Genomic DNA, 233998 nt, shown 5'->3' with positions numbered 1-233998 from the left:
TGGTGAGGCCCAGAGCCCAGCAGTGGGGGGCCAGCTTGGGGGAGCATGGTGGCAGTGGCAGGGTCCTGAGGCCTCACTGCCGGGGGCTGCTCCCAGCAAAGGCAGAGTGCATACAGGATGCTGGGACAAACAGGACTCTGTCATGCGCTCAGGGATGCTCCAATGGCCTTGCTGAAACTTCCTCGTGCACAGGCGGGCCAGGCCACGGCCACCAACCGTCCTTCCCACCCCTGCAGGCAGGGGCAGGCTTGTGCTGAGGTCTGGCCACTGTCCCCCTGCTGCCAGCTGGCTGTTTGCTCTTACTCGGGGGAGTTCCAGGTCTCGGTGTTTGCCTCTCTAGGCCCCTCCTCAACCCCACGCCTAAGGCTGCAGGATCCCTGAGCTGCCGTGCACGCTGGGCGGCCTGTGCTCTGCAGGGGGAGGGAAGGAAAGGGCTCTTCGGGGAGGGACAGCTCTGTGTGGAGCGGCCCTTCCGACAACTGAACTGTGAAGGTGTCCTCGCCTTCCTACCTGGAAGAAACCATTTAACGTGGAAGACATGAGTGCTGTTGGGGTGCCGAGGTTAAGGATCCCTCCTACCCGGGGCAGGAGGCCATGGAGATGGAGCCAGAGTTTGGGGATGTGGCCCAAGCCAAGGGGCGCTTGGAGCCCGCAGGTGGTGGAAGCGGCAGGGAAGGACCCTTCCTTCGCTAGAGACTTCGGGGGCGGGGGGAGAGGCCCTGCTCGTACCTCCCGGCCCCCGCAACTGCGAGAGAGTACAGTTCTGCGGGTTTAAGCACCCCAGTGTGTGGTGATTCGTTCCTCTAGGAAACCAACACACTCTCCAACGGAACTGCGGTGAGAACAGGCGATTCTGGGCTCAGAGAGGAGCATACGCTCGACATCTCACTGTCTCGGTGTCATGAAACCAGCCCCGCTGCTTGCCCACCAGTCTGGCTGTCATCAAACCACGGCAGCCAGCGTGGGGAGGGTGAGCAGAGATCCCACAGCACAGCCTCCTCAGCAGGTCGCTCGCGGGGCCGGCACCCGACGCGAGTGCCACTGCCTGGAACATACCCGCAGAACTGCAAGGGCCGTGTTCCGAGACACCCCGGTCTCGGGGAACCCAGACACACGCCGTGAGGTGAGCGGACCCGAAAGACAGTCCGCAAAGTGAGAGAAGCGGGAGAAAGAACAAGTACTGCGTGCTCCTGCCTCCGCCAGGCTCCCGGAGACAGGACGCAGGGTCGAGGTCGCCGGGGCCGGCAGGGGTGGGGCCTTAGTGCTCCACGGGGACAGGGCTTCTGTTTGGGAAGATGAGAAAGTTCTGGAGACAGATGGTGGTGGTGCTTGCCCAACAGTGTGACTCTCCTTAATGCTGCTGGGCAGTGCCCTGAAAAAGGCTTTAAGTGGTCAGTTTTATGTTACGTCGGTTTTACCACGCGCACCAAGCTGCTGCTCTGTTAACCACGTTCTGTCCTCCTCGCTGGGCAAACGCGCTTTTGTCATGGTCGGAAGGCCGGGTCGGAGTCGAGAACTCTTGGACTCCTTGGGGTTCCGTGCCGGGACATGGTGGCGGGTGTGAGCTGGCCCCTGGCCTTCGCCCAGCCCTCTTCCCTGCCTGAGCCTGGCCTGTCCCTCACCAGGAGAGGCCTCGCTGTCGCAGGCGTGGGTCCCCCTGGCAGTACACTCACTGCACGCAGCCCAGTTTGGGGTCCTTCCTGGCAGTGTCGTTCACCCTCGGGAGGGTGGACCCAGGGTTAAGGTCTGGTAGCCGGCCGAGTGCCGTCTGGCTGTTGATAACGGAGCATGACCTCCGGAGGAGGACTCAGGCCAGGCACACAGGTTGGTGGCCATGGACTATGGTGCATGGGACATGCTGGAAGAGAGCCACAAGGGGCCTTTAAAGCGTGGGGCTCAGGGCCAGGGTCCCACTGACCCAGGCCGAAGGCTGTGCTGGGTGATTTGGAACACCTGCTACCTGGGGTGAGGATTGCCGGAGGCCCGGAGATGCTTCTGGAAGTCGACGTGGGTCTTCACGCCTCCTCTGGCCGCCCAGAAGCCGGGCTGCTTCCCACACCGGGAATACTCCACCCTGTGAGGTCTCACTCTCCTGGCCCACCTTTCTCGGGGCTGTGGGCATCTCCCCTTGGGGCAGCCAGCCAGCAGGGTCCGGTCCTGACTGCGCCACAGCTGCTGGTGACAAGAGGGGGCAGGGACACTGCAGATACTCTCTCTGGTGGGGTTGGGTGGTGGCCAGGGAGACCCCGAGCCCAGGGCAGCAGGACCTCGCTCTGGTGCCAGGCTCCATGCTGGTGAAGGAGCCGCTGAATCATCCGAGGCTTGGCCGAGCAGCCACGTCCTGATGGGGCTGAAGCTGCTGCACGATTTTAGCAGTCATGCAGTTGTTTTTGGCATCCTAACTGAGCCCGGATTTTTCTGTCCTGGAGATTCTGTGAGCTAGCTAATATCCTTTTAATAACTCCCCTTTCTACTCAGATTAGCTGGAGTCTGTTTCTGTCGCTCGCAGTTCAGAACCCTGATACAGGTCCCTGGGCACACGCGCGGATTAGGGCCAGCAGGGCCTGCAAAGCGCCTTCTAGGTGTCCCAACTGTTGCTGCCGAGAGGGGCCCTAAAAACTAGATGGAAAGAAGGGTATTTAGGCATGTCCCCCAATGCAACTCTTACAAAGGACGTCCTCCAACAACCTGAGTTCATCGACAGATAAGTGGACCGGGAAAATGTGTTCTGAACACATTCTGCTCCATACGATGGAATCTTACGGAGCCATAAAAAGGAAGACAAATCTGACACACGCGACAGTGTGGCCAGACCTTGGAGATCATGCTACGTGAAATAAGCCAGCCCCAGAGGGACAGACACTGCACGCCCCTGCTTACGGGGACACTTCGGGTGGACCGACTCAGAGACAGAAGACGAGAGCTTGCCAGGGGCCGACGGGAGAGAGGGATGGGGCGCTCCTGATAATGGGGACAGAGCTGCAGTGTGGGAAGATGAAAAACGTCCTGGAGACGGAGGCCAGTGTGGTTGCACAGCACTGTGAATGGACTTAATGCACTGAATCGTGCACTTACAATGGTTAACATGTCAAATTTTATGATAGGTACATTTTAATGTGAAAAAATGCACATAGAATAAGAGGTTTTGTGTCCGTCTGTCTGATAGTGAGACTTCAACCTGCATCTAATTACATTTCCCAGTCCTCCACGGGGTCTTTACAGGCAGGTCTCGGGGGTAGGAGTATGGAGTCATCTTTGCAGTGAGGGGTGACAGTGGTCCCCTCACATCACCGCTCACCAGGACTGAAACAGCAGCTGGTGGCCGGGGGGCGCAGGTTTCTTTGCCAGCTGTCGCGTCAGGATTCCTCACCGAGGGTGCGGATGCTCATTCCTGCAGGGGCCACGAGTCCAGGACGCCAGGGAAAGTGCGAGAAAACTCGAGGCCCAAAGAGGTTAGCAGAGGTCTGCTGTGGGGAGAAGGCTTCCAGAAGCGGCAGCCAGAGCGCTTGCCGGAGAGGGGCAGGGCCACGAGCCCTTTGCCCCAGGGGTGGACATGCGCGCGCGCGTGCGTGTGTGTGTGTGAGATGGCGCAAGGGGACATATCTTGCTGGAGAAACAGACTGGGGACACAGTCCCAGCTCCTCTCTTGAGGAGGGAAACCAGGCATAGGACACCAAGATGTTCTAATATTTCCAATATTCTGTCTCCTCCCCATTGTACCTTGAAGGCTCCTCCCCAGGCCCCGGCTGCTTTGCTCGGTCATGGGAGGCAGTTACAGGGAGAAAAAAAGGCTGCAATTTGCCAAAATGGAAAGAATCAGGCACGTCCTTGCAGAGCAATTTTTCCACTGACCGTGACTGGGTTTGTGATAAGGGGCTGGGAAGAAGGAGGAGAAGAGCTACGTGGACTGGCGAGGGGCAGGGCGGGGGGCGTGTGCTGGTGTGGGGGCCACCCCTTCTCGCTGTCGAGGGCTCGAGGTCGGTGTTGTCCGCAGCACAGCGCGGCTCTTGTCCACCTGGGCAGGACTCTCTAGAATGCCACCCCCTTGTTGAGGGGATGGCCCCCTGCTCCACAGTCCTCCAGAGCCGAGCGGGAGACGTGGACATGCTCAGACTGTTTAAGGGCATGGCCTGATCCTTGCTTGAGGGAGGACGACATAGAGCCTCTCTGTAAGTGTTCAATTTACACATCGGCAGCCTGTGTGCTGCAAAGCCGGCCGCTTCAATGCCCAGTGCGTGATACGGTTCTGCCTGAGTTTTCTGTCCTCACTCTTTCTTGTTTCAGGACATTTGGATTTTGTGTTAGTTAAAAAAAAATTTTTTTATGGATATATAGTTTACATACAAAAAATACCACATTTTCAGTACACAGCTTGACGACTATTAACGAAAGGCGTAACCCTGCATAACCGCCACCCTGTTCCAGATGCAGCAGCAAACGTGTCTCCTTTGTTCTCTCTCTTTGTATACTAATTTTTTTCTTTTTAGTTCCTTCATGTGAGTTCCTTGAACACATTTTGCAACTACGTTTTATTTTATGTGCAGTGTTTTTATATAGCTGTTTTAGTAGTTGCTTAGATTCATATTATATATACATAAATCCAAGGCTACTCACGTCATCTTTTTTAAATTCAAGTATAATTCACATGAAGTGTTATACTGGTTTCAAGTGTTGAATATGATGATTCAACAGTTCTATACATTCTTCAGGGCTCATCGCAATAAGTGTCCTCTTAATCCCCCTCACCTATTTCACCCATCCCCCACCCACCTCCCCTCTGGCAACCATCAGACACTTGTGTGAGTGTGTGTGTGTGTGTTTAAAGATTTTATTTATTTATTTGACAGAGAGACAGCCAGTGAGAGAGGGAACACAAGCAGGGGGAGTGGGAGAGGGAGAAGCAGGCTCCCAGCAGAAGAGCCTGATGTGGGGCTCAATCCCAGGACCCTGGGATCACGCCCTGAGCTGAAGGCAGACACTTAACAACTGAGCCCCCCAGGCGCCCCCATCAGACACTTTTCTACTGAGATAATTGACATATAACACTGTGTTAGTGTCGTGTTGTTGTTTTTCAAAGTAGGGTGCACACTGGTGGAGCCCAATGTGGGGCTTGAACTCATGAGCCTGAGATCAAGACCTGAGCCGAGATCAAGAGTCGGACTCTTACGTGACTGAGCCACCTGGGGGCCCCGTGGCATTGCATCTGTTAGTTTTAGGGGTACAATGTAAGATTCGATATATGTCTATACTGCAAAATGATCACCACCATAGGGCTGGTTAACATCACACCACACGTAGTGACAATTTCTTTTCTTGTGGTGAGAACTTCTGAGATCTGTTCTCTTAGCCACTTTCAAACGTACGCCGCAGTATTGTTAACAGAGTCACCTTGCGGTGCCTTACGTCCCCGGGATCTAATTATCTCAGACCTGGCAGTTTATACCTTTGACCTCCTTCCCCCATTTTGTCCACCCTTCACCCCCAGCCCCTGGCAACCACCAATTCTCTGTTTCTGTGAGTTTGGCTTTTTTCCCCACACAGAAGTGAGATCATATAGTATTTGTTTTTCTCTGTCTGACTTATTTCACTCGGCATAATGCCCTCAAGGTCCATCCACGTGGCTGCAGATGGCAAGATTTCCTTCTTTTTTATGGGTGAGTAATATTCCACTGTATATATGTATGTGTGTGTACATATGTAAATATCAATGTGACATGTGTGTAAATGTGGTATATATATCTATACCCGTATCTGTATCACATTTTCTTTATCCATTCATCCATCAATGAACATTTCGGTTATTTCCATAGAAACAGTTTAAACGTATGGCAGCAAAGGGGGACTGCTCTCTTTCCTCGCAAATCCCTTTTCTTCCTGGCCAGCAGCCCTCGACATGCACATGAGAGTTTTTGACAATATTAAAATGGTTTTGTTTTCCCTGAGCGCACCCCAGCGGAGGGCTGGGTTGGGCTCCAGAGCGTCCCCGTGTCAAGGATGGCTGCTCATAGCACACAGGACACCCTATACCCCCAAACAGAGGTGTTGGGGGCCCAGAGTTACCTAAGCAGTGGCCGAAGGACACTTTCCTGTATCATCCTGGAATGTGGCAGAGCAGTAAAATTCAGCTACGTATAGCAGTTGTTTCGGGCTGAGTTGTGTGTCCCCAAAATATATGTTGAAGTGCTAATGTCGCAGTACCTCAGAACGTGACCTGATTTGGAAATAGGGTCAAGGTAGACATAATTAGTTAAGATTATGGAATCCAATAGGACTGGTGTCTTCATAAGAAGACAGCCACGTGAGGACGTGTGACGATGGAGACAGAGATTGGAACGAGGCAGCTATAAGCCATGGACAGTCACAGATTGCCACGGATCAGTATGGATTGCCACAGATTGCCAGGGATCACCAGAAGGCTGGAGGAGGTAGGGAAGGATTCTATCTCCAGCGATTCAGGGCATGGTCCTTTTGACACCTTGACCTTGACTTCCAGCTCCAGAACTGTGAGCGAATCCATTTCTGTGGCTTGAAGCCCCCCAGTTTGTGGCACTTTGTTACAGTGGCCCCAGGGACCCCAAACCACGCCACCTACCATGCTTTCCCATTCTGTTTTCGCTGCATCCCATCAGTTAAAAAGACTTTGCTAAGCCCTAGTTTTTATAGTTTGTATTAGAAACAATGAACTGACTTACTGAAAATCTAGGTCGAATTTTAAATGACACATTCTCTGAGCCACACTATACACCCCACTATAGCCACAGAAGCAACAAGAATGAAACAGCTAAGACTTATGAACGAACACTTGCAGGAGGCTTCCCGCATCTCCCGGTTTACTGCCCGCACAGCCTGATGAAGGGAGTATGACATTGTCCCCATTTTGCAGGTGAAGAAGCTGAGGCTTTGGGAAGTTAAGAAACTTGGCTGAGGACTCCAGAGGTGAAGTGGATTGGAACCCTGGACAGTGTGAACACAAAGCCTGTGGTATTACACAGGCCTGCTTGTCCCCACTGCTCCTTCCCTTTCCCCTGCTCTGTGCACGTGTTTACCCAGCCCCTACCTTACCTGCAGGAACTCCCGTGTTAAGATCTGGTTGGAGGTGGTTATGGGAAACAAGGCTTCCCTGTATGTGTAACCGGATAGTTTCTCAACGTAGCTTGGGTACAAACAGCATAAGTAAGCCAGCTTCCGGAGCGCAGCACTTTAAGGGCCACCTTCAGGTAATGGCGGGCAGTGAGGTGTCACCTGCTCTGAGGCTTCCTGACGTGCGAAAGGAGAAAACAGCTCAAATTTCCTCTCTAGCAAGGCAGATCCCTGGGAGGGCCCATCGTCCCTGGGGAAGCAACGTGTCATATAGTGTGGCATCTTGTCGAGACTATGCACCCAGTCTCCCAGGTGCAGGGAGAACACAGTATCGGAGGATCTGTGTCTGTGGAGTTGGTCAGGAAAGACTTCTGATCCTAGCACTCTCCTGTTCTAGAACTTTCTAGAACTTTCACTGCAGGTTATTCCTTTTGCAGTTCCAGGGTATCAGCCCTATTTAAGGGATTTAAAGGTAACACAGATTAGTGACGACATTAACCTAGGTTGGGGTGATCTTGACCTCTATCAATAGGTCTCAGGCGCCTGGGTGGCTCAGTTGGTTAAGTGTCTGCCTTTGGCTCAGGTCATAATCCCAGAGTCCTAGGATCGAGTCCCGCATTGGGCTCCTTGCTCATCGAGGTGTCTGCTTCTCCCTCTGACCCTCTCCCCTTTCGTGTTCTCTCTCTCACTCTCTCTCAAATAAATAAATAAAATCTTTAAAAAACCAGGTCTTTGCCCAGTGCCCCGACCTCTCCCTGTGGGCTCCAGGGAGTCCCTGAGTGATAGAGTTGCCCTTCTCAGGGGTCACTCATTTTTGCCTTGTGTTTGGAGGCCTTCTGTTTCCTTCATCATCCATACCTTTCCTCTCAGCACTCAGGAATCCCCTTCTGTACCACTCCCTTCACCCCTGCATCTTCTGACTCAAGGATAGTGACCCACTGACAGGTCCTTGTCACCAGAACACAGGGAGAGGAGAGAAGTTCAATGGAACATATTGAAAATCCCTCAGTCTCATTTTGGCCAATAGTCCAACCTCCCTCTCCAGCGCATTCTCCTATGAGTATGGCGGGCTTGCCCTTCCCTTGTTTCTTTGGCTCACCTTTGTGTGGTGATGGGTCTGCAGGACGAGGACAGAAAGGCTGGAAGAGCAGACCAAGCACTTGGAGAGCCACCTACCAGTGGTCAAGTCTGAACCACTGGAATTGACTGTACTTTCCTCTTTCCCCTGAGCAATGATTAAAGTTGGGCCAAAATTAAGAAGGTTGATTTTATTTATTTTGTCTCTTTAAACTGTCATAGGCTGGACATTTTCGTTTTTTCTGATACGGTTTTTATAAGTAAACATAGGGTAGCTGGGTAACTCTAAAGGGGCTACAGCTGCCAGAAATATCCAACTATTATTATCTTGGCTGCAGATGCTGCACGTCCCTCTTTAGGGCAATGAGTGGACGTTGAATTGTTGATAATGAGCCCCGTAGATGGCATGGAATTTGGGTGTTGTTCAGATTGTTTTCAGACAACTGAGGCAAGGCTAGGTTTTCGCCTCTGTAATCTGCCACCAGAACTGTCTGGTAAGTGCGTATTAGGCCATGACTAGACACTCTGGTTTTACAAAAGAGAGCTAGCGAGTCCTCGCCCTCTATGATCTGACACGTAGTAATGACCTACACCACGCGTGCCCCAAACACATGCAAGTCGTCAGTATGGTATCGTGGTTTACTCAGGCGAAGGGTTTGCTAGGTGCTATGATGATCAACCGAGACGGACTGTTTCAGTAAAACATCAACCTGGCCCCCCAGCAGTAGCTGGAGCCCAGTACCTGTCCAACCATCCGGCAGCACTCACCTCGGGTGTTTCAGCCCCATACGAGTCACAGAGGGAAGCAGAGAGGTGGTTCCTTCCCCAGCGACTCACAGTCTGTTGGGAAAATTAGATGAGCACTCAAGAAATTCTAAAACAATTTTATAACCATTATAAAACAATCATAAAACAAGCAATAATTGAGATTGGGGTAGCAATTCTGAACACAGCTGGTTTATTTAATTTGTTCTTTTGCTCAGCTAATACTAAATGAGTAAGGCATCGCCTCGCCTCAAGGAGCTCAGTTTTGTGGGGAGAAGGGACACGTAAACAAGTCACTCTAAAAATGTCATTTCATAGGTGCGACCACAGTATTTAGAGAACGCTTCTCTGCCTGGGTCCCATCACTGGCATGTAAGCTAGCTACTTGTGGTGGTCCCAATACCTAAGTTACTATCAGTTGGAAGTGACTGACTTGTTTCCGTCTCCTTCAGGACGTTGTAGGTAAAAAAAAAACAAAAAACAAAAAACTGTCCAAATCCACAGTCAGGAGCAGAAAAGGGATAATGAACACAGGTTTAATGGTACCCAGATGGACCTCTGACTCAATCCGCGATTTCAAACATTTTTTTCTCTCAAGTAGACCTGTGGTCCATTTGCAAAAGCAGGACAGATATGTGTCTTCAGGCTTTCCAGCAGGGAAAGAAAAAAAACCCAATTACACACTTGATGGTCTTCTATTGACATAAACAAATTGGTTGCTTGCTTAGGAGAAGCTCAGCCACTTCCGAAGCCGAAATCTCCAGGACGAGACTCTGTAGTCTGGTGGGAAGGCTGCTAGCCAGATCCTACGTGAACACGGTTTCGATCTTTTTATGTCTCTCTCTCTCTTTCTTTATCTCTCTCTTTTTTTTTATAGAGCCTCTAAATGCTAGCTGATGAGTATCTCCAAAGGATAATTTAGAAATTAGAGTTTTATGAAGGGCCAAGACAATGCTGGCCAAGTATGCAGGGCTGAACCCAGGGTAATATTTAGAACATCTAGAGGAGTGGATAGGCTCCATGTCCCAAGGCAATGCTCCAAAAATATTCTTTCTCACAACTGGATTTTTTCATGATGTTTGGATAAGGGAGAGCACATGATTATAATCTAGGTAAGGAATCTAGAGGGCAAAGTGTCTGTGTAGCTGATTAGGTGCTGATTTGGAGGACAAGGAGAAATTCCATTTGTTCAAATTAGGGAACTTGCCCGAGACGTGTGTCTTTGTGGAGGAGCGCCCCACAGCAGTGTCCCCATGTCCCCACACAGCCGCATTTCACGTCCTCATCACTCTGCAAAGGTGCTGGTGCTGCGGGGGCAACAGTCTCCTTTCTGGCAGATTCCAAATCCGGTGGGAGGTCTGGGAAGACTCAAGGCTGGAGACCTCGCCTCCCACAGCTGGGTCTAATCCCCCCAGGGTTCATCCAGGAAGGCGACCTCTGTGACTTTCTCGTGGGTTTGCTTCCCCCTCTTGTCATACCTGCTGTGGTCTCTGCCCCACCACGTGGGTCGGTCTCCTTGCAGGAAAAGAAATGACGTGGGGGAGAAATATGCCATTTTTCTTTAAGATTTGATGTTTTAGAAATGTGTACTGAAAGTAAAGATCATTATTTGGGAGAGACCCAACCAATCCCAGACAGGGCAGAAGCCTGGAGAAGATTCCCTGAGGCTGATGGGATTCAGATCAGCCTGGGAGAGTTCTGTTCTCAGGGTTTTATCTTGGATTTTTATCTGGCCAGTGAGATCTGAAGTCTCCTTTGCAGGACTGGAGGGCACAGAGCGGGGCCAGCCCTGCTCTAAGACCCTATCAATCAAACAGAGGGGGTAAAGAATCACACTCATCACCCTGGTCAAGGTTGTGAGTCCAAATTTCCAGCAAACCTGAAGTTGCTCTGCTCCCAAGTGCTGAACCAAGACAATTTGTACAGAATGAATTGTCTGCCGCTCTGAGATCTGTTTTTTCCAACCCAGACTCCGAGGTCTGTCATCTTCCTATGAAAATGAGCCCTCCCACCTGCCCCAGCCCCAGCTATTCTCTCTCAGCATAGTGACCCTCCCTCTTGCTGTTCTGCCTCTTGCATCCTTCTAACTCCAAGGGGAGTGCCGGGCTCTGGGGAAGCCCTCGATGGCTATCTCCCCATCATCCTGAGTTCAACATCCAGGGTAAAGCAGACTTCCTTCCAGAGGAGAAATGCATTCTAGGATGTGAGTGGAATTCCCTGGGCATCCCTGGGTTGAGCGCCGAGCAAGAGCTCCATGGCATTGAGAGGGTTTAGAATTTGAGTGAGTTCCACTTATGGGTCTACTTATGGCTCTACCACTTCTAGGTCTGCTCTCTGGCGGACTTTCCTTGTTCCTGTAATGACCTTCCTGAGGCCCCCTCCACCACGTTTCCCTGTTGTTTGTTGGGAGAAAGAGGGATGGTGTTTCTCTAGGGAACTTTGGAAGGTGGGGCTTGCCTCATGGAGGTGAAAGCCAGAGCTTCCTTCCACGCTGGACACCCAGGACCACAGACTTCACTTCCCCAGGCTTGCCAGCTCTGTTACCCGTTTTCTCTACACCTCCCTCCCCCAAACTTTCCCTACCTCTCGAGAGGAGGATGATTACTCACAAAGACAAGCCTGGCACAGAAATAGCCAACCTATTTGTGGCTTAAATGCGAGCAGTTTTATTTTTACAGAGAGTTGCTGTATTTTCTCTAAGTAGAAATCATTATCTACCACAAATGAAACCCCAGCTCCATCTGCAGTCGTCCCTGCTCTTGTCAGGGTGCCAATTAGTCACAAAACAATTGGGGCCTCCTACTGCCCACTCAGTCTGGGGGAGAGAGCGCCCTCTCTTCCAGGCTCCCACCAGCCCCTGCCCCTCTCTGCCCTCCGCCCTCTGCCCTCACCTGGGCACCACCTGGCCTCTCCACCGTCCCGGTGACCTGGTCCTCGTTCACCTTGTGACTGTCACCAATTTACAAATTGGGCAACTCGTTCTCTGCCAGCATGGACAGACTTCTCTGTTCTGTTGGGAGCTGGAAAAAGCCAACTGGTGAGGCCCTGTGTTCTGTTGACTTAAATAATGACGTTGGAGTCTTCCTTCTAGTTGGTCACTCTGCTCAGGGTTGCACAGCCCCCGTAGGGACAGGGCAAAACGTTCATAAAATCTGGGCAGTCCCTGAGCTTCTGAGAAGTAGCAAACGTGGAGCAGAGGAGCAGAGTGGATCCTTCTGCCCATCCCCGTTCTCCTTCACTCCTCTTTTCCTTCGGGGCCTCTCTTCCTCCCCAACCGTGACTTTGCACCCTTCTCAGCAGCCCGGGACTTCTCTCCGAACTACCTTTGCTTGCGCCTGTCTGACCCCCTTCCCACCGAGTGTTCCTTCTTTTCTGCTTCGTGGTTGCTTTAGACGGTCCCAGGTCTCCTTCCAGTTTCTGATGATCCTCCGGGAGACGTAAAGTCCTTCAGGAGGCTGCCCCTCTCCTCCCTTGGAACGTCAAATCCAGGTAACGCGAGTGCACTTGGACCCCCTGGGGTGGAGCCGCTCAGCACCTCCTCACCCGTGGATGCCCCGAACCTCACTTTGTGTGGCCCGTGGCTTGGAGGTCCTGGGGGAAGGCTCCTGCTCTCCCTCTTCTTCTTCTCCCCCCCGGGAGGATGGAGCCCCCGGCCGGGCTTCCCACAGGAGCCGCAGGGCTCACTCCAGTCCTGCTGCTTATGGAAACAGTCAGAGGGAAGCGTCATATATGGGCTCCCGAGTCTGCTTTCCCACAGAATCTGAAATCGCCTTCTCGCCGTTTTGATCTAATTGGTCCCCCGGGTCCGTCACTACTTTGACACAGTAACCATGAAGGGATGCTTTTGACAAGGAAGAAATACGGCCACGAATGGAGGGTGGGTCTTCATGGCAGGGCTGGCGAGTCAAACCATCCAGAGCTTTCCAGCTTGGCCTTTAGGCCTTTACACTGGGGCTGTTGGAGAGGGGACAGGGGTTGGAGGGTGGGGTGGGGCAGGGTAATGTAACTGCAGGGGTGAAAATGCATGTCACAGGAACAGCTGCTGGAGGGGTCAGTCTCCGACCCGGGCGGAGAAGAAGTCTGGGCGCTGGTGTCCCTGCAGCCCTGACACCCAGCTCCTGGGCACTGCATTGTGCTCGCGCACCAGCCCGGGCTGTGGCTCTGAACGTGGGCGTTAGGGAGGGAATGGGGACTTAATGACCGAACAGCGTGTCCCTCGCTGTGCAGGTCGACACCTACATCTCATTGCAACTTTGGGTGGTAAGAGGATTGGCCCCATTTTACAGGCGAGAAAACAGTCTCAAAGAGCTTTGCAGAGACCAGTCGGCTAGTTCCAGACTGTCAGGGATGGAAGTGGTTCTGTCTTTCTGCTACTCAGGTGGTTTTTGCCCTTCCATAGAACATTTCTCTGGGTCACCTTTCTCCTGAGCCCCGGCTGGCCCTGACAGTCCCCGGGGGTCAACCACCCCACACTCTCACCAGCTCGTTCCCACTCTGGATCAGCGTGAAGATTTTCACTTGAGTGTTTCACTGAATGATGCCATTTGAAGCACGGCTTCTGCTGATAAGCGTGGGACCATCTGCTTGGCACAACTCAAATATTTTCAGCAGTGGGAGAGCAGCTCTGATTTCCTCAGAGAAGGAGGCTGCCGCCGTCCTCGGAGATGTGGGGACCGGAGACCCTGCAGGCTGGCGGGACATCGGGGCCCCAGGATGCGAAGGGGCACCGTCCCTGCTGCCACCTCTGACCCTCCCTGGGCAGACGGAGCTAGTGAGTCTGCACCCCAGGTTTTAATTGTTCAACTGCCCTTGGCAACCAGAGTAAGATTTTCCCTCTTCAGAAACCTATTGCCCGGGCAGCTCTTTCTGTGCTGGCTGTTTCTACGGTGTGTTAGATATTCGGTGTGTGTTGGCCAAAACCTCTGTATCTTCCTTCCTGCCTTTGTTTTGGAAAATTTGCTTCTTTGCCGGGTGAACTGTCCTCAGACGCTGTTTTTCAACTTTGGGGTTGAAACTTCCGTGTTCGTTTTTCTCTTTGACTCGTGATAGGGGCAAGAAACTGAGATCGATTCATGAGTCTGATGTGGACGTGGGGGTGTTCGGGGCTGTTCCATGTGTTGTTACGAATGATAAAAGAGTTGGGGTCTGAAAGGGTTGTTACTATATTTGATTCCTCTGGGGAAATCACTGGACTAGAAACGTTGGGCATGGCCAGAGGCAAGCTGGGTTGATTTCTTTCTTTCTTTTCTCTCTTTCTTTCTTCTTTCTTTTCTTTTCTTTTCCTTTCCTTTCTTTTCTTTTCTTTCCTTTCCTTTCCTTTCCTTTCCTTTCCTTTCCTTTCCTTTCCTTTCCTTTTCTTTTCTTTTCTTTTCCTTTCTTTCGCCTTTCCTTAGTGGGCACCACAATTATTCCTGGCTTCCGTTGCTTATCAACTCGGACGTGCAGCCCATGGGTGGCAAGGCTCCACTGAAAGAAATCTCCTGCTCCATCTTCTCTTTGATGTCTCTTGGCAGTTACTTCCAGGGCAGGGGTGGGAAACATTGGGGGAAGCAATGTATAGGATGCTGTTCATGGCTTTGTTAGCAGCAACGAGAAGGTGGTAACAAGCCTCCCTCTAGAGCAAGGTTTCCAACCTGGCACTGTGACATTCGGGCCACATCATTCTTTGTTGTGGGGAGCTGCTCTGTGCGGGGTGGGGTGCTCAGCAGCCTTCCTGGCCTAAACCCCTAGATGCTGAGAGACCCTCCTCTCAGTTCTAACAGCCCAAATCTCCAGGCACGCCGATGTCCGCTAGGGGACAGGATCAGCCCCTTGCTTCCCCCTGCCCTGAGACTGGTGTTGTAAGTTGATCCTGCTGTACACTTGGAAAGTGAGCAGAAAGTTTTGGCTTCTCTGTGCAGATGGCTCAACTGGTAGGAAGCTGGAAATGGGGCGTTTAATACCAGGACAGATGTCCTTGCCCTGCACATTGCCATCAGATCCCTTCCCTGTCATGGAAATTCCATCTCACAAACAGGTTTCTGTTTGTCTAGCTTACTGCACACACACGGAAGGGGGAATTTGCCCTTTCCTCTGGAGCTGCGCACCTGCGGAGGTCCGGCCGAGGGTCAGGCCTCTCTGTTTGGTTGCGGAGGAACAAAAAAAGGTTTCAGATGACCCACCATGGAGCCCTAGTTTTGTTGGTTTTTCTCTTTCCTTTCCCTTCCTTTCTTCCTTCCTTCCTCCCTCCCTCCCTCCTTCCTTTTCTTTCTTTCTTTCTTTCTTTCTTTCTTTCCTTCCTCCCTCCCTCCCTCCCTCCTTTCTTTCTTTCTTTTTCTTTCTTTCTTTCCTCCCTCCCTCCCTCCCTCCTTTCTTTCTTTCTTTCTTTCTTTCTTTCTTTCCTCCCTCCCTCCCTCCCTCCCTCCCTCCTTTCTTTCTTTCTTTCTTTCTTTCTTTCTTTCTTTCTTTCTTTCTTTCTTTCTTTCTTTCTTTCTCTTTCTTCCTTCCTTCCTTCCTTCCTTCCTTCCTTCCTTCCTTCCCTCCTTCCCTCCTTCCCTCCTTCCTCCCTTCCTCTAAGAGTGATGTGGCAGGCTGGGAATCCAGGACCATGGGAGGACATGAATAGGAATATGGAAGAGCATGTTTGCTTCTTAGATCTCTAGAGAAAACTTCAGCAAGCAAAGTGTACAGCATTTAAAACTCTCTGTCTTATGCCCTGGTAGAGCTGAAGAAACCCCACAACTCTCGCCTCCTTTGGTGCTCCTTGCTTGTCTGTCAGCTCCACTGTCCATCTGTTCCTCTCCCTTTCATGGAGAGGGAAATGGAGGTAGCAATTTCAAGACCTGCCAGGACACGGGCTCTGCAAAGCCCACATCCTTTAATGTCTATAGAAGCCACCATGCTGGTTTTCCCTCTTGCTGATTCATTATCTCCATTTGGCATTTCCATGAGACTCATATTAGCAAAGTGCTTTTCAATACCTAGGTTTCCTTATACCCCAATCTTCCAGAAATACATTAAAATGCCAATTATGTGAAGCAACTGAGGGTCGGGGGCCAAACCGCTTTGCTTAGGACTCACACCTAGCGGTCACTTGGCAAATGTGGCTTTGAGGCAAAGCAGGCTTGGGCAGAGGCAGAATAGACGGTCACCTCTGCAGTGTGATTTGAACAGTGTCAAATCTCTCTTCTCAAACCGCTCTTTCGCATTCAGATGCCAAATTGCCTGTAATTCTTTTGATTTTTGCGAGAGGGAGGTGGGTGCTAAGTCTACCCCCCACCACCATCAGCCTGGCTCGCCGTGGCGTGTGCGAGGTGTTGGGACCTGAGTAGGTGAGCTGCGGGCACGGGGGGGGGGGGGGTGGCAGCCCAGCCAGGGTGAGGGCATCTGCACGGAGGCTGGAGGGCGCCTGGCCCCAGGGTCAGAGCTGCTGCTGGTGAGGAGCGGGTCCCAGGGCAGAGACCAGTGGTGGTGGTGGCCTGACAGCGGCGCGGGGTGGGGGTGGGGGGAGCATCGGTGCAGGGGTGGGGGATGGGCAGTGGCAGCCGTAGGAGGTGATTTACCGACCGGTGGATGGATCAAGTAAGTAAATATGTGGAGGACAATGGGGGCCAAGTTTCTCACCATTTAAAAATATAGAGAGAAAGAAACAAAACTGAACTCAGTGGTGTTGGATTGAAATCAGAGATGCTGGCGGGAATCCACTGCGCGCGCGCGCACACACACACACACACACACACACACACACACACACAGTTGACCCTTGAACAACATGGCTTTGAACTGTGTGGGTTCACTTACATGCAGGGGTTTTTGGATAAATACAGTACAGTACTGTAAATGTGTTTTCCCTTCCCTATGATTTTCTTAATAACGTTTTCTTTTCTGCAGCTTACTTCATTGTATGACTACAGCATACAAGGGGCGCCTGGGGGGCCGAGTCAGCTGAGTGCCTGACTCTTGATTTCGGCTCAGCTCACGATCTCAGGGTCATGAGATGGAGCCCTGCGTTGGGCTCTGTGCTCAGTGGGGAATCTGCCTGAGATTCTCTCTCTCCCTCTGACCCTTGCCCTGCTCTCTCTCTCTTTCTCTCTCTCTCTCAAATGGATAAATAAACTTAGATAAAATACAGCATGCAATACATATAACACACAAAAGGACCATGGGAGGACCATGCAGGGAACATAGAAGAGGAGTAACACCTGAACATATCTAGTTTTTTGGCTTAGAAGGCTAGGGACACAAAAGCAAGCATGGAACAGCCGGGAAGGTCTGACTTCTGTTTTGGGTCGGCTAGGGCTGGTGTGCCTGTGTGAGCGGCCCAGCTGGAGACATCCAGGACTAGGGCTTAGAAGGTCTGGTATCCTGGGGAGCTGTCGAGTTAGAGCTAGAGACTTTGGTGTCACCAGAGTGCGGTGATATTGAATGAGGGGGTCGGACAAGGCCACGCAGGGAAAGTCTGTAGAGTATGAAGGGAAGAGGGTCAGCCAGGGGCCCAGCAGCCCAAGAGCTGTGTAGGAAGAGATCCGGGAGAGGTGACAGAGAAGAAGCTGCAGGCAGCCAGGAGGAGAGCCAGAGGGAAGAAAGCGTGTCTAGGCAATGGCGTCATCATGAGCCGCTGCAGAGGCGCGCAGTAAGAGTGCGTAACCCTCTGTGCGTGCGCTGGGGGGCAGGGTGAGGGTGAAATCTCCTCCCTTTCGGAGGACCCATCTGAAAGCACAATGCTGACGAGCGGATGCAGCGCGTTCTTATTATTTGTCCTTACGAAAGGACGTAACCCGAATGTGCCCTTCTGACTTCCATTATCAGAAGTATGGTGCCCTTCATCCATAGAAGAGTTGTTGATGGTGGTGATGACTCTGGGTCATTGCACTTCACAAAAGAAACAGGGATCAGAAGAAACTGAGAGCAACTCATTCCTGTTTCGTTGTTGTTATGAGTTTGGCATTGGGTAGAAGGCACCTTAATAAATAAAAATCCATCCTCTAATAAATAATATTCATCTTTTACTAAACAGTTATTATCCTTCAACGACAATACATAATCCATCCTTTTATTAAATAACCTTTAATAAAAATCCATCCTTTGAGGCTTTTAATAAAGGCCATGTGTGACAATCAAGCTGGCGGTGGCAATGGTTTCTGGTGACAGTAAGGCCATTATTAAATGTCCTCAAGTTTTACTGATGGCGTTATGGGTAGTGAGCTTCCCACGTCCATGCCCTGTTGACAAAGCACTGGCATGGGGAGTCGAACCAGCGCCCACATGGGCCCGGGCAGTGTAGGCTCCGGGTCTGGCCTTGCTGCTAACTGAAGACGTGACCCTGGGCTGCTGGTGGCTGAGCTTCTCAGCTTTGTGAGACCCGAGTCCTCCGAGCTCCCAACGTCCGTGGCCAACACGGCTCAGGCAGACCGGCAGCGGGAAGGAGGTGGGGTGAAGAAGAAAAACAATTCCTCAGAGAAGAAAGACAAGTGAACGTTAACCATGAAAGAACATCCAAACTCATTAGCAATCAAATAAATGCAAAGTAAAACGAGGAACCTTTTATCACTTACCAAATTTGCAAATTAAAAAAAAAATGGAGATGTTGTCTGGGGGGAAGAAAGGATACGTGTATATACGCTGGGGGGAAAAAAGCATGGCTATGCTGTAGACGGCGGTATCATCGCTCCAGGTGCTTTTTTGGAAGACAAGTTGTTAATATGCTTTCAAATCTTCAAAAATATTTATACCCTTTCATCCAGCAATTCCACTTTTAGAAATATGTCCTAGGGAAATAATTAAAGATGTGCACACAATTTGCATCCAAGGAAGTTCATTAGAGACCTTTGTTTTTAGGCATAAATGAAAAATAAGAAGTAACTGGTATGTCCAGGGTTAGAGCGTTATTAAAACTAAATTGGGTTCATCTCCATAGTGACCGGCAAAGTCAGGGCTTCAGAGAGCACGCTGACGGAGAAAATGTTTACGTTATGGTATTGAGTATGAGTAGGGAAAAAAGCAGGATACCAAAACAGATTTAAAAAGCAGTTTCAATTTTAAACAAGGAGCGTGTGTGAGGCATAGGAACAAGACTAAAAGAAAATATCCCCAAACGTGAAAGCAGATTAATTTTGATTAGTGGTTTTACTTATGATTTTTTTCCCCACTAAATGTTCCAAATCTTCTTCAAAGAACACATACTGCTTTATAATTAGAGAAAAAGGCAATAACGTTTTGAAAATACCCCCATTTCGTGCTCTGATGAGCCATTATAAACTGAGTGTGTGGGGGTGCGCGTCTCTTGGTGGCTGAGCCCCGTCTCCCGCCGGGCAGTTCACCCCGCCCCACGGCTAATTCACTGCTGTGGGATTTGAATGCAGAGAGCACACAGCCCCTGGCCCTACCCCGGCAAACTCACAGTTAGAAAGTCCTCAAGTCTTTGGGGGAAAAAATCCCCTATAACATTGGGGAATCTGTTGCCTTCAATTCCTTGAGTGGGAAGACTGGAGGCAGACTAGAATAGGCTATAAAAGGTAAAGTCTTAAAAATAGGATCCGGCCCCAGGGCAGAGTGGGAGGCGTTCAGGAGTCAGCCTCGGGAGCTCCCAGCCACAGGGCTCCCTCCACCTGCTTGTGAGATGGGCTCTCACAATGTCTCCACTGTGGGCTTCCATGTACGGGTCTGTAAAAAGAGGGCGTTTGGCCAGACGGGGGATTTCGGACTTCTTTTTTAAGTGGGAGACCAGGTCGGCTCAGCTAGGATGCGGACCTGGGCTCCTGCCTTGGCTGGCTCCCGGAGCAGGATCCCCGGGAGCTTTCAGCCCCAGTGCCCTGCAGGGTCCCGGGAGCACCCTGTGGTGGGGCCCTGGGGAGGAGTGTAACACAGCGGCTCTGAACTTGGCCTGCTTACTAATCCTTCCTTTCCCCCCATCAAAAAGGGGCAGTAACGCCTTCCTTATCCTTTCTGGAGCTGATCGAAGGGTCCAAAGTTAACTTGAAGGGAAGGTGCCTCGGACTGTAATGTCTGCCCCAGCTGCATTCTCCTGTCTGATGTATCACTTTTTCCATCGGGGCTTTTCTGGGAGAAGGAAGGGAGGGTAGGAAGGTGCTTCTGTGACGCCGGCAGAAGTTCATACCAATACCGGCACCATCTGCCTCTAACTCGCCGTCTGTTCTGACCCAGAACTTAGGCGGTGTTGGGTCATTGACCACATCAGGGCACAGAGGGCTGCAGGGAAGAGCTCGCCGTCCTCCCCGGACTGTTCCCACCAGGTAACAGGCATCACGGCAAATATGATGTCTCTCTAAAAACGAGCTGTATAAAAAAAGAAATGATTTGCATATCTGGCCAGAGCGCATAGCACTAGACCTGCGCTGACGTGGAGACCAGTGACCGTCAGTGCTAATCTTGCAGCGCGATCGCTTCCCCTCGTGCTCACGGCCTTCTGAGAACTCAGCTGGGTGCTATTCTGAGCCAAGTGGTTCTGCCGACCAGCAGCAGCTACCCTTAAACCCTCCTCCTCCTGCCCAGTCTCCCGTGTCCTAGCCACCCACCGACAAGGGGGACTAACGCACAGGATGACCAAGGAGACCCGAGGAAGGGGGCGGGCAGTGAGGGTGTCGGACCAGCTGCGTCCAAGGCGCTTCTTGCCACCTGCTCTTTCCCTGGAGGGGCTGAAATTCAGTTTGGTCTGGTAAGACCGGGAATGTGGTTTTTAGCAATGTGTCATTTAAATAAAACCCCGCTCTAAGGAAACAATGTGGAGAGTTATCATTGTTTTTTTTTTTTTTTTAAGATTTTATTTATTTATTTGAGAGAGAAAGAGAGAGCACAGGAGGGGGGAGAGGCAGAGGGAGAGGGAGAAGCAGGCTCCCCGCTGAGCCGGCTGCCCAGCGGGGCTCAATCTCAGGACCCCGGGATCATGACCTGAGCGGAAATGAGACACTTAACTTGACTGTGCCACCCAGACGCCCTGAGTTATCATTAAGTTTTTAATAAGAATTAGTTTTTATGGGATTTTTATTTGCTTTCCAATCACATCGATCAAAACCTGCCTTGGGGTTTTTGCACTAGAACTCTCTAGAGCTCTCTATTCACTGGCATGTCCTGGGCTGGAGCTGGTGGTTTTCTCTCTTGGACCAACATGATGGGCTTTATTTCTTGGAATAATTCAGTAAGTACTCGTTGGATGCCTACTGTGTGTCACGTGCTAGAGATTCAGACATGAATAAGATAAAGCCCCGTTTTCCACGAGTTTGCAAGTTAGTGGGGGAGATACAATTTTAACTCTGCTGCAAGGAGGAATGTCATGGCCCTGGAGGCAGTCAGTGGACAGAGAACACCAGAGTGGGTGAAGGGAGCGTTGGATGGTTGCTGCAGGGAACAAGCAGACCAGGAGGCGAGGAGACACCTCCCGAGAGCCAGGTCAGAGTCATGGGAACTGAAGAGGGCATGCTTTTGGCTGCTCCTGCATTTGAAATTCACAATCCGGCAAAGGCAGAGTGATAAACAATGTTCTAAAGATCTCACATGTCTGTCAGTTACCTTTTGTGTAATGAAGTTCTGCCTACTGAAGAACACAGGCCCTGGGGAGCAGGCCCGCACGGTCGCGCACATCCGGATCCTGCCCCATGTGCTCTTCCCACGCTTCTTGTGCACCTGGTGCACGCCAAACCAAGCTCTCTGTTCCCCGGCTGTCCGAGCTGCTACCCTCCCGGGCCGCTCTCAGCCTCCCTCAGTTCACTGATGCAGCCCCATCAGGTGGAACACTGGGTCCACTGACCCTCCTCTCTCCTGTACACTCACAGTCACGGAGGCCTGACTGCCCTTTCCAAACTGGAATCCATTCCCTCCTTTGGCCGTTATGCTAGTGATGATTTCTCAGCAGGACTTCTCACCAGCCCCTGATGGCTTCTTTGCTCCATCCATCATCTCCCTCCATCCAGCCTGTAGACTAGGACCAGGGTAGCCTTCCTAAAACACAGCTCAGGTCATATCCCAGCCCTGCGCTGAAACCTTTCATGGCTCCCTGGTGCAAATGGCAGAGCTTTTTAAACCACAGCCCCGGCCCACCTGCATCAGAATCCCCTGGACTGTGAAATTAGAGACTCCAGACCCCCATCCCCAGGCTCTCTGAAACAATGGGGTCTTGGAATTTGCATTTTTCATAAGCAATCCCAGGTAATTTTTAAGTACCAGGCTGGATAAGCACCGTCTGTAGAAGAAAGCCTAATGTCAGCAAAGCGTCATAACCGGGCCGTCATGCTTCAGCCCCGCCGTCCGCCCAGGCTCCACCAGCCTTCTCGAGCCCCACCCCCAACATCTTGTGCCCTCCTGCCTCCATGCGTCAGTCCATCTGTTCCTTTTTCTTAAAACGCCTTTCTTCCCTCCCTCAGCTAACAAACTCCTACTGACCCTTCAAGGCCCAGCCCTGCAGAGCCTTCCTTGAAGGCCTGAGACTTTGCCTCCTGCTGCGTGCTTGCCTGGCATGAGGTCCAGGTCCCCTTCCTTCCATTTCCTGTATTGAATTAGGTTTAGTTCTGTCTCCCCTACAAAACTGTGCAGAGGACGGTGTCTTGTTTATTTCTTCATCCTTAACACTTTGGACAGTGACTGACATCTAAATGTTTGTTGAGAAATGGACAGAGGGTGATCTCTCTCCAGAAAGTGAATTTGGTTACTTTGGTTTGACTTTAGAAGAAAAATGCAGTTTGATTTCATGTGTTGAAACACCTTTCCTAACGGGCTTTTTTTTTTTTTTTTACTTTTTCTTTTTTTTTTTTTTTTTAAGATTTTATTTATTTATTTGACAGAGATAGAGCTAGCTAGCGAGAGAGGGAACACAAGCAGGGGAAGTGGGAGAGGAAGAAGCAGGCTCATAGCAGAGGAGCCTGATGTGGGGCTTGATCCCATAACGCTGGGATCACGCCCTGAGCCGAAGGCAGACGTTTAACCGCTGTGCCACCCAGGCGCCCCTCCTAATGGGCTTTTATGAGGAGTACACGACCGCTCTCTTGCACAACGAGTAGCAGAAAGCCGAACGATGCTATGGTCTGTGAGACGTTCAAGAAGGTGAGCCTGAGTCAGAAAAATGTTCTTGCCAGTTTTCTTAAACATTCTGATTAGAATTCAATTAAAAATTAGGAAAGTTCTGATTTGACATATCTAGTCTTTGATTTAGGTGTGTGATGAAAAGAGAAAAAAACATTTGACTTCCTTGTATAAGGTATTTTGGTTTTGTGATGGTTCTTGACCTGGGCTGTCCAATATGGTAGCCACCGGCCACATGGGGCTATTGAGCCTGTGAAATGTGGCTCGTTATGAAGGGAGATGTGCCATAAACGCATGGGGGTTTAAAGACGCACTGTGAGAAAAAGAACGTAAAATACTCATTAGTATTTTTTATATTGATTACATGTTGAACTAATATTTTGAACACATTGGGTTAGATAAAATAGTTAATAAATTCATTTCACCTGTTTCTTTTTTGTTTTTTGTATGTGGCTACCAGAAAAATTTTAATTAGACATGTGGCTTGTGTTATCTTTCTACTGGCTAGAGCCAATCTAGATCCTTCTTACCCTCTACATCTTTGTACGCCAGACTATTTTGCTTCCTCTCTTCTGCCTCTAAACCCCACCCCCAACAACAGAGTACCCAGCTCTGAAGCACCTACCATCCAACTGTGTTACCCATGACCCTCCTCACTGTGATTATCTACACACCCCTGGGGTGTGTCCCCCAGTTCCTGGAGGATTTTAGCACCTGGTTCACAGTCTTTTTTTTTTTTTTTCTAACCATATTCCACTATTCCCCAGTCATTTCAATGTTCATGTGGATAAGTCTTCCAAAGCCTGGCTTCAGGTCCTGATCTCACCTCAGAATGACCTTGTCCTCTATTCTCCCTCAGCCATTTTCTCCTGTGGTCGTGCTCTGCCCTTGTCAACAGCCATAACCTCAAGTCGGCACTGCCACAATCTCAGTTGCAAGCATCCCTTTCTCCAGCCCCACGACCTATTTTCCGGTTCCCTACCTTTAGTACTTGGACCACTGTCCTCTGATAGCACTGGGATCTTTCAGATGGCTCCTGTGCCCTGTTCACTGTCATCTCTCTCACGACCTCACCTTTCTCCTAACCCTGTTGAATTCTGTAGTCCATCATTGTACTCATTGCCTTCCATGTGGTCTGATCCCATTGGCGCCCCTCCTTCACCATTGCCCCAGCCTGGAGATAACCCCACCCCTGACTAAATCCAGTCCCCGTCCTTCACCGTGCTCACACCTGGACGGCTGAACTGTAGCTGGAGAAAAGCACATGTCATGCTGAATTTTGAAATTCATGCAGGTTTAAAGACCCACTGGTGGGCTCTAAGGTTTGCCTGAAATCTGGCTCTTTGTGTATCTCCCCGGTCCTTCCCCTTGTTCACTTGGTTATTTCACACATGCTGCCACATGAGGAGAGCCCTCCGCCTCTCCTCGCTTAGCGGATGATCTGGCTTCTTACTTTGCTGAAAAAAGAGATGCTGGGCATTCAGAAGAGAACTTCTTCCAACTTCTAACACTCCTGCCGTCAGCCTACCTGTCTAACTGCAGTTTTAACCACACGCTCTGCCTTCCCTTCTGCTCTGATGAATACGTTATGCTACCAGCAAAAGCCAGCAACTCCACCAAGCTCTAGACCCCTAAGTCATGAATCATCACTTGTTTCTTCTCTCCTGGAAAATTCTTATTAGTTTATCAACTCTCCCCAAACCCCTGCAGCCCTCTCCAGTTACTGCTCCATTTCTGCTTGAATTTACATAAAATTTCCTCAAGAGGCTTGTCTATACTCACTGTCTCTACTTACTCTCCTCCCACCTTCCCCGGAATCCATGTTGGTTAATCAGACTTTCATTTTCTCCACTCTGCCTAAACGGCTCTCGTCAAGGTCAACAATGATTCTACTCTAATGGTCCATTTCCAATTCTCATCTAATTTGAACTTGGAGCAGAAGTTAGCACAGTTGATCATACCTTTGTGAAACACCTTTGCTTCTGGGATATCACTCTCCCTTAGTTGTCTCTTTGCCAGATCCTTCTTAGTTTCTTTTGCTTCTTTCTCTTCATCTCCCCAAACTGTAAACTTTGAAATGCCCCAAGGATCAGTCTTTGTACCTCTTCTCCTTTATGATTACCTATATTTCATAGATAATTTCCTTTAGCGTCATGATTTTAAACCCACCTGTGTACGATATCTGCGTTTACATGCCCAGCCTACACCTGTCTCCCCAGCTCCTGACACTATGAGACACCCCCATTTGCGTAGGCTTTCCTTTTCTTTTTTTAAGATTTATTTATTTATTATTTGACAGAGAGAGAGAGGCAGGGAGGGGCACAGGGAGAGGGAGAGAGAGAATCTCCTGCTGAGAGCGCAGCCTGACGCAGGACTCGATCCCACGTCCCCGAGACCATGACCTGAGCCAAAATCAAGAGTCAGACGCCCAGGCGCCCCATGCATAGGCTTTGCAAACTTAATATACCTCTCCTAACCCACTCCAGCTGCACCCTGTCCATTTGGCAAATGGCTGAAAACTCACTCTCTCTCTACAATAACATATCTCACCCATCAACAAACCAAACTGCTCCCAGAACCCAACCACGTCTTGCTGCCTCCACAACCACATTCTGGTTTGTGCACGATCCGGGCTTTTTCTGTGTAGCCCTTACTAGGACTTGACATCTTTTTATTTGTGGGTGCAGTTTGGTTATTGACTGCCTTCCCACTGGAATAGAGACTCCAAGCGGTTGGTGCTTGGTTGATTTCCTTCACTGCCGTGTCCCAACACCTAGAATAGTGCCCGGCAGGAAGTTGGCTTTGAATAAATATTTGATGGGTGAATGTGGGGAACATGACAATCTTACCTACAAACTTCTAACAAAGGCTGGCCTCTACAGCAGATCTTCGGTCAGCCATGCCATGGTGTTCTGAATTCTGGTCCTAGTGTCAGGCTCCCGAGGGTATTGGGGTCTATTTCTTCTGTTTAATTATGAAATGGAAGGAGAACTTGCCCCAGTGAAAAGAATTTCCAGGAGCTCATCAGAGAGGCTGAGGGAAGTGTTAGGAGCTGGGGGATCAGGACAGGCGAGGCAGAGGCCCCCTGGGCTCCAGGATCACACCACTGGGGAGGTAACTATCCTTTGCAGCAGGCTGCCTGCAAGTCTGGGTATCAGGCACAGCTGTACTGAGCCCCAAATGCAGAGCTGTGCCAATGCTGGGCTTCTGCTGACTCAATCCTGAAAACATCTAATATCATCGAGACGAGCAAACTTCATCAAATATGGCATCTCTGCACTGTTGTGCTTCAGGGAAGCTTCTGAGGAAAAGGCAGATATCTGCTAATCTAAAATGTTGGTTTGATCAACTTCCTAAAGGTTAATTATTTTGCACATGGAAGGACCCTGGTCTACGAGGTCAAAATTCAAAAAGCATAGAACAGTATTTTACCACCACCTTCAAAATGACAGCAACAACGACTTGACAAAGTCAAGGACAAGTTAAAGTTGGCACCAGGGGGAGGATCTCTGCCGCTGCCTGCCTTGTCCTTTCTCCAGTGGGGGAAGTGGCATCTGTGTGTTTGTTACATAACAGGAAGGGGGGGAACTGTGCATATATTTATTTTGCAATTCATAGACATGTGATAGAAAGTTTCTGAGACTCTTTGCTCTGCAGTCTCAAATATTTAGCGTTTCTATTGGTTTCCAGTTAGTGCTTTGTTGAATGTCTGTCAATAGCGTTTTCCTGCGCGGTCTGGCCTGTGCTTTGTGGAGGTGTGACCACGCCTCGTTAAGGCTCACCATCTGTCACTCAGAGCGTTGGTTTGCCTGGCACACCTAGTCTGGGGAGCTGCCCAGTTTTGTCACAGATATCGAGACCACATAAGATAAATGCCTTCTAATTGTTCACACTTGCAAAACTATTGGTACGTGATTGAACATAATTTTGCTAGCTGTCCCCTTTCATTTATCCATCACTTACGGCATTGACGCATTAAAGAATGACAACAACAACACTGACCAAACATATATTTTGTCTTTGCACCCGAATGCAATTAATCTGGTTCCTCAGAACAGGGCACAGAGGTGCCGAAGATGAATGATTTTCAAGACGCCGTTCTGAAAGCTTGGGCCAGGCCAGACGCGGACGCCAGGGACTCTGACCCCTCCCGCTTTGCTGGATCCCTTTGGGCACTGAGCCACAAGCAAATACTCGTGCAGAATTAAGAGCTATCGGAGGACCCCAAAATCATGAAATCGGTTTTCTTTTCTGGTGAAATGTCTAATTTTATCATTGTCAGAAAGATAATTGTAAAGTCAGTTAAACCTATTTGTTAATAACATGAAGTTTACGATCCATTGCTGAAATTTTCCCTTCTCCCCCAGTGCATCAATTTTCATGGTGTCTTTTTTGTTTTGGTTTTATTTATTTATAGAAAATCACCCGAACAGCCCCTGCCTGAGGCCTCCTCATGGATGAGTCGAACGTGACGTCATTCGCTGAGGAGACGTCCACGAACGCCTCCACCGCCAGGAATACCTCGGCCGGGGCCCTGCGTCGGGAAATCCCGGTGGTGCACTGGGTAATTATGAGCATCTCCCCTCTGGGCTTCGTGGAAAATGGAGTCCTCCTCTGGTTCCTCTGCTTCCGGATGAGGAGAAACCCTTTCACGGTGTACATCGCCCACCTGTCTATTGCAGACATCTCGCTGCTCTTCTGTATTTTCATTCTGTCTGTGGACTACGCTTTAGATTATGAGCTCTCTTCCGGCTATTACTACACGATTGTCACACTGTCAGTGACGTTTCTGTTCGGCTACAACACGGGCCTCTACCTGCTGACGGCCATTAGTGTGGAGAGGTGCCTGTCTGTCCTGTACCCCATCTGGTACCGATGTCATCGCCCCAAGCACCAGTCGGCATTTGTCTGTGCCCTCCTGTGGGCGCTGTCGTGCCTGGTGACCACCATGGAGTACGTCATGTGCATTGACAGCGAGGGGCAGAGTCACTCTCGAAGTGACTGCAGGGCGGTGATCACCTTCATTGCCGTTCTGAGCTTCCTGGTCTTCACCCCCCTCATGGTGGCGTCCAGCACCATCCTGGTGATTAAGATCCGGAAGAACGCGTGGACGGCCCATTCCTCGAAGCTGTACGTGGTCATCACGGTCACCATCATCGTCTTCCTCATTTTCGCCATGCCCATGAGGCTGCTGTACTTGCTCTACTACGAGTACTGGTCAGCCTTCGGGAACTTGCACCACATTTCTCTTCTCTTCTCCACAATCAACAGCAGCGCCAACCCGTTTATTTACTTCTTCGTGGGCAGCAGCAGGAAGAAGCGGTTCAAGGAGTCCTTAAAAGTGGTTCTGACCAGGGCTTTCAAAGATGAAATGCAGCCCAGGCGCCAGGAGGACAATGGCAACGCCACCACAATTGAGACCGTGGTCTGAGGATGGTGGCGGGAGACGGTGGACACAGACGGTGGGGCACAGATAATCTGCACTCTGTGCTTGGAAGGCCACTTCGGGAGGTCCCAAATACGGCACAAGGACACCACGTCCCAGGTGCATGAGATACTCGTTAGTGATAAGACCGTATCCTTGTACCGTATCTTCTGAAAAAGCCTAAGAATGTGTTGGACCTCTATCATTTCTGTACCTATAAACAACTTCGGTTCCTCCTCAACCCTTCGGCAGCATTTCCCATGCACTGTAGAAGTTACTCGAGCAGGAAGGTGGACAGACGAGTACTGGAAAAGGTAACAAAAGCATCTGTTGGAACTTGAGAGGGCGGAGCCACGTAGCGGGAAGACCGCGGGCTTTGGAGTCAGCTCGACTCCGTCATTTGCAGCTGTGGGACCTCAGGCAAGTGGTCTGACCTCTCAGAGCCTCTTGTCCTCACTTATGAAATATTTAATAGTGCTAGTCCGTCCCTCCCAGGCTTGTGGTGAGGACGCAACGGGGAGATACAGTATGCTGAGCACTTGGCACATTGTCAACGTCAACAGACGTTAGTCTTTCCTCCTCGAAGTGCAAGAAGAGAGACATACTTCTGTCCTGTAACTCGCGCACGCACGCACATGCACACGGCTCGATCGTGTGCAAGTATTGTTACGGGTTTTCCAATGCTGGATGTACATTTATGAAGGCCTTTCTGCTCGAAGCATGAAAGCTTCTCACGGCACGACTCCTCTGCCGGAAACATCTGCAGATGTTACCACATCCAAGCAGCCATGCGTTGGAGCATTATTTCAGGTTGTGAAGAAAAACATTTGGCCACCGCTAGAGGAGCTTCTCATGGCTCTTCCTTCCCTCTGTGGGAATGCGTGATGTCATGAAAGTCTGTTCAGAAATCCTTGGCTTGACATAAGTTTTCATGAATGGGACTTAATGCACGAGATTGTGAGGGTGATTGTGTTTTTGGAGCCCCCCCTCCCATCCCCATGAAGTGATGGGTTATTTATGGCCACAGAGTTCTCACCTGCAGCCGGACGCAGGTTTCTGCGCCTTGAACCCCTTCTCCTCCTGAGCACTTCTTTGTGGTAGTCCTGGGAGGAGGCCCTGCAGCAGGGGCCAATGAGAGTTTTGGCACATCTCAGAGGGGACCCAGGCATTTTCCCCAAGAAAATCTGTTCAGGCCTTGGTCAATATCTTAGTGCTCTGCTGCTTGCCTGCCATGACTTATGTCTGAGTCTTCAGACAGCATGTCCTGGGTCTCCCCTAGGAGACCCATTGTGGCCCATAGACCATAATACTATGTTTCATTTCCTTCTGCCCCTTCTAGGAGCCCCACGAAAATGGCAGTGCTTCGTGTGGTCCTAGGGGAGTAAAATGTTTGCGTCTATAAATGAGCCCATTAGGATTTATCTTAATTGTTCGTCCCCAAGGGGTCAGAGAAGCTGGGATGAAAGGATTCTGTTGCTGTCCATTTCTTCTCCATCCTCTGACTTTTGAAAGGAATGATCACCTGTGATCTGATCATGGTGGGGGAAGCTTCGTTGGGGGAGATGCCTAAGTCTCTCCCACCCAGCCGAGTTTGGAGGCAGGCGGCTCTTCAGTGGGTGATGACATCTGATTCAGAAACCAGGCAGCTTGCTTTCAGGAGCCCAGATGGGTGTGGAGTGCTGACATTTAGAATGATCTTGTTTTTGATGGAAAACAGAGTATCTTTCCTGGGAAAGAACAGAATATGGAGGTCAGAGTGGCCCTCCATTTGCCACCATCCCCCTGGTGCTGTGCTGGCCTCTGGGGTAGGAAAAAGGGATCGGACTCATCTCATCTCAAAGGGATTTTTGGTCTCAAAGAGGAACCTAAGGATCCATGGGAAACAAGGACTTTTCACCCATGGAAAATACGGTGAACTCATGAGAAGCCTCCATTGATTACCTTCCTGCAGATAAAGTGGGGAAATTGAATGTGATCTTAAATATAAAAATTCTTCTGACCTTTTAAAGAGCAATGCCTTGCAAAGAGGTAAGATTCAGAGTTTAGCAGTGTTGCAAGGACAAACTCCTCTCTCTTACTTAAACCCATTCCCCAAAGTGAACTATAAGGTTAAAACTAAAACAGGAAGAGTTAAGTAAATACACACATAGGAGGGAAGTAGACTAGATAATTTGTACCCCTTGTGCATGTAGACACTTTGCCTGAATCGTCATAGGCTGGGGGAGGGCGGGTGCCGTTTCTGCGACTTCCCTGGGCCTGGGGAGAAGATTGTTCAGATCAGATATAACGATTGTCCTTGATGAAGGGAGCAGATATTCACGGAAGATCTCTGCCAGACTCCATGATGTGAACAAGGCCAAGATGAGCAAGTGGAAACACCCCATGGTCTAGAATAGGAGTGTAAGACACACACATGTGTCTACAGCCCCAAGCTGCACATGTATCAACCCTAGGGGAGCGTTCTTTTTTTTTTTTTTTTTAAGATTTTACTTATTTATTTGACAGAGAGAGACAGCCAGCGAGAGAGGGAACACAAGCAGGGGGAGTGGGAGAGGAAGAAGCAGGCTCCCAGCGGAGGAGCCTGATGTGGGGCTCGATCCCAGAACGCCGGGATCACGCCCTGAGCCAAAGGCAGACGCTTAACGCCTGCGCCCCCAGGCACCCCCTAGGGGAGCGTTACGGGCAAGAGGAAGAGGAAATCCCATCTTTCGTAGTTAAAAACGGACCGTGTCATGGAGGTGCCCTTTAGTTGCTTGAGGGCAGGTAGGATTTCAGAGGAGCGAGGAGGAAGGGGAGCTGGCAGAGGGCGGCCCCAGCAAAGGCACACACACCGCCACCAAGGAGAAGCAGGGCCCGTCGCTGTCTCTGCCGCGGGCGGGCTGGAGAAGCTCACCACCGGCTCGTCTCTCTTGGATGCTCTGCCTTGGTCTTCTGGCCTCAGAATCCTCAAGATTCTTGGAATAGAGCCCCCAGGCCTTCTCTCCACATCCTTTCTCACTGACATCCAGCTTTGCCATGGGTGGTGGCCAAGTCTGGTATCTCCGCAAGTCATCCACTGGCCTCCCCGAGGTGACCAGGTGACCAGGTGAGCTCAGTTCCTCTCCCTTCTGGATGACTCTCGGAGCCTTACGGCAACTCACACCAATCCACTTCTGAAAACGAAAATCGCCCAGGTCTGCCTTCTCATGCGCTCCCGTCCTTCACATCATTCACTTCCTGACCCCCACTGCCCTGGACTTCTACACGCTGAGACCTCGGGTCTCTGACCTCTGTGTCCTCTGCGTCTACGTGTCCCCTCTGTGTCATCTCTGTCTCTGTGCAGTCAGACCTCTGGAGTCCCCGGTCCCTCCCTCTCCCTGTGCCCCTTGATTCTCTTGCCCCCTTGCTCTCCCATCTGCCCTTTGCCTGAGCGCCTCCCCACCCCGGCCCAACCAGGCTGCTGAACAGCACAGCGAGCCCCGGCCGCTGCCAGCGAAGGGCTCCTGCGGGGTCGAGGCGCTAACACCTCCGTCCCTCTTCACGAATCATGCCCTGGGCAACTCTTCCAAACCCTCTCCCGCCTCATCTCTCTATCTGACGCCTTTCCTCTCACTGACTCTTTCCTCACCACCTCATGGATCGCTGAAAAACAAATCCAGGCCATCAGGCAACAACTCTCCATGCTCCCTACCATTCAGGGTGACCTCATCGACACTGTCCCTTCTTTTTCTCTTGCCTGAAGATTTCTCTCCCCTCCCACATTTTCCTGTCCACTGGCACCTCAGCAGGGAGGCTCCAGCTGCCACCCCACACACAACCACCAGCCTCTCAGCTTCTGCCTCCCCACGTGGCTCAGTTTCTCCTCAGAGCTCATCACATCGTCACGTTGCACGTCCATTTGCAGCCTTATTCATTCTGGAAGATAAGCTGCTGGGACTTCCTCTTGCTCTCAGCTGTGGCCCCAGCCCTGGAGGAGCGGGTGCTCCTTACTTGCTGTGGTGGTGAGATCACTGCCCCCTCACAGGCTCATGTCACTCCTATCTTAACACAAACCATCAAAAAACAAGAGCCAATCCATACAGTCCCATTCAACATCTATCTCCTCTCCCTTGCTTCACAGAGAACTTTCTGGAAAGGCTCCTCCCCACTTTCTCCATTATGGTTCACCCCTCCACACCAGCCAGCTGACTTGCAACCTTACTGCCACACTGAAACGGGCCCAGCTTGGAATACAACATTGCCACATCTGATGGGCTCTTTTCTGCCTATTCCTTTTGTGGCACTGGACACGCTGACCATACTCTTCTAGAAAATATCTTTTTTCTTGAGTTCTGGTTGGCCACTTTCCCTCTAGCTTTCAGTTTTAATCCTAGTCTACCGATTTGGAGGGTTACTACCTCTTCCCTCAGCCTTCCCTGCTCCTGCCTTAAATGGCCGTGTCTTCCATGATTCAGTGGCTGGACCTCTGCTCTTTGTTCAACATACTCTCTGTTGGTGTCCTGATCCGTGGTCACTTACATATCTATGACCCTCACATCGCACTGAATGACCAGACTCTGCTGGTTTCCAGTTCTGTGTATCCAACCACCCAAAGGACATTTGAACTTGATTCCTTGCAAACACCTCGAGTGCAACCTGTCCGGTTCCCCACCATTCCTCCTATATTCCTTTCTAGTGAATGACACCACTAGTCACCCTGTCACCCCAGCAACACTATTCCCTTCGCATAGATTGCTCTTCCCTCTTTTTAATCCAACCAACTCCAGTTATCCATCTCCATCCAGCTTATGTATCAGCCACTCAGGAGTGCCTTCCTAGGACCTGAGTTCCTGGATGATCATTTCACAGTTTGCTTTCTTTTTCACAAGAATAGAAGCAACTAGAAGAAATCTTCCACATCTTACCAGCATCATATCTATGGATCTAGCTGCATCTCTGTGCACATAGGTTTCTCCCTTTTTATTCTGAGGCAACTCACTGTGCCCTTGGCTAAGGTGAGCCCTCATACCTGGGCTAGGTACAATTTTGGTAGATGCAGTTTTGAAAAATTATTGAAAAATTATTCTGAAAATTATTAACCTTTTTCTGTGCCTAAAAACAAGATATTGTCACTTCTCAAGGTTCTGTGGGTTGACCGAGCTCAGCTGGGTGCTTCCCATTTGGGGTCTCTTGTCGCTGCAGTCAGATGTTGGCTGAGGCAGCAGGGGTCTGAAGGCTGGACTGGGCGGGGCATCCAAGATGGCACACTCACGGTGTTGATAGTTGGCTGTGGGCTCAGCTGAAGAGGTTGTCCAGAGTTCTTACACTTGGCCTCTTGATGTGGCTAGAGTTTTTTTTTACAACATGGCAACTGTGTCCTGAGAGGAACTTTCCTAAGAATGAACTTTTCCAAGAGGCCAAAAATCAACAGTTGATTTTTCACTTATTTGAATGAATTAGCATGTGGTTGAAATTACAAGTTTTTCGCTCTTGTTTCATTCACATATAATTGACATATACCATTGTATTCATTTTAGGTGTACAACACTACAACACTACAATACGTTTTGATAAAGCTACAATGAAAAACTTTCTCATAATTCTAATTTCACTTTTCAAGATAATGTATTTCCCCCCAGGATTTACTATGAAATCTTGGCCCTCATTTTAGTAAGATTCCCTTTTAACAAACTTTTACGAAAACTAGTCATCCTTGGATATGGAAATCTTCCTGTGCTAATTATTGTTTTTAAATGTGTACATATGAGTGTTAACACGGAAGGTTGAGTTGTCAAAGCAGACTCAATGTGAATTACAGATCTTACCCAATGGCAAGGTAATGATTCAAGTGTCACGGGCAAGTACAGGCACACATGAAACGCTCTTTCCTGGAGGAGCCCCAGACTGAGATGCGGCTCCCAAAACATCCCCTTCTCCACCTGAGAATGTAGTTTAGCTTTAGGCGGATGAGTTTTGAGCAATGTAGGTAAACACATCGTTTTCAAAGGAAGGCATTGAGGTTTGGGGTGTGTCCATTTTGCAGTTCTGTTTATCACACAGAAAATGTGTATGTCACTATTCCTTCTTCTCCAGTCTTCTGTATCCTGTAAATCTATAAATTCCAAATTTATTTACAAAAACCAATCCTGACAGATCAACTCTGTCCTGCTGAAAATAGGACTAGTTTCCCAAGTCTAACACTTTTATAAAGCAGTCTGAATGAGACTAGTGTCTTTGCAAGGAGCCCTGGTTGAGGATTTGGTGCAAGTAATTTATTTAGGAGGTCACCCTAAGCAGTGATCTATTCCCCAAGGCACTCCCTGTGGGGAAGGAGCAAGTTACACCTGCTGCTAACACTTCCTTACTAAGGCCTCAGCCAGCAACAGGACTGTGAATGCCTGAGGCAGAGACTGCTCTTACTGCAAGGCAGGCAGAGAGGAGGACCCTGCCCTTGCAATGAGAAGACTAGGACTTAAAGCCTGACTCACTCATCAGCTGTGTGAGAGTCAGCAAGTTTCCCCACAAAGCAGATCCTGAGGCAAGGATTTGGTGCAAGTAATTTATTTAGGAGGTCACCTGAAGCAGCAACGGAGGGATTGAGACAGGAAATTCAGACAGGAAAGAGAGGAAGCCAGTAGAGAGTGAGTTGGTGAGTACAGGGGTCCAGGACAGTGGACACTCCTGAGAGACACATGTAACCCACTCAGAACTGCCCTTCCGGAGGGGTGAAGATGACACTGAGCCACCACCTCCTGCGTCTTGTATGCAGGGGTCGCTCTTAGAGTGACAACTCCCAGCTCCTCTGGGCATGCCCTGTGCCCAGGCAGAGCACAGCCTGTGGTGCCAACACCATGAGGCAGAGGCTCAGAGAGCCATGGGCAGGTGCAGGGTCGGCCTGCAGGTGACGTCAGATTGGTTTCAGGGCTAACCACCAGCATTTGCTCTCATGGGATAAAAATAACCCACCTCACAAAGTAGTTGTGCCAAATACAAGTGAGATAATGTGTGTGAAACTCTGCATAAACTGGGAAACATCAATCAAAAGGTAGTTATTCCTTGGGGCACCTGGCTGGCTCAGTCAGTAGAGCATGTAACACTTGATCTCAGGGTTGGGGGCTCGAGCCCCACCTGGGGTGTAGAGATCACTTAAAAATTAAAAAAAAAAATCTTAAAAAAAAAAGGTAGTCCTTGAGGACATCGTGCTTAGTGAAATAAGCCAGGCACAAAAGGACACGAGATGCCAGAGCAAATTCATAAAGACAGAATGGAGAAGGGTGGCGGCCGGGGGCTGGCGGAGGGGCATGGGGAATTAGTGTTGAGTGCCGACAGAGTTTCAGCTGGGGGAGATGAGAAAGCTCTGGAGATGGATGGTGATGATGGGTGCACAGAATTGTAAACGCCCTTAATGCTACTGCAATGGACACTTAGGAATGGTTAAAATGGTACCTTGTGTGTCCTGTATATTTTGCCACGATAAAAACAATGAGTTCTTATACTTTCCAGGCACCGGGTGTGCTTCTCAGTATGCTTGAGAGTCTGGCTCACTGATGGGCCCCAAGCCAATAGTGTCGATGACAAGGAATGAAAACAAACTCGTCGCTCCGGGGGGTGTAGCACCGGCACCATCTCCTGTGCGAGCGCAGACGTGGGGCTAATTAGACAATACCTCTCACAATCTGTAGTTTCAAATGCGTGCAGTCTCCCCTCGGCAGCCCCGTACGATCTCGCGCAGCCATTGCAGAGGGCCAGAGGGCGGCCATTTTGGGCTTTGTGGGCCTAGAGTTTGTGTTGCAATGACTCAACCCTGTCCCTTTCTGTGTGAAAGCCGCCGCAGACGATACGTCAACGAGTGAGCATGGCTATGTTCCAATAAAACTTTATTTACAGAAACTGAAAATTGAATCTCATGTAATTTTCACGTGCCACAAAAATGTATTTTTTCTTCGACCATTTGAAGATGTAAACAACTACTCCTAGTTTGTATAAAACGAGAGGCAGCTGGCTTTGCTGGCCGCGGTGCTCTGCCGCCCCTGACCCAGAGTATTTCGGGATTCCCTCCCCTGGAATTGCTTCTAACGTGGCCAGAGCACATCCATCTACCATCCTGACCTCAGTGGTGGCAAAGCTTCATTGTCCCCCGAGGCTCTGACTTTGCAAAAGGACCAGCAGACACCTTGACTCAAACCTGATGGATGAAACTGGCATAAATCTGAGAAACTCCAATTTTAGTGAAACATAAGGTGATACTAGAAAACGAGGGAAAGAGTTCCGGTGGTAGCTAACTTGGTATAAATATAATTCCTTTTCTATACTCGGACCGTTTTACTCAGTTATACTAAACTAGAGGCTCTGCACTCAGAGGGAAGTATTGGAGATTTTCAGAGACGAGGAATGAAATGTTCATGTGTAAGAATTCATGTGAAGTTTTTAGAAAGATAAAGATCTCACATATGGCTTTTGGGTACAGCATGAATAAACTCTAATTGCTGACAAATTTGAAAGCCAGAACATTCCCAATACCGGGTTGATTAGCACTTGCAAGCTTTGTTCCATCACCATCTTAAACAAGGAACATAAGCCTGTCTAGAGATGTGGGATAAATACTTCAGGATGTTATTAATGCAAAGGTCATTATCACACTGATATATTGATGTATGCTAATCAAAGTGTACCCTTAAAATGATTTGCTCTTGGACAAATGTAGAAAGAGAAAAAGATTCCTTAAAACACAATAACAGCACAATGAAACACCACTAAAATCCTTCAGCCTCATGAGCCCTGGGTGAGTGTAGCTGAGTGTTTATGGGAAATCCAAGTGAGTCCTGAGGGCTTCTTACCTTTCTTCTTCCAGGGAGAGGAGATAGATGAGGTCCGAGGGGCAGAGCGACCCTTCCCCTTTCTGCATGACTGAGCCAGGGACTCACTAGCACAGCGCGTGTGTCACAGTATTGATTGTGTTTCAGGAGAGCTCAGCCCCTAAAATCTTGCCTTTTATTTCTGCAGACCAAGAACAAGGGTTATTTCCCAGGTGAATGTCAGGATCGAAGGGCCTGCTGTCAGACACGTGAACTAGGGACATCAGTGTTAGTCTGACAAGGGTAGAGCTGGTCCATTGGCCGGCTCAGTCCTGCATGTGTGGCCGTTTTCTCCGGGCCTGTCCTTGGGGAAGGGGAGGACGGTGTGCAGCACGCTCTCCACAATGACACTCTGAGTGTTAGCATTCGTGGATGGTTCCTGCCGGCTTTGACTTTTCCCTACAGACCTCATTCCCAGCTTCCAATCATTCTGCTTCTTCATCCTAAAGTGGGGTGCGCCGAGGTGGGAGAAGAGCGTGCTGGGGAGGGCAAGGCATCCTGGAGGGCCACAGGCAGACCAGAGTCGTAGCTCCCCGCCCACTCCCACGCAGGCCATAGCACTGCGGACTGCGGAATGAAGGCGACTGCTAGGGAAGGGGCCTGGGACACCTGAGGAACCTGTGCCCTGTCTCCTGGGTGACAAGAGATGACCCGAGTGACTGGAGGTGCTCATCAAAGCTCACTGGAGTTCAGTAAGGGACTGTCGGGGAAGACAAGGCAGGACGTCTACGTCCTAGTTGCTCAGCGGTATCTGTTGCATGAGTGAGACCTCGACAGGGTAAGGTCTCTCCGAAGGGTCCCAGAGAGGCCCAGAGCCCGCCTCCATTCACAGCCCAGACAAGGACTGATGTTGACTCAGAGAACGTTCCCCACTCCTTGCTGGGAGGCTTCCTGACAGCGTCCTGCCCCAGGGAGACCAGACTGAGAGGAAGCATTGAGCAAATCGTATGGTACTTCGACAGAATAATTTCCATGCCTGTTAAATGTAGTAATTAAAATATTGGATTCGTGTTTTATATGATTTTGTTTTTCATTTCATTTGTCACATCATTTTAATGATATTTTGAAAAGAAAAAAAAAAGCCTGCAATGGATTGGAAATAAAAGCAGAGGGAAACGTCCCCTGCCACGCATCATTAGGAAGCCCAGCGGGAGGCCTGTGACTTAGATTCTTCTTTTCCTTTCTCTTTCCGGGGACTTGTGCTTAGCTGTAGAGTCATGCTGTTGTGTTGTGTTGTGTTGTGTTGTGTTGTGTTGTGTTGTGTGAAGCTAGGTCTAAAGAAGAGCAGTCGTCAATGACGGAAAGAATGGAAAGTTCTGGGGTTTTTATGGAGGAGGCTGGGTTAGCACATCAGGAAGAGTTTGGCCAGGTTGCTGCTATTGACCCCTCCCTACCCCCATCACCTGCCCCCCCCCCCCCCCCGCCCCGAGCTGAGCTGCGGGCACCTGCGGCCTCCGCACGCCACTCCCGTGACAGGCTAGTCACAGATTTGTCTGTGCAAAGTCTAAGGCAACAGCACGGCTAGAAACACCATTTACATCCTCACGTCCTGCCCCCTTCCCTTCCCTTGTGGCACCCGAGTCTCTACATTCCACAAATGTTACACATAATGGGACACTCGAGAATGACAAGTGCCTGCTATGTCCCATGCCCTTGGCTGCCCAACATTCCACACATCCTTTCCCCATTTGTACGCGCCCCCCCCCCCCGCCCTCCACACATGTCCTGCCTCCTCCCCAGCTCAGAGCATTTCCACATCCAGCTCCGAGTCCAGGATGTCCGGGTGGCACCCTTTCTTCTCCCTTTCTCCTGCCCTGGGATCCTTCCTCTGGGTTTAGAGAGAAGCAACGAAATAGAAAACCCTGAAAAGAAGAAAATCACAGGGTAGCAAATATTCATCATCGGGTAATTAGCCTTAAAAAACTGTGTAGTTTTCGTTCCATTCACACTGTTGAACATCGCTCTGCACACACCGGAGATGGTGAGCTCTATGGTACAGTGTTTCACGTGACCTGCCTGGACACCAGTTGGTAATAAATAATTATGTAACGACAGGCTGTCTGAATTCTTTTCAACTCCATGATTTTTCACAAGAAGCTAAGGCAACAAATTTATTTTTTTTTAAGATTTTTATTTATTTATTTGACAGAGACAGCCAGCGAGAGAGGGAATACAAGCAGGAGGAGTGGGAGAGGAAGAAGCAGGCTCCCAGCAGAGGAGCCTGATGTGGGGCTCGATCCCAGAACGCTGGGATCACGCCCTGAGCGTGAAGGCAGATGCTTAACGACTGTGCCACCCAGGCGCCCCAAAGGCAGCAAATTTCTGTATTGCTTCTAGAACCTTGAGCAACTTTATGTTTGGGTATGTGCGGGACTCCTTGTGTTTTAAACAGAAAGGGGAGAGTTGATTTTGTGCAGGGAATTTTCCCCACCTCTTCCAGCAATATTGTTTTCTGGAATGCACGTGAATTCAGAAGTAAGACCAACTGGCCAGAGTTGTGAGACTTTATTTGCATCAACAATAATACCTATTTCATGAGAAGTAGAGAGTAGTACTGCTAACTCGAATAGCTATTTGCCAGATGCTTTTCTTAGGGCTCCACGTGCATATCTCGTGTAATACTCACAACCTCATCATCACATACTCTTCTTACGTCTATTTTACGGACCAATCTCCTAAAACTAGTGAATCATAGAACCAGAACTCAAACTCTGACAGTCTGACCCCAGAGCCTCTACCCTTCATGTTACTTAAACTTTCGACTCTTTCTCATATTGGCCGAAGAGCTGCTTTCACGGTTCACCCTGAAGATGGAGTTGAGAGATGTATGTGTCGTGAGGATGACCTGAGGAACCACTGGGGAAGGATGAAGTGCTCCTTCAAGGTAAGTGTCTTTCACAGAGATAAGTCGTGCAGAGTTTAGCATTAAGAAAACAAAACCTTGGTGTTCTGGCTCCTTCATCATCCCTGTCCTCCTCCTCCAGCCCAGCTGCTCTAGCTGGTAGTTACCGTTGAACTCCATGGAGGAAACGGAGTCGGGGCCGTGCCAACGTTCCCATCTCAGGGTTCAAAGGAAGGGTCTGCGTGAAGCTGAGCTGACCCTGCCTACAAACAAGACGAGAAGATCCCAGGTAGTGGAGAACTTAGCACTGGGGCCTGGATCCTGCGTCTGGGGAGCCCTTGGAAATTCCTGCTTGGGGGTCATTTTCACCTGGTGGTCGTTCCTCCTAAAAGTGAGTCCTGTGGTCCTGTCCCTTGAAGGAAGCAAATGACATAAATGTTTCAGAGCAGAACCTGGCAAGTTGGAGGGTACAGCATGAAAACACATGACAGATGGGCTTGGAAACATGAAGGGCAGTTCTAAAGCATCTTGAGAGTAGGGGAGAAATTAGACCATAAAACATAAGGCTAAAGGACGTGACAAAATACACGAGCAATGAAGAATGACATTGGTTTGAGAAAGATAAGAATCAACAGTGCACAAAGTTATGAAAAAAATGAAGTCTGTAATAATTAGCAGGAATCTACATCTTCTTTCATCAAAAAGCTTAAATGATTTGAAATAAAATTTAAAAAATGTGTGGACCCCATCCCTCTTCCCTGTTTTTGGAGCGCCTTCCTTTTCCAGAATGATCCAGACCAGACCAGGCCCATCCACTGTTTTATCTTCAAGTCTTGAGAAGCCTCACCTTCAACAGCTTTTGTCTCCCAAGAACTGTTGAATGAATGAACAAAGAAAGCTTTCATATAAAAAACTAATAACCTCTTTACCTGCTGTGTGCCACGCTCAGATTCTCTGCTTTTGAGAATTCCTTCGGGGCAACCATGACACTCACCTTTAATCCACGGACATGGGCACCAGCCACTAGCATACATTTTCACTTTACCACACCCTTGCAATTAATATTTTGTCACCCGTGCTACATAATGTGTGGATATTATATCATATATAGTTTATTTGGTGTGTATTTGTACAAAAATGATATCCTATTCTATGTGGTTTCCTGCAAATTTTTCCCCGCAGGATTATGTTGAGGGCATTCATCTACCCTGTAGTGTGTCGCGAAGTGCATTTACTGTGACTGCTGACATAGAGTCCGCTGGGCAAATAGACCACATTTTATTCTCTTTTCAATGGACTGTTTCCAGCTTGTTAGCTTTTTTAAACTGAAAGCATTGCTGTTTAGAAGCTTTTCTATACATGTCTCCTGGTACGCTTGTGCAAGAATTTCCCTTGGGCGTGTACCTAGAAGTAGGATCGCTGGGTCAGATTTACAAAACAATGGCACAGTGTTTTCTGATGCGGGGCGGGTCAGGTGGAGTGAGCCCATTCACACTCCCCCAAAATACCTGGATGCAGCTGACCCCCTCTACGCTTCTCCGTGTTCGCCAGCCTGGACCACACATTGCTGTAGACCCGATTCACACTTGCCAGGTCGCTGGAGAGGACACGCATCTTGTTATGACCCTCAGCCCTTCATGCTGCCGCCCTCCTCTCCCCAAATTCATGTCCACTCAGAACTTCAGAATTTGACCGTTCTTGAAAACGAGGTCTTTGTACATGCAATTAAGTTATGATGAGGTCATCGTGGTTTAGGATAAATCCTGAATCCAATGACGTGTCCTTGTAAGAGGGCCAGGCAAAAACAGACACGTATGGGGGGGGAGGTGGCCGTGTGAAGGCAGCAGCAGAAATTGGAGATATGTCTACAAGTAAAGGGATGCCAGAGATTGCCAGCAAGACCCAGAGGCTAGGAAGAGACAAGGAAGAATTCTTCTCAGGAGCTTTCAGAGGAGCACGGTGCTACCGGCACCTTGAATATTTTTCGTGGGTCAAATTTTTAAAGATCTCTCTGGCAAGTCTCAATTTGCCTTGATTACTTAAATGTCTTTAATTACTATAGCCTTATGTGAGTCTTGATATCTAATAGGAAAATTCCCTTGCCCTATTCATTCTTTCTGGGCACGATACAGAGCAAATGATACCAGCGTGCTGCCCATACCCCTTCAGATTGCTTTACGTTCTCCAGTTCCCTACCAGTGTTTTCTGGGAACACCTCCTAATAAATCACTTTTACCTGCGTCCCTGTGTATCCCTGTCTCAGAGTCTTCTGGGGAACTATTTCAACACTTTGATATTCCACAGACATTTTAGAATATCTTTTCAGGTTACATGAAAATCCTGCTGAGATTTTGTTTGGAATTGTATAGGATATATAGATAAGTTTGGGGGAGAACTATACCCTTGTGATATTATATTTTTTACATATGAATATGAAATATATTCCCACTTATAGGTCTTCTTTAATAACTTGCAACAAAGGTCTTATTATTTCCTGAGTAATGATTTTAAACATGTTTAATCAGCTTTATTTCTAGGTACTCTATACTTTTCATTGCTGTCATAAATGGTGGGTTTTTTGCTTTGTTTTGTTTTAATTTTGCTTCCTAACTATTGCTAGTGTATAAAAATGCAATAGATTTTTACTCTTGGTCTTACTTTTTTTTGTATGCCTGGTAATTTTTGGCTGAGTTCTGGACATGGTACGTGAGAAATGTGCGTCAGGACCCCTTTCAGTCCAGTGAAGCCTATGGACTCCTTCTTAGAAGAATATTTTTAAATGCAGAAAATAACATGCATGGAATTACAAAGAAATCAATTAGATTTAATTGCAACCCAAAGGATCTGGGGGTCCATGGACTCCGGGTTAACAACAGTATAGAAGTTCTGGATAATGTTATTTTCCTCTAGAGAGGGTTCACTGCAAACTTTGGTGAGGCAGATAGAGTTAAGTCTGATGGCCTTTATCCAACCATGACTTGAGCTGATTTGAGACAAAACTGCAGCTTTGGAAGGCTTCATCTATCTCTGGTTTGCTCTCCCCTGCCAGAGTGTACCCCTCCAGGAGTCCCAATATCAGAACTTATTTTAGTGTCACTTCCAATGAAGAGAAAATCCCAACCACCAGTGTTTTAGGGAATAATATATTTGGCAGAAGCAAATACATTTCTGCAGATAATAACCTCAGACAGATTGTAGATATCAAGACATTTCATCACAGGGTTCTGACATTTAAAAACTCAGGAGTTTGGAGTTTTGTTGGCTTTCAGAGATAGGCTGGGCTTAATAAGCCAAATAAATTATTCTTTAGTTTTCTGCTGAAAATGCTGTAAATAGAATTTTACAAGTTCCGTCTGTCCTCTTTTTCTGAGGAATACTAACTCTTCCTCTAGCATAATATTTTTCTGAAGGAAAGAGCATTTCTAAATATATTTGTTAATTACCAAATAACAAGACAAATGAAAGATTAGAGATCAGTTGCCTTCTGTCCTTTCACTGATCCAAAAATTGTTTCAGATATTTTAAAGGTACAATTCTGACCTGTTAGTTAATTTACATTGGGTTTTGGCAACAGAAAGGGTTATGTAATAGCGCAGCCTCCTTTTACCAAATAGAGATCTGAGCTTTTTAAAAAGACTCACCATTTAAATTTAGAAATATTGAATGTTTGGTTAAGAAGGAATTTTTTTTAGCACTTTATTTTGTTAGAGTAGTTTAGGTTCACAACAGAATTGAGGAGAAGGTACAGAGATTTTCTATATGTCCCCTGCCTCACACATGCACAGGCTTCCCCATTACCAACATCCCCTACCACAGGGTACATCGATCAGCACTCGTGAACCTAGATTGACACATACTATTGGTCAGGTCCACAGCTTACATCACAGTTCAGTTTGGTGTTGTGCATTCTATGGGTTTAGGCAAATATATAATGACATGTACCCATCGTTATAGAATCATACAGAGTATTTTCACTGTCCTAAAAATCCTCTGTGTGTTGCCTATTCCTGCCTCCCCCAAACCCCAGAGAGCCACTGTTTTTTTTTTTGTTGTTGTTTTTTTACGGTCTCTAAAGTTTTGCCTTTTCCAGAATGTAGTGTTGTTGAAATCACACTGTCTATAGCCTACTTAGATTGGATTCTTTCACTTAGTAATTTGTATTTAAGGTGACCTATGTGTTTCCATGGCTTGACAGTTCATTTCTCTTTAGTACTAAATTATATTCTATTGTCTGGAAGTACCACTATGTATTCATCCATTCACCTACCAAAGGACATCTTGGTTGCTTCCAAGATTTGGAAATTATGAGTAAAGTTACATCCATGTGCAGATTTTTGTGGGGACATACGTTTTTAATTCCTTTGGGTAAATACCACGGTGCGCAGCTGCGGGATTATATGGCAAGAGCATGTCTAGTAGAACTTCCAGATTGCCTTCCAAAGTGTCTGCCCTGTTTTGCATGCCCACCAGCGATCCGTGAGAGCTCCTGGGGCCGCACGGCCTGCCAGCATTTGGTGTTGTCAGTGCCCTGGATTTGGGCCGTGCTGCTGGCTGTGGCATCCCGTCGGTGGTCTAGTTTGCATTTCCCTGGTGACAGATGCACAGTATCTTTTCATACACTTGTTTGCCACCTGCAGATCTTCCTTAGTGACGTGTCTGTTCAGGTGTTTGGCCCATTTTTAAGTCACGTTGTCTGTTTTCTTATTGTTGAGTTTTAAGAGTTCTTTTTATACTTCGGATAATAGTCCTTCACCAGATGTGTCTCCTGCAAATACTTTCTTTACAACTCTGTGGCTCATCTTCTCATTTTCATGACATTGCCTTTCACAAAGCAGTTTTAAATTTTGATGAAATCCAGTGTACCAAATATTTCTTTCATAGATTATGCAAGAAGAATTTTTCCCTTCTGATACTTTTTATGATTTTTTTCTTGCTAAAAAAGATACAACACCCAGCCATTGTAATACTGGGTATTTACCCCAAAGATACAGATGTAGTGAAGAGAAGGGCCATATGCACCCCAACGTTCATAGCAGCATTGTCCACAATAGCTAAATCGTGGAAGGAACCGAGATGCCCTTCAACGGATGACTGGATTAAGAAGCTGTGGTCCATATATACAATGGAATATTACTCAGCTATCAAAAAGAATGATTTCTCAACATTTGCTGCAACATGGACGGCACTGGAGGAGATAATGCTAAGTGAAATAAGTCAAGCAGAGAAAGACAATTATCATATGATTTCTCTCATCTATGGGACATAAGAACTAGGAAGATCGGTAGCAGAAGAAAGGGATAAAGAAAGGGGGGTAATCAGAAGGGGGAATGAAGCATGGGAGACTATGGACTCTGAGAAACAAACTGAGGGCTTCAGAGGGAGGGGGGTGGGGGAATGGGATAGACTGGTGATGGGTAGTAAGGAGGGCACGTATTGCATGGTGCACTGGGTGTTATACGCAACTAATGAATCATCGAACCTTGCATCAGAAACCAGGGATGTACTGTATGGTGACTAACATAATGTAATAAAAAAAATTAAAAAAAAGACACAACAATCAATATAGTACAATAGTCTTCCTGTTATATCATTTCAATTTCTTGAGGTCAGCTGGAAGAAAAATACAGTCCTCTGTAGTATGTGGCTTCAAAATGGTCAGTATAATTCCCCACGTTATCTAATCAAATCAATTCAAACATTTACTGAGCACCTTCTACATACCAAGCACCATGGTAAGCATAACTAATAGGGTCTGGCCTCGGAGAGGCTATAATTTGTACCATGCTTAGTGTAAGCAGTCCAGGATTTCTCCATAGGCTAAGTGTATCAATAGGTCAGGAATCAAAAACAAGGCAAAACAAAACAAAACAAACCAATATATATATGTATTTTTAAAGTAGGCCCCAAGGGGCGCCTGGATGGTGTAGTCGGTTAAGCTCCTGACTCTTGGTTTTGGTGGTTTTAGTTCAGGTCATGATCTCAGGGTGGTGAGATCGAGCCCTGCTTTGGGCTCTGCGCTCAGTGCAGAGTCTGCTTGAGACTCTCTCTCCCTCTCCTTCTTCCGCTTCCCACTGTGCTCTCTCTCTCTCTAAAATAAAATAAATAAATCTTAAAAAAAAAAGTAGTTTCCATACCTAACATGGGGCTTGAACTCACAATCTTGAGATCAAGAGCTGCGTGCTCTACAGGCTGTGGTGGCCAGGCACCCCAACGAAACGTTTTTTGAGTAAAACATTTATTTTCCATAAAATTATTTAGCATTTTGCAAAAAATTCAGAAAAATGTAGAAATTATTTTCAACTTCAGCACACATAGACGTTTTGAGTTTTATGGGTTAGTGTTGTTCTCGCTCACGGGCGCATAAAGGGCAGGCGGTGGGCACGTTAACCTTCTCGGTGCTGGGGACCACTAAAGGTCTTAGCACTTAGTTTGAGTTTAAGCTTTGACTTTATGAATTTGATTGAGAGAAGCTAAGAAGATGGAGACAGAATACTTCATTCACCCTGCTTGCTTCTCCCCAACACAGCCTTCAGAATTCCTTGGGCTAGGAATAAGAAATTCAAGGAACGTAGTGACAGATTTGATGCAGAAAGCATGGTGATTTCAAAGTGATCACTCTCTTCCCAAGAGTTTGGACAGGGGCAGGAAGGGTCCTACAAAAGTTCTTCCACGATACAACGATTATTGTGGTCTGTTTGAGGGATTCTAGGCTGATCAAGGAAGAGACAGAACCGTAGGGTGGCGGTGTTGCACAACTGGCTTTACTGGGTAGCCCTTGGTCAGGTGGCTTGCAGGGAGGTCCCTCTGGGCAGGAGAACCTCCAGGGACAGCAGACCCTGGGTCACCACCCAGAAAGGAAGAGGGCATGGGAACTCCCAGGGCAGATGGGAATCGGAGAGGGGACTTACGTGTCCTGGTGATATCACTCAGCAGCAGGGGTGGGGGAGAGTCTGGGTGGGAGAGCTTCCAAGGGCAATAGCATTTTGGTGTCTTGATGATTAATTGTATATCTCAACTTAACTGGATCACAAGATGTTCAGATTTTTGGCTAAACATGGTTCTGTGTGTTTCTTTGAGGATGTTTCTGGATGCGATGAACATTTGAATCGATAGACTGAGTGAAGCAGATTGCCCTCCCTGATGTGGGTGGGCCTTAGTCAATCTGTTGGAGGAGAATTTGCTCTCTGCCTGTCTTCAACTTGGGACATTGTCTTCTCCAGCCTTTGGACTTGCACTTGACCTGGAAGTTACACCACTGGCTGACCCGGGTTTCCAGCTTCCCAACAGCAGGTCCGGGACTTCTCAGCCTCCATAACTGCATGCGCCTAATTCCTTTAAATAAATAAATTAAAATTAAATCTTTTATTATTTCTGTTTCTCTGGAGAACCTTGACCGATACAGGTTCTTCTGCAGCTGTAGGGTTTTCTTACGTGTGGCTAGTGGATGCCGGTGCAGTTTCAAAGAGTCTATCACGTGGGTAGTTCCTGAATGGTGAAAAATAATGTTTATTGGGACTGTATGTAAAGCGATTGAGTGTAAGAATTTTAGTTTGGGCTTTGAGCTAACAGTCCTGGCTTCTGTGAAGAAGAAAGGAAAATGGGGACCATTTTAGGCCCATTAGATGACAATTGCAGAGAGAAAAGAGTAGGGTCCCTAATGAGTAAACATCTCAATAGCTATCGATGCTTTTCCTAATTCTGGAGTCTTCTTTGTTAAGGATGGCGATGAGCCGGGGTCTTCATGAGAACTCGCCTCGCCTTGCCTGTCCACACCACACCGGCCCAGAGAGCGAACCAAGGGCTCCGGTAACCATGGCAACAGTAACAAAAATAGTTGCATCTTCTCAGCCACTGTCTATGTCCTTGCTTTTCCCTGGCCAAGTCCCCGGCGGTTCCACGTGCTCCCCGTGGCTGGCAGCCACTTCAGTGCATCTACTGCAGCCCCTGGTGTGTTTGCTTAAGAATGTTTTTTTCTAATTAAAAGATATTAAATGCTTATTATAGAGGAGCTGAGAAGTAGAAAAATACAAAGAATTAAAAGTGACCCATCCCAGAAATAACTATAAACATTTTTATGTACTTCCTCTTAGTCTCTTTCAAGGCACATTTATAAATATTTAACATCATTATTGTTTTGTATTCACCTTCTTGCACCTTCCATTAAATCATACGATTTTCCTGTGTTATTAAATATGTCTTAGAAGCATAATTTTTAATGGCAGCATAAAATTATATTCTGTGGTTGTAGCATAACTTGTCTGATTTTTAGACATTCCGGTTGGTTCCTGATTGGCCCGTTGACAAGGTTCAATCGCTACAGGGCCCTGGCTGCCCTACTGGTGCTGCTCCAAATGAGGCTGGGAAGGGATCTCTCGCCTGTCAGCATTCATATTTGCAGACATCGAAGAAGATAGAAAGTTCTTTCTTCGTGTTTTTCTTCATCTGTCATCTCACAACATTCATCCTACTTAGAAGGTACAAACCCTCTTCTGAGAAATGTTGACGCCCCCAAAGCCAATAAACGACACTGGTTGGGAAAGGAGAGAAGAGCTGGGACAACCGGAAGTTTGTGGGGGTGACAACTGAGGCACCATCTTGATAAGAACAGCATGAAGATGTGATTTCACATTGAACTCACACCAAAATCCACGATGGGTCACTCCACACTCATGAAGACGGCTGTTGTCAAAAACACGGAAACACCTGGTGTTGGCAGGGATGTGAAGCTGGAACTGGAATGAGTCAAGCAAGAGTGTCTGCCCGATGCACGGCCAGCCAGCAAAGGGCTGACACTGAGCTTGGCAGTGAGGAAAGGCTATTCATTGGTGTGGTGCCGCCCAGGAGAACGGGAGCTAGTGTTCAAGGTCTTGAGCTCTCTGATGGCTTACAAGGGAGGGTTTTTATGGGCAATGTTTGGGGAAGAGTCTCTGGAGAAGGTGGATGCCATTGGCTGGAGGCTCATGAAGTCATGTTGACAGAGGTTACTTATGGTGCCACTTTGTCTAGTCCCATGGAGGTCTGTTCTATGTCAGGACACTTGGAATATGAAAAGTATCTTTATTTCTTATGGTAGAGATTTCATTAGGTACACCTGGTAATTATATGGTTAGGGTAGCACTTATCAGCTGCTCGTATGCACCGAAACTAACCACTTGTATGTGCATGAGCTAGTGGGGTTGTGTTCAGTCATGTTCCTTTGAACAATTCGCAAGCATTCCTATCTCCTAGGCCTGGGTCTACAAGTTCCCTGCCCGGTCCGGCCGTGCCTGGGACGATATGGCCACTAGTGTTCGTTCTTTCATCTGAACTGACGAGATGCATGCCGGCTTCAGGTCCCCGCTGCACTGGTGGGGGGAATGGAAAATGGTCCAGCAACTCTGGAAAACAGCATGGTGGTTCCTCAAAAAGTTAGCTTAGAGCTAGCATAGGCTCCCACAACTCCATCCTAGGCATCTACCCAGTTGGATTTGAGTATGAAAGCAAGCAGGGACTCGAACAGGTAGTTATCTGTACACTCAGCTCATAACAACATTCTTCACAAGAGCCAAAAAGTAGAAACAACCCAAATGTCCATCAAGAGATGAATGAATAAACAAATGTGGTACGTCCATACAATGGAATTTCAGTCAGCTTTAAAAAGAAATGAAATTCTTTTTTTAAAATTTCAAAAAGATTTTATTTCTTTATTTGAGAGAGAGAACAAGTGGATGGAGGGGCAGAGGGAGAGGGAGAAGCAGACTCCTCGCTGAGCAGGGAGCTCGATCCCAGGACCCAGGATCACAACCTGAGCTGAAGGCAGACACTTCACTGACTGAGCCACCCAGGCGCCCCAGAAATGAAATTCTGACACCTGCTAAAATCTGGATGAACTGTGAAACATTTTGCTAAATGAAGTAAGCCAGACACAAAAGGACAAATACTATATGATTCCACTTATATGAGGTCCCTAGAATAGTCAAATCCATACAGGCTGGAAGTAGAATGGGGGTTGTCAGGGGCCGGGGCCGGGGGTAGGGGGAGACGGGGAATCGTTGTGTAGTGGACACAATTTCAGTTCGAGAAGATGAAGACGTTCTGGGGATGGATGGTGGTGATGGTCATACAACACTGTGAACGTCCTTAATGCCGCTGAACCGCACACTTAAAAATGGTTCAAACAGTAAATTTTGTGTTATGTATAACCCACCACAACACACACACTCACACACACTGAATACATAGCTGCAGGGGTGGAGCCCGAGGCAGGAATCTGGTAGGAGAGTGAAAAGCACAGGCTCACCCCGAGGTGCCCCAGGGTGGGAGCTGTGTCTGCCTCGTTCATGTTCCCTCCCTCGCGTGTGGAACAGTCTGGCATCTAGGAGGTGTTCAGGGTGTGTCCAGTGAATGGGTACGTTTGACAGGGTGAGCCCCAGCACAGGGGTCCCAGGGAGCCCTCGGGGCCCATCGCTAAGTTGTTGTCTGTCAACAACCCCCTCCTACCCTCAGCTGCGTGATGCTGGGGCTCTGCAAACATGTGATGCTTTGCTGGGAGCTCCCTCTGAGGTTCTGCTAGCTGGGGGGGGGGGCGGGGAGCGGCTCTAGAGGGAAGCTGGGGACAGTATGACCCTTCGCCTTAGTGTAACCCATCGCCCTTCCCCGCTTTGGTTTCTCCATGTCACCATGGATGCGCACATCTGTTTTGTCTGTCCCCACCTCCCCCCTCGTGTGGACTCCACGAGGACGGGGATCAGCGTGTCTGCTTTGCTGCCTGCCGTGCCACTGGTGCGCACGTCAGGTTGGCTCAGAGCTCCTGGAGCATCTGCTCGGAAGCCCTGGGCTTCCGCAGAGCACAGGTTGAAAAACCACCAGATTTGAGCACCTTCTGTGGTCTATGTCTACACGACATGGTCACATCAAGTTATGAACACGAATCCTTAGCTCAAACAACTCAGGTGAAAATAAGTCACCATGCTATGTAGTGTGAGAATACTCACCCCAAAGTTCTACACACATCAGCAGGAAACGCGGGGCTCCCAGTCCGTCAGAGGTGTCTACATCTTTCTACACCAACGTGGGAACTTGACATCTACTTAGAAAAAAAAAGTTTTCTTATGGGAAATTTCAAATATAGACAAACATTGAGGAAGTAGTATCGTGGATTCCCACGACATCAGCACTCAGCTGCAACGGTTGCCGGCGTTCCCCGCAGCTTGTCTTCCTTTACCCTGGTCCGTTTCAGTGCTGTCATTTGTACTTATTGCTGCTGAAATATACTGAAGCAAATCCCCATACTGGGTCCCCATCAACACTTCACTATGTGTCTCTGAAGTTTATTCTTGATCCAAGAAGGGATCGTCTCTGTCTGAGAAGGTCATGCCCTTCAGTCAAGTAAATATCTTTGCAGGCGAGCACATGGACATGGAGCAGAAAGGGACACCGCTGCGCTGGCCATACTGGAAGCCAGCTGGTGACTCGGCCGTGCAGGGGTGGCTTCTCCAGCCAGATTGTCCAGGCAGCTAAGTCTGGGGTTCAAGGACCCCATCATTTGGCCAGGGATGAGTAGCTGCTTTACTTCTAACGTACATCATACACAGCTCTCGCTGCTTCTGGTCCCACCTCACCCGATATAACCGAACTTAACAGCACGCACAGCATCTCAGTGGCTAACTGGTCAGGAATGAGGAGAGGCTATGTGGCCAGGCCATGAGGACACGTCCCGACCAACGTCTCCAGGCCGGACAGCCCTGGAAGCTACTGCTCCTGGAATATCAGATGTGGTTTTCCAAGCATTGCTACAAGGACTAGAGATCTCCCCTTGTAAAACGTATTGAACAGCAACAGGAAATGCACCAAACCTCTGAGGCTGAAAACTGGAAAAACAGAGGTCATCATGAACTCCAAACACTGTTTTGACAAAAGGAAACATACGTCCCTCTCAGTGACTTGGAGGCAGAGCAGAGCGGTTCTACCGCGCAGTCCGCAGCTCGACCTGATGCCGAAGGCCCTGCTTTCACAGATGCTGGAAGGACGTGCTCCGTTCCTCAGCTCCTTCTCCCCCCACGGGCTGGTCAGAGCATTGCACAGAATCTGTGTTGCAGCTCACCAGACCCCTAGTGCGATCTCCTTTCTGGCCTGGTGTCTCTTTTTCCTCCCGGGGCTCACCTGCAAGGCCACTCACCACCAGGGCTGCAGATAAGGGTTGCAGGTAAGTTCCACGCAGTGATTGGCCAGCATCATGCTGACATTGGCGTGGTCAGGTGTTTATGTCTGATCATGCTGTATTGGCTGCACTGGGCCACCAAGAAACCTTCTCTGACAAATAAGCAACAATTGCCATCTTCCTACCTCCCCATCTAGACAGGCTCTGGGCCAGGTGGAGCACCTGCCGGCTGCCGGGTGGGGCTGGGGCCGACTGAGCGAAGGCAACAGGTGCTCAGTGGCCGCCAAGAAGGCAGGTGACCTCACAGAGGTGGTGATGGAAGGGCCTCGGGAAAGGTTAGAACCTGGGAATCTGGGAGTAAGACAGAGGAGTCCCAGAACTGAAGAGGGTTAGAGGACTAGTAGTGGAGAACGGGAGGAAGGAGGAGTGGGAGGATGGGTCCCTAGGCTGTTTGGTCCCTTCCTTTGGGGACTCTTCAATGATCTGTGAGAACGTGCCCATGAGACGTGTGCACCCCAGACCTTTGGCCTGAGTCTGTGTTCTGGCTTTCCTAGCACAGCAGCTAGTTACTGCTAAGTGCCTCACCCTCCGTGACTCCGTGTCCTTACCTGCACAGCAGGGATGGTTATAACCGTGCTCAGCCCACATGCGGTTCTGAGGATTATGGGCGACTCTATGGACAGGACTTGGAAGGCGGCACATAGCGGGTGCTGCACGGCCCGATCGTCATGACTTCCAAGTCCTCGGGGCCTCCGCTGCGGGTGAGAAGTGGTTATGGATGTAGAATTGGCCCAGACCAGCAGCTGTGCGTTTATTAAACACCTTAGACACGCTCCCGCCCATACGCCCTTGCCCTTGCTCCCCGCGGTGAGGGTGCGGGCGGCAGTGAGCGCTTGAGTTCTGGGCGGGAGAGGCAGAGCCTCGCGGAGGCTGCTCCGCTCCGAGCCCGACCTAAGACTTGGCGTCGTACTTGCTCCTCTGTGTCGGCTACCTCCGTCCGCCTCTGCTCCCTTGGCCTTTGCAGAACCAGGGGGAAGGCAATGCAGGAAGCAAAGGCCGGGAGCTGTTTTCCGAGGCCCTGACCGGCAACGTGCTATTCAGTACTCGTACGGGCCTCCTTCCACGATGCAGCTGCTCCCAGGGGGCCCGAGCCGCCGCGGGGTCAACGAGCAGCTGTGTTCTGACCTCAGGAAGCCGCTTACACCTGCTGCTGCCCTCGGAATCTCCCGGAGCTCCTGGGGCGCATTGGGGCCCGACAGAAATCCCACGACCAAGGAAGGTGGCACGCCAGAGCCCCTGTCCCATGTCACCGCCGCCGCGCCCCCCAGAACAGGTGCCTCCGCCTACTCGTTTATTGGTGAGGAAAGGAGAGCGGTTGATTCTATAGGCGCAAAGCTTTCTTCCAACGAGACAGCCTGTATTTCCATCTCTTTATATGAAAAGACCCCAAGAGTTTACACGTGTAAGGAAAAGGGGGGGCGGGTAGGGAGTAGAAGCCAAACGCCGAATTCTTTTTCTCTTTCTTTAACAGGTTCGTGTTTTCTATTCTGTTGTTCTTGACTGTGGGAGTCATTCGACGTCCCAAGTATGCCCAGACCAGTTGGAAATGTTTTAAAAGGGCAGCCAAATGGGCGCTTCTCTTCCAAAGAACAAGTTTGGTTCCACGGTTGGATTTTTTAAAACTTTTGTTTGTCTTCACTAATTATTTCACTTTGATTTGAATGCTTTCTTTCTGAATAAATATTCCTAAACAGGTTAAGAGAACAGAGAAATAAGATCATCCAAACACATGAGTCATAAAATTTGCTCTAGTGATAAGAGCGCTGGGTTAAGGGTGGGAAAGCGTTTTGCTTCTGACCCTGCGGGGAGTGGGGGTGACTTTGGAAGCCGTTCACCTCTCTCGGCCTATTTTTTCCTCTGTCAAATTAAATGGGTTGGACTCTCAGGTGGGAAATTATTATTTTTAGGATGTTCACTTTCTGCCTTCTTTTTCTTCTAATCATGGGACCCAGGGTTTTTCGTTTTTTGGTGTTTGGTTTCTTTCTTTTCTTTTCTTTTTTTTTTTTAGGAAACCACCCCTTTTCCACCATCACGTAATTCAGGTGGGGTCTCTCACCAGCTTGGATTTCAGGGTCCCCTCTATGGCAGTGGGAGAGGGGACAGATGACTCTTGGAGCATGAAGGGAAACAAAATCTTTAGAGTGTAAGTGGCTAACACACGAAAGCATATCTTACTCTATGTATTAGGAAGCTATCGGTACGTCACAAATCAACACACACAGCAGCTTACAACAACACACGTTCATCAGCTCAGAGCTTCTGGGGGTCAGGAGTCTGGTCGTGGCTCCTTGGCTGCAGTATCTCACCAGGCCAGAGTTAAGGTGTTGGCCAAGGCTGTAGGATCATTACAGGCCGACTGGAGCAGGGTCAGCCCCCACACTCCCTTGGTTGTTGGCAGAATTGATTTATTTCTTGTCGCAGAGCTAAGCCTTCGGTTTCTTGCTGGAAGATGCTCTCAGCCAATAGAGGTTGCTCATGGTTCTCTGCAACGTGGGCTTGTCCACCATGGCCATTTACTTGCTGGTGCCTTCTTCAAGACCAGGGAGGAAGAGTCCAGGATGTCTGCTAGCAAGCCAGGCTCTTATGGCATATGGTAACCTAATCATGGAGTGATAGCACAACTCTTCGGCCATATTCTCTTGCTTACAAGCAAATCACAGGTCTTGTTCCCACATACATGCGAGCCCCGGGAGGTGGGTTTCCATGAGGGTCACCAAGGGTCAGGATTAACCTGACCTGTGAGTGAATATTTAATGCCTTCCCCATCTCATTGGTAAGTACCTCAAAGTCTTGGACTAACACTACCCTTTTTACACATGACGCAATTGTCTCATCTTTAGCTCCTTGTGATTTTTATTGGTAATGAGTCTCTATGACGAGGTCTCAGACAGACTTGACATTCATGGAATTCCACTCAGTAGTAAGCATTGTTGTGCTCAGTTTCCAGGGCTTTTGCTTTTATTTTGACACCTGTGTTTACCAGATGGCCTCCTTCCTGGGCGAAGCTATACCCGGGAGACAAGCAACTGGTTGGTGTTAGTGGGTGACAGAGCCCTGTGTTTTTGTCTTTATCCATCTGTGGGATTATCCCATTAGTGGGATACTCTTCAGTGAAATGCCTTTGTCAACAGGAGACCCCGATTTCCATGAAATGGGTGTTCATACATCCTCCATTTTTATTATGCCAGTACAGTAGTGATACATGACGACAGCCTGAAGTTCTCATCTTTGAATTGGTATGCTTTCATACCTTCCACAAGCTCAGAGCATCTCTGGACTCTGCTTTGAGGAGGCTTTCAATATCTATTCTTCTTATCTCTGATTAAACCAGGAAAAATGACGCAATCTGGATTGGGGAGAAAAGGAACAGATGGAAGGCTGTTTGCACCCAGAAGGGTTGGGGAGAAACCAAAACACTCTCACGCTGTTTCATGGGGCATCTAAAGACCATCTTACAGCTTGAAGAAATAAATAAATACCCAATCAAATAGGAGCATCTGGAAGGTTGAAGGTTAATGGTCATTTTTCAGTTGGGAAGATAATAAACAAAGAAGATGATTACTTTTTAGAACTGCAGTGTTATTTTCAAGCAGTTTTAGTAAACCTTCCCTTTCTCTAACTTTTCTTTCAAACGGCTACTCTGGTTTTTTTAAAAATAACATTTTAATTTTAGAATAGTTTTATATTTACAATTTGTGAAGATAGTACAGAGAGATTCCATACATGCTGTTTCCCTCACTTTTTGTTCAAACTCTCCAGTGCGCTGTTGCCAGGCTCCCACATTTATCAATACCATGCCCCTAGTGTGTAAGAAGAGAGAGGTCCTTTTTTCTACCTTCTTTTTAGTGCATAACTTGATCAACAGTTTCAAAGCAGAGAGATTAGGAGCGATGCTGGAAGAGGAAGGGGGAGAGAGGAGGGGCAGGTACGAGAAATTCTTCTCAAATTTTATTTTAATGGTTAACTTCAGTCTCCCTATCTGCAAATCTTTATAGAAATGGCTAGCAGGTGTTCAGTTGAGTGACCCAGTGCTAGGAACACCGACAGTCCTTCTTCCTACAGGAGAATTCTTCTCCCTCTCTTGGAGGTAAATTTTCTGCAGAGTTCCCACCATTTATATTCTCCACATTAGCCCAGAATATTCTCTGCTGCAATGTGTGCAGTGGCTGTTCTAAGACCACCTAAGTAAAGGTGGACTATGCTGAGTTCTGGGAAGAGAATGCAGGTTCCCCCTTGTCCTGGGAGAGAAAGAGGGAGATGCAGACTGTCTAGGATGGAGTGGATGTTGGGGCCATTTTGAAGCTTCTCATCACACCTTAAATTCTACTACTGTTATTAAAACAGTGTAGCTTTGGCATAAACATAGACAAATAGATCAGAAGAATATAGTCCAGAAAAATACTCATGCATATGTAGACAACTGATCTTTGACGAAGTTGTAAAGGTGGATGAAAAAATGATGCAATGGAGAAAGAATTGTCCTTTCTTTCTTCTTTCTTTCTTTCTTTCTTTCTTTCTTTCTTTCTTTCTTTCTTTCTCTTTCTTTCTTTCTCTTTCTTTCTTTCTTTCTTTCTTTCTTTCTTTTTCTTCTTTCTCTTTCTTTCTTTCTTTTTTTTTTTTAAGTTGGGGTGGGGAGAGGGTCAAAGGGAGAGGGAGAGAGAGAGAGTCTTAAGCAAGCTCCACGCTCAGCACGGAACCCGATAAGGGACTCTTATCTTAGGACACTGAGATCATGACCTGAGCAGAAATCAAGAGTCAGATGTTTAACCAACTGAGCCGCCCAGACGCCCCAAGAATTGTCTTTTCAACAAAAGGTGTTGGAACAAATATACATCCACATGAAAAAAAGAAACTTAGATCCATAACTTGAACCATATATATAAATTAGCTCAAATTAGATCGTAGACCTAAATGTATAAAATTTCTAGATGAAAGCAGAGAAGATCTCTTACCTTGGGCTAGGCAAAGATTTCTTGCATATAATCCCAAATGCATGAGCCATTATGTAACAAACAGAAACATACACATAACCAGTGAGGAAATCTTTACAAAGCATATATCTGAAAAAACTTGTATCCAGAATATATAAAAAACTCTCAAAACTCAATGATAAACAAACAGCCCAATTTAAAGATGGGCAAAGTTTTGAACAGATGCTTTGCCAAAGATATAAGCATGGTAAATAAACACACAAAAAGATATTCAACATCGTTAGACACTAGGGAAATGCAAATTAAAACCACAGTGAGATAACACTACATGTTTATTGGAATGGCTAAAATTGAAAAGGCAAACCATACCCAGTGCTGGTGAGGATGTGGAAAAAGTGGCACCCACAGACATTGCTGGTGGAAATGTAAAATGGTGCAACTGTTTTTTGAAAACAGTTTAGTAGTATTTTTAGAAGTTAGACGTATACATACCATATGATCCCATCCACCCCATTCCTAGGTATTTACCTGGGAAAAAAGAAGATACATGTCCAAAGACATGTACACAATGTTCATAGCAGACAGCCCAATGTCCATCAATAGGTGAATGGATAAACAAGCAATGTTTACGACACAATATTACTCAGCAGTAAACAGGAATGAGTTATTGATACACTGATGAACGTTGACGAATCTCAAAATAACGATTCCGAGTGGAAGAATCCAGACCAAAAAGAGTACTGCTGTATGATTCCATTTATACGGAAGCCTACAAAAGGCAAACTAACCAGAGCGACAGAAAGCAGATCATCGGTTGCTTTGGGGGAGGAGGTGGGGAGGGGGATTACAAAGGAGAGGCACAAGGAAACTTCTGGTAAGGATGGCTTTTTTCACAGTCTCCAGTGTGCTGACGGTTTCATGGATGGCTACGTACACCGAAACTTCTCAAGCTGCCTGCTTTACACAGACAGTTTATTGTATACCAATATGTAATTTATTGCATGCCAACGGTACCCCAATAAAGCTATTTAGATTTTAAAAATTCCTCTACTGAACAACTGCCAAGAGGTTTTCAGCAAAGCTCCCTTTATCAAAATCTGAGATAAGGCAGTGCCAGAAGCTGTAAACTGAGAGGAGTCACTAGTACGGAATGAAAGAAGATTCTGGAGCCTTGAGTCTTGTGTGGGGCCGTCAGTCAGAGGCACTGGGAGAGGAGATGAGCAACAGCCAAGAGCCTGGACTCCTCCTCTGAGCGCAGTGCCCTCACCTGAGAGCTGGTGGCCTTGGGCAGCTTGACCTCTCATAGCCAGAGCTTCATGGCTCAGCAGAAATACCCTGTGAGTTTTTCACTGAACACATCTCCGTTTGGATTCTGGCTCCACCCGTACCGGCCTTTGCTTTTGTAGCCCTTGACCTCTGCGCCTGGCTGCGCCCAGTTAACGTCGAGGGGGGTTATTAACCCTCGACGCTGTGGGGAGGCTGGAGGTACCCAGGCTCGAGCAGGTATTCGAGGCGCGTTTGTTTTCTTCCTTGTCCTCAGTCTACCAAGTGAGAGACGTGAGGAATGATTTTTTTCCTTACGTTTCTGGTACTGAATTTAACTTCTACTTTGAGTCATGGATTCACTGGAGAGCAGGAAAAAACCCATTTGGTTGGTTCCTCGCCTCAGAGTAACCGAAGTTTGTGTTGGGCACGGATGGGGTGAAGGCCCAGGTCTCACCCTTGCCGGGGTTGCTCAGATGTCTTGATCGGCTTTTGGGGGATGAGCCATACAACTCACAGTTGTCGAAGGTCATGTGACCTCAGCTCCCCACAGACTCCGCCCTCCTTTGCTCCCTAACACCCTGTTCAGGGAGGCAATGTGCACTGAAGTGGGACGCATGAGACTGAAGACTGTTTGGACATGAAGCCCAGCCCCACCATTTCCTAGGCAGAGCAGAAGCTTTGTGTGTGTGTGTGTTTGTTTGTTTTTAAAGATTTTATTCATTTCTTTGTCAGAGAGGGGGAAAGCACAAGCAGGGGGAGCAGCAGGCAGAGGGAGAAGCAGGCTCCCCACTAAGCAGAGAGCCCGATGTGGGACTCGATCCCAGGACCCTGGGATCACGACCCGAGCCCAAGGCAGACGCTTAACCCACTGAGCCACCCAGGCGTCCCAGAAGCTTTGTTTTCACACCTGAAAATAACAGAGATTAAATCATTTCACTCATAGGGTGACTCATTCAATGAGTCAGCACTTAAAACAGTGCCTCAACCTTGGTGACATTTGTTTTGTCATGCTGGAGTGAGGGGGCCCTGTGCATCCTTCTCCCGGGGCCCTTGGTCCCTCCAGGCTCTACCAAGAAAGGTGGTTCTTGGCCTCTCTGATCTTATCTCCCCCAATCCATCTGGGGCTCCTCAGGGATGGAGAGGGGAGAGCCCAGGGCTCCACTGTAATCTGCTCAGGGCTTCCCTCTCTGGAGAGGCCCGAGGAGACCTAGGCCTGGGGAAAGAGGGTAAGGACAGAATGCCTTGCTACTCCTCAGCATGCATTCCCCCACCCCCTCCAAAAAATCCCAAAACACCTCCACCAGCCTCTCAAATGTCCAAGCCAAGGACTTTGTCCTTTGCTGTCTGCGTTCTGTTTGGGACAGAGCATTAGTGATGAGCCCCACGTGTCGGCGCCTGGAGGACTGGATGCGGGATGCTTACAAATACCGGGGCATATGGGGGTACCCGGATCACATCGTCAGATGTCAGCTTCCGCTTGGTCCTCTGGGGTCTATGGAGGTGCCTGGTGCAGAAGGGAAGTTGCCAGGAGAAGCCTCCCTGGCACCCTGACCCGCACGAGTACTGACGCTGGGATGGCTGCACGAGGCACGCCTGTGCAGGAGACCAGATCCTGAGTCAGAATCTCATAGGCTCGGGTGACGGGCATTCCTGTTATCTAAGGCCCTTGACAAAGGTCCGGGCTCAGCAGGAAGGGGTGGGGATGACCGTCAGCTCCTGCACTTCCTTCTGGGGACATGGGCCATGCTCTGTGGGAGCTTCACCGGCAGGCGAATAATAACGTTCTCAGAATTCAAGCTGGGAAGACATATATTGAAGAGCAATGTCGTTCTGCCACCTTGTGGTAGTGTCTTCCTGTGACTCCTCCTTGTTGCTGTGGACTGTAACCTAGCGACTGCTAGGGAGCCGTGACTTTTCCAGAAAAGGATGAGCACTTAAACCTGAATGGTGTCTTATTAACTATTATTACACTCTCCAAAAAACCTCGATTATTTAGATGTAAAATATATTATTAGGATCAAGCTTTGGGGTATATGATACTTAAGATAGTCATTCAACTAACATTCATTTTCCATGTGCAAAGAGAAGTGCTAAGTTCTGGGGGAAAACATAAATATAATCTCTATCCTCAATGAGCTTAAACTATGCCAGAGAATAAGGACATTTTCCGTCAATTTCTATATTATAAAGCAAAAAAAAAAAATGTCAGGCGCTCTGGAAAAACGGGGGAAGTAACGGATGACGGTGTGGGAAATTGACACAGATCTAACGAGGGGGATCATTTGAGCGCAGGGAGTCACCAGACATCTCTGAGTAAGGGAGGGACATGAGAGGATTGGTGTGGTGAGAAGGTCGCTGGAGTAGGACTGGAGAGCCGTGATCTATACATTTTCCTGTTCATGCACCACTGAGAACCAAAAAAAGCAGTGAGCAGGCATTCCACTAAAAGTGTTTATAAATTATAAGCATTGATGGGCAAAGCACATACATTAAAAGCCACATGTTAAAAGAAAAAGACAAAAATTTAAAAAAAGAGAGAGAGAGAAAAGCCCTCGTACTCCTTGCTTTCCATTGGATTGTCAGACGCACCCCACTTCGGAGGTCGCTGGTGTAGACCACGTGGGCAAGGAGACGAGCAGAGAATCAGAGAGACCCTCGGAGCCATCAGGACGGTGCGGTAACAGGTGATACAGACCTACGAGAGGCGGGAGCTGGATGTGAGAGCAGGGACAGACTTTCAGAGACAAGCAGAGAACTGGCAGGAGTTTAGGGTGAATGAGCTATTAAAGGCAGTTCTAGGTTGATTTTGATTTGTTTTGTTTTTAAATCGTGGGCTGTTGGGAAGGTAGTGAATCATTTACTGAAAGAGAAGGTACAGAAAAAAAGGCAGGTTGGTGGGGAAGGTAACGAGCTTGTTTTGTGTATGTTGAGTGCTAAGTACCGGTGAGACCTGTCCGGCTTCCATAGGGATGTGGAAATTTATTCTGCCAAGTCCAGACTGGAGTAGGGTCGTCGGATCCCAAGGTGATGGCCGAGCGTGGGAGAGCGTGAAGCTGCCTAGGGAAAGACTGCAGAGCGAGAAGAGAACAGCACCAGGACAGACTCCCAAAGGGGCCAATTCCTAGGGACGATCGATGTAGCGCAGGTTCCGTGGGAAATACCCTGTGATGGAGAATGGCCAGCAGGTGCGCTGGGGAGTGCCTCAGAACCAGCACCTGCGAGGGGACGAGCACGCAGGATTGGGTGGAAGGACAAGTCGAACTGTGATGTGGTTTCACCAGGTCTCAGCTCTAAAACCCAGACGAGTCCTTTGAGGGTTGAGCGGTGGTGTGCGGACTGGTTCCTACCGGCTTGTGGGAGCAACTCTGTGCATCCCCTCCAGCTCCTCGCTCAGTGACATCAGCCTGATCTCGAAATTGGCCGCAATGGGAGTATTTACACCATGGAAACCACCCAACATTACAAGCCAGGGCTTTTTTCCTAGAGAACCGGTTGTGAAATATTTGCTAGGATACACATGTGTGTCTCTCATGAGGTAAGAGGATGGAACCTTTGTATCTTTGCCTCGACTCATCACCGGACGCAGGCTGGCCCTGGGGAGCGGATGTTACCTCGGGTGGGATAGCTTCCTCCAGCAGAGGACCACACCTGATTGTGAGCCTTGAGCAGAAAACATTCCCTCCGTCCGGAGACGTGTTAGGGCCTCGACTGTGAGCAGGGAACGAGGAGAGCAGACCATCACGAACCGCAGCCCATATTCTGGGCAACCGTTTCATTCAGTGACTATCTACTCAGGAGTCTTGTTAATCTCTTCCTGGGGAAACTTGGAAGAGGAAGATTGGTCTCCTTTGCTGCAGGTAGTCTTGAGGCCACATGCTAGTCATCATTTCCCTCCTTTTCTATGCATTCTAGATTCCCCTCCCCCTCAGCCAGCACCTCTCCTGGGCTGGGTAGCTTACCCGGCAGCGTGACCCGGATGTTCATCCCAGGGCTTGGAAATCCCGGTAACCATGCCCTGCTCAGACTGTTGCTGTTGCCTGATGTCTCGTTGCCATCAGAGCTGGGCAGGGGAATGTCAAGAGATACCCTTGTGGACCGCCAGTGTGCAAATCTTTTCTCCCATGCCCCGTTGCAGAAAGGCAGGCCTTCCTGATGATCAGAACTAGTTACCCTGCTGGAAGCCTGAATCCTTTTCTCGCCAGCTTGTCTCTTGGCGTAGGGAGACTTGGCGACCACTGTAGCCTGGTGGGGGTATGCCTCCTCTGGGAACCAGGGCTTCTCACCTCACAGATCCAGGATCCTGTTGGGGTCTATTTGTCCAAATTTTACCAAGTGTTCCAGGTGCAATGTTCTTCAGCTGCAAGAAAACGAGTCTGGTTTCCCGTTTGGTGGGAGTTGAACAGTTAGCCTCTGGTTTGGGTTCAGAGCCGGGACACAGCTGTGCTCCCTTTCAAGTGTACCCCGTAAGTGCTGCTGTGGGGGGTGGAGAGTCTCCTCTCTCACTAACAAGAAGAGGAACAGAAAGAAATGTGATGCTTCGGCCCCGACAGGCCTGGTAGGGAGTGATTGGGTCGACTCCAGAACTAACATCATATGCTTGTCAACGTTAGTGATGGGGCTTTTTATCTTGTCTTTGTATAAAACTTCTTTTACATTAGTAAGTAAAGCATATTCTATTAAGTAAACTATGCCACAGATACTTTGGCTTTTTCATCCAGGACCTTACCAGTTCATCATACACCCCTACCCAGTTTTAGAGTTTCCAGCTCCAGTTTTTAAGGTGTCTCTATCTCAGGGGTATGAAATTCTCAATATGAAATTAATTTTAATTCACTTAAGATGCCACACCATCCGATTAATAAGGGTGGGGAAGTGTAGAGAGAAAAGAGGAAGATTATTTGAACAAAGATGCCAATATTTTGGGAATGATAATAATATGCTGGGTGTGTTTAATTGCTCAGGGGGTGTTATTTTTCCCTGGCTAGGCTATTGATTCTTTGATGCTTTTGACTTTCCATGGTGATTACCATAGCTGAGGAAAGGTAATGGATTGGAGATAATAAACGGTGGCTTGAATTTCCCAATTCTTGCCAGAGAAGAGTTCACTAATTACTTGCTGGATTGACTTCAATTTTGTAATGAAGAGACCATAATAGATTATTCTTCTGTTTGGACCCACATTTCATGTTAAGCCATTTTACCAAACACCTAATCTAACAGCTTCCTCCTGGCATTTATCTCTCTTTTCTCACTCTGTGCTCAGGAACAATAATACTCACTCATTGGAATGTTACTTTCCTGTTCATTTATTTATCAACTGTTTTAGTGAATTCTTCTTATCTGCACAGCATTGCATTAATTACCTAGAGGCTGCAGTGAGGAATGTGTTTCTGGCTTAAAGGGGCTATGACTCCAATTGGTACAACACGAGGATACCGAGCATTATCCAGAAGAGGTATTTTAGAAAACCTTTCTAATTCTATTCTGTAGGCATCTGGTCTTTTTTATGATATTATTTCAATAGGCTTATTGAGATATAATTCACATTCCATATAATTTGCCTATTGAAAGTGTCCAATTCAATGTTTTCCTAATATCTTTGCAGATACATGCCACCATCACCACAATTTTAGAACATTTTCATCACCTCAAAAAGAAACCCCATTCCCTTTAGCTACCTTCCCTCTAGCCCCACACCGATTCCCTCTCCATCCCTAAGCAACCACTGGTCTACTTTGTACAGATCGCCCTCTTTTGGACATTGCATATAAATGGAGTTATACGGTATGTGGTCTGTTACGTCTGGTTTCTTTTGCTTAGCTCAATGTTCTTGAGGTTCACCCAAATTGTAGCATATTTCAGTACTTCACTTGTTTATGGATAAATAATATTCCGTTGTATGGCTATACCACATTTTATTTGCCCATTTGTTAGTTGGTAGACATTCGGGTTGTCTCCGCCATTTGGATATTATGAGTAATACTGCTGTAAACACGAGTTTCGTGTGGAGAGATGTTTTTGTTTCTTTTGGGTACCACGAGTGATATCGCTGGGTCATATGGAAATCACTTGAGAAACTGCCAGACTGTTTTCCAAAGTGGCTGCACCATTTTACATTTCCAGCAGGAAGTGTGTGAGGCTTCCAATTTCTCCACATCCTTGTCAACCCTTGTTGTTATCCTACTTTTGAAATTTAGCCATCCTAGTGTGAAGCGATATCTGGTCGTGGTTTCGATTTGCATGTCCCTGACGACTAATGTTGTTGACTATCATTTCATGTGCTCAGTGGCCATTTGTATATCTTCCTTTGAGAAATGTCTATCCAGATCCTTTGCCCATTTTTAAATTGAGTTGTCTTTTTATAATTGAATTGTAAGAAGGTGCCTGCCTGGTCATTAAGGGAAGCTGATATTTAAGACAGCATATTCCAACTGGGGGTCACATGGTCCTTAGGCATTTCATGTATACATGTTATTTTTAAATATTTCCTGAAAAAGTGTACATATACCAATCATGAAGGCTCACAGGGCATTTCTGTCAGATTCCTTTTCTTCATTCAAGAACTATGACAACCCAGAGTGGTCACATGAGTTATGTCGTGCTCATCTGGAGCTGATGGCATGGGGTTTTTCAGAGTGAGATTGATGGCCCCAACGCAGTGGACAGGCCACGTCTCAGGCAGCCACAGTTCCTGAACTGGACATATTCAGCATGCACTCAGCCTCAGATAAGAGTGTAAAGTGACGTGCCTAATCTTAGTCCTTATACCCTATTCCTATTCCTACACTCTGGCATCCTGCTTATACCCAAACCCCCTCCCTCCTCCAAACCATAGATGCTACTTCCTTTCCTAATATGGAAGAATGTTAAAGCCAGTAGTAAGTGTTGCCCTTTCTGGATTTTCTTTTTCTAGTATATGTGTGCTTACCCACTCCCATCTCTCTCTCCCATGCTGCCACGATATGCTCCTTCTGTGAAGCCTTCTCTAAATCCACTGAGCAGAATTAGTCATCTCTAACCTTGGACTTCCAGTGCACTCTCTGGAGTCCTTTGTCATGCTGCTTGGTTAATTTGATTTCTTATTTATCCACTTACCCCACAAATATTTGGCAGGTGGCTACTATATGAAGGTTGCGTGCTAGGACTAGGGTATCACCACGAGCACACCAGATGAGATCCACACCCTCACGGAGCTTAGAGTCTGGGGGGGGGGCAACAGATCATAAATAAACAACTGACTCTAAAGCATGAAGTGCTAGGAAGTGAAGAAGAGAAGCATACTGAGACAGAGAATAAGATGTACAGAGAACAACTATTTAGATCAGTTGCAGCTGGCCTCACCAAATTTGAGAAGGTGCCAGTTTCCTCTGCTGGTGTGAGAAAGAGTGTTCCTGGCAGAAGAAACTTATACACATAAGCCTTGAGTCAGGAAAGAACTTGGCGAGTGTGCCGTTCACAAAGGGGACCAGTGGGACAAAAGCTTAGTAGGGGGTGGGGTGGAACTAGAGGAAGAAGAAGAGATTCATACTCTTGTAGGCCAGAGGCCAGAGTCTGGATTAATTTACAAGTGCAACGGGAAACTATTATAGTATTTTAGCAGGAGATTGCCATGACCCCATGAAAGGCATAAATTTCTCCATCCACAAACATGGGTGTGCAGAACTGTGATTTCTCTAAAACCAAATTCAACTTTGCTGACAACTTTTCATTTCTTCTCAAGAAGAATTTCATCTTGCCATGATTCAGTTGTCTCTAATTTACAACAGTTTCATTCTGGAAATGACTAGCTTAGCTGGGGAGTCTTTCTGACCTCTCTGCCTTCCTCTTTCACCCCAAGTGGTGTCTGCGTTCAGTGGAGGCTCCCATACTGTTCTGCTGTGGGAGCTGCTTCATGGTCCTTGGTCATCTTGTTCTCGCCGGTTGCCAAGCGGGTACACTATTTTTCAAGGCCACCTACATTGGGCCAGGTTGGTGGGTCTCTGTCCCAATCAAGAGAGTCCTTTCAAGACCCCTAGCTATTTTGGCCATTTCCTTGCCAAAGGAAATGCCACCTTGTGAAGTATAGGGGAGGAAAAAATTTCCTTCCACCCTTTTAAGTTCTTTGGCTGACCTAATAATTAAATTGACATAAGACAGCTTAAAAGGAGAAAAACTAATTTAATTTTGTATGTCCAGCAACCCCATAAAAATAGGAGCCCCAAAGGCAAGTCCAGCAGTTGAGGCTTATATGCCATCCTGAGCTAAGGAATGGGCTAGGGCCTGGGGCTTCAGAGGGCAGGAAGGTAATTCAAAGGACATAAGAAGAGCGGATGTTGGTAATTAGATGATTGCCTTGGCATACAGATAAGTCATTTAGATAAAATTTTTCTCTGGTAATAGCTCTCTCTCTGAGCCGGACATCCTATCTAAATTATTTTAGGTAGATAAGGGAGAGGTAAAGTTTTTCTCGAGTCTGCTGGGCCTTGATTGCCTTCACCTCAAAATAATCTGCATACCAAAATGGCATATTTTGGAGTCATGCATTCTGTTCCCTTTCAGAGGCTTCTTTTAAACCCATTGGCCTGAGTACCTTGGCATTGCTACCCAACCATTCAGGTGCTCTGTGGGCACACGAATTGTCTTTGGGGTTTGCAGACTCAAGGGCTTTGCCCCGAGAGCTAGGCATTCCTCAATTTACCTGGGATTCCTCGCTTTCTTGCTCTCCTATTCCAGTACTGGCCCAGGAGTAGGTTGCTGGGCCCTTCCCAGGGATCTCCAGAATGATTCTCAATTTCCTTCTCACCTGCAGGCTGAACTCTGCCTTTTGGGTGGGAAATGGCTCTTGTGTACTTCCGTGTATTTTTCACTGTGACGGCAGAGTTAACCCAGTCCCGGAAAGTGTAACAGGTCAGTATATTCTACCTGGTGGGTTGAAAACTGGTTCCCTCTGAGCCTGTCTTGGTTAAAAGTGAGATTTCCCTTCATCTGGTCCAGTCCCTCAGGATGCTCACCTTCACAAACACTTCTGTCCTCCATTCTAGAAGTTCTAAAGGATGTCAGAGCGTCCTGGGCCCTCGAACAACAAATTGGCAAGTCTTGAGTAAGGCATGAGTCAACTAAAACCAGCTAGTTGGCAGGCAATAGGCTGGTGATCATCAGCAAAGCACAGCCAGAGGCTGGTGTCTCTGTCTCTTCCAGACTCCAGGCTGCCTAATGCCCCTCCAAGGGACCCTCCCCTTCCTCTCTGCTTCTGCAGCTCCTGCATATTTTGTCCCAGCTCTGGGAGCTGAAAAACCAGCTCTGGAAATCTGAATCTGAATCTTCATGTCTGGTCCAGACACCAGGCTCTGGGGCTTAGTAGCCAAGTATTTACAAACTGTTCCTGGTCTCAAGTGGGTGACTCAGACCCAAGGGCAGGGAGGAGAGGCCCCAAGTCACGAGGGAAGGAATTTCAGGTGGGGATGGGGCTGGAGAGCTGAAAGGGAAATTCTCTGGCGAGGGCTTTGAAATCTGATTCTAGAGTGTTCTAAACATTCTAAAATCCAACACCCTGCCCCCCCCACCCCGCCGCGCCGGCTGCCTCCTAACAAGCAGAGGACAGAGAAAGGCCAGTCAGGAGCCTGGAGCGGACGCTAACTGGGTCTGGGGTGGCGGATTTGTTTTGCATTTGTAGACCCTGCGCTTCTAAGTCAGGGACCTTGTTTTATGATCTCAAGGACCCTTGGAAACGAGTCCTACCCATTTGTGGAATTTATAAATTCTATTTCAGTCCGGTAACCTTCTCAACCTTTCAACCTTGATTATATTCTTGTTCTGCCAAGGACCGTAAATTCCATATACATTTTGATTTAATGGCAACAACTAGCCACAGAAAGCAGATGTCTCTTGTGAACACATTCAAAGGGTCTGTTTTGTCTCCTGAATGGGCATCTCCCGAGCGGATACCCCCAGGAAGGCCCTGTTTGTGAGAGATTAGATAGTTAACGAAGCCTGCGTGATTAAGGGGGAGTGCACATTTGCTGTTGGTTCTCAAGAGGTGTCTAATTTCTCCCTTAAGCCTCAAGCCAGCGAGTTCCAGAGCTCGGGAAAACCAGAGTCCGATTAGCCTTGGCAGAGCCCATGCAAGCTGTCTCCCTCGTTTACCAAAAAGGGAAGATTTGCTGGAGGGACGCCAAGGTCAATGGGAGACACACCCGTGGAGGTTGTATGCCTCCCGCCAAGATTTCCTGTCTCTTTGGTGGCAGATCTGCCCCTGCTGTGTGGGCAATCACACAGACCATCTGCATTGAGTCTGTGGGACAGGAAAACGTGAAGCAATAATCCATATATAATTAGTTCACCCCACCCAGCCTTTTCTAACTTCTGTAACCGCAACCCTTAAAAGCATACTCTTGGGAAACAGAAAATCATTGTAAGAACTGCTCAATGGGGCCATTTTACAAACTCTGGATTAGAATTGTTTAAAAGCAAAGCACAGTGTTCAAGGTGGAAAAGCAAATGAGAAGCAACGGGACAGTTAGAAACAGCTGGTGTGCAGGGACCATGTTCTCAAGCAGCAGCCTGTCACTGTGGACAGTTTTCTTAACCTAAAAGGAGGATCCCCTCTTCCATGAGTGTCTGTAGGCCTGTAATCACCACTATAATTTTCAACAGAAATGCTGGCAACATTTACTTCAACAGACCCATCAGAAAAATGTATCCTCAAATCCAAGGGCATCCTTACCACTGCTCATATGGCTTTATAACAAAGATGAAGACAGTGAATGATGGAGGAATGAATGTGTGTGAGATGACATTACCTGGTGCACTTGGAAAGGTAGCACAGAAGCATCTAGATCTGGCATTCCTAAACCTTTCGGTGTTGGGTGGGATTCACTCTTAAAAATTACTGAGGGCCCCCAAACTGCTTTTTTTTAAAATGTGGATTATATCTATCGATATTTACTATATTCAATTTTTTAAGATTTATTTTATTTATTTTAGAGAGAGAGAGAGCAGGAGCAGGAAGAGGCAGAGGGAGAGGGAGAGAGAACCTCCAGCAGATTCCCCACTGAGTGTGGAGCCCAATGTGGGGGCTCCATCCCACAACCCTGAGATCGTGACCTGAGCCGAAACCAGGAGTCAGGCGCTTAACCTGAGCCGCCCAGGCGCCCCAGATGTTTACCATATTCAAAATTATCACAGAGAAATTTTAAAAATGCAGAGATCCAAAACCCCTCCTGCCATCAGCTGAGAGAGGTACGACATCATCTCATCACACTGCAGGCACCCTTTGGAAAACACCACTTCACACGTGTCAGCAAGTGAAAACGGCAAAGGACATCTTATTTTTATAAAATAGCTTTGACCTCACGGACACCGCAAAGGGTCCCTGGCTCACTTTGAGACCCACTGACATAGAGAAATGTGAACAGCTCCTACGTCCCTGCCGGACACCACTGAAAAGCTGGGGTCTGTGGACAGGGAGCACCCAATTACTGCTATTGAGGTTTTTTCTTTTTTTTTCTTTCTAAAGATTTTACTTATTTCTTCATCAGAGAGAGAGACAGAGCATGAGGAGGGGGAGCAGGAGCAGAGGGAGAAGGAGAAGCAGACGCCCCGCTGAGCAGGGAGCCCCACGCGGGGCTTGATCCCAGGACCCTGTGATCATGACCTGAAGGCAGACACTCCACCGACTGAGTCACCCATGCGTCCCTGCTATTGAGTTTCAAATCTACAGCCTGAAGAAGGGGTGCAGCACAAGGTGGAAAGGAGATCCCCCTTTTACAGGATTAGAAATGTGTTCCCCAGGGCAGGGTTTACGGCAAGTCAGCAGCAAAGTTGAATGTCATTTTCAACAGAAAATTTCTTTCTTTCTAGTAGTTCTTAGTCTACTTTTTAATGTGCAGCCAACAAGTGTTTTGGTCACTGATATCTAAAACCTGTCACTGCACACGGATGAGAGAAAAACTCTCTGAGGGCCTGATAGACGAGAGAAGCCAGTTTACATTTCTAAGTCAACGTGACTGTGGATAAACTTTGTTCAAGCCGAAAGCCTGATTTATGGCTGCGTCGTACGTCTGCTTTGTGAGTGAGCAGTCTAAAGGAAAACCGTCTAGGGATACCTGGGTGGCTCAGTGGGTTAAGCATCTGCCTTTGGCTCAGGTCATCATCTCAGGGTCCTGCTCGGGCTCCTTGCTCAGCGGGGAGCCTGCTTCCGCCTCTGCCTGCTGTTCCCTCCTGCTTGTGCTCTCTCTCTCTCTCTGACAAATAAATAAATAAAATCTTTTTTAAAAAGTAAAGGAAAACCATCTTGTCCTTGACATAGGAATCAATGCTCCTACTCCCTGAATTCCTTTACAGCAAAACTCGTGATTCCTGCCTGAATGCTAATCTACACTCCTTTGAGCTTTTACAGGATGTAAAAAGTACCCGACCCTGTAAAAGCTGTTCATTCTCTGGAGCTCCTGCTTCCCTGTGTCTCCTGGGCAGCTGTCCTAACCCGAGCTCAAATAAAACTCTCTTACTTTTAGAGACGCTAAAAGGTGTGTTCAATTTGCATCGATAACGTATACCATGTATTGAGCACTTAATGCATATGGGGCATATGGAAGCTCTTTAACAAGGGCTCTCTCTGTGTTGAGGACAGTGCTAGGCACTTTACAGCCATTTATTATTATTTGTATTTTACAGGTGACGAAATCGAGGTTGGAGAAGTAAATCATCCACATGGCCCAGCTAGAAACGTAGGAGAGCAGGATTTCAAACCCAGGCTGCCTTTTTGAAAGTCCGGGTGGTTGCCCACAGAACTACAATGTATCTCATAATCACTGTGCACTCAAGGGCCTCTGGGAAAGGGCTGGCACATGCAGGCCCATGTTCCCGGTCCGGCTCTGTTGCTGTGTCCGTCCAACATCGGGTGAGTGCTGTGTGCTGGGTGTCTAGATCCCGGGAAGGGCACAAAAACTATGATGTAGTGTGAAAGAAAGAAAGAAAGAAAGAAAGAAAGAAAGAAAGAAAGAAAGAAAGAAAGAAAGAAAAAAGAATAAGCCCAAGGTGGAGTCACTTGTCCCAGGACGGGAAACCAAGACTTAATTGCAGTTTCACTTTCTCCTGGGAGTGGAATTTTAAGCCAATAGATCTGAATTTCTTGGTGGGTATTAGGGAGGTAATCTGCCTGATAAAACCACCTGCCCTTCTCCTTAAGGGAAGGTGACCTTGCCTGATCCTTTCATCTGCGGTAACTGCCTTGTCCCACCCCCTTTCCTGCCTATAAAAACCCTTCCATCTTACTTAAACAGCTCCTCAGAGCTCCTTTCTACTCCCTTGATGAGATGCTCCCTGATTCATGAATGTTAAATAAAGCCAATTAGATCTTTAAATTTACTCAGTTGAGTTTTATTTTCTAGCAGTGGACACACACACAAACACACACAATCATAAAAGAGAGCCCCTGCCTTTGAGTTCTGCCAAAATGAATGCACAAAAATGGGAAGTTAACTACTGACACAAGTTAATTAGTATATGGCAAATGCCGGAGAGGCTCGTCCTTGGCATTCCCGGTGGGGCTGCCACGGGGCCCAGAGGGGTCGGACCAAGACACCGTGGAGAAAGGAGGGCTTTGTGCTGGGCTTAAGGGGAAGGTTTTTTTGTTGTTGTTGCTTTGTTTGGGGGTTTTTGTTTTGTTGGGGTGTGTTTTTGGTTTTGTTTTTAGCAGGAAAAAGCAATGGGATAGGAGTCAGAAGCTAGACGTTAGCTGGCTCTGTCCTGTGTGAACCTGAGCCTGGTAGGGCTTCTTGCAGTTGAGGGCCGTGGCACATCAGGCACAGCTCCAGCCCACCAGGCTCCCCGCCGGGCAGCTTGCCTCTTTGCTCACTCGTGCCCCCCGTTGGCGTCTCCAGACCCCGCCAGCCAGTGCGGCGGGCCCATCTTCGCAGGGGTCTCTCAGCCCGCAGCCCTGCATAACACGAGCTTCTGGCAGACTCACGATTTTCGTGCTTTCCGAGCTGAGTTGTTCTCCCCAAACCCCCTTTGTAATCCCCCAGACGTGCATCCACCTCCAGGCCCCCCACTTCTTGTTCTACAGCCTTGGGCAATTCCTTTGCCCTCTGGGGAGCCTCCCTCTCCTCACGTGTGAGATGCGGGTAATAAAGCCTCACAAGGTGGTTGTAAAGGTGCATGACTGTCAAGCCCTCAGTACAATGCTGCAGACAGCGTCGGTACTGGATAAACTAGAACAGCTCTTTATTGTCCGCCTCTGGTATACGGTACCTGTGACATAGTTGCAAGCAGTACAGGTTATGAAATGTTAGATTGGATTTATTTATTTCTTTGTTTCAAATTCTCAAATCATCACAGAACTGGGTCATCATGGGAAGATAAAAAAAGAAATAGAAGAAACACACTGCTGGTTGTGCTGAAGCTCTCCAGAGGGAGGGAGAGAGAATAAGACTGTGTTTTCACTCTGTAAGGGACTCAGCATTTTTTATCTTAATAAATAACCAGAAATCCCTAGTCATCCCTTCCTGATACAAGAGAACATTCTTTATGGGGACTAGTAACATCTCGTATGTAACAATCTACTCAGGGACAGAAGTTGGATAGTCAAAGAAGACCGATTGTTGACTCCAGTCCCACATCCCTCAAACTCGAGTTACTGCATTGCTACTTTCCAGAGAATGAAGGGAGGGAGAGAGATGGGGGCAGGGGGAGAAAGAGAGAGACAGACAGAAGGAAAGACTGTTTTGTAAGCACCCTCACCAGCCCCTATGGTTGTCGTCACGATGCCACTACTTCATCACTTTGACAAGCTAATGATTATTGTTGGTTTCTTTCCACTAAGTTTTTTCTTATGTGGGTTGGGAACTCAATCTAGGAGAAGTGATAGTTTGAGGGGTTTTTTGGTTTTGATTATTGAAGAGACAGAAAGGGCTTTTCAATGGACCATAGGTGCCAAAGGCTTGTGTATACAGTCAATGTGACTGAGACCCAATGATGACTGGGGGGAGGGGTTCTTGGTGATTATTTCAATTTTACCAATATTCATATCAGTAGAGCTTTAAACTTAATAATGCCACAGTTACACATATCTGTCCCATTTAGATCTCATAAGTACCTTTGAGGTTTCCACTTAGAATGACTTTAGCTGAAATAACAGATGATCCACTCCAGGGTTAATAAAGAGAAGATGGAAATTTCTTTAGCTCACATGAAAAGAAGTCTAGACAAAGGTTTCTGTCCGCCATCCACACTGTACAATTTCTCTGAAGGCTGGTAGGATGGCTGCTAGTGACAGTTTGGCCTGTAGTTTCTTGTCCATGATTGGGGTAAGGAGAGGCTAGGTTTGTGAAGCAGAATTTTTCTAAGAGCAAGGATGCTGATTTCCCTGAAACTCCCAGTAATCTTCTCCTCATGTCTCACTGGCACAGAATGGCTTGGGCATGCCCATTTCTGAACTAATACGGCCCAGGGGATTAACATCTTAGATGGACCTAGACTCGTCAGCCGGGATATAATAGATACCGAGCACTTAACTATAATGTTTTTGCATGTGTTCACTTTCTAGATTGGGGATTGGCAGACTATAGCCCTCGGAATACATCTGGCCACTTGTTTTTGTAAATAAAGTTTTATTGGAATACAACCATGTGCCTTTGCTCACATTTACAGCTCCTTTCATGCCACAAATGTAGTGTTGAATAGTTGTGACAGAGACTGTGTGGTCCACAAAACCTAAAATATTTACTATCTGGCCCTTAATAGAAAGTTTGTTGACCCTTTTTTTAGATGAAGAAAGTGGAGTTGAGGTTAAATGACCTGTCTGAAGTCAAAGAGTTAACGAGAGGCAGAGGCTAGATCCTCACCCATATGCCCAAACTCTCGCCACCACCAGCAACTTGGAGAGAATTTCTTCAGATAGGTTTGCATTTTTTGTGATGTGTGCCAATGCAAGCTTTTATACACAGCAACACTGACATAGGTCTGATGAAATAAATATGTTTATAATGATGAATTCATTCTCACAGATGAATGAATTCACAGCTACTATAAATAGAGGAATAGTTTTGGGCATGAGAAAATTGAAAGGATATTTTATACTCCATCGTAATAAGCTTGATACCCCACTTAAAAATACAGAAACAACAACTGGAATAGGATCGAAAATTTTCAGTGACCATTGGGTTAAAATTAAAGATTTTCAAAAAATAACTTCACATAGATGAAATGTTGACTCATGTTATTTTGATGAGTTTTATTCAGAGAAACTTTTAAAATGAAGGGAAAACAGTGAAATGACTGAAGATAGTATTCATAAAAAAGACACACCTATGATATCTATTTTTCCTTTAGTATGCCTTCAATAGCCCTTCACTGTCCTCTCTGACTTTCTGTGGTAGCCAGTCTCCAAGATGGCTCTCAGTCACCTTCACCTTCTGGCATGTAGGCTTTCCTGCAGTTTCCTTCCGTATTATATAAGGGTGGGTCTGTGTGACCCATAGAGTATGGCCAGAGTGACGGTGTGCAACTCTAAAGCTTTGTCACAGGGGGTATTGCAATCTCTATCTTGGTTTCCTGCATTGCTTGCTCTGGGGGAGACACAGCTACTGTGTAGGGAGGATGCTCACGCAGCCATGGGGAAAGGGCCCCATGGAGGGGAACTGGAGCCTCCCACCAACAGCCACGCCAACTTGCAAGCCATGCGAGTGCGCATCTTGGAGGCAGACCGTCCTCAGTCAGACCTTCAGATGATGACAACCTGAGGAGAGACCCGAGCCCGCACTGCCCTGCCCATCCGCAGAAAGCGTGGGAGATCATAAATCCTTATTGCTATTTGGAGTTGTGAAGTTTGGGGATGATTCGTTAAGCTGCCGTAGATAAGCAATATACGTTTCTTCCACATTAGGTCAAAAGAGTGGTGGTGGATTGGGTACGCAGGTCAAAATGAAGGATTAGCCATGAAATAAAGGGCAAAGAAAGAGGCAAGTAAGCAATTAAATGAAGTGAAAAGAAGGGAAAAAAAGAGAAGTCTTGTCCGGATTTATCAGAGAAGTACAAGCTCGCTATCCGGATAAGAACAACAACAGGTAGCTTTCGTGGAGCATTTACCTGTGCCGGGCACTGTGGCTCGTGTAAGGATGCTGTCCTTAGGGGACCACGGCCTCCAGTTTCTTTGGTTAGAAAATTTGCACCTTAGCATAAGGGAAGAGGGAAAGGGAGGGAATGGTAGATAGGAGGGCTAAAAAGTCCGGACAATAGAGAACACTGAAAAGAAGGCTGCACACAAAATGAATTTGTATGGAACTTTAAAAACTTGGGGAAATGTTGAAAATGTCTATGTGCGTGTTGCGGATATGAAACAGATACCCTTCCCCTTTTCCCTATTTCATTTGGCTCCCCACGCATTCAGTAACTATCTGTTCTAGGTAATGAGCTGTCACTGTTCTGGGTGCTAGGAGTCACACTGAGCAAAACAGCCACAGAGCTTGCGTTCTGGGAGGATTTCCTCTTTTTCAGTGGATGGCGCTACCAAATTCCCAGTCATCCTACAGAGACTGGGGAACTGTCCTAACTCCTCTCACCTAACCTCCACAAGGAGCCCCCGAATCAGATGAGTACTTCTTGCTGCTCTCTGTCCTCACTGCGGGTGCTTGACCTGAACACTCTTTATCCTCTCCAGGTAGATCACTTTCCTCTGGCCACACAATAAACTACCACAAAGAGTTGGGTGACTTGGAGCTGCTGAAGTTTCTAGAGGCCAGAAGTGCCAGATCAAGGTATTGGCAGGGCCATGCTCCCTCCAAAGGCTCTAGGAGTCTCTCCCAGCTTCTGGTGGCTCCCTGGCCCATGGCAGCAGAACTCCAACCTGCATGTGGCATTCTCCCTGTGTGCAGGTCTGCCTGCTCCTGGTTCCTCCAGGCTGAGTGAGACGTAGAGGAAACTCTGTCTCCTTTGGTTTCCTGCAGGCAAGTACCTTCCTACTTATCACTCTGAGTAGGAAATTGTTTACTTGTCTCTCTTCTTAAATCTGCAGGTCCTCTGAGGCAGGGACGGTGCCTTCTTTGCTTCCCCAGTGCTGACTATAGTTATCAATTGAGAAATATCAATATTCAATATGTGTTTGTTGGATTAACTTTACTGTCTTCTCTTGGGATTATGTCTTTTGTGGATAGTGAGAGAAGAAAGGTGGTGGTCCAAAGAGTCTTCTTGTTCCTGCTATAGCTTTGTGAGAGAATGCCCTCATATGGAGTCTTGCTAATACAGATCTAATGGTTTCTATTTATTCATAAGCTCCCAACTCTCCTTGCAGGGAACATTACAACCTAAAGGAGCAGCAGCCAGATAACAGTTTGTTTAAAAGGGCACTATTTCCCCATCTTCTCACTTCCATGAGATTGTCTTGCTTCCTAGCAGGAGAATCAAAAGAATAGATGTCTCTAATCTAAGGACTTGATTTTCAACCACTAACCTGAAAGTGGTATTTTTGCTGTTGCCCACAACATAGCTGCCACCATCCATTTTCATATGTGCTTCTCATAACTGAACTCCTGCCATTCTCAACATGGAACTTCATGGGAACTTTCTCTTCCCTCTTGGCTCCTGTGAATCTTCTCTGTTCTCTTCCTATACCTCTGCTCCTTTTCTGGCGTATTCTCTCTTCCCCATGAGTATGGTGCTTCCCAAGGGTGGTAAATTGCCCTTTCCAAAGATGTTCACTCCTTAATATTTATCTCATTCGACTTTCTCTTCTATTTTATTTTATTTTGTTATTATATGTTAGTCACCATACAGTACATCATTAGTTTTTGATGTAGTGTTCCATGATTCATTGTTTGCATATAACACCCAGTGCTCCATGCAATACATGCCCTCCTTAATACCCATCACTGGGCTAACCCATCCCCCCCCCCCAAAAAAAACCCCTCAGAATGTTTCCCGGAGTCCATAGTCTCTCATGGTTCATCTCCCCCTCTGTTTTCCCCTCCTTCATATTTCCCCTCCTTCTCCTAATGTCCTCCATGCTATTATTCCTTATGTTTCACAAATAAGTGAAACTATATAATTGTCTTTCTCTGCTTGACTTATTTCACTTAGCATAATCCCCTCCAGTTCTGTCCATGTTGATGCAAATGTTGGGCAATCGTTCTTTCTGATGGCTGAGTAATATTCCATTGTATATATGGACCACATCTTCTTTATCCATTTGTCTGTTGAAGGGCATCTCAGCTCCTTCCATAGTTTGGCTATTGCGGACTATGAACATTGGGGTGCATATGGCCCTTCTTTTCACTACATCTGTATCTTTGGGGTAAATACCCAGTAGTGCAGTTGCTGGGTCATAGGGTAGCTCTATTTTTGACTTTTTGAGGAACCTCCACACTGTTTTCCAAAGTGGCTGTACCAGCTTGCATTCCCACCAGCAGTGTTAAGAGGGTTTCCCTTTCTCCACAACCACTCCAACATTTGTTGTTTTTTGCCTTATCAATTTTTGCCATTCTAACTGTCGTAAGGTGGTATCTCAATGTGGTTTTGATTTGAATTTCCCTGATGGCTAATGATGTTGAACATTTTTTCATGTGTCTGTTAGCCATTTGTATGTCTTCATTGGAGAAGTGTCTGTTCACGTCTTCTGCCCATTTTTTGACTTGGTTATTTGGTTTTTGGGTGTTGAGTTTGAGAAGTTCTTTATAGATCTTGGATACCAGCCCTTTATCTGCAGTGTCATTTACAAATATCTTCTCCCATTCCATGGGTTGCCTCTTTGTTTTGTTAACTGTTTCCTTTGTTGTGCAGAAGTTTTTTATCTTGATGAAGTCTCAGAAGTTCATTTTTGCTTTTGTTTCCCTTGCCCTTGGACACGTGTCATGAAAGAAGTTGCTGTGGCCAATGTTGAAGAGGTTATTACTTATGTTCTCCTCCATGATTTTGATGGACTCCTGTCTTACCTTGAGGTCTTTCATCCATTTAGACTTTATCTTTGTGTATGGTGTAAGAGAATGGTCGAGTTTCATTCTTCTGTATACAGCTGTCCAATTTTCCCATCACCACTTATTGAAGGGACTTTTTTCCATTGGATGTTTCTTCCTGCTTTGTCGAAGATTAGTTGACCATAGAGTTGAGTGTGCATATCTGGCATCTCTATTCTGTTCCATTGATCTATGTGTCTGTTTTTGTGTCAGTACCATGTTGTCTTGGTGATCACAGCTTTGTAATATAGCTTATTAAAATGTCTATGCCGCCCAGAGCAATCTATACTTCAAAGCCATCCCGATTAAAATACCAAAGCCATTTTTCAAAGTGCTGGAACAAATAATCCTAAAATTCGTGTGGAACCAGAAAAGACCCCAAATTCACCAAGAAAATGTTGAAAAAGAAACAAAGCTGGGGGCATCACGTTGCGTGATTTCTTTTCTTTTTTTTTTTTTATAAAGATTTTTATTTACTTATTTGACAGAGATAGAGACAGCCAGCGAGAGAGGGAACACAAGCAGGGGGAGTGGGAGAGGAAGAAGCAGGCTCATAGCGGAGGAGCCTGACGTGGGGCTCGATCCCATAACGCCGGGATCACGCCCTGAGCCGAAGGCAGGCGCTTAACCGCTGTGCCACCCAGGCGCCCCATGTTGCGTGATTTCAAGCTATGTTACAAAGCTGTGACTGACTTTCTCTTCCTATGGTGTGACTGACACTCTCCCTCTGAAAGCTGGGGTCTGGGATTCCTCCCCTTAAAACTGGACAGGGGCTGGTGACCGCCCTGATCAATTGCACATGATTATGTGACTTACACTTTGAGTCCACCTCTCTCCCTCTTCTCTCTCTCTGCTTGAGTTGGAGCCCAGCCACCATATTTGGAGGAGCTCGGGTCACATGCGGAGGCTACACACAGGCATTCCAACTCAAGTCTCAGTTGACAGTCAGCACTGACCATCGGACATGGGGGCGAATGAGTGTTCACATGACTCCAGCCTGAACCCTTGAATCTTCCAGATGAGTGCCAGAAGTCATGGAGCAGGAAGGAGCCATCCCCACTGGTCTGTCTGAATTCCTGACCCACAATAACTTGTGAGAATTAATAAATAATGATTGTTATTTTAAGTCACCGCATTTGAGGGTAATTTATTACATTTTAATAGATTTTAATATGCCAAGAATCTCTTTTTTGTTTTTTCCCTGGGTGATTTCATTCACTTTGCTGTTGTCCAGTTATCTCTCCCATCACCAATTCTCCTTTGCAAGTGTCTCCCCCATAATTTCTTCCAGTTTCAGCTTCTTGTCCATGTTCAGCATTGTACTGTCAGCTGCCTACTGGGCATCCTTCTCTGGGTGTTCCTCACACTCACTCTTGCACAGAAAGACACTTAGCCTCTTTCTCCTCAAGTTCATGTCTCTTCTCCTGTTCCCTCTTTCTGTTCTTGACACCACCAATCTTCCCATCTAGAAACTTTCATCATCATCGATGCCTTCTTATTTGTCTGTCCTAGCCAACCAGGTGCTAAGGTGTTGCATTGGGTCAATTGGTATGTTTTTAGCTACAAGTAATACAAAAGCCTGCTAACCATGGTATGGCAGTCTGGGTCCAACAGGCACATAGAAACAGGGCTGTTTAATATAGAAATTATTAACTATGACAAAAAAAAAGCAACTCTAATATATGAAGAAACTCTATATGGTATACTAGGGCTGAGGGAGAGGACCCAAGGAAAGACAGGCTTGGAAGGGGTTCAGATCTCATTGGAGAAAGTGGGACTCAGGTCACTGAATAGTAGAGAAGTTCTCTGGGTTGGCCAGGCTGGAGCTGGTCTGCAGTTGCAATAGGTCCTCCTTTGGGACATGCGTGTGTGTGTGTGGGGGGGCATGGATGTGTGGGAAAGGCCCAGAGAACCTGGTCTCCCACAGTGCCCCTCCAGAGCGCCTTCTACTCAGAAAGCTTAACAGCATTCTTTCTTTAAAGGAGAACTACTGTAAAAAAAAAAATTCTTTATCACAGAACATATATTAGAGGGTGCATTTGGAGTTGAGACACAATAAATGATTAACTAACACACATGGCTTAAGCAAATTTATTTATTGTGTCACAAAGCAAATGATCAGATACTGGCCAGTTCTAGGGTTCTCTTGAAGTGGTCAGCAATGTCATCAAAGATCCTGATGTTTTCTGTTTTTCTCCCACTGTGTTGGCCATTATCTTCTATCAGAGTTTCAAGGGGCTGAAGCACCTACAGGTATCTTATACAGAGAGCACTCTATCCACAAAAAATGGGGGGGTGGTGGCGAATTTTCTCCTTTCCCTCACTTTTTTTCTTTCTTTTTTTACTTATTTTATTTAAATGCAGTTAGTTAGCATATAGTGTATCATTAGTTTCAGATGTAGCATTCAGTAATTCGTCAGTTGCATAGAACACCCAGTGCTCATCATATCATGTGCCCTCCTTACGCCCATCACCCAGTTACTCCATCCCCCCATCCCCACCCCTTCCAGCAACCCTCAATTTGTTTCCTACAGTTAAGAGTCTCTTGTGGTTTGTCTCCCTTATTTTGTTTGCCTCTTTGCCTCACTTTTTATTGAAGGGAAAACATTTTGCAGAAAGTCCCAGGAGACGTCCCATCAATTTCCATTGTCAGGATTGGGTCTTATGCTTTCCCTCTGGTTGTAAGACTGGCTAGGATGCAGGGTCTTAAGCTTCTTCAGTGGAAGGTGGGCTTTGCCAGCACGGAAGAGAATGCCTACAGGAAGACGGCAACCCTACCTGCCTCACACCTCTATCCCTGTTCCCCCTCCTCTGCGTAGTCCTCATGAACCTAGGTGCCCTGGATAGTGACAAGCCCTGAGTTACTCTAGGCTAGGTGTTAACCAGTTCCTGGGGAAGGACAAAAGGCTTTCCACTGTCTCTTTTGTCACCTTAAGTTTGATATCTTTACTGAAGCCATTTCCAGTGCATCCTGCAACCAGATGGAGTTTCCTGAAGAGGTAACTGTGAACATCTCTTTCTCAGGCTCCAAATCTCTCACGAGGAGGAAGTTTCTGGTTAAAATCATGGAGATTATGCTAAGTGACATAAGTCAAGCAGAGAAAGACAATTATATGGTTTCACTCATTTATGGAACATAAGAAATAGCAGGAAGATCAGTAGGAGAAAGAAGGGAAGAATGAAGGGGGTTAAACAGAAGGGGGAATGAACCGTGAGAGACTATGGAATCTGGGAAACAAACTGAGGGCTTTAGAGGGGAGGGGGTGGGGGATTAGGATAGGCCGGTAATGGGTATTAAGGAGGACACGTATTGCATGGAGCACTGGGTGTTATATGCAAACAATGAATCATGGAACTTTACATCAAAAACTAAGGATGTACTGTACGGTGACTAACATAACATAATAAAAATTATTATTAAAAAATAAAATAAAATAAAGGATTAAAAAAATCATGGACTTTTGTACCAGATCATACAACTCACATCGAAGTTCTGTCTCTTACTAATTGTATGACCTTGGGCAAGATATTTAATTGCTTTATGCCTGAATTTCTCATCTTTTAAATGAGGATAATAAAAGTACCTATCTCCTAGGTATGCTATGAAGAGTAAATGATATAACACAAATTGGTTTTTGGCACAGAGTGAGTCTTCAATAGGTCTTGTTCTTGTGAGCTATTATTGTTCTCACTTTATATCCAATTGAATCTAAACTTCTTAAGTGACCATTTAAAATCTTGTAGGCGCTAACCCCAATAACATTTTTCCAAACTTACATTAAAACAGATGATCTTCCCTACTATGCCACGGACTACTTGAGGGAAGGATTACATTTCATAAGACCAGGATTTAACATGATCTTTGGCCAGAGTAGTTTCTCTCTGTTCTTATGTGCTTTTCACTCAAGTAACAGGCCTTGCTCATTATACAGCTTCTCTCTTTCTACCTGTGCCTTGCTCTTGCTGTTTTCCTGTCTGCCGTGTCCTTTCTCTATATTTCCTCCCCTCCCCCGCATCCAACTTCCTTCCAGGCTCATCTCAGAAGCAATTTCCTCCCTGATGGGATCTCTTTCCCAGCTCTCGTTTGAAAAATGTCAAGCTTCCAGAAAAACCAAAAGAATAGTACAGAGCGCTGATATACTCTTCACCTACATGCAGCAATTCTTAATATTTTTGCATGTGCTTTTTTTTTTTTTTTGGAGAGAGAGAGATGGGGGAGTGGCAGAGGGTGAGGGAGAGAGGATCTCAAGCAGGCTCCATACCCAGCTCAGAGTCTGACACCAGGCTCAATCGCACAACCCTGAGATCCTGAGGTGAGCTGAAACCAAAGATGTTTGACCGACTGAGCCACCCAGGCACCCTGACACCTGTTTTTTCTCTGTACGTATATCCTTTCTTTTTGGAGCCATTTGAAAGTTGTTGATATCATGATACTTTACATTCAGCATATATCACGTAAGAACAAGGATGCTCGCCTACAACATGACGATATCATTATCCTCACCCCCCAAAGTTTAACGTTGCTTTGATAATTCTATTTACTATTCAGTTTTTTCCCCTGAGAAAACAGATTACTTTGTTTATCACTGTAGGGATCAAGAAATACCCAATAGAAATGACAATGTGACTCGGGGGTCTTTTAGTAGAATTTTGCTCTTCCCTGGGTATGCGAAAAAGTTCTGGAATTTTGTTGCATGCTTCTGCCTGAGTTTCAGAGAGACATCTGAGCAGCATCAGTTTGATCGCTTGTGGTTTGTGCTCCAGAAGGGCACCCACTCATTTCCCTGCAGCTACTATTATTTTAGACACTAAGTGGGGACACCCACAGCAACAGCGTGCGAATGTCCATGGTCTGTCACCTGAACCTGTGTTTCCAAAGCCAGGCCAAGGGTCAGGTGCAAGAAGATTGAGCCTTCGTGATGGTGTAGTGGTTGGAACACTTGGATTCCAAGCCCAGATCGGTCCTGTTAGCTGCAAGGTGTATTTGTGTTCTAAGACTGCTGTGACAATTTTTTAAAAAAGCAAAACTCAACTGAGTAAATTTTTAGAGATATTGTTGGCTTTATTCAATGATTCGTGAATCGGGCAGCATCTATTCTAGGGATAGAAAGAAGCTCTGAGTTGCTGCACAAAATGGAAAACTTCTACAGACAAAAGGAAGGAGGGGCAGTTATACTAGCAAAGGGGGAGTTAACTAGAAGGAAGTTACACTAGGAAAAAGGAGATTGGTTGTGGTGAGGTCACTTTCCTTCAGGAGATGACAGAGGTCGATCAAGCAGATTACCTCACTAGCGTTGACCAGCTGATTCCTGATTGACTGGTTTAAGATTCCATTTCTGGGAGAGGCTGAAATTGCAATTAAGTTAAGTCTCAGTTTGGTGTCATGGAACTTAGTATAAGTGATTCCATTTTGGGTCTGCTGTCTTGTTTTTAACACACAGTACCACAAACTGAAGCTATAGGAATGTGCTGTTTCATAGTTCTGTTGGCTAGAAGTCCAAAACCAAGGTGTCAGCAGGGCCCTGCTCTCTCTGAGGGCTCTAGGGGATGATTCTTTCCTTGCCTTTCTCCCAGCTTCTGGGGTTGCCCCCTGTTCCTGCTGTCCTTCACCTGTAGATGCTTCACTCCTCGATTCTTATACAGCTGTCCTCCCCCTGTGTGTCTCCATGTCTCTATTCCACCTCTTTTTTTTTTTTTAAGATTTTATTTATTTGAGAGAGAGCGTGTGTGAGAGAGAGCATGAGAAAGGGGAGGGTCAGAGGAAGAAGCAGACTCCCAGCTGAGCAGGGAACCCAAGTGGGACTCGGTCCTGGGACTCCGGGATCATGACCTGAGCTGAAGGCACTGGCCCAACCAGCTGAGCCACCCAGGTGCTCCTCTACTCCACCTCTTATAAGGACACCAGTCTAATAAGACTGCATTGAGTCCATCCTACTCCAGTCTGATCTAAGGTCAACTAACTGCATCTGCAAGGATTCTACTTTTAAATAAGGTCACATTCTGGAGTAATGGGGGTTGGGCCTTCAACATATCTTTTCAGGGGACATAATTCAACCCATCACATGGGGTCTTGAGCTAACATCTCAAAGGCTTACTGCAAAATTTAAATGAAATATAGGAGAGTTAAGCTCTATAGCATTTGACTTTAGAGTTTCTAATATACAATTTATATTCAAGTTTTTCCAATTATCCCAAGTATCCCTTACACCTTCCTTGTTTGTGGTCTAGTCTCCAACTAAGGGTCATGCATTGCATTTTGTTGTCTTGCCTCTTTATTCTCCTTTAATTCACGACAGTGGTTCTCAAACCTTCATGTGTATGAAAATCTGCTGGAGAGCTTATTAACGATTTTCTGGGGCCCATCGCTGAAGATTTTGAGTCAATGGGTGAGGGTGGGGCCTATGAATTTACATTTTTTTTAAAGATTTTATTTATTTATTTGACACAGAGAGAGTACAAGCAGGGGAAGCAGCAGGCAGAGGGATAGGGAGGAGCAGACTCCCTGCTGAGCAGGGAGCCCACTGTGGGGCTCGATCCCAGGACCCTGGGATCATGACCTGAGCCAAAGGCAGATGCTTAACCATCTGAGCCACCCAGGCACCCCTGAATTGGCATTTCTAACAAGCAGGAAAGTGATGTCAAAGCTGCTGGTCTAAGGACCACACTTTTGTGAACCATTGATCCAGAACAGGGGTTTGAAAACTTTTTTCTATAGAGGGCCAGATGGTAGAATAGGTTTTGTGGGTTCTGTTGCAAATACTCACTGCAATTATGGGCAAGAGCAGCCATGGACAATACATAAACAAATGGGTATGGCTATATTCCAATAAAACTTTATTTAGAAAAGAGCTCTCTAGCCAGATTTGGCTCTCAGTGTGTTGTTCATAACCCCAATTTGGAAGAGTACTCCTGCTTTTTTGGAGGGAGGTGTCTTACAGAGCATTAACATTTTAAAAAAGATTTTATTTATTTATTTATTTATTTATTTATTTATTTATAGCACGAGCAGGGGGAGGGGCAGAGGGACAGGGAGAGAGAAAGGGAGAATCTCAAGCAGACTCCACATGGAGCACAGAGCCTAACTCTGGGCTGGATCCCACCACCCTGAGATCATGACCTGAACTGAAACCGAGAATCGGATGCTCAACCAATTGAGGTACCAAGGTGCCCTGAGCATTGACATTTTTTAATTGGTTCAGTTTTCTTGTAGAATGTTCCACAACCTGGATTCAATTGTTTTGTTCTGATTAGATTCAAATTAAGCATCTTAAGTTAAACTTACGTGATATTGTGTACTATGGGGGAAAATTACGGAAGACTTTGAAATGGACCAAAAATAATATCGAGCAACCTCAATGGAAGGCTAGGCACCATCTAAGCCCCCTGCTGGGGTATCTCCTTCTACGGGGTTTTGTGCCTTTCATTGTCTATGAGCTATTTTAAAACTTTGGAGATTGTAGAATACTGTTGATATGATTCTTGTTTTTAGAAATGCAAATTGTGTCCATTGAATATGCAATTCATTTTTGACTTATGGATATTGACCAATCCTTCATCTATTAGGCAACTTAACTTCAGCATTCCTGACTGTTTATAAATGTGTTGGACTCTCTCTTTGGATTCCCCTTTGAGCCAGTTGTAACATGCTACTGGTTCTTATGTTAATTAATGAGTTAAGTAATATCTTTAACACATGTTCATTTTACATCTGCATCTGAATCATAATTATGTTCTCTTTTAAATGTTACCTTTAGCAGTATTTTTCATTGCATCACTTTAGGATGCAGAAAATATTAGTTTTTCCAAATATTGGTGATAGCAATTCCAATCACTTGATTAAGGCGGTTCTAGCAGACCTTTCCCTTGTAAAGATGTATTTCTCCTTTATTAGGGAAATACACTTTGAGGGTGACACTTTGAGGCAAAGTGAATATTCCAGTTGTAATAATTTTTCACCTGATCGTTTTTAGTATCCCTTGAAGATCTTTGTCTTTATCAATTATAGCAGTGGAGTTGGAAAATATGAACCCTTTCTAGATGCTCACAGTTGGACATCTGAGCTCTCTGAGCCACTACAGCGCTTTCCTTTCTTGTGTTATATTAGTCTTTCAAGAGCATGGTGACTAAGCCAGACTCTGACACTGTCTGACTTGGCTCAAACCCAGCCTTTTTCTTACTAGCTGCATGACTGGCAAGTTATTTAATCTCTCTTGCCTCAGTTTCCTTATCTGTAAAAAAGGTGCAATAAAGGTACCTTTTTTATTGGATCGTGTTAGAATTAAATGAGCTAAATCAAAGCACCAGAATGCTACTTTGCACATAATTACCTGCTCAATTAATGTTAGCTATTATTGGGTCATGATTATGTGTATGTCTTTGAATCCCAGATTTGCCACATCTTAAAGTGTCTTTGGATAAGTTACTTAACATCTCTATTTGTTCCTCTTTTATAGTAAGGGTCCAATCTCGTGGTTTCCAGATTCATGCTTAAGTGGTAGCTAGTAGCGTTTGACACGGAGTTAAGCATTAAAGAAAAGATGAGCTGTCACCGCTATAGTCTGTATCTTTTTATTTGCTCTAAGAGTAAATTTTTTGAGTTGAAGACTTCAGATTTTTTACTTTCACACAGTGCGTAGCTCAGAGCCATTCACATAGTGTGGAGTCAACAGAATATTTGAATAGAGGAATTAATAAAGCCTTGTTGGGTGGCACTCACTTCACAGTTACACCTTTGCCTCCTTCACACTCCACGGTCCCATTATCTGTGCTGCCTTTCCTAATGTAGGAAGCCCAGGCTTGGGAAATAGCATTCCCAGGGAAGGTTGTGAGAGGCTCTGCAGGGTGAACGCTGGAACCCGGTGCAGGGCTCCGCGAGGTGATTCCGCAGAGCAGGAAAAGTGGGTTCCCACTCGTCAAGGATCCGAAGCAACGGTGCTTTGTGATGGCATTCACGGCTCGGCACGAAAGTCTGACCCTCTTATTTTCCCCTCCCCGGCCGTAGGTCGAAGTTGAGGTACGGTAACTTGAAGTTGGGAAGCTCCCACACCGCAACCCAGAGCGTGCGCAGACAGAAAAGGAAGCCAGGGTCGGTCCCCGCCGACGGCCGCCGCGGGGACGCAGGCCTGGGCCACGCACCTGCGCCGCACGCCCCGCCGCGCCGCTTCCTGCCCCGCGCGTGCCGCGCTCACGTGACCGGGCCTGGGCGGAGCCCGGGCGGGCGGGGATCACCTGAACAAGGGAGTCATGTGAGCGGGGCGGGGGAGGGGGCGGGACCGGGCGCGGTCACGTGACGCGGTTCCGGGGCCGCCGCCGCCGAGCCCAGCCGAGCCGCGCGCCCCTCAGGCTCCTGCTCCGCTCCCGCTCCTCTCGTGCTCTTCTCCGCCTCTCAGCCTCCAGCTCAGCCTCCGCCCTGGCGGCACGACCATGTCCCGGGCGCGGCCCCCGGCAGCCGCGCGCCGCTAGCCCGGCGCTCGCCGCGCAGCCCGGGCCGGGCGCGATGGGGGCCGCCGCCGGCCGGAGCGCCCACCTGGGGCCCGCGCCCGCTGGTCGCCCGCTGCGCTCCCTGCTCCTGGTGCAGCTGCTGCTGCTCGTCTGGGCCCCGGGAGCCGCGCGGGCCCAGGGCTCCGAGTTCCCCGAGCTGTGCAGGTGGGTGGCCCGCCGGGGCGCAGGCTTCGCTCGCGGTGCCCGGGGCACGCAGCTGGGCTGGGTGGGGGGCGGGGGCGCTCTGGGAGGGGCTGGGCTCCCCGAGTCGCCTTTCGTCCGGGTTTGGGTTCCCTCGGCCCCGAGGGAAAGTTGCCCGGGTGGTGGCGAGGGATGAGAGACCGAGGGGTCGTGCGCGCGCGGGCGGGGGGCACGGGGTACTCGCCTTCCTGGCGCTGGCCCGGGGCGGGGGGGCGCTGCCTGGCCACTTGTGGCTGTCACTAAGTCTGGGGCGGCTTTGTGTGCGAGCAGCCGGACGCCCCGACCCAGCCGGGTGTCACACTGCGGGCGCCCCTCCGCCCAGCTCTTGCCCTCTCACAGCGGTGCGCCTGTGAAAGTTGGAGGACGCAGGAACTACAGCTTTGCTTTGTTCCCACTCCACGTTTTCCTCAAAGTTCCACCAGCGGGACTTTGGAGAGGCCCCTTAGTGTGAAAGGACACCGCACAAATGGCCTTAGAGTTGGGGGTGTGTGTTGGTTTCATTTGCTGATTGATTTCCTCCACTTAGGTTTTCCATTTTCTCTTTAAAGTAGCTTTTCTGCAGAAGGTGACTTTTTTTTTTTTTTTTTTGATTGAGGGAATGGAGGGTGGTCATCCCGTATTGGCTTTCAAGACTTTACCCTTCACTTCTCCGAGCCTAACTTCCTGTCTAGTTGCTCACATGATGTCATTGTCTCCAGGGTGGATTATTCTAGTGGAGCCTTTTGCTCTGGGAATCATGATTGTATAATCGCTAGTCCCATCGAGAGCTGTTAGTGTCTTACGCTAGCGAGGATAGGAGTCCCAGGGCTGGGGAACTGCCAGTTACGAGAATTTTCTGACCAACCTTTTGTGGACTGTTGAGGATGATGGAAAATCCAGCTTTTATTTATTTTTTGAACTTTGGTAAAAAGGAAGTAGGATGAAGAGTTCAGAAAGACCAGTGAACTGGCGCTAGCAAGTTACATCTCAAAATGAAGTTGAGCCCGCTTTGAGCTGAACTTTGAGTTTGTGGTGGGGTTTATTGGGATTCTTAGTTTTCCTTTGTATCAGACAGACATGGTCTAATTCCTGCCCCTGAGTTTAGAACTTGCAGATAATCACTTTCCTAAGGAGAGCAAGACTGAGCTCACAATAGAAATTCTTTACAAGGTCCACGTTCTTTATTTCTTTCCCCTTTTTGGGGAGGAGGGAGGAAGGCAGGCTGGAGAGTTTACTGCACATTAGTTTATAGGTTAGTTGGCTGCCCTAAGATACATATTACATAGTAGTGAGCATGGTACACAGAAAAGGGGGTCACAGAGAAGGGGGTCAACTTCTGCTAGGTCAGGCTGCAGCTAACATTCAAAGGAGGAGATTTTGGAATAATGGCTGCTGTGACCAGCCCTATCCGGAGAAATGAACTCAGCTGGGCTAGTGGTATTGAAGTCTTGGTCCTGTTAGCAAATTGGAATTTATTTTTTAATAGTTAAGGTTAAAGTTGGCTTTGACGGCAGAAACATACAAGTGACTGATGCGGGGGTGGGGGGCCCTTAGTTTCGAGTCCTCACAGCATCTTGAATCTGAATCTGCATTTGTTAACCTTGTTTTCCAGTGGAACATGGCCTCTGGGTCCAGTAGGAAATGGCCTTTGTATCTTCAACTTCAGAAATGCTAGAGAGTGCTCTAGGGTAATATGCATTGTTAGTGTGACAAATGTGTCCTCTGCAGTCTTAGAATATCTTTAAAGTTTAGAATATCTTTAAAGTTGGCGTGTTTACTTTTTCTTCCAGATTTCCTTAGGACAGCAAATCTCCCTGTCCATTCAGGGGTGGGCTTGCACCCATTTCTTTTCCCTGTCTGTTAGTGCTCTGCGGTTTTGTGTTGAGACTTCTCCAGAGCTGTGCTCTAATCTCGACTTTAAACTCGCTATTCCGCCAAATGAAATTCTTCCTGTTTGTTTCTGTTTTAAGTGAATACCTTGGCTTAAATACTTGTTAAGACTTTTTTGGGGAGAGTGTCAAAAATCTGTGTACTTTCATGAGATAATGCTGGCTAAAAGTTCCTTAATTCTAGCATGTATTTGAAGAACAGCATGTATTTTAATTTGAGCTGATAATTTTTTAAATCCAGTATCCCAAGTTCTACTTAGTATTACCAAAGCAGGATGTGTTAAGCTGCCTTTTTATTCTATCTCTGGGAGTGTGTTTGTCTGAAATGTGAATAACCTACCCAGATCCCCCACTCCCCCAGGAGGATGAAAAGCACTTTACAAGTGTTACTGTTTGTGTAGCTTGGTCAAGTGGCAGCAGACCCCAGGTAGACATCCCCAGTAGACACAAGGATCACATCCCAAATATTTGTAAATTGCTGGTTTGTAACACAGAACATAATTTTTCCATTGAAAATTGTCTCGTTCGCTGTTGTTTGGTGCCTAGGGCAGTCACCAGAAACCCATCATACATGCCGCAGTTTTGGAGTGCCCGGACACTGTACAGCTTTAACTAGAGCCCTGCTAGTTAAATTCTCATTGTCTGTCAATAAAAGAGTTGGGTCCTAGGAAGCAACTTCTCTCATACCCAGCTCTCTAGAACCAAAGAGGGTACTTTTTATCTGCGGTCCCTAAGAACTAACAGGAGGGAAGTCGAGTCTGCTTCAGGGCTGCCTGCAGGTCACTTGGGGAGGCCCCTAGGTGAGGGCAAAGCTGAGGGCCAGCTGGTAAGGAGGTGGCAGGGATGTGGTTCCCGGTGCAGTTAGTTATTGGGAGGGGTGAAGGAAACAGCGGAGGACTGTTTTAGCCTTAACTACATTTGTGCACGTGGAGGAGAGAACAGTTCTCTGTGGGTCGTGCACTAAAAAATAGGGACGAAAAAAGCGGGGTTTCCCAAGTGCATCTGGCTGTACGGAGTTGTTAATGTGCCGCTTCTTAGAGCGACTTAATCGTATGTTTCCTAAGACTCGAGATGATTGCAGTGCCAGGTGAGTCCTGTGCTGGAGAAGTTGGTGGATTCTTCGTCACTCAGCTGTTTTGGGAGGTGGTGTGCTAGTGGAAAGAACGAGTTTCCTGAGGCCAGTGTGACTGGCTATGGGTCTGGCATAGACAGAGGTCCCGAGGGAGGAGGAGTGTTAGTGCTGGTGAGGAATGTCTGGAGGTCAGTGGGGCTGGAACAGTAAAAGCAAGTGGGGGAAGGGCAGAAGCCAGGCCATGCAAAGTCATCAAAAGTCACCAGAAGTCACCAAAATGCTCTCTGCTCGTCAGTAGCCTTACTCATCACTGGGTGACTTACACTTTGGAAACTACCATTTTACGTCATATGCAGTAGATGAGTTTCCATTTTGTTTAGGTGTTAACATCCTTAGAGGTCTTAACAGTTGGTACTAGTATAAAATAATGCATTGGGCTGCTTGATTTAAGTAAAGTACTTTATAATTTATTCAGAACAAGCTTTCCCCCAGTTGTTTGGGTACAAATGCTGGAAAGTTTTTATTATATCAAGAACAAGAGAATAATGAAGCCAGCTGGGAGTTGAGGTTGGTTTAGTTGCTGTCTCTAAGGAGATTTTTTTCCCTGCGATTTTTCTGAAGGAACAATGCTTATATGCTTAATTTGGGCCACATATTAAACCTGGACCACATCCATTTGTGTGTGTACATTTCTTGCAATGACAAGTGTATGTAGAAGCCCAAGGTTGTTAATTATGGGTACATTAGATCTTCATGCATTAATTCTTAGAACAGTGTCCTGACAAATTCCCAGGAAATTAGTTCCTGAAGGGATTTCATATCTTTTATCAGTGTTTCATAGAAGGATTTTTTAAAAGATGGAGTTGAGAAAAATAATTCTGATGTTCTCATCTTTATTTTGATCTCAGCATGTAAAACTGTATTGTGTAGTGTCTCGGAACTGGGACTTAGTGGCAGAAAGTAGCTCATCACTTTGCAGGTAACATTCTTTTTCTTCTTCTCCTTCTCCTTTTCCTTCCCTTTTGTTGTCCCAGCCCTGGGGCTCTCTCTCTTGGCAATGCCCCCACTTGTCATTGATGGTGTATGAGAGGGTGGAAGTAGCTGAGATTGGGTATACCTGTGGGTCCTTTGTGCCTTCCTCATAGCTGACTCATGACCATTGAGGGACAGAAGCCTGAATTTATGCTGGTAGCATTTCCTCATCTTTAATCCTGACAGGGTGACATAGGATTCATTTATTCCCCAATAATTTCTTAAGCAGAGGGACAGTCGGGAGGGGCCGGAGCTGGAATTGGAGATAGCACGAATGGAATGGCACGTTGTTGGAATCCCAGAAGACTGCTGGCCATGACTGCTCTCCCTAGGGAGGCAGCAACCATGCACACCCTTCTCCCGTTATTTTTGTTAGTTTTAAATAGTGTCATCTTAGGTTTGATTTTCTCTTTAATCTAAAAATAATCTAGATGTTAACTAGTTTTTGGCTATTTACGAATAAAGCTGTTGAGTATTTGCACACACGATTTTGTGTGGACCTGTGCATTCCTTTTTTTCTTGAGTAGGTATGGAGGAGTGGAATTGTTCATTGAATATGGTGAGCATGTAACTATGGGGGCTGTCAAATTATTCAGAAGTGGATGTCCATTTTACATTCCGACCAGCGGTATATGAGAGTTTCAGTTCCATGTCCTTGTCAACACTTGGTCTTATCAGTCTTTTTGATTTTAACCATTCTATTGGGGTTGTAGTGGCATCTCAGTGTGGTCTTAATTTCCATATCCCTGACTCATGATGTTGAATATCTTTTCATGTATTCATTGGACTGCCTAATGATGTTGAACATCTTCCATGTGTTTATTGACCATTTGGACAGCCTTCAGTAATGTCTATTAAAACCAGTCTTTTGTCATCCCCTCCCAATTCTTTTGGGGAGGGATCATCTTAATGAGTTTTAAGAGCTCTTTATGTGTTCTGAGTACAAGTTCTTTCTTACGTATGTGTAATGTGTACTATGAATATTTTTTCCCAGTCTTTGGCTTGCCTGTTCATTTTTTTAATATGTACTTTGATCAACAGATACTTTTAAATTTTGATGAACTTGTTTATCTTTTTTTTTTTTTTTAATGGGTTGTGCTTTCTGTAGCTTAAGAAATCTTTACTTATGTTAAGGTTTCTTGGCCTCAGCCCTCTTGACATTTAGGCTGGGTAATTCTCTGTTGTGGGGGCTGTCTTGTGCATGGAGGATGTTAAATTGCATCCTGGCCTCCACCCATTAGATGCCAGAAGAGAACCCCCTTCTCCCACCCCAGTTGTGACCAAACAGACATTTGAAATGATCCTGGTGGACAAAATTACCTCCAGTTGAGAACCATTGGTCAACTCAAAGGTCAAACAGATTTTCTCTTATGGTTGTCTAGAAGTTTTATAGTTTTAACTTTTATGTTTAGCCACATGATCAATTTTTTGGGTTAATTTTTATATATGATGTGAGGAGAGGCTGAAAGTTTATTTTTTCAGGAATATATCTAGTTGTGTTTACTAACAGTTTATGTAGGATGCTTATAGTTGTTTTTAAGTGAGATTGGACTCTAATTTTCTTTGGCATGCTGTTCTTGGCTGAGTTTAGCATCAAGAATATGTTTGCTTTGTGGGAAAAGCTAGGTAGCTTTTAGTGTTTTATATGCTGTGGAACAGTTTTGTATAAGATGGGTGTTTTCCTGAAATTCTGGTAGCTCTCACCAGTAAAACTCTCTGGGCCTGGTGTTTTTGAGAAGGTAGAGTACAGTGGAGGGGGAGTTTTGCTTATGGTTTCAGTTTTACCTTCTTTATGTGTCTAGTCAGATTTTCTAGTTTTCCTTGAGCCAGTTTACCAGAATTCTATATTTTCTAGACAATTGTCATATTAATTTTGCATTCATGTATAAATATATAGTGTGCTACTCTTAAATTTTTGAAAAGACTCTTTGTATCTGCAGGTAAATTTTAAAGAAGTTCTGATGCTCGTGCATTTTTGTCTTCATATTCAGTAAAGATTTAGCTATCCTTTTTCCCAGCTCTATCACTGTGTATTTTCAATTTTATTAATTTCTGCTGTCTCTGAGTAGCTTAGTCGAAAAGCTTAGATCTTTTATTTTGCATCATTTTACATAATACATGAGATGATTTTAAAGCTATATGTTTCTTTGTTCCAAGGACTGTACCATTCAGAGCTTTGTTACATAGTTTTTTATCCTTAAATTCTAAATGGTTTCTTTCAGCACCCAGAAGTTCTGACTGTTTCAACTTCCTGAACCCGCTAGTTTTTTAGAATCGTTTTCCCCTAGGTGAATGGCTCTCCACCCTCCACCCCCATTGTGGCTAGTGAATGGGGTGGAATTTATTGACATTTCCCTTGTGGCCTAGCACCTGCTCAAGTTGGGAGTGTTACTGTGTTTGGAAAAACTGTTCTCTGTTTGGGTCAAATTTTCTGTAATTGCGCTGTTCAGCTTTTCTTTATTGTAACTTATTCTTTGTCCTGCTTGACTTGTCTTTACTACTTTGTATCTGGCTACCACTTAGAGTCCCAGAAGAAATACTTGTCTCCTGTCTTTCCCAGCTTAGCCCTTCTGTTGCTCGTGAGGTCTTAAACTTTTCTGTTGTTGTTGTTTTTAAGTTTTTTTTTCAACATGGTCTCCAGTTGATGTAGCGTCACAGCTGCCTGTGAACCCATCTTCGTGGCTGTGCCACAGCTTTCGTCATTCCCAGGAAGACAGGCTGTAAAGCTCTGCTCCGATTGTTCTATTAATTCTCATTCCTTGGGCCCGGTTTCTTTTGTTGGGAGTTTGTCCTCGTTTTCATGGCGTTGGCGCCCTTTTGGTGACTGGTGATTCTTGATTGTGGTCTTGGCGGTAAGTGTCCTTTTGGACATTTGTCGCCTGTCCTGGTGCAGCAGCTGTGCAGGGTAGGGCTGGAAGCACTTGGCTCTAAATGGTTTCCGGGGAGGTTGGGGGATGGGCGAGGCAGGGCCTCTGGCTGATGGGTCTCTGCATCTGCTCTTCGAATATCGGAACTTTACTGCCCTTACAGGTGTCACCCCCAGCCTGTGCCTGCCAGGAGAAAGCTGATAAACCTGAATTGATTGTGGTTGGCCAAGTGCGGTGTGTCCTGCCTGCAGCTGGAGACCGGAGAGCTGGAGTACTGAGTTGGCTCTGGCAAATCTCCTTTCTCTGGATCTTAGTTCCCTCCACGAGAGAGGGCAGTGGCTGTCCTGGGTTTAAATTTGGACTCCTCCCTTTATTAGTTATTAGGTCTCAGGCCAGTTACTGGTCCTAGGCCTTAATTTCCTTTTGTGTCAAATCAGAGCACTAGTCAAATTTTTAGGGTTGGTTTGAGGATTCAGATGCATTTCAGTGCCTGTCCCGTCCTTAGTGTTCATAAACAGTGGTGGCAGTGGTGATTACTTTCTGTCTGTAAGTTAGACTAGTTGCTGCATTATCTTCGTGATATTTTTAGCCTGTTACTCTGCACCCCCTGGGTTCTCTCTTAGTGCCTTGGGGTTTCTGCCTCAACCAGAGAGTGTTGCTACTTTAGCCGTTTTCTACATTGGCACTCCACCGAAAGAGTCTCTTTGAGAAAGTAACGTTTCCATCGTTTGAAAAAGTTTAGAAACCACTGGACCGTGTGATTCTCAGGGTCCATTTTGCGTCCAAAAGTCTGTGGTTCTGAGGTATGCATCCTTCAGGATTCCTTCAGTTGTGAGTTGCAGAAAGCCCAACTCAAATTCCCTCAAACAAGGAGGAGCTTGATGATAGGAGGTGTCGGCTTTGGGCGGATGCCAGATGCCATATGTCAGGCCGGCCCTGGGCCCCTTCCTGCAGTTTTCTTGGCGCTTGTCTTCCTTCCCGGGGTGGCTGCAGTTCCACCATCCAGGGAGAGAGAGAGTCTCCTTGTTCATCTCCTGTCGGGGCTAAGAAGCCCTGGCTGACTTCTGCATGGGTGTCAGTGGTCAGCAGGGGCCCCTTCTTTGCCCTCCCTGGGCTTCCCTGGCTGGGGGCGGGGTGCTGGATTCCAGGCTGTGTGTCGGAGGTGGAACAGGGCGCCAGAAGGCAGGCCAGGGGTGGGGGGGATGGCCGTGCAAGCGCTTCCTCAGCTCCCCCGTGCTGCCACACTTCAGCAGCTGCTGGCGAGGATTTTGAGGTGCCCAAAGCCCTGTGTCATCTGCCTATTTTCGTCTCTCTGTTAGCCAGTGCAGGGGGCAGGTCGGTGTGAAGCCTTGGCAGCGGGGGCGGGGGGAGTGCCGGTCGCTCCAGTCCCGTGAGCATGAAACTTGCCCTTCAGAGCAGCTAGAGACCTTCGGTGGGATTCTTCTGTTAGCCCGCGCTCTTAGATGCGCTGGGGCAACTGTCCTTCAGTAAAGGCGTAGGACAGCTTCCTGGGGTGGAGGGAGCAGATCCTGACAAGCCTTATGGTTCTCAGCGGGCAAGGAGAGTTGGAGGAAATTAGAGAGATCTTGAAGGTGTGACTCTTAGTTTTGCTTTAAGGTATGGAGGCAAAGACTGTGGGCTGTGGGAACAGCACAAAGTGGCCTTTGAAATCTGGTTGCCTGTGGGCAGCCTGGGAAGAAAGCTTAGGAGCCTTCTTTTCTATCAGCGCCTTTGTGCAGGAATGCTGTCAACATTCCACACGCGTGTGTGCGCAGGGAGCCCGCTCAGGAGGAGATGCGCCGCTGGATTCTGTGTGTAAAATTCATTTGTTGCCGTCTGTAGGTTCCGCACTATGAAACCAGTTACACTTGGTGCAGTGATACTTTGTACTGAAAACAAAAAACTCCCCTGACACTCCAGCTCTTTGCCCCTGGTCTGGAAATAGAAAACCAAACCACCAGAATGGAAGTGCTGAAGAAGTGGATTCCTAGAAGTGACAGGGGTGCGTCTCCACTGAGTCACCCGCATTGTGCCTCTGAGCTCCTTCGCCCGCCGTGCGCTGTACATGTGTTCCTCACCACAGACAAAGTGAGAAGCCACGGTGGTTCTCTTTTCTGTCTTTGTAGAGTTGGCCTTTGGTTGACACTGAGGGTGGGAAGAGCTGTGGGCGGGGCCCCTTTTTAAGGAAGGGTGCATTCCTCCAAGGCCTTTCTGTAAGATGACGTACAAGCAGAGACCTCGAAGGAGGTGTCTCATACTGGGGACCACGTATCACATGCTCTGGCAGGGAGCTCGCTCATGTGGCTAGGACATGGCAGAGGGGCCGTTGTGGCTGGAGCAGGAGGAGTGGCTGAGGGAACAGAAGGAGAGGGCCGGAGGGAAGATGGAGAAGCAGCTGGGGGCCAGGTCCCATAGGCCATTATAGTGACTCTGGCTTTTATGCCAGGGGAGGTGGGAGCCCTGGGAGGATTTTGAACAGAGGAGTGACATAGGGTGGGGGTGGCCAAAGGGGAAAGCTGGGACTTTTTGATAGACCAGGTAAGAAGTTACAGTAGAGTGGACCAGGGTCGTAGCAAGTGGTGTGGTGAAGAGTGGTCAAAATGGGATATTTTGAAGGTGGAGCTGATGGACTTTCTGATTTAGTCTGTGTAATTGGAGTTGCTGTTTTCAGAGATGGGGAGAACTATGGGGAGGGCAGGTTTGGGGGAGAGAGGGAGCTCGGTGTGGCCATGTTGATGTTGAGATGCGTTGTAGCATCTGAGTGGTGAGGTCGAGCGGGCAGCCGGAGCTGTGCCTGGCTCTCGGTTGAGGGCAGTGCCTCGGGCTGGGAGTGTCAGTTTGGGAGCTGCTGTTGCGTAGCTGGAAAGCACTGGAGTGAGTACTTAGGGAGCGGAGGAGGCCAAGTCTGAGGGACCCTGTTTTTAGAGGTCTGCCGGATGCCGGGGAACCCGTAGGGGAAGCTGATGAAGAGCTGCCAGGGAGATGGGACAAGAACCAAGAGAGCACAGTGTTCTAGAAGCCCAGGGAAGGCCCAGTTGTAGGAAGAAAGTGGTTGGGTGTGTCAAACGTGGAGCACGGAGAACCACGAGGACCGAGAAGTGACCAGTGGATTTGGCCGTGCAGAGGTCTTCAGTGATGGCGACACAGGTTTTGGTGGAGAGGCGGGTGAAAGCCCAGTTGGCTTTGAGGGAACGTGAGAGCATAGGATGGCTATGCTGTGTTTGCTGTAAAGGGATCAGGGTCATGGGTGGGTGCTGCGCTGGCGTGTGGGGTCAAGGGGGAGTGTTGTAAAAAGCAGGATCTCTTACAACAGGTTGGTACGCTGAAGGGAGTGATCCAGCCCAGAGAGAAAGATTGGTGATCCGGGGTGAAGGGACAGACGGAAGGAGAAGAGAGAGGACACAAACCCCGGGTGCTGTCCCCAGGTAGGGGACAGTTCTGGCAGCCAGGGCACCACGAAGGGCGGGCCTTAGTGAGGGGAGTGTGTGAGGACGGTGCAGGTAGACTGGTAGATTTGATGGAAATGCGGAAGTTTCTGTTCTAATTTCTGTAGTGAACCAAGAAGCAGGATATCTGCTGAGGGTAGCAGTTTAGCAAATGGCCGCCTTTTCTCTTCAGGTCACGTTTCGGTTGGTGACGCTTCTCCTGTGGCCATGTCGTGGAGGTACATGTGCTCTAAGGCAGGACAGGCCTCTTTCAAGTGCTGGCTTCGCCACTTTCTCAGCTTGTGACAGAAGGCAAGGTCACGGACCTCAGAGGGCTGTCATTCTGTGTCTGAAGTGGGGACAGCACCTACCTGGAGAGGTTGGGTGAAGTTGAGGGACAGTGTTTGCAGATCATTCAGCAAAAGTGCGGGGCACAGAGTTGCCCAGCAGATGTTTCCCTTATTCTTCAGAAAAGCTCTTGAGGATGAGGTGAGATAATGCTGTTCTTTTGAAATGAATTCATGAAGGTGATACCTGGCCTGGCACTAAAGAGTGCCCTGTGTGTGTGTGTGTGTGTGTGTGTGTTTCCTGTTCCCAGCTGGTGTTAGGTTTTGCTGAGCTGTAGGTGCCAGCCTGACATTTGACCCCAGCATCTTCAGAGCAGAGACTTCTCTCCTGTGTCAACCGCACCGGCCTGGTGAAGACTGGGCACCGGATGGCAGCCTCGTCGTTGTCGCGCGGCTGAGCGGACCGCCCAGCAGCTAGGAGGGCAGACTTGCCTGATGGTTCGGTCTCTGAAGGAATGGCACTGGGGCTGGGAGGTTTTTCTGGGACACCGGTGACAGCTTACGAGGGGACTGAGCATTATGTCTTGAATTCTGTGCCGTGGGCTGCTGGGTTGGCTTTAAAAGCAGTTGAATTCAGGCATCCGTATAATTAAGGAGGTTTAGCCTGGAATCCATCTTCTCTTTATGCTTATGAGGAACAGAGTCTGTGAACATCCAGGTAATTTACTCTGATTTTTAAAAACTCACAGAGGGTTTAGGGTTGAAGTACGGGCCTGCATCCTGATACCGTAGGGTTGACCCGAGCAAAAATGCCACAGGCGGAGCAGAGGAAGGACAGGCGGTACTTTTTGAGAGTTTTGCATTGTGCGGGGGGCCATTGCCAGTTCACTAAGAATTCCACACCTTGCACTGCAATGGAGCCTCCTTAGGAAGGGTGTGTCCGGTCCTCTTGCCCCTGCTCCTCTGCCGGAGTTCCAGATTCGTCAGGCCTCTGTTCTGGTGGCAGCTGGTGGCTACATGGCCCAGGCGTGGGTAGGCCCAAAGTGGCTGTCTTGTCCTGAGAGATCCCAGGAGGCAGCAGGTGTTCGCATGCGTGTCTCTGTGTGTGTGTGTGTGTGTCCTGGGCGCCCCCGGCCCCCAGTCTCTGTCTTGAGCTCTCCCAGCTCTGTGGAGATGGCCCAAGACAGGGGCCTGCCCCCTCCACTTCCTGGCCAGTGTTACGTGACATTCCTTTAGGAGGCTCTAAGCCAATGTACCTTTTTTTTTTTTGGTAAACTCCATATTTAAGCAGCCTGAAGCCTTCTGTTGATCAGATGAAAGCCTTAACTCCGAGTCCCTCAAAAGTTCCAACGTTCCTGGTCGTGCTTTTCCTCACAGTGACTTTGTGCAGCAGCCGAGTTTCACAGATGAGGAAGTCGGGGATCGGGAGATGAAGCGCGTCCCACACAGCGGGTCAGGGTGGGGCGGGAGTCGGAGCCTTCCACTTGCCGTGGCACCTTTCCGAGTGAAGCTCACCCCCCTCTCTGTTTCACATGACCTCTGTGAGTCACTCGTCGTGCTGGTTTTAAAACTTCACTGGGCCACCCCCTTGCCCACCCCCGGCTCCTTCAGCCCTGGTGCGGACTTAGAGCCTTGCTTCCAGCAGACCCCTGTCTAGCCACCTGGCTTCTTGCTCCCAGACCCTGCGTAGCCACCCGGGAAAACCAAAAACTAATGTCTGGCACTTTCTTGCTTTTTTTTTTTTTTTTGGTTCAGGCCCCATATCTTTATCCACAGCTTTGTGGGTTTGTTAGAATAGGAAGTGAAGTACTTCCTATATAAGCTTTTGCCATGCTGTGTCAAACTCATGTGTCCCCTGGCCTTGAGACCAGGGTGCAGATTTATCATGCCCAATCGGATCCTTCTCTTGTAGCGTCAGCCACAGAAAGTTGTTGACAACAGTGGTTGCATTAAGCTCTTGACATTCTGTTGCAAATGTCCATTTTGGAAATCCTGCCTCTTTCCACGCCCTCCTTTCCCCCTGCGTTCCCCCCTTAACCCCCCTTTCTAAGTCTAGGAGACTGTTCCAGATTTTTGAAGGTTAGCGAGCTGGATATACGAGCTGAGAAACTTTCTGGTAATGATAAGGGGCAGAAGTGAGCCAAACGATTTCCTGAATATTCTGCAAGAGGACTTGGATGCAGGCCAAAAATAGGAAAATCTTTTTTTGATGTTCAGGTTGGAAAGACTTTGTCCCTAAAATTTTAGGTTCACTGCTCACTCTGGATTCAGAAAAACATTCCTCTAGCCAATTACTGTGCTGTGTGATTTTAGCCCATGTATTACCGAGCTTTGTTCTTTTTTTTTTTAAGAAACCAAATTATAGATTCACACATGCTTATTAATTTTATTACTGATTCCATCATACCTCTATACTGCTTTATAAACCAATAATTAATTGTAGGCCAGTAATAAAAAGTTTAATAGCTTCATGACCATTACCATAACCCCAAGACGCATGGAGTGTGACGGAACTAAGGTATATTTCAGGAGTGTGGCTTTGTGGCAGAAAGTGTGAAAAAGAGCGCATGAGGGTTCATGGGGCTGTTTTGTGTTGGGGGAAGGAGCTCAGTCTTCTAAGATTTTTTTTTTCCTTTAAGAGGTTGGACATATCCTACATTTTATAATGGAGTTTTATGTACTTTATTTTAGATGTTTTAAAAATATTTTAAAATGTTTTAAAAATGAAAGAAACTCAAATTCTGTTTTGCAAGATACTGCAGTTTTGCAGATATTCAGTGATGACAGAGAGGAAAACCAGAGAGGTGTCCCAGGAAGACACCAACCTCAAATAGTTTACACATTTTGTCCAGTTGTACCTTTCCGCCTTTGTCTTTTGAATTTTGTTCCTTCCGGACAGACGTACCGACCTCATTCAGCGCAGATGGCCCTGTGTTTCTTCCTTAAGCCTTCTGGACTGTGGGCAGTTGTGTGGGTCAGATGGCCTTGCCGTGTTGTTGCTGCTGCTGGACGGGTGTGTTCTTGAGCGGGACGGGTCCCGCGCGTGGCGTTGGCTGGAGCAGTATTGGGAAGGTAGAAACGCCGTCCTGTCTCGGGCTTGGCTGACAGTGCGCTGCTTGTGTGCCGCCTTCTCACTGGTAATCTGCCAGCACCTTTCAGGATATTATGAAATTGAAACCAAATGAGGTTAAAATGGAACCTCTGTGCCACTGAACAGACTCAGACTGACTGTGGTCGTCCAGGACACTCTCGGCGGAGGCCGTGGGGTTTGCAGTCAGGGGCAGACAGTTTTAAGCTGTCTTTAAGGGAAGGACTTGGCCTGTGTGCTCAGTTTTTATGGTGAAACTAATTGCCCAGGTTTAGGGCATATTTCAGGAGCAGAAGTCACTTAAAATCAGATGTCTTAAAGTCATTGGCCTTGTGTCTGACCTCTGCCCTTGTTCCCTGCCAGATCTGAAGGAGTGACGGTGGGATATGTCCGAGTCGCTGGTGACACTGTTGGGCTCTGGGTTGGGGTATCAAAGGGCAGCTCTCTGCTGAGCTGAGGACTCATTTTGAAGGAGAGTCAGAGATGTGCGTCCCTCTCAGTGAAGTCCTCAACCAGTTTGGATCCACCAAGGGGGCGAGGGCAGCTGTGGGAAGGGGGCTGACGGGAGTGATACTCTTTCCTTAGAAACCAGTGGGTGAGGGAAGAGAGTCTGCAGAACGTGGCACCTTTGGTGCTTGGCAGTTCGAAGCGTGCAAAAGAGCAGCAGAAGTGGACGGGGCTAGAGAGCAGCAGAAGTGTCAAACGTGGAGGAGAACTTGAGTTTGGAAAGTTAACGGTCTCTTGGGCAGTGTGGCACGGGGCAGCCTGCGTCTCCCACAGGTTCAGGGCGTTTCCCCAGGGGCCAGCCTCAGGTGGATTCGCTCCTGCTGGGAGTCTACACAATGCGGGATCTGTCATTCTAGTGGCATTTATTGTGACAAGATTTAAACTAAAGTTCTGTGGACTATTTTGTCAGTTGCAGTGTTGTAACTGAAACTATTTTCTGGGAAGTTAAAAAAACTTAAGAATTGAAAATAAATGAGGCAGTTCATGTTGGTGGTTAAACACTTGTCCTTGGAACTCAGATATCTGGACCTGGCACGTTTCATAACTGTGTGACGTTGGGCAAGGGATCTTCAGAGCCTCGGGATCTTTGGCTCCTGGGCCGAGGTGCTCAGGATGGTGGAAGAAGGGTGGCTTTGCTGGGAGAGCTGTACCGTGCTGCCGTCCTGGCCCACCGCAGCTTTCCTTCGCAGTGTTGGGCGCGGGGAGGCCATGCCTGCCCTGAGGAGCCGTGCAGCTGGGGACACCTAAGAAGACCCAGCATTGGGTGTGGGCAGTGCCAGTAGTGCTGGCGTCCCAGCTGTGGGTTCAGAGGACTTCCTGGGTCTACACGTGTATCTAGAAGCGTCAGGTGTGCACTGAAATGAACTTGGATTTTTTGGGAATGGGAGAGGTCCATTGGCTTACTTACTGCGCTTTACACTCTGGAAAATGGGGTAGAATGGCAAGGACCTGCTTGCTTTTGCTCATTTTCAAAGCCAAAGTTCTCACACAGATGGTGCCTCCAGAAGAGCAGTTCTACTGGGACTGGGCTGCCTCCTCTGGGGATGTTGGCCAGGTTTCGCAAGCCTGGGTCTGTGGGCAGGGCTGCCGGGTGCTGTTTCCCATTGACCAACTGCTTCCTTGGGCCTTTGCGGTTCTCCCTCTTCCACCTCCTTGTATCCCGTCATTTCCCTTGGAGGGAGTGGGGGATAGTGTAGAGCCGAAGTGACCTGGAAGACTTTATACTGGTTTGAGTGTTAGAGATTCAAGGAAATGCCCACTGGGCTCTCATATCTATCTTGCTGCAAGAGATCTTGGTATAGTAGACACATTTAAAACACGCACCCATGCACTGTTGTGAGAGAGAGAGAGAGAGAGAGTGTGTGTGTGTGTGTGTGTGTGTGTGTGTGTGTGTTGTAGACTGCATTTCTACATGGCTTGCAAATATTTTCTTCCAGAGGTGTGGTGTAGTATAGATTAGAAACACGCTGTGGTCGTTCCTTCATTTTTAAGTGATGTGATGAAGGACTCTACACCCAGGTGTTTGAAGTTGGGATTGTGAGTGGCGTTGAGGGTGCCAGCCTGGAGGGGCTGCAGTGTAGTAAGTGGTTCTATCAACCCCCAGAAAAAAAGCCAGCACTCGGATACTTTCATAGGATCCTTCTCACTCCTCACTCCCATAACCACTTATCGTTTTGATAAGTCTTGACAAAGCAATTATGAAATGCAAATGGAGGAAAGAAATAAAATTGAATAGAGCAACATTTTTCTTTCTAGGTACACTGATTTCCAGATAATCAAGGCAATATTCCCCATTTTCATCTTTTTTCATCTCTTTTCTGCTCCCTAAACACACACTCTTTACAACTACCTTGTTTAAATCTCACCTCTGCAAAATCAACAGTGGATTTCTGTTTTTAAGAAAAGTATAGCATTTTAGGTACTGTGTGGATTTCTTTAGAGTTGATTCCTAGCAGTTGATTCATTCTAAAATGATACCTTTATATACCTCTCTCATATATTTAGATTGTGAAACACTTTCATGACGTCACTATTAAGGCTTTAGATTCGATGTCTAATATCCCAGAAAAACAGCCTGGGCCTCCCCCACTGCTGCTCTCCTCCCCCAACTTGCTACAGCCACACTGCCTTCTTCCAAAAGGGTGCTAAGTTCATTCCATCCGCAGGGCCTAGCAGTGGCTAGTCCATCCGCTGTTATATTCTTCCCTCCATATCTTCCCCTGACTTGCTTCTTTTTGTTGTTCGAGTCCCAGGACAAATAACTATCTCAGAAGACTTTCAAGTCTAAAGTAGGCCCTTGTTCATTTCCCAGCACGCGTGATTTGTTTTTGCTAGAGCAGGCAGCATACGAGTATGTGAATTTGTTTACCTATTTATTTTCTGTCCCCCCCCCGCCCAGTACTACTCCAGCGGGGCAGGGATTTTTCTGGTCTGCTTTGATCATTGCTGCACCCCTGAGTGCCTCCGCAGGAAGTCCTTAAATATTTGTGAAGCAAATGAATAAAGGTTAGTGAAGGTCAAAGGAAACAGGCCTTTATTGATGATTTTCTCATGCCTGGTAGTACTTGAGTTATTTTCTTTTGCCTTTAGCCTTCCTGCCTTTAGGAGATAACTCTAAGGGGTTACTGATAAAGAAGCTGAGTTCAAAATGGGTGGTTACAGAGGGAAGAAGGGTAGGGGGATGGGCGAAGTGGGTGAAGGGGAGCAGGAGGTACAGGCTTCCAGTTCCCGGGGCTAAAAGGCACAGCATAGGGCATGTGGTCAGCGATATTGTCATAGGCTTGTCGGGTGGCTGATGGTAGCTACACTTGTGGTGAACGCAGCATAAGGACTAGAGATACTGAATCACCGTGTTGCACACTTGAAACTAAGGTAACATTGTGTATCAACTATACTTGAAAAAAGAAGCATCTTTCAGTGGTAACTGCTTGAGCCTGGCTTTACCTCCAGGCCAGCACTGTTGGAGCACACCAGCCTGTTTTTCAGGTTTCCAGCCATGGCTCTCAGAACTAGGGGAGCATTCTGCCACCCCACCTGAGTGCTTCCGTGTACTTATGTCCCTTCGCTTCTTGGCAGGTAAATTTGATCAGTCCCCAGCCCTAGGTTCAGGAGAGTGCTTGCTCCTTGCCTGGCAACAACCCCACTTTTGGGGCTCCTCCCTTACTGGACAGGGCTATGGGGGGAGGGGAGGGCTGCCTTGAGGCAGGGAGAGCCATGTTGCCTAGTGTTTTGTGCGTGTCTTTGTCCCACGGCCCAGGGGAAGGGGGGCTCTGGGAAGAGCACTGCTGCTTCTGTGAGCCAGCGCTTTCTACCATCAAGGTGGTACTGTTTTGGAGAGATACACTCCTACACTTGAGTGGTCTCAGGGCTTAGCAACCTCCCCCCCCCCCCAACTCCTGAGTAGGCTGAAGCTAAGCAGTTCATATGTAACTTCTCTTCAGCAGTGCATTTGAATTAATCCAGTATCTTTGCATTTTGCAAGGAGCTTTTTAGTTACTTTCCTCATTTCCTGTCTTTAGCCTTGCTGAGGAAATGACCCCTATTTTACAAAATGGACAAAACATTCTCCCCAGGAAGAGTGGAGTATTGAGAATAATTGTTTTGACAGAACTGACAAACCATTATTTTGTCCCAAGTATGCAGATTGACTCCTGAACAATTAACTCAGTATTTACTTTGCCCAGAGGCTTGAACGGAGAGTGAGTTAAATGCTTGATGGAGTGGATCAAGCTAAAGTAAATTTTGTCTGATTTTGGGTCAGATAGTCGATTCATTGCACAACTTCATCTTGTCAGTTTGGATCTGAACTGTAGCTGTAAAAGGTAAAAGCAGAAGAAAATTGTCTTTCATGCTATAACTAGTTTTTGTATAACATAAAGTTACAAACAGTCCCTTTGGCTTTTTAGCATTCCAGTGTGATTGGAAGGTTACTATCTTACATTCACCATGATTCTTGAGCAGTTACTTCTGAGAGTTGATATTCTTAAATTGTAGAATTTTTAAATATTTTGATGATGGTCAGTCTTGTGGCAGCTTCAGGGCGGATTGAACCAGAGTGAGGTGGTATTTAGTGGTTTCTGCCCTGGCTTCTATTCAACTTAACATAGTTTGACTTTAGTATTTTTGGCTAATGAAAGTATGTCTTCTAGGTTGTGGTAGTCTTAAGTAAATGTGGCTTGCATGTGAAACTAGGGAGAAGTTTAATTATTGGCAGATCAGTGACAGTGACAAATTGTTTTTCTTCTTTTCTAGTTATACATGGGAAGCTGTCGATACCAAAAATAACATGCGTTATAAGATCAGCATCTGTGGAAATGTGGATATTGCCCAGTGTGGGCCATCCAGTGCTGTTTGTATGTACGACTTGAAGGCAAGCAGCTATCATTCCGTGGGTAAGTAGAACTACCCTTAAGTTACTGCATGTACAGGATCCCAGTTTTGCAAAAATGCCTATAGCTATCTACACATATGCTTATGCATGCTTGTAATATGTAATACACATTTTCTGTTTTATTGTGGTTTAAAGTAACAGTTTACGTGTGTCCAACATGAGATCAAATTAGGTTACTTCCATCTAGTGGAATAATAATCATGAGCAATCATGAAGAGTTATGCACATTTGTATTTATTGATATGGAAGGCTGTTCCCTAGATAGCTAGCTCTGCCTTCTCATGTTTTTCTTAAACCCTGTCTTTACTTTTCTCCCTGCTTCACACTAATTTCTTCTAGTGCCCAACCCCTTTGCCCCCTTCTATGTTTCTGCTTTCTTCTGTGTTTCTTTGAATCTGTATTTATGTGTGCTCAAAGGTGGTCATTGGTAAAATGACCAGTAAAAATTTAATAGTCCTAAGGACTGCCAGTCCAGGAGAAAAAAGTGCAAACTTTCCTTTTTTAGGGCTCATTTCATTTCCCCAAATGCCCTCCTTTTGGGTTAGGATCCCTTTCTTCTGGTGAGGATGATGGGTTCAAGTTGGCCCACAGTGGCAGCCCTGCCGAGTCACATGGAGCAGGAAAGGGGGAGATGCTTAAAGGGAGAGGCGGAAGGCAGACCTAAAAGCAGCACGTGCTTCCCTGGGTTTGGTGGCATGAATGTTCGTGGTGACCTTGGACCAGGCAGTTTGAACGGTGAGATGTGATGGTGAAGGACAGTCATGAAGCAAAGACTGTGTGACTGGGGACAGTGTGGTAGCTGGGAGAGGCTACCGGGCAAGTTTTCGGAGTTTGGGAGGGTCGCCTTGCTGTGGTAGCTCTGTCATTTTGAATGAAAATTCCTAAACACAGCTAAAAAGGCTTTTAGAAAGTGATGTTTGGAATGATAAGGGTGAGGTCTATGTGGCCTGCTGGTGGAGGCAACTTCTGTTGGTTCCTCTCTCTCCCAACAAGGGCACTGTCTAGACTAGAAACACCAGTAGGAGGGAGCTGAGGCTCGGGACAGAGATCTGAGAAAGCACCAGGTTCTGAACTCTTGGGTTGGACAAATTTTATTTTGTGATCTGCTTAAAAACGTGCCAATGAGGTGGCCAACTTCCTGCTGTTCTATTTCCATGATTTGTGCAGGGAGGCCACAGGTGGGCCTGTTGGTCACTGTTATTCAGGTTTTCAGAAAGAGAAAAGGGAGTCGTCCTCTTGACTTTATTATAATATTTGACTACGGTATTTCTGGCTGATGGGAAAGTACAGTGTAATAGATGGATACCGGATGCAGACAAGTGAGTGTCGCTAGGAGGATGATTTGTGAAGTTGGCGTGGCTGAACAAAATTTGAGAATGACCAAGTTGGGCTGGCTTTGAAAGCCAGGCAGGGGAGTTGATTTTTTCTGAGATGTGGGTAGTGGATCCATTATAGATTCTTTGTGACAGTAATGGGGGAGGAGATCTGGTGAAATGTGTTTTTAGAAAGCTGGGCGCAGTGGAATAGGAGAGGTTGGTTAAAGGGAAGAGGCCGGAAGGTAACTAGCTGATTTAGAAGCTAATGTACAGGTTGACTGTGATGTCAACTAGCAGTTTCCAGTCTCATTTTACTCCCAGACACACATGACACAGACTTTTCCCAGAGCTCCACACTCCCAAAGGGAGAGAATGGTGTGTTAGATGATGGGTACTTTCTGCGTTGCCCTGTTCTTCAACTCACGAAAGCAAACTAGTTTGAATGAATGCGAATGACCTTATAGTAGCACAGAGATAATCTTGAATCAGATCTGATTTTGCCAGTTTGTGTTACATAATAGAAATAATGGAATTTGTTATTATAAATTTGGTTTCATACCTAAATAATAACTAAATTTGTTGTGCATTTATGTGCCAGGCGTTATGTTATTTAATTAAAATATCTTATTTAGTTCATTCAACAACTTTTTGAAGTAGGTGACTTCATTTTCCCTTATTTTTATAAATGGAGAAACTGAAGCACAAAATGGATACAGGAGCTTGTCAGAGGTTGCATGATTATGGATTTGAATGTTGACAGGTGGATTCCAGAGCTTGGGTACTTATTCTGGGCCGTGTTGCTTTGTGAGTCATAGGGTCACATTGGACAGTTGCAGAGCTAAAATGGGAACCCTGATGGGAAATCCAAACTCCTGGCTGTGAGAAGACAACTGAGAAACTAACTTCTTATGAACTTGCTAGAAAGGAAAAAATGTGAATTTTGAAAGCCCACAAAAACTGGAGCTCCCAGTAGATCGGAGGACCAGAAGAGCTAGTGTAGCAGTAGATAAAAAAAAAAAAAAAAAAAAAAGAGAGAACTTAAGTATAACCAAAAGTTGGGGTGTAATTTAGCTATTTATGCATTAGGAAACAGCTTTAGACCCCTCCTTCATATCCTATAACAGAAGTTTCAGATCAGTTAAAATTAAGAGTAAAATGACAATAGAACATTGGGAAGAAACCTAGCAAAATAGAAATGTGATGTAGGGGAGGTAGGAGCGTCTCTTAATAAATGATAAGAAAGACAGGCAACCCGAGGAAAAATGGCAAAGTCTGAAGACAGGCCGTTCGCAAAAGAAGAAATCCCAAATGGTCAGTACAGCTTCATTAGTAAGCCAGGTGTAAACGCAAATCAAAGCAATAATGAAATCTCATTTTTCTTCTATCAGATTGGCAGAAGTTTAAATGGTTGAATCATAGAGCATTGGCAAGGAGCCTAGAAACGGGCACATGCCTGTATTGCTACGGGGAAGATGGTCGTCTGTGACTCTTGGGAAGATAATTGTTGATGTGCATTTTATGGTGCCCATAAAGGCTGCTTTTGTACTTAGAAATGAATATTAAGACCCCCAACTTTGGTTTAAACAATACATTATTTTTGATTAAAAAAATCATATATTAATTCTTCCTTAGGCAAATAATATTGTTCCGTGTATAAATCTGGCAGAGTTTAGCAGTCATTTTTAGGGGACCCGTGAACAACGTTTGCAACCTAGTTGAACCATCTTGGCCACCGTTTAAAATGATTTTTGCGTTTTACCTATTTGATTTCCTTTTAAAATACTTCCTATGTTTGATCTGACAATTAGAACCTAAGCACTAATAATTATAAATTCAGTAGTTTAAATTTGTAAATGTAGTAAGCCTGAAATTCTCTTAGATGTCCTACTGTGTCACACGTCTCAGTCAGTTGCTCCGTCATAACCTGTGGACTGATTGGAGTTACAACGTTGAACATGGCCAGTATGTAAAAACACCGGGTATGTTCACATTCCTCGTGCTGTCCCAAATGTTAATTCTTTGGTCTTAATTTAATTCATCTTTCTGAGGGTTAAAAGCTATAGATTCTGCTTCAGGAAGCCTGTTACCAACCCACAGAACTGAGGTAACCTACCCACCAGGAAAGAGTGTTAATTGTGGTTACTTACCGCCAGAGCCTGGGATTCTGACTGGCTTCTTGTTGGTGACCTGAGTAGGACACAGGGAATCCCATTGTAGTTGCTGCATCAGGTGCCTTCATTTACTCTGAGGAGGTTGGCCCCTGACTTCAGATGACATTTGTATTGTTCAATTCTTGTGTGCACTCAGAGAAATCTAGAACAGCCGTCCAGGTTGATTGCTGGATTGAATTTTGCATCTCTGACTCTTAAGATGTGAAAATCTCTTCCTCTTAAACCCTGTATTCTTTCCTTTTCTTAAAACCATATAATTCTTTTGGATATTTAAGATGATAATCTGGTTGAGTTTTAGATATAACTCATGTTTTTGTCTTATGGTCTCTCCTGATAGTCTGGCAATAGCTGTTAAATTTTAAGACCTATATTCCCATAACCTACTTTTGTAAACCCTACCAGTAGAGGAGTTGGCACTGTATATAGATTTTGGTACAAGATGTTTGTTTTGGGTTTTTGTTTTGGTTTGGTAGCATTGGTAACTGTGGCAAATATGCTGGTACAGCCTCACTGTATGGGAATGGTTCAGTAAATTGTAGTATATTTTATTCTGCTTTACTTGGTTAAGTCACAGCTTAAAAGATATATGTATAAATTATATTTTGAAACAGCCAACACTTAATATTCATTTATTTATTTATAACAAATACGTGATGAATCAGTCACTAAAACAGACAAAAATCCCTTTTCTTGTGGAGCTTACATACTAACAGTGAAGTGGGGGATAGACAAACACACAGCCGCTAGGTAGTGCGCTAGAACGTGATGAGTGCTGTAAAAACGAAAAGGGAGAGTCAGGAGTGCTGGAGGTCTCAGGAGTGTGTGTTCGAGAATATTTAATGGGGGTAAGTATCGCTGAGAAAGTGACATTTAATAAAGCAAAGACTTGGAGCTGAAGGAGTGAGTCAGGTGGCTCAGGGAGCAGCCAGCGCAGGGGACAAGGGGGAGTATCTGAGCAGGGTGGGTAATTGGTGGTAGCAAGAATAGAAATCTCTCTTAAAGAGTGTTAATATAAAGAGGAGCAGAAAAAGGAGGCAGCAGCTGGAGGGAAAAATTGGGTAGAGAGGATTCTTTTCTTCATTTGGTGAAAGAACATGTGAATAGTACACGTTGAAGGACACGACACAATAAAGAAGGGAAGGAAAGTGGGTAATGAGGGAAACCTTGCCGGAGCACATTGGTGACTAGCACGGGGAGGGTTGTCTGCCTGTCTGACAGGCTCTGAGCGATGTGTTGGGGAGGCCTGGTGGCCGCGCGGTGGGCCCTGAGGCCGCCTGCGAAGTCGGGATTGCCAGGGCTTGCAGCCTTAGCGAGGCCGAGTTGCGAGCTCGGCTGGGCTCGGCCGGGGACGCCGAGGGTTGCAGGCGAGGCCTGGTAGGCCTGGAGCGCGGCCTGGTCTGGCGGGCTCGGGTGAGCGCGGCCTGGCGCGCAGGGTCTGCAGGACCCGGCGCGGCCTGGCCTGTAGAGCGTGGCCTGGTCTGGCGGGTACGGGCGAGTGCGGCCTGGTGGGCCTGGCGCGCAGGGTCTGCAGGACCCGGCGCGGCCTGGCCTGTAGAGCGTGGCCTGGTCTGGCGGGTACGGGCGAGCGTGGCCTGGCGGGCCCCCTGGCGCGCAGGGTCGAGAGGACCGGGCGCGGCCTGGCCGGTAGAGCGTGGCCTGGTCTGGCGGGTCCGGGTGAGTGCGGCCTGGTCTGGCGGGCCCGGGCGAGCGCGGCCTGGAGGGCCCGGCCTGGAGAGCGCTGTCTGGCGGGCCCAGCGCGTGGTCTGGCGGACCCGGCGCGGTCTGGCGGACCTGGCCTGGAGACCGAGGTCTGGCAGACTCGCCACGGCCTGGCGGGCCCGGCAAGCGCGGTTTGGTCTGGCGGGCCCAGGCGAGCGCGGCCTGGTCTGGCGGGCCCGGCCTGGAGACCGCGGTCTGGCGGGCCTGGCGCGCGCAGCCTGGTCTGGAGGACCCGGCCTGGAGAGCGCGGCCTGGAGGACCCGGCGCGGTCTAGTCTGGTGGGGCCTCGCCAGCGCGGTCTGGTCTGGTGGGCCCGGGCGAGCTCGGCCTGGTCTGGCGGACCTGGCCTGGAGAGCGCGGTCTGGAGGACCGGGCGCGGTCTGGCGGGCCCTGGTGAGCGTGGCCTGGCGGGCCTGGTACGCAGGGTCTGTAGGACCCGGCGCGGCCTGGCCTGGAGAGCGCGGCCTGGTCTGGCGGACCCGGCCTGGAGAGCGCCGTCTGGTGGGCCTGGCGCGCGTGGCCTGGTTTGGAGGACCCGGCCTGGAGACCGTGGTCTGGAGGACCTGGCGCGTGCGGCCCGGCGCGGTCCGGAGGACCCGGCGCGATCTGGCGGGCCCGGCGAGCGCGGCCTGGTCTGGCGGGCCCAGCGAGCGCGGCCTGGTCTGGCGGACCCGGCTTGGAGAGCGCGGTCTGGAGGACCTGGCGCGCGCGGTCTGGCGGGCCTGGCGCGGTCCGGCGGGCCCAGCGCGCGGTCTGGAGGACCCAGTGCGCGGTCTGGCGGGCCCAGCGCGCGGTCTGGCGGACCCAGCGCGGTCTGGCGGACCCGGCCTGGAGAGCGCGGTCTGGAGGACCCGGCGCGGCCTGGCGGGCCTGGGCGAGCGCGGCCTGGTCTGGCGGGCCCGGCCTGGAGACCGCGGTCTGGCGGGCCTGGCGCGCGCAGCCTGGTCTGGAGGACCCGGCCTGGAGAGCGCGGCCTGGAGGACCCTGCGCGGTCTGGTCTGGTGGGGCCCGGCCAGTGCGGTCTGGTCTGGCGGACCCGGCCTGGAGAGCGTGGTCTGGCGGGCCCGGCGCGCGGTCTGGAGGACCCGGCGCGGTCTGGCGGGCCCGGCGAGCGCGGCCCAGCCCATTTGGCGCCGTCCTCGGGAGCTGGCCGTGGGCCTGGCGTGCTGGCCGCGGCCCCACAGTCCTCACCCGGCTCTCGTCCGGGGAGGACGGCCAGGCTGGCCGGTTGCCGCGGTTGTCTGCCGCGGTTCGCTGCGGCCTCTCCCCGAGTGCCCCGGTTGGCAGCCGGTCCCGGCCACCGGGCGGAGCGGGCAGAGGAAGAAGGCGAGGTGAACAGGCGGGTGCGATGCTGATGGGGGCCTGGCGCTTAGGGATGCCGGTGCCCCGTGCCGCGGCGGCAAAGGTTGGCTGGATCCCTCCCAGCCCGAGGCCAGGGCCCTCCGCGTTTCCTTTTCAGGGCGGGCCTAGCTGTTATGAGGAGCCCCCAGGAGCTCTGGGCACAGGGCCGGAAGGGGCCGCTGTCCGGGGGGGGGACGGGAGGCGTGGGGGAGGGTCTTCAAGGTGGGGGGGCCGCGGCCTGTGAGCGCCCCCTTCTGGCCGCAGCAAGTGCCGCTTCCTGCCGTCCTCTCCCGCCCTCCGTGTCTCCTGGAGCGCAGCGCTGCAGGGGCGCGTCGAAGCCCCGCCCCGTTTCCCAGCGCTAGACACGCCTACCGTGGGCGGGGCTACGGGTGCTGTCCACCGGTGCTGTCCACCGGGCGCTGTCCTCGGTCCCGGAGGCTGCAGGGCTTCTGTGCTCTCAGCCGAGAAAAAAGATTTTCGGACAGATCGCGGGAGTTTTAGGGAGAGAGCGCGATCCAGGCAGACCTTTGCACAAAGGCAGGCGGGCAGTCAGGAGAAAGAACCAATGGACTGTGAGCCTGGTGCTCTGGGGGCAGCTCTGAAACCCATTACCCCCTCTCCACTGGCATCTTAATTTTCACCCTCCCCCTCTTCTTCCTCCTTCATTTCTTTTTTTCAAAGAAGATCTCAGGTGTTTGTATCGAATTGGACCAGTTGTAACCCTGAGGTCACGATACACAGTCCTAACTAATCCGTGGACTAACCTTTTTCTGTTCCTTTTTTCTTTTAAGATTTTTTTTTTCATTAGGGAGTGAGAGAGAGAGAGAGAGCGCGCGCACGAGAGGGAGGAGGGTCAGAGGGAGAAGCAGGCTCCCCGCTGAGTAGGGAGCCGGATGCGGGACTTGATCTTGGGACTCCAGGATCATGACCTGAGCCGAAGATAGTCACTTAACCAACTGAGCCCCCCAGGTGCCCTTTTTCTGTTATTTAATTGGCTCTTTTGGATGTGATGAGCCCCATCCTTAACAAAATCTAGTAACCCGAGAATAACCACTATCTATGTGTTTTCTCCATCTTCCTGTCTCCCTTCAGTAGGAGTAATAATTAGCTTATATTTAAAATTTTCTTCCCTTTGTCTCTGTCTCTTTCTCAAAAGTCGGTGTGCGTGCATGTGCATGTGTGAGAGAGAGAGAGATTTTTATCTTTATAGAAAGTGCATATTATGCTATGTGTAATTTTCTGGGGCTTAAAGTGTTAACAGAAATATTATGTTGCTAAAGATTGGCCATTTTGTTATTTTCCACTGTGGCTCGTTCCAGCAAACTCTTACATAATATTGTGTCGCTCTCCCAAAGGTAAGTTATCCACTATTCTACTGATGGGCATTCGGATTGTTTCCGGGTTTTTGCTCATGTTTCATGTGTTTCCTGCTATATATGTGCCTGGTTTTCTTTTGTGTAGATACCTAAGTGTTGAATATGTAGTTTATGGGGTACATGAATGTTCAATTTTAGGACCTAATGCCATGCTGAAGTAACAAAGGAGAGCTTTACCATTTCTCCTCCAACATTTGGTATTTAACTTTTGTCAGTGGAATGGTTGTAATTGGTATGCCATGTGGTTTCAGTGTGCAATTCCTTGATTACCAGTAGTGTTGAACATCTATCTCTTCCTATATTTACTGACATATTTTTCTTCCCTTTGATTGATCTTATCCATTTTATATTGGGTTGTCTATTGCATGTGACCTATTTTATCTCTTAGAAGCCTTAGAATTTTCTCTTTGCCTTTGATATTAAAATTCACCAAGACATGACTAGGTGTAGGTTTTCCCTTACCTCTTCACTTTGTGTGTTCTTGCAGTTAGAAGCTATTTTGTTTCACTTTCTAGGATTATAGAAAAAAAGTTTTTTATTCTTTTGTTGTGTGTGAGTATGTATATTCTTGATGCCAGTTCTTTGCCAGTTCTGTGTATCTCCCAGTTTATAACTAGTTTGTTTTCCTTAAGCTATTTTTTGATGAATGTAAACTTCTAAATTTAAGAAGTCAAATATATTAATATTTTGGAGTTAATGCTTTTGAGTCTTAAATATTTGTATATATTAAGATCTAAAAGATAACTATATTTTCTACTAAGAGTTCTAAAGTTGGATGTTTATGTCTTTAATTATTTTAGAGTTGATTTTCATATACGTGGTAGATAGGGATCCAATTTTTATCTTTTTTCCCATATGGATTGTCATTTTGTTTTCAGTTCCCTTTGTTGAATAGTCTCTTCTTTGCCCATTAATCTGTTATTCTGTCATATATCAAGGTTTGATTCATACATATCTAATCTGCTTGTCAGTTTATCTGTTCCTATACCAACTATCACCATATTGGTATGGTATAGACATTTTATTCTGGATTATTACAGTGACATACCAGGCACACTGAAATGCAATCACCCCACTTGTGGGCCATTCTAAAGAATTTTGATTTTATAGCAGGTATGATGGGAAATTATTGAAGAACTTAAGCTGTTGAGTTATATATTCTAATTTATGTTTTCAAAGATCACATTGGTTGAGGTAGATGGGGAAAAGGGGGATGGTGGTGAGGGACAAGAGTGGAGGCAAGGGGACCAATGCTATGCTATTGCCAGAGTGTAGGTGAGAGATGATAGTGGTTTTAGTACCAGCAGTAGTAGGGGTGGTGAGATGTGGATGGAGGTAAGAGGTAAAGATGTGGTAAGAGGTGAGATGTGGTAAGAGGTAAAGATGAGGTAAGAGGTGAGATGTGGATGGAGGTAAGATGTGGATGGAGAGATGGAGGTAAAACCATTAGAACTTTCTGATTTACTGAATGTGGTAGATGAGAGAAAGAAAAGATTCAAATGTAATGTGTTTGGGGCTTGAACAGCAGCTGGGTGGATGGAGATGCCATTCCTTAGATGGAGGATTCTGGAGAAGGGACAGTTTGTAAGTTTATGAGCCTTCAGATGAATTATAGTACCACTTTTAATTTGCTTATGCTTGGAAATGGCTTTATAGTTATGAATGTTTTATAGCTTGTTCATGCTCTTTCCTTTCCAAATAGGTGATTCTTCTTCAAAAACTGTAACCAGATCTCTTCTGGAATTCAACACAACAGAGAGCTGTAAGCAAAAACCAGATCACAAAATCCAGAGTAGCATTACCTTCTTATGTGGGAAAACCTTGGTGAGTCCACACAAAGTCACTTTATAATGTTCCTTTTGTTAAAAATGTTTCCCCGTTAGGCATTCTTACTATAGGGTTTTTCTGGGAAGAGTAAGTGAGCAAAATTAAAAACACAAACAGAACCATCAAACCACCAACCAAAACACCATCACCATTAAGAACCAATATATAAACAAACGCTAGCCCATAGTTACAACTTTTAGGTGAAACTTGACCTACATCCTGTGTAAAAACTACAATTCAAGGTGATTAGTGTGTTTAAACTCAAAACATTGTTGAGTGTTTATGTTGTAGGCATACATTTTTTTTTCTTTCTTAAACTTCTTTTCCTAGCATTTTATCTTGATAGTTTTTAAGGCAATGCATTTATTATTTTTTTTAAACTGTTTTTGTTTCCTCATTTACATTAAATTGGAGAGAGCAACATCTATCTAGGAGAAGTCTTGGCCAGTAGGTAATGGCCATTCATCACACCTTTTTTGCATGTTACTAGTATTGCAAGGGGACATCATTGTTTAAAGCATGGTATTTGTTCTTACTCTTGCATATTGCATGTGAGTTGTTGGGTTTAATCTCTGGTACATAGGAAGGGACTTTCAGTAAGTAATTGCTAACTTATAGGAGAAGCAGTTTGTATACAGATCCTACGAACGTTCTCTGATAGTAAGAACCCAAGTATTTAGAAAAGTGAGGTTGAGTGAACTCAGGTAGGCTGCCAGATCGCTTTCAGGTACCATTGGAGAATTCGGTGCACCTTCAGGCCCATAATGTTTCCTCTGAAGAACTTTAAAAATAGAGCTTAACATTGTTAATTTTGGACCAGCCTGTCAGATGCACTCTTGTCTATGTTGAAACCTTAGAAAAAGATCTGTTTGTAGTGGTATGAAATGTGGAGGTCTTTGTTACAGAATAAGCTAGCTGCTGCTTTAATTTTAACTGATTTCCCTCAAAAATTCTGTGTTCATCATATGAGAACCAGAATTGCAAAGCGCTCCCTAGATTTGCACGTGGGAGTGTTGAGGTAAATTTGGTGTCACATATCACCCAGCAGCGCTGTGGTTGACCATTTTGGAGTCGACCCTGGTTACAGTCCGTGCGGAGGGGCTGCCCTTGAGTGTGGGGGTGTCTAAAGCGAGGCTGGTGTGTGAACTCGGTCGGGTCCAGATGGGCCTCCGTCCTCAGCTTACAGGAAGTATGAGGTCACATTTTCTGGCTTTGATTTTGTTGGCATTTGGTTAAGAGAACATTTGGAGTTCGAGAGTGGAAGGGCTCTGAGGACTGCATCCCATGAGTTTGCTGTGCTTGCATAGTTGGGGCAGTAGAACAGTTTTGGACCAGTTACACCAAAATTCCAACATGATTTCACGAAGCTTTTGTCTCATAATTTCTGGGTTTGGGAACTTCTCGGTGACCTTGATTAACTAAAACAGTTGTGTCCTCCTTCCTCCCCCTTCTCGCTGCTTTTAAAATTTTCATTAGCCTTTACTGTTTCTAACTTTAAGGGGAGAAAAAAAAAACCCTTACAATATGCAGTATGGTAACTTATTTTTACTTTTTTTTAAAAATAGGGAACTCCTGAATTTGTAACTGCAACAGACTGTGTGCATTACTTCGAGTGGAGGACTACTGCCGCCTGCAAGAAAGACACATTTAAAGCTAATAAAGAGGTAACAGGGGGACTCAAGGTCGTGTGCTTATGAAGGACATTCTGGGACCTTTAAGATTTGAAATACTGGGCACAAACCTTCTGGGGTAAAAATCTTTTTTAGTTTTCAGATTCCATTTGAGCAGAGATACCGTGTGATTTAATTGTTAAAATGATGCTGGGTGGTTTTTGTTTTTAGGACAGGGCATTTAAAATATCCCAGGATGTGATTAGAAGTAGACTGGTTCACCGTCTACTCGGTTAGTTAGTTAGTTCTTGGTTTTTGGTGCTGTGCAGCTCAGGGACTGACACGGGTGGGTTTGTGTTTCGATTACTCACTCTCCCTCCTGGCGCCCATCTCCTCAGGCTCGGGGTGGCTTCTGGATGCTGTGAGGTGAGTCCAGGCCAGGTGTCCCTAGCCATTCAGTTCTTTGACGGTTCCCCTCAGAGACTAGATGGCTGCTGTCCTTCTGTCCGTGCTTCTTCTGGTGTTTGGTCAAGTCATCCTTGGTGATTCACAAAGCGTCCTTGCCCCGAGCCCAGAGACTCTGAGGTCGGCTTGGCTGTGTGGCTCTGCCCTGCTGCTCCCCTCCCCCACCCCAGGTCCGAACGTGGTTTTCTGTGCTTCCCTGGGCGATAGGCTTCACGGGTTGATTATTCTCACGTCTCTCCATTAGTTTTATGTTCTGAAGGGTTGAGTTCAAAGTCTCTCTTAGGATCTAGGAACTGAAAGTGGGAGCAATCGGTAATTTTCACTGACGGCCCAACACCGTGTCATTCAAGAAGGGCAACAAAAGAGGAGTTTGTTTTTAAAAAATAAAGCCAGATGAAGCTATAAATAATAAATGATCAGTGGTTTTTCAAATATGGCAGTCTTTAAAAGAAGAGAGAGTCTGATATGGACATGGAAGAGGCAAAATGTTGCCTCCCAGAAAAGAGCATAAGGGCCACTCAGTGAGAAAGAAGTTTTAAGTGTGGAAAGACTAAAGGCCTAATACAGTGACACTGACCTTGAGGTGACAGTGTCAGATTTAAACCTTGGATTTTAATGCTTCAGTTAACTTGTGTGCCAGTGTGCGGTTAGTGGCAGGAAAAGCATCTGAGAACCATCCTGCTCTCCTGTGGGACGTCAGACCTCTTTGGGCCCCGCAGTTGTCCCCTGGGCTCTGGTTCTCCAGCTCAGCAGTGACGCCCATTTTTCCTGTTTCACGGGGTGTCCGCGTCTTGCCTTGTGTTTCTGAGCTGAATGTTGTGTCTCCCATTACCTGGGGGAAAATTGCTTTGCAAAATAAATGCATAAATAGCTACTTGTTTTCCATTTTCTTTGTGTTGGAGGTCAGAAGTCACAGACTACAGCCCCTGGGCCAAAGCCCGCCCTGGCCCATGTTTGTACAGCCCCAGAACGAAGAACAGTTTTTACATTTGTACAGGATTGTGAAAAAAGCAAAGAAGCACAAGAGAGACCCGTGTGACTCACAGAGCCTAAACTATTTACTTTGTTGCCCCTTACCGGAAAGTGCGCGGCCCCTTGCTCTGCATCAGTTTTGATGTATGAGGGGAGAAGTATAGTCTGTGTTTTTTCTCAAAACAGTGACATTTAATTTCTCTTAGAAGCTGATCTAAAGATGGAAGAGGAATGTGCACTTTGTCCTCAGTGATCCTCTCTTTAGGTCTAGTTGGCAGCCGGGGCTTTATTCACTCAGTTTTCATTTACAGAGGGCCTGTCGTGGATCAAGAAGTAGGAATTTCATTACATTTTGAAAGGGTTCTTGCTTTTAGAGAACCCATAGGCTAAGGGTATGAAGGGCAGGTTCTCGTTCGTGGCCTGGATTCGTTGTGCCTCAGGTACAGGTAAATCGAGGCGGGAAGAGCGAACGAGCATGGTGGCCGCTGAAAGGCAGCGGTGTCACTGCTAGCAAATCCAATCAGGTTTCCTCTTCTCTGTCTTCAGTAAGGTTTCATTACACCTTTACACCTTACAGGCAAAGGTATCACTTCAGAGAATGTAGTAAATGTTTTATGTTTAAAAAAAAAAAAAAGACAGGAAGGCAATCCAGACTTGGTTTAGCGTCACTGGAGTTTTGATTTCTCTAGGTCCTTCTAGTTGTCAGTTGCTTTATCTGATTTAGAGTAATTGGGGGGCGAAGCTCATGGTAGTTCAGACGCTGCCTGTACACACTGCCGGGACAATGCTCGTTGAGTGGATTCCGGTAGGGATTTTTTAAGGCAATAATGTCTTTAAAATATTTTGGATGTACGTCGCCTTGGGCGCACAGCAAGTTCAGGACTGGCGTGCTCGTGTTCTTACCAGAGCGACATAAATATGGTGCGTATACGTCCGGCACTAACGAGGTTGATTCACTGTGTGGTGTGTGAGGCTGGCAAACGACCTCCTTCCCCCGCGGCTGCATTCCTGCTCTTATGAATGTCTCCATTGCTTTCTCCGTGGAGCAGGAAGTGGGGAGGACTTTCCCCAGGAGCCTTGACTGTTTTTCCGATGCACGCTCCAATTCTGTGGGGTGCTGGGTTAGGCGTGCCTTCTAGTCCTTCCTGGAGCAGAGAGCCGGCCAGAAGTTGCTGAAACCGCCTCTAGCCGGGTGTCTGCGGAGCTCGCTGACGGGAATCTCTCCGGTCTCCTCGACGCTGAGCGAGCTGAGGACGCCGAGCTCTTTGAGACGTGGCCCCGGCTTCCCTTCCCGCCGGCCGCCAGCCTGCTCCCCTCTCTCAGAGGCCTTCATTTTGTAGCGAGGGAGCCGCTCCTTGTCTCCCGGGCCCCCCCTCCCCCCGCTGGCCGGGTCGCTCCCTGCTCGAGTTACTGCTCCTGCTGACCTTGCTGGAGGGTGACAGGCTTTCCGTTCGCAGGATCGTGGCGGCCCGCGGTCCCTTTCACTGGAGCCTGGGCGCGGTCTGCAGGAGTACCTTCGATCTGGGTGCTTTTCTGCAGGGTGCAGTGCGAGCCGTGCGGCCGGCCTTCTGACCTTGCTGGCTGTGTGTGCCTGCGCCCTCCCCACTCGGCCCCTCAGGCGTCAGCCCCCCCCATCTGCTGTGGGCCTCGGGACAGTTTGCTTTAGGGGTCTGGTCGGAATGAGTTCATGTGTCCCCTGAGGCTGCGAGGCGGTGCCGGCGTACTCGAGCCATTAGATCTCTGTGAGATCTCAGAACCGGACTGGGAAAGGGGTTAGTAGGTCAGAGCATTCCTGCCGGTTTGGTAGCATCTTTCTAAGAAAACTTGTTAGCTCAACGGCAGCAGTTAACTTGCGCTGTACAGGTCTCTCTGCCTGTGAAGGGCCTCCGTCTAAGAGACGGAGCGCGTGCTGCTTCTGCTCCGTCGTCAGGTTGGCAGATGATGAGGCGACGCACCGGAGGTCAGGGACCGTCTGCCGATCAGGGACTCGGTTGGAAGGCAGAACGGACAGGACTTGCTGATGGTCTTGGATGTAGAATGTCAGGGTCCAGGATGCCCTTCAGGTTTGAGCTGGAGCAGCTGGCTGAATGCCGAGGTGGGGAACACTGGAGTAAGAGCAGGTTTGGGGCGAGAAATCAAAGGCCCATTCATTTCTGTTCTTTTTTTTTACTTTATTACTTTTTTATTTTTTTAATTTTTAATTTTTTATTCAGTTTAGTTAACAGAGTGTGTTACTAGTTTGGGGGTAGAATTTTTTATTTTTTAGTCAATTTAGTTAACACATAGTATATTATTAGTTTCGGGGGTAGAATTTTTTATTTTTTAGTCAATTTAGTTAACACATAGTATATTATTAGTTTCGGGGGTAGAATTTTTTATTTTTTAGTCAATTTAGTTAACATACAGTGGATTACTCTTTTCAGGTGTAGAATTTTTTATTTTTTATTTAACTTAGTTAACATATGGTGTATTATTAGTTTCAGGGGTAGAATTTAGTGATTTGTCATATAACACCCAGTGCTCATTTTTAAATGTTAAATTTGAGATGCTTTTGGGTATCTCAGTGATAATGGGAACTAAGAGTAACAAGTAACACTTACATGGGCTTGACAGGAACTGTACCAAGAACTTTACATACATTCACTCATTCAGTCTTTACAGTAGCCCTCTGAGCTAACAACTGTTGTTATTTCCGTTTGACACATGGGGAAACGGAGGCACAGAGGTCAGATTGGCTCACGGTCTTACTAAGTGTCAGCAGCCGGAGTTTGGATGCAAGCATTCTGTCTCCAGAGTCCGCTGATAAACAGGACCTACTGCACTTGGCTAGGAAGTCTGCAGTTGGGCAGGAGGTCACCAGGGGCATGAGTGTAGACAGGGAAGTGACCAGAGAAGTCAGGTGTGGAGCACGTCTGCATTAAGAGTTAGTTAGAAGGGAGTTGAAGAATGTTCCCAGGAGGCTGAGAAGGAGCAGCCAGTGAGTGGAGGGAAACCAGGAGCCTCTGGAGAGCCAGGCAGCAAAGGGAAGAATGGGGTTGGGCAGTAGGGAAGGGTCAGTGGCACTTGAATGCCACTGTGAGCAAGGCCAGGGGAAGGCTGAGAATGCTCGTCCCATCTGCAGTAGGTGGTCGATGGTGACTGGGTGAGTGGTTTTGGTGTAGTGGGGACAGCAACCTTCTGTGCCCCCATTCAGGAAGAATGGAAGGGGAGGAAGGGGAGTGGATGAGGATGGACCAGTCAAGTAATTTCACCACAAGTTGCAGAGCTCCGGGATGAGGGCCGAGGGCAGTGTAGGGATGAGGGAGGTCATCTGTAAGCTGGTGGATACTACAGCATGCTGATGGAGTTGGGGCAGTCAGGAGGGAAAGACGTGGTGCTAAATGCAGAGCAGCTGAAGCACTTGTTGACCTTTGCTTTGTTTCTTTTGTCTCCGGGGGACCCCACGGCCTGATAGACCCTAAGCAGTGGAGACTAGTGTTCTGTGACATTGGTCAGAGGCTCTGCCAAGCCGGTACCCCAAGAAGGTGGGTGTCCAAGACTCCCTTTTTCTCTTCCTCTCTTCTAGGTGCCATGCTACGCATTTGATGGAGAGCTCAAGAAGCATGATTTAAATCCACTGATCAAGATTAGCGGGGGTTACTTGGTGGATGACGCTGACCCGGACTCGTCCCTGTTCATCAATGTTTGTAGAGACATAGGTAGGTTTGGGGGTGGTGGTGGTGAAGGATTTCTTAGAAGGCTTTGCTGTCTTTGCCCTTCCACCATTATTCCTAGTTGGATATCTGTGTCACTGAATTGGCCCTCTAAGGAGGCAGGAAGATATTCTCCATGCATAAGCCCACCCCTGGGCCGCCAGTCAGCTCTGGTTCCATCACAGATTTTATCCAGACCGTTGGTCCATCTCAGGGAGTTCTCTCTGGCAGACGTTTTGATTCCGGGATTCTTGGGTAACTGACTTCCAGTGAGATGGTGGGAGAAGGAATGGGGTGGGTGTGCTGGGCGCCCCAAACCAGCTGCAGCAGGATGAGTCAACCTTCCTGGGAGGGGCTGTGGGGAGGACGGCCTGTAGCCAGCTTTGCGTACCTATGTCTGTGGGCTTTGAGTTACAGGCTGGGTGACAGGGTGAGAAGGATGGTCAGCTGACCTTGGGAGCTGGGTTGTGATGCGTATTTTGCCCTTAGCAAACTTCTTGCCTGGCTTTCTCCTTACGTGCCAGAAGTGGTGTAAGAACGTTGGGTGTCTTTGCTAAACTAACTGAAGGCTGTAAATAGTCTTTATCTAAATAGGGCCTTACGAAGTTTTTACTAAGCCTTTGTTTTGTCAGCACTTTCTGGAACCTAGCTTTATGTGTTTTTCAGGGAGTTGTTAGTCCCGTAGACCAAGATTTGCCTTTCTGCTATGCCAGCAGCATTTGTGTCATGAGTAGATTCTGCTGGTAATTAGCAAATAAAAAGATCATTTTTAGTGTTTTCTTTATGTTTCTGTTTCTCACATTATACATGGGACTTTGGCCTTAGAAAACTATGGAAAAAATATTAAAAATAAACTCAGTACAGGAGGGTGTGGCTGGGTGGTACGTACATGAGTTAATGGTGAATTGTACAAATACACTATGTACCATTTTGATGATTTTTCTAAACAGTTGTAAAATGTGAGTATACCGCATACGTGCCTCACTGAACGTGACCAGTGATAATTTTAGACTTTTTGTGTGTCAGGCTCTTTACATCATTCCTTTGTTCTCCAAGGACGGCTTTTAATGTCCTCTTGGAAGAAGGCAGACAGACAAAGCCTGTGTCTTAAATGGGTCCGCAGCTCAAATTTGATTATAAAGCTGAAGAGTCTTGCAGATTATTGAATTCATTTTAGTTTAGAAAACATTTAGATTCCTGGTCTTTTATCATTTTGAGGATTATCTGAATTCAGTGGAGGTTTTCTTACAAAAGTTTTTTTCTTTGATTGTTGGCAGTTTGGGTTGAACTTCAGTGACTTTAACTCACAGTAGTTTTGTAAATTTAAAATTTAAAAGTTAAAAAAAATGGATTTACCGATTTTCGTCCAGACATTCTCCATCCCCAGGAAGTTGCCTCGGGCCACAAACCTTGTTGCTAGTGACCCTGAGAACCTCATGAGCAGTGGTGGGCTTGCTGCTCTGTGTCCCCTCTGCACACTCAGGGCTCTTGCCTCCTGTTTTGCCTTCAGTAAACCAAGGGATCTGCTGACGCCGGGGGGCAAGCAGCCCAGCAGGTACTCGATGTGGACTCAAGCCACCCCCTTGTGCAGTTTTGCCGTGCAGCCTTGACCCCCTACAGGTCCGCTTTCCTTTTCATCAGCTGGTGCAGCCTCCTGTCGAACTGGAAAGGATAGGGCGGCCCTCCCCCTCTGACTGATAAGGCTTTAGTTAAAGGCCAGGCGGGCCATAGTTACTCCTTCGTGGGGGACATATTTTTTTGAGCCCGTCATGTGGTAGGCCCTGAGTCACAGCCCTGGATGGAGCTCCAGTCAGGTGCAGTACCAGTCACGTGCCTGCGAAGTGAGTAAACCCGGCACCACGTACAAGCAGAGCCACGGGTCACCTGAAGTCTGAGCATTGTTCTGGGCACATCTGGATGTTCTTTAATCCTCTCCCAAACCTTTGGGGGATGCACCCGCAATTGGATAGTTGTGTAATTAGAGCAAAGTTGCAGAGATAGCAAGTGCGGTTTTAAGATCTCAACCGAGAGCTGTATGTAGGTTCTTTCGGTGAATCTCCTCATCTTCCCACCAATCCATGGAGTGCCTGCATTTTCTAGTTTATAGCTTGGAGAGGGGGTAATGCTCAAGTTAGTGTATCTTTAGAAAAGTTGGGGGGGGTACATGTGTTCCTTGAGTACAAATCACGTGATAGTCCCTGTTTCTCAGGCATCTATTCCCTACCAGGTGCAGCGTGAGCGCCTTGCCGGCTTGCCTCTGCTTCCCAGCAGCCCTGCAGGGCAGGACGCATGCACTTCATGCGTCTGGAGAGGTCCCTGGTGCGCCCACGGTCTCTCTTAGAATGGGGGCGGATCCTAGCTCGTTTTTTGTTTCCAAACTTCTACTTTGTGTTACTTTGAGGACTTTCCAAACTTGGATGATTGTCGTAAAGGGGACGTAAGGTTGAGTGGGATTACCGGTCCTGACGTACAGTCTGACGGAGCGTCACATGCGATGTCTTACAGACTCACTACGGGACTCCAGTGCACAGCTGCGTGGCTGTCCCCCCGGCACAGCCGCCTGCCTTGTGAGAGGGGACCGGGCCTTCGATGTTGGCCAGCCCAAGGAGGGACTGAAGCTCGTGAGCAAGGACAGGTGGGTGTGCCGTCGGTGCGTGTGCACCTCAGCAAGTCCCTGCAGGTGTTTGTGAAATCACTCGTGGTGGCCGTGAGTCCCACAGGCCGCTTTGTTTGTTGATGTCCAGTCATGTGTCTTTACAGCCGTTGGAGATGAATATCACGAGGCAGCCCATATCCATACGTGTGTTCAGTTCATGAAGTAACCCCTACCTTCAGGCGTGCTCTCATGGTTTCTGTGTCACGCGTGAAGTTGCTTTTGTGTCCCTTGTCCTTTGTTCTTTGAGAACACCATCGTGAGGGGCACCTGGGTGGCTCGCTCGGTGGAGCGTCTGCCCTCGGCTCAGGGCATGATCCTGGGGCCCTGGGATCGAGCTGCAGTGGGTTCCCTGCTCAGCGGGCAGTCTTTTGCTTTCTCTCCCTCTGCTTGCCGCTCCCCCTCTTGTGTGTGCGCTCGCTCTCTCGCTAACAATAATAAAAAAAAAAATCTTAAAAAAAAAAAAAAAAAAAAAAGAACACCGTCGTGGAGGGGCGGTTTGCTTCCTGCCCGGGGCGTGGCGGGCACCCTCATTCCCGGTGTAGGGAGGTTTGTTTCTTACCATATGCCGTGCTCTCGGCACATGCTCTCCTACTGCCTTCCTTTGTACCTTGAAGTAGCGGAGAGATGTTTTTTCCAGCCTGTCCCACGTGACCACGTCTTAGATCACGTCTTAGATTCTGGAGGCCTTTGGTAGCCGCCTTGCTGTGCCTTGTTCTAACACGGAACTGGTGGTATATCAGGGCGGGTGCTTCTGTCCACAGAAGACTCTGGAGCGTAGCCTAAATTTAAAAATGTTTGGGAGGTTTCTATATGTGTGTCTGTATTAGTTTGCCAGGGCTGCCGTCACAAAGTGCCATAGGCTGGCTCCAGCAGCAGAGATTTATTTCCTCTCCATTCTGAGCCTAGGAGTCCAAAGTGTCAGGAGGGCTGGTTTCTTCTGAGGCCTCTCTCCTTGCCTTGTAGATGGCCACCTTCTCCCTGTGTCCTCACATGGTCTGTTCCTCTGTGTGTCTATGCCCTGGTCTCTCCTTCTGTTAAGGACGCCAGTCATATCTGCATAGCTCCACGCCCCCCACCCCCCCGCATTCCCATGGCCTCATTTTTACTTCGTCACCTCTGTAGAAGCCTTGTCTTTGAGTACAGTCACGTGCTGAGGTCCTGGGCATTAGGGCTGCGGATACGAATTGTAGGGGGACACAGTTCAGCCCCTCACACTGTCCTGAGTGACACGTGGGTGACTCCTCACGGGGAGAGGAGACTTTGCACAACGTGGGCATTGAGAGAGCGCGAGCTTGTCTTCGGGGAGGACGGTCATCTGTTCTGGGCGGCTCTGTGGCGGGCGCGCCGGTAGCAGCAGGCACGTCCAGCAGGGAGACCCACACGCGCTCTGGCGGCTCGGGCTCTTCCTGGCTGTGGGAGGTCATGGCGGCCGGGGCACTTGGCTGTCTTCAGGTTAAAGAGAAAAAGATCTTGGCTTATACTTGCAAGTTATTGTTTAGGGAAGAAGTGGCCGTGCAGCCTCGTGGACAGAAATGCACTCGGCCTGTCGTCTGTGTTTATTTTGTTTTCCTCGATCGTTTATAGTTTTTTCTTGTTTGTCTTACTCAAGCAGCTTTTCTTAGTATTTAAATTTACATGTTGGTCATTTTATTTATTTTTAAAAAGAAAATAGCATTCATTGAAGTTTACGTAAAAACTTTTTTTTTTAGTGGAAATCGAAGGTATTTCGTACAATGGCTTCCTTTATAATATGAAAGTTTAGTGTTCATTCTGTTACACCTGGCCCCCAAATGAGGGGACGCTCAGGGCAGCAGATCAATTTGAATGTAATTCACACTTCTATAACACTCTTTTCTCAACGTGTGTCGTTCAGGCTTGTCCTGAGTTACGTGAAAGAGGGGGCCGGGGAGCTAGACTTCTGTGACGGTCACAGTCCAGCGGTGACGATCACGTTTATCTGCCCGTCGGAGCGCAGAGAGGTGAGTGGCTTGTCTTCGCAGGACTTCCGGCAGCGGCGGTAGCGTGGGCCGTCTAGGTGAACACACCTAGGGCTGGGGCAGGGCAGTAGGTCTGGGGGCAGGAAAAGCTTCAGCGCTGGAGTATCTGGGAAGACGCACTTCCTGGGGTAGACTCTGCTGCACGTGTGAGCGTCTTGGGGGACAGCAGCTTGGCGTTTGCTTTTTCTCACCAACCTGGAGGGGCCTCTGTGTGTGTCGATGCGGGATGGTGTGTCGACGTAGGATGGTGTTTTGTTCTAGTTTGTGTGAGATGATTTTAAGCGATTCATGGAAAGATTTTTAAAATTTATATAGTAATGCTGATTTGAATGAATGAAAAACCGTATTTATAATCTCAAACCTGTAATTTCCTAGCTAGTATTGGTTAGGATGAGGCAATGTAAAAATAGCTAATTGGTTTATAGAAACATAGTAAGGAATGAATGGAACAGATGGTGAGCAGACCTGGCCGAGCTTGTGCAGGCAGTGACTGGAGTTTGGGGGCTACTCAGGTAGGAGAGTCCTGGCGAGAAGGAAGGTTCTTATTCGAGGGTCTTGCAGTGGAGTATTTCATCCCCTCCTCCCTCACTCACAGGCGGGTCCCTGACCCTGTCCTCTGGCTGTTCCCTCGGTTCCAGCGCACTTGTAAACTCCTTGAGGGTAGGGCTGGAGTCTGGTTGTCCTTGGGCCTGTGCCCAGCAGTGTTGCACGTGTCCGTTGCTGTTCGAGTGTTCTAGCAGGTGCCGGGTGCTGATGGAAGGGAGATAACCCCCGGGGAGGAAGGGCAGGGCTTTCCTCTCATTTATTTCTGTCTCCTCATAATAGAATGAAGGAGGAGGAGCTGAATTCTTTGGCGAGGGAAGCGAGCTCCCCCTCCCCACAAACAAACATGGAATTTGGTCTGGTTTCGTGCTGGCAGCTGGCCCGTTTTGTGTGTGGGGGATGTGGAGACAAAAGTGTAGGCCAGGCCAGCTTTCCGTTATATGTCCGCAGACTTCCAGGGCCACGTGGCGTCCTCTTCGTGAAGACCTGACTGTCCAGCAGTCGATGTGAGTTCTGAAGGTGAATGTTAGGGAACGTTTGTGGACACTTTCCGCCTATGCCTGCAGATGTGGGGTGAAATTCTTCAGGCCCGATGAGACGCATGTTCTAAGCTGGCCGGGGTCTTTGTGTTGCCCTTTCCTGCTTGTACGTTCAGGGAGAGAGCGGTTCATTCCACCCCAGTGAGGGGTATCGGGAGTTCCCCTCCTTTCTTCTGCATGGGCTGCAGGGCACTTGGTGGCATTAGGAAAGGAGGCCTGTTATTCGTGGAGCGAGAGGTTCCATTTCCAGCTTAACTGTTCAGCAGACAGAACTGGGTGACATGTGACACCTTAACTCTTGAGGGTTTTTAAGTGTTTACGCAAGCTCATTGAATACCTTTAGGAGCTGGAATTTTAGTAAATGTTTACCTTGTCCTATAGGGCTTTTTAAAAAAGCTGTATTGAATTTACATACTGTAACATTGACCTGTTTCAAGTACAACGAAATGGTTATTAGCATATTAACTGAATTGTGCAACCACCGGCACGATCTAACCTGAGAACATTTCTATCACCCCAGAAGAAACCTTGTGCCTGGGAGCAGCCACTCCCATTGCACCCCCAGCCGTGGCAGCTGCTAGTTGACTTTCTGTCTCCTGGAGTTGGTTTTCTTCTCCGATGAGTGAACCTTGCACTGGGGGAGCCTTTTGTGCCCGATTTCGCTCACTCGGCGCTCGGCACCCCCTCCCCAGCTGTCTGGCTTTCCCAAGCCAAGTGGTTAAAGCCTCGATTTTGAGTCAGACAGAGCTGGACTTGCAGCTCTGTGTCTTACTAAGTTGTGACCTGTGTGTAGCCCTGGCGCTTCGTCCCATGCCCGGCATGTGGCAGGCGCTCGGGAAACGTTTGCCAAGGGATGTTTTCTGGAAGTGGCGAGGTTATTCCTGGTACTAAGACCAGTGAGGCCTTTCTCCCAAGGATGGCTCAAAAGGCAACAGTGCACTCTGGTCAGCAGTGATCGTTCACACCAGCCGTGAGCGTCTGAGCTCACGTCTGTAAAAGCCGGGCTCTGGCAGAATTCGGGCTTGTGGCGGGTGATGCCCTGGCTTCCCCCAGGGGCAGGAGCAGATTCGAGCACTAGTGAGGTGTGCCCAAGACCCCTTTGACAACCTGAGGAAAGGGGTTACGGATCATTCCAGACACACGCACGGTGACTTCCACTCAACTTGGGGGTGCATCAGGCCAGCTCCTTTCAGCTCCGATAGAAAGGTGGGAACAGACCATGTGCCTTCACAAGTCATGGCTGCTTGCAGAGCTTGTGGCTGTCGGGCGACGTTGAGTCCAGGCTGAGCTCACTGGCTGGACCTCGAGTGTGACTCTGAAAGAGACAAGAATGGTTGCAAGTAAACAGGGTGCTTATACGTTAAGTGATGGAACTGTGTTAGAGGCAGTTATCATTCAGAAGCAGGAACGGAAGAATGTTAAAAACCCAACAACGTACCTTTGAGCTTTTCAGAAGCATGCAAAATCTGCATTTAAAAACATTAATTATGCTCCTTTCAAATTGTTTCTTATAGGGCACCATTCCCAAGCTCACAGCAAAATCCAATTGCCGCTTCGAAATTGAGTGGGTCACTGAGTATGCGTGCCACAGAGATTATCTGGAAAGTAAAACCTGCTCTTTGAGCAGCGAGCAGCATGACATCACCATTGACCTCCAGCCACTCCGACAGGTTGGAGGTAAGGGGTGCTTTGAAAGGAAGCGGGAAGGGGAACGTGTGTAGAGGGGCCCACTTCAGCTCTGCCCCTGGGTGGGTGTTTCCAAAAGGGGTTCACCGAAGTGGTGCCCTCACCCTCTAGCACCTGTGGACGTAACACAGCCTCTCCTCATCTGTTCCCCTCTCTTTAGCTTCATCCCCCTCTTACTACGCTTCAGATGGAAAGGAGTATATGTTTTATTTGAATGTCTGTGGAGAAATTGAAGTACCATTTTGTAGTAAGACAGAAGCCGCCATTTGCCAAGTGAAGAAGGCCGACCCCTCTCAAATCAAAGTAGCAGGAAAATACCAGAATCAAACCCTCCGGTGTGTAAACAGTAATTTTCAAGTGCATTGTGTCTGTTCTTGTGAAACATAACCGACTCCCCTTGTCTACTTCCTCCTTCCATTTTCCATAAAGTACAGGCCAGTTCGTTAAGCTGGCATTCCTTCAAGTTTGACATAGGCGAGTTGCCATTTGTCATTGATCCTGGCTTTCCAGTAAGACTGTTTCTGTGAAAACTGTTTTATCATCTGTTGTGTGTATGGAACCACACTGTAGGAAAGGTATTTAATCAGTTTGAGTTGATTCGGCCTACCTTAGAATGGATTTTTCTGAGGAGTTCTGATTTTTCTCTGGCAGTTTGAGAACGTGAAATGCCGTTAGCGTTACATCAAAGTTTGAAACAGCTAAGAAAACCCATTCAGTACAATTCCGGTGACCCTTAATTTGGTAGTTACTTTCACAGAAGTGTTATGAAAATGTAGCTCTCTGCAAATGAGTATTGTCCAGGATCCCTCAGGTAAGACTGCGTTTATGGCAGTTGCTAGATACACTGTGTGTTTCTCGGGCCTTATTTATTTTGTACAGAATCCAAAACAAAAGTGGAGGAGTTTTCATGCTCACAGCAAAACCTTCAGGACTTTCTTCCAGCCAGCTATTACTTTGAAGTAAGAGGACGACAAGCCCATACATTTGGAACTCATTTCCTTTAGACGTTTTTCCCCAGCTGGCCAGAGAGCTTGCTGTTTTATGTCAGTACTGATTTGTTGATGGTATGCAAAAGGCTTCATGTAGAAACGTGTAACGATTCAAGTTTCTTTCTCGGTTCTCCCAAACCCTGTCTGTGTGTTGCAAACATTTAGATACTCTGATGGAGACCTCACCTTGATCTATTCTGGAGGGGACGAATGCAGCTCTGGCTTCCAGCGGATGAGCGTCATAAACTTCGAGTGCAGCAAGACGGCAGGTGAGTGCCGGCAGTCCGTCCTCGCCGGTTGGAGATGGGGGCACGTGTGTTCTCGGGAGCGGCGTGCCATGCGGACCAGGCTGACATTCTTCTTTGGACGTGGCCACCTCTGGTCCCCAGACTAGGTTGCTCTGTTGGAGCGGGTAGGAGTACCCCTTCCACCCCACCCCACCCACGACACACACATCCTGTTTCCATTTTCCTCTGCTCTCTGTTTGTTTTGGGAGTGGGCCCAGCACTGGGCTTGCTGGGAAAGCGTTTCTGTCTTGAATTCTGGCTCGCACCAAAGCATGTGCCGGTCCAGCAGGGTGGGTTTTCTCCCCACCCTCGAGGGGTGGTCACTAAAGGGCTCTTCTTTTCTGAAGTAAGTTTCAAGACAACACTTTTTTGCAAACTAGTGGCCCCGTGGTAGAGGCTGGACGTGGGGGATCGCAAGAGGTCACAGGGCAAGTTTAAGTGGGACGTTTAGTTTTTCTGAGTGATTAGGATAAGCTTTCTTGAAGTCACAGTGGCACTAGCATTTCAGAAAGCCGTGCCGCTGTCTGTGTCTTGAAGCTCTCGGGCAGTTTGCATCTGCAGAGAGGTGATGGGATCCCATCATCATCAGAGAGCCGTCCTGTCCGTCGGCCTCCGGGCTGCGACCCCAGGAGCGTGCAGCCCGACTGAGCCTCTGCATGGAGCTCTCATTTTGGAGCTGGCCCGGTCCCAGTCCGGCTGTACAGCCGCAGGAGCTGGAGAGGCTGCTCCACCCCTGAGGGTCTTTCTGGCTCTTCGTTCTGTTTGTTTTTTGTGTTTCTATGGCAGAGCTTTGACCAGTGGTCATGAGGCAGGTTGCTCTGTGATTCAGCAGGGGCTCAGGGAGAGGCAGCTGCACACGACGTAAACTGTGTTCCAGAAGCTCATGTCTGTGATGGTGAAGGGGGCCAGGGAGGTTGCGATCGGCACCAGGCCCTAATAAATTAGGCGAAGAAGGGAACAGGCAAAGAAGGATCCTGGAGTAGAACAGATGGGAAGGTTTTAAATCAAAGTGCCCTTTACTCCTGTGGCCTCCCTGCCCCCACCTCTGCTTGTTTTCCCGGAGCGTGCACACCAGTCTCACCCTGGTATCTGTTTGCTGGCCCTTTTGATAACTTGCATGTTCGAGTGGATTTGTTCAACATATGCTTTGTCCTTATCTATCTGCTTAGACCCCGTGAGGCCCAAGGATATCATAATGGCTGTGCACTTTCCTGGCTCTCAGACCAGAAACACAGAGGGAGAGACAGCACGGTGCCTGGAGTGCAGATTTCCAGGCTGGACCAGGGCTGTGGGCGAGTTTTTTTTTTTTTTTTTTTTTTTAAAGATTTTTATTTATTTATTTGACAGAGACAGACAGCCAACAAGAGAGAACACAAGCAGGGGGAGTAGGAGAGGAAGAAGCAGGCTTCCAGCGGAGGAGTCTGATATGGGGCTCGATCCCGGAACGCCGGGATCACGCCCTGAACCGAAGGCAGACGCTTAACGACTGCGCCACCCAGGCGCCCCTGTGGGCGAGTTTTGGATCCAGGACCTTGTCAGGAGGGAGGCAGCAAGTCAGTGGTTTGGGGTGTGAACAGTGAGGAGGGTCAAGGCTGTCAGGGAAAGAGGAGGCACTGCTTGGTGAGTTCTATGGGCCAAGTCAGAGTAAGCCAGGCACAGAAGTAGGGTGGTTGTGGGGGCTGGTCTCTGTGCAGAGGGAGCAGCTCAGGCAGAGGCCTGAATGTGGGCAGGTGTGTCTAGGTCAGAGCTTGGGATTCAGAACGTGGCTAAAGATGCTCCTTGAATGGAGGGTGAGGGTCTTGCACGTCCTGCAGGGGGTTGGGTTTTCTGCAGAAACAGTGTGGAGTCCCAGGGACTTGAGGTGGAGGGTGAATGACTCTGGTTTGGGCACCTCTTGCATGTGGTTTGAATGTCCCACTGCCCTCCCCGTCTTTCTTCCATCCTCCTGACCTCTTCAGGCTGTTAGGGGACTGTCTCTGAAGTCCAGCCCTTCCGCTGTGTCCCCAGACCTGGGAAATGTACCCTGCTTCTCACTCTGTGTCCCCAGGCCTTCAGGCCTCCGGGCGCCCGCCCTCCCCTGATGGCCGAGCTGCTTTGCTGTTGGCTGACTCCTGTGGTTCAAGTCTCCCTCCAACCTTGTCATTACCCCTTTTGGCCCCGTTGTGTTCTGGGCTTTTTATAAATGACTTGGCTGAGATCTTTGCGCGCGCACTGATCTCATTTGGGCATGCTGGGAAGATAGAATAATGATCTAAAAAGGTCCCAGCAGGTGAGGAGGATATCGAGAAGGGTACAGAGTCTGGGACTGCTAGGAAGAGGCGCCGACACTCAAGACTTGTGCTGGAACATGCCGAGGCTTGAAAAAAGCGCTAACGGCCATTTTTTCCTCTTTTATCTTTATCACTAAAGGTTCTTAAACATACAAGTGGGACATTACAATGAAAATTTATACGCTCACCACTCTTTATTGAACAGTTGCTAGTATTTTGCCAGATTTGCTTCACAGAAACTCTGTGTCGCCACCGATGGATCAGAACATTCTGCCCTACGGCCCTTCCTTCACGTGACCTCAGGGCTTGATCAGACCTGACAGGATTTACAGAGATGTCCTCATGCCAAAAACTCTGTGTCTTCCTAGGCTGTTTTAGTTAGGATGGTGGCAAGAAGACAAGACAGGGAGATGTTAGATGTTTTGTGAGAGGTTTCGAGCCTGCTCTCGCGCTGGAATTGGGTCATAAAATATTTACGACTCCTTCCAGCTCTGTGACTCAGTCCTTCAAACTTTGGAGCAAACTTTGTACTGTAGAAGTTATTTCACTATTATTTTGTTCAAACTTAAATTTAGAGTTCTTAGAGAAAAATCCCTTGGTGGATTTTGTTTATTTGGATAAATAATGTGATTTTTGTATGTGAATGGGCGTTAATTGGTTATGTAATATAATGTGGTTTATAGTTTAACTTGAATGTTCTAGAATTAGTTATGTTCACGAATCTAGGGTTTATGCATTTTTAAGACACGGAGGTGCATAAATGTATCCTTTCAGCCTGGATGTGTGCGCACGTGCACACAGCCTTTCGCTTCAGCAGCTTACGTCTAGTTTGCTGTGATGTGATACTTACTGTTGGTGATCTCGTCAGATGAGGACATGAAATAGTTGTGTTTTGTTTTGTTTTTTGACGAGTGATACATTGGAATCGGCTGATACAAAGCTACCCGCAAATTTAAGTGACTCACTACGTTAAAGGTGTATTTTCTTTAATTCAGTGCGGGTCATCGGAGGCGCTGGTGGCAGGGCTCTACTCCACGTGCCCATCTTGTACTTCCCAGCCCGTGGTGTTGCTGTCTGTAGAACTGGTCTCCGAGGACTCTGCAGGATGGGCCCAGCATTTTTTAAGAAAAGGGCTTAGAACTAAGTGGCATGGCCCAACCTCAGAGGCAGGGAGGCTGGGAAACGCAGTTTAGCTGTGCAGCCAGAAGAGGAATTGAACCAGTTTGGCGAGTAGGTGGCTCTGTCTTTGCCGAGCGAGGTGGCATGGTGCTGTAGGCAGAGTGGCTGGGTTCCACCGGGGGAAGCCATTCTTCTCCGAGCCGGGGAGCTGCAGCTCACCCGTCTTCTAAAATTCCCCGAGTAATAAGAATACAAGTAAGATGTCTGCCAGTGATTATTTAAAACAGGCGCTCGCTCATCAGTAAACTTCAGAGTCGGGATGGATACTCGAACCATTCCTAGAATGACTTAATGGTTTGTAAACTTTCCTGGTGAAGGAGTAATGCAGCGAATACTTCAGGTTTATGGGAAACACAGAATTTTTCCAGATAGTGAAACGCGAACCCAGACAGATCCCACAGGAGGCAGCCACTCATCCTTCAGTCACGTGGGCGGGGTGAAGCGGCGCTCGAGTTCGCTGCCAGCGGTAGCAGCGTGGAGGGAGGGCCCGTGGTCCCAACCAGAGAGGTGGGCGCTTTGTGGTAGGAATTGAAGCCGGGAGTGCTGCATCTTGGAAAGAATGGCTCAAAGTACATACATTTAAAAGGAAAGAAAAAGAAAGGAAAAAAAACCCCACAGCAGTGTAGAGAAGTATTGCCTTGCGGTTATGGTCATGAGCCTGGCTCTGGGGCCAGACTGTCTGGGTTTGAGTCCTGGCTCCTCTGCTTTCTAGCTATGAAACCATATGCAAATTATTTACCCCCCCTTAATCTATAAAAATGGGGCTCAAACTGTACCTGAGCCATAGGATTAAATATGCAGAGATCTATCCAGTCCTCAGCCCTGAGCATGTTTTCTGCAGACCGTCCCCCTGTAGCCCTTCGGTGCTCAGTGCCTGGTTCAGGTTGTGCTCCGTACAGCCTAGCTGCTCTTGCTGGTATTATAATTATAATGTTTATGATATTAAAGATTTAAGAGAAATTGCAATCAAAACATCATTTGCCCTGGGTACAAAATATTATTTCCCTTTCCTTGAGAACATTGTGCACTTCAGGGTACCAAACCTCAAGAAAGGCAAATCATGTAGGAGGTCCAGAGGAGGATTATTAAACCATCAAGGGGTGGAAAACAGAGCTCTGTGCCAGCGGTCCACCAGCTTAGAAAGACAAGGGGATAGTATTTCTAGTAAGGGAAAGATGACCAAAGTTTGCCGAATCCCAGGCTACATGGAGCAGGGAAGTGGCCCACGAAGAGCTGGCTTTCGGACTGGAGCCAACCTGTCAGGGCTCTCTGGAGGTGTGGCGAGCAGAGCATGGATTACAGGAGGGGCTGGAGGCATCCACACTGATGAAGGCCTGAGGGTCAAGGGTGCTGGACTGTCTGGAGGCATGCCTCTGACTTTGGGAGGTGACGTGGGCCTCAGCACGCTTCGGTGGGGTGGCTGTACACTGTAACTCTTGCTTTTCAGTTTAGGGATGAATTGCAGGGAACTCGCCCAGCCCGTAATCGCGTCATAAAGCCGGCGGTGCTCCTGGAACTCGAGCTCTGGTCTCTGTCCGCCTTTTGGTAAATCCTGGTTGTCGGACGCAGAGGGTACTCATGAGCCTGTTGGGGGCTGACCACAGTCCGGGCACAGCAAGTCCTGCCCGGTGGCTTACACGTTCCTTGTCAGGCACCCGTCTCATGTCCATGGTGAATGTGTTGTAAACGGCCTGATGGCTTACTGAGACCAGCTTGCCAAGGAGCAAGGGACACAGGCCTGCCATTGAGGGGTTTATGATTTTCTGAAACTCAAGCCTCTCTGATCTCTGACACCTCTGATGTCTGGGGGTTGGGGCCTGACTTTCACGGCCCAGTTGGCATTGGTGGCCAATGGGCTGACTAGGTTTTGGTCACATAATGGAATGTTTGTTTTTTCCCTTCTAAAATTGCACAGATAATGATGGGAGAGGAGCTCCTGTATTCACCGGGGAGGTAGACTGCACCTACTTCTTCACGTGGGACACGAAGTACGCCTGTGTGAAGGAGAAGGAGGATCTCCTGTGCAGTGTGACCGATGGGAGGAAGCGGTATGACCTGTCTGCCCTGGCTCGGCACTCAGGTAGGGCTCTCGCGCCCCGTGGGGCTCTGGCCGCCTGTTCACGGAAACCTTTTCTTGCCTCTTCCCCCGTGAAAACATTTGGAAATGCTGTTCCTTTTTTCTGTAACTGTCAGCTAAGTGTATCCTGGCCTATTCTCCCTTTTCACGCAGCAGTCGTACAGATTATTAGGAATGATGCTGAATTAGGAGGCAAAATACCGGAGTTTAAGGCTGGCATGACTCTTCTAAGAGGGATGCCCTGGGCTAATCTTATCCTAGTTTAGTAAAAACTGCCAAGTCCCAGGCCTTGTACTTTGTGATTAGAACATTTTTTGTTTTAGATACACATTCTTGCTGCTAAGAAAGTAGATCTTGGAAGTTCTCCCCTCCACGCGCATTTGTATCTGTGTGTGGTGATGGATGGTAACTAAACGTGGGGTTATCTCGCAGCACGCACGCGGATCAAGTCGCGATGTCGTCTGCCTTAAATGACTGCTGTGTTCTGTGTCACTTACATCTCCGTTAAAAACAATAAACAGTGGGAATTTGAAGTTCTCCAGCAGCCTTCAAGTAGGTAGTGTTTCCAGCTCACCCTTGGCTTGTCGGGGCCCAAGGGTCGGACACTTGGTGTGAAGGCCGATGCAGTTGGGGTCACTCTCTCTTTTGACCCCATCTTTCCCCCTTTGTCTCACTGTCTCTTTTCCCATCTCTAAAGTGGGGTCAGCGTTCCCTATCCAATCTCAGATGCTTGTGGGGCTGAAAGAAGAATGGGTGTGGGAGCCCTTGGATGCTGTGTCCCTTGTCGCGTCTGAGTGACGAGGTCTGTCCCCGAGGCCTGGCTTCACGGTAGAGACCTGCCGAGCTGGAGGTAGAGTCTGCTTTTAGCAGGTGTCGTTGAGCACTGGTTACGGGGCAGACGCCACACCAGGTCCTAGGGATATGGCAGCAGACCTGGAGAGTATGACCCCTGTCCCAGGCCTTTGAACTTCACGGGGGGCCGAGAGACTTGAGTGCTAAGAATCGGGGTTTCCAACAGGGAAGCTGAACCTACTTGGCACATTTTTAGTTTTACCCTTTCAGCAGCCCTGGAATTAGGGATAAGTAGAAGCAAATTGTATCTGTAGAGATAATATCTGAGGTAAAGAGAATGCTCGCCTGGAGTCGCAGAATTACCCGTGCCGTAGGAGTGATGACTCACGTACTCTGAGTCCCCATCTGGTTTGGACAGTATAACATCAGAAAAGGAATTCCTTTCTTGTAAGGAGTGTTAGCTGCTTTTTGACGTGAGAACTCTATAAATGCTCAGTGTTGGTGAACTGCGTCGGAAGCAAACGTTCTTTGTGAGTTAGTAGTTCAGCACTCGGTCAGCTGGGAATGGTGCCGTGCTTCAGTGCTGGTGCACGTGTGCTTGTGAGGAGATGGGCTCTTTGCGGTGGAAAGAGAGCACGGTGTTGTGCGTGGTCCTGAGCGAGGTGTCTGCCTTCTGCAGGCCTCGGCTTTGTCACAGTCAACTGGGTGGTGCTGTTAGATCCCTTTGTCCAGCACTGTTGTTTAAACATCACTGCGTACAGGACACACACGGGGGCCCATGAGGGCTGCAGAGACACCGCACTCACACATTCACGCAGCCACCGTGTGCCGCCGCTCGGGCTCTCCAGGGACCCGGGGCATTTCCTCAGGATTCACGCGGACTGATGAGCCCTCAGAACCCCTTCCTTGCTAGCTTCAGCAGCTCTCCTGTCTTACGGCCTGTCAGCCCACCCCACTCCCCCTGTCCTTGTCCTTGTTTGTCTTTGCATGGCCTCCTCTGGGTTCTTCTCTGTTGTTGACATTGGCGCATAGCTCTTCAGGGTAGCTGTTACCCTGAGGAGCAGCGGGTTTTCCCTTCTGAACCCCGGCATCCTGTCCGTAAACGGAGCGCCTTCATTCTCCGTACGCCCCTCACACACATTTCCATTTTATCCCTTTGGCCACTGGCTGTGGGATGCCTCCAATCTGTGGTCCTGCTCTTAGCACTTGCCTGTGCTCCCCTTGACCTTCTGTGGAGTTTTGATCCTGTTCATACATGACCGGATCATGAGCTGTTTGAGTTCGGGGACCAACGTGTCTTGTTATCTCCCAGAATCAAAGCATGGCCCGCGCTCAGTCTGCTGGTGTGGAAGAGGGCGGCAGGTGTCTTTAACCTTCCTGGTGCTCGGAGGGGGGCATGGGACTGATGGCACGGGGCTCTGCCCGGGCAGTTCAAGGCGCGGGCTGCATCCGGATGTGCTTCTCCATTTCTGATTTCACACTCCAGTGCTTGGGAAAGTTTCGCTGTTTGATTCTCTGTCTCTGCCCCCCGGGACTCCTCTTCTGAGGAGGTTTGGGGCATGCTTTGTTTCTGTCACATGAAGTGAGAGGCCTGAGGATCTCGGTGGATTTCTGTGCCTTTGGTCTGCCCGAGTCCAGAAACGTGAGTGCCTGAGGTTTAGGGACCACATGCCTGGTGAGCTTCGAGCCTTTTCCTTTGGCTTAATCACCATTTATGGTGTGACTCACAGAGAAATAATCTTTAGCCTTTGGCTAAAAGAATTTTTTTTAATTACAGAACCGGAACAGAATTGGGAAGCCGTGGACGGCAGCCAGAGGGAAACAGAAAAGAAGCACTTCTTCATTAATATCTGCCACAGAGTGCTGCAGGAAGGCCCGGCCAGAGGCTGTCCTGAAGATGCGGCCGCGTGCTCTGTCGGTGAGTTGTGCCCAGAGCGGGGGTGGTTTTCCCAGAGGCGTGTGGAACACGGCTGCATCTAGTTTGGAGCGAATTAGAGAATCTTCCTGTGGTTTTTATGTTAGTCTCCTCTCTCTGGGTTCAGCACATACAGAATGGGGAGGGAAAAAAGTTCATGACTCAAATGTAGGTAACTGCTTGGTGTGCTCTAGAAACCGTGGCACTCCGCTGTCCTGAAGTTGGCCAGAGCCTTCCGAGGTTCACTCGCACTTCAACTGGGAACAGAAAGAACCGGCTTGGAAATTACTTGGTTATCTTTTCCTTTGTAACTTGAAGAATAATGTTGCCAGTACTTGTGTAAAACTGATTTTGAGTTTTTAACAGCTCAGTGCCCGTAATTGTTAAGTTACGGCTTTCGACAGGTGGTATCTCACTGTCCGTGGAAGAGTACTTGTGCCCCTTGGGGGTTCCTTTTGCTGTAATTCTTTCGGTCCCATGGTTCTCCTGCAGAGACTGCTCAGTTTGATACAGACGTTTCACACGATAGTTGTCTGCCACTTGAGCCTCCCCTGGAAAATGAGAGGAAGTGAGAGTAATCGGAATCTGTTACAGACATTAGATAAGGACTTGTGAACCCAGATTAGGTTTTAGAAATTACCCCGGTATTCCGAATTGGTGATGTGTCTTTCGAACCAGGTCCAGGCACGCCCATGCGTCTGTGGAAGCAGGACTGGGGACAAAGTTTCAGGGCTTCATGGTGAAAGTCAGCTAACCCAAGAATGAAGTAGTCACCTGCCTGGCTTGCTGAACAGGCTCAGTTAGTTTCTGCTTTGGTGCTGGGACAAACGCTAGCCTCTTGGCTGTGCTTTCAAAAGACCTTGTGTATCAGGGGAGCCAAGGCCCTGGGAATAGGGGAACAGTGTTACTTTCTGGGATGGTGTGACGTGCATGCTTGCTGTCTGCCTCTTGTGCCCCCCAAGCAGGAGGATGTTTGTCATTATTGCACTGTCCCATGGAGCCTGCAGGTGGCCTTGGTGTCCTCAGTGTGGCTGCCACTGCCCGGCCGAACCTGTCCCTCGAGAAAAACCCACCGGCCACAGGGCCGGGCTGGGCATGCTGGGGAAGGGGCCTCGGTGTCCCTGCTGGGTCCTGGCTGATGTGTTCGTACCTCTTCGTTGGCGTCATTATCATTTGTAATTATGTCTTTTGTTTTTTCCCTTCTTCTTTCCAGATAAGAGTGGATTTAAAAGTCTAGGCAAGTTTATTTCTTCTCCCACGAAAGAGAGAGGGAACCTTCAGCTTTCCTATTCAGACGGTAGTGACTGTGGCCACAAGAAAATAACGACTAACATAACACTCGTCTGCAAGCCAGGTGAGTGAGCACTTCTGAGAAAGGGAGGAGGCGACCTGTTGTAGTGGCTTCTGCCCCAGCTGAGCCTGCGTCCTTCGTTTCTCTGTTTCTCATGGGCCGCTGCCGAGCGGGGCGGGTAGAAAGGGGTCGTGCCACGCATTTCAGGTTCTAGAACCTTCAGTGGTGGTCTGTGGGATTCGAGCCCCCAACCCCCACCCAAAACCAGTCCAGAAATGGAGAAACCATATGGTGTCGAGAGCGTCATGTTGCAATTTTCCAAATGAGTTATGGGTCTCAGCGCGGCTTCCTCTTCCTCGGGACTGATAACCGAGCGGCCGTGCTGACTGCTTAACTTCCTCCAAAGGGGGAAAATCGTAAGCGCTTGAAAAATGTCCGTGATCTCACCCTTTAAACACAATGCTCTTCTTCACTTACCTTTATTTATAGGTTTACATTGTTTTTACAGGGTCAGAATCTGTATATATTCAGACATCTTTTTTCAACATTCCTCAAAACATGGCATTTTGTGAATACTCTTCTGTGTTTTGCAGATATATTAATAATTTTTAGGGACTTCCTTGTTGATAATGGCTCGGTCTTACTATTTTTAAAAGTTTCCCTATTGTTGGATTAGTAGCGTGTTTCCAGGGCTGGTGATTGTGCTGTTGCAGATCCCTTGTCCACCTCCTGTTGAAATATTTTCTTTGGATAAATGCCCAGCTGTGGGATAAGGTCAAGGGCTAGGACTATTTTTTGTTTTTGAGTGTTTTTTGAATTGTGGTAAAACATATGTAATGCAAAATTTGCCACGTTCAAGAAATTGTAGTAAAACGCACAACATTTTGACCTTAGTGGGGTGTCTGGTTCGGTGGCATGAGGCGCGTTCATGGTATTGTGCAGCCATCACCACCATCCGCCTCCAGAACTTTCTCATCTTCCCAGACTCTGTCCTCACTGAAGACGAGCTCCCCACCCCTGTCCCGGCCCCTGGCAACCACCCTTCTTTCTTGCCTCCACAGGTTTGACTACTCTGAGAGCCTCGTGTCAGCAGAATCACAGTGTTTGTGGGCCTATTTTTAGTTGAGGACTGATTAGTGATACATTTGTCTTCCTTGCTGACAGGTGATCTGGAAAGTGCTCCAGTGTTGAGAACTTCTGAGGATAGTGGCTGCTTCTACGAGTTCGAGTGGCACACAGCCGCCGCCTGCGTGCTGTCCAAGACGGAAGGCGAGAACTGCACGGTCTTTGACTCTCAGGCAGGTGCGTGCCCGCACAGCACCTTGCCGGTGGGGTGCCCCCTCGGACGGCTTAGGGTTTTATTATTTTTTTTTCCTTAAATGTTTTCTGTGAGAATTTTAGAGATCACCCACTTCAGAATTATACTAATGTTGTTTCCCCAAAATTCTGGAAGCCTGACGTTTGAGGTTGAGATAATGAGAAGCCTATCTCTTAAAAGCACGGTGGAGGTAGGTGTGGGCTGAGTGCAGAACGTGAGGCTCACAAGCAAATCCATGGTGTATGAAAAGGCTTTTTGCATAAGTTAAGGGCCTAGAAACCCCCCTTAGACTCTTCAAGGAGGTCATTGTATTGTGGTTATCTAGCTTTGACCGTACCGGTAGTTTATTCATCCAGCAGTTGTGGGCTTTAATAGGGTTTTTAGGTTAACGCAGTACAACAGGAAAGCTGGTGGTGAATCCATCCCCGGGGTGCTGGTGGCCTGAAGGGGAAAGCATCTCTTCTGCCATTTTGTGGTTCCCTGCCATGGGCCAGTTCCTGGGAAGACTGTCTTCGAGGCTGGGGGCTTGGGGCCACCCTTCTTGACTGTGGTCCCACTGACCTTACAAATGGCATCGTTTTTATTCTTTCTTAGGGTTTTCTTTTGATTTGTCACCTCTCACAAAGAAAAATGGTGCATATAAAGTTGAGACAGACAAGTACGAGTTTTACATAAATGTTTGTGGTGCGGTGTCTGTGAGTTCCTGTCAGTCGGACTCCGGAGCCTGTCAAGTAGCAAAAAGGCAAGTAACTTCCATTTTAGTTATGGGCTTTCCTTAGGTGTCTTGTACTAACAAGTATTTTATTCAGGAATAGGTGTGTTCTCTACTGACATCATTGCTTTTCGAGGAGCATTCAGCCCTAAGAAGACCTGACCTCAGAACCAGAGGATGCTAGGAGTTTAATTTCCTGGGAAAGGAGTCAGCCGCACCCTTAGAATTTACGTAAAACCTTCTGCAGTGTAGCTGGCATTTCTCAGTTGTTAGATACGCACGTTCGTCTGTTCAGTGTGGCAGTAGCTCAGGTGGGGTGGTTGTACCTTAAACCAGCCACGCTGAGCATGGCCTTGGGTTCTGGTGTGGGGGTGGGGCTGCCCTTCGGCCCCACTGCAGACCTTGGTGATCTGCAGCCCTGGGTCGCGGACGTCGCCCCCACCCCACTGTGCAGCGGCCCTTCTCCGGCGTCACAGCATGGCAGCGCGTCTGGCCTTGCCGTCCTTTCTGAGAGACTTTTGTTTGCTCGTTTTAGTGGCAACAAGGCTTGGAACTTGGGACTGAGTAATGCTAAGCTGTCATATTATGACGGGATGATCCAGCTGAACTATAAAGACGGCACGCCCTATAATAATGAAAAGCATACACCGAGAGCTACACTGATCACTTTCCTCTGTGACCGAGAGGCTGGAGTCGGCCTCCCTGAATACCAGGTGGGAGCTGTGCGGCGTGCGCTCGAGTGTGGGCTTCCATCACTGATGGGAGCGAGGAGGGAGACGACGTCAGTCTCGTAAAAGCAGGGGGAAAGAAAAAAGTGGGTAGAACAGGGCTTGTGACTTTTCTGGAATGAAATGGGGTTCTAACCATAGATGAAGTGTGAGCTGTAGTCTCTCCTGGGGAGAAACCATCAACTTGTCTGGCTCCCTGAGACTTACACAGGAGCCTGTCGTGGGCCCTTTATTTGGAAGCAGAGCTATTATTATTAGTCTGATTTCCTGGCCAAGTCATCATCTCCTATGATTTTAATTAATCTTTTCAGATTTGCCAGGGTGCACAGGCACTGTTCACCTGAGCCAGTTATTCAGTGGGCCATTCACCTCGATGGTAATGCACCACCGTGTTGGTTTTGTGTATGAAACTTGCATCCTAATGCTACTTAACTGAGGCTAGATTAATTTACTACTGGGAAATGTTCCTTTTAATAAGACACATGTTGACGGGCAAAGTAGACTTTCTTTCCTCTAGTTCTTATTTACAGAAAATGCTCATCATTTCTTAAATGCTGGTTTGGTGTTAACATTTCCCTTTCTCTTTGCCGTCCCTCCTGTTTCTCTCCTTGTCATGTGATTAGGAGGAAGATAACTCGACCTACAACTTCCGGTGGTACACCAGTTACGCCTGCCCAGAGGAGCCCCTGGAGTGTGTGGTGACCGACCCCTCCACGCTGGAACAGTACGATCTCTCCAGGTGAGGCCAGGGTCAGCCTGCCCTTGGCCTTGGCCCTGGCCTGGGTCCAGTATAGTGCTAAGTTGGGTTAGGCTTTTGCTGGTGAGCACATAACTGAGTGGATAATGGGGAGTCAAGTAAGTTCTGGGGGTGCAGGACCAAGATGGGGAGTTTTAAGCAGAATGAATTCTAATAATGGTCTGGTAGCCTTTTTGACATCCACGTCTCTTTGCCATAGCAAAGTCTGCATTCAGCGGCATCATTTAGAACAAGGACTGTCAGTACAGGGGTGTGGGGTGGGGGCCAGTGTAGGGTCTGCTGAGTGCGAGTTCAGTGAAGGTGGAGATAGTCGTGGGTGTTGTGAGCCACAGTGAGTCACACTCCGTGGTTTGATTGGTAGGGCATGTTTCCTTCTGTAGGTCCATAACTACTTAGAAGTGAATTGTCAGACTGAAATCTGTTAGCATCAAAAGCATGCGTTTTGCTTTGAAATTTTAGTCTAGCAAAATCTGAAGGTGGTCGTGGAGGAAACTGGTACGCCATGGACAATGCGGGTGAGCACAGCACATGGAGGAAATACTATATAAACGTGTGTCGGCCTCTGAACCCGGTGCCGGGCTGTGATCGATACGCGTCGGTGTGCCAGATGAAATACAAAAATGATCAGGTGAGTCTTGCCCTCCCTACAGAGCACGTGACTCAGCGGGTGGCGGCGGCCGTTTTTAGAGTAGGCCTGGCTGCTGGGGCCTCGGAGCAGCCCTCTGAGCAGGAGTAGGGGCCCCCTCAGCTGTGGTCGTGCTCCAGTCATTGTTCAGATCTCGAACTTCACGAAATGCTTTGGCGCTGGGGGCCTCTGGTCACGGCACCCGGCAGAGGAAGCTCCTGACGGCTTGTCTAGCCTGAGTCACAAGTGTCTTTCAGTCAGTAGACCTTGGTAAGGAATAGGTTTTGCTTCCAGAAGCTCTGGCTTCTCGCTCACGAGGGGGAGAGTGGCTTGGGGCCGTTGCTGTGGCTGAGGCAGACCCAAGCATTCGCTCTTACTTGGGGTGCCGGGCTGCACCTTGTCATCGATTGAGCGCAGTGACTGCCAGACCTCTGGTACGATCCCCTGTGTTCCTCGTACACAGTGAATCTTAAAATAAAGATGTATGTGTGCTTCTTTAAAAATAGCATGTCGGGAATGTACTTGTCCTGGCGCCTGTTCCGTGGCAGCTTGGAGGTGCTTTAAGGAAGCTAGCGAGCGCACTCTGGTGGTTAAGAATGACGTTCCCTGCTGCGCGTGCTCGTGCACACACGTGTGCGTGCTCTTTGTTGGAGCGATGACATCAGAGTACAGCCAGTCCTCGTTCTCCACGGGTTCTGTATTTGGGAATCACTGACTTGCCCACACGGGTTTGTGGCCCCAAATCAAAACCTGCGGTGCCCTCAGTCCTTTGTGGACTTGTGTGGAGTGGCCCCAGAGCGCATATCCCAGCAGAGATGTAGCCAGGCGAAGCTCTGCCTTCTCGAGGGCTCTCCTATCGACGACTGTGGGAGACGCGAGGGGCGGGGTGGGTTCTCCTATCGACCACTGTGGAAGGGAGACACGAGGGCCGGGGTGGGACAGCACCAGAGGCTCCACCTTGGGGCCAGGTGGACAGGGCTTGAGGCCTGCTGTGGATGCCTGTTGGCAGGACGGCCTCAGACAAGTCACTTACCACATCTGAACCTCCTTTTGCCTTTTGTAAAATAAAGAAAATAGAATCTGCCAGCAGGAGTTGTTCTCAGGATTTAAGATCATCATCTCTGGGATAGCCTCTGTGTAGGTACGTGTTTCCCCTGGGAGTGACAGGTCAGTATTTGTGGCGACGTCATAGAACGCGAGTGCTGTGAATAACAGGGAGCAGACGTACCAGCCATGAAGAAGTCTTGTTTTCTCTTCAGAAGGAATAACCTAACAGACACGTTTGTTGCAGGGTTCCTTTTCTGAGGTAGTGTCCATCAGTAACTTGGGGGTCGCAAGGACAGGCCCTACGGTGGAGGACAGCGGCAGCCTCCTCATAGAGTACGTGAACGGCTCGGCGTGCACCACCAGCAATGGGAAGCTGACCACCTACACCACCAGGATCCATCTCGTCTGTTCCAGGGGCAGCCTGGTAAGGCGCGCATTGACTGTGACCTAGGTTCCTTCGGGGTCTTTTGTGACTGAGTACCAGCCGATGTGTCTCGTATTGAGACGAATGAGTCTGGGGGTGGCGTTTTCTCTCTGGGTTGTGTGGATGCCATCCTGTCCCTTAGTTCTTGTCAGCTGATCAAGGATCCTGACAGCAGAACAGGTCTTAGGGACAGTTTGGCCCGAACCCAATGTTCATAGATGAGGAAGCTGGGGCTCAGTGCCACTTAGGGCCACGGGTGAGCAGTGAGGGTTGCATGTGTAATACGTTGACAAATCAAGTATAAAAAATGAAGGCCAGGAAATAGAGAAAGTTGCGGAGATTGCTTTTGGCCCAGAGTTCCTCTTTTTTTACCTGGAGTTTCACATTTATATCTGGGTCATGTTTTTGAATAATTGCCAGACTCTAAGATGAATGCAGAGTGGAGATAATGGAATTCTTGTTTATTATCAAATAAATTATCTGAAAGGGTCAGGTACATGTTAAGGGGCTGTTACAGCTTCCTGTAGCTTCATGGAAGAAAAGCACAGCGTATCCAGTGCGAGCGGTCCGATGGACTTTGTCACCTACATTCCCGGTGCCTTGCAGATCCCGAGTTCTTTGTGCCATTTGCCAACACACGATTTTTTCCAAGAGATGATTTCTTTAGAGGTCAAGAAGGGGTCTCTGATAAGGGGATGAAATTACTAGCTGGATGAGCCTGGGCCTGTGTTGTGCAAGAAAGGTGTTCCATGACCAGACCGCAAACACACTCCTTGATTAGCCTGCGGTTGGGTTTGTTGTTTTCTTCCTCAGTCTCAGGAAGGACCCCCGGCTGCCCAGTCCAGCCCAGCCCAGCCCTTGCTGACCCCTGGGCATGTCCGTGTCCCCTCCGTAGAGCCTCGCCTGCCTCCGCTTCCCACTATGGTTTCTTGTTGCCATGGAGATACCGTACTGTTCCAGGAGGTTCTCCGGGGTCCTTAGTTTTTCACCTTTCCTGTGACACCTTATGTGGACAGTGTGTTACAGTTTTCAGAGCGGCCTCCCGTGGTCACCATATCTCTGAGTGCCTGTGTAGGGCTGGCCATGCCCTGTGCAGCCAGAGACTGTGAGCAGAGGTCACGTCCACAGAGTTCTGCAAGCCACAGAATTTTCAGAACTTCACGGCTAAAGCAGCTCCTTTTCACAACTACTCTGTGGAGCAGAAGAGACAGATGTGTTTCTGTTTTACTGTGATGGATGCCGAGGCTGAGAGGGTGGGGGACTTCAGGTCAGAGGGCGCTCGGTGGGCGAGGTGTGGGCTTGCGGTCAGGTGGCCACCATTTCCTTCTCCTGTGAGCCTGGGCGGGTGTCCTGACTCAGTGTGCCCCTGTGTTCTTGTCTGTGTGCACACGGGGGGTGATGATGAACCTGGTTCCCGGGGTCCTGGTGGGGCTCCGTTGAGAAATGCTCACAAACCTGGTGCCGCAGTAAACTCTCGCGGTGCGAGCTGCTGTTGCCTTAGTGGGCAGGGCTCACCCAGAATGTGGCACCGCACGTGTTCGGGGGACTTTTCACTCAAACACACGCAGAAGAGTGCACGGGGTGTAAGTTACACCGACAGCTGGCTGCATGTTCGCACGTGGAGCAGAGCTCTGCAGCCAGACCGCACCTGGAGCAGCCACACTGAGTGTGCCCCGGGAGGCACCCGGTGCCCCTTGCAGTCACTCCGCTATCCCCGTGCTGGCCTCTGACACCACAGGTCACTTTTCCCCAGTTTTGAGCTTACATAGGTGAAATCACTCACACTTTTGGGTCTGGCTTCTTAACATTGCACGCTCTTAGTGTAGAGCGTTTCTCAAAGCACAGACTTAACATGCAAACTCGGATTTGGACCCCAGTTCTGTTATTTACTGCCATGCGCCCTCAGGTGAATTTCGTGACCTCCAGTCCTGGGAGGTACCATCTTTTCAATAGGAATAACGAGGATATTAAATTGTAATTAGCTAGCGTACAGCAAGCAGCTAGCCGATCACAGACACATAATTAAACGTTCAGTAGAGTTTGCCTATTTTTAGGTATGAGCCAGTATTGTCTTGGTGAGATTGGGCTCCATCTTGTCATGCTGACTGTTACCCTGGGTTTAATCTTTCAGAATACCCACCCCATATTTTCCCTCAGTTGGGAGTGTGTGGTTAGTTTCCTGTGGAACACAGAGGCTGCCTGTCCTATCCAAATAATGACGGACACAGACCAGGTACGTGTGCTGTTGCGGGACGTCTCACTGAGCTAGCTCTGGACCTTCCCACCTGGGGGTCCCGGCTCTGCACTCAACCCTTCCCTCATGCTTCCAAGTCTGTTACTGGTGTCACCTTTCCTGCACGTTGACAGCAGGCCTCTGGGAGTCATCCTGCATTGCTCTCCCCTACTCCAGCTCCCAGATGCTGGGCTGAGAACCAGACCCTCAGCTTTACTCGCCGTTGACCGCAGATTTCTCCCTTTTTCTCCATTCCCCTGTCCCTTTGATGGCGCAGTGGCATCCTGGTGAACCCCCACTGCAGAGAAGTGAGTGGTTATCACATCACTCCAACACCTGAAACATACCGAGGCCCCGTTGTCTATAGGATCTGGCCCATCTGTTTCAGTGTGATGCTCGAAGTTTTAAAACTCCGATCCTAGCCCTGCGACGGCCATTTCTTCTGTGCGCCTGTTGCCATCCTGGCGTATCCTGCTCTTTGGTTGCGGCTTGTGCTCTTGCCCTCGGGCGAGCGCTCTCCTGTAGAGCACAGCAGCAAGCTGCTCTGTGCTGTGTTTTCTGACTCTGAAGGGAGACTTGTGGTTTCCACAGCCCTGGGTGTTTTCTTCATGGTGGGACTGATTTCTCTCCCTCCCCTTTTAAAATCTCTGCTTTGACAGCAGAGCCCAGGTTCACATAAACGAATGTTCCCAGCCAGGGTCCTGGGCTCATGAGCCTGGGGAAGGCGGGGATGGTAGGGTGCTGCACTCGGTCCTCAGCCATACTTTCCGGGGTTGGGGCTGCTCCTTTCCCTGAATCTGGGGGACTGCGCAGAGACAGACATCGGGGAGTGGAAGGTTTGTGACGTCTCCTAAAAGAGAAGGGAAGGTGAAGTACCTCGTCATGCCTGCCATCACCGTTGCCTTTAAGTGAATAAGTGGGATGGAAAACAGAACACTTAAACTAACCTTTTAAGTTTTTTTTTGTTTATTTTTGCTTTTTTTAATTCCTTACGTGTTGCTCATGGTTTCCACCTCACTTTTCCCTTGGGGTCAGCATTGCTCTTCTCACCCAGGTAAATATTGTAGCCCTAAGAGCTTTCAGGTAAGTTTAATATTTCTGAGCCCAGTTTCACACTCGGGCAGACAGCAGGGGCCATGTCTGAAGGGGCTGGTGAGTACGCAGGGGGCTGCTTTTCTGATAGGGGATTAAAGTCAGTGCGAAGCGCATGTTTTGTGAGGACCATACACGCAGGCTTTGGAGGTGCTCTGTATTTGCTGAGTTCCTGTGTCTCTTTCCCCCGTTGCTCCTGCAGGCCTGTTCTATAAGGGACCCAAACAGTGGCTTTGTGTTTGATCTTAACCCACTGAACAGTTCTCAAGGATACGTGGTTTCAGGAATTGGGAAGACTTTTCTGGTAAGAGTTATGTGATGAATTTCCAGTTTGCTTGGAAACAAGGAGAGTGTGCACTGAAGTCACCTGCAGCTGGTGCTGGGGTGACATGTGAGGGGCCATTTTTCTGAAAATAAATTATCCCTGATCTGTTGCTGTGTGTCTAGAGCAGTGTCCTGGGCCAGCAGCGTCGGTGTCACCCGGAATTGGTTAGAAATATGAATTCTTGTGGGGTGGGTCTATCAGTTTGTTTTTAACATACCCCCTGGAGTCTGAGAACCACTAGTCACGAGGAAATGGTGCTTACCTAATCCTAGAAAAGGGAAATGACCTGGGTGGCTGTGTTCTAGAATCTTCTGTGAGCACTTCCTTCACTGATAGCTCTGACGGAAGGAGAAAATAACCTTTGAAAATAGAAGTTGGAATAAGAACGTCTTCTGTAGATCTGATCCCGAGGGGAACTTTGTAGGTACACCTCATGCGGGAGAGCATACAGCTTGTTCCACAGCCCCAGAGAACACCCGGACAGGGTTTGTCCCTCAGTAGCACTTGGGCTGGTCCTCCACCCACCCCCAACCCCCAACCCCCAACCCCCAAATTGCTAGTATGGAGTTTGGTTTATAGTAGGTTTATAATAGGCGAGAGTGTGTGTGGCCACATGTGAGAGTGAGGGGCAGACAAGAACGTTGTTGACCCACATAGAGGAAGTGCTGGAAGATGCTAACCCTTATAAAGAACATGCTAGAAGCAGGCCAGACAGTCTCTGCCTTGGTGCACCAGCTGGGGCGTCAGAAGGTGTGTCGAGTCTCCTGGGCGACGGCCCAGCCAGCGTGGTGCCATCTGCTTAGGACACCGCCACCTGCCAGCTGGGTCCCTGGCTTTGCACCCTCCCCCCTGGTCCTACCGGGCTCAGCTGCCCCACATACCCCAGTGGCCTCCCCACACTGCTGAAGCTGCCGAGTGAGGCATCTCCGGTGGTGCCTGAACACCCCCAATCGGAGGGTCCTGCAAATGCGGGCAGCCAGGATGGCCAGTGCCCGCAGCACAGAAAGTAAGCGCGGGCTTCTCTTGGCTCTGTTGTTAATTTACAGACACGATTGTGAAAGAAGGAAAGGGAACCTGCCCCAGAATTTCATCCCCAAGGCCTCCTGCACACAGCCCACATGGCCGCTGAGCACCTGCGTGGGGTGTGGTGCTAGCTGCCCGTTTCCTGAGTAGGAAACTGCGGGTTTTAAGAAAAGCGCTTCTGTATGTAGCCCTTGACTGTGTACACACTGTCCGTGAGCGCTTAGCAGACGTGGAGGTCTTTCCTTTTCGTGTCTTCATACCACGGAGCATATTCAGCCTCACTGTCACGACAGAGCGATACCAACATCTTTGAGGAAGGCAGGGGTGTCCCCTCAGAGATACTGGTAATTGGCATTTCAACCACAGATGCCTTCGCTAACATCGACAACGGTGTAAAATTCTGCTCTGCGTGTGTTCCCTCCGTTATGGGTGGTGCGTGGTTATATGCAGCGAATCCCTTGCGTTTAGAGATACCGGGCTGTGTAAATAAACGTGATTATTATTCTTGAGAAGGAACTTATGGGCATTGTCATTTTGGACTTTAGATGTTGCATAATGTACTAGGTTTAGGGTTTAACCGCCTGAACGTGTAGGTTAGTAACTTGAATACCATCTAGTTAGTCTGGCAAGGTTTGCATTGCTAGGGCTCTGGTTTGTGGCAAGTTGTGTGGCCAAAGTTAATGTGTATGGTTCTTGCTATCTGGTCTACAGTTGAACGTGTGTGGCACAGTGCCAGTCTGTGGGACCTTCGATGGAAAACCAGCCTCTGGCTGTGAGGCGGAAACTCAGACAGAGGAGCTAAGAAATCTGAAGCCAGAAAGGCTGGTCGGACTCGAGAAAAGCCTCCAGCTGTCCACTGAGGGCTTTGTAACTCTAACCTACAAAGGGCCTCTTTCCCCTGCCACAGGTGAGCTCAGAACCACGTTGTTTTGCAGCTGACAAGTGTCCTGGTGGCTCCGTGACTGACTGTGAACCTTCTGAGCATGTCCCACGAGCAACCTGCAGTCCCACCACCGCCCTCCTGCCTCCGGGCCGCGGCTATGCACTCTGCCAGGCCCCAATGTGCGGTCCTGTAACTAGCGGGGTTGCGCTCTGGGCTCTCCTTCTGCCTGCCCTGTCCCCCAGCCTCCTCACGTTCGGCCCCTCAGGTGGTGCTTGGACGTAAAACTTTGTGACCTCAGGCTTGTTAACCTCTTCGCTTCAGTTCTCTCCCGTACAGAACCCGGATGATGGCATTACCTGCCGCCCCTGTGGACTGCTGCAGGTCCTTTGTGCTGTGCCACCCTGGCCCTGCACACCAACCATGTCGGGCCCCCTGGCTGCAGGACCCTTCGGTGGTCTTCCTGCCCCCCTCCCCCTGGTATTCTGTGTTCAGATCACATCATATGCGCCCGGAGTAGAAGCCAGTGCTGTCACAGTGGTTGGGGTGACAGGATCCCCCCACTCCTCGCTCCATCCTGCTCACCTCCTGAAACCATCCGGGCCCCCTCTCACCCGCCCTCCCCTCCTGAGCCTTTGTCCTCTATCTTGCCCCTGCCCGTCATGCTCTTTCCTCAAGGTGGTCCCGTGGTCCCTTTTTTCTCCTTCCTCTGCTGTTGGCTCATGTCATTTTCTCAGTGAGGCCGGCTGCTGTATTTAACACGCACACCACCTTGGGGTTTCCTCTGCCTGGGCCTGCTGCTTTTTCCTTCCTTGCACTTCTCGCTGTCTTGTGTGCCCTAGACTACATGTCACGTGCTCAGTGTGGGGGCTGCTGGACTGGGACGTGAGCTCCTAGGAGGGGGGGCAAGGGTTTCTTCTGTTTCTCCCACTCCTGTGTATACTAGGAACTTAGTATTGTCCAGTAAGCCAGTGATGTTAGCTCATGTGCGGGTTGAGGAATGGATGCTGTGTTTGCCTGTTTTCTGGAATATCAGGACAGAGGACGTTAGGCTCACCCTGTAAGCCCGTGGTTATGTGGGTCACTGTTGCCGTGAGGGTGGCCGCTCAGCCGTTGACATCAGGCCCTGTGAAACAGACCCAGCGCTGTGGTGTCGTCGTTTTAAAGGGTGACTGTGAGGTTTGTTCCCAGTGGCAGCTGCTGCTCTGTCTCTTAAAGTCTGGCCTCCTTGTTCCGCAGGGACTGCTGATGCCTTTGTCATTCGCTTTGTTTGCAACGATGACGTTTTCCCAGGAAACCCCAAATTCCTGCATCAGGACATTGACTCTGGCCTGGGGATCCGAAACACTTTCTTTGAGTTTGAGACTGCACTGGTCTGCGTCCCTTCCCCAGTGGATTGCCAGGTCACGGGTAAGGCTGAGAGGCCTGGGCTTAGGAGGCCGGTCGAGGGTGTGCGTGTGTGTGCGCGTGAGTGTGTGGTGTGCTTTGTTTTATAGGCAGCACATTCGTCTTATGTGCCTCTTTGATCCTTATGCTCAAGATGTTTCTCTTGGTGAGAATCTGGATGTATAATTAAGGGTTTTAATCTATATTTTGGAATCAGAAACTGCTTAAGAACAGAAGAAAACTCAGGGGAAAGAAATATGATCAGGTCTTATTCGAGGAACTAAAAGAAAGGCTGTAAAGCTCTGTAAGGCACACCCCGAGCGCTGAGCAGTGCCCGCAGGCTGCCCCGTGCTCTGCACCTGCACGTCAGTGGTCCTCCTTGCAGAGGGCAGCCTCGAGGGGCAGAGCGAGTGTACGTGTCTGTAGGAAAAGCCTCTGAGCTTCCGGTGGGTCTCCTGATTTCTTAGTAGTGAATGTCAAGCTCGTGCATCGTGGGTCTTCAGTCAGGGTGATAAAGGTGGCGCTCTAGCGTTAGCCGGAAAGCAGGGCTGGCTGGAGTGTTTCCGTGTATTTCAGATGTCGCTGGAAATGAGTACGACCTGAGTGGCTTAAGCAGAGTCAGGAAGCCCTGGACTGCTGTGGACACCTCGGCTGATGGAAGAAAGAGAACTTTCTATTTGAGTGTTTGCAATCCTCTCCCTTATATTCCTGGATGCCACAGTGAGTTGAGAGCATTTGACTCGAGTTCTGTCTATCTGCCTTCCTCCTATCCCCCACCCCAGACAAACTCCTGGCTCTTGCAGGCAGCGCAGTGGGGTCCTGCCTGGTGTCAGAAGACAACAGCTGGAACCTGGGTGTGGTGCAGATCAGCCCTCAGGCTGCAGCGAACGGGTCCCTGAGTATTGTCTATGTCAACGGTGACAAGTGCGGCAACCAGCGCTTCTCCACCAGGATCACGCTCGAGTGTGCTCAGACCTCGGTGCGTGAGCTGATGAACCACGGGCGTCCTGCCTGTCGAAGCTTCCATTCCTTGCTTCCCTTCAGTCTCTCAGTCTTCTCTCTGAGTTCAGACCTGCCTGTGTTTTCATGGGTTTTCGGCCTTCAGTAGCACTTGACTAGATTTTCCTCCAGGTCGTACATGTTTAATAAGTGCCTTGTGTTTTTCCTCGTGGAGATCGAAAGTTGGATATTAATTGTGTCTGTCTTTTTGACTGACTTTTTAAAAAAGATGAAAACATAAGTTGTTGGTTTTTATTATAGGGATCCCCAACATTTCAGCTTCTGGATGATTGTGAGTATGTGTTTGTCTGGAGAACGGTGGAAGCCTGTCCCGTCATCAGAGTGGAAGGTAAGACCTGGGGCCCAGCCCACTAATAGCTGTAAACAGATGAAATAGCAGACGTTACAAACAGCATCCTAGATGCAAAACCCTATCATAATGGCCACATGCATGATCATGAGATGCTAAATAGTGGAGGGATAATTTCTTATCCGTGGGTTTTGACTTCAGTGCGCGGCTAACCTGGCCAGTGACATCCTCCTGACCTGCCTGGAGTGATGATGGGCTGTTGCCTTCTCACATTTAAGAATCTTAACTTGGGGTTTTGATTGGTTAAGTGGATCTTTGTCCTGTAACCTCAGCTTTTCTAGAAGACTGTCTGATAGGCAATTGGTACTGTGTACGAGCACACAGATAATGTGGAAATGGCGTTTAATGCTTATTTTAAGTCAGTACTCACCTGATTAAAAATTGGAAGACTTTTTTTGCCCGAGGGTGTGAGTGTAGGCAGGATCACAGTTGCCCTTCATTTCTGTGTGTTCTTGAAGGAGACAACTGTGAGGTGAAGGACCCAAGGCACGGCAACTTGTACGACCTGAAGCCACTGGCCGTCAATGACACCATTGTGAGTGCCGGCGAATACACCTATTACTTCCGGGTCTGTGGCAAGCTGTCCTCAGAGGTCTGCTCCACTAACGACAGGTCCAAAGTGATCTCATCCTGTCAGGAGAAGCGCGGACCCGAAGGATTTCAAAAAGTGGCAGGTACCATGGGTTTTCTCCTGCTCTTGTGCAAGAATGGGATTACATATTCAGTTGTTACACTGAAGGATGACCTCTTTCTAGAGTATGAAGAAAGCTATGTTCTGGTGAAATATTAATGATGCTTCTGATTTCACTTGATTTTCTTAAGCAGAATGCAAACTGACAGATGTTGTTAGAGCTTATTCTGTTTGTTCTTAGCAATTCCAGTTACTGATTCTTTATTGCAACCAGGGGCACACTGAAGTAGCCAGTAATGGGTGTTCTGAGGTAGGACTTTCTAGAGTTGAGTCAGAGGGGAGGCATCTAGGACAGGCTGTGGCTGTAAACTTACAGGTTGGTCATCATGCTGTCTTAGCGGCTGGGCAAGTGATACTACGTTTAAGAACTTTTAAAGATTTTATTTTAGAGAAAGAGGGCACGTGTGCACAAGGGGGGGATGGGCAGAGGCAGAGGGAGAGGAGCTCAAGCAGTCTCCTCCAGGCGCCCCTAAGTTTAAGAACTTTCAAAAAGAAGTAGCTGACGTGACAAGTGTATGAGCAACCCCCAGGGGCCATCGTCTTATATGACGAGGCTGGAGAGCGGCTGCTCCTCGTTGTTCCCACCGTTAGTCCGTAACCTTGGGCAGAAGGAGGCCTGGTTTTATTTTGCCTGCAGGGAGCTGGTGCCAGCATCTGGGGGCCAGGCACACCTGCTCTCGCAGCCGTTCATGCGGGGCACATGACGTGACGTGTCTGTGAGGGTAAGCATGGCGGCACCCATCTTTATTTTAATCAGGTTCTTTCTGAACAGGTCTCCTTACTCAGAAGCTGACATACGAGAATGGCTTGTTGAAGATGAACTACACGGGAGGGGACACTTGCCATAAGGTGTACCAGCGCTCCACGACCATCTTCTTCTACTGTGACCGTAGCACCCAGAGGGTGAGTGTGCTCACAGCCCGCGGGGATGTCTGCCTGGCCGGGAGCCACTGCTCCGCACTCCGGCTGCTCTGTCTGCTCTGGAGTTTCGAAATCCCCTGGGGAGCTTAGTTTAAATGCACCAGTTACAGAAGGTATGTCGAAACCTTGATCAGTGTGTATGGATTTTAATGAACATAACTGTCTTCTACTGTATTCATTCCTAAGATCTAAAGTACAATAAACCAACTGAAGTTTCCCCTCTGACTTATCGGTCTCTCTTCCCTTCTCCAGCCGGTATTTCTCAGGGAGACTTCAGATTGTTCCTACTTGTTCGAGTGGCGGACACAGTATGCCTGTGCGCCTTTTGACGTGACCGAGTGCTCATTCAAGTAAGTGGGCTCCATCTGCTGACTCTCTTGCATGGAGGAACTTGGCACAGCTTTGCTTTAATGATTAGTGGTTGGGGGACAGGAGGTTAGGTTGGGGGGTTTCTCTAAGCCTTCGTCCCTTCATATTCAGATGAGGAGTTAGACTAGGTTAACTCCCAAATCCTTCACAACTTCGGGTTTCGGTGATGATTTTGTGTTAAGATGCATACAGGGAGCTGATTGCAGTTGGAACAGAAAACCTTGCATGATTCACAGGTCACCTGGCCTCCACTCCACCCTTGCACGCCGCTTGTGTCTGGGGACACGAGTGAAGAAGGTGTGGAGAGGCTGAGGGGCTGGGGTGTTGGAGATGGTGTGGGGGAGGTGGCCCCCAGACTGCAGGTTTTCAGGGGCTGTCGGTGGTTCTTTTGATCTCTGTCACCTGTGGCTCCTGGAATTGGGTGGCTGGCAGCTCTTGAGGTAAGGCAGGTCTTTACCGTGTATGGATGCCGGCAGAGCTGCCCGTGGAACTATGACAAGATAGGCATCATGTATCCCATCCCTGGAGGTTTTGTCTGTGGTTCGGAATGGTTCAAGGACACGTTCTCTCTTCTGCTGTGTTACAGCATTCAGTCCTGGGGGAAAGTATAGTCACTTCCGTGTTTTTCTTCCTTCCTGCTCTCTTTGGTTGTGTTCTCTCCTTTTATTTAGGTAAAGTAATAATTCTTTAAGTTTTAGTAACATATGGAAAAGCACACGTTCAGGAATCTGTGTTTAGTGACGTTGAATCATAATTTGTCTTGTGACATTTCTTTTTCCAGCTAACGCTTCGTGAGCGTTTTTATGTGAAACAAATTCATTTCGCATTGCTAACGGGTGTGCACGATCCTTCCGAGTAGATGGCCCTGATTGACTTAGCCGTTCTCTTATTGCCATTTGAGACTGTCTTCTGCTTTCTGAGATTTGTGTACAAAGGGTCTTATTTTTATATTTTTATACATAAAGCATTTCCTGCCAAATATTTTTATGCCCCGTTTTTAAAAGAATTAATGAAGTCAAAATGGAATAATCAGTTAAAATGGAAGTTTACACATGCGTATTGTAATAAATTCATGGGAGTACAAAAATGTGTACAATGAGGTCACCTTGTCGGTAAGGTTTTCTCTGACCACTCCGTCTAAAATCTCAACCTCCCCGCCCCACCCAGCCCCAGACTTCATATCTCCCTTCCCTGCCTTTTTTCCTCTTCAGCTTTAATCGCTCTCTGACATACTGTATACTTAAAAAAACTTGTATCCTGTGTATGGTGTTTTCCTTCTCCTGGTAATTTCTGTAAATTTCATAAAATGGGTGATTTGTATCTTTCTGGTTCAGTATAATACCCTCAGCTTAGCACATAGTTTTTGAACGAATGAATGCTTTCCATTCTCCTCCTCTCTGCTGAGACCTCGTGAGGTGGTGTCCATGACTGCACCTCTGTCTTCACCTGGACCTGGTGCTCCTCGGGGACAGACGTGTGTCTTGCTCACCATTAGCCCTGCACCTGCTGTGGGCTTGGCTCTCAGTGACAGCTGTCTGTGGGATTTGTGTGGTAGGTAACCTTGACAGCAGACGTGGTGACACGAGTTCGTTTTTATTCCAGGGGCCGCAGTCACCTCGGGCTTGGACATGGGGGGCTGCTCCCGAGAGTGCTCTGTGCTGCGAGCGCTCCTCATGGCCCGCTGTTCGCCTTTGTCCTCTCACTGGCCCGAGCACAGGAGCGCTTCCGTTGCAGGCCTGGTCTTTGCTCTTTTTTAGATTAATACATGATTTTGTTGAAGCAAGTCTTGAAGTTTCCTGAGCTCAGGTTCTGATTCCTACTGGAGGTGGTGCTGAGGTCCAGTCTGAAGTTCTGTCCCCGGGCAAAATCTGAGGCCAAGGATGTTGGGCACAGACCACGCCTTAACCGTTGAGCCTTTCTAGTGCTTGGTGTCCACCCGGAGTACAGGTGAGCCTAACTGCAGTGTTCTCTTCCGTCCAGAGACGCAGCTGGCAATACCTTCGACCTCTCGTCCCTGGCAAGGTACAGCGACAACTGGGAAGCCATCACGAGGACAGGAGCCACCGAGCACTACCTCATCAATGTTTGCAAGTCTCTGTCTCCCCAGGCTGGCTCTGGTGAGAGAGGACTCTTGGCGGGCTGATGGCTTGTAGTCAGTTTGGGGGAAGATCAAGTAGGAACAGGGTTCTATGAAGGTGCTTTTTGGCCATGAATTATTTAAGGGTCTCATGACTGATCCCTGGAATGGTCTAGCAGAAGTCCTTGTTGAAGGCTCTGTTGGGAACACAGTTGGAAGTGGGTGGAGGGAATCATGGTGGTAGGTGATTCTTTGCAGGGTAGGCGACACAGGGAGTGAAACAGAGCACATGCCCTCTGTGTTTACAGAGAGTAATGTGGGCAGGTGATCCTTTACATTTGAGGCCGTGGGCCCCCTTCCCCTCTTTCTGTGCTGGGAAGATCAGTGAGAGTGTGGTTCCTAATCCATGAGGTGGGACTAGTTCTTTACACAGGGCCGATAGCACAGACATTTTGGGGTCTGGGGAATCGGCAGAGTTCTCGGTAACTCTTAAAGATGGCATGTCAATGTGGGCCATTTAAAATGTCCTGTTGGCTTATCTAGGTATTTTAGCCTCAACGCATTTGGGGTCCAGAAATAATTCAGGCTATGAAACCTTGGATTCTCCCCGCACCCCATGCCTACCCCCATTCTCTCTGTGGTAAAACGGTGTTTAACTGAGAAGTCCTGTGGCATCATTGTCAGCTCATGTGAAAGAAATAGCAGATGTTTTGGAGTGACTGTTAGAATCAAGTATATAGCACGTCTGACATTACTTGCCAGATAAATTCTAGGCTGGAAACTCAGCGAAGGTAACTCTTCACCGTGTCTCCTCTCACAGAGCCGTGCCCTCCGGAAGCGGCCGCGTGTCTCTTAAGCGGCTCCAAGCCTGTGAACCTCGGCAGGGTGAGGGAGGGGCCGCAGTGGAGAGATGGCGCCACTGTCCTGAAGTATGTTGATGGTGACTTGTGTCCAGACCAGATTCGGAAAAAGTCAACCACCATCCGCTTCACCTGTAGCGAGAGCCAAGTCGTAAGTGACACAGCTTCCTCCGTCCCCTACGCGGCAGCTCTGGGCCAGTTCGGACCCCGGGGCCAGTGAGACGGTCCTACTTTCCCCGGGATGTGAGTGGCCGATGCGATGCTCAGGACGCCCTGGCACAACAGCGGAGCCAGCAGTACCACCTCAGCCCTGCAGCTCGCGGGCACCTCCCTCTCTTCTCTGGCTCCTGGGCGTCTGACCTGGCAATTCTAGTCTCAGGATTAGTTGGTTCTCCTTCAAGTTTGGTCCCCTGAAGATCTGCCAAAGACTGTAGAGCAAACGTATTTGACAGCCTGCCCTTTGCCCTCACGGATGCGGCTTGAGAGAAGCCGGAGGTTAGAGCAGGTGCAGGCTGCTCTTTACTTCCTCGCTTGATTACGTAACAGCGCTAAGCTGTTTACCCATGAGTAACACGAGCTATTCCCGTCTTGCCAAATCATGGTGAGGTTTCGAGAGAAGTGGTGGGAGGTGTGGGCATCTCTGCTGGTGTGTGGTTGCTGCATGGTCAGTGGGGGATTGTCTCATTTCTGTGGTCCATGCCTCTCTTTAAGGGTTGGTATGGAACTGAATGAATGGTTTCCCTGGACTGTTTTTTCCCACAGGAACATCTGCACATGTGAGATGAAGGTGAAGCTCCATGTGCTATTAAAAATTAGGGTTGTTGCTAATTTTAGGAGTAAGGTCAAGCTGGACCGCCCACTCAGTGTTCTAGGGCAGAGCGCCCGCTGCCTCCAGCTGTGTTTAGCCAGCAGCGGTAGGAGGAGCAATGGGAGCTTGCGGTCTGCCCTCTTGACAGGAGTCGCAGCTGGGGCTTCCTCCTTGGGAAGCTGTGCAGAGGCTTAGCCTAGACCTGAGCTGCTGGGGACTGGACACCAGGGCTCGAAAGACTTCCTAGCTCCTCTGTAACTGGCGGAGGGTCGTGGCAGAGGAAGAAAGAGCTGATGGACGTGGGAGGAAACGCGAGGGTGGTGTGTGAGGGGCTCTGCACTGTGGGGCCCAGGAGGCTAGGGGCAAAGCTGTACGGGGTCATCTGGAAAGGAGGTACTTCTGAACCATCTCAGCAGCTCTGGTGGACAGGAAGCGTGGGGATATACGGAGTGCGCCTTAGCCAGTGCAAGTGAAGGACAGGTAGAATAAACGACGAGTTGTCTGGGTGGGGCTGTTTTGTCTATAATAACAGATTTAAGTTCCTTTGCTTTTCAGAGTATTATTAGCTTTTCACTCTTTCCTGACTCACCAGAGCCTTTGAGCCTCCTTCCTCACCGTGTCCCCTGCCTGTCTTTCCCTAGCGTAGCTGTAGGAAAATCTCCATGGTCCCCCACGTCTGTCTCACCCTGCGTGTGTTAAAGCCCTAGTGCAATCCCAGGAAGATCTTGACCCTTTGCTTTCCTAAGTCGGCCCTCAGTCCATAAAGACATTGACAAAAATTCCATGTGGTGGTGCAGAGAAGCTCCCACTTGATGTAAGCTGATGTTTCACAGAAATCGTGCCCTGTTGGCAACACTCTGTCCTTCGCTCGTAGAACTCCAGGCCCATGTTCATCAGTGCGGTGGAAGACTGTGAGTACACCTTCTCCTGGCCCACGCCAGCCGCCTGTCCTGTGAGGAGCAATGTGCACGACAACTGCCAAGTCACCAACCCTGCCACAGGTGAGGGACACTGCCAGTCACTGACACCCACAGTGAGGACACTGCCAGTCACCAGTACCTCATGGTGAGGGACCTAACATGAAACTGGGGAGCAAGACACACTGGGGCAGCAGCATTCTGGCCACATGGGTGCATGTTGGCCTCCTGTCTTGGCACTACCCAGTTGTGTTTACTAGGACTTCTCCTTCGGTGGGGAAGAGATTGATCCATGTCCTTGCGAGCCTTGCTGTCCATAGCTCCTGCTTCCGAGGGTGCCGGTCACACCAGCTGTAGGCTTGCAGAGTTGCTTAGAGTCCGTCTCCGTGTTAACCTACCAGTGCTCATGTGGGGGCAGCTGGGAGACCTCGACTGAACGTGCTGGAGACCCAGCAGGCTGTAGCTGGCATCCCTTGGCAGTGGGAGGGATGCCATCAGGCCCTCGTGGATCCCGCGAGTTCTAGAGGCTGCGGTGGCCCAGCCCCGGGAGGAGGAGGACACTATGAGCCCTGTCTTCTGAGGAAAGATGAGCTATCGTATAAATTTGGAGACTGCAGCCTCATGATATAGACTAGCTGGCCAGGAGCATTTTTAGGGCCAGGTCAGTGAATGAGCAAGTTGGGGGACTCATGGCAGGAAGTCACAAGTCCCGATGGCCAGCGTGGTCCGCGTGCGAGCCTGCTGGCGTCACCGTGTATCCGTCCCCTCCCCCCTTGCAGGACATCTGTTTGATCTGAGCTCTTTAAGTGGCAGAGCTGGACACACAGCTGCTTACAGCGAGAAGGGGCTCGTGTACATCAGCGTCTGTGACGACAACGAAAACTGCTCCCCTGGCGTAGGTGAGTGCTGTGGTTTCCTGTCTGTCGCCTGGCTGTCCCGCCTCCAAGGCCGTCCCCAGCCTCCGTGTTCCTGTGGCAAAAGAGAGGAGTAGATCTGAAGATTGATCACCTTCTCTGCTGTAACATCTCGCTCATGCGGGGGAAACACGTGGTCATGTGACAGAATGGTTGATGCAGGACACTTGCTGAAACCACACTGGACACTCAGCATGACAAGTGTTAGCTCTGGATTTGCAGAAAGCAGTCCTCAGAAAGCTGGTTATCTGAGTCCATAATTGTGTTTTTCCTCTCCCGTCACGTTCGGTACAGGGGCCTGCTTCGGGCAGACCAGGATCAGCGTGGGCAAGGCGAACAAGAGGCTGACTTACGTGGACCAGGTCTTACAGCTGGTGTATGAGGACGGATCCCCCTGTCCGTCCAAATCCGGTCTGACCTACAAGAGTGTGATCAGCTTTGTGTGCAGGCCTGAGGCCGGGCCCACCAACAGGCCCATGCTCATCTCTCTCGACAAGCAGACATGCACGCTCTTCTTTTCCTGGCACACGCCTCTGGCCTGCGAGCAGGTGGTGAGTCGGGCTGGGCCCATGTGGCCTCTGAGAAATGCCTCCCTGATGCCCGGGGGTCTCCATAGCCCAGGTGGGCCCTGGTTCGCGCACCAGCTTTCCTGCAGTTACTGTCCTCCGCTGCTCCCCCCAGAGGGTACCCGGCATGGCTTAGCCACCCGCGGTGGTCCCAACAGTGGGTCGGTATAAGTGCCCAAGCATTTGGGGACGTTGATCCATCTTTCGTGCTTTTTTTGTGCTGCTTTTAAATTCCTGGGGTGACTTAGTGGTGATGAGGAGAATGTTACTGTGGACTCCAGTGAGGTCGCCCCTGTCTAACAGACGGAGTGCTCTGTGAGGAATGGGAGCTCCATTATTGACCTGTCCCCGCTCATCCACCGCACGGGGGGCTACGAGGCGTATGACGAAAGTGAGGATGACACCTCCGACACAGGCCCTGACTTCTACATCAACATTTGCCAGCCGCTGAACCCAATGCACGGGGTGCCTTGTCCCGCGGGAGCGGCTGTGTGCAAGGTTCCCGTCGACGGTCCCCCCCATCGTAAGTACGGGAGATGCAAGGCGGAAACAAGTTTTATAAGACTTTGAACAACTGTCGTGTTGTGTGTCTTGCTCTCAGTGGAGGGTTACTCAAGCAGAAAGGGTGAAAGGAGCGGGGACTGTGTGTGTCCTGGGTCTAGGTGGGGAAGACATGTAAGGATTTGTGCGTTGAGCCAGAGGCTGATGACGGCAGCCAGAGGTCTCCGAGCTGTGGAAGAAAATGTGAACGTGTGTGAATAGGCAGACTTTCGGTGTCATGTTAGGATTCTCAAGGTTGACCCTGATCAGGAAACTTCCATGTAAAGTGGCAAGAAAGAACACTGATAAGAATTTGATTTCTTTCTTTGAAATGCATGTCTTGGGTAAAGAAAGTGCTTGGGAGATGCAAGTACTTTCTTTGGTAAATGAGTGATTCAGGGGCAAGAGCAGATCTGTTCATTGCTGAATACTCTGCTGTGGAAGTCTCGGACTCCTAGCACTTTTTAGTGCAGCTTTGGCTCTTTGAAAATTGTCTTCGTGAGTTATCTTCATGTTTTATCAAATCCTTGCTGTGCTTTATTATTTGAGGTGCATCTCAAAAGGGTCTATTTCTGTACTTCTATCCGTAGATGTTACACAGTCCTGTCTAAAGATTTGGAGATGTCCTTTTTTTTCTTTTTTAAGATTTTATTTGAGAGAGAGTACACGTGTGTGCATGTGCATGCATGAGCAGTGGGTGGGACAGAGGGAGAGGGAGAAGCAGACTCCCCGCTGAGCAGGGAGCCTGACTTGGGGCCCGATCCCAGGATCCCAGGATCATGACCTGAGCTGAAGGCAGACGCTTCATTGATTGAGCCACCCAGGCATCCCTAAAGATGTCCTTTTAAGAATGGGCGTTATCTGCAATGTTGGTGGGGAGAAACGTTGGGAGAGGGTGGGGAAGTTGGCCATGATACGAGTCTCACAAAGTCCTAGCTTCATGGGGAGCCCAGGGCCTGGGTGAACCACATCTTAGTAGGAAGCACTTCAGAGCCGTCCTCTGTGACCATGCAGTTGGGGACCCTGGATATGAGTCCCTTTCTGAGAGGTCAGATCTGCTCTGTTTTCCTGCCTGGCTTTCCTTTTTCAGATTTTAAAAATGGTAGCCAGTTCCCTACTTGGAGCAAGTGTTATGTCATCGTGGCGTGAACGTGCCCCACGGTGATGAACGAGAGCCCCTCGGCTCGCTCACTCACACTTAATCACACACACATACACCACTGTGGGCCATTCATCTTTCTTTTTTTCTTGGGTTCATTTGCTCAGAAATATCTACTGATCAGCCAGTGTGCATCAGATGCTGTGCTGAGCAATAAAACGGCATGGGAAGCAAGTGTGTGCCCTCCCAAGGATGTACCGAGGGGCACTGCCAAGGAAACCAAGCAGTCCCGGGGCAGAGCTGGGAGTGAGGTAGTGGGCCGGCGTGGGGGCAGATCCGTGGGCTCCTGCCGCGCACTGTCAGGTGATAGGAGACCATGCAGCATTCTTGATACTCCTGGAGAGAGAAGTTCCTATTGCCTGGATCTTTGAAAATTGACCATGATTGGAAATAGAATCCTATTGTTAGAAATTGTAGGCTCAAAACCGATGACCGCCGACAAACTAATCTTTCTGAGCAGCAGCTTTTATTGTCAAGACTTATCACGTGAGTTGCTGTTAACCTGGTTTCTTTAGATGCTGCCCATTTTCAAAACAGAGGAGGTATTATTTTTGCAGTTGTGTATTAGCCTGTGTTTGCCAACCCAAGGAGCAATTTCCTGAAACGCTGTTTGTTTTTTTCTTTGTTTAGGATATTGGCCGAGTCACAGGACCTCCAATACTCAACCCCATAGCTAATGAAGTTTATTTGAATTTTGAAAGTAGTACTCCTTGCTTAGCAGACAAGCATTTCAACTACACCTCACTGATCGCATTTCACTGCAGGAGAGGCGTGAGCATGGTAAGTGTGCACCTGTTCACAACCTGGGGGCTGACACCTGGCTTAGTGAGCAAGTTAAGGACGCTTGTATTGAAAATGGGTGCAGTTTTATGGTATATCAGGGGTGCATTGAAGAATTTAAAACCATTAATTTTTTTTAAAGATTTATTTGAGAGAGAGCACGAGAGAGAGAGCGCACGCGCACACGAGTGAGTGCACACACAAGCGGGGTAGGGACAAGGGGGGAGGGGAAGAAGCAGGTTCCCCGCTGAGCAGGGAGCCTGATGTGGGCTCCATCCCAGGACCCTGGGATCATGACCTGAGACAAAGGCAGCCACTTAACCGACTGAGCCACCCAGGCGCCCCTAAAACCACTAATTTAACAATGAGTAAGCCCATACTGAATTAATGGGACAGACTTTGCACAGCGAGGCTTGCTGTAATTTAAAAACATGAAACACTTGAGCATAGGAGTGGTATTCAATGTCTACCAACGTATAAAAGTGTCAGCTTTCTTTTTCCTTTTTTAAAACTATAGCATTAGTGATTTTATTCTTCTTGGGAACTCAGACAAGACTTTTGGCAGCTATCATTGTTCAGGATACAACCCAAAATTTAGAAGTTAGCGAACAAAAGAAGGCCTCTCGGAATCAAAATAGTTCTAACAAAGTTGCAAATGTTCCTTCTAAGGAGGTTATCGACTTTGTTCTACGTGCATTTAAAATAACGCAGCTTCCATCCTGAGTCCCATTCTGTCGCACAGAGTGTCTGCATACATTTTCTCTCGCCTTCTGTCTGTGAATAGGAGATAAATGGGTAGGTGGTGGCCCCCATTTCACAGTGACTCAGAGGCGCTGGGTGACGTACCTGTGACTCACACAGCCCTGCAGTGGCCGCTGGGACTCACCTTCTCACGTGGCAAGCTCTTTGCTCCAGGCAGCCCAGCCTCACAGCACGGCATCTGTGCTTCTGAAATCACAGTCCTCTGACACGGATGAATGGAGGCTGCTTATGGTATTTGTCTCACCTGATAAGAATATTCATACATTTTGCTGCCGAAACATGAATGTGCTCGATTATAGGACTGTGTATGTGTGTGTGTATGTGTATGAGAGAGAGGTGATAGAAATATGTATCTCGAATTGCCTCTTAAAATCTTGAAGATGATGAATTGTAAGGCTCATCTGGCCCTAGGAGCTCAGGTGATGGGTTTTGGTTCTAGAATGTGTCTTGTGAATTCACTAAGCTGACTTTCTGGTCTCTTGGCCTGTAGCAGGTTTATAAGGGAAAGGGAGCTCTGGCTGCCAGACGGGTATGCTGACGGTGGGAAGTGACGTGGCAGCAGCCTGAGGAGGAGGGGCAGGGGAAGACACAGACCATCGCTGCCTGGGGCCTCCCCATCTAGTGGCTCACCCCACCTCTGTGTCCCTGTTCACAGATTATCCACTGGCCGTCAGGATAATCCTGAGTTATCGGGGGAGCGGAGCTGTGATCAGCAAACTCCTTTTATCTCTGTGTGTCTGCGTGGGTGTGGCTCTCCAGGCGTCTGTCGGCACACACAGCATAAGGCAGCGTGGCTTCAGCTACAGAGAGGCTGCCACGTTCAGTAGTACTTCATTCTTCAGAGGGGTTCTTTTGACGATCCACCTCTCTCGAGCGCTGGTTATCTCACCCTCCCACATGGAGAAGGTGTAACGGCTTAGCTCTGAAACTGCTAACCGTATGTGGTCGGCTGTCCACGGCGCGTGCACGATTCTCAGAGCAGCAGCGGCGTGTTCAAAGTGAGCCTGGCTTTTAGATACAAGGCATCTCACACAAATGTGCGCTCAAGTTTGGAAAGATTTGAAAGAGATTTTCTTCCCCTTTGGTTTTCATCTTTAGCAGGAATATCTTTCCCCTTAAGTTTATAGAAAAACCGATTCTCAACAGCAACTAAAAACGAAATTCCTGACAAGCTGCCCCCTCTGTGTTTTTGTGGCTGTTGCCGAGCAAGGGAGGGCGTAAGCACGGTGATCCAGACTACTTGGCCTGTGCCCAGTCTGGCCGTGTGTGGGTGACCCTCCGTGAATGTCCTCAGTTTGTAGCAGCGGAGCAGAGGCACTGCTGGCGGGTGTACCCGAGCCCTCGCCCCCCTCTGCAGCAGCAGGGTCTCGCTTTCACACCCTGCTCGGTCATGACGTCTGAAGAACTGGTGGTGCAGACATGGAGACTGTCCCTAAGTGCAGGGCCACGTCCTGGAGGTGGCGAGGGGTTGCAGGTGTGTGGGCAGGACGCCTGGCAGTGCCGAGAGGGCAGTCTTGGTTCCTTGCAGCGGGTGGTGACAACTGCCCCTCCGTCCTGGAGGGGGGCTGTTGCAGGTCACCCAGAGCACCTGGCGGTCTCCCGGCCGTGGCCACAGCCCCGGAAGCAGGGGTCTCTCTGGTGCCAGCTGGGGAGGAGAGCTGTGTGAAGACGCTGTACTTGACCCACATGCGTTTTCTTTCAAACAGGGAGCTCCCATGCTGCTGAGGACCAGTGACTGTGACTTTGTGTTTGGCTGGGAGACCCCGCTGGTCTGTCCAGACGAAGTGAAGGTGGACGGCTGCTCCCTGACGGACGAGCAGCTGCATTACAGCTTTAACCTGTCCAGCCTTTCCAAAAGCACCTTCAAGGTAATGCCACTCAGCCAGAGCCCGCTGATCTTGGGGGACACGGCAGCCCGGATTCTTTGTGATATCCTCCTGTGTTGTAGGTGATGGGGCACCTGTGACTATTGAGGCACAGTGCACGGAGGGGTAATGGGCTTAGTCCCCATCCTGGACACAGGATCGGCTTGCTGGGGATTCTAGAGCATGGAGCAAACAAGGCCTAACTGACCCTAGAATTGTGCCCCGCAGCTCAGAGTTTTGCTCCTTAGGGCTTTGTAAAGATTAAATGACACAACAGAGGTCAGGAGGCTGCTTAGGGACATGAATGTGAGCGTGTACCCCATAAGGGCAGGGCCAGGTCTGGTACACCCGACAGACGCCACGAGTCCTTCCCCTGTGTCTCCTTCCAGCCTGGCTTTAAGATACAGATGCAGCTCTTTGCTGACTGCAGAGGTAGTGGGTGCAGGGAGCTACCGTGTCCCTCTGACTGGAGATACAGCTGGGTGCGGGGGGTGAGGGGGAGCTTATCTGGCCTGTGTGTCATGGACTGTTAGTGATATTGATGAGGCCATGGGCATCTTGAGTCACTGGTGTTTGGAGGACCCTCCACCTCTGGGCCTGTGATCTAGATGTTACTGAGTTATGCACCTTGGACGATGCCCACCAGATCCCAGCACCTCCCAGGGGATGGTAGCTGGTGAGTAGTGAGCCCTGATGCCCGTGCCCTGGCTCCTGTGATGGAGACCTTGCACAGGTGTGACAGGTGTGCAGGAGGTGTGAGCCTGCAGAGGGCGGGGCCAGCTAGGAAGGCAAGAGTCCTGCTCAGTTATGCTTTCTGCTCATCAGCTCAGTCCTCAGCACTCCTTTGTTGCAGCGGGGGCTCAGTCCTCAGCACTCCTTTGTTGCAGGTGGGGAACTGGGCTTCAGGAAGGGGGAGGAGCAGCCTGAGGTCTCATAGGAAGCTCCCTGCCGGAGGCCTGGCTCTCAAGCCCAGCTAGCAGCGGGTGCTGCTGCTGCTAGGGGCCAGGAGGAGGAAGAAGGCTGGGCTTGGGGGTGGATGGAGTTGTGGATCCTTCCAGTGGCCAGAGGCAAATGTCCAGACAGTGGGTAAGGCATTGCCCTCTGAGGAAGGTCAGGATTGGAGAGAAGGAAGGGAGCACTGAGACACCCGTGCCCAGGCCCCAGGTGGCCCCTGCTTCCCAGCAGGAACACACCTCCCTGCAGTGACGGCTCTCCCTCCGCCTTGAGACCCATGGACACCCACGCGTGCTGTTGTCTGTCCAGGTGACCCGAGACTCACGCACCTACAGCATAGGGGTGTGCACCGCGGCAGCAGGCCTGGATGAAGGAGGCTGTAAGGACGGAGGTGTCTGCCTGCTCTCCGGGAGCAAGGGGGCATCTTTTGGACGGCTGGCATCAATGAGACTGGATTACAGGCACCAGGATGAAGCTGTCATTTTAAGTTATGCCAATGGAGATAATTGTCCTCCAGGTAAATTTTTGTAGCAGGATGCGTTTTTGTATTCCTGGTGAGTGTGGTGTTAGACCTGGTACCAGGAGGAAATTGAGGCATGAAGCTCCAGATGCTGTGGATGCGGACACCTGGCCTGGACCACACGGCGTTCCACCCACACAGCCCTGAGTATGAGTGCTCAGGCCTCAGATGCATCCTGGCCCTGGGCCTCTTGTCTCGTTGTGAGAGAGGCCGGCGGTCCTGCTGGTGGCTTAGGGTGGTGGCTTCCATAAGGGATCCTTTCGAGCGTTCCCAGGTGATCGTGCCCGGCAAGAAAAGCACAGCTGAGGTCGTGCTGGTAATCAGGGTCACACAGATGTTCTTCTTTTTTCCAGAAACTGAGGAAGGTGTCCCCTGTGTGTTCCCCTTCATATTCAACGGGAAGAGCTACGAGGAGTGTGTTGTGGAGGGCAGGGCGAAGCTTTGGTGCTCCACCACGGCCAACTACGACAGAGACCATGAGTGGGGCTTCTGCAGACACTGTACGTAGCGGGGCACGTGTCCGGGCTCGGGCTGCCGCTTAGCCGGCATCCTTCCCAGGCTGGCTTCGTGCTCCGACCTCTGTGGATGTCCGAGTTAATTCCATTACATGTAGTTTTTCCATGTCAGGCTTGTTTTCTGTAAAGAAAGGACATCTTGAATTGCTCCATGGGATGTGTACGTGACCGCGTACGTAGACTGAAGTAAGGCAGGGCTGAGAGGTGATGCCAGCTGGTCAGTGGGGGCCATTCTCTAACTGAAGCGGTTTGTGCCCTTGTGCCAGTTTGGATGATGCCCGCTTGTGCCCGTGCAGAGTCCTGCTGGTGATGGGTCTGCAGGGCGGCACAGGCGTCGTCAGGAGTAGCGGTTGGCTCATTCACTGGTCTCTGCTGTGTGGCAGGCGCAGGACAGGGGCCCGGGCTTCCGGCTGAGCCAGGCTGCGTGTCCTTGCTCTGGCGTCACGCGGAGACCAGGGCTGGGAGCCAGTCCTGCTCGCGTGTGGCACAAACGGATGTGAGCACTCAAGGAACGTGATGAGAAAATACACAAAAAACTACTTAATTCTTGGAAATGATCAGGGAACGAGAGGATATAAGGAAATTCTCAGGGTTAAATTTACAGAGGTCTATTATAGTTTTGGGGCTTTTTATGACAGTTGGCCTGGTCTGTAGGACGGCACTCCCGTCTTTAGGTAATTATAGTACCTAATTGTTGGCTGTTTTTATTTCTCGTCCTTGTTCACGTGACCAAATGTTGATTACCTATCCACGAGGAATGGGGCTAGTGCCATGGGGTCATTAGGAAGCACAGGAAGAGACAGACACGGGGCCCTGCGGGGCCTTGGTCTGTTTCGGGTCAGGGGACGTGTGAATGAGACGGCCGAGCTCTGGCAGGGTGGTGGCAGGTGGAGGCGCGGGGGGGGAACGCAGCGGAGCGGGCCGGTCCGGGCTCTGGGGGGCCCGGGCTGCGGTCTGAGTTTTCTATGTGCTGCTCCCCAGCAAACAGCCACCGGATGTCGGCGATTATCTTCAAGTGTGATGAGGATGCCGATATCGGGAGACCACAGGTCTTCAGTGAAGTTCGTGGCTGTGAGGTGACATTTGAGTGGAAAACGAAAGTTGTCTGCCCTCCAAAGAAGATGGGGTGCAAATTCATCCAGAAGCACAAAACCTACGACTTACGGCTGCTGTCCTCGCTCACTGGGTCTTGGTTCTTTGTCCACGAAGGAGTCTCGTGAGTACCTGTCACCACGTGCCAGCCGTGTCCTTGTCACGGGCCTGATGGTGGGCTCTCCATGTCCCTACCGAGCTGGGGCTGCCACGTAAGCCTGGTGCTTGCAGTGGCTTGAGAGCCCCGGTGCCAGTGTCGAGCTGGGTTTGAAGGCGGAGGTGGACGGAAGGGGAGCCTTTGGAACCAGAAGCTGGTGATCAGCGTGTGATAGAATGAGTCTCGAGCATTGTGCTTGTGGGGGCTTCTGTCTGCTGCTGGGTGTGTGTGCGGGGGGTGTGTTGATTTTCTCAGCTCTTTGGCACAATCCCCTTAGGCTGTGTGGGTCTGAGGTTCGTGGGCTGTGGCGGCCGCTCCATGACTCTGCCAGGGGCCCTCAGATCAGGAAGGCCTCAGCGTGGGGCTGGGGCGTGGACTTGGAGGCCTTCAGTCCTGAGGTGAACAGCTCGCTTGGGTTGGAGCTGCTGCAGGTCCCAACTCAGAAGCCCTCCTAAACCACACTGTCTCAGGGCTCGCCCGCACCTGCCCGGGTGACACGCTGCCTTCTTCGGTAACCAACTACTCCTGGGCCTTTATTTGAAAACCTGGTTTGGTGCTGCATTCAGAGGTGCTGTGGAGTACTTGGTCATCAAAATGATTCCTGTTTCTGAACGTGACGGACAGAGGTGCACCCCAGTGTGTAGGGCAGACTGACGCCGCGCCCCCCTCCATCTCTTTGTGTTGTTTCACAGGTACTATATAAATCTCTGTCAGAAAATATATAAAGGGCCGCTCGACTGCTCTGACAGAGCCAGCATTTGCAAAAAGAGTGCATCTGGTGTCGTCCAGGTCTTGGGGCTCGTTCATACACAGAAGCTGGATGTCTTAGGTAAAGGCCCTGGGTCCTTGTCGTGCATGGTTACAGGGGTTGCATCGGAGTTGGGAAGGTGAGGGCGTCCTCATATGGCCAGGAGGGGGTCAGCACTGGCTTGAGTTGAAGCTGCCAGATACCATTCCCAACGACCGTTTCTCAAGCATTTTGGTAATTTCTGGAACATTAGAATAAGTACCACTCTGTATTCCCAGAAATGGCAGGTCCTGGCAGGTGTGTATGGAGGGGTCACCTCTCCTGGGAAGGTACTTCTCCCCCGAGAGGGCCACAGTGGTTAAGGTTCCTCTGAATCCTTGCTCCAGCTCTGGGTTGAGTGCTGGGGTCTGCACATACACACAGGCGTGTATTTGGGAAAGCTGAACAGTTACGCAGGAACTTGGTAAAGATAATTCAGGGGTACGTTTTTGTAACATTGTAACAATTTAGAAAATACTGCGGCTCTTTTTAATAGTGTTAGAAAACTCATCTTGCAATTGGTTGAGTGAAAGAGTCTGTCTTTCATTATTTATTTGAGAGAGCGAGAAAGCGTGCATGTGCGAGAGCACGAGCACGGCGGGGATGGGGGGAGGGAGGGAGAGAATCTGAAGCAGGCTCCATGCCGAGTGCGGAGCCCGACGCAGGGCTTGATCTCATGACTCTGAGATCATAATCTGAACTGAAATCTAGAGTCAGACACTTAACCGACTCAGTCACCGAGGCACCCTTATCTTTCATCATTTAAGAGGCAGCTCTTTTTTAGATAGGAACAACTGGGGGGCCCAGTGTTCAGGGGACCAGTAAAGAAAAACACCTTTACCTTGTTGGAGTAGAGTGGGGTCTCCAAGCTGTCCTGATTAAACCACGGGTGACTTGAGTCTGCTCGAGCTGTTGAGAGGGAGACCAGGAATTCTGTCACATGGATGAGGGGACAGCAGACGGTGGGTCGGCAGCGTCGGACGGAGCGGCCCTCCCAGCGTTGAGGGTGGCCCTCTGCTCTGTGGTCTGCTGGGCATGTAGGGATACCGATCCGCCCTTCCCCAGTTCCCACAGCCAGGGAAAGAGGTTTGCAGAGTGAGGGCCTCACGGAAGGTTCAGCTAGTGGGGATCCTCTGGTCCCCAGCACACCAGGGGCCTTACTGTTGGGCTGCAGCAGGACGGCTGTCCAAGGACAAACACCATGACCCACACGCTCATGAAGGGGTGGGGGCGAGGACTCTTCTGCTCCAGGAAGTCGGGTGTATCTACAGCTGTGCTTTCTGCCCGGGCGATCCTCACAGCTCCGTGGCGGTGGGCTTGAGGTTAGAGTCCACGTCCCAGGTTGGGCAGTGAGCTGGGGAAGGTCGAGTGTACTGCCCGGGAGTGTCAGCTGTCTGTGGTACGACCTGCACTGGTTGGGTTCCACGCTGCGGCAGTTTAAGGCTTTCTCTTGTAAGCAGTAGAACTCTTTCTGCCACAGTTTTGCTCAGGAGCCTGATAGTACAGCTTTGAACTTGGGCAGGGCTGAGGGCCTGGGCCTTCGGCTGAGCAGTCCCCCACATCTTGACCTGTGTCCTGGGACAAGCAGGTGGGAAGCTGGTACCGAGGCCTGTTTCCCCTGCCTCTCCTGTCTCAGTGGTGTGAGAGTCAGGGGCTGCAGCGTGTAGGCTGCCCCCGGGGACCCCGCCCTGTGCCCCTGAGCCAGGCTGGGCTCACACTCAGTGGCTGGAAGCAGTGGCAACGTTGAGCTGGCCGCCACACCAGCTCCTGGGTGACTTGTCGCTGAGAGCAAGTGCTCACGTGCCTCTTAGACCCTGCACGTCATGGTCTCAGCTGCTTCTTATCGGTGATATTTTCAGAAGTGGGATAGTTGGACGCAGAGCCAGAAGACCCGAGAAAACCAGAGTTTTGTTTCTGGTTTTTCTCTTTGTAGTTTGGAGGTCTAGCCCCTACCCTTTTACTCCTGGGGTGCTCAGAGGGCGGGGGTGTGTGTGTGTGTGTGGGAAAGCACCTGAAATGACCCAGGGACTATACAGAATTGGAGCAGCTGTGACAGCTCCTGGTGAGTGACGTTCTTCTCTCCGTGTCCATCGTTCCGGGCACGTGGCAGACGCTTTGGGCGGTATTCCTCTTGCACAGGTGGAGAGACGGGCTCAGAAGCTCTGCTGCCCAGCGTCAGGCAGCGAGCGAGCAGGTGGGGCGGGGCTGTGAACCCAGGTCTTCCCCAGCTGTGCAAGGTGTGGTGCGGACCGGGAGGCAGTCACTGAACTTGGCCATGCTGAGAACCCAAGACTGAAGTCTTGAGAGAGCCGAACATTCGTTCTGTCTTGGCTTTTAACGTAGATGTTGACTTCTGACACTGAAGCTTTTTATAACCAGAAATAATGTTGCTTCCATCCTTCGTGTGTTTCAGATGACAAAGTCATCGTAACTTATTCAAAAGGTTATCAGTGTGGGGAGAATAAGACGGCATCTGCCGTCATAGAGTTGACCTGTGCAAAGACCGTGGGCAGACCATCGTTCATGAGGTGAGAGGGTCGAGGGCCGCATGGGGAGCTGTGGAGAGTGTGGACTGGGGGCTCGCCAGCATCTCTTCCCCCGGTTTTCACTTGCGGGTGTGTTCAGGGAGAGGGTGTTTGTGCGGCGCTGAGACTTGGGGCCTGGGGAGGGGCCAGGCCTGTTAATTGTCCTCTAGTGTGCAGGGCTGCTCCGCACAGGGAGGGATTTCCTGGAAGAGGGGCCGGGACGCAGGGTCACGTGACCAAAGTGACATGTAAAGCGATGTTTCACTGACCTCTGCCTTCAGCATCATTGTAGAACCGAAGAGGCAATGGTTGGCGCCGTCCAGGGCCAGCTGTTCAAGGGGCCTGAGACCCCCAAGCAGGTGGGGCTGGCACCCGGGGTGCTCCTGGATTACACTAGAATTTTCCAGGCAACTCTGCATCCAGTGCTAGGAAGAGTTTGGCCAACAGAGGGAGCATATGAGCTGCTGTTTCCTAACCAATGATTCTTCCAGAAGCTGGTCTGGAATTTCTGGGGAGATGCGGGAATTGTCCAAGGATTTAAATCAATGTCTGAGTCAAAACTTGTAAAATAAAGTTAAAAAACTTGGGAGCAAATTTTTCCAGCTTTTAAATGTTTGCACTCTTTTCTTTTCTTTTCTTTTCTTTCTTTTTTTTTAAGATTTTATTTATTTGAGAGAGAGAGGGATGGGGGCAGGGAGAAGCAGACTCCCCACTGAGCAGAGAGCCTGACAGGGGGCTCGATCCCAGGACCCCAAGATCATCACCTGAGCCAAGGGCAGATGCTTCACTGACTGAGCCACCCAGGCGCCCCTAGATGTCACACAGTTTCTTAATTAAAAAAAGAAAAACTGTGTTAAACAGTTGCCTACTTTTTCACGTGGCTGATGTGCTGGCCCATCGTCTTCCTGTGATGCTGTTGAGAAAAGTCACTAACAGCCGTCCTAGCCCAGAGCTGCCCGTGCCCATCATGGGGGTGGCAAGGGCTCGGCGGTGAGGGGGCTTCCTTGGGGACCCGGGGGTCAGGACCGCCTGGAACCCTGAAAGCCAGTCATGCAGGCGCAAGAGGCCCCGCGTCTGGCTGCGCGTGACCGCGGTCCTCGCTTGCCCTCCAGGTTCGACATCGACAGCTGCACTTACTACTTCAGCTGGGACTCCCGGGCCGCCTGTGCCGTGAAGCCGCAGGAGGTGCACATGGTGAACGGCACCATCACCAACCCTATAAATGGCAAGAGCTTCAGCCTCGGGGATATTTATTTTAAGTAAGTGGAACATTTTCCTTTTGAGCACTGAAGCGTATTCAAGATTGAACCAGCCATTTAGATCTTCCCCTAGCAGAGGAGCTGCGAGGTAAATAGGCAGTGTGTTTTAGTTACTGTTTCTAGGTAGTTGTCCTTTTTGCTTAAACCGAGGAAAAGCATTACTCAACTATTAAGTTTTAACACCAAAGATGGTGAATTCTCTTGAGTGTAAAAATAAAGTCGCCCCTCCTCCTTCCCTTCCCTTCCTTTTTTTTTTTTTTTAAAGATTTTATTTATTTATTTGACAGAGAGAGACAGCCAGCGAGAGAGGGAACACAAGCAGGGGGAGTGGGAGAGGAAGAAGCAGGCTCCCAGCAGAAGAGCCTGATGTGGGGCTCGATCCCATAACGCCGGGATCACACCCTGAGCCAAAGGCAGATGCTTAACCGTTGTGCCACCCAGGCGCCCCTCCTCCTTCCCTTCCTGATAATCCCAGGGGTCGAAGCTGAAACCTCAAACCGTTTTTGGTCAGGAATCCCTGGGCGTGTCACTGGTGGGGTTCCTGAGGTCAGGTGGCCGAGGGACAGGCCCGAGCTGCTGGCCACGCCTGGGGCAGGCTGAAGTGGGCATTTTCCGGGATGCCGCTGAGACCACAGGGTGGGGAGGCAGGACGACGGTGGGGTGGACGTTGGTGCCCTTGGGCATCTTCACAGGCTCCCAGGCCGGCAGAGCTGGAGAAGGGCCGTGGCCTGCAGCCCTGCAGTTGTCCCTGTGTGTGTTTGGGTCTATCGGAAACGGGTTTCTGGAAGGCCTGGAGTCACTGCCATCTTTTCTGTCTTTTCAGGCTATTCAGTGCCTCTGGGGACATGAGAACAAATGGGGACAAGTACCTGTATGAAATCCAGCTTTCCTCCATCACAAGCTCTAGAAATCCAGCGTGCTCAGGGGCCAACATATGCCAGGTTAAACCAAACGACCAACACTTCAGTAGGAAAGTTGGAACTTCGGACAAAACCAAATACTACGTTCAAGGTAATTGCTTTCGTCAATGTTCCGTGTTCACCTTCTTCGAAGGAGGGGCTTTAAAATTTTCATGAAGAAGCTCCCTTCCGTTGAAATCCCCGGTTTGAAAGCAGAAGCCCGGTCTGAGTCTGTGTTTTGATACGCAGTCATCAGAACGGACTGAATAGTATCAGTAAGACGAGCATCTCACTGTAGGAAAAAGTCACCTTACTTCACAGGTAAACAGCTGAAAACCAACACTTGGTCTCAACCCGAGGTTGTGAAGTGGGGTTGATGGCAGAAGGTAAAGTGTGCACGTCCAGGAATTGCCTTCGATTTGGTTTCGTCATGTTGATTCTTTACTTGGCAACTTCAGGTGTTATTACGGAAGAGTAAAACACTTTACATTTGCCAAAATGATGAAACAACAGATGCCCTTGAAAAAGTTAAACATGTTTAAAAACCCAACCGACTCTGATGTAAAAAGGGCTCCTGAGACATTTCCTGCGAGGAGAAGCAGCTGCTCCCCGAGTGGTAGGAGCCCAGACGTCTGTGTGTCCACGTGCAGACGCTGAGCACCGGTGTCGCTGCACGTGGCCATACCCCGTGGGCCCGGCAGACAGGCCCACCAGGTCAGCCTGATTCACGGTCATGACCCCACATCGTGGAGTAAACTCCCGTGGCTCTTTGTGCTGCTCCAGTTATTCCGAGTTGGATTTACTCGGGTCACGTCTGCGCGTGCGTTTATTTATTCGTAGTTCGTTAAACTCCTTTCAGACCTTTTTACTTTCAGGGTTCACCAACACTAGAAAGTCAGTTTAGTTTTAAGACGACTTTTTGCATTTCAGTGTAAATCTCTTCCCGAGTCTGCCCTCATTCCAGAGGCAAGAGCAGGAAGCCACGGAGCCCTGTCTTGCGGTGATTCGGAGCTGCCATCGGCTCCCCCATCAGCTCGGGGGCGTGTGCCCGCATGGCGGCCTGGTGGGGCGGTCCGTTCAGGTCATGCCTCAGCCAGGTACGAGTGAGAGAGGACACATGGGGCCTTCCTGAGCCTGGCCCGCAGAGCCTGGGGCTCCGGGCTCCCTTCTGTTCGTGGACGTGGCTGCTTCACACGCCAAAGGCCCTGGCTCTGTAGCAGTGGTGGACTGTGAACTTTGAGCCACCTGCAGAGTTTGGAGAGGGCAACGTTCGCACACGACTCCCTCACTTCTGACACCAGCTGCAGGTTTCGGGGAGCTTCTGTCGCTACCCTGAGGCTTGATCATTTGCTTGAACTCAGGACTCACTTGAGCTCTTAGGTCACAGTTAAGGATGGAAATTGGCTAAGGGAAGAAGCACATGGGGTTGTGTCCAGAAGGGAGCCGGATGCTTTCATCGTCCTCTCCCTGTGGCGTGAGGATGTGTTCCATTGCCAGCGCCAGTGTGTGATGACATGCACGGAGTCTCACCAGCCAGGGAATCTCAGCAGTCCCCCAGGGTCCAGGGCTCCGTTGCAGAGGCCTGTTTAGTTGGCGGCTGGCTGGTTGCCCGCTGGATCCATTTCTGTCTCGAGACACGCTGATACCACATGGCCAGCCCCGGTTCTAAGTCCTACTGTTAGCTGAGGACAGAGGCTGGACCTCTTCTGCGGCAAGGTTCAAGTCTTTCCTGGTCCCTGACGTGAAGCAGGGGCTCCGTAGCGTGTGTCGGGCAGCCTGTGAGAAAACGAGCACGTGGGACCTTTGGAGAAGGCCCTTCATCTATGATTTTAACTTTTAAGTCTATGCAAACTTTTTACAGACCGTGGAGAGATGAACTCGGCCCTTTATTGAAATGATGGTGATGTCGTGTGGCCGTACTGTGTTTTCCTTCCCGACAGATGGCGATCTAGATGTGGTGTTTGCCTCGTCCTCTAAGTGTGGAAAAGATAAGACGAAGTCTGTGTCTTCCACCATCTTCTTCCACTGCGACCCTTTGGTGAAGGACGGGATCCCCGAGTTCAGCCACGAGACCGCCGACTGCCAGTACCTCTTCTCCTGGTACACCTCTGCTGTGTGTCCTCTGGGGTGAGTGCGCTGCCCTGGCACGGTCAGGGCCTTCCTGTCGGTCGCTTTCCCCTCGGGATGCACACTTCCCAGCTGTACCCCCAGCCTGCTCCCTCAGAACTTAGCTGAAGCATCTGCTTGTACGTGTTTTCCGCCCCCACCCCCAGGGGTGTCTTGTGGGAATATTCCAGCACGTCTGAGAACCAGAGAGGCAAACCCCATGTAGCCACCGTCCGGCTTCAGTGGCTGTCCAAGGCTTGTCCTTCCTGGTCCCCCATGCCCTCCTCACCACCAGCCGCCACTCCCAGTGCGTCGGCCCTCCGCCAGCATGCACACACGAGGCCTGAGTGCCCCCACTTTGTTTCCCGGCCTTTCCCAGCCGACATGTCCCCTCACTAGCTCGCGGGAGGCGGCTGCGGTGTCTCATCTTGGTGTTTCCAGCACCCTTTTCCATGTGTTCTAGTGCAGATTATCGCGTGCGAAGTGTTACTTTAACTTGAACGAAGTGTCGTCTGTGTTTGAAGGAACGAACACTGGTTCTACAGATTTTGAAAATCCGCTGTAGGCCAGGTTTTCATGGGAAGTATGCATTTCTGTGCTGAGGGCTTTCTGGTGAGGGAAGGGCGATCTGGGCCTCCATGTGGCCTCAGGGAACCTGCCTCTTCTCGGGCCCGCGGCCTTTGTTCCTCTGCCCGGTCCACGGCCACGGTTAGAGGCCCTCCTCTAGAACACAGGGTTACACACTGCTCTCCTCTTGGATTTGTTTTCTACCTGTTTCATCCGCGTCAGGTTCTTACAGGAGCTTCTCATTCTTTGTCCTAAGATCAGGAGGAAAGGTTCTTGCCTTGCTGTGGTTTGCCTTGTGTCCTGGAGAAGGGTTTCCTTGCGGTGCGTAGAAACCATGCTAGGGACATTGGAGGGAGTTCCAGATCCCATCTGTCAGATCTTAAATCAGCTTTCACTTCTAAAAGGAGTCCTGTATTTTCCAGGAATGTGGATGTAAGCAAGTCGTAGCAAATTTCTAAAGGTTGGTGCCGTACAGGCAGCACACACGGCGTTAGTTAAGAATCAGTAACGAGAAATTAACCGAAAAATAGAAGCACATTTGGACGGTAAAGCACACGTCAGAATAATTCCTGGCTCACAGGAGAGCCCAGAAGTAGGAACGAGAACACACTTAGAAGTGAGTGATGTCGAGCGCCTCCCTGGTCCGAGCGCCGGCGTGCGGCCCCGGGGCTCCTGTGTGCGGCTGACGCCCTGCCCGTCCCGGCTTGCAGGGCAGGGCATGCGGGGCTGGCGGGGGTCCCCGCCTGAGCAGACAGTGACTGGGAACGCTGAGCTCCTCCTCCTTGTGGTTCGGAACCAGCTCGCTTGGCTCGGGCTGAGTTTGATCAGCGCGGTTACCCTTACGTGGTCGGGCCGTCGGCTGCCCACTGACCGCACTTGAACTGAGTGGTTTTCTGAACTTGTAGCATTTTTATCATCCAGTTTGCTGCGTGTGTGTGGCCTGTCGCTGTGCCCTCTCCTGCCGAGCAGCCGGACGATCCGTCACTGTCCTCTCTGCCTTCTCAGGGTGGGGAAGGGTTGCCAGTGGTGTGTTCTGTCACCGCAGGCCCGAGGGCCCGGAGGATCGGAAGTTCGAGTCATTCCACAAACGCCTGGTTCTCTGAGTAGAAAGGGAAGTCTGTCCTGGTGCTTCTCGTTTTATATTAATTTTTACTTTTTTCCTTGAATGGTTAAGGTCCTGGAAGTACACTGCTTTTCCCCACGCATGGGTGGGAGTTGTGAAAGCTTCGCTGGTTGAATAGCGGCTGTGTTCGTCACTAGCCCTGCCTCCTGGGATGAGCAGCCTGGACAGACTGTCTGTGTCGCACCGCACGGTGTCCTGGGGGGTTCCCTCAACCGCCACAACGCACTGACGCCCCATCCCAAGGTCCCAAGACGAGATGAGGGAGGGAGAAGCCTTCCCCAGGCGGCAGTCACTGTTTGTCCCCAAAGAGGAGACCTGTGGTCCTGGGAGACCAGTGGGGCCAGCTGGTCCCTCTCTTCCGCTTCACGGGAGCGTCTGTGCCCTGACAGCTGTCCGGTCTGATGAGCCAGGACTGAGGCTGTGGTCTCTGTCGCTGCTGCGTGCCTCGCTCCCGTGTGCTGTACTCCTGTCTGATCTCGCTCTCCAAGGACTCGTTGCCGTTCTCTGCGTCCCAGGTTGGGAACCGCGAGGGTCGTCGCGCTGGTGGCATGCCCCTGAGTGGTGTGGCTTCTTTTCAGGGTGGGCCTCGATGGTGACGGTGCAGGCGAGGACATGCCGGAGCACAAGGGGCTGTCGGAGCGAAGCCAGGCCGTGGGGGCGGTCCTCAGCCTGCTGCTGGTGGCGCTCACCGGCTGTCTGCTGACGCTGCTGCTTTACAAGAAGGAAAGGAGGTAAGGAGAGGGAGACGGGCGCCTCAGCATGGCGTCCTGGGGTCTGTGCTCGTGTGTGTGTGTGTGTGTGTGTGTGTGTGAACATTATGGAAGCTGTCTCCGAAGTTGTGTTTCGTAAATGGCTGCGTGCCTGTGACGAGGTGTTCCATCTGAGCGGCCCTGTGGAGCCCGTCCGGGCGTGTGAGTCAGGCACGTAGCCGATGCTCTGTGGGCTCTCAGCCTGGCCCGCCAGTTTCTAGGACATTGGTCTTTGGTTGTGTCCAGAGATAGAAAATGAACACTTTTCATGAGCAGACTTCTGATCCGTGGAGCCCTCTACACTATCCTCCCACTACCCTTCCTCCCCTTGCAGAAGGGAGCGTTTATGAGATGCCGCTTTGGGGCAGTAGGACGCCATCCTCTTGGCTCACCTTTCCTGGGTAAAAGGGCTCATGCCAACGTGTGGGTGTACGTCCAGTAGATTGCCATGTCGTGCATGAAGGAAGCACAGAGCCCGAGAGTCCTGTGGTGTGGCCGGCCCCGGCAAATGAGAGCGGGCGTCCTGAGTGGGCACCCCACCCCGGAGAGGCTGGCACGGGGATGAAGAATCAGGGCAGAAGGGCTGGGTAGGAGCTGGTCTTGGGTTGGCACGCATAATCTCATTGCAGCCTGGAGTGGTGGGGACACGTGGCCTTATAGTCACACGGGCAGTGGAAGCACAAATGTCAGCTACCTTGCTCTTGCCCTTGCTACCCTAAGAGGTGGAGCGGGGTTTGAATCCACTTTTGTCTGATTCCAGGGTGTTCTTTTCACTGAACTGGTTTATAGCCATGTTGCCATGGGCTTAGAGTGCCCGGGCCGTGGAGGGCTGTGTCGTGGGGTGGCAGGTGTCTGTGTCGGCGGGGGCTCGAGGTGCGGGGGCAGGGGAGGGGCTGGCCAGGGGGGCCTCCTGCCCTGCCGGTTCCACCCTGCAGTGAGTGTGCTCGCCTTCCAGGGAGGTCGTGGTGAGCAGGCTGGCCAGCTGCTGCAGAAGAAGTGCAGACGTGTCCTACAAATACTCGAAGGTAATTTCCTGTTTCCTGTCCCCCCGGCCCCCCCAGGGTTGGGCTGTGCGGACGCTGACGACCTCGGTCAGTGATGACTACAAAAATGCCATCATAAGCACTTTGAGATACGAAAGGGAAAACGTCATCCATCGCTTGTAACCCAAACACACTTTCTGTGTTTTTTTCCTTCGAGTTTTTCTCATTGCCGTTACAGCTGATTTTCTTAGAACGTTTAATACTTAAGTTGCTTCTACTTTTTTGATTATTTAAAAAAAATGAAAAATAATGAAAATTTTTGTGCATCTGGCATTTGGATGGATGCTTTCAGATAAATTTCTCCAAAACAGGCATTATTTGGCTAAAGAGCCTACACATGCTCCTGGCTTGTGAGAACTCCTGCCAGACGGCTTTCTAAAAGGCTTATCTCAGACTCAGTCATGGTTTCTCTTACGGCTCAGCCCCGCCCTGTCTCCCCCTACCCCCCCCACCCTGCCCCGGCACCTGGCTTGAGTAGAGGCTGCTTTCCTGCCCTTCGTGACACTCTCTACCTTGGTGGGGTCTCAGCAGGAGCTGACAGTTGCCAGCCCTCCCTTCCTCTCCTGGTGGGGAGCCTGGGAATGTGGTGACCGCAGTGGGCAGGGAAGGGGGGTCCCCGACTCTGGGGTAGGTTGTGGAAGGGAGGGTCATGGGGGAACAGAACGGGGTGGAGCCTCAGATCGGCTCCAGGGTCCTGCTTTGTCCTCGGCAGGTAAACAAGGAGGAGGAGGCAGATGAGAACGAAACCGAGTGGCTGATGGAAGAGGTCCAGGTGCCGGCCCCGAGGCCTGGGAAGGAAGGACAGGAAAACGGCCACATAACCACGAAGTCTGTGAAGGCTGAAGCCCTCACCTCCCTGCATGGGGACGAGCAGGACAGTGAGGATGAGGTCCTGACCATCCCGGAGGTGAAGGTGCACTCGGGCAGAGGGACTGGGGCCGCGAGCGTGCCGCATGGGAGAATCCCGCAGAGGAGGGGGCTTCGGGAGAGCGCAGAGGGCGCTGGGGTGCTGGCAACAGGGGACCAGGCCCGCAGAGGGAAGCCCAGGCCCGCGCCGCAGAAGACCGTGAACTCCGGCGGCCTGGCGTCTTTCCACGATGACAGCGACGAGGACCTCTTACACATCTAGTCTCCTGGTACTTCCAGGAGACGCGGGTCCGGCGTCGCCAGGTACCTCCAACCAAATAAGACTTCAGCTCGATGATGCTTCTATCATTTTTGCCTTTAACAAAAACTGTTTCAAAAGGGAAGAGTTTTTGTGATGGGGGAGAGGGTGGAGAGGTCAGGTTTACAGTCCTTGGAAGGAGGCTCTGCTCCCGTCGCCGGGGGCGGAGCCGGGGCCCTGGGTTTTGTCCCCAGCCCTCACTTAAAAGCGTGGCAGCCGTGCGCTTCATAATGTGCGCCTGGGCCAGACGCATCTTGGAACCGAGGGCTGTGTATTTGAGAAAAACCCTTGCTGCTTTAGGCCCTGTAGGGTTTTGACCATTATATTTTAGCATTTAATTCTCTCCTCCTATTTATTGACTTTGACAATTACTCAGGTTTGCGAAAAAGGAAAAAAAAAAAAACAAAAACAAAAAAACAACCCAACAGTCTTTTTCCCCGACGGCAGGGGTAACGTCGTGCTTCGTCCCTTGTCCGGAGGAGGAGCTGTCGGCATGCTAGGAAGGTTCCATACGAGATTTTGAGCTGGTCAATAATGTATCCTCTAAGTTAGAGCGCTCCATTCTGCCCTTCCTTCTTGCTTCCTGTCCCGAGGGGAAGTGCACGTGCACACGCACGTGCGGGGTCCCCGAGTGCCCAGGCTCTGGAGGGTTCGCCTGTTCTCTGCCTCTAGTCAGTAACGGCTGCAGCTTTTTGCATGACGTCCTCAATCCTAGGTGCACAGAGCACACGTATCAGTATTTCTTTCGCCGGCTGGTGAATTCAAACAACCCACCCAAAGATTATTTTTGTGTGTGTGTGAGGATGGAGTTGAGATGTCAGAGAAAATAACTTTTTTCCAGATTTGGGATATAGGTCTCACCTCTTCAGGTTCTCATGATACCACCTTTACTGTGCTTATTTTTTTAAGAAAAAAAAAAGTGTTTATCAACCATTCGACCTATAAGAAGCCTTAATTTGCACAGTGCGTGACTTAATGGAAACTGCATGAAAGCCGATGGGCCAGCATTTCGCCCTAGCGTTGCACTTGGGATTCCTGCTCTGGGGGTGCTGGATCGGCCTCTCAGTGCTGCAGGACGGGAGGGCAGGACCACTGTCCTTCCCTGGCTGTTGGCACCTTTCTTGAAGTGTTTAATGAATGACTTTTCTCGAATTATAGAATTGTATATAGACTCAGTGGTATTCATGTACGGAAAAGCAAGCTACCCTTGGTTTGTACTCGGTTTGGCTGGCTGACTTGATTTCAACATGAGTGTATTTTTTAAAATTGATTTCTTTCCTCATTTTTTTTTCAATCAAATTTACTGTAATATTAAGTATTCAACAATTTCAATAAAAGATAAATTATTAGTCGGGTGTTACTGCTTTTTCCCCCTTGATGGCGAAAAGTTGCCAAGCCCATTGCCAAGCCTGCTGGCCATGTGTTCTGTGACAGAAGTTCCTGAAGAGGTCTGCGTTTGGGTTTGGCGGGGGGGGGGGGGGGGGGGTGTCCCACTGGTGCTCCGTGAGCACTGCTCTCTCTAGACTCGTTCCTGTGGGCAGGTGTGAGTGCCGGGGCCACCTTGCCTGCGTTCGGCTCCCTCGACGTCTGCTGTCATCCCTCTTTTCGAGAAAGCAGATGTCAGGGTATCCCCAGGTAGCCCAAGCAGCCACCTAGGAGTTCGGATTCCGGCGTGGCCAGCGAGTAAGTCAGGGAGCTGTCCCCATCTTGCCTGGGGTCGTTCCTCTGTACGCTTCTCACGGTGACCCGTAATTGGAGCTTCCGAGATGTTACCATCAAAGCAGACGAAGCAGAAAGTGAAGCGTCAACTTGGGCTTCTTGGAGTCAACATCCTTCCTTTCCTCTATCTCATTTTTTCATTATCCAGTTGGAGTCTTTTTTTTTTTTCCTAAGGATTTTACAGTGTTTCTTCTGAAACAGACACTCAGGTTTTAGAAGAGTGTATGTTATGACCCAGGTGTCGCTGGTCCTCGGGCATTGTGTCCAGCAGGCTGTTCTCCCAGCCCTCCCCCGCTTTCCTCTAAGACACAGAAAGCCCCTTGGTCAGGAGGGCCACTTGCACGCACGTGCCGCCCTGTTGGTGAGCTCGATGGCGGGGGTGTTCTTCTGCACCCCAGGCTGCCTGCCTAGCGCGCAGCTCATGGCTGGCTGGCAGAGGGGGCCAGGTGACCCATGTGCTTGCGGGCGTTTGCTCGGACTCTTGAGAACCTAGGCCATCGCTGTCCTGGGCTCTGAAGACAGATAGTCACCATCCCTGCCAGCTGTTGCTGTAGGTAGTTTTAGGAAAATGTGCCCTGACCCCAAATAGGAACTATGATGTTTTCAGAGAAGTGATTTTATTGGTAAGAGTACAACCCTCCATTTCCTTGAACCAACTTTTTTACGCCCTTTGTTGAAGACTGTCCAAGAGCGGGAGAGAGAGAGAGAAAGGGGGGATAAGCACAGTGTAGGCGAACCTATGTCAAGGAAATCCATAGTAAGGTGGAGATCTGCGCTTACTAGAACATTTCAAACCATTTGAAACCGGTTCTTTGCCACAACCACCAAAATCGTACAGTGCATACGATGAGCCCTTCAGGAAAATTTAAAACCTGGGCATTTAAAACAATCTTGTGGGATAATCCAGTCCTTCATGTGAGTGAACTGATGGGCATGGAGGGCTTAACTAAGTCTCTTCTTGGGGATCAGTCACTAGGGGATAGTGAGCGTGTTGGGGGCAGGTGGTATGGATGAGGTTAGATTTAAAGAAATCCCCTTCACCAGCTTCTGAAGAACACCCACGACTCAGGTGTGTTCACAGGGCTGGCTTCTCCCGCTGGACTTCGCTGACTTGGGGTTAGCCTCCCCCTCGAGCTAGCCTTGCTGTGGGGCCCAGGAGCGTGGAGTGAGTGAATGGTCCCAGCGGAAAGCAGGCGTGGGCTGCTGTGGGTGCCGGGCTGGCCGCCCGGCTGGGCAGTCCTGTGACGTGTCCAGGCTCAGCGGGGACCGCGTTTTGGGCAGATGGAGGGGCTAAGGCCGGAGCGGGCCAGGGACTCGAAGTGTCTCATGAAAGTCACAGTGAGGAGTGTGCACTTGCCCCAGAGGCCTGCGAGAGCCGCGGAAGGGGGTGCGGGGTTGGTGCAAGAAAGGACCGGATGCACGCTGACACCCAGGTGGCCGTGTGGGCCGCCCTGTGGCCGTCTGTGCAAGAAAGGACCGGATGCACGCTGACACCCAGGTGGCCGTGTGGGCCGCCCCGTGGCCGTCTGTGCACGCACTGGACAGCCGCAGGCTCTCAGCCTGGAAATAAGGAGTCCGGGCAGAAATAAAGTTTTCCTGAAGATGGAGGGAAACGGGGTTCCTGGGTGGCTCAGTCGGTGAAGCGTCTGCCTTGGGCTTAGGTCATGATCCCAGGACCCTGGGTTCAGTCCTGCATCAGGCTCCCTGCTCCGTGGGGAGTCTGCTTCTCCCCCTCCCTCTGCCCCTACCCCTGCTTGTGCGCACGCACTGTCGAATAAATAAAATATTTTTAAAAAGTGGAAAGAGCTAAGGTAGGCTTGTGAACAATTAACTCTTGTTTCCTCACCTCGTAGTTTTTGCTGTGTGTTGACCAGTTTGCAAACCAAAGTCAGTAAAAAATTACTTCTAATATGATTTTTTTTTAAAGATTTTATTTATTTATGTGACAGAGAGACAGCCAGCGAGAGAGGGAACACAAGCAGGGGAAGGGGAGAGGAAGAGGCAGGCTCCCAGCGGAGGAGCATGATGTGGGGCTTGATCCCAGAACGCCGGGATCACGCCCTGAGCCGAAGGCAGACGCTTAAGGACTGAGCCATCCAGGCACCCCTCTAATATGATTTTGATACAGTGTTAGAGGAAAACCAGATTGAACACGTGGTACAGCTGCCGTCACCCCTGGACCGGGCAAAACCGTGTAGGCCCCGTCTGTGTTCACAGCCATGCTGGGGTGACCCGAGGGCTGCTCTCAGCACCGTCCTGGAGGAAACGGCCTTGGGGAGCTGGCCGCGGGGAGTGCGGTGCCCCAGAAAACCCTGAAAGAAGCTGGGGGCTGCGTGCCAGCAAACCGTGGGACCCTCGGCTACAGACTTTTTTTTTTTTTAATTTTGAGACAATCAGAACATGCAGAAATTTTGAACAAACAGGACAAGGAACTTTTTTCTTTGAACCATGTGAAAGTGAGCTGCCTCCCTGATGCCTCACTTTCCCTGGACACTTTGGGATGTCATCCCGGGGAGCACGATGCCACCACCCAGCCCAGAACACGAAGGTCAATCCCGGTGACCAGCCGAGCCTTGGGCTGTCCAGGCATCACCGCTTGTCACAGCGATGCCCTTTTCAGAAGGACCCCGTTCAGAAATCTATGTTGTACTCAGTTACTGTGTCTTTTTGAGTTTATTTCAGCCCAGAAAGTTCCTCCGTCTTCTTTGTACTTCTGTGGCCTTGACGTGGGAGGCTGCCCGCCTCATCCTGCTCGGGGTCTGACACCCTGACAGGCCACTCTCCCCATGGGCCGCCCCTCACGCGCCCCGGCACTGGAGGGTCCCTTCCGGGGCAAGGTCTGGGAGGGTCCCACGCACAGGAGTTTCTGTGGCCATGGAGCCGGGGTGCACCATCCCTCTGGATGTGGATGTGTTCACCAGCCAGGAAGCTCTCCAGACCGCCCACGTTGGGATTCTTAGGCTTCATCACGTCGGCTTAATGGACCATTAGCTCCATTTTCAGTCCTTCTTCCTCCTCAAGAGAAAGGGGGTGAGGCTGAAAGCTAAGCTTCTAAGCATGGCTTGGTCTATCCCGTGACCAGGAGCCATCCAGGAGCCATCCAGGGGCACCTCATTAGAACAAAGGACACTCCTGTCACCCAGGAAATTACAAGGGTTTCAGGAGCTCTGTGCCAGGAACTGGGGGCAGAGACCCAGACACCTTTCCTATGATCTCATGCCAGTAGAAAGGCCTGCCTTTCAGCTTGGAGCGTGTGAAGTCCTGCCTTTGGGGAGGTTTGCCCCTGGTCCTCCTCCTTCCTGCCCTCCCAGCCAGTGCTCAGCCCACTGGCAGCAGCGGCAGTAGGCAGGCGGATCGCAGAGCTGCAAACCCCCGAGGTGGGCTGTGCTTTGTACCAAGCCACCCGGGATAGCCCTGGGCTGGAGACCAGCTCCCAGTGGCCATGGAGCAAACAGATGAGAGTCCAGAAACACAAGGGCACCCTTGGCACCATGAACATCACTCTATCTGCCTCTGATGTGTGCAGGAGGAGGGACCTGCCCTTAAGGTCTGGGTCATCCCAGGGCTGAGATGGGGCTCGGGGAAGATATTTCCTATCCGACAGCATTTTGATGTCCTCTGTCAGCAGCTCGAGCCGAGGCTCCTGGGGTCCCCAGGACGCTGTCCTGACCCAGCGTCCCGGGTGTCAGGTTGCTTTACAATCCAGCACCTGGGAGACTGCCCCGGCATGATCAGGTGATGTTGCTGGGTAAAGTCCCACGGGGTCCTGGAAAGCTGGCCGTCCTATGTTGGGGTGAGGATAGGGGGAAATGGGTTTGCTTGGGGAGCTTGGCTCTCCCACCACCATGTGCCCAAGCTGAAGGACTGGTTAACCAGAAAACCACAGATTGCTTCCCCGTTCAGCCCATGGCCCTGCCCACAGCAAGACTATGACAGTTCATAGCCAGCTCCCGGTTACACAGGCGCAGCCTTGGTCCCTCCTGGTCAAATGCAGATGTGAGAGTCTCTGCCTGTGGTTCTGCGGTGGAGGCCAGAGGACCCCACTGCCGGCTCCCAGCTCTGCCTTACAGTGAGGAGGGCAAGGGGGGACGAGGATGAGGCCTGGAGGGGCCTGGCCACCACCGGCTGGCGCTCCAAGAACAGCCACGGGGCAGGCGTGCAGTCAGATGGGCTGGGGAAGGAGTGCTTGAGCCCGGTCTCTGCTGCCAATGCCCTGACCTCAGAGGTCAGCCCGGCAAGTAGGGTCCCAGAGGGGCGTGTGTGGGGCACAGTCAGGCAGCCACAGGCCTGGTGGGCAGGGCTGTGCATAGGCCCCGGGCTCTCCTCATTATTGCTGTGTAGCCACATTACCACGAAACTAGCCGTGGAAAGCCACGCACACTGGTCTCCAGTTTCTAGGGGGAAAGAGGGCAGCCGCAGTGTAGCTGGACCCTCTGCAGTCTGGGGAAAGATCTGCTTCGGAGCCCAGGTAGTCCCTGCCCTGTAGGCCCGAGGGTCTCTGTGAGCCAGGGTGCCCTATGTCCTTGCCACGTGGACTCCCGCACGGCGCCACTTGCTCCAGCAAAGCCAGCAACGGGAAGGGGGCCTCCTAGTAAGGCAGCTGATACGCTGTGCGTGATGGAGTCACAGGAGAGCATGGCCACGTTCGCGGTGTTTCACGGGCACAAGCCAGTCTCGGTGCAAGCACCAGGAGGCAGGGTCATGGGGGGCCACCTTCCCGCCCCTGCCTGCCACAGCCTTCCTGCCTTTCCTCACCTCCTGCTTGTCCCCCCGACCCCCACCACCCCGTCAGCGCACTAGATGTGCGGTGCAAAGCACGCCAAGGGGCCAGTTTGGGGCCCCCCCCCAGTGCCCTCTGCGTGAGCTGTCCCTTTGTGAGTCTATGCCCCGTGAAGCGTGTGCCGCGTGGAGTTAGAGGCTGCCCCGTCTCTGTGTCCCGGGGCCAGGCACTGTCTGAAACCTAGAGGGCCTGGGCCGTACCTGTCGAGGGAGCAAGAGCACTAACATGGGAGCTGCCGGACCAAGCACAGGTTAATGAATTAAGGGATGTGGCTCTGGAGCAGACCAAGGTTCAAGTTCAATGACACCGTGAACTTGGGAAGTTGCTGTTAGCTCCCCAAGCCTCTGTTTTCTCAGCTTTGCAGTGGGGAGAGTGATAGCACCTCTCGCAAGTCGGTCCTGAGGACTTCGAGAACACACGTTGGGGCCCTGAATTGGCGGCTGATGGCCTCTGTCGTTGGCAGTCACTGGTTGACCTGGCTGGCGGCCGGGTCTTTGGCCTGTGCTCGTTCACTGCTCCCCTTTCCACGGGGTGCTGGCCTGCGGAGCCCTCCGCGGAGAATAGGACGGGTGCTCAACAGAGCGGTGCACGTGGCCAGACGATGCCGGGGGCACTGGGGGGGGGGGCGGCACAGGACAGTGAGCGCGTGCGCGGCCCTATTACACACACTGCAGCTGTGCCGAAGCTGGTTTGCTGTCTTTGATTTAGCGGGATTATAAAAAGAAGGTTTTGAATAGGTCATGTCTCTGGAAGAGCCTTTTGGAGACCACCGGGGGAGGGGCGGTTACCCAGCGGCCTCCAGCTCTGTCCTCTCTGGGAGGGAGCTCTGACTCCGGAGAATTCGAACCCAGCCAAGCCATGTGGCCGGTCCCCTCCTGCCTTCTACCCTCACCTGACTCGGGCAGCACGGGGTGAAGATTGCTTCCAGTTGGCCGGCTTCCAGGTCGCGCATGCTTGGACGGCAACCTGCTCTCAGAGCAGCCCGTTGCAGAGGAGTCCACGTGGAACATTGACCCCGGCCCCCGCAGCCAGGGCAGTCCGGCCAAGGTGATGAAGGTTCTGGCCCCGTTATGCCCACCGTGGACGATATCCTGGAGCAGGTCGGCGAGTTTGGCCGATTCCAGAAGCAAACCTTCCTGGCCCTATGCCTGCTCTCAGCTGCCTTCGCCCCCATCTACGTGGGCATCGTCTTCCTGGGCTTCACCCCGGATCACCGCTGCCGGAGCCCCGGGGCGGCCGAGCTGAGCCGGCGATGCGGCTGGAGCCTGGCAGAGGAGCTCAACTACACGGTGCCCGGCGTGGGGGCCGCCGGCGAGGCCTTCCCCCGCCAGTGCCGCGGCTACGAGGTGGACTGGAACCACAGCGCCCTGGGCTGCGTGGAGCCGCTGGCCGGCCTGGCCGCCAACAGGAGCCACCTGCCGCTGGGGCCCTGTCGGCACGGCTGGGTGTACGACACGCCCGGCTCGTCCATCGTGACCGAGGTAAGGGCAGGCCCCGTGTTTGGGGGAACAGGTGGGTTTCGGGGGCAGGGAGGAGACATACAACAAATCCTAGGAGTTTCGGTTTCTTATCAGGAAAGAGGGAGGAGAGCTCTATCGCTAGTACTTAGGATATGTCTGCTCCGTCCTGGGTGCTCTGCGTGCTTCCGCTCTCTGGTCCCCCACAGACGCTGGGCATTAGAGGAGCAGGCTAGAGGTCGGGGAGACCTTCGCCAGCCAGGCTGAGCTGGACTGTTGGAACATGGGTCTACGGGGAGACGGGTTCCTCTTCTTTCTGCCCCACTGGCTTCTCCAAGAGCCTGTAGAATTCCTTGGGATGCCATTAGAATGGTGGGTCCCCCTTCCTCCACTCAGGTGACAGCTAAGTGCCGGCTGGGGTGGTTTGGAAAGCCGCCCTGGCTTTGGAGTCTGACTGTTTCAATCCCAGCTGAGCCCCAACCAGCTGGGCATCCCCGGGTATGTTCCTCCGCATCTCTGAGCCTCTGCTTCTCATGGGTGAGCCGGGGATGGCCATCGCTGCCCCACAGGGTCGGCAAGTTCAGCTGTGGGTGGCGGCCCCACTCCCGGCCTCCAGGACGGGGTAATGGTGTCAAGGGGCCTTGCCTGCATAGTTCAGTGGGTCCCTTCTGCATTGCGCCTCGAGAATAATTTAGTAAAAGGCCACCGGATTTTCTTTTCTTCGTGGATCTTTTTGAAAGTGGGGTCTTCGGCAGACACTGTGCTGACTAGACACAGGGGCTCTACAGCTTGGGGGGGGAGCGGGGAGAGGGGCAAGAGGACTCAGCACTCTCCCTCCGCATTGCTTTAAACCGGCCTTTGCCTCCGCTCCTCATCCGAAACTGAAGCTGATTCTTGGGGGATTGGCCTTAGTGATTCCTTTCTGCAGAAATAATCTTTAACTGAACCTTGCCTTGGACGTTGGAACTCGCCTGAGGGAGGGTGCTGAGCCAGCTTGTTTGAGTATCCCACGGGCACTGCCCCTCCGCGGATGGGGCCTGGGGCTCCGACTGGGGAAGGAATGTGCCTGTTCCCTGACTTCTGGGTCCCCTGCCCTGTCAGCTGCAGCCCCACAGTGGTCTGGGGGCCCCCTCCAGGCCAGTTAGCTCCGGTTTCCCCGGCCTGAGAGCATGAGCAAGAGAAAGGACTCAGCCCCAGGTCACGGGATTCACCGTTTCCAAACTTGTCTCATCCTAGAGATCTGGATTCTGCTCAGAGATCTGCTGAGACAGGCTCCGCAGCAGTCTGTATTCTGACAGGGACTCTGGGTGGAGAACACAGAGTGTGCCTGAGACCCCAGGCCCTAGCCCTGGCGGAAACCCAGTGGGAGCACTACCCCCATTCTGCACCGCCCCAGGCTTTCCTGTGGGCTGGGCCTGTCTTCCTGGTGTGCACGAATGTGCTGGGGGGCAGTGGTTGGGTGTGAGTTTTGGGGGGCACGGGGCATGGCAGGTGACTCTAGACATGAACCCTGAGCACAGTGGGGGGCAGAGAGCTCAGCAGGAGGCCGTGGTGGCAGGTGAGGCCAGAGGGCCCTGCCTCCAGCTCTGCGTGCCCTGGCTTCTGCACAGTCTGGGGGACAAGATGGCGCCCTGGGCGTTTCAGGAAGAGGGGCGGGGACATCTTACAGACACGCTCACCGGGAAGATTAGAACAAAAGACAAGAAACGGTGCCCTGCAGCTCTGGTGGGATCTGGAGCACACAGAACGTGGTCTTGGCCGGTTGGCTGGAGGCTTGAGAAAGACAGTTGGGCAGTTGCAGATGCAGACCCTGGCACAGCCAGATAACACCCAAGGGTATCTGTCCCTCCGTCTGCTAATGGCAGGGCCCGGGGCAGACGGGAGAACCGAAGAGCCGCAGAAGCTCCGTGGGGAGGCTGTGATTTCAGCCGAAGGGAATGAATGTTTGGGTTGGTAGAGGGAAGGCCGGAGATGCCGAGTGACAGCTTGTCGTGCCCCCCAGAGCTGAGCCACTCAGGGGAGCAGACTACGGGCTCTGGGCAGCAACAGCGGGTGTAGACAAGCTCAGGATTCGTTTCTGAAAGTCAGGTGGTGACACAGTGCTACCTAGATTTTATTTTGGAAAGCTCTCATGTCCAGGAAGTAAGCAGCCAGTCAGAGGGAACCCCAGGCTGATGGGGCCCAGAGCCTTGGGGCCCTTCAGGATCGACCCCTGAGCCCGGGACAGGGGCCTGGCTTTAACTGGCAACCTAGAGATTTGGGGCTGTGGTGTGTAATAAAACCTCTGTTCTAGAAGTTAAAGGGTTTGTTATTTACCTAAACCGTTTCCACTTCCGTGATCACACCAGCTCTGTGAGTGGGACGGGACAGGCACAAGACACACACGGTTCAGACTGGGAAACTGAGGCCCAAAGTGGCTAAGTGACTTTCCTACTGTCGCACGTCCCCCAGTGTCATGTGGTGGTGGGGGACCATGAATCCAAAGTAACTAGAGTGGGACAGAGACGGGGAGAAAGGAAGGATGTGCCCCCGGCCGCCACCTCGTCAGGGCTGTGCCAGGAACGGGGACGATGTGAGGGCCCCCGCTGTGGAGCTCCACGCCTTACTTCTCCCTCCTCTGCGCCCCGAAGAGGAAGAAGCACACCGCTTCCTCCTCCGCCTCCTCCTCAGTGCCCAGGTGTGTGCCCCCTGCGGTGGGGCTTCCCCAGCACACAGCCCAGCCCTTCCCCAGGCGGATCTGTCCTGCCTTTGCCTCTGTCTCCCTCCTGCCTGGTCGCTCCTCTCTCTGGCTCTGGGCACAGTGATCCCTCCGAGTCTCCGGCCACCCTGGGCCACTTGTGGCCACATCCGTCATGACAGAATCTCCAGAATTATCATAGGTGGACTTCACATAATTAAATGTATAATTAGAAGGTACGTAATGGATGACTTTTGACCAGTTCTGGAAAACACGTTCGATTTCTTCTGCTACATTTCTGTCTTTAGGAAATTACTGTGCTGTACTTCTTTTTAGAAGACGTATCTGTTGGCCGTGTTGTCTTTCAGTAACCGACTGTCAAGGTCAAAGCTCTTGGCAGTTGTGAGGGTAAAGCCAAGATATTAGGCATCATACTGGGAGTAGCTGAGATTTGCCAGAAACCTGGAATTTCTTTTATTGAAAATGTGGGAAGAGAAAATGACGTGAAACTCTTGGGGGGGGGGGTGGGTATCACACTTCATGGTAAACATTGAACTTTGTCCGGAGAGAAGACAGAGGTGTGGTTTGACTTACACACGGTCTTGTGTCTTCGGCCCCTCCGACCGTGGTGTGACCCGCAGTTTAATCTGGTGTGTGACGACTCTTGGAAGGTCGACCTCTTTCAGTCCTGCGTGAACCTGGGCTTCTTCCTGGGCTCTCTGGGTGTCGGCTACATCGCAGACAGGTACGTGAAGGCCCATCAGACTACCCGCAGCTGTGATGCCGTGAGGAGAGTGGACCATAGGGGACAGTGGTGGAAGCATCTGGCCAGTTGACATTGACCACAGACGCTGATGGGGAAAAGACACGGTAGCTAGTGCTTTGGACTGGGGTCGGGCAGCAAGACGGAGGAAGGGTGGGGTTTTAGGATGGATTTCAGGGGTCAAAACTCATGCAGATTGTATAGTTGGGGTGGTGGGCTGAGAGAAGGTGGGGACAAAGCTGAGGTTTATGCATGGAGCAGATGGGTGAGGTGAGAGTAGGGCCATCGTTTGAGATGGGACGGAGCAAGGTAGCAGCAGACTTCGTTGCAGGGGAAGGAGGTGAGGAGCCATCAAGGGTTCTGTCCTGGCAGCATGAACATTGCAGCTGTGCTAAGTGAGTCCGGGAGGCACAGAAGAGATGTCACGTAGGGAGTTGGACACATGAGTTGTGCTCAGAAGAGAGGTTTGCGTTAGAGATAAATATTTGGGATTTGTCAGCAGGAACTGCTATTTCAGGCTGTCAGCCATGTTTGAGATAGGCTAGCAGGTGTATAGAGAGATGTGTGGAGGTGGATAGGGAAGGAGATGCTGGCAAAGGAGATTTGGAAGAAATGGCAGGGGTTTAGAAAGACAACCACTGTCCTGGGATCGTGCGAAGCTGTAGAACCCAGATGGGACGGGCCTGATGGGGGGAGTGACCCAAATCTGGCCACGGCCCCACGACTGCCAGTGGCAAGGGTGGTGTCAGGGGAAGGCTGAGGAAAAGCAGGAGAGGAGAAAGTGGAGTTTGTGTGTGTGGACAGCTCCGTAAGGCAAGGGGGCCAGGAAGGACAGGGACAGGTGAAGGGCCCAGGATGGGGGCGACTGCATTGTGGAGGGCTTGAGGGGCCAACGGGGCAGTGGCGGGGTTGGGCCCCAAGGGAGTAGGGGGAGCAGCCTTTGGTGGGAGGTACAGGAGAAAAGATGGAGGAGGTGGACACAGATGACGTTAGTGCTGGTTGTTCCGAGGTGACAAGGTGTGAGCGTCCGACTGGAAGTTTCTACATTAGTACAGGACGAGGATGCTTATTGGCTGTTGTGCAGGCGCACTGGGCAGGAGCACGGGGCTGGAGGCAAGGAGGCAAGGAGTAGGGGGTGAGGGGCCCGGGCTGGAGTGTAGGAGGCAGGGGGCAGGGAACGCAGAGGTCACGGGGTGGAGGGATCTAGGGGTGGGGACCAGGTCGCTGTCTCTTGCTTCCTTGAGTAGCTGCTGGAGTGAGAGATGAGGTTGGAAAGATGGAGTCAAGGAAGCTCCCTACTGGGATGAAGAGTTAGCAGATGATTTCCCCATTTCATTCACGAAAAAGGCAAGGGACATAATCCTCAATCGTTATACCATTAGAACTGAATATTTTCCCCAGAGAGTTTCTGAGGCCGCTGATAAGACTAGCATGTTAATAATAATACAGTCTGCCGGCAAGGAGAGGGGGCACGCGTGGGAACCTGCAGAGCCCCTGGGAAGCATCCCCCGCTGGCTGAGGTGCCAGATGCCGGAGAGCATCAGGATCCTGGCTTCCTCCTTACAGTGAGCTGATGGGCCTCAAGAGGGCTGCTGCTCCCTGAGGAGCACATGGGTGGGCCCTGAGGTGGGGCAATCGCTCAGGACGGCTGTGGTGCGTGCCTCCCGATCGAGACCCTTGCTGTCCCTTGGTGCCGTTGCACCCCACCTACTCCACAGTACCCCCTCCCTTCCTTGTCTCCTTTTCTCTGAAGGTTTGGCCGAAAATTATGTCTCTTGGCCACCACCCTCATGAGCACCGTCTTGGGCGTCCTCATGGCGGTGGCGCCAGACTACACGTCTCTGCTGCTCTTCCGCCTGCTGCAGGGGCTGGTCAGCAAGGGCAGCTGGACGTCTGGCTACATCCTGAGTAAGTGTCTGCTGGGCTGCATTCCCACCAGGGCAGGAGGGCAGGTGGAAGTGGGTGGAGCCAAACATGGAGGTGGGATTTGGGGGGAGAGGGGATGCTTGCGGTGTCTAGAGAAATTGTGCTAACTCTATGAATATGTGATTGTCTGTCTGACCGGGCAAGGCACTACGTGGGGACGGGTTCCTTCCTTCTCCCTTCCTTCCTCCCTCCCTTCCTCCCTCCTGTCCTTCCTTCCTTCCTTCCTTCCTTCCTTCCTTCCTTCCCTACCTCCCTACCTCCCTCCCACCTTCTATCCCCTCAAGGCTTTCCCCATGGTCTTGCAGGTCACACAGTCCTGGGGCCTCCGCTGGTGGCTCATTGGTCTCCCTTATTGGCTTCTCTTCTCCCCAACCCTCCACATGGCAGGACCCAGGACTTTGTCCTCCCTGTCCCCAGATCTGCTCTACCCAGCCCCCAGTCTGTGACGTGCCCTCTGTCCAGGCGCTCAGGCCAGAAGTCTGGCAGTCAGCACGGCCCCCATTTCTCTACGCCCGATTCCGGCCCCTCAGGGCCCCTGCTGCTGGCTTTCCTTTCACAGCGCACCCGGCTCCACTGTCTCTTCTCTGCCCCTGCCCCTGGGCCCAAGCCAACACTGCCACTTCACCTCCACACCGGTCCCCAGTCTCAACTCAGCAGCGGACGTGGAGCGTGTCGCCCCTCCTGCAGCCCAGGCGGGGCTCCGAAAGGCCCCCGCGACGGCCTGGCCCCAGCACTGCCCCTTCCCCTGGAAAGCCTAATCCTCAGTTCCCTCCACCTGGAACTTCACCCTTGAGGCTCACCCCTCTGCGCTGCCCTCTGAAAAGCTGCACCCCCTCCCCCTCCACTCCCCAGATCCCCTTCTACCAGTTAACTTTCTGTTCCCCTGTGGCACAAAGTGCGTTCCGGCCCGGCACACAATTTCCTCATTTGCTGGGTGTGCCCTCTCCTGAGGATGTGGGGTTTTGAGGGCACGACTCTGCCCATGGGGCTAACGACACGCCCCAAACGCCCAGAGTGGGGTCAGGTCCCTGGTAGGCACCAGGGATGCTTGTTAAGTGAGTGTGAGAAATGTCACAGCTCAGTGTGGAGCTTGTCGGGGCAAAGCTCTGGGGAGGAGAGGGGGACCCGTGTTCAGGCAGACTGAGCCCTGAAGCACCCGAAGGACGTTACAGGTGGCAAATGGGGATTAAAAAAGGAAGAGCTGGAGAGAAGTGGGGACCGACAGCCGGGTGCATCTCGGGGGGCCCTTGAGCTGAGCGGCATGGGCAGGACGAGGGGAGGGAGCCTGGGGTCAGGCAGGCGGGGGCAAGGGGCGGGGGCTCGCCAGGAGGGAAGGAGGCCACGGGGAGCACAAGGAGCCCCCGTGGTGACTCATGTCCTGTTTCAGTCACAGAGTTCGTGGGCTTGGGCTACAGGCGAACGGTGGCAATCCTCTACCAGACGGCCTTCACGGGGGGGCTCGTGCTGCTCTCGGGGGTGGCCTACGCCATCCCTCACTGGCGCTGGCTCCAGCTGGCCATCTCTCTGCCTACCTTCCTCTTCCTGCTCTACTACTGGTATGTGGGTCCTGCAGGGGGGCCTTGCTCCTCTCTCCCCCTCCCAGGACCACGCTCAGTGAATTCAACTGCCTGCTGACCTTGGTGGCCACAGGGGCCATCCTCCCAATGGCCACGGTGGCCACAGACTCGGGCCCAGGGCTGCTCCCGCCCTTTGTGCCATTTGGGGTGTTCTAGTATTAGAGGGTGGCCCCCATGACATGGGGAGCTACCCTCACACAGAGCCTCTTTCAACTGGCATCCCCTTAGATAGAGGGGCAATGCTTCAAGTTAGATAAGAAGCCACCTAGCCACATTTAGGCATTTGCTGTTTGTTGAATGAATGAATGAATGAATGAACGAACGAGTGAGTGAATGAAAGTTCTCGGGAAATGTGCGCATTAAGCCATTGTGAGACAAACCAGTCCCAATGAGGTATTAATCTTACTAGCGGACAGCACTTGGCAGAGTCCCAAGGGATAAGCAGCTGGACAGATGAGTTTTGAGTTTTGATTGTGGGACAGGGAAGGGGTGCAGAGAGAAATATCTCCTCCCTGCACCCTTTGTCACCATTCTGCTGAGGGCAAATTATCTGTGGGTAGCACCGAAGGAGACCCAATCTCTCTCAACCAGGGCTTGCCGCGAGGAGCGGTCCATCTGTGGTCAGGGCGAGCGAGCCTGCTCTCTCCCCATCAGGGTGAAAGATGGGGCTCCCCAGTGGGGAAGGATGCCCTGGCTGAGCTCTCGCTGGCTGGACAGGGTGGACCCATGCCTGAGTGTTTGCAAAAGACCTCGTGCCAGAGAATCCCAATCTTCACGTTCTGACATCCTTGCCCCGTTTGAAATGGACCACATGCTATCTGTTTATTTGGTTTTGGAGATATTTTGAGACTTGTTCAACACCCTTGCATGATGCGGAGACGCCCTGCTGGCGCACAAGGGCTGGGGAGCCCACGGAGCATCGATTCTGTGAGAGGAGTTTCCAGGGGGACAAGGGCTGCCAGCGGTCAGCAGAGTGTGGGACTCCCCCTCCATGAAGTGAAGGCCAAAGCAGTGGTTCCCCTTTTGCCCCTAAATCTTCTCAGGTGGCACTGAGACTGGGAGGGACTCACGGAGCTCCTTCGTGGGCCCCCTGAGCCAGCACAGGATGCCCCAGCTCCTCGTCCACTAGCTGCTTGAGGCATCACAGTCCCGCAGGGGCGAGGGTGGGTGGCTCGGAGCGAGAGCATCACTCTGAGCAGGGCTTAACATCAGACGCGCTCTGGGCCGCCCGCCGCCGAGGGCCGCTCTGTGTCTGCAGGTGTGTGCCCGAGTCCCCCCGATGGCTGCTGTCGCAGAAGAGAAACGCTCAAGTGGTAAAGATACTGGACCACATCGCCCAAAAGAACGGGAAATTGCCTCTCACTGATCTAAAGGTGACACACTAGCAAGGGGTTTCTCACATCACTGAACTTTGGGTTGTGTTTAGGATCTAGAAAATGCTTCCGGGCCGCCTTGAGGAGCAGGAAGGCCCTGGAGGAATTGGGGTGACGCGTGCTGAGCCCAGGAATGGGTGGGGTGGCTCTGAGGGCTTCGTCTGCACCCCCCAGCCTGGATGCAGCTGACCCTCTGACTCCCTCCTAGATGCTCTTTCTCGAAGAGGATGTCACCGAAAAGCTGAGGCCCTCCTTTGCGGACCTGTTCGTCACACCACAGCTGAGGAAGCACACCTTCATTCTGATGTATCTGTGGTAAGGGGTTCCTCCTGTACCTTCCCCGTCGGAACCGGGGGGCTTGCCCGGGCACTGGGGTACGAGTTAAAGACGCTGGAGCAGTGCAGGTGGGAAAAGACGCATGAAAAGGAATTTCTAAATGAATTTCAAGCAGTCAATGAGCTTTTAGCAAGACATCTTCATTTCTCCCTTGAGGATGGAGTAATGGGGGCAAGACCATTTCAGGAAGAAGCGTGCGTTCCGTGTGCGAGGTCAACAGCAAGATGAGTGAAGCATGATGAGGGGATCCAGGGTTGCCTCCGATCCCACGGGTCTGTCTTTGGGAACAGACGTGTCTTGACTTCGCGTTGGAAGGTGGATGAGATTTCCGTGGCTCCTGGTGCTTCCAAAGAGGCAGATCCCTCCCCACCTCTTGGCACTTTAGAGACCCTGCCTGAGAGAGGCTGTGCTGTTATTATCCACTGATTACAAGACTCGTGTCCACATATGGACTCACCCACGTAGGTCCACCCCCGGGGTCTGCTCCCCTCCCCAGGCTGCTCTCTTGCAGTCCCCTACCCTGTTCCCTCGGAGGATATCCGCCAGCTCCCCATCACCTGAGCTTTGTCCTTGACATGAATGTGGGTCTTCGGTCGCTTCCCCCCAACCTCTGGGGCTGAGTGGCTGGACTGTGGACTCCCCTTTCAGGGGTGCCACTCTGCTGCTGGTACACTCGTTTCCACTTCCAGGAAGGTTTTATTAGAAGCAAGGGTTCAGGCTAATAGGGTGATGTTTGGCACATGGTAGCCCCACAAATATTTGCTGAAGGTTGAATGAGTAACCGTGGTTCCGCAGAATGCATCCCAAGTGCAGGAGACACTGGCCAGGCTCACCATGCCCTCCCTTTGCCCCACCAGTCCCCTGCTGTGTCCCCGTGTTGGCTCGAGTCCTACAGCCAGCCACACGATGGGCCCTGGCAGGCTTTGCTTACAGCCCAGCTGCCTGGTGCCCTTCCGCCCCCCCCTTACCTTTCTACTCGCTGCCCCCACTGCCATCCCCTAATGCACTCCTCTCCAGGGGGTGCTTTGGCTCCTCTGCTCTCACACTGCTGCACCAACTCCCCCTGCAAATTCTGCTCTATTTTGAAAGGTCACTCCCCTGTCTACACCCTCTGCTGGCTTCCTAATCCACTGAGGACAGAACCAAGTCCCTTTCTGTGGCCTACATGGAGCTGACCCTGGACACTGCTCCTCCTGGCCGCCCCCCCCCCACCTGCTCCTTCCTCGCAGCATCTTGGGAGGCACACCCCGCAATTCCCAGCTTGCCCCGTGTGACTCCAGAAAGCTCCAGTTTCTCTCTGACTCAGCTTCCTCCTCAGCCAATGGGGGTACCGTACTACCTCCCTCACCGGGCGTGCTGGCAGATTCATGAGGTAATCCGTGTCAATGGCTTAGAACCACAGGCCGCTATTTTAACATGTACATGCAATTTGTGGGTTCAGCCAAAAGATGGCAGCCCTGCACATTTGTTCATTGTTTTTTTGCCCAGAAAATCAAGTTTCTATATTCCTTTCTCTTCGATCAATCTCTTTATCAGTAATAGGTGACTCTTCCCATTTAACTGGGGCAAAGGGAGGGAATGGTGAGCCTCTCGGAACTTAGGAATGATTCAGGGCTAGAAACAAGTGCGTCCCAATGTTTCCCTGCGTGCAGCTTTCTGAAACGAGGGAGCGTATTGATGCGAAGTCGGTTGTGATCTCAGTGTTGGAGCTGATAGGCAGTTCACACGCTGGGATAAGACAGCATCTTCTTAGCAGCCAAAATCTCTTCTCACGGTGTAAATACCAATGTAATGATCAAATGTTTCTAGCTTCCAAAACTACATGATGTCACCAAAAAAGACACATGGGACTCTAAATTCTCCCTGAGTGACTTAGCGGGTCCCCATCGATCTCTGTGCCATATTCTGCACCACTGCTATTCTTCCCGGGAATACGGACGGAGGGGTCCTGCAGTGGGCTACAGGGTGGGCGAGGGAGGGGAACCGCGCTGTTAATGACAGCACTGCGGTGCAGCTGGGAAGACTTGGCCAGCATCTGCTCTGCTGTGCTCTGTGTACTTGACCTTGGGAAGATGACGATGATGACACCAGTGATCGCTCATCTTTAGCGAGTGCTTTCTACGTGCCAGGAATCACACCAGGCACGCACCGTGGGACAGGGGAGGGGTGCAGAGAGGGTTGTGGAGAGAAACAGCTCATCCATGCACCTTTGGTCACCGTTCTGCTGAGGACAAACCAGATCTGTAGGTGGCACTGCAGTGGGACAGTCTCTCTAAATGAAGGCTGGCTGCTAGGACAAGCCTGCTGTCCCCTCGCCAGGGTGGAACAAGGGGCTGCCCAGTGGGAAAGGACGCTCTGGCCGAATCTTGATGTTTGGCAGGATGGGACTGTGTCTGAGTGTTCCCGGAAGACCTTGTTCCATTTATTGATGAGGAAATTGAAGCCCAGAGGTTACTTGAGGTCACACAGCTTGTTCAGCAGTCTGATTGCTGAAACTGCTCACTCACGGACGCCTTCTGCCCAGCCCCTTGTAGCCGCTGGGGCCTTAGGGTCCTCCTTTGCCGTCTCTAGGACACGTGGTTATATCCTGAAAGTCATTAGATCCCATCAGTCCTGAGGAGAGCTTCTCCCTGAGTGCCCCTCTAGGACACGCTTCCTGATTTTTATCCCCTCTTCCTCAGGTTGCTCCAGGACATTCGAAATCGAGTGACATGCATCCCTCTCCAGCTCATGGGGACCATAGGGACCTTTGTCCTTGCTGCCAGAATCCTAACTCTCTCTGGTCCCACAGACGGGAGGCCCCGCCTGAGACTCTGCTTCTCCTCTGTGCCCAGGTTCACCAGCTCCGTGCTCTACCAGGGCCTCATCATGCACGTGGGGGCCACCGGGGCGAACCTCTACCTGGATTTCTTTTACTCGGCTCTGGTTGAATTCCCGGCGGCCTTCATCATCCTCGCCACCACTGACCGCTTTGGCCTCATCCGCCCGTCGGCCGCGTCCAATCTGATGGCGGGGGCGGCCTGTTTCGCCATGATCTTTATCTCACATGGTGAGTCGTGCATTCCCCTCATCTTCTAGGTAATCGAATTATCGAACCAAAATTCGAATCGAATTTGTGCAGTGTTTCAGGTCCTGGATATGCCCCTCGAACAAGAACAAAGACAAAGACAGGGTGTTACCTTAGTCTACCGCTGTGGTTCTTTTTTTTTTTTTTAATTTTAAATTGGGTATAACATACATGCAATGAGCACATGATAAGTGTGCAAGCTGATGAATGTTTGCATAGTTACGTGTCTGGGTACCACGACCCAGAACATGGAGCATTTCCGACAGCTCAGAAGGATCCCCCATGTTCCCTGACAATCCGTACTCACCACCCCCCTGCTCTCCGTCACTGAAAAGTAATTTTGACAGCATTCCACCACATAAATCCCATGCTACTTACCTATCCCACTGCTGACTGACACTTGTGTGATTTCCAGCGTCTGCCTACTGGGATATAAGCCACAGGGAACATTCCGGCACATGTCTTTTCATGGGCATAGACTCTCATTTCCCTTGGGTACAAATCTGTGTGTGCATTTGCTGGGGAAGTGGAGGGGGGCATCTTTGTAGCTCGAAGTTGACACAAACAGGTTTCCAAAACGGTGGGACTCCCCCTGACAGCACTGGAGTGTTCAATTGTTCCACATCCTCGCCAACACTGGGTATTGCCAGTCTTTCTGTCACCAGCCATTCTGGCAGGTGTGTGCTTTTGTTCACCGCTCTTACAACGCAAGATAATCCAAAGCACAATAACTTTCGTCAGTGTTAATTTGAGTACACAAATTGCCTTTGTTACATTTGGGAAGACGGTGAACAAGCACCGGGCAGATTTGCTGTTTTCTGTTTGTATTGCTTGTGTTCTGTCCCTGTGTGAGTTATACGAGTTGTTCCGGTACGCTTTTATGGAGAGGGTATTGTGGGAAGTGTTTACTGCAGTCTGTATTCTCAAGAGCCAGGCTGTATAGATCAGGCTGGAAATAAAAAGGTGGAAAAAGATGGCTCAGTTTTCTTCTCCCTCCTTGCACGGAGGGAACAAAGAAAGCAGGGAAAGGAGCAGAGTCCGTTGGAAATAGATTTTACCCATGAATGGGAAAAATTTTTTATTTTATTTTATTTTTAAAAAATTTTTTAATTATTTATTTTTTATAAATTTATTTATAAATAATTTTATTTATAATTTTATAAATGTATTTATAATTTATAAGTAAATAAATAAAATTTATTTATAAATTTATTGATAATTTATAAATAAATAAATAAAATTTATTATAATTATATTTATTATATATTTATTATAATTATATTTAATTATAATTATAAATCATAAATAAATAAATAATTATTTATTTAATTTTTAAAAGAATTATTATTTAAAGAAATTTTTTTTAAGTAACAGCACTGGGTGCAGAGAAGGAGCCCAAAGTCTAAGACTGTTCATTTATCACCGGGGCAGAGCTCAGGCACCATGCTCCCTGGTCCCATGCCCCCCAGAGACCTCCTCCCATCCCCCACCCTCTCCACTTGCCTCTACTTAGTCCTTGTTACATAAGATGATAACCACTCACTCCCTCCTCCAGGAAATATTTCAAGTACCTTCTGTGTGGCCGGCACACATTTAGACCCTGGGATCTCAGCAATGAGCAAAGCAGAGAGAGTTCTTGCTTCCGAGTTTACGTTCTAGAGGGAAAATGCCAAGGTGAAGCACGGTGGGCGTTAATCCTTTGTGTGGTGGTCAGGAGCGGTCTTAGGAGACCTAAATGAGGGGAACGAGCCATGGCACCCTCTGGGGAATGTGCTTCCCAGGCAGGAGGACAGCAGTGGGAGGATCCCCGAGGAGGGTGGAGCTGAGCATTCAAGGAGCAGCCGGAATCCCTGTGCCCGAAATTGGGAGAGCAGGGCAGGAGTGGGGGACAGGTGGGGGTTAGCAGGAGGCAGCCTCGGACAGTATCCCCAGTGTGGAAGGGAAGCGCTGGCTTTGGGCAGGGGTGCTCTCCACAGTCCCTCTGGCTGCTGAAGGGAGGGGTGCCCCCAGCGCCGAGGGGGGCCAGGGCAGTAGAGCAGCTCAGCACATGGAAGACCCCAGCGTGTGTATGCGAGGCCCTCCCCGTAGATACTGAGTGAATGTCCTTATCCTTTCTCCTTAGGAGGGAGGTGGGGGGGGCGGGTGTCCGTGATTAATGGCCTGGCTGGGGCTCTCCACCTTGTGAGGAGCAGCAGGGGGCTGGGAGACTGTGTTGGACCTGGCGGTGAGCTCATTCCTAAGGCCGCTGTGTCCTCTCTCCTGGGAGCCTCATGCTGGCTGAGTGAGACGAAGCATTTCTTCCATGAGCAGCCAGAATCTGGGGACAGGGTCAAGATGACATGATGTCTGTGAGCCCAGCGGCGTTATTAGTCGCCTGGCGTGTCCCAGGGGCCACTTGCTTGTTAGTTGTGGGAAATTCCAGGTGGAGTGGGTGATGGTGCCCAGTTCCTCAGTCGGTCCTCAGGAGGGGGAGGGCTTCCCGGACCCTCGTGTAATCGGGAGCCCCACAGCCACCTGCTAAGATGAGGCAAGGGTTTGCTTCTCTAGTCCTCACATCTGAGACTATCCTGAAAGGTGTTTTATTTTTAAAAAATGTGTTTGGAAATTAAGACTAAATTGAGGATTAGAAATCTGGTCTATCGGCTCCAGGGCTGCTGCCCAGGGGGCTGCGTTTGTCGTGGACCTACTGTGTCCCGTGCTAGCAGTGACTCTTGCATAGTAATTAACAAGCCAACGTTTCTGGAATGGCCATGGTGGACACTTGACATGTATCATCTCAAAGTCTCATAACAACTTGCAGGCTGGCTATAATTATTCCCATTTTACAGCTGAGGAAACCAAGGCCCAAAAAGGTAAGTCACGTGGCTGAAAGGAGGCAGAGCTGAGATCCAAACCGCGTGTTCTTTCCTCTGCACAAAGGAGTCTCCCTGCTGTGTCACCATCAGGTTCTGAAACCTCTCAAGACTCAGTTTACTTATCCCAAAACGAAAGGGTTAGACGAGGCCGTCTTTGGCTCTTCCGGCTCTGAAGTCCAAGCTTCCTAACGTGGCTCCTCGAGGGAGGGAACTCCGTGGGCACAGTCCCCCTGTGAGCTCCCCTCCTCCGTGTGTCTCCCGTCCAGATCTACGCTGGCTAAGCATCACCGTGGCTTGTGTCGGCCGGATGGGAATCACCATCGTGTTCCAGATGGTGTGTCTGGTGAGCGCCGAGCTGTATCCCACATTCATCAGGTGGGTGCACAAAACGGGGGCCGGGGGTGTGTGGTCGGCTCACCACTGACAGCTGGGCACCAGGCAGGCTCAGCGAGAGCCAGCATTTCCCAGAGAGCTCCTCAAGGCTCCTCCAGAGGTTCATCCATTTGGACACTGACTGAGGTGGGGGGTGGGCTTCAAAGAGAGGGTCAACGCCTCATTATGGGAGAGCATGTGCAATGGGAAGGGTGGCGTAGGGTATGCAGTGGGCAAGCATAAGAGAACAGGCGTCTGCACAGAGAGAGGCCTGGGCAGGGAGCGCGACACCAAGTTTCAGCCCAGCCCTCAGCTCCGACCAGTGCAGTAAGCCCGCAGCTGTGAGACATAATGTGCTCGGAGTCCTGACTGGTACTAAATGACACACATACGATGACACGCAAAGCATTTCTAGACATCTGCCGTTTTGCCCCCGACGTTGCTGTTATTTCCATTTCACAGATGAGGAAGCTGAGTTTCAGAGAGGGAAAGAGAACTTGGAAGAGGCACACAGCCAGAAAGTGGCAGAGCATCTTTCTGACCTCGACGCTGGGCTCTTCCTGGGATGACACAGTACTTTTCCATAAGCATAGCAAAAGGCCTAGAAGCCTTATTATTATTATTTTTAAAGATTTATTTATTTTAGGGAGAGAGAGACAGAGTGCATGTGAGTGTGGGGAGGGGCAGAGGGGGAGAGAGAATCTTGAGTAGACTCCTCACTGCGTACAGAACCTTGCCTGTGTGTGTGTGGGGCGGGGGGCTCAGTCCCACAACCCTGAGATCATGACCTGAGCCAAAATCAAGAGTCAGATGCCCAGTGACTGAGTCACCCATGTGCCCCAGGTGTAGAAGACTTATTGTTTAAAGTCAGGTTTAGACCAAAATTCACTGTAATATGCAGTTTGCGGAGTTTTGATTATATGTGTATTCATTTACCTGCCACCACGATCCATATGGAGACATTTCCATGGCCTCCAGAGGCTTCCTCATGTCCCTTTGCAGTCAGTCTCCCCCTGCCCCATCTCCAGCACCTGGCAACCACTGCTCTGATTTCTCTCCCTTCAGTTTTACCTTTTCCAGAATGTTATTATGTATACGAAGAAACACGGCACGTAGCCTTTTGTGTTTGCCTCCTTTCACGTAGCATGATGGGGGCCATCGCGTGGTTGCAGGCGTCCATGCTCTGCTCCGAGTACTGAGTGGTATTCCAAGGTGTGAATGAGGTACCACGATTTGCTTATCCACTTGCCAGTTCATTGGCATTGACTGCTTTCAGTCTGGAGTGATTACAGTATAGCTGCTCGTACGCATTCAGGTATGGATCTTGGAGAAGATATATATTCTCATATCTCTTGGGCAACAACTTAGGGGTGTTCATGTGGTGCGTGTTTCAATTTATAAGAAAATCTCAGCATAATTTCCAAAATGGCTGCAACATCTTGTATTCCACCAGCCACGTGTGAGAGACCCCGTTACTCTACATCTTCGTCAGCACTTGGTATTGTCAGTTTTTTATTTGTCTAAGTCATTCTGGGACGTAGTGGTTTTATTGTGACTTTAATTTACATTTGCCTAATTACCGACAGTGTTCAGCATCTTCGTATGTACTTATTGCCATCTGTTTGAGGAGACTTAGTCTTAAATGAAGAATTTTTATTGTAAAAGTAATTAACCACTTTATTGAAAGTTTTAATTCTGACCTTCGTTAGAATTTGGTGTATTTCCTGAAACTCCTGTTTCTGTCTGTAAGGTTTCTTATTCATCATGCCATCACGCTAATGGTTTCTAAGAAATATTCCAGGTCCCAATCTCTTAGCTACACAGCAACCTGAGCCATTGGGCATAGATTATGAAAATAAATAAATAAACAAATAAAGTTAAAAAAAGTACACACCTTCCAAAATATCAGGAAAAAAATACACATAACCAACACATATTGAAAATAAGACATTAGAAGCAATAAAAAAGCATGATGTAAAAGCTAATGACAGAATTAAGACCAAGAATTTCTGACACTTAAACAAACACGAAGAAGCTCAACTCCTCTAGTGACAAAAGGAGACTCCTTCAGTTGGTTACAAAGCAAAACTGAACAATTTACTGCATAGTGGAAGTACACGACTTTTCTTCGGAAAGGTTGAAAAGAAAAGAATGTACGAAAGCTTATTAGTAAATGCAAACAAAAATATAGCAAGAGCCATAATCTTATCAGACAAAGTTGAATTTTTGCCAGGAATGTATTTAATAAGATAAGGGAGTCCCTAAACAATGATAAAGAGGAAATCCACAATGGTCTCACAGGGAGATTTTATGATTATAGGGATGCCTGGGTGGCTCAGTCATAAAGCGTCTGCCTTTGGCTCAGGGCGTGATCCTGGCGTTCTGGAATCGAGCCCCACATCAGGCTCCTCTGCTGGGAGCCTGCTTCTTCCTCTCCCACTTCCCCTGCTTGTGTTCCCTCTCTCGCTGGCTGTCTCTCTCTCCGTCAAATAAATAAATAAAATCTTTAAAAAAACCATTTAATTAATAGAAAGCTCCAATGATCCTCCTATTGTTCTAGACTGCAGAAAGGGAGAAAGATTTTTAAGAAACATTTTAATAAAGCTAGCATAATATTGGTATCAAAGACCAACAAAGATAAAGAAAATAAGGAAACTATAGGCAAGTATTATTTATGAATGTTGATTAAAATCCCAAACAATACATTATCAAACAGAATAGTGGAGACATTAAAGTAATAAGGTATCATATCAAAGATGAGTTACTCAGAAACACTAAGATAGTCCATTATTAGACAATCTAATAGAATAATTCATGCTAATAAATTGAAAGTTTTTATAGAGCTAATAAATTAAAACTACTATTATCTCTATAGATACTGAAGGGCATTTAATAAAATTCAACATCTGCTCTTGTTATTACAATCTTTCCATAAAACAGGGATAGATAATTTTACATATAATTTCCTCAGTATATTTTCTCCAGCTAAGAAGAAACATATCATTGAAAGCTGATAAAGTAAGTTATAAATATTTTTAAAGATATAGTGGCAAACACAGATGATATAACCAACTAAGATAAGGTAGTGGGGAGAGGGGTTGGGAAGGAAATGGAACGCACTACTTTTATAATTACAATTGTAGGGAGAAAGATTATGCAAATGAGCATAACAGAAGAAGCTTAAAAGTAACATCCTAAAGAATAAAGCTTTTCCCAGTTTATTGTTCCTAATTTAACCACATTTTTAAAACAAAGCTCAAGATTATTTATAAGAATACAAAAATATCCAGCACTGAACAATGTAAAATTTATCAGTAGCCACAAGAAATATGAATGTTCTAAACACCCCAGTTAAAAGGCAAAGATTATTAGATAGGATAAAAAAGTGAGACCCAACTGTGTATTACTTACAAGAAACTCACTCTTAATATAATGGTGGAGGTAATTCAAGAGTAAAAGGATGGAAAAGGATATTCCATGCAAACACTAATCAAAAGTGGCCATATTCATGCAAGACAGAGTAGACGTCGCAGCAAAGACTACTACCAGGGATGGAGAGGATCATTTTGGGTAGATCATTTCTGTTTCCCCCTCCAGCTTTCTTTGCTCTTCATTCTTTAATACGTTCACTCTACCCTTCCCTGTCTCTTCATGTAAAAAAAAAAAAAACAAAAAAAAGCTCTACTCACACCAACCAAGTCTCCAACTCTCCAGACACCACCTGGGTATCCTATTCAATTCTGGTGTTAACCACCTGGGGTTAGAGTGGACCCCACGGGTTAAGGGCTCAGTCCCACAAGACTGCCCCCACCTCCGATACCAGGCACAAGCCCCAGGCTGTCACCTGTAATTCTGACCCACTGGCTATAAATCAGGATTCCCAAAGCCCCGTCCTCAAGTTCAATAATTCGCTATCATGTTTCACAGAACTCAGAGAAACACTTACTTATGTTTACTGGTTTATTATTATAAAGGACATAGTAAAGGATATAAACGAACAGCCGGATGCAGAGGCACTTAAGGTGAGCTACAGAAGGGTCCCGGGCACAGGAGCTTTTGTCCTCGTGGACTTGGCGGGCCACCCTCCCAGCACATGGATATGTTCACCAACCCGCAAGCTCGCTGAACCCTACCGTTAAGGGTTTTTATGGATGCTCTGTTATGTAGGCGTGCCTGATTAAAAATCATTGCTCGTTGGTGATTAACTCTATCTCCAGCCTCTCTCCCCTCCCTGTTCTTGCTCTGGGATCAGGTTATCATTTGGAAAGTTGAATCACAGAGATGTCACCTTTTTTCGTTCTCTATATTTTATCAGGAACCTTGGAGTGATGGTGTGTTCCTCCCTGTGCGATTTGGGCGGGGTCATCACCCCCTTCGTGGTCTTTAGGCTGATGGACATTTGGCAAGGCTTGCCACTCACTTTGTTCGGTAAGACTTTGTGGGATATTTATTATTCTTTCCTTCCAGGCCAGCATGAGTACTTACGAACTATTTGGCCAGCGAATGATATCCTCCGGTGAGTTTAGAGAAGACAAGGATGGTGCCTGCCCTTCCGCTGTCTCCTGGCTCACTCTGTCTTGCTTCATGGGAAAGTTAAGACTCCATTCCTAGAAGGCAGGCCAGACGTTTACATCCTATGGCTCTTGAGTCCAATAATTCATCCTACAGGACAGAGTTTGGGAGACAGTCTAACACAGCCTCCTGCTTTTGTATGAATTTGACTCCCAATTTTTGTGCATTTAACATGTAATTGCTGGAGGCTTGAAGATGCTAAATTATCACCCTTCTGCTTAACAATTGAGAATAGACACAAGGAGACAAATGAGAATCAAAATTTGGTACCAGCTTTGTCAGTGATACTGTTGGATCAGAGAAGGAGGACAGTCTTCCTCTTCCCCGAACTGAGACCTTGGGACTTCCGAGACCCCGCTTGCCTAACACTTGGTGGAAGGCAAAATGGCTGTCTGTGTGCAGAGAGCTGCTGTGTCTGGGCCCCAGGCAGATCCACCAAGGAGTGGGAGAAGGAGAGAGAGGAGAGAAATAAGGATAGGGGAGGAAAGGGGGGGAGGGAGAAACGAGAGAGGCCCGCACTGCCCACAAATATAGTCTTTATGCTTCATATCATATTTATAGTAATATAATAGTAACATATAGTAACTATAGTATATATTATAGTTTACAGTAGCTATAATGTATATTATATAACAAATTACATTATAATTATCTAATATGTATAGTTTTGTATATGGTAACTATAATATATATTATATATAATAATAAATAAATCCCCTAAAACTTAAACATCAGTTACGGTAGAATTTACGTAGAAGTAAAATGAAGGCCACGTTCCCTAGTCTTCCTCTGGCATTTCCCCAGTTATCCTACTGCTTGAATTTCTCCCCTAGATGCTCCCGACTTCCAAAACCCAGTGTCTCTCACAGGTGCTTGACCACCAGCCCTTTCGGTAGCGGCCGGCCTCCCTCGGAATGCCGTTGGCTGTGCTCTAACGGCTCCGTGTCAACTCTGTTTGCTTTGAAGCGGTGTTGGGCCTGGTTGCCGGGGGAGTGACGCTGCTGCTTCCTGAGACCAAAGGGGTCACCTTGCCAGAGACCATCCAGGATGCAGAGAATCTCGGGAGGTGAGACCATGGTGCTGCGGGCCTCGGGTCCCACGGGGGAAGGCGGGGGCAGGGGGGAGGTCTGCCCTCTGGTGCCCACATTGCCTCCCTCTGTCCTGAAGGGTTAGGAGAGCTTTGCAGGTAGGTGTGCATCTTTTTTCTTCCTTTTTTATTACTCCCAGGGTTGCTGGAGAGAGAAACACAAACAGCCACTGGCTTTGGGTAAAGAAAGATTGGAGAGCACGATTGTGTGTTTTTGGTGGGCAGTTATCTGTTCTAAACCATGGGACGGAGAACATGTGTCTGAGATGCTGACTGAGCAAGGACTGAGCCCCTAGCTCATCCTTGGAGCTAACGGCTCTGCGTTGGGGATGATTTTTAAATCAATCTTCTGTCCTTTTAGCAAATGTTGGTTCAGGTTCTTTAGTGACTCTCTTTACAAAGAAGAACAGTTTAAAACTTTCATTCCTGTGACGGGGACAAGTGGTTTAATGCAGTCTCAAATTCTACTCTTTTTTTATTTTTTATTTTTTTTAGAGACAGAGAATGAGAGTGAGTTGGGGGGCAAGGGGCAGAGGGAGAGGGAGAGAATCTCAAGCAGACTCCCCACGGGACACGGAGCCCAACGGGGGCTGGATGCCACAACCCTGAGATCATGACCTGAGCTGAAATCGAGAGTCAGACGCTTAACCGGCTGAGCCACCCAGGCGCCCCTCAGATTCTGCTCTTAAAGCAATAAAAAAGGAAAGGAATAAACAGTGCTCGAGGAAGGGGCCACTCAGGTCCCCCTCCAGGCTCACTGTGGATTCCACGGGAAAGACACATGTGTCGCTGTGATGAGGACAGAAAACAGTCAGAGAGACGTGGGCTCAAATCCAGTCATCCACTTGGCCACGTGACTTTGGGGACGTTGTTGAAACTTACAGAAAGTTAACTTCCTTGCCTGAGAAACAGCCTCTCTAGTACTCAGTCTGGAGGTCGCTGGGGAAATGCAATGAGTCAAAGTAGGTGACAGTGACGCATCAATTCCCTGGCACATAGTAGGTGTTCAATAAAACTGAGATTTTCTCCAATCTTCTTGCATGTTGTGTGAACTCCTCAGTGAGTCTCAAAACTTAGTGTGCGGAAGAATCACAAAAAAGAAGCTTACTGAAATGCAGATTCCTGGGCCTTCTAGGGTTTTTGACTTAGTACACGAAGGATGGGACCCAGGAATCTGTGCTTTTAATAAACTCCACCAACAAAGGGCATTCAAGTGCTAAATAAACCTCACTTTGAGAAATTCTGGGTGTCTCAGTACTGATAAGGGGCAAACGCTCTATTTTAACTGTAAACATATTTTCTAGTTGCTGACAGCTAATTTGATTGCCAGATTTTAAGCTGTTTCAGGACAATTTGTCCATAGACACCTGCTCATCTCTTGAGATCTCCCTCTGCGGGAGCTTTCCCTCTGTGGGCGCTTTCTCTCTGTTGCTTGCTAATCTCATTTTCACCTTTTCTTTTGAGATTTATTCCCATGGAGAACTTTGCAATAGTTTTGTTTTCCTTTCCTTTCCCTCTTTCTTTCTTTCTTTCTTTCTTTCTTTCTTTCTTTCTTTCCTCTTCTTTCTCTCTTTCTTCTTTCTTTTTGTAATAGTTTCTTCTTTTTCTTTTTGTTTTAAAGATTTATTTATTTGAAAGAGAGAGAGAGACCGAGAAAGCAGGAGGGAGGGGCAGAGGGAGAAAGGGTTTTCAGCAGGCTCTGAGCTGAGCGTGAGCCCGACGTGGGGCTTGACCCCATGACCCTGTGATCACGACCTGAGCTGAAACCAAGAGTCGGACACTTGACCGACTGAGCCACCCAGGCGCCCTGCAAGTTTCTTAATCAAAACATTGTTTATTTTAACTTTCTTTTTTATTTTTGGCTTCTACAGGATGGCAAAGCCCAAAGAAAACATGATTTACCTTCAGATCCGAACATCAGAACGTGCTGGCACCTGAGAGAGACGCTTCACTGGGACTGAGTAGCAGAGAGGAAGATGGATTTTCATCTGAACAAATACATAGAAACCTGATTTCTCTGTGCTCTTCCTCACACTTGCCTGTCCCTAAACCAACATCCTGAAGAACAGTAAATGTGCTTTGCTTTACCTCCTGTTTTTGAAATCTCCCAAAGCCCTGGCTATCTTTTCTCTACTTACCTTTCCTAGTGAGAGCTGTTGGTCATTACCAGTTACTTAATTATCTAAAGTATTTGGAAGATCCGATAGAATTTAAATATTGCTGTCAAAGAGGCTTCTGTCACCGGTTTCCTAGAGGACCTGTTGCCTTATTCATTCTCTGAACGTAAAGACTCTGTATAGTATCTATCCTGGCACAAGTATTTTAACATGTGGCCCTCTTGAAGGGCACTTGGTTTTCAAACATGGCGGCACTTCCCGCAAACCACACCTGAATCACGTTGAACGTGTAATCCTGCTCTGAAGGCCAGAAGTACTGTAAACTTTTTAGGAAGCGGTTTCTGCCACCTACGCTCCAGGAGTATCATATTCGATTTCACTCTTGGTTTTCGTTCTTGGTGATTCTGGAAGGTAAATTCCTATGCCAACTGCAAAATATTGTAGTAAATATATCAAAAAGAGTTCAGTTTCCGGTGACGCTCTCAGACGAGCCTAGGGGCGCCCTGTGAGGCCACGCGGGTCGTGCTGGTAGGCGTGGAGGAGCAGGCAGCCGAGCTTATAATCAGATGCAGGGACGTGAGAGTCTGGAAAATCACCTCCCCAGTCCTGTCCTGAACATTTCCTTCAGTGCCGAGCATGCAACCTTTAGAGATTTCATCCTGCGGGTCTTGAGGGCCAAGCAGTGAGATGGAAGAAGTGAAACCCCACATTGGTCAGCAAGTGATGGGGACTGGCCCACTCACCATGTCAAAGCAAGTGGGGACCAGAGATCCGGGGACAGTGCCCAAGAGGGGCAGGTGTGATGGCAGGGCAGGAAGCACTCACTTTCGGCCTTGTGCCCAGGACACAGTGTGGCCTTAGCGAGGTGGCCTGAAGTCATGGGAAGAGCCTGGACTCTGCTATGACCCGGAAGTTGTTCCCACATCTCCTCCACCATCTGCTGATTTTATGGACTGGAGCAAACTCTTTAACTGTCTGAGCCTGTGTTCTCCTGGGGCCCACCTCCAGGTGGGCTCTGAGGACGCCGTGAGAAGGCTGTGGAAAGCTGCAGAGCAGCGCTTGGGGACGTCATGCCAGGCTCCATGACATGGGTCACAGCATCTATAGCTTACATGGGAGTCAACCATCTCCAGCTGGAGAAGAAACTGAGCCATCCAACCAGCTCACTCCCCGCACTTGGTTGTGAAGGGCAACGTGTCCTATTGTCTGTTCCACCTCTGCCTCTTCCGTGAAGGTGAAGGTTGAATGTCTGGTGCTCTGAGACGAGCACATCAGAGACATGTGGGCTTAGGTTTTGTAAACAAGGACACTTTTCAAAAGGTCATTATGAATGAGACACATTCATAAACAGGAGCTCGTTCAGTCATGGCAACAACATTTTATTTATTTTTATTTTTTAAGATTTATTTGGGGTGGGGGCAGAGGGAGAGAGGGCAAGAATCTCAAGCAGACTCCCCACTGAGCGAGGGGCCTGACACAGAGCTTGACCCCAAGACCCATGAAATCATGACCTGAGCTGAAACCGAGAGTCAGATGCTTAACCAACGGAGCCACCCAGGAGCCCCACGGCACAACATTTTAAAGCTGATATTATCACCTGCATTTCAAAATTGAGAAAGCTAAATTCAGAGATGATAAGTGGCTTGTGTTAATAAAGCAAGGAACTGGGCCTTGAATTTAGATTCAGAGACCCAAGATCAGCTAGGGCTGGGGTGGTTCTCCGTGGTTCTCAAACTGCACTTTTCCTGACTCCTGCCTCTTGATTTTTTAAACTTAAAAACACCAAGAAACACACACACACAAAGAAAATCACTTCAAAACCACCATATGACAGAATCCTGTAGAGGGAGAATCAGCTGGTCACCCCTCCACCCCGGCCTTGCACTAGGGGTACTGCTGACAGCAGACTGAGTCTCCATCCTTCCTCTTAACCCCGGAGCTGCAGGGAATATCGGGAATATTGGGAATATCGTGCAGGCTGAGTCCTGAAGCACTAAGAATGTGCTTTTCCCCCCACTTCCCTTCTGCCCTCCAACTCTGGCCACTACACGAACAGCCGCTGTTGTCCCACACTGAGCTGTCCCAGTGAAGCCAGAAAGCAAAGGGCACAGGTCTTGGCACCTAGGTTGCCTGCTAGGGATGGCGGAGAGTCGGGACACGAGAAAAGGCATCTTCCACGCATCAGTGGAAGAGACAAGAGTGCTCTGGGCCAGGAAGACCACCAAGGGAAAAGCGGAAGAGGTAGGTGCTGGTCTCTGAGAACATGTTCTGGGCTCCGGCCCCCTTACTCTGCCCTGGCTTCCAAGGGGGCAAAGTCTGGTTTAAGTTTGTCTGTGAGTTACGGAATCTCCCAAATATCAGGGGCTTGGACAAGATCAAAGTTTATTTATTTCTCACGTTCAAGAAGTCGGAGGACGCTCCCCCGAGCTGGTGGGGTGGCATAGGGCAAGGCCCGATGCCGTGGGCTCACTGCTGTGCTGGGCAGGACTCCCCTCCCCAGGTGGCTGCTGGAACTCACTGGTCAGAGTCACCCCCACCACATGCACCCACATCACAGGAGACGGGGCACAAGGAGCAGGACGGTCTTCCTTTAGGGACACTTTCTAGATGTGGTGCATGGCTCTGTGTCTCACGGGCCAGCACATCTAGAGAGAACAGGAAATGGGGGGGGAGGGCATGGACCTTCCATAAAACTGGGGTTTCATTACTGAGGAAGTGGCGACATTCGATATTAGAGGAGAAACACTGTCCCTGCTCTGGTTGGTGGGATGCCTGAGCCTTCAAAACAAATCTGAGGGTCTGGGAGTAGAGGGGACCTGTGCTGTAGGCCATGGCACGAGGGAGGCCTCCAGAGACCCCAGTGTCGCCCTCTGGGCAGCCAGGGACAGGAAAGCACAAATGCCCTGATTGACCGGAGCTCTCCGAGAGAAACCGGAAGTGACCAGGCTTACCTTGAGTTGGCAGGATTGAGTTTTCCACGACCTGCCTGAACGAGGGCTGGAGATCAAAAACAACAAAACAAAACAAAACACCAAAAAAACCCACGTCAGAGAACAACAAGGCTCCATTTCTTGCTCGTCTGGGGTTTGTGGCCTGAGAGCTCACGGAGGCTTGCCATCCCCCGAGGTTGGCAATGTGCTTTGTCAACATTTTTTCCATTTGTGAGCACATGGATCTGGTTTTTTGCTTAACGACTTCACAGTGATGAATTGAGCAATGCAAGTGGTTCAAGATGCAAACCCCACTTCAGCACCTTCTCTTTCTGGCGTTTGTCAGAAATGTCAAAACTGGACAGAATCTCTCCGTGCCCCGCCAAGCGTTTTGGGCACGAACAGACTCTTCTTGCTGAACCAAATCCTATTTGTCTTATCTTATGAATTCATTTTGTTCTCTTTATCTACACACACACACACACACACACACTACAAATATATTGCATTTCACATCACATGTTACATTACATGTAAAGTCACCCCAAACATGCATGACTGTATTTGAAATCTCTCAATAGGTACATTTTCCAAACATAGTAGTGAAAAATTTTGCTCTGTTTTTTAATGAAATAACTCCCCTCTCCACTAGGTACTAAGCCCTCAAATGCAAGAGAAAGTGTTTGTACCTTCTGCCCCTTAGGAAGGTGGAGTGGAGGGAGATCTGTCTGTCTGCAGTGCTGCTGTCCCCTTATGGACATCACTGATCCTAGGGACCAGACAGCCTTTTGTGCAGCAAATAGGCCCCACCAGGACCTTTCGGGAGTGAAGACAGGGTTAGGATGGGGACAAGGAAACAAGAAGAATGCAAATCCGCTGCCCAGATTTCCATAGAGCTCAAAGCTGCTTTTTAGATTAAAAATAGGGGGACGAAGGGAGCTAGGAAGAAGATGTGGGAATAAGGTGCACATTTGGCCCGTGGGCTCTTACAGGTCAGGCAGTTCCCACGCCCCACCCACCACGTCCTTCACCTGCGAGAAAGAAGCGAGGATGTGGAAGATGGCCAGGTGTCCCACCGCTGGCACAGCTCACGTGTGACAATGACGGCTGAAGTCTGGAACATCTATCCTCTCACTGCAGTGACAAAGCCCTTCACTGAGGTTTTTTGTCCTATGCCTACAAGCAAAAGGAATCACAATAGCCACGTGGTCCAAAAGAAATTGACCGCGTGTTCTGGTGGCTCTCCCCCACCCCCGCTCCACAGGCCCTGGCTGGTGACAGATGGCGTCTTTGCTGGTCCCAGGAGGGTGATAATGGGGTCTGTGAAGAGCCAGAGAGCAGCTGGGAAGACGAATTGGTTAAGGCATGGCTCTGTCCTCCATCCTTCCCATCAGACTGCAGTTGGGCTTCCTACTAGTCCTGGAGGGCGGGTCAGGGCTATTCAGAGGACCTTGCTTGGTCACGCAGGTACCCTAATTCCCAGAAGCCCTTTCAGTTTGCATCCATGCCTCGGGAGCCCTCGGATGGCGACTCAAATGTTCACCCTGAGCCTGTCCTGGTTATCAGTCAGCACCTCTGTGACTTCTTTCCCAAGCCCTGACGCCATCTCCTTTGACCCCACATGCTGGTGCTCACAGATGCTCTGCAACTCGCCGTCCAACTCGGAGCTCCAGCGTGTTCCATCTTTATCGGCTCTGGTATCCCAGGGGCTGATGGCATCAATGCCACGTAGGATGGCTCTTCTTTAAACACCTGCTCATCGACGTGTAGAAGGCAAGGCTTCTGTGGCCTGATTTCAGTGTCGTTCTAATCTGTACTTTCAGTCAAGTGTCTTGAAACAATTAGTCATTTCACGCCGTGGCCGAGGCGCCCTCTGGTACCACTCTGCTGCTCCAAGAGCCACGGGGCCGTCACGTGTGCACTCCAGGGGGCCGGATTTCAGTCCCTCATGCCTAATTTGCTTCAATAAAGAATTTGATTTCATTTAATTAAAAAATCATGATTCCAAGAAGAGTTGCTATGCTAGCCTGGAGAACAAGAAAAATTCAAAATTCGAGAAAAGGAAGGAATTGTTTTTGCCAAAGACTCTCGGAGATGACTAAGGTGGTGTTAAAAAGAGATTTCTAAACATGGAGGGTCCACAGAGACTACACAGGGACAATTGTACCAACCTAATAACAGTAATTATGGTCAAATAAAACAAGCTGAGCCTATAAAAAGAGTCAGAAGTCCATAATAATACTCAGGAGGCACAAATAATAGGAATTGTGCCAAGGAAAAAGTGCACATGAGTTTCTAATCAAGTTTACAAGACGTTCTGTTAATTGTCCAACACAACTAACGTGAGTTCTCTCCTCAAGGTTCCATTAACACCAAGGTCGACAGTCATAATGAGAAGCAGATGGAGAGAGGAAGTGACGTGTGCTTCAAGTTTATAATGTCTATGATCTGATCATCTTTTTTATTTCTTTTTTTTGCCTTTCAAATTTTTATTTAAATTCTAGTCAGTTCACATACAGTGCAATATTGGTTTCAGGAATAGAATTTAGGGATTCATCATTTACACACAACACCCAGTGCCCATCACACCAAGTGCCCTCCCTAATCCTCATCCCCCATCTAGCCTGTCCCCCACCCACCCTCTCCATCAACCTTCATTCTGATAAACTCATAGTTCCTATAAGTCTCTTATAGTTTTGTTCTTTTTTCTTTTTTTTCCCTTTCCCATACATTCATCTGTTTTGTTTCTTAAATTCCACATCTGAGTGAAACCATATGGTATTCTTACATTAAACTATGTTGGCCATGCAGAATTATGGGGCCTGGAAAGCAAGGTCGAATCTTGCCGGGGCTCAATCCAAGCTGGAGACTGGAAGGTCAGGGATGGGAAATGTTGGCCTGCTTGGCGCACGCAGGAGAGGATGACCAGCGCACGGGCGGGGACCGGCAGAGGGCCCGCGGAGCCCAGGGAGGCTGCCCTCACCGTGACTCACGCCAGCGAGGCTCTGCTGCCCTGGGCCCGACTGCAACACGCCACCAGGTTGTGCCCTGGGCGGAAATGGTCACAGAATGGTTTATCTCCCTGAAAGATCTTTAAAAATGGTATTTCAGAATGACACACCTTCTTAATTGAAACTGAAAAATTGGAAACTATGAGACAGTTCCTGCCTAACTTATCTGTCACATGCTCAGCAGTAATTATAGTCACACCTTCAAATGCCACCATCCATCCAGGCCGGAACCGTCACCAAGTGAGAATATTTTGCAGGCACAGGCGCTCCCCACTTCCTCCTGCTGTTGCCCACGGGCTCGGGGAGGGCGAGGACGGGTGCCGGTCAGACAGGAAGGGGCCGAGGCCCAGGGAGACCTGGGGCAGCCCGCCATGCAGGGACCACACAGCAACACCGTGGAGGAGGAAGTGGCAACACGTGCCTTGATGACTGAATGGAAGATCCTATTCAGATGTATGCACTTAAAACTAGACGTGTTCTTGTTTTTTAATTCGAGGGAGTCAGGGGATTCCTGATTACAATTAGCCAAAGGGTTAATGGAAAGATAAAAATTCTCTAACCATCCGTGCCTAGTTGGGGAGGGGGCAGAATAAGGTGAAATACCCACGACCCAAACTAAGGACACAGAGAAATACTGTCTGGGACTTGGGAAATAAAACATGACCCACTGTTATTTGGAATTAGGAAGTTCTGGAATCTTTTTCCTTTTTCAGTGTGGTTCCTATTGTCCAGCTGCTCCTGACGTGACTGGGGCTGTTCAAAGTTGGAGACATAACCCACTGTGTCCAATTCCAGGGCCCAAACCAAAGGCTTCTCTCTTGAGATGAGAAAGATAGATTTCTAGGACAAATGAGACTATCCCACCCCAAAGGCTCGTATAAAACATACAAGTGGCCCTTGAAATCTTGTTCTATGCTGGCTTTGTTCTAAAGAACAGTTGTGCAATATTGGACCACCCCATCCATGGGAAAAGCCTGGGTAATTCTAATATTTGGTGTAGGAATCCTGGTTAATTTAGTTAAAGTACCATATTTTCTGCCAGTGCCTCCGTGAGAGCCATGGGATAGAAAGATGCACAGACACTAATTAATGGTAAGTTAAAGGAAAATGTTGTACTTGATAATGACCAAAAAATCAATACCAAGGAAATATAGTGAGTGAATTAATGACCCATTTGCGACTAATGAATGGTGGTAGCTAATGGAGACGGTGAAAAATACTCTTGTTTGGATATTGTTGAATTATTACAGGATTAATCATCATTGTTGGGCTACACAGCCAGACCCCTCTCCCTCCCTCCCCATATACTTTTATTTTGTCTTGAAGAAAAGCCAAAACCAAAGATACTATGCCTCTATCCGTGGATAGATCCATTAACCCAATTACCCACCATTAACTCATTTAGCGGGTATTAATTGACCTCTATTATATGCCCATACAGCTTTAGGTCCTGGGGATTCAGTTAGAGAGAAAGAGAGACAAGATCTCTTGCTCTTATAGAACTTACATTCTAGTTGGGAGAGACAGACAGAAAACAGACAGACAACTGAAGTAATTTCAGAAGGAAATACAGTCACACAGGATGATGGGTTACAGAAAGACTTGAATGGACCCTGCCCCCAGGGCTAATTTAGTTTAAGTAAGTGTGTACTAATATTTCCTTTCTTCTCAAACGGAGAATATAAATACATTTATACTGAGGTTCCTGAATGCGTGTATAATCCCCTTTTCCTATTGAGGAATAATTAATATTATATGCAAATTCTTTGATTTGATGATCTTCTCTTAGAGATCTTTCTGGCTTTTGGTGACAACACCAAAATCATTAAGGGAGCTCTGTGTGTCTTACTTTAAGGTGGTGTTCTTGATCAGTAAGATTTATTGACATTAAACCCCAGGGATGCTATGAGTGAATTTCTTTATTCAAACTACAACTTCTGCCTTCTTAACTGTCAATTGCTGGAGGAGAATGGGCCTCAAATTGCCAAATTTCAACCCCAGGCAGTGGGTACATTTTCCTGTTTGTCTGTCTCTGATGAGAACACAGCTCAGGGTCCACACCTGCTCAGAGCCCTGCAGTTTTCCAGGCCCCACACAGGAGGCTGGAAGCAGTAGGAGTAGTACTGAGATAGTGTTAGCGCATTGAGTTTAATCAGGAAGAATGAGTGGGTGGAACCTTAACCAATATCAGACTCTTGATGCCACGACATCGCCATCCCGTTAGGAGCAAAAGATTCAAAGAACGGTCTGGCCAGAGATGGGGTTGCAAATCCAGTCTGCAGCAGGTCCCAAAACAGGGCAAAGAAAAACTACAGCCAACCTGAACTGCTAGATCCACTGGCCAGAGTCTGAGCCCAGGATGGCGGAGGAGCAGGGGCCCTTAGTTTTGTCTGGTCCAGGAATTCAGCTAGCTAGATATCAAGTCATTCTGAGCACCTGGGAACTCAACCGGAGTTGGAAGAAAAGAATAGCTGCACTGGGTGTTATAGGCAAGTAATGAATCATCGAACTTTACATCAGAAACCAGGGATGTACTGTATGGTGACTAACATAATATAATAAAAAAACATTAAAAAAAAAAAAAGAATAGCTGCAACTCTACGAATAGAAAAGCGACCACTTTCTGCTAGGGAGGATGTGTGAGGAAGTGAATGCAAGGTGATTAATTCGTGGGAAGACAGACGGTGGGGGCAGGGAGCCTCCGTCAGCCTGCTCCCGGCAAGGGATAGGGCTGCGGAGCACAAAATCGGAACTTCTAGAAGTCGGCTCCGGTGAGGGACTGAGGGATGGGCGCGCTGATGGCTACGCAGGGGGTGGAACCCTCACTGGGACAGTGTGGTCTCGGGTTGCTCAGGGTCACAGGAGGACCAGGGCTGCCTGAGTGCGGCAGAGCTCCCAGGTACTGGAGTGGGGAAGCCGGCCGCAGAGAGTGAGCAGAGGAGGGGGCTCTCAGCTCGGGGGTGCCATAAACCGTGAACCCCAGCATGATCTGATGACCGCTCCCTGAACAGGGGCCCAACAAGCGGCAGATGTGGGGAGACCCCCTTCCTCCTCCGGGAGGAGCAGGGAGGGAGCGCGCTGCAGGAATGCGCAGGGTTTGGAGTCTCCAAACGGGGTCGTGTGCCAGACAAAGAACCCGGCGGTCACAGGCCAGTTGAGCACAGAGTGCCCCAGAGCCCAGGAGGACAGAAGTGATGACTGCTTTTCTCGGAGGGTGCACAGAGGAGCGGGGCGGAGCTCTCGGCTCCCGGGCCTGAGATTAGCGGCCACTTTTTCATTCTCATCCTCTAAAGCCGAGCCGAAAGCCTTCAGGGAACAAAAACCACAGATAGCAAACTGGAGCAGACTGCTTAGCCTGGCCGCTGGCAAGGGCGGTTCAGTTCTGCCCGGGGCAAAGACATTCGAGAATCAATCAACAGGCCCCTCCCCCAGAAGATCAGCAAGAACATCCGGCTAAGACCAAGTTCACTGATTACACAGAACTGCGGAACTCCAGCACTAGGGGAAAATAGTATACAGAATTCATGGGTTTTTCCCCCCATGATTCTTTTGTCTTTGAGTTTAATTTTTTTTCTCTTTCCTTTTTCAACCAATTTAACCAATTTCTTATTTTATCAACTCTTCTTAGAAAACTAGGAAATAAACTGAGGTTTGCTGGAGGGGAGGTTGTGGGGGGTTGGGGTAACTGGGTGATGGGCATTAAGGAGGGCATGTGATGTAATGAGCACTGGATTTTGTATGCAACTGATGAATCACTAAATTCTACCCCTGAAACTAATAATACACTATATGTTAACTAAATTAAAATAAAAATTTTAAAAATAAAATTTTCATTTTTACAGTTACATTCTATACTTTCATTGTATTTAATTTTATTTTTGTATGTATATAAGTTTTTCTTCCTTTATAATTTTGGGACGCAGTTTCTTCTAACAAAGAGACCAAAATACACCCAGAATCTAATGTATGCCTCTGTTCTCTTCACATGTCTGATCATATTCGCTCTTTCTTCTTCTCCTCCTCCTTCTCCTTCTCCTCCTCCTTCTTCTTCTTGTTTTGTGTTATTAAAGCCTTTTTAAATTTTCATCTTTACAGTTATGTTCTCTCTTTTCAATGTATTTAATTTTTGTATATATATATAAGTTTTTTTTTTCTTTGCAATTTTGAAATGTAGTTTCTTCTAACAAACTGACCAAAATACACTCAGGATATAGTGTATTGCTCTGTTCTGTTTGCCTGTTTGTTTATATCCCTTTTTTTTCTTTTTCTCTTCTAATTTTCATTTTTACAGTTACATTCTACCCTCTCACTGTATTTAATTTTATTTTTGTACATGTATAAGTTTTTCTTTCTTTAAAATTTTGGGACCTAGTTTTCCAACAAACAGACCAAAACACACACAAGATCGAGTGTATTGCTCCATTCTGTTCACCTGTCTGATTATATTCTCTCTTTTTAAAAAATTTTTCTTATTTTTTATTTTCAGCTTTGGGTCTCTTCTGATTTGTTTAGTGTATATTTCTCTGGGGTCCTTGTCACCATTTTAGTATTTTGTTCTCTTGTTCTTCTATTCTTCTCTGGACAGAAAGACAAGACAGAAAAACTAACTTCAAAAAAGAGAGCAAGAGGCAGTACTGACTGCCAGGGACCTAATCAGCATGGATATAGGTAAGATGTTGGAACTAGAGTTCAGAAGAACAATTCTAAAGATACTAGCTGGGGTTGAAAAAAGCATAGAGGACACTAGGGAATCCCTTTCTGGAGAAATAAAAGAACTAAAATCTAATCAAGATGAAATCTAAAAGGCTATTAATGAGATACAATAAAAAACGGACGCTCTAACTGCTAGGATAAATGAGACGGAAGAGAGAGTTAGTGATAGGGAAGACAAAATGAAGGAGAATAAAGAAGCTAAGAAAAAGAGAGATAAACAACTACTGGATCATGAGGGGAGAATGCAAGAGATAAGTGATACCATAAAGTGAAATAATATTAGAATAATTGGGATCCCAGGAGAAGAGGAAAGAGAGAGGGGCAGAAGGTACATTGGAGGAAATTATAGTGCAGAACTTCCCTAATCTGGGGAGGGAAACAGACATTCAAGTCCAGGAAGCACAGAGAACTCACCCTCAAAATCAATAAAAATATGTCAACACCCCAACATATAATAGTGAAACTTGCAAATCTCAGAGACAAAGAGAAAATCCTGAAAGCTGCTTGTGACAAGAGGTCCATAACCTACAAGGGTAGAAACATTAGACTGGCAGCAGACATATCCACAGAGACCTGGCAAGCCAGAAAAGACTGTCATGATCTATTTAGGGTGCTAAATGAGAAAAATATGCAGCCAAGCATACTTTATCCAGCTAAGATGTCATTCAAAATAGAAGAGTGATAAAGAGCTTCCAGGACAAACAGAAGCTAAAAGAATTTGTGATCACCACACCAGCATGACAAGAAATATTAAAAGGGATCCTTTAAGCAAAGAGAGAGCCCAAAGTAACATAGACCAGAAAGGAACAGAGACAATATACAGACAGAGTGACTACACAGGTAATACAATGGCTCTGAATTCATACTTCAGTAGTTACTCTGAATGTAAATGGGTTAAATACTCCAATCCAAAAACACAGGGTATCAGACTAGATTAAAAAAAACAAGACCCATTGATAATACTGTCTGCAAGAGACTCATTTTAGATCCAAAGATACCTCCAGATTTAAAGTGAGGGAGTGGAAAGCCATGTGTCATGCTAGTGGACATCAAAAGCAAGCTGGCGTGGCAATCCTTATATCATACAAATTAGATTTTAAACCAAAAACTGTAATAAGAGATGAGGAAGGACACTATATCATAATTAAAGGGTCTATCCAACAAGAAGATCTAACAATTGTAAATGTTTATACTCCTAACATGGGAGCAGCCAATTATATAAGCCAATTAACAACAAAATTAAAGAAACACATCAATAATAATACAATTATAGTAGGGGACTTTAACACCCTCCTCACTGCAATGGACAGATCATCTAAGCAGAATATCAACAAGGAAACAAGGACTTTGAATGACACACTGGACCAGGTGGACTTAAAAGATATATTCAGAGCATTCCATCCTAAAGCAACAGAATACACATTCTTCTCAAGTGCACACGGAACATTCTCCAGAATAGATCACATACTGGGTCACAAATCAGGTCTCAACCAGTACCAAAAGACTGGACTCATTCCCTGAATATTTTTGGACCATAATACTTTGAAACTGGAATCAATCACAAGAGGAAATTTGGAAATAACTCAAATTCATGGAGGTTAAAGAGTATCCTACTAAAGAATGAATGGGTTAACCAGGAAATTAAAGAAGACTTTAAAAAATTCATGGGAACAAATGAAAATGAAACACAATGGTTCAAAACCTTTGGGATGTAGCAAAGATGATTCTAAGAGGGAAGTATATAGCAATATAAGACTTTCTCAAGAAACAAGAAAGGTCTCAAATACACAACCTAGCCTTACCCCTAAAGGAGCTGGAGAAAGAACAGCAAATAAAGCCTAAACCCAGCAGGAGAAGAGAATTAACAAAGATTAAAGCAGAAATCAATGAAATAGAAACCAAAAGAGCAGTAGAACAGAGCAACGGAGCTGGTCCTTTCAAAGAATTAATAAGATTGATAAACCTCTGGCCAGACTTCTCAAAAAGAAAAGAGAAAGGACCCAAATAAAATCATGAATGAAAGAGGAGAGATCACAACCAACACCGAAGAAATATAAACAATTATAAGAATGTATTATAAGCAACTATATGCCAACAAATTAGGCAACCTGGAAGAAATGGATGCTGCAGCAGCCCCTGGCCGAAAGCTTATGCTAAGGATATAATAGGAAAACATGTTTGTGACCTTGCAGGCTTTAGCGTAAATGTCAGAGCACAGCGGCCAGGAATGCCCGGCTTGCCCAGCAGTTGGGAACGCCCAGCTTGCTCAGGGCAGAGCGCTGCCCCAACCGAAACTTGATTGCTCTTGACAATAGCCCACGGGGTCCATAGAAACGTGTTTAAGAATAGGCCTCACTTGCTGAACGTTACATCATCTAATCCCGTGACCTTCCCCGTGATGTACTACTATTCACTAGGATGTAATACGGATCATTCCCTTGATTGTCTTTGATTGTTTATTGCCAATAAATACACAAGGTTGCAGCTGTTCGGGGTGATCGCACTCTTGGAGGTGGCGCGCCTGGCTGTCATCCCCTGCACTCACGCTCTCTTTCGTAAGCTAACCTGTCTGTGCCTTGTCCTTCTCCCAAATCAATGCTGCGGCTCCGCGGGCGGTGTCGTGGCAGGATGCATTCCTAGAGATGTACAAACTACCAAAACTGAACCAGAAAGACACAGAAAATCTGAATAGACCCATAACAAGCAAAGAAATTGAAGCAGTAACCAAAAATCTCCCAACAAACAAGAGTCCAGAGCCAGATTACTTCCCGGGGGAATTCTACCAAACATTTGAAGAAGAATTAATACCTACTCTTCTGAAACTGTTTCAAGAAATAGAAATGGAAGAAAAACTTCCATACTTTTTCCATGAGGCCAGCATTATCTTGATCCCTAAAACAAAGACATGACCAAAACAGAGAATTACAAACCAATATCCCTGATGAATATGGATGTAAAAATCCTCACCAAAATACAAGCCAATAGGATCCAAAAGTACATTAAAAGGATTACTAACCACAACCAAGTGGGGTTTATTCCTGGGGTGCAACAGTGATTCAACATCTGTAAATCAATCAATGTGATACACTACGTAAATAAAAGAAAGAATAAGAACCATATGATCCTCTCAATATATGCAGAAAAAGCATTTGACAAAGCATAGCATCCTTTCTTGATTAAAACTCTTCACAGTGTAAGGATAGAGGGAACATACCTCAATATCATAAAAGCCATATACAAAAAGCCCACAGCAAATATCATTCTCAATGGGGAAAATTGAGAGCTTTTCCCCTGAGGTCAGGAACATGGCAGGGATGTCCACTATCACCACTGGGGTTCAACATAGTACTAGAAGTCCTAGCCTCAGCAATCAGATAACAAAAAGAAAGAAAAGGCATCCGAATCAGCAGAGAAGAAGTCAAACTCTCACTCTGCAGATGACATGATACTTTATGTGGAAAATCCAAGACTTCACCCCAAAATTGCTAGAACTCATACAGAAATTCAGCAAAGTGGCAGGATAGAAAATCAACGCACAGAAATGAGTTGCGTTTCTATACACCAACAATGAGAAGAAAGAGAAATTAAGGAGCCGTTCCCATTTACATTTTTGCACCCAAAACCATAAGATACCTAGGAATAAACCTAACCAAAGAGGCAAAGGGTCTGTACTCAGAAAATACAGAATGCTCGCAAAAGAAATTGATGAAGACACAAAGAAACAGAAAAATGTTCCATGCTCATGGATTGGAAGAACAGATATTGTCAAAATGTCTGTGCTACCTAGAGCAATCTATACATTCAATTCAATCTCTATCAAAATGCCATCAACTTTTTTCACGCAGCTCAAACAAATAATCCTAAAATTTGTATGAGACCAGAAAAGTCCCCGAATAGCCAGAGGAATGTTGAAAAGAAAACCAAAGCTGGTGGCATCACAGTTCCGGACTTCAAGCTCTAGTACAAAACTGTAATCAAGACCGTATGGCACTGGCACAGAAACAGACACATCGATCAATGGAACGGAATAGAGAACCCAGAAATGGACCCTCAACTCTATGGTCAACTAATCTTTGACAAATCAGGAAAAACATCTAATAGAAAAATTACAGTCTCTTCAACAAATGGTGTTGGGAAAATTGGACAGCCACATGCAGAAGAATGAAAGTGGACTATTTCCTTGCACCATACACAAAAATAGACTCAAAATGGATGAAAGACCTAAACGTGAGACAGGAATCCATCAAAATCCTAGAGAAGAACATAGGCAGCAACCTCTGTGACCTTGACCACAGCAAGTTCTTGCTAGACATGTCTCCAAATACATGGGAAACAAAGACAAAAATGAACTACTGCGACTTCATCAAGATAAAAAGTTTTTGCACAGCAAAGGAAACAGTCAACAAAACCAAAAGACAACCCACAGAATGAGAGAAGATAATTGCAAATGACATATCAGATAAAGGGCTGGTATCCAAAAGCTGTAAAGAACTTATCAAACTCAGCACCCAAAGAACAAATAATCTAATCAAGAAATGGGCAGAAGACATGAATAGACATTTCTCCAAAGACATACAAATGGCCAACAGACACATGAAAAAATGCTCAATATCATTCAGCATGAGGGAAATACAAATCAAAATCACAATGAGATACCACCTTACACCAGTCATAATGGCTAAAATTAACAAGTCAGGAAATGACAGATGTTGAGAGGATGTGGAGAAAGGGGATCCCTCTTACACTGTTGGTGGGAGTGCAAGCTGGCACAGCAACTAGGGAAAACAGTATGGAAGTTCCTCAAAAAGTTGAAAATAGAGCTACCCTACAACCCAGCAATTGCAATACTAGGTATTTATCTAAAGGATAGAAACAGTGATTGGAAGGGGCACATGCACCCAATGTTTATAGCAGCAATGTCCACAATAGCCAAACTATGGAAAGAACCCAGATGTCCATCAATAGATGAATGAATTAAGAAGATATGGAATACATATACAATGGAATACTATACTCAACCATCAAAAAAAATGAAATCTTTCTGTTTGCAATGATGTGGATAGAACTAGAGGGTATTATGCTAAGTGAAATAAGTCGATCAGAGAAAGACAGTTATCATATGATCTCACTCATATGTGGAATTTAAGAAACAAAACAGGAGTATAGGGGAATAGAAGAAAAAATAAAACAAGATGAAATCAGAGAGGGAGACAAACCATAAGAGACTCTTAATCATAGGAAACAAATTGAGGGCTGCTGGAGGGGAGCGGGTGGGGAGATGGAGTAACTGGGTGATGGGCACAAGGAGGGCACGGGATGGAATGAGCACTGGGTGTTATATAAGACTGATGAATCACTGACCTCTACCTCTGAAACCAATGATATATTATATGTTAATTAATTGAATAAAAAACATAAAAAAGTAAATCCACTTGTCCATATCCAAAAACTTTGAAGAGAGATATTCTGTGTGTGTGTGTGTGTTATGGGTGACTGTGATGATGACCTTTTCGTGTAATAGCCCAGGGGACTTGTGCAGAATCCTCATGAATCATCAAGAAACACATTCCAGGAAGCTATCTCATCTACTAATCCTGGTGGGAAAAATGTAGATTTTATCTGAGAAAAAGAAATGAGCAGAGAAAACAGAGCCTAACATTAAAAAGATTCAGGAATTCAAGATAAAGTGACAAATTACATAACACAGTAAATATTTCCTTTTAGAAAAGGTCCCCCACCAAAAAGGAGAAAACTTTAAAAAATCTCTAATACATGTTCTCTGCAAGTTTCTAGGAGACGATGAGGTCATGAAAAGGGAAAACATTTTTTTTTTTTAAAGTCTACTCCATATCCAGTGTGGAGTCCAACGCAGGGCTTGAACCTATGACCGCAAGATCAAGACCCAAGCTGAGATCGAGCGTCAGATGCTCAACCAGCTGAGCCACCCAGGCATCCCCAAAAACGTGTTAATGGATATATTACTCTGAAAAAAATATCTGGAAAAACAACAGAGGCAATTTACAGAAAACCAAATTCCTCCAGACGAGGAGCTTGAGGGCTTAGCTAGATACAGAGCTGAGCGGCAACGTGGAACAGCATGAGTAGAAATACACAGCGGAGCCAAGCGCATACGTAAGCTGACGGTCAACTTCTTTTGTTTCACCCTGTGCTTCAGGCTGCGTCCAAGTTCCACAGAACGCTGGGGACCGTGTCTGGGAAGGGAATCACGAAGCCGGGGCACGAGAGGCCCGAGCCAGATGACGAAGAGCCAATTCACTGTTACCCAGAGATATCTGATGAAGACCCGAGATCTTCGAATTCAATCATAGCGAAGTGACCCCTGGAGCATGGAGATAGTCGGGAACACGCTCTAGAGGTGGGAGCGTCCACCAGTGCCCTCCAGTGTACCCCAGATACATTTCACTGTGGAAAATAAAACCACTTGAAATTCTAGGAGCTGTTATAGGTTGGCATTGATGGGATTCGGGTTTTTTTTTTAAAGATTTTATTTATTTATTTGACAGAGAGAGAGACAGCCAGCGAGAGAGGGAACACAAGCAGGGGGAGTGGGAGAGGAAGAAGCAGGTTCATAGCGGAGGAGCCTGATGTGGGGCTCGATCCCACAAGGCCGGGATCACGCCCTGAGCCGAAGGCAGACGCTTAACCGCTGTGCCACCCAGGCGCCCCTGGAATTCGGGTTTAGACCTTCCAAATACAATACCAGTTAAGAAACCATAAAGGAAACACAAATAGATTTATTCACTTGGATTAAAAAAAATTCTATATATTAAAAATACCAAATAAAAAACTAAAAAGCCCTATGACCAAACTCCAAGAAACAATCTGAGGACAACATGTCAGTGAAACGGTTAATATTCTTGTTATATAAAAGGCTCTTACTTATTAAGGAAAAGTGGAATATCCCAAAAGGAAAATGGGCCGAAGACAGAAACAGCCATTTCATAATAAAAAGAAAATTGCCAATAAATAAGAAAATGTGTTTACCTGCACTACTGACGGAAATGTGGGTAAGACAGCCATGAGATATCATCTTTTGCCGGTCAGCTTTGCAAGGCGGTGCACGCCTGTGTGTCTGTGGGGGGTCTGTGTGCGACAAGGATGCGGAAAATCTACACTCTGGTAGTGTGTTGGTGGAATTAATTTGTAACACATTCTAAAGGATTTTGAAGTATATATCAAAAGTCTTAAAATGTGCTGGCTGATGGAAAGATCTCTCCAATCGCCATACTATTCATGCTCCTAACGTCCTCTCTCTGTCACCTCAGAAGCTGACTGCACTTGCAGACCTGAGGTACCAGTGGTAAAGACAATGAGTCCATCTGTCAGGCCTTCTTGATGCCTCCCTGACATGGTCAGACCTCCTCACGTACTCTCTCTGTCACCACAGTGCAGGGATTTATCTAGTTTGCTCTTTTAGAACCTGTCAAGTTGAGATTCCTGAGTGGCTCAGTCGGTTAAGTGTCTGCCTTCGGCTCAGGTCCTGATCTCAGGGTCCTGGGATCAAGCCCCACATTGGGCTCCTTGCTCAGTGGGGAGCCTTCTTCTCCCTCTGCCTGCTGCTCCCCCTGCTTGTGCTCTCTCTCTCTCTCTCTGACAAATACATAAATAAAATATTTTTAAAAAAAGAACCTGTGTGATTGGTTTAATGGGACTTCATTTCATTAAGGACACTTGGCACTATGAATCCCTCTTTCTCCAGGATGCTTTAGAAATAATCTCTCCCAGAGCCAACTTTGAAGGAAGGCAGGGGGAAGGCTCTTCAGAGTTTCCCTGGGTCCTCTCATTAAGTATTATCCCTGCTGCACTTCCCATTGAACAGCATTCTCTTGGCCCTCGAGCAGAGAAAGCCTTTATTTTAAAATGTATTTGAGCGGAGGTAATGATGTGTCAGGGTCTGACACTGGGCGGTCGTTTCCTACTTAGGAAAATTAGAGGCGGCCAGGCCTGGCCTTGGGGGAGTCCCCTGAAAGCGTCAGTGGCTGATTTCCCTTGAAGACCCAGGCATGGATGTTTTCCTGGCCCCCCAACTCACCATGACTAAAAGGAGAAGTGACCTGCGTTGTTGGTTTTGAGAAAACATTTCTGCGCATTTCATGCGAACCCATGCTGATAAGGGCCCTCACCTGAGAGCCTGGGGGCTGGGTGGGGCGTTGGGACTCTCTTTCCCACTAAGTCCTGAGTGTGAGGATCTCAGCCAGGGGACACGGGACATGGGGTATGCTTCCCGGGGCGGGAGTGGCCTCCTAGACAAGAGTCAGCCAACATCATGGTCACATAGGACGGCTGGTGCTTAGAGCCTAAATGGTTTTGCCCAAGGACCATTGCAAACCACATTTACACAAATACTGTAAAATAAAATAATGAGCATGTTTGTGGCTTCTATGGGTATGAGTAGACAACTGAAGAAAAATATGATTTATTAAAAATAATTAAAAGTCTCTGCCTTTTCTGGAGTGTATTTCTTAGATGACACAAAATGATTCTGCACGAAGGGTGTGAGGTATTAATAAGAAGGGTATCACTTCAGTTATACACACAAAAATGTGGCCATCGAGAGCTGGGACGCTTGTGCACTGTTGGTGGGTACGTACCACAGCTACTGTGGAAAACACTGGGTCCTCCAAAAATTAAGCATAGAATTACCATAAGATCTAGTAATTCTGCTTCTAGGCATATAGCCCAGAGAATTGAAAGCAGTGTCTTAAAGAGAGATGCAGACACTCACGTTCATAGCAGCATTACTCACATTCGGTTTTAGCCAAAAATGGAAACAACTCGA

At 49.0% G+C, this 233998-nt stretch overlaps 3 protein-coding genes across 3 annotated transcripts; all 3 read left to right on the top strand.

Moving 5' to 3' along the window:
• Positions 1-27385: 27385 nt before the first annotated feature.
• Positions 27386-28363, top strand: MAS1 (MAS1 proto-oncogene, G protein-coupled receptor). Its single transcript, XM_026504682.2, has one exon. The coding sequence runs from the start codon at positions 27386-27388 to the stop codon at positions 28361-28363; it is 978 nt and encodes a 325-aa protein (XP_026360467.2).
• A 59448-nt stretch (positions 28364-87811) lies between these two features.
• On the top strand, positions 87812-185215 carry IGF2R (insulin like growth factor 2 receptor). The gene is made up of 48 exons (XM_057310911.1): positions 87812-87975; positions 106409-106548; positions 116173-116294; positions 117863-117961; positions 122910-123042; positions 125542-125671; positions 127566-127671; positions 130286-130448; positions 130618-130792; positions 131612-131715; positions 137098-137262; positions 139829-139969; positions 141180-141320; positions 142422-142559; positions 143170-143317; positions 143823-144000; positions 144639-144754; positions 145232-145400; positions 146689-146868; positions 149000-149101; positions 150396-150497; positions 152253-152448; positions 153661-153831; positions 154384-154527; positions 154611-154786; positions 155068-155155; positions 155635-155850; positions 156640-156770; positions 157041-157138; positions 159138-159274; positions 160055-160245; positions 161777-161903; positions 162599-162718; positions 163028-163284; positions 163603-163819; positions 165627-165778; positions 168247-168408; positions 169669-169876; positions 170233-170379; positions 171376-171610; positions 172336-172472; positions 174844-174958; positions 176068-176214; positions 177038-177225; positions 179054-179240; positions 181488-181640; positions 182614-182683; positions 183414-185215. The coding sequence occupies exons 1-48, from the start codon at positions 87827-87829 to the stop codon at positions 183828-183830; spliced, it is 7488 nt and encodes a 2495-aa protein (XP_057166894.1). The 5' UTR covers positions 87812-87826; the 3' UTR covers positions 183831-185215.
• A 5983-nt stretch (positions 185216-191198) lies between these two features.
• Positions 191199-214514, top strand: LOC113259624 (solute carrier family 22 member 1). Its single transcript, XM_026505167.4, has 11 exons — positions 191199-191846; positions 195141-195244; positions 197016-197170; positions 198576-198744; positions 200024-200138; positions 200347-200453; positions 203309-203523; positions 206663-206771; positions 211084-211196; positions 212307-212406; positions 214299-214514. The coding sequence occupies exons 1-11, from the start codon at positions 191436-191438 to the stop codon at positions 214363-214365; spliced, it is 1665 nt and encodes a 554-aa protein (XP_026360952.2). The 5' UTR covers positions 191199-191435; the 3' UTR covers positions 214366-214514.
• Positions 214515-233998: the final 19484 nt, after the last annotated feature.

This window comes from Ursus arctos, unplaced genomic scaffold (genome assembly GCF_023065955.2).
Source record: "Ursus arctos isolate Adak ecotype North America unplaced genomic scaffold, UrsArc2.0 scaffold_13, whole genome shotgun sequence".
Taxonomy (NCBI): Eukaryota; Metazoa; Chordata; class Mammalia; order Carnivora; family Ursidae; genus Ursus; species Ursus arctos.
The sequence above is the reverse complement of the archived record's forward strand: the minus strand, read 5'-3'. Positions and strand labels throughout refer to the sequence as shown.

Coding starts and splice junctions, on each gene's coding strand:
- MAS1 (XM_026504682.2), top strand. CDS start 27,386: ATGGATGAGTCGAACGTGACGTCATTCGCTGAGGAGACGTCCACGAAC.
- IGF2R (XM_057310911.1), top strand. CDS start 87,827: ATGGGGGCCGCCGCCGGCCGGAGCGCCCACCTGGGGCCCGCGCCCGCT. Junction 125,672..127,565: donor AAGCTCGTGAGCAAGGACAG/GTGGGTGTGCCG, acceptor TGTGTCGTTCAG/GCTTGTCCTGAGTTACGTGA. Junction 154,787..155,067: donor TCGAGTGTGCTCAGACCTCG/GTGCGTGAGCTG, acceptor TTTTTATTATAG/GGATCCCCAACATTTCAGCT.
- LOC113259624 (XM_026505167.4), top strand. CDS start 191,436: ATGCCCACCGTGGACGATATCCTGGAGCAGGTCGGCGAGTTTGGCCGA. Junction 195,245..197,015: donor GTCGGCTACATCGCAGACAG/GTACGTGAAGGC, acceptor TTTTCTCTGAAG/GTTTGGCCGAAAATTATGTC. Junction 198,745..200,023: donor CTCTTCCTGCTCTACTACTG/GTATGTGGGTCC, acceptor CTGTGTCTGCAG/GTGTGTGCCCGAGTCCCCCC.